This window comes from Podarcis melisellensis (assembly GCF_964234715.1).
Source record: "Podarcis melisellensis genome assembly, chromosome: 3".
NCBI lineage: Eukaryota > Metazoa > Chordata > Lepidosauria > Squamata > Lacertidae > Podarcis > Podarcis melisellensis.
Window position 1 is genome coordinate 119,533,608 of NC_138530.1, and position 243,793 is coordinate 119,777,400.

The 243,793-nt window shown below is 44.0% G+C and overlaps 8 protein-coding genes, 3 long non-coding RNA genes and 1 pseudogene across 15 annotated transcripts; 4 read left to right on the forward strand and 8 right to left on the reverse strand.

Annotated features, from left to right (window-relative positions):
• Positions 1-10,719: 10,719 nt before the first annotated feature.
• EVA1A (eva-1 homolog A, regulator of programmed cell death) lies at positions 10,720-31,876 on the reverse strand. Its single transcript, XM_081906664.1, has 3 exons — positions 31,834-31,876; positions 16,388-16,552; positions 10,720-12,037 (listed from the first exon to the last, which is right to left on the reverse strand). The coding sequence occupies exons 2-3, from the start codon at positions 16,452-16,454 to the stop codon at positions 11,673-11,675; spliced, it is 432 nt and encodes a 143-aa protein (XP_081762790.1). The 5' UTR covers positions 16,455-16,552; positions 31,834-31,876; the 3' UTR covers positions 10,720-11,672.
• A 10,402-nt stretch (positions 31,877-42,278) lies between these two features.
• Positions 42,279-45,082, reverse strand: LOC309366249. The gene is made up of 2 exons (XR_014166610.1): positions 45,005-45,082; positions 42,279-42,514 (listed from the first exon to the last, which is right to left on the reverse strand). It is a non-coding gene; the product is annotated as an uncharacterized lncRNA (long non-coding RNA).
• A 9,987-nt stretch (positions 45,083-55,069) lies between these two features.
• MRPL19 (mitochondrial ribosomal protein L19) lies at positions 55,070-60,779 on the reverse strand. Its single transcript, XM_081905020.1, has 6 exons — positions 60,323-60,779; positions 58,611-58,728; positions 58,400-58,518; positions 57,638-57,772; positions 56,646-56,827; positions 55,070-55,387 (listed from the first exon to the last, which is right to left on the reverse strand). The coding sequence occupies exons 1-6, from the start codon at positions 60,414-60,416 to the stop codon at positions 55,160-55,162; spliced, it is 876 nt and encodes a 291-aa protein (XP_081761146.1). The 5' UTR covers positions 60,417-60,779; the 3' UTR covers positions 55,070-55,159.
• On the forward strand, positions 58,722-59,234 carry LOC309366449 (ATP synthase membrane subunit K, mitochondrial pseudogene; annotated as a pseudogene). The gene has a single exon. The product of its transcript is annotated as an ATP synthase membrane subunit K, mitochondrial pseudogene (transcript).
• Positions 60,780-61,148: 369 nt separating the features above from the next.
• Positions 61,149-141,050, forward strand: ITSN2 (intersectin 2). 4 transcript variants are annotated; one of them, XM_081905922.1, is made up of 40 exons: positions 61,149-61,225; positions 70,658-70,721; positions 75,380-75,472; positions 77,340-77,403; positions 81,207-81,370; positions 82,392-82,586; positions 84,806-84,902; positions 85,141-85,283; positions 87,596-87,659; positions 88,931-89,068; positions 89,157-89,245; positions 90,100-90,362; positions 91,459-91,608; positions 92,123-92,263; positions 93,106-93,193; positions 93,860-93,999; positions 95,273-95,353; positions 96,393-96,529; positions 97,699-98,147; positions 98,446-98,567; positions 98,737-98,915; positions 99,603-99,744; positions 101,720-101,925; positions 102,888-102,952; positions 104,231-104,397; positions 104,837-104,882; positions 104,959-105,080; positions 106,259-106,355; positions 107,933-108,124; positions 125,740-125,861; positions 127,563-127,669; positions 130,919-131,102; positions 131,869-131,967; positions 132,318-132,485; positions 132,709-132,921; positions 136,019-136,140; positions 136,228-136,310; positions 136,874-136,957; positions 138,553-138,726; positions 139,570-141,050. In XM_081905922.1, the coding sequence occupies exons 2-40, from the start codon at positions 70,694-70,696 to the stop codon at positions 139,725-139,727; spliced, it is 5,376 nt and encodes a 1,791-aa protein (XP_081762048.1). In that variant the 5' UTR covers positions 61,149-61,225; positions 70,658-70,693; the 3' UTR covers positions 139,728-141,050. The 4 variants fall into 4 exon arrangements, with proteins under 4 accessions (XP_081762048.1, XP_081762050.1, XP_081762049.1 ...); XM_081905924.1 differs by having other exon boundaries at positions 132,318-132,401; XM_081905923.1 differs by lacking the exon at positions 95,273-95,353 and having other exon boundaries at positions 61,150-61,225.
• LOC309367331 lies at positions 108,124-113,595 on the reverse strand. The gene is made up of 2 exons (XR_014167049.1): positions 111,449-113,595; positions 108,124-108,639 (listed from the first exon to the last, which is right to left on the reverse strand). It is a non-coding gene; the product is annotated as an uncharacterized lncRNA (long non-coding RNA).
• LOC309367413 lies at positions 115,109-120,855 on the reverse strand. The gene is made up of 2 exons (XR_014167149.1): positions 120,265-120,855; positions 115,109-119,247 (listed from the first exon to the last, which is right to left on the reverse strand). It is a non-coding gene; the product is annotated as an uncharacterized lncRNA (long non-coding RNA).
• A 1,404-nt stretch (positions 141,051-142,454) lies between the features above and the next one.
• On the reverse strand, positions 142,455-177,447 carry LOC309366327 (uncharacterized protein; the record flags this gene model as incomplete). Its single annotated transcript, XM_081904776.1, has 11 exons — positions 142,455-143,115; positions 146,765-146,909; positions 147,586-147,673; positions 148,816-148,893; positions 157,819-158,016; positions 161,294-161,368; positions 162,525-162,641; positions 167,988-168,092; positions 170,644-170,742; positions 173,359-173,469; positions 177,058-177,447. 11 exons carry the CDS (start codon positions 177,445-177,447, stop codon positions 142,962-142,964), a joined length of 1,560 nt encoding a protein of 519 aa, XP_081760902.1. The 3' UTR covers positions 142,455-142,961.
• A 4,292-nt stretch (positions 177,448-181,739) lies between these two features.
• KCNRG (potassium channel regulator) lies at positions 181,740-185,187 on the reverse strand. Its single transcript, XM_081906567.1, has 2 exons — positions 183,171-185,187; positions 181,740-182,457 (listed from the first exon to the last, which is right to left on the reverse strand). The coding sequence occupies exons 1-2, from the start codon at positions 183,743-183,745 to the stop codon at positions 182,211-182,213; spliced, it is 822 nt and encodes a 273-aa protein (XP_081762693.1). The 5' UTR covers positions 183,746-185,187; the 3' UTR covers positions 181,740-182,210.
• A 1,305-nt stretch (positions 185,188-186,492) lies between these two features.
• TRIM13 (tripartite motif containing 13) lies at positions 186,493-188,777 on the reverse strand. Its single transcript, XM_081906435.1, has 2 exons — positions 188,637-188,777; positions 186,493-187,800 (listed from the first exon to the last, which is right to left on the reverse strand). The coding sequence occupies exon 2, from the start codon at positions 187,792-187,794 to the stop codon at positions 186,568-186,570; it is 1,227 nt and encodes a 408-aa protein (XP_081762561.1). The 5' UTR covers positions 187,795-187,800; positions 188,637-188,777; the 3' UTR covers positions 186,493-186,567.
• Positions 188,778-189,305: 528 nt separating this feature from the next.
• On the forward strand, positions 189,306-195,958 carry SPRYD7 (SPRY domain containing 7). The gene is made up of 5 exons (XM_081906607.1): positions 189,306-189,498; positions 192,365-192,481; positions 193,418-193,584; positions 194,137-194,239; positions 195,338-195,958. Exons 1-5 carry the CDS (start codon positions 189,363-189,365, stop codon positions 195,433-195,435), a joined length of 621 nt encoding a protein of 206 aa, XP_081762733.1. The 5' UTR covers positions 189,306-189,362; the 3' UTR covers positions 195,436-195,958.
• Positions 195,959-207,004: 11,046 nt separating this feature from the next.
• On the forward strand, positions 207,005-243,590 carry KPNA3 (karyopherin subunit alpha 3). The gene is made up of 17 exons (XM_081906315.1): positions 207,005-207,139; positions 216,966-217,010; positions 222,890-222,979; positions 224,367-224,396; positions 224,485-224,537; positions 224,632-224,727; positions 225,612-225,697; positions 227,012-227,098; positions 227,436-227,605; positions 229,404-229,448; positions 231,896-232,027; positions 234,924-235,052; positions 236,432-236,536; positions 236,640-236,711; positions 236,794-236,956; positions 240,144-240,238; positions 240,961-243,590. Exons 1-17 carry the CDS (start codon positions 207,053-207,055, stop codon positions 241,057-241,059), a joined length of 1,584 nt encoding a protein of 527 aa, XP_081762441.1. The 5' UTR covers positions 207,005-207,052; the 3' UTR covers positions 241,060-243,590.
• Positions 243,591-243,793: the final 203 nt, after the last annotated feature.

Consider the following 243,793-nt stretch of genomic DNA (forward strand, 5'->3'; position numbering starts at 1 on the left):
TTATAAAGCCAATTATACATTTTGTTACTTTCCACGTGCTAGATTTCTAGGTGAAATGATTTGATTTCATCCTGCTTCCAAGTTTTGATTAATCCCATTACGTTCAGTCTTGATCTTAGCCCTTTATCAACAGCTACAGAGTTTTTGACTTCCATTCGAAAAACACATTTATTAAAAAGAAATCCTGCAAGAAGAGTTCTGTATCCCAAATGTTTCCTGCGTGTGACGTTTATCTCATCCATGCTGTCTTCATTCTTCCTGTTCTCCATCTTTTTTGCACAGCATCGCTACTTCCACTTTTTCACTCTTTCTTTTCCTTTGTTCCCAGAAAATGAGGCTGTATTTTCGACTGCATCACATGCCATCTTTTTTTGTTTGTTTGTTATTGTTTGAGTCTAAATTAAGAGTGAACTGGCATCCCACCAACGCTTTAACAAGACTCCAGCATCTCCTCCTTGGTCAACTCTCTCAATAACGATCTGGTGTTCCGCCAAAGCCTTGGCAGATCTTCAAAGCCCAAAGTCCAGGTCCTCCCATAGCAGTACAGCGAAAGTTTGATGCTTTAAATCCATTTCAATTTTCTCACACAGTTCTAATTTTCATTGTAATCCACAAATATAATCCCATTCTCTTTTATCTCTTCTTGCCTTTTAGCAGTTTATTCGCATTCGGGGGGGGGGGGAGTGTTGCTGAATCATTTATGTAGCAAAGGGTATACGCTCCCCACACACACATATACCGTATTGAAGGAAGCCTTCTTTTCATTTTTTTAAAAAGATATTTATTAAAGTTTTCAATATTAATACAATAAAAATATAAAAAAGAAAAAATAACTAAAAATACAAAAATAAAAATAATTAAAAACACACAAAATTTTCATAATTTATTTTCCATTAACTTATTTCCCAGACCTCCTCATACCTCCCTTTTCGTATTCCAATTCAGATTGTTAGTTCAGCAAATCCTTATCAATAAATTTTAGCCTGCTTCTAAAACCTTTTTTTCCATCTCTTAAAATATTACAGCTGGAAACCGCTTAATTTCTATTCGACATCGTTCTAGCATTCATTAATTTTACAATATTTCTGTAAATAATCTTTAAATTTCTTCCAGTCTTCTTCCGCCGACTCTTCTCCCTGGTCTCGGATTCTGACGGTCATTTCTGCCAGTCCCATATAGTCCATCACCTTCATCTGCCATTCTTCCAGAGTGGGTAGATCCTGTGTCTTCCAGCACTTTGCAATGAGTATTCTTGCTGCTGTTGTAGCATACATAAAGAAAGTTCTATCCTTCTTTGACACCAATTGGCCGACCATGCCCAGGAGAAAGGCCTCTGGTTTCTTCGGGAAGGTATATTTAAATACCTTTTTCATTTCATTATATATCATTTCCCAGAAAGCCTTAATCCTTGGGCACGTCCACCAAAGGTGAAAGAATGTGCCTTCATTTTCTTTACATTTCCAGCATTTATTATCGGGCAAATGATAAATTTTTGCAAGTTTGACTGGGGTCATGTACCACCTGTAAATCATTTTCATAATATTCTCTCTTAAGGCATTACATGCCGTAAACTTCATACCTGTGGTCCATAACTGTTCCCAGTCAGCAAACATAATGTTATGTCCAACATCCTGTGCCCATTTAATCATAGCAGATTTCACCGTTTCATCCTGAGTGTTCCACTTCAACAGCAAGTTATACATCTTTGACAAAATCTTAGTTTTAGGTTCTAACAGCTCTGTTTCTAATTTTGATTTTTCCACCTGGAAGCCAATTTTATTATCCAAATTATATGCCTCCATTATCTGGTAATAATGAAGCCAATCTCGCACTTTGTTTTTTAATTTCTCAAAACTCTGCAATTTCAATCTTCTTGTTCCAAAATTTCCCAATATTTTGGCCATTTGACCTCCATATTGAGCTTTTTCTGTGCTTTTGCTTCCATTGGTGACAGCCACCTTGGGGTTTTATTTTCCAATAAATCCTTATATCTTATCCAAGCATTAAACAATGCTTTCCTGACAATATGGTTTTTAAATGCTTTATGTGCTTTAACCTTGTCATACCATAAATATGCATGCCATCCAAAGACATTATTAAAAACTTCCAAGTCCAAAATGTCTGTGTTTTCAAGAAGCAGCCAGTCTTTCAACCAGCAGAATGCTGCTGATTCATAGTAAAGTTTGAGGTCTGGCAGGGCAAATCCACCCCTTTCCTTTGCATCAGTTAATATCTTAAATTTTATTCTGGGCTTCTTGCCCTGCCAGACAAATCTAGAAATATCTTTCTGCCACTTCTTGAAACAATCCATATTGTTCACAATTTGCAATGTTTGAAACAAAAACAACATTCTAGGCAATACATTCATCTTTATAGCTGCAATTCGACCCAACAAGGAAAGCTTCAAGTTTAACCAAATTTCTAAATCTTTTTTCACTTCCGTCCAACATTTTTCATAATTATCTTTAAATAAATTCCCATTTTTAGCTGTCATATTGATCCCCAAATATTTCACTTTCTTAACCACAGTCAAACCTGTTTCATTCTGAAACCTCTCTCTTTCAATCAATGTTAAGTTTTTCTCTAAAACCTTAGTTTTTAACTTATTCAATTTAAATCCTGCCACTTGACCAAACTCTTGAATTAATTCCAAAACCCTTTTAGTACTAGATTCTGGCTCCTGTAACGTCAATACTAAGTCATCTGCAAATGCTCTCAATTTGTACTGTTTAGCTCCGACCTGTATACCTTTAACCAACCGGTCCCTTCTAATCATATTCAGCAGGACCTCCAGGACCGGAAGCCTTCTTTTCAATTTGAGTCATAACGGCTTTGTAGCTGTTTCAGTTTGGCAGTTTATGATCTTGTGCAATCTATTCCAGCAAGCGTCTATATATTAGTTCTAATTTCACTCTAATACACAGAAGTGCCTCTGCTTCATTGATGGCTGCATAGGGGGGTTACTGAGAGGAGAAATGCTTTTGTACTTGGCGTCTCCCTGCCTCCCAGATTCCATGCCGGAGCAAGAGCCAGGTACCGAGACAATCTGCAAGTGAAGCTCACTCCCCCTGGGCCCTAGGGGGAGCTTGCAAGGACAGTTACCCTAAAATCACCCTTGTTTATCTTCACCGACGGTCTCTGCTATCGTGGGAGCAGCATCCATAAGGCAGACAGGAACCGGAAGTCAGAAGAGGCAGAACTTCCACCACATCTGCCACCTGGACTCTCACGGCAGTGGCAGTGGAAGGAAGGAGAGCAGGCAGGATGAACCCAATTCCTGTGCCAACTTGAGAACCCTGGCAGAGGGATAGGCCTTGCATCTGGCTTTGCATTGGCCAGTGCCAGCTGGGAGAGCAGCTCAGCATCTAGTAGATCCCCAGCTAACTCAGACCTGTCCTCAGAGAGCTGCACTTCAGCACCTTCCACTGGGCTCCAATGGCAGGAATACCAACAGCTTTCTGCCTGTGCGCATGTTTGGGAGGCAGAAGGCAGAGAGGTCTGTGTTGGTGGAGGGATGCAAGTTTCGCTTTCTTAATCACTGCCCATTCTTGGAAGGGCTCTGCAACCTGGCCTCTCTCAAGGAAAATGTACTTCTGGAGCAATTACTTTATCTGTAAAAGTGTGCATGTGTATGCAGTAGATTTCTAGTTAGCATCTGCTCTTACCACTATTACTTTCCAAACTCATTTCCAAACTACTTTTCTGTGTTCAGGAGATAAACCCTTCAAGAACATGAGCAACTGGGAGAATTTAGCTCAGATGTCCATTTCGCTCTGCAGCTCTGCCTCTTTTCCAGAGAACAAGCTGCTGTCTGTTGGTTAGAGCTTAATCACAACCAGCATATTTTTTTTATCTAAAACAGAAGAATCAAGGGATTGTGTAGTCAACAAAGCTGAGATCAGAACTTTTCTGGAAACTTGAGTTTTTATTGAAAAAGTCTTACAAAATAGCGGCTGAGTGGCTAACAGCTGGAGGCTTCCCATGAAGGGAGGGAGAAAATGAGGGAAATTTTCACTAAAGGCAGAGATTCAGTGAAGGATATCATTGTAGCCAAGCCTTTATTCAGTTCTTCCAAGTCCAGGAGACAAAGAGGAACCCTTCACTGGGATCCCACGGCCTTTTCATCAACAAATTGGCAAGCCAAAACAATCTCTGGTGATCGTGGCCATTTCGAGCCACCCCCAACCTTGTTTCCTCTTGCTGATTCGTAAGTCCCATCACACTCAATGGGACATTCATGTACCGAATGTCTACTGCTGCTCCATAACATAAAGTCTCTGGGAAGCTCACAGAACAAATACAACAATTAAAGACAGCACAGTATGGGGGTGGGGGTGGAAACAGGTAGAGTCCAGGACTTCTGCCGCAATTGGTGCCAAAGATTATCGGGAGCGGTGAAACATGCAGGAACACAGGAAGCTACCTTCTGCCAAGTCAGGTCATTGGTCCACGCAGCTCAGCCTGGTTTTCCCTGACTGGCAGGGGATCTCCAGGGCTTCAGACACAGACCTTTCTAGCCTGATCTGCAGATGTGAGGACTGAGCCCGGGACCTTCTGCATGCACGGGAGATGCCTTCTGCATGCACAGAGCCCATTGACCAATCAGGGAGTCCATCCAAAGGGCAACAGAGGCCACTGGGCTAGCATGCTGGTGAATGGGCAAGCTGTGCCTTAGGCAAACTGGGCTGCTGCTTTTGCAGATGTCTTTGTTTCCTTGTATTGTTTGTGGCTCATGAGGATCCGGTCATTTGGACAGGAGTCTTTCAGCAAACAATCCTGTTTTGGTGCGGAAGGGCCCCCACCCACCCTGCCACCTCTGCCACCCATGGAAAAGCAGCCCTGGCAGGGCCCCCCTTGCTTCAAGGGGGCGGGGAGGAATGGCTCAAGGAGCTTGTGCTGCCTGGATACAGGACTGGGTCAAATTGGATAATACAGATGTATTAGAATTGGAGGGACATGACAACAGGTTCGGATGGCATGCGTATGAATGGTACAATAAAGGGAAAATACATAAAGGATTCTATAACCATATAATCAGAAGATCACTTTCAAAAATGTGGGAGAGGTATAAAGATTGGTGGCTGTCACCAATAGAAGCAACATCTATAGGAAAATAGATAAGAAGGAAAAATGGCTTACATATAGGGATCTCTTAACGGAAACGGAAGGGAAATGAAAGTTGAAAGATTTTAAGGATATTAGAGAGCATATAAATGATTGGTTACAATATTTTCAAGTAAATGAGGCATTTAAAGAAGACAAAAAGAAAAGATTTAGTTCTACTCTGTCTAGATTTCGAAGAGAAATTGTAGATGATAATACTAAAACGATGACGAAGATGTATAGTCTGCTGTTAGAGTGGGAAACTAAAGATGAAGAAGTTAAATCTGTAATGATTAAGTGGGCACAAGATATGGGACATAATATACAAATGAAAAAGTGGGTAAAATTAAGGGAAATTGATTTAAAATTTACAGATTGTGTAATTTTGAAAGAGAATTATATGAAAATGATGTATCAGTGGTACATGACTCCAGTTAAAGTAACCAAAATGTACAAAACAATTTCCAAAAGAGAAAGTGCAAAAGAGAAAGAAGGGATGTTTTACCACATGTGGTGGAATTGTAAAATAATTAAAAGTTATTGGGAAGAGATTTATAATGAAAAGAAAAAGATGTTTAAAATAACATTTAATTAAAAAAACAGAAGCTTTCTTATTAGGCATTACAGAACAAGAAATACCGAAAGAATTCAAGGACTTATTTATGTATGCCACAACAGCTGCCAGGATCCTTTTAGCCCAAAGATGGAAGGACAACAAGATGGCAACAAAAGAAGACTGGCAACTTAGATTGATGGAATACACAGAAATAGTGAAAATCACAGCTAAATTAAGAGATAAAGATAATAGAGAATTTTACAAAGACTGGAATGTGTTTACATTATACAGTGGTACCTCAGGTTAAGAACTTAATTCGTTCTGGAGGTCCGTTCTTAACCTAAAACTTCTTAACCTGAAGCACCACTTTAGCTAATGGGATCTCCTGCCACCGCTGCGCCGCCAGAGCACGATTTCTGTTCTCATCCTGAAGCAAGGTTCTTAACCCGAGCTACTATTTCTGGGTTAGCGGAGTCTGTAACCTGAAGTGTTTGTAACCTGAAGCGTATGTAATCCAAGGTACCACTGTATATGCAGAAATAGTGCAAAAAAAAAAGGCTCATTAGCAGGGTGAAAGATGTAGAAGAATGATTTGAAAACAAATAGGTAGAATATGGGATTTTAATGGTTTGGTATAAAATTTGGAAAAAATAGAGCATTTAGGCAAAGGAGAATGATATTAAGATATTTTAAAACATGCAGAATGAGAAAATATTTTTAAAAGATCCAAAAGGGGAGGTTGAGGGAAGTCCCTGGGTGGGGGGAAAGGGGAAAGGGGATGTATGTTTATTGCTTTGTGTGATTTATGTTGATAGATTATGTTGATTAAAATGTCACACTTAATTTTAAAAACTTTTTTTTTTTAAGGAGCAATTTCCCACTTTCTGAGAGCGGGAGAAGAAAAACATTTAAAACACTGGGGAGAGAAAGAGAAAACCACTTTTTTAATACATGAGAATAAAAACATTGTTTAGCACTTAAAGGGAGAAGAAAAAGACTTTGGGCTCGTCCACATTTCCACTTGACCCGAGCCTAGAAAGAACAGGTCCCAGTGGTTTCCCATTTGCCACACTGCTTTCCCCAGGAAAACCCGCTCTTTAGCCTGGAACTGGAGCAAACGACAATGCGCAGAAAATCTGATTGTTGTTTGCTCCAATTCAGCAGGAAATTTCAGGTTTTCCCAGGGGGAAGCGGTGCCACAAGTCAGTGGCGTAGCGTGGGGGGTGCCAGGGGTGCCGGCCGCACCGGGCGCAACACGGGTGGGGGGTGCACTCGCACTAGCAGCTCTCTGCCCCTACTAAAATCCACGCGTTAGGGAGCCCGCGCTCGCTCGGCTTGGCGAGGAGGTCGCGGAAGGGGGAGAGCGAAGCCTTCTGTTGCGGGCAAAAAAAGGAGAGGAAGCCGGGCGGGCGGGCGGGCTGGCTGGCTGGCGGGGGTCTGGCTTCGCCTGCTGCTGCCGTTGCCGCTGCTGCCGGGCTTTGACAGCTTGGCGAAGCGGAGGGAGAGGAGCTTTATGGTAATTTGAGCCGAGCCGAGCAGGGAGTCTGGCGAGGGGGCGGGAAGAGACTTTCCCCCCTTTTTCCCACCTCGCCTGGTCAAAAAGGAGAGCGGAGTCTCCTCAGGGCGCCCTCAGGCAGGGCAGGGCAAGGCAAGCAGAGCGAGGAGGAGAGAGAGGGGAAGGGGGGGGGGAGCAGCCAGGAAACGCCGAGGTGTGGAGGGGGAATCAATTAAGGAGAGAAAGCGAAAAGCCTTGGAGAAAGGGAAAAAAGGAAAGAAAAGAGGCAGCTCCGGCAGAGCGCGGGGGAAAGAGAAGCCTCGCTGCTGCTGCTGCTTGGGAGAGTAAATTACTGTACTTGCCTTGCCCCGGGTTAGGGGGCGCAAATTACTTGCCTTGCCCCGGGTGCTGATAACCCACGCTACGCCGCTGCCACAAGTGAAGTCTGGGTGAGCCCTTTGTGGGGAGGTAAATGTATAGCAAAGCAAGTTGTTGTTTTTTAAAGCTGTATTTCATGAGTCATGGGAATATGGGACAAGAATTTGCTGAAATATATTTAATTGAAGTAAGAAAACAGGAATACTAGCAGCCCTACTTGTCAGCAGGGAACTTAGAAAGAGAACCTAAGAGACCATTCTTAGCAAAAAAAACATTAGCAGGTTTCCAGGAGGGAAAAATCCATCACCCAGGCCTGGGCTCTCTACTCTGGAAGAGCGTCCGGACAGTGCTAACTAAGTTCAAAATATGGCTTGTGAAATGTGCTCTAATGCGGCTGCCATTTGATTCCAGGAAATTTCACAAAATCTGGATGCCCCATAGACACGAAGAAACAAATACCGTAATCCTAAATATCTTTTAGCGTTGAAGGAGTGGAGACCAGAGGTCCACTTTGGAGAGCCAGGCTGGAGCCATTTTATAAGCTGAAAGCCATCTTAGAGAGCAAACTAAAAGCTAAAAAAGACATCTCTCTCTCTCTCCTGCTTGCCCCTGCTTGCAAAAACAATATTTTTGCAACACAGCGAGTTTGCAAGAGGATGTGGTGAGGGGATGTTGGAGCTGTTCTGAGAAACTGTTCGTTTGCTCAGGATGTCTAGCCCACCACAAGGTTCTAAGCCGAGCAACCTGTTAAAACCACAAAAGAGGAGGGGGCCAGAGCAGTTACTGGAACCAGAAAAGAGGTCAGAAAGATTTTAAACTCGCAGCGCCACCTAGTGTATAATGCAACTTGGAATCAAAAGGCCATCATCAATTCTTTAATTGGTTGAGATGGGAATGATTAAGGGGTGGGTCAGGGGGGTTGAACCATTGTTTTGCCTGAGGGGATAAAAACTGTTTGCCCCTGGTGTTCGTGGGCATTCTCTCATTTCTTTCTGAATGCACCCCTTTTTGCTTTTTTTCCCCATTCTGGTCTGTATTCTGAAGTCTCTAACAGCGTCATCTTCTACAATTTAATTTTCATTTTTCCCTCATGGTCATCGATCCATGGCAACTCATCTCCTGGTTGGTCCCTGGGTTCTTCTCCCTGCCACACTGGAGCTGAGAGGCAGGTCAGTCACAGATTTTATCTCCAGTTTAGAAATCGGCAGAGGCAGCAAGCAAAGACAGCCGTTTACATGGACCAGTCTACTTTAAAATAATACTGTTCCAGTAGTTGTTAAGGTCTTGGACTGAGGTGCTTACGTTTTCTTTGTGTCCTTGGAAGGGAAGAAGAGGAGTACCAAAAGATGGCCAGCTCCACCTACCACTGGCTGTCCTGCTCTCTGCCCTCAGATCTTCCCATCCAGATGGACACCAGTCATCACTGCTGAGTGACATTTTAGTTGCATAGGCTTTTAACTACAAAAGTAAGATGGCCAGAGGCCTGTTTGACTCTGCAGTCACCAGATGCTGTGGAGGCTGCATACGAAAAAGCGTCAGCAGGAGCAGAGACAAAAATGCATGGGTAGTTTGTGATCTAAGGGCACGAAGACAGAGAGACATAGCTGTCTAGACCTACAGGAAGAGTACTAGCAGAACAGACTTATAGAAATAGTTAACAAAGTTTAGAAAGGGCTGAGCATCTATCTGAAGGACTGAGGGAAAATGTCAGCCCCTTGACCCACACTTCACATGCCAAGGACCCGGTGTTAAATGGCTTTGTTTTTGTTTTGTACAATTTTATTTGTGTGCAGCAGAAGAGTTAACTAGCAGCACTGTAGGTTCGGGAAGAAGGAAAGGAAACCTTATTAACTCCTTGGAATTCTTGTCAGGCTATCAATGCCTGGTAGACATAAGAAACGCAGAAAACATTTTATCACCTTTAAGATATCTAAGGCCACTAACCTTTAATATATCTAAGGCCACTAAGCAGTTTCACATCAGGGATCTGTGTGTGCAAACCAGCCAACAACTTCCAGCAGAAATGACTTGAACCGGTTATAAAAGCAAGGAGCCTAGTTCATGTTTACAGGATCAGACCCACTCCGATCCTGCTGAAAGCTTGGGCTGTTCCTTCTGGGAATGCTTGGGCCACCGAGGAAGATTTTGGTTGTGTTCAGGCCCTAAGGCCAGATGAACAGGATGAAACAGCTGTTTTCTCAGTTGCAGCAACTTCATACCCTCCAAGGGCCTCGATTTTCCAGGGACCATCCTGGAATTACAAAACCCGGCTCCTGATTTGATCCCAGAATGACCCTATTCCCCCCCTCCAGTGCTGCTGCTGCTGCTGCTGAGCTGGGGGAGGAGGAGGAGCCGCGCTTGTCCTGAGTGACGGGGGCTGCAAGGGAGCACCCCATGGCCTCTCCACCCTTGGGCAGCTAGTAGCGGCTGCTGGAGAGCAGGTGAGGAAGAGGAGGAGAGGATGCCGCCACCAGCAGAGGGGCCCAGCCCCACACAATGCCCTGGCTCTGAGGGGCAGGCAGAGGGCAGGGCCACCCTGGGTGGCAAAGCATCTTGGTTTTTTTTTTAAAAAAATGCTTAGTTCATCCATGTCTAGCCTTGCTCCCTTGTAAAATTTAGGTTTTGTGTGTGCTTTTCTTGTTGTAAATCTAGCAAAGAATAAAACAAAACAAAATCAAGATTAAAGGGTTTTCTCAGGGCGCTGGAGGTGCGCTGTGCCCTCTTGGCTTAGGGGTGACAGCACTCGCCTTACTTCGGACAGGAAAAGCTCTGGAGGGGAGCAAAAATGGGAGGGAGGGAGGGAGAAATGTCCCTATTTTCATCTAAGGAATGTTGGAAGGTCTGCAGTTTGGGGGAATCTGTACAAAAATCATTTATGTTCTACTGCATTTACCTGAAACAGAAGATTGATATGTTTTTTTTAAAAAATGAAGCAAGTAAATTCATCCTTGTGTGGTTTTTTTAAGCCACTCTTGCTCCCATTGTATTCCTGCAATGCAACTGTGAAAAAAACTATTTTTGGTGGGAAAGGGGGAATATAATACTGTATATGAAATATTTATGCATAACTGCTAATAAGAAAACTACAATTTAGTATCAGTAAGGCACTGCACAGCAGTGTGTGTGTGTGTGTGTGTGTGTGTGTGTACGCGCGCACTCTCACAAACACTCACAATTTCTTTCAACCTTTGAGGTTTTTAACAGTTTACTCACCCCTGACAACTTCTGCAATAACAAGCCCCCCATGGGAAAAATATTGGATGGGGGAAAGGATGGGAGAACTTGTATTGGGGGAAGGATTTTATCCCTGAGATAACAGTTTTTAAAAAAATTGCTGCCACTAAAGCAAGATTTGAAACAGCCTTAAATAACAAGACTGAATATTGAGCACCCAAGCACCAAGATAGTTTCATAGTGTGAGAATACTCAGTTCTGAAGGTTTGGGTTTTTTGTAGATGGATTAATTCCACAATTTCCCAATGTTGCAAACCTTATCATGACTTATTGCTTCGGTTCCCTCTTCACCAACACTGTATTTTAATCACCTCTAGGCAGAGTCATAGCCAGGTGATCTTGCGCCCCTGGCAGAACCATCCAAATTGCACCCCCAGCCATGGACAAATTAGCTCTTCTTCTCTCCTCTCTTCCAACCCAAGGTCCCCCCATTCAATTCACCCTCTATTAAAAACCATTTCTTATGAGGCAATAATTGATATTTATATTTATGGACATATTTTTCAGACGATTTTGTGCCGCCCAATTGCCTGTGCCTCTGGCGGAGGCCCACCTCACCACCCCCTAGCTCCAGCCCTGCCTCTAGTAGGATCCTTATTGTTAAAACAATATACAAGCAAATCTCATCCTTGCCAGGTATGTGGTAAAAAAAATCCATGATATAGATGCTTTCAAATCAATATAAAGTGAGTTTTTTGTCTGGTATGTCCCCTGTGCTCCAAAAAAACCAGCAACAGCAATAGATGTCTGTGAGCAAAACCCTGATGGCAATTTGCCTGGGGAAAATGGAGGCAAAGCTTAGGGTTAGCTTGCCTTGGGAACTCTTGAGTTTCCCCTCTTCCCTGAGTAGCAACAGGTTTAGAGGATTCTATGACTGCTGGACCAGGTGGTAGCAGTGGCCAGCTGTTAGTAGTAACGGTTTAGGCTCCTGGTCCCTGGGATATCTGGCTGCCCATTCATCCAAATCTCTCGTATGATACGCTCCCTTTCTTCCAGTCTTTGAGCTCGCTCTAGCTCCTCAGCCGAGGTGAAAACGTTCATATTCAGCGTTCTTTCAAACCTGCGGTGCCGTCGCGCAGACAGGTCGGACGCAGTGTCTGAGTCATCGTCACTGTCACTGCCATCGGTGTCACTGTCCCGCGATGGCTTTTTGGTTTGCAATGGTTTGCAATCAGTTTGACAGGAGATTCGGAGTACTAAAACCAGCAAGGTCACGAGAAGGCCTGCACAAATGCCAGACACAAAATACAAAGCAGCTCGCTCAGGATTTTCTGAAATGTAGAAGAGGAAATGTTTTTTAAAGGGTGCAGAGGGATAAAATGAAATGCCCAACAAAGAAAACGTGAATTCTAAACAGCTTTGTAATCCTTTGGCTTTCCACCAAACAAGGGGACAGAGATAAGTTTGAGCCTCAGAGTAGGGTGGGGAGGGGTGGGGGGAGGAAAGGGATGTGAGGCTCATATTAAGAAAATGTAGATGAGGAGATCTAGTTGAGAGACAATCTGTTGTGGGAGATGCCGTGGGGGACTGAACACACGCCTGGACCTTTGAGATGCAGGATAAAGAGAACAAGGAGAAAGTCAAAGGAGTAAGTCATTAGAGAAGGCAGTGATCTAGTTAGATGGTGACACACTGAAGTGAGAAATTAAAGCAAGACATGCAACTAAAATATCTAATGTGTTTGGGGAAAGTAATTCCTTAAGGAGTGCTTCCAGGCCAAAGTTGTACACGAATGCATCTCATTTGGGGGCCTCCAACCCTAGGAATACAATTTTGGATTTGCTACACTGCATTCACCTCCTTTTTATGGGACTCCATGTGATGCTGTTATTCAGTCATTGTTATATTGTGACTGGACTAGAGTGTCATAGCATTGCTCATATAATGAATTATAGCAGTACGGCGTGGTGTTATAATGCTATAATTCTTCCATTGAAAGAAAGAGCGGTGAGCATATCAGAAAAGCATTTTAGCAATAATTAAAATAACGATTTAAATATGAATGATAATGGAGGCGAGGTCATAAAATGGCACCATCCACAGAGGTTATACTGAATGTGTGCTGAGCTTCAAACAACCCTGGCCGCTATGGCAGACCTACTGCTGTGGGCAGGACACAGGACAGAGGTACCAAACTCATAATATCGGCTTCCCTCTGCACCAGATTACTTGAGGGACAAAGTGAGGCTGCGACCCGAGACACCCACACCCCCAATCATGCAGCCAAAAGCTGCCCCCTGCCCACCATGCAGGGCCAGCATCCAAGAGCGCAGATCCCCATCGCAGCTGCAGGAAGGTTGACTGAAGGGAGCGCCATGAGCTAAGCACTGCAGAAGCACCCACATGGGGGAGGGACCAAGCTAACCTAGGATCCACTAGATCCTGAGCTGCCTCAAAACTGTCACCTGTCAATCCAGGCACAGTCCTTCCACCAACCCCAGGCTGGGTCTTTTAATTTAGGGGGGAAGTGAGTATGAAGTGACTTGAAAGAAGTTTATAAAATCATGTCTATTGTGGAGAAGGTGGGTAGAGAAGTTTTCCTCCCGGAATTTGTGGGCATCCAATAAAGTGGAATGTTGGCAGATTCAGGAAAGCGCGTGGTGCCACGCTGGAACTGGCTCTGGGGCAGTGATGCCTGCAACTCGTTTGGCTTAAAAGAAGATTAGACAAGATTCATCAAGGGCAAGGCTATCAAAGGTTACTAGGCAAGGTCTCTCTATTCTACCTCAGGCATAGGCAAACTCAGCCCTCCTCATGTTTCGGGACTACATCTCCCATCATCCCTAGCTAACAGGACCAGTGGTCAGGGATGATGGCCATTAAGAGAACAATGGATCAAAAGGACTCTGTTTGAGATGGCAAAAGGGTGAGGCTCCTTTCTCCAAAGATAAAGCCAGAGTAGAAAGTGAGAAGAAATGTGATCTAGAAGCTTGGTGTAAGGAAGAGGAGTAATAATATGATGGGCAAACACAGCAGTCAGCAGGAGAGTCAGAGCAAGTTGGAGAGCAATGCTTGAGGTCCAAAGTTGGGGCTATGGGAGAAACAAGACCCTTTTGGGATGCTAATGCTGGAAACCCCTCCAAAAAAGGCTAATGTTGTGTACATGTGTCTATAAACCGTATATCCTAAAGATAGCCTCCAAAAAAGGCTAATGTTGTGTACATGTGTCTATAAACCGTATATCCTAAAGACACCACAGTTTCTGCTGTGCCTCATTCCCAAAGGAAACATGAACTCTGGAGAAGCGCCTGCAACCCCTGGAATCTTGTACCACTCATGGCGACGGGGGTGGCAGGCTGCTTTCTATTTTTACCCACACCTTGGGGGAAAAGTTATTGTTTTTGTTTAAAAAAGCGTGAAACGATAGGGCCAGCCTTAGTTTTAAAAGATAGAATCCTCACACACTGTGCAACCTATTTATATACTAAAAGAATAAGAATATGCTGTACTAACTTGAAGCCTAGAAGTTAAAAGGCTCCTTGCTGTGGCACTGGTGCAATTCAGCAGAGAGACTCTGTTTTTTTAAAGCCGAAGGAATAGGCATTTCCTCCTTTCATAGAAACAAGACTTTGTTTTCTCCTTGGCAGTGGGGTAGAACCCAAGAAAGAACAGAAAAGCAACAGAATAATGGAATAAAAGGGGGCAATCTACTCATCCCTAGCAAATTCCAGTCCTAGCAAATTTAAACATAGGTATGAAACCCATAATTCCCATGTTACAAAGGAATAATTATATGGGGAAAGGAACTGAAAGATATCATGCAAGGAGTACAACACGAGGGTAGATGAAAGATAAATGTTGTAACCCGAGGAAACATTTATTCAAAATGTTGACATTCCATCAATTACTTCATTTTCACACTTCAGTTGAAGAGAAGCCAAGTTTTCTTGAGCTGAGTAAATATACCTGTATCATTAATTCTCTAAATTACAGGACAGAGTTGGCTCCTCAGTGAGGAGGTCTTTAATCTTAAGAATAAAAAAGAAGTATTTGCCACTTTGAAGTTCATAAAGGGACGAACTTCAAATAAGAGCACATTAATAAATCGCTGCTACTACTGAAATAACACGGCAAAATAGAGTAGCGTGGTCACCCCCAGCCTCCAGGCACTTTCTCTGTCACTGCCACCCAGGGCCTGGGTAAATCGATGGGTTTGGCCTGGCATCGTAAGCCCAGTAAGGTAGCTCCCTGGTCGTAAGAAAGGGCCATCTTCCAGCAGGACAGCAAAGGGGGTCCCTGTGCCCCTCTCAGAGCCCAGTTGGCTAATACTGGAAGCGGCCCTCTATTGGAAACATGGGCCCCAAGCCATCTAAAGTTTCCTATACGTATTGCTATGGCACAGAGGTGTCGAGGTGTCGCCACACACACACACCCCGCCCTGGTACATCTGAGGTTGAAGCTCAGCTGCTGGCTTTCTGCTTAAATATTTTTGAAAAAAATCAGTAAAGGTATAACAGATTACCTACTGGCTCCTTTGTCTAATAGGGAGAATCTCCACCACCCTTTTTACTTCTCATTCCTTTCATGTGAGACGATGTTAATGATATGTGGCTGATGATGAATGGGGATAATTAATTGAAGGGGAATTTATTTTGGACTCTGGGTGATAAACTAATGGAAGAATTGTGAGGATGATATAAGGTGGGGTCCGATTTAATAGACAAGATTGGGGTGATGTGGTGGGAAACTGGCTGACTTGTTTTATGTGAAATTTAAATCACGATTACTTTAAAATTTGCATATATACATATCAATTAGCACCATGCAAGTTCTATGCAAGTGTGAGTCCTCTTCTGTCCTCTCTTTTGGTGAAGCAGAAGTGTGTACAAAACACAATGAGCTAGCAGGGCATCAGAAACCACAGAAAATACACACAACGCTCCCTTTTTTGGACTCCTTTGGTTCTCCGGTTGACAAAAACAAATCAAAAAGTTTTAATAATAATAATAATAATAATAAAATAATAATAATAATTCATGCAGCCTTGAAATGTGATCTTCAGATACCCTGGTACAGCCTCACGAAACATCCAGTAAACACAGGGGTCAGCAAACTAAAGTCTGGGGACCGGATGTGGCCCCCCAGGCTCCTAAATCCGGCCCGCGGACCCTGCTGCCTGCTCAGTCAGTCCCCATATGCTGAGGACGCCTTGCCACGCGGGGATTGACTTCCGCGATGCTGGCACGGCTTCTGGGCGGGCAGCAACGCTGGCGCAGCTCCTGCGGGTCTGGGTCGTGCCACGGGCATCGTGACGGGTGTGTAGTGGGGCTTCAGCCGGAGCTTGGTGTGCCTGCTGGCCCTGCGCCTGGCGCCCAGCTCAGCGCTGCTGCTTGGAGCTTGGTGCACGCCGCCTGGGAGCTCCGCGGGGATGGGCTGATGGAGCGGCTGCGGCTCATCAACAACACGGGCAGTGCCGAGACACACTCCTGAGCACGTGCAGAGTGCGTTCCTCCTCCAGGTCCGGAGGCAGCTGCGGGACCGGCTTGCAGGGTATTTACCGCATATTTTTCAAAATATAGACCGGCCCCCCACAAGGTCTGAGGGACAGTGGACCAGCCCCCTGATGAAAAAGATAGCTGACCCCCTGAGCAAACAGAAGTGGTGGCCAGAGGGGGGCCTACCTGTGACAAAGGAATAGGCGGCCAGGAGGTTGCTGAGCAAGGCCATCTTGGTCCCCGTAGGCTCCATTGTCCGGCTGAATACTTTCCTGGGTGCCTCATTGACAGGAAGGAGGACGGTCTGGGTGTTTAGTGGGCCAAAGGCAGCATGCCTCCCTTTCTTCTTTTCTGTTTTGGAATACAAAGCAAACGGGGGTGAATCACGCCTGCTCCTAGGCCCGCGGTTCAAGCAAAGTCTTCCTTCTGCCTTTAGACACCCGCATTTAGGAACTAAATCCGTGCTGTGAAATGCTTTGGGGTGAAGTCTGCTGTTTGCCTTTAATCCTCTGCTCAGTGGCTGTGCTTGTAGCTGCTTCGTTCAATTTCAGTCCCTCATGAAACACACCTGAATGATTTACAGCACGAAAATAAACAAGGGCCCTTTTTTCTTTCCTTCCTCTTTTCAGATCAAAAAATATGGTCATGAGAGCTGAGTTCCCTCAAACAGGTAATAATTCAGTGCTGCTTTAGAAATATCAGAGAGGGCAAATGGCACTCTTCTTGAAATTGCAATGGCAATTCTACAGTTTGAGATACACCTGGCAGTTCCCTTTCCCTCCAGCCCATATTAATCCGAGGGAGAATCTGTAACACCCAGCATAGCTTCCTGGGGGAGCCGACATTCGTAATGCCTCCCCTTGAGCACAGAAGAAGAGTGCAGTGGACATACATTTTGTTTTGTTTTGTTTGAAGGTTTAGCCACCTCTGATCCTGAAAGCCAACCTTTCTGATCTACTCAGATTACTGCTGATAACCTACTGCATCTTGATTGGTTTGCTGACAGCCCAGCCACCTGGGGAAACTGCAATCATCATAACACACGTTAGACAACCAGGCTGGTCACCTATCCCCCAAAAGAGGGGCGGACGGGGTCAAAATATGTAGGACAGAGAGCCTCATAAGGTGGTTTGTCAAAAGGCCCTCGTTTCAATAGCTACATACGTGCACTCATGGAACCAACCGTGTGTTGTCCTTTGGTCCAATTTCTCACAGAAAGATGACAAATAATTGATTGCAAACAACTGACGCTAGAGGTGTGCAGGGGATGCAGAAGATTGTGAATCCCAAACTGGTTGATTTAAAGCAGAGGTCGGCAACCTAAGGCCCATGGGCCAGAAGCGGCCCACGAGAGTCGCTTAACCGGCCCATGAGCCACCCCCAAACAGAGCTGCCCACTCGGTGAGTCGCCACGCGCTGTGCTAAACTGGCGCAGCACAGCACCAGGACTCTCTTCCGTGGCACATGCCCAGACGCTGGAAATTGCTTCTGCACAGACGTGGTTTTCGGCATCTGGGCATGCACAGAAGCAATTTCCGGCATCACACTGCGCCGGCCCAGCCCACGGAGGATCTCTGGCCTATGCCCAGTAAGCCTTGCCGACCCCTGACTTAAAGGGATTCTGGGCTAGTCTCAGCCAAAGCACTTCATGATGCCTCAGCGATTTGAACATTAAAAATAAAAACTTACAGGCAAATATCTGCTGAAAGCGACACCAATGTCTGTAACCTTACCATAGAAAGAAAACACCAGGGTGGGGAAAGATCCATTGTGACTGACAAATTTATTTTGTCATCACAGAGGAAAGCCAAGGCACAGCTCTGGGAGAGCCCTCTCCCAAACATGTTGTCAGAGAAAGCCTTGGCAAAGTCCTTCCCTGATTGGAAGCCAGGGCTGTCAGCCACAAGATCACATTGCCCTCCTGCCCCTTCTCCCTGTCTGGCATTTTCTTTCAGGAAGAGTTTGAAGGTCTCTGACTGAAGCTGCACCTCCATGGCAGAATATGTCCAAGGCCTGCTAACAGAACTGTAGACGGTGCTTGGAGCCAAAGCTGAACCTCGTGGAGGAGCTTCCAGTAATTCTGTGCCACATTTCTCAGAACTACATGCATTCTCCATTCTCCTCGTCCCTGGGCTTTAGCTCTTGGACACAGAGTAAAGGAAGCCTCTCTGTTTTGGGATTCTCTCCCCGCTCTCTGTTTCTGGAAGGAGACCTGCTTACAGCCCTGCAAGGCCAGTCTGGGTCAGACAGGCAAAGAATTCTCTCCCCCTTGCCTTGGTTTTCCCTCCTCTCCTCTGCTATGGTTATTTATTCCCCCTCCCAGCGCTGCAGTCTTGTGTTTTGACAACAGTCCTTCAAGGTTGGTCTCACCCACTTGCACACATTTGGAGGGAAAGACTCATTCCTCTCAACCCAAAGCCCTGTGTGGATACATTTTGGCCTGCATGCTGGTGAAGGGCACTGTGCGGTGATTGATATATCGTCATTTATCGTTATTTACCCTTAAGTAGTAGCAGTTGCCAGGATGTTACCCTGTTTGCCTCTGCATAATTCCATCCTTATTTCAGACATCATGATATATTGCAATGTTTTGCTGGTGATATATTGCAGTGTTGAAAACCAGATATCACCCAGTCCTCACACACGTGGTGATTCACAATATATTGCCAGGTCAGATATTATGAAACAGTTATCATGAAGTAAAATTCAAGCCGGTTTTTGACAATGTATCACCTAGCTCTAGTGTGAACAAATGCCACTTGCATTTCCAGAGAGTAAATCCAGTTCTGACCACGAGCGCATAATCTGAACTGCGGTGGTTTCCCTGCCTGCTTCCTTTCCCTTTCAGTGTCATTTGCCAAGGTGCGCTTCTGAGCCCTCCTTGCTTCACACTCTCCTGGTGCATCTCTTGGCCCAGATCTCCCAGTAGGGCGGCCAAGGTGGTTTCCGTGCCACAGTGAGGCTGAAGGCTAGACTGGAAGCAATATTGATCATCCATTCCACCCAAAACCTCTTCGAACTGTGCCACAGCCTCGCTAGCACACATCCTAGAAAGGATACTGGGTGCTCAAAACAGACTGGTCCAGAGATTTTTCTTTCAGTGTCAAAGTTGTGGAATCCTCTCTAAGGAAAGCCCTTACAGCTGCCAACCTAGGAGCCAGTCCTGGCAAGGGCTGGGCAACTTTCACAGTAAAATCCTCTGGACAACTAGCATTGATTGAGGTATTTTTAAATCATTAAGTAGCGGGCTATCCTAAGAAAAGGAAATGTTAGCAACTGAATTTTAAGACAACAACCACAACCACACAGAACCATGTGAGGAAAACAACTCTTCCTCTCCTCAAAGGAAAGGCACCTGGATATAAATCCTGCTGGGCAGAGAAGCAAATCTGTGCAGTTAGAGACAAGCGGATTGTTTCCGTGCGCTTGGTAGGATTCTTCTAGTGGCGCATTCATGCGTGCGTAACTGCTGCTGGCATTGGCAAACAATTCCTGAGCACGACGACAAGGACAGAAACACTTTGTGACAGATCTAACTAGAACACTGTAGTTTCTTGAACAGTTAAAATATATGTTCCAATACAGTAGAGCAGCAGTCCAATCCTATACATGTCTACTCAGAAGTAAGCCCCACAGATGGTTGCTTTGGGATTGTAGACTTTGCTGCAAGTGTACTTTGCATTCAGCAATAAATCATGATGTGTTTCCCCTTATTTAGCCTTTTTGTAGGTTGGGGTCATTCAACTGAAAATAATTAGGGATGGCTGAGCCAGAGGCTGCTGGAGCTGGAAAAGCATTAGGGCTGCCTTAGACATCAAAACGCCTGGAGAAGAATGAACACTTGTCTGGCCATGCAAGGGGTCCCAGTTCTGCTGGCCAGACAAGAGGCTCTCCTCCTTCTGAGCAGCCAGCATCAAGAGAGGAAAGGCAAGGCCAGCACCCTCTCTTTTTCCGCTGGCATGCTTTGGTGATGCTGCCCAGCTTGCAGGCATTTCTCATCTATGCCAGCTGTGGCTTCTGGTGAGATTTTGCCAGCGCTGGTGGAGGAAGTGGGGGGAGTGATGAGCAATCCATTTGGGGGTCAGATTGGCTGGCTGAAGTGGACTGCTGTGTACTTGTTTGCCCAACAGACTGGCGTCTCTATAAATTGAGGTACAGAAGGGAGGTGAGTTCAGAAGGAGTTCAGAAGTTTGAGAAACTATGCCTACTCGGCAGGAAGCCTGGCTGAGACCGAAGAGAATAGGTGAAACAATAGCCCCATAAACCTGTTAAGCCTAGTAATTTAAAAACAGACATATTCAACAGCTCCTACATCCTACCAGCAAGGTTGTTATTTGTCAAAACAGAACACTTAACTGAAAAGTTCTCAGAACAAACTGTAAGTTTAAGAAACTTGTTCACTGTTCTTTCCTTTCAGAACCCAGCAGGCCCTAAACCCTCCTCATTCACTGCAGTCTCTTAACATGTTGAATCCTGCCTTCCGTCTGCCAACAATGCCAGATTGTATCACACTTTGAGCTAAAACTCCTAGCTGGCACCTTTGCTTATTTTCCATTCCCACCCCACATGGGAGGCATGTACACAATGATCACATACTTTTCTATAATGCCTTTTCCCAAAAATGAACCATAGTGGATGTGCCTGTTGCCACACTGACCCATTTTTTTAGTCTTCCCTATAGGTGCCCTTTCAGTTTATTTCCCGTTTCTGGGTTTATGCTAATAAATGTCAATAAATATTTTTACTAGATAAGCGTGGCCTAGTGAGGACCTGATCCCTGGTGGGAAGGATGGTGGCTGGCAGCTACAGCCTCCACCTCTCCACCCATACAGGCTGATTTTCTCTTGGGCATGATGACAACTCTTCAGCTTGCCAGCTCCTTCTAACTCCTTTCCAAGCCTCCAGGTGCAGACAGCAGAAAAACAGCCTTGCTCAAAGCATTTGAGGATAACTTCCAGATCACCCTTTGGAGATAAAGTGATTAGCAGTCAGACGATTATCAGTCACCATGTAGTTATCTTCTGTCAACAGGAGCAGAGAGACAGTCAAACATGCATTTCTATACTAACTATTCAACAAAAGTCTAATATTCAGCTACATTTTTTGTATTTATTTATTAATTAAATGTCTATACCATACTTTATTCAAAAATCGCAAGGCAGTTTACAATGTAAAAACACAAATATATATATCATAGTAACGAACAAAAACAATACCACCACCAACCCCCCACCCTGTTTCAAAAGCCATAGTCAAAGGCCAGGGAGAAGAGGAATGATTTTGCCTGGCACCTAAATATTTGTAAGGAAGGCGCCAGGCGAGCCTCCCTGGGGAGAGCATCCAGCAGAGCAGCCCTATGTCTACTCTGAAGTAAGCCCTATTGAATTCGATGGCACTTACTCTTAGGTAAGCAGGGTGTGGGCTGTTACAGAATAAGCAGGGTATAGTCATATTAGACCATCAAAGCAGGTTTTCTTCACTGAGCCCTTCTCAGATTGCATTGGGCTGATGAAGCAATAAGAGGGACATCATTCTAACCAGATTTCGGCTGACTGAGGAGAAAGACACAACATTCATCAGGATCTGGTCCAAAAAATGAGGCTGTCTAAAGTCAAGAAGATTGTTACTCCTTGTGCTATAGAGGAGGAGGAGCTGGAATAAATTGTGCTGTCCTCTTTTAGGTGCCTTTCGAAAATTTACTATAGATATGGGGTTCCCAATTGGTCTTGCTCAAAGCGTGCAAGGAGGGGAGGTTTATTTCTTCTTGCCCATTGATGAAGTTGGGATGAAAACACACACACACACACACACCCTTGCCTGGATGCCTCTAATACCCAATGAGGATGGGAGAGGAGAAAGAGAGGGCTTTTTCTTAGAGGGGGGAAGAGAGAAATCTCCCCTCTCCACAAACTTAGATCAAAAGGGAGCCCCTCATCGGCAAGGAATTTTATAAGAATTGAAGGTGCAACTTTGTGCTGTGCATTTAACAATGTGCAGTTTGGTCTTGTTCCGGAGACCAATGTAAAACTTTCACCACCCTGGACCGCTCAGCAGAAAGACCCTTCACACTTCCTACCTCACACCAAATGTCACTGAATTTCTTCCCCACTTTTCAAGGCAATTTCTTTTTGCCATCCCCTTCCAGAATGAGAACAGTCAGATTCTATTGGCCTGTCCCTTACTTTAGACGAATTTTTGAGGGGGCTCGGGCCCCCTCAGGCCCCATGGAGTCGGCGCCTATGGTCTAAAGTCCACCTCCTTGGAACTTAGCCTTCAACCTTTCAGCCCCAACTGCTCCCTCTGCAGCTCAAGGGAACTCCAATGCTCACACAATCCCTGCTGGGCTAGAGAGAGAAAGCCAGGAGGGAGAAGGGGAAGCTTGCTGGAGGACGCAGAGAGGGACAGAAGGACATTGGGGTGACGCACATCTGCGAGAGAAAGTAGGCAGGGCTGATCTGAAAGTCCTCACAGTGGAATGTTTGTCATTTTTTGGTGGGAAGCAAACTTCATTCCAAAGATAGCAAAGGGAGCTAGGTTCCCCAGATGGGGGTGGGCTTTTGAGTGGGGGGGGTACAACTTTGCTTACAATAATGTGAGGTGATGCACAAGCCCCCCCCCTTACTACCCCCCTTTTAAAACTCCTGTAAAGGTCAGTTCGTCAGCTGCTAGAAAGCCCAGAGGTTCTGCAGCAATGGCAGCTGAGACACACGAGTCTCTTTTCAGAGGCAGCAGGTGACGCTTCCTGTGTTTCTTGGGGCAACCTGTCCACAGCCTGAACGAAGCAGCCAGGATCGCTATGCCTTCAGAACTGGCTGGACACACACCCCCATACACACAAATACACATGTACCCTCTGCCCCCACCTTTTCTAAAAAGAGAAGCCCCAATCCCTGAACACTCAAGGAGAGTAAGAGGAGGAGTTCAGAGGAAGGGACTCTCCCTTCCTCAGCTTATCTGAGTGGATCAGAGGAGGGGGGAACAAGCAGGGGGTTGTGTGTGAGAGCCATGTGTGCTCAGGGAGTGTGTGTCGGTGTTAAGGGTGTGTGGCTCAACCCTTTCCTGGAATGCATCCCCGACAGCTTTGCACAGAGGGAATGGCACCTGCAGCCAGAAGGCTCTGCTGCCCTGTAAGGGAGCCCAGGGAGGGAGGGGGAGCTGCCATTTTCTTCTTTTCTCTCCCTGAAACTCCCCCAAGAGGCCTGGAAAGCACTACAAGCCTCCCTTAGCCTGAGCTCTTAATGAGTGAAGATATAAGCTGCAACATGTATTAAAGTGTGATATACTACTGACTCTTGGGTCAGTGTTGTCCCCACCTTGTAAGGCAGGGGTGGGAAGCCACTGCACCACAGGACACATGCCAGGGCCTTGCACATTTGACCTGCAAGGCCATTTCCCCCAAGCCATGCCTACCTGCCCATCGGATGTGGGGGTAGAGACAAGAATTGAGAGCGTTCAAGCGTGCTCTCGGTTGTGCATTGGCAAGGTGCAGCAGGAGCTACACAGCTGGAGTCATCTGTGAAGAGCTAACTTGGGCAACTGATGCAGATGGAAAGCAGGCTTTGGCTTTACCACTTACCAGCTGATGGGAAGTACCTCAAATGCTTTAAAGGGCTGTTTGCAAGTCCTACATGATGCTGTGAAGTCCCAACTTTGGGACTTCAAAGCACCCAAACACCAGATGTCATGATGATGCCAAGTCCATAGAGACTGGTCCATTAGGGCAGGTAGGGCACTGCCCACCCTAAACCCCCCAATCCACCTAAGCTAGAGCCCATTTCTTTCTCTGTTCCTTCCATGCATATCCAATATCTTACATTAAGAGATGCTCTGGACTTGTTTCTGACTGTCTCCTGGGCTGGCCACTCGTCTCTGGACAGCACACGCAACCACAACCATGTCTATGTCCCATCCCTGTTTCCAGGGTTGAAAACAACATTCTAGCATATTTCATTAGGAGTGGCTTAGGAAGGGTAGGGGAGCCTCCTGAGCCTCTATTTTGATTAAATTTCTTGGAGAAAAATTGAAATATGAATGCAATAAACAAATAAGCAAGCAAATCTCAATTAGCTGCTAAGTATTAATAAGTGTCTTCTCTTTCTTTGCAAATGGCGAGGATAGAGAAAGAATCAGAAAAGATTCTCCAGTTTAGTTTTCAGTTTAAAAAGGTAAAGGTACCCCTGCCCGTACGGGCCAGTCTTGCCAGACTCTGGGGTTGTGCGCCCATCTCACTTAAGAGGCCAGGGGCCAGCGCTGTCCGGAGACACTTCCGGGTCACATGGCCAGTGTGACATCGCTGCTCTGGCGAGCCAGAGCTGCAGACGGAAACGCCGTTTACCTTCCCGCTGGTAAGCGGTCCCTATTTATCTACTTGCACCCGGGGGTGCTTTCGAACTGCTAGGTTGGCAGGCGCTGGGACCGAAAGACGGGAGCGCACCCCGCCGCAGGGATTCGAACCGCCGACCTTTCGATCAGCAAGCCCTAGGCGCTGAGGCTTTTACCCACAGCGCCACCCGCGTCCCCAGTTTTCAGTTTAGTTAGCTGCTATTTGTAAAACTAAAGTGCTTAAGTATCCACAACATGTTTGCAAGGGCGGAAGGCAGGGAGAGAACCACAACTTGGCCTCTTCTTTGGGGTCTCATGCTGAGGAGGCTTTAGGGTAGCTCAGCTGGTTCTGCCACACTAGATGGGTGTGTTTATGTGTCTTTTAAACTAAAAAGACTGCTGCTCCTGCTGTTGCTACTACTGTTAATTTCAGAAATCTCCTTTCTGCCACTTTACATATCATAGATACCTGATCAGTTTTATATCTTAGTGCTTTCCCCAAGCCTAGCACTCTAATCATGACCCAGAAAGCAAAGCATAGTTTACAGCTTAAGATCTATTCTCAAAATTGTGAGTTGTCTAGCCAATGTTTGCTTGTGCTTCTCTCCTCCAGGGAGAGCTGTGGAGAGAGAGTAAGCCAGGCAGAAAGACATAAAATTAATAGTAATTATGATTCATCTTTATGCAGCCATTTTAGAAACTGGATTAAGAGTCTGTAAGGATGGGGAAGCCCACATCTCTGATGGTGATGCTTGATGGTAAAGTAAAAGTAGCTGAAATCTTGGTGGGAAGTCTCCCTTGCCTGTGGGTCTGTCTTCAAGACATCCTTAATGTTTCTCAGCTAGATACGTTCTGTTCATGCTGACAGACTCTTAATCCAATTCCTAAAATGGCTGAATAAAGATCAATCACTCACTTAAAATTTTTAGTCTGCAGTTTTAGTTACCGTATTTTTCGCACCATAGGACGCACTTTTTTCCCTCCAAAAATGAAGGGGAAATGTGTGTACGTCCTATGGGGTGAATGCAGGCTTTCGCTGAAGCCTGGAGAGCGAGAGGGGTCGGTGCGCACCGACCCCTCTCGCTCTCCAGGCTTCGTGCAGATCTCCGCAAGCCATGGGAGCCCGCACCAGGCTCCCACGCCTTACGGAGAGTTGCCTGCATGCCGAAGGTTGGGCGCACTGAGCTCAGCGCGCCCAGGCTTCGTGCAGCTCTCCACAAGGCGCGGGAGCCCAGCGCCCGGCTCCCATGACTTGCGGAGAGTTGCCTGTTCTGGGGGCTAGGGTCGGGGGAAGCTCGGGCTTCCCCCTCCCCAGCCCCGCACCTGGGGGGGAAGTAATTCCCCCCCTTTATTTCCCCCCCCAAAAAACTAGGTGTGCCTTATGGGACGGTGCGTCCTATAGGGCGAAAAATATGGTAATTGCATCTATGTTCTTATCATTTCTGTTTTCTTATGCACATGACTTTGAAACCATGTGCATCACATTTGAGAGACATAAACGTTGTAGCAGGGGTAATAACAGCAGCAGCAACAACCAGGAAGCGGAGCCGTCCCTGCAGCAGGCCCACTTTCTAGAGCAGGGCTAGGCAACCTAAGGCCCATGGGCCACAAGCGGCCTATGGGGGTCATTTAACTGGCCCATGAGCCACCCCCGAACCAAGCCACCTGCTCGGTGAGTCCCCACGCGCTGCGCTAAAGTGGCACAGGGACTCGCTTCCGCAGCGCCAGAAATCGTGTCTGTGCAGACTCAGATGCTGGAAATCGCGCACACATGCGCAATCCAGCCGACAGAGGGATCTCCTCTGGAGTGAACTGGCCAGGCGAGGTAAACCTTGCCAACCCCTGTTCTAGAGCACCCACTTCAACTAGGCAGTTGCCATATAAGCACCATCATATGTCACAAATGTACTGACTGCTGCAAATCTCTGCAGGCAGCAAGCTTCTGCTCAGCACATGGCACTCCGTCCCCTGTCTAGAACCATTTGTTCTAGCTTGTCTGACAAAAATCCACAATCAAGAAAAGGAGGCACACGGATACTCTAGAAGGGGCTCCACTGAGGCTCCCAGCCTGTGTGTGTACACAAATGCACATAGGGGTTGCCAAACTGCGCCTTTGACTCAGGTGAAATGAAACCTAGATTCACCCCTGCCTGTGACAACACCATATAATAATAATAATAATAATAATAATAATAATAATAATAATAATAATAATAATTTATTATTTATACCCCGCCCATCTGGCTGGGCCTCCCCAGCCACTCTGGGCGGCTTCCATAAAAACCAAAAATACAGTAAAATATCACACGTTAAAAACTTCCCTGAACAGGGCTGCCTTAAGATGTCTTCTGAATGTCAGGTAGTTGTTTATCGCTTTGACATCTGCTGGAAGGGCGTTCCACAGGGTGGGCGCCACTACCGAGAAGGCCCTCTGCCTGGTTCCCTGTAGCTTTGCTTCTCGCAATGAGGGAACCGCCAGAAGGCCCTTGGAGCTGGACCTCAGCGTCCGGGCAGAATGATGGGGGTGGAGACGCTCCTTCAGGTATACAGGACCGAGGCCGTTTAGGGCTTTAAAGGTCAGCACCAACAGTTTGAATTGTGCTCGGAAACGTACTGGGAGCCAATGTAGGTCTTTCAAGACCGATGTTATATGGTCTCGGCGGCCACTCCCAGTCACCAGTCTAGCTGCCACATTTTGGATTAGTTGCAGTTTCCGGGTCACCTTCAAAGGTAGCCCCACGTAGAGCGCATTGCAGTAGTCCAAACGGGAGATAACCAGAGCATGCACCACTCTGGCGAGACAGTCCGCAGGCAGATAGGGTCTCAGCCTACGTACCAGATGGAGCTGGTAAACAGCTGCCCTGGACACAGATTTGACCTGTGCCTCCATGGACAGCTGTGAGTCCAAAATGACTCCCTATAATCAGTGACATACACCCCATTCAGTGTGACAACATTTATTTCACATAGGCAGAGCCTCCAACATTTCTCTGATGAAAATAGAAACATCCAATTCCATAATGATGATTTTACTATTTATACCCCACACATCTTACTGAGTTACCCCACCTACTCTGGGCAGCTTCCAACATACATAAAAACATAATAAAACATTAAACATTAAAAAAAAAAATCCCTTTACAGGATTGCCTTCAGAGGGACCGGGGGTTGTATAAATCCATACCCTCCAATGAAAATACGGACGACCTAAGGAAAAGCAGGAGGGCTTCTGTAAATCAGTGGTGTCCCTGGGGCGCTTGGAGGGTCTGCCTAGGCCCTCGGTCATATGCTTGCCCTGGCTTACAGAGAGACCTGAAATCAAAACTTGCTCTTTAGGTGCAACAACAGGCAACTGAAGCAGAGTCTCAAATACAGACCCTGTAAGTAAGATGCACCCAAACACTACGCAATTACAAGGCCAAATAGCAGAGCATGAACTTCAGGCTTGGTAGTAACGTAAATCCTAGGAACTGCTCTGCCTAGGGATGTTCAGCTGGCGCCTTCATTACACATCTTTAGGTGCCAGGCGAAAACGTTTCTCTGCAGCCAGGCTGATAAATATTCGACAGCCATTTAAATGTTTTTGTGGCACGAGGTGGGTGTTGTTTTTGTTTTAACTATTTATTTTGTGCTTTCATCCTGTACTTTTATCTTGTGAACCACCCTGAGATCTTCAGATGGAGGGTGATATAATGAACGAACGAACGAACGAACGAATTTATGTTCTAACAATCCGGAGAACAGTAACCATCTCTTAGCTGTAATAGATGAACTAGCAAAAAGTACTCAAGAGGCAGAACAGAACAAAAGCATTTTTTAACACATTTGTTTATTTATCAAAGTATTTCTATTACTGCCATATTATGAAGTTATCAGGGTAGTGCACAACATCAAAATATTAAACACCATTTAAGAATAAAAATACAGTTAATAATTACTGTGACTGGCTAATCAACAACAACAACAAAAACTTAAACAGCTGCAAAGGTCAGTCCACATTTGCAGGAGAAAGGTCCCTTTCTTGGGCAAATAACAGGCACCGGCAGACTGAGATCCAGGCAGCACATCAGCTGGTGCCTCAGGGAAGCCTCCATGCTCCTAAGTCAGGGCTCAGCAAAGCCTTCAGCCCAGTGCAGGAGACTCAGACGGGCGTGGCTGAATTGGCAGAAGGGGCTTAGGAGCCTCTGATCCCCTGAATAGGGAGCATGAATGCCTCCGGCTTCTTTCCCCTATGTTTGGGTATTTTCAAGTTGCTCTGGGAATGCCTCTTCCTTTCTTACGTTACCTCGATCTCAAAGGGTTCTTCAGTCTAAAGCTGAGCAATATTCCAATTCTTTGTCTGAAACCAGTATGAAGTTCAGATCGTGATACCAGTTTCAGACTCCTTGAGCTGGCAATATTGCTTTATTTGATTTAAGCTGTTTATTTTAAAGTTACTGTGACTTTTTGTGTTGGATCAGAATGTTATTATGTGTGTGATCTTTGCTCTCTATTTTCTTGTTTCTTCAGCTTGTAAACCACCTTGAGAATACTAATATAGAAAGGTGGTATACAAATTAAAAGTGAAAATGCAATTATTTGATCCCAGAATGTCCCTATATCCCCTGCCAGTGCTTTTTTTTAAAATCTACCAAAGAATAAAATGAAATCAGGATTCAGGGACTGTCTCAGGATAGTGGAAGCTGTGTGCTCTGTCCCATTGGGGTGGGGGTGGTGGAAATGCTCTGCAGCTGGGGGATGGACAAAAAAATGGTGGGTCAAGGAGGGTCAGCTGGCAGGGAGTGAGAAATGTCCCTATTTTCATCTGAGGAATGCTAGAGGGTATGCACAGAAGACCTGTCCAAAACGGTTACCATGCCAAAAGGCTGCACTGGCCTGAATACCTGGCCACAACATCTATTTAACCCAATGCCTAAAAAGACAACATGCCAACTGAGTAAGAGTCCACAGCTGGCAGCCCCTGACCCACATTTGCTTCCCTAATAGGGTGGGAGAGCTCTGGTCCATCAGTTGCCAGTCTCTGGGGGAAGTGGGAGCTGCAGAAGTGGGACTGTAGGGGTGTAGCACATGGGGACGGGGGGAGAGCAGGGGGGGAGCAGGGGAGGCAGCTGCCTCCCCAATTAAGTAAATAAATAGAAATACTTAATTAACTGACCATTTGCATTGCAGATAACTCAGTTCTACCTCCCCCTAACAAAAAGCCTGCCCCCCCCAAATAAATGCTGACTATGCCCATCCTGTAGCAAGTACTAGAGATTTTCATGAATGCCTCTGTTTGACTACTCATGAGTAGATGCAGGCTAAGAAGGACCCTACTCCTGGGTTACAAACAGGGCCTGCTCAACTTATAGCACTTCCTCCTTCCTATGGTTTGTGTTCATATAGCAAACCAGGATAGCAAGTCACAAACTTCTTTCTGGCATGCTTGAATTAATTACCACTTGCTTCTGAAACACAGCTGGCCCAAGAAATTTTGGCACCTGAGGTGAACCACCAAATGGTGCCCACCCCATCCCCCCAGCCAGGGAATAAGGGGTGAGTGAAGATCTACATCCGGAACAAGGGAGGAAGAAACATCCAGGGTAGGAATCAAATCAACCTGACTTGACGATTGAACTGAGAATCCAAAGGGGCCTCTCTGAATCATGCTGGGCAGGTGCAGAGCCCAGGAGACCCCAGAGGGCAGCCCCTGCCTTCTCCTGCCTGGTGGTGGAAGGAGCTCAGCGCCCCTGATTCACCAAGAGGCCATGGTATAGGTGGCATGGGGGGGCTGGTGAGGAGGAGGAGGGGCTGCAGCAGCAACAGGTGATGCTTCCCTTGGTGGCCAGATCTGCTGCTCCTGTGGATCCTGCGCCCTCAGGCAGTTGCCTCCCCTTGCCTCCTGGGTGGGTCGGCCCTGCTCAGAAGGCATCTCAACCTTGTGAGCCGCTTCTGTATGTTTCTACCATTGCTCTCTTTTAATGTTCTGTTTGTCTACAAAACAACAGGAATGAGAAAGAGAAATTCTGCATTTTCCTCTTTTTTTACAGTTTATATTTCTACGAGGCATTTTAACTTAATTAAAAACTCAAAAGTCTAACCCAAGTAATAGAAACTGCTGGCTGTCCGGCACCTCTAGAAATAACATTGATATTAGCAGATAAACTGGTTTAGCACTTAAAGCAACCCCCAAAGGAAAGGAAAGCGCAGCAGTCAAGATCAGGAAAATAGGGGAGGTAACTGTAGATACATTTTTGAGAAAGAGAGATGGAGTCAAGAGACTCTGTTTCCTTTAAATTAAGAGGAATGTCTTATGGTGAAACTGATGCTTGACAAAATGCTGGGAAGGAAGAGAAGGAATCAATACAGAAATTGACATACACTTGTGAAAAACAGCTCTAGTGCAGCGATGTTTCAGACGGAGGACGGGGACCAGAGGCCACAAGCTTTTCGTGCTGTCCCGGGACCTCCTGACCCCGGCCTTACTTTGTTTAGCAGGGGAGCAGGGCACACTGCCCGGAACACAGCTGACAGCAAAAAACACTGTTTGTTTGTTTTCCCCTATAAAAGCACCCCAAATCTGCATCTTTATATCTAAATTAGCATATGCCTATCTTATGCAAATTTCTGTCCTGGGCATGAGCCCTGAGTGTTTTAGGTGCCTAGCAATGTCCCTGTGTTAGTGCTGCGCTTTACGTTTACCCGTATGTTGTATGCAGCAGGATATGAGTGTATTTCTAGTTTTAGCAGTATGTAATGAAACAGTGTAATTATTAAAAAGGAGTTTCGGTTTTTAAGAGAGAGAACTTCACGTCTATGAACGTACAACTTCTTTGCTACTTCTGCGAAAACTAAAGTAGGTCCATATACAGTATTCTGCTGGAAACAAGCCTACACAGAAACTAAAGAGCACACATTTCGAGCGCCATGCTTGCTCCTATTCACAGCTCCTTTCCAGCTCTGAGTTGCTTTTCTCCTGAATTACTCTTTTCTCGAATTATTCCACGGCGAATGAGCCACTGCTTGCCAAACAAGCCTCCCCTTGGGGTCTTTTCCTCCTCCTAATACGAATGGAAAGATAGTCCGGAACCTGCTTCTGACCAGAAGGAAATTCCCTGGTTCTGGAAGCAAACTCCGGGTGCTCGGCAGCCCCTCTCCAAAGGGACCTCGGGCCCCCGGGTGCTCGGCTCTCGCGGAGGAACCGGCCCTTGCTCTCCTCCTCGACCAGGGCGCACCTGGAGCTGTCAAAGGTCCCGGTGGCTCCGTGGAAAAGCAGCCCCCCAACCCCCCCCCCAACCCCCGCGGCTTTGCTCTCCCTTTTTCTTGTTTACCTTTCACGATTCCTCTCGGCGGAGCTGCGCGCAGCCCAGGAAGCCGGGCGGCGAGCGCGCATCCCAGAGAGAGAGCGGCCGAGGAGAGGCTGCGAGGTGGGTGGGTGCTCGGCTCGGGAGGGCAGCAGCAACAGGAAATGACATGGAAAACTTCGCCAGCCTCGTCTAAGCTAAACTTGGCCCGACATGTCGGTGGGGGGGGGGAGTCCCCCTTCTGCATTAACCAGGTCAAAAAAAAGAGATCGGAAAGGAGCGCCGCGTTGAGAGAGAGGAATGAATGAGCCGAGGGAGAAAAGAGGAGACTCCGCGCGACCCAGCCCAACGCCAAGGGACACCCCCTTTCCCGCTCAGCCAAAGAAAGGTTTGCCATCGCCGCCCCCTCGCACCCCCAGCCCACCCCGTGTCATCCCCGCAGCAGGAGGAGCCCCCGAGCGCTGCCCCGCCGAGAGCGCGCCCTGGCATGCCAGACGTGGGTGCCCCAGACACCGGACTTTCACCTCCGACGCTTTTGTAATCTAAAACAGACAAAAATTAGCAAGCTGTAGTTTTAAAATTCTGCTCGTGACAAAGAATTGACTTGTGAAAGTTTGCAGGAAACTGAGAAACTCTCTCTGGCGCGCCACGAACGGATCAGAGATATCGGTGCACCATTTCAAAGCTGCTACAGAAAATTGAATGTGCTCACACTCCTTGCAACCCTAAATACGTGCTGCGTGCCCTATCTAAACACTGCTGCGTTTTGATGCAAATTTTAGTCCCTTGAGCCCCACACTGGGCAAAAGATCCCTGCATGGTCGGGGGTTGGACTAGATGACCCTTGTTATCCCTTAAAACTTTCCAGATCAAACGAATTTAGGGCAGAATTCTAAGTATGTGCGCGTGCATGCGTAATAATAATAATCATCATCATCATCATCATCATCATCATCTGCCACTGCCATGGAAAATATGCAAAAGCAACCTTTGGCTGTGCTGTCAGAGCACTCTGGCCCTGCATCTTCTACGCCAACAAAGCGCCCTCTGCAGAGCAGGCGAAATGGGGCAGAGTTGTGGGTGATATATGGAAAGCAGAGAGACTTACACCATAGCTCTATACGTCTCCCAAAGGTGAGGCCAGCAGAGCCACAGAGCAGCCTCGGGAGGCCACAGAAGAGGACTCGCCATCATCGCCCGCCCAGCATTTCCCTGCTGCTGCTGCTATGAGCTGCTGGTATGAGCTTCAGATACACTGTGTGTATCTGAAGAAGTGTGCATGCACACGAAAGCTCATACCAAGAACTAACTTAGTTGGTCTTTAAGGTGCTACTGGAAGGAATTTTTTTTGTTTTGACTATGGCAGACCAACACGGCTACCTATCTGTAACTGTGTATCTGAAGAAGTGTGCATGCACACGAAAGCTCATACCAAGAACTAACTTAGCTGGTCTTTAAGGTGCTACTGGAAGGAATTTTTGTTTTGTTTTGACTATGGCAGACCAAAACGGCTACCTATCTGTAACCAGCACCAGTGAAATATACTCAGAGTCGCAAAGTGATTTCATGCTCTTTATTCAGCTCATAGTGGTGAGGAGGAATGAATGAAAGTCCCCTCAAAGTATCTGCTTTATATACATTATTTACACAATGGGCTGCACATGATTGGCTAATTATGGAATTCTACTGTAAGCCAATCAGGTTGTGGATTCACTTATATCTGGAGCATGATTGGGTGGTTCCTGCCAACCAATCATACTGCTGCATTGTTCTAGGACCAATTAGACTGCTGCATTCTGAATTCTATTGTTCTAGGACCAATCAGACTGCTGCAATTTGGATCCTATTGTTCTAGGACCAATCAGACTGCTGCAGTTTGGATCCTATTCAACTCAGTACATAACAACCAAAAAACATCGTCTATTGCTTTTTGCTCTGTACTTACGTACTTAAGTCTAAATTATTTGTTTTGTATTGCTGAAATTATTCCATTTGCTGAATTGTTGATTTTGTCCTAGATACACAACTAATCATCTTCTTTTAGCAATTCAAGCAATTATACTCCTTGGTGCCATTTTCACACTTGTAAGAATAATCTGGTTTATTTTTAATCCAAATTGGGATTCAGTGGCTCTTGCTAGGACTTTGCTCTGGGCACAGATCTATGACTAGGAATGGAGGAATCTGTCAGTTTTGGATTCTTACAGTTTTTTGTTTTCCAACTGTAATCTCAGTTTGCCCCATTTCTGCATCCCTTTCTCCTTATAACTTCCACATTTCTCCTTATAAATGAATGTTTATGCACAATTTTGCATAATGCTGTCATTTTTGCAATTAGTTTCCTCCAATGCTGTGTAGTTTTGTACAGTGGTACCTTGGGTTACATATGCTGCCGCAGGTGGCGCTGTGGGTTAAAGCCTCAGCGCCTAGGACTTGCCGATCGAAAGGTCGGCGGTTCGAATCCCTGCGGCGGGGTGCGCTCCCGCTGCTTGGTCCCAGCGCCTGCCAACCTAGCAGTTCGAAAGCACCTCCGGGTGCAAGTAGATAAATAGGGACCGCTTACCAGCGGGAAGGTAAATGGCGTTTCCGTGTGCGGCTCTGGCTCGCCAGAGCAGCAATGTCACGCTGGCCACGTGACCCGGAAGTGTCTCCGGACAGCGCTGGCCCCTGGCCTCTTAAGTGAGATGGGCGCACAACCCCAGAGTCTGTCAAGACTGGCCCGTACGGGCAGGGGTACCTTTACCTTTACCTTTACCTTGGGTTACATATGCTTCAGGTTACGGACTCTGTTAACCCAGAAATAGTACCTCAGGTTAAGAACTTTGCTTCAGGATGAGAACAGAAATCGTGCTCCGGTGGCAGCGGGAGGCCCCATTAGCTGAAGTGGTGCTTCAAGTTAAGAACAGTTTCAGGTTAAGAACGGACCGCCGGAATGAATTCAGTACTTAACCCGAGGTACCGCTGTACTTTATGTTCACCACTTCTGTACACACTTGGGTGGGAGAGCTGCACCACAACATTCAGAAGAGTGCAAACCTCAAAGTTCTTTTGCTATTTTGTGAAGTGTGAATTAGGTAGATTTGCATTAAAATGCAAACTGAATGAATTTCGCCCCAACCCTGTCCTTGACACAAATTGTGAGGAATAACATCCGCACCATGGAAGATGGAGAAGCTTTCTACAGCCTGACATTATTGCCTACATATGTTTACAGCATAGCACTAAGGCACTGACACTTTTCCTTAGCCCTTCAGGCCTAAACCTGTTTCGTTGCAGGTTGAGCACCTATTGAAGCTTGGATCAGTGCTATAGGAATGTTTAATAAGACATATGCTTTTAAATCCTATTCTCTGAATTCTAATAATCCACCTCTTGCATAGTTTAGGTTAGGCACCGAAGCATAATCCTATTAATATTTTACAATTTGCTCTACTGTGGTTATGAATTCTAAACCTTCAGTTCTAACAATTAATTATTGCAAACTTTAAACTGCTAAATGCAATCCTGTACAGTTTTAACCAAAATGTGAAACCAATACAGGAAATATTCAAATTTATCAGAACTAGATCTGACCCAAGACTTAACACGAGATGCTACTAGTCTAGACTCCAATGTGCCACAGAACTCTGGCTCCATGTTCCATAACGTTCCAAGTGTTATTAAGCATTTGATTGTGTTAAGTGACACACCAAAGTACCCAGTATCCAGTGTACAGTGGTACCTTGGTTTACAAGCATAATCTGCTCCGGAGGTCCATTTGTAAACCAAAACAGGTTGTAACCCAAGGCGCTCTTTTGCCAATGGGGCCTCAAAAAAAAATATTGTTCGTAATCCAAAAAAAAGGGGGGTTGTAATCCAAAAAAAGGTTGCAAACACACACTTCCGAGTTTGATGTGTTTGTAATCCAAGACGTATGCAAACCAAGACGTATGCAAACCAAGGTACCACTGTACTTTAATGCAAGTGTTGCATGCCACCCCCATCTCTAAGCAGTGCGAGATTCCAGGGGTTTGAGGTAAAAACCAGGTATTTTTATGATATCTGGTTTATTTACACATATATGCAACTTGAGGCTATGATGGAGGGGCCCACAGCACTGACACCCCAGAAGGTTTTGCTTCTCCCAGAGTCACAGCCTTGGATTTCAGCAGAAATCAAGCATGGCTCTCCCTCTCTGGCTTCTTAGCCCAGCTCACACAACGTCATCCTGCTATTGTCTTTCTTACCACTTGCCAGGTGAGGGAGGGCACCCATCCATTTGCCCTCTGGTACAGAGCAACTTCTTTGCTTATACCATTATGGCTCTTGCCTGGCTACTTGAACCATGGGGTCCTCCCTTGGATTGTAACCCTTCCTGGGTCTACTTATGGCTTACTTCCAGTGGGCTTCTCTCTCTCTCTCTCTCTCTCTCTCTCTCTCTCTCTCTCTCGAGTGAATAGGAGGCTACATGAGTTGCTTAAACTAATGCATTACTCCTAACAAAATGTAATCTGCCTATAACCCTACCTGTCTCTACTGAAAGGAGACCTGATGGGCCATTGAAACCAGGTGCGCACCAAGTTTCTGTTCAAACCTTAATTAAGTGATTTGGAAAACAGCCTAATTTGGTTGTTTAGAGGCAGCTTGATTTGGCTTGGAGTCAAAATCCTAATTTAGAAAAACAGAAGCTTCATGCATCCCCATTCACTGTTACAAGAAAATCTGAGAGCAGCTTTTCCTCTTTATGTCAGAATTGGATGGAATTTGCAGGTGTGGTAAAATGCAGCCAAACTGAATACCAATAGGTCCAGGATGTTTGCACCAGGCACCTTTAAAAACCGAGCTGCTTTTTTAAAGAACCATCTATTATTTTCATTTGCTGGTAGTTGGTTGGTTAGGTTGGTATCTGTCTGTTTTGGGAGACAGTGGAGGTGTGTGCCTTTGGGGGTGAGGTCAAGCTGTTAGATGGTTGCAGCTCCTGCAACCGATAAGGGAGAGACATGTTTTGTTGCAGCTGGGGCAAAGAAAGGTGCCCGGTTGTGCTGAGACCTTGTATGGCATGACTGATGGGACCATAGGCTCCCTTCATAAGTTAACCTAACCAATCTTTTATGTAATTAATTAAAAAAAACCTGTCAGATTTAGTCTTCAAATATTAGCTACAATCAAGCCAAAGTGTTCTTGTCTATCTTTGTATGAAGTCAGTTACCCGGGGGGTGGGGGGGTGGGGGGGTGGGGAAGAGCCCCTCAAACAAGCACAAGCTTTCTGTTTATTTGCATTTGGCAAGACAGAGTTACATGCATTAACTCAGTCACTCCACTGATCCTAAGCCCTATTCTGCAAGCCTAAAAAAAGACTTGTAAGACACAAAGCACTTTTTAAAAGTCCACATTAATCAAACAGAAAATGAACAGCAAGCTTTCAAGCGATTCTGCCTGTTGTGCAAAGTATTGCCAGAAATACATTTTACCACACTAGCCAGCCAAGCCTGAGGAAGGGTCCTTCCCCTCAGCTCCCAGGGGCATTTTCTGCATGCAATCTACACACATTTGCAACATAACCTGGTTTTTTTAAAAAAGGATCTTCCTAAATCTCCTCTGTAAAATTGTATAATAAGATAAACCCCTGTATGTTTCAATACTCAGTCTTTTGTTCTTTTCTAAATGTTTCCCTGCACGTTTATCTTCCCTAATTGTCAGATTAGGAGTGAGATCCAACGCTCCCCTTTCATAGTGTGGCCATATAAAGTGAGTAGCATCCTGAAGTGCAGTGCTCAAGTGAACAAAACCGTTTTTGACTTCCAGTTCACTTCCTTCCATGTTTCCTAATGCCACAAGACAGTATGATGTCAAAAACTGAATAAAAGGAAATGGAAGGAGGTAAATGTGTCACTTTTGCTTAACAGTTGTGCTAATAGATGTTGCCAAGCTCAGTAAGAACCAGATAAACCCAAAGGCCCTCTTACAAGGTAAGTGGGTGCACTAAGTGCCTACAGGCTTCCTTTTCCAAAGCCACAGCCCCTTCTACAACCTGTGAGCTGTACTCACCTAGTCAATTGGCTTTTAGTAGCAAGTTTATAGACAACATCTGAATCATGAGTAGGTAGCTAAGCTCAGCTTTTCTGTTCTGAGGTTGCTCCTGCTTACACACACACACACAGAGAGAGAGAGAGAGGGGGGGGGGGCGGTTCAAGCAACATTTCATGCAGGTCCAGGTATATGTTCAGGTATATGTCCAGGTATATAAAGTCCAAAATTCAGGGGCATCCTTTCCCTGACCTGATGGCTTAAACTTAGCACAATAATTTTCAAGCATTTATTTTGGAAAGGTTAATAGGATTTTCTCCTTTAAAACACTCTAGCTGCTAGGGTTAAGTCCTCTTTTTAAACACCCAACAATTGAGCAAACTAGAGCTCTCCTTTAGAAGGGAGTTGAGGAGCCTGTTGCTCTTTTGTTTCTTCAATTTCCCCCCATTTTTCCTAGTTCCTCAAAATTCCTAAAAGTTACTCCCCAAAATCACGGCAAAGCACCATCCATTCCACATGCAAAGCCACAGCACTCCAACAATTTAAAAATGTTTCTAGGAAGCCCAAAAGGAAAGAGGGACAAGTCTGCCTTGAGTCCTGAAGTGGTCATTGGGGTGGCGCAAGCAAGGCAGCAGCATGACCCACCAGCATTTTGAACCCTGAGCATGGCTGCCTGATCCGGAGAGGGAAAGGGGCAGGTGCAAGGCATGGGGAGCATAGTGCAGTGGGCGGAGCCTAGGATGGGCTCCGCCTCATCTCTGCACTGCCCTGAGAGGAGCCATGTTGCCCTATCTGCCCCCCCACCTGGCATCAAACACTCTCAACTAACCTGTGTTGAGACACACAGGAATTCTCCTTGGCCAGGATAGGTGGCACACATCTCTTCACACAACTGCAGACCACTCCACGCTCAGCGAATAAAGCTTTCTGGAACACAGCTAATTGGGGGAATTCGTTTAAAATATGTATAGGGATCTGTTTCCCACTAAGATTCTGGCTCTGCTCTGCTGGAGGGCAACCGTGCCTTTATTCAATGGCCCAGAAACCAAAACACCCCAGAGGAGGAGAGCAGCCGTAACACTGGACAGCAAATTGTTCACATAGCAAATTGTCCTAGTAAAGCACATGGAGCAGCAATACAGGCAAGATTGGGATTTCCTGGGACATTTTAGTTTTATTGAGAAAATATAATAAAACGACAATCTATTAGTTAACCAAGAAAGTACTCCCAGAGGAGGGATGGAGGAGAGAGAAGGGAGGGCGCAGGAAAAGCTGTCCTCTGCTTCTCACTTTTCTCTCTGAATGCCATTTTAGATTAAAATGAGGTAGGGGGAATGCTACTCAAATTCCAAAGCTGAAACCAACTTTCATCAGTTCTGGAGCCTTTTCCATTAACCACAGAAAATATAGTAGTCAACATTTTGGGTTTGAGAATTGACATATTTGTTCTGAAGAAATGTGATGCTCATTAGTGGATGCTTTCAATTTGGGGCGAAAATACAACTACTACCTGAACTCAAAATAGCTGATGCTGAACAAAGCATCAGGAGGAAGAACCACACACACCTCCCCTCCCCCGACTGCCAGACCAGCAACCACAGCCAGAGGGTTTCTAGTGTTATTTTAGCTGGCATGAGTGACATGGCTGCAGAGCAGGAGAACAGAAGAAAATGTCACTGCAGCTGAGTGACATTTTGCCAGTATGGAAATGAAACACTTCCTCATTCTGCCACTTCTTCCATTCTAGTTTGGAGGGAGGCTGAGCTAACAGTATTTTGCACAGGTGGCCACAAGAGCCAGGAATGTTCTGGGTGTCAGCTGACTCTTGTCTGTACCTGCATCAGGCAGAGAGGCAGCTTTGATGTGCACCAATACACAGCTGCACCAAACATCAGCGCTCCTAAACCAGAGACCAACACAGGAAGCTAATGCAAAATAAATTGACATTTTACTCTAAAGTCTGTGCTAAAGGCAATGGACGTGTGTGTGCATGCTGCTCTTGTAAATAAGGTTTCCATGTTTGTTCTGAATTTCCAATGCAAAATGAAGACAGAGAGCCAAAAAGCATGGGCAGCTAATATAGTAGAATGTGTGGACGGTGTAGTCATAATCAACAGCACACTTACTACAAATCAGATAATTATTATTAATAATAGAAATAAATAAATATAGAGCACATAGACTGGCAGAGGAAGAAGGTGTTCTCACCTCTGCTTCTCCTCACTTTGCCTAAGGTGTGTGGAAAAGACAATGCTATCTCCTCGGATAATAATAATATAATAATAATTTATTATTTATACCCCGCCCATCTGGCTCCCAGTCAAGTGTTAAAAACAGTACAGAGTTAAATATTAAACACTTCCCTAAACAGGGCTGCCTTCAGATGTCTTTTAAAGATAGGATAGCTGCTTATTTCCTTCACATCTGAAGGGAGGGTGTCCCACAGGGTGGGTGCCACTACTGAGAAGGCCCTCTGTCTGGTTCCCTGTAACTTCACTTCTCGCAATGAGGGAACCGCCAGAAGGCCCTCGGCGCTGGATCTCAGTGTCCGGGCAGAACGATGGGGGTGGAGACGCTCCTTCAGGTATACAGGACCGAGGCAGTTTAGTGATTTAAAGGTCCGCACCAACAGTTTGAATTGAGCTCAGAAACATACTGGAAGCCAATGCAGATCTCTCTCAGGACCGATGTTATGTGGTCCCGGCGGCCACTCCCAGTCACCAGTCTAGCTGCCGCATTCTGGATTAGTTGTAGTTTCCGAGTCACCTTCAAAGGTAGCCCCACGTAGAGCGCATTGCAGTAGTCCAAGCGGGAGATAACTAGAGCATGCACCACTCTGGCGAGACAGTCTGCGGGCAGGTAGGGTCTCCTCCTGCGTACCAGGTGGAGCTGGTAGACAGCTGCCCTGGACACAGAATTAACCTGTGCCTCCATGGACAGCTGTGAGTCCAGAATGACTCCCAGGCTGCACACCTGGTCCTTCAGGGGCACAGTTACCCCATTCAGGACCAGGGAGTCTCCCACACCCGCCCGCCCCATCCCCCAAAAACAGTACTTGTCAGGATTCAACATCAATCTGTTAGCCATCCTCCAACCGCCTCCAGACACTCACACAGGACCTTCACCGCCTTCACTGGTTCTGATTTAAAGGAGAGGTAGAGCTGGGTGTCATCTGCATACTGATGAACACCCAGCCCAAACCCCCTGATGATCTCTCCCAGCGGTTTCATATAGATATTAAAAAGCATGGGGGAGAGGACGGAACCCTGAGGCACCCCACAAGTGAGAGCCCAGGGGTCTGAACACTCATCCCCCAACACCACTTTCTGGACACGGCCCAGGAGGAAGGAGCGGAACCACCGTATAACAGTGCCTCCATCACAGTGGCCTGATATTTGTTGTTGGAAAATGAGCAGCATGCTGCAATACTAAACATACATATTTAGAAATAAGCTCCAATGAAGTGATGCTCTGAGTAAGCATCCTTTTAAATTTAGGTTTCAGTCTCAAACACACCTAACACAGAATAAGCCCTATTGAGCTTGGTAAGTAAATAGTTTAGGATTTATAACTGAAAACATCTTTCCCTGCCATTTGGTATACTTAACTATGACCATAAATTTGTGTCCTTGTTTCTACACTAAAAATAAAACTTTCTCCTACATCCCTCTCCAAGAAAACATGTAGTTTCTATGTTGACCCAAAATATAATTTGCACTTTGGATAAGGGAAACATTTGGGAGACTTCAGACTGTATTTTGAGCTTGTGCTTGTTTCTCCCTCCGGTGTTGATGGGATCCACCACTCAGTCTGGGGTCACACTGTGGATCCACTCTCAGCCAGGAAATCCCTGCTGGCTCTGTCCCAGGAAGGGTTCCAGTTGCACGTGGCTCTTTTACTATACCTGATATACTATTGATTTTTATTGCATTATTTTTTATTGCCTCATTTTAGATTGTATGTCCTTTAGAGTAGAATTCTTATTTTGATTGTGCACAGTACCATGTACACAGACAGAATGGGATGCGGGTGGTGCTGTGGTCTAAACCACAGAGCCTCTTGGGCTTGCTGATCAGAAGGTCAGCAGTTCGAATCCTTGGGACAGAGTGAGCTCCCGTTGCTCTGTCCCAGCTCCTGCCAACCTAGCAGTTCGAAAGCACACCACTGCATGTAGAAAAATAGGTACAGTTGCTGCTGGAAGGTAAGTGGTGTTTCCGTGTGCTCTGGCTTCCATCATGGTGTCCCGTTGCGCCAGAAGCAGTTTAGTCCTGCTGGCCACATGACCTGGAAAGCTGTGTGCAGACAAACGCTGGCTCCCTTGCCCTGGAACGCGAGGAGCGCCACACCCCATAGTTGCCTTTGAGTGGACTTAACCGTCCAGGGGTCCTTTACCTTTACCTTTTTACCCAGACGGTGCTATATAGTTAATAATAGCTGTAATAATAAAACAACAGCAACAATAATAATTTGGGGGCTGCTTATGTTCAGGTGAATACAGTGTTACTTTTTAAAATTTCAAATACACAATATACATCAAAACACAGAGGAGGACATATTTGAAGGTAATACTTAACTTGTGACAATCTGTACTTTCCTAAAATGGATATATGGGGGTTTTGGGGGGAGAAGGGCCATAATTGCTTCTGTTCAAGTTTCTCTTCACAATCCGTGAAGTGTAAATACTCTCATCAAGTGAGACATTCTGTTGTTGTTTTTAAGAATAATTTTTTATTAACCGACCAATCACATCAAATCAAACCAAATTACATAAATTCCAAATTACACAGCCGATGTTTAAATTTTTGCTGGGGGTACCCATATTTCAAGTTCCGAAGGGATCCAATCAACTTCTTGCTTCTTACTGCTGTTTTAATGTCCACAAATCTAACCTTATGATGTTCACAGTACTATCCAGTCCTTTCTTCTTATTTTTCCACATCTCTTGTTATTTTCATATATTTTTCCTTTCTCTTTGTGACCTCTGATAGTCTCCGCAAGCTGGTTAGAACAGTTTGTAATCCTGCGTGGATATTATTTTTTTTATCCAGTAGCCATATCCAGACGTTTTCCATATAACATCACTTCCATACATCAAAACAGTCTTAGAGTCATTAATCTTCACCAATCTGCCTCCTTTCTCAAAACCTCTGAGGAGATTCACTAGGAATGCAGTCTGAAAACAAATCCGTTCTTCTTCCCGGCTATAAATCCTTTGGCAAGATGGCGACTCCGAATTAATTGCTGCGCCATTCCCAAAAGCTCTTATTGCTTCTCTGTCTCCATAAAGCATACTTTTGGTTAAAGTTTATCTCCACACAGACCTTAATCATCCTGCTTGGGTCAGTTCAACCTACGGTTCTAATGAGGAGGGGGTCTTGTAAATCACATAGAAGGAAAGTAAAAAAGGTTCCCCCCCCCATTCAGCCCCGTTGTCAACATACCCAGCCTTTGGTGTATCTTCATCGTAAAATATTCCTGTTTCTCCAACCCGTCGTCTTCTTTCGCAGAGGTCACTTAAATTAGCAGTCTTAACTCCCCTTCTTCACTTGAAATATGTGCATTTGCTTCTTTTGTAATTAATTATTCCAAATTGCTGCAACTAGTGCGCGATCAGAGACAGCGTCCAGGAGAGCCAAGGTCCACACGGAGGCATTCTGCCTAGGGCCCTCACCCCCTTCTTTCGAATTAGGGGGTGATTTATGGGTACAGCAGGCAAGGGCAGTGTTCCCCATTTCCTTGGGGCAACAAGGAAGGCTGCCTACTCCCATAACAGCCTCTTAATTACCCCGTGTGGGTCGGAGAGATGGTATTGTTGGCCATCTTCCAATGCGCCCCCTAGTGGCCCCCCTCAAGTGAGACATTCTGAATACAGTGGTGCCTCGCAAGACGAAATTAATTCGTTCCGCGAGTTTTTTCGTCTAGCGAATTTTTCGTCTTGCGAAGCACAAAATCCCATAGGAATGCATTGAAAATCAATTAATGCGTTCCTATGGTCAAAAAAAGTCCAAACAAAGCCAAATTTGGTACAACAAGAGTTTATTAACTGCTCTTTAAAGTCACACATACTGTAAAGATCAGTTCAAAAATTGAAGGAAAAATAAATTAAGTTTCTAAACATGACAGAAAAACATTTAAAAATCAACAAAGTATACCGTACATTTTCTAAGACTCTGGGGGACCACTCGAAGAAGGCTCCTCTTCCACTCTTTGCTTCCTGCTGAAGAACCTGTCCATGGTCTGCTGCTTCATCCGCCTTTTCAGCACCTCCCTGAAAGGCGACATGACCCTCATATCAAAAGTGTTCCCAAGGTCATGTGCCAGGTCCTTGTCAGGGTGGTGCCGCTGTGCAAAAGCCTGCACCTCCTTCAACTTCTGGCAAATGTCCCTCAGTTCTTTGGAGGACAGCCGTTCCTCAGTTGCTTCCTCCTCTTCCAGCGAGGCCCACTCCTGCGCAGCCTCTGCCTGCAGTTCGACCAGCTCCTGGGTGGTCAGCTCGTGGTCGTGCTCCTCCACCAGCTCGCTGATGTCCTCCTCTGTGACCTCCAGTCCCATGGTCCTCCCCAAGGCAACAATGTCCTGCACCACTGTTGACTCTGGTGCATCAGAGTCACTTGGTGCCACACAGTCTGGCCACAGACTGCGCCAAGCGCAATTCAAATTTCTCTGGCTGATCCCGTTCCAGGCCGTGGTGATCATCTTCAAGCAGGTGACGATGTCGAAGTGGTCCTTCCAAAATTCCCGCAGGGTCACAAAAAAATCAAAAAAATTCAAAAAAACCCACAAGTTCCCAGATTCTCTTAACCCCCCCCAACACTAAGTCCTTGAATCCCAAACACCCCAACCCAAAATCCAAAAACCCCCCAAAAAGTTTTAAAAGTTTAACTTACCAAATGGATGCAAAATAAGTTCTGGAAAAGTTTTGGAAAAGCTTCAAAAATGAGCAAAGTCTGAGAAAAGGCTACCAAACCGCGTGCTAACAGTTGCTCCTCGAAGTCAAGTCGCAACTGCAGCTGTTCAAGCAAAGCACCCTTGGTTTGAACGGTTTTAAGACAAAGGAAACAAAGTCGCAAGACGTTTTCGTCTTGCGAGGCACGCCCATAGAGAAATTCGTCTAGCGAAGCGACGCAAAAACCGAAAAACCCTTTCGTCTAGGGAGTTTTTCGTCTTGCGAGGCATTCGTCTTGCGGGGCACCACTGTAGTCTCAAAGTTTTTACAAGCCACGGTAAAAAGGGACAATTTGGGCCTTTGCTTCTTTTTGCCTTTTGGCTGCCACCAGAATGTGGCTTCCTGTGTGATGGCTGCAGAGGGCCAAGCCATGGCAAGTGAAGTGATGGCAGCCAAGACGATGGAGCTGCCCCAGGTTTCCAGAAAATGCCTTTCCGTGGCTATATTGTTATAATAATTTTAAGGTGCATAGCCTTTCACTCTTCAAAATTAGGAAATGTTCCCTGAAAAAACTGGCTGTCCAGGATACTGCAACCAGCAAGCATTATCTTTTTATATATACATTTTAAAATTAGATTTTTCAAATTCATTCACACAGATAATGTTCTTGCAAATATTAGAATTTTACTGACTCTGAGTCCCTTGGGGAGTTGGGCTGTAAAAGCCAACCCTAAATTTCCGTATAGCAATATAATACAAAAGAGCAGCAAGCCTGCTTTGGATTCTGCTCCTGCCCTTAGTATGCATCAGAGGGCGGGCAAGGACAAGTCAAGCAAACCAAGTCCTCTTGCCCAGGGGAAGAGTGGGAGGAGGCCTGGCAAACCCAAGAGAAAAACCAGCAGTAAGCGGGGAGGGGAAGCATGCACTTGTCTTCTGCATCCGCACAGGTAACATGATGCTTACGAAATGTTGGTGTGGAGCAACTTAACCCTGAAAATGCCACCAATTCTAATACGGCTGCAATGGCCCAGACCATTCTGTGATGCACCCCCCCCCCGGATTAGAGCCTTCTGCAGTAAAGTTACATTGGCTGAAGTAATTGCAAAAAGTATTCTAATAAAATTATATTTCAATGAGTTTCAGGAATAAGAGCCAAACCTTACATTCGCCCCTATTGAAATTCAATTTCATAGAATCAAAGAATCATAGAGTTGGAAGAGACCACAAGGGCCATCGAGTCCAACCCCCTGCCAAGCAGGAAACACCATCAGAGCACTCCTGACATATGGCTGTCAAGCCTCTGCTTAAAGACTTCCAAAGAAGGAGACTCCACCACACTCCTTGGCAGCAAATTCCACTGTCAAACAGCTCTTACTGTCAGGAAGTTCTTCCTAATGTTTAGGTGGAATCTTCTTTCTTGTAGTTTGGATCCATTGCTCCGTGTCCGCTTCTCTGGAGCAGCCGAAAACAACCTTTCTCCCTCCTCTATGTGACATCCTTTTATATATTTGAACATGGCTATCATATCACCCCTTAACCTCCTCTTCTCCAAGCTAAACATGCCCAGCTCCCATCTTGTATTTGTGCCTCTCATTTTTTTTGCCCAAGTGCAATACTTTACATTTCTCCCTGTTAAATTTCATCTTGTTTGTTTTGGCCCAGTTCTCTAATCTGTCAAGGTTGTTTTGAAGTGTGATCCTGTCCTCTGGGGTGTTAGCCACCCCTCCCAGTTTGGTGTCATCTGCACATTTGATCAGGATGCCCTTGAGTCCATCATCCAAGTCGTTGATGGACCCCACTAGTCACTCTTCTCCAGGATGAAGAGGAACCATTGATGAGCACCCTTTGGGTTCGGTCAGTCAGCCAGTTAAAAATCCACTGAGTGGTAGCATAGTCAAGACCGCATTTTACCAGCTTCTTTACAAGAATATCATGGGGCACCTTGTCAAATGCCTTGCTGAAATCAAGGTAGGCTACATCCACTGCGTTGACTTCATCTACCAGGCGTGTAATTCTGTCAAAAATCTGAGATCACATCTGCCAGTTCTTTTAATACTCTTGGATGCAGTTCATCTGGCCCTGGAGACTTGAATACATCTAGACTAGCCAAGTATTCTTGTACTATCTCCTTAGTTATTCTGGGCTGTGTTTCCTCTGCTGAATCATTTGCTCCAAATTCTTCAGGTCGGGCATTGTTTTATTTATCGGAGACGACTGAGGCAAAGAAGGCATTGAGGAGTTCAGCCCATTCTGTGTCCCCTGTTTGCATTTCACCATCTTCTCCTCTGAGTGACCCCACTGTTTCTTTGTTCTTCCTTTTGCTACGAGGTAAAGGTAAAGGTACCCCTGCCCGTACGGGCCAGTCTTGACAGACTCTGGGGTTGTGCGCCCATCTCACTTAAGAGGCCAGGGGCCAGCGCTGTCCGGAGACACTTCCGGGTCACATGGCCAGTGTGACATCGCTGCTCTGGCGAGCCAGAGCTGCACACGGAAACGCCGTTTACCTTCCCGCTGGTAAGGTAAACGGTCCCTATTTATCTACTTGCACCCAGATGTGCTTTCGAACTGCTAGGTTGGCAGGCGCTGGGACCGAGCAGCGGGAGCGCACCCCGCAGCAGGGATTCGAACCGCCGACCTTTCGATCAGCAAGTCCTAGGCTCTGAGGCTTTAACCCACAGCGCCACCTGTGTCCCTTGAATACATCTAGACTAGCCAAGTATTGAGGAATCTGTTTGACCTTATGCTCTTGGCTGAGTTTGACATCCAACAAATATCCGGGTAATTGAAGTCCTCCATTACTACTATCTCCCTTCCTTTTGCATGCTTGGCCATCTGTTCCAGGAAGGCATCATCTATGTCCTCTGTTTGGCTTGGGGATCTATAGTAAACTCCCACAATGAGGTCCCTGTTATTCTTCTCTCCCTTAATTTTGACCCAAATGCTCTCACTTTGGCTTTGAGGTTCTAAATCTTAGATCTCTTCACAGGTATATGCATCCCTGACATATAACGCCACTCCTCCTCTGTCAGGGGCTCTGACATCCTCCTTTCTTGCCTGGTCTGTTTCTCTGAAATAGATTGTATCCCTCCATTACTACATTCCAATCGTGGGACTTATCCCACCAGGTTTCAGTGATGCCTATTATGTCATATTTAGTTTGCTACGAACATACCCATAAAAGCCTTTTTTTTGTTGCTTTTAACCTCTTTGGCAAGCCTGAGTTCATTCTGTGCTTTAGCTTTTCTGACTTTGGGTCTACACGTGCTGGCTATTTGTTTGAATTCCTCTTTGGTGGTTTCCCCCCTTTTCCATTTTTTGTACACATCCTTTTTTAATCTTAACTCAGTTAAAAGTTCTTTAGATAGCCAGCCTGGCTTCTTTAAGCACCTTCCATGTTTCCGTCTCATTGGTATTGCCTGAAGTTGTGCTTTTACCACCTCCCTCTTAACAAACTCCCAGCCATCATGAACTCCCTTTCTTTTTAGTATTACTGCCCATGGGATCTCACCCAGCACTTCCCTAAGTTTTATGAAGTCAGCTTTCTTAAAGTCAAGAAATTGAGTCCTAGTATGCTTGGCTGCTCCTTTCCGCTGTATAGTAAACTTCAGAAGAGCATGATCACTCGCGCCTAATGATCCTTCCACTTCTACCCCACTAACCAAGTCATCAACATTGGTTAGGACCAGATCTAAAATGGCTGTTCCTCTTGTTGCTTCTCCCACTTTCTGGACAATGAAGTTTTCTGCAAGGCCAGTGAGGAATCTGTTTGACCTTATGCTCTTGGCTGAGTTTGACATCCAACAAATATCCGGGTAATTGAAGTCCTCCATTACTACTATCTCCCTTCCTTTTGCATGCTTGGCCATCTGTTCCAGGAAGGCATCATCTATGTCCTCTGTTTGGCTTGGGGATCTATAGTAAACTCCCACAATGAGGTCCCTGTTATTCTTCTCTCCCTTAATTTTGACCCAAATGCTCTCACTTTGGCTTTGAGGTTCTAAATCTTAGATCTCTTCACAGGTATATGCATCCCTGACATATAACGCCACTCCTCCTCTGTCAGGGGCTCTGACATCCTCCTTTCTTGCCTGGTCTGTTTCTCTGAAATAGATTGTATCCCTCCATTACTACATTCCAATCGTGGGACTTATCCCACCAGGTTTCAGTGATGCCTATTATGTCATATTTAGTTTGCTGTACCAAGAGCTCAAGCTCATCTTGTTTATTTCCCATGCTTTGCGCATTAGTGTACAGACATTGAAGTCTATTAATCATTCCCCCGTGTCTTTTATTTAAGGATTTTTTCCTCCCACCACTAGGTCTGCGTGCTGTTTGCTCCATTCGGTCTATGACATTTAGATGATCATCTTCATCAATTGATAGACTCCTAGCTTCAGGAGCACTGTCTCCCTCCCCCACATTAGTCAGTTTAAAGCCCTCCTGATGAGGTTTCTGCGTTTTTTTGCAAAAACATTCCTCCCAACCATTGTGAGGTGCAGCCCATCGCTTGCCAGAAGTCCATCTTCAAGAAACTGCAGTCCGTGATCTAAGAATCCAAACCGTTCCTGTTTACACCATTTGCGAAGCCAGTTGTTCACTTCCACTATTTTCCCCTCTCTCCCTGGGCCACGTCGTTCAACTGGGAGGACAGATGAGATGACAATTTGTGCATTTAATTGCTTCAATTTCCTGCCCAGAGCCTCGTAATCTCTTTTGATCTTCTGGAGGCTATTGCTTGCAGTGTCATTGGTTCCCACATGAACCAAGAGGAAGGGGTATTTGTCAGTGGGTTTTATGATTCCTTGCAGTCGTTCAGTTACATCTTGGATCTTAGCCCCGGGGAGACAGCACACTTCCCGAGACATCTTGTCAGGCCCACAGGTCACTGCTTCTGTTCCCTTCAGTAGGGAATCCCCTATCACCACTACACGCCTCCTCTTAGGTCTGGTCGGGGTTCTTCCGTGAGCTGTCCGTTCCAAAGTCGCCTGCACATTCCCTGAGGACTGACTTTGCTGCTCGTCTTCATATACCTGATCGACTGTAATGAGGGAGAGATCCTCAAATGGAGTCTGCTCTTCGTCTTCCATGCTAGGGGAGAGGACCTCAAAGCGATTGTGTATTTCTAAACAATCAGAGCGAACCCTGGGCCTCCTACTTCTTTGAGTCACGTTTCCCCATATATCTGGCTCCTGTGTTGGTGAACTAGCCTCCTTCTCAGGGGAGTCACCTGTCTCCTCTTTGGTGGAGACGGTGTGCTCTGTTGCTTCCAAGAAGAGCTCCAGCTCTCTAATTCTTTGGAGCGTAGCTACACGTTCCTCCAGTTGCTGGACTTTGTCTTTTAAGAGGGCAATCAACATGCAATTGCTGCAGGTAAAGCTGCCTGCAACCTTTGGCAAGATGGCAAACATTGCGCAGGAACCGCAGGCGACTGCAGCTGTTCCCTCACCCTCCATCTTGAGAACGTGTCGTTGGGGGTGGCTACAGCGGTCCTCCATCATAAAAAGCGTGAAGACAGGACAAATAAATCCCCCCCAAAAAACCTAGGTCTCTCCTAACAAACGTTTGAGACTAGCTCCCCTAAATCTAAAAGATGGATCAAACTGCCCTGCAAGCTCTGATAAGCTCCTCCCACAGCTAATCACCTGCCTCAACAGAAACCCTGCCCCCTCTGACCTTTGCACAGGGAGAGCAGCTAATCAGCCACAAGAAACACACACAAGAAACCCTTTTTCTTCAGCTGCTGCCCTGCAAGCTCTCATGATTTGTTAGCTTGAGCCCAGTTCTCCAATCTGTTAAGGTCATTTTGAATTCTGATTCTGTTTTCTGCTGCATTAGCTACCCCTCCCAGTTTGGTGTCATTAGCAAATCTAATGAACATCCCCTCAATTCCTTCATCCAAGTCATTCATAAAGATGTTGAACAACAACAGGCCCAGGGCAGAACCCTGTGGCACCCCACTGGTCACTTTTTTCCAGGATGACGAGGAACCATTAATGAGTCCTCTTTGAGTTCAGTCTGTCAACCAGCTACAGATCCAGATGGTGCTCTGGAAACATCTGAAGGCTGAACTAGTATTGTCAAAGTTGAGGTAAATGTAAGCAACTAATCCTTTCTATGCGTTGCAAATTTGTCATAGTGGGCTGCTGTCAAGGGTTCCTTGGAGCACAGAAGGGGAAACCTTAGTGAATGGAACTATGGAGAAAGACACAAGGCACGAAAGCAGAACACTCTGTGCAAAGCAGTCTGGTTTCAGACCACACACAGAAAGGGTGGCTGCTTGCCTGCTCACTTACTGGTACTCTTGTCTCAAAACTCAACATTGACACCCAACAGCAACCTCATGACATGCCTACAACTGGAGTGCAAAGACAAAACTCTCCACACAGATAAGCAAGGAAAGAGGCAATGTACAGCAGAGCAGCATTGTGGTTAGACTGGGGAGACCCCAGTCCAAATCCTCACTCCATGAAGCCCACAAGGTGACCTTAGGCCAGTCACTATACTTATGGCATAGACACTCAATGAGGGTTGGCTAAACTTTGACCCTCCAGATGTTGTGAGAACCTAAGAACTACTCTGCGGCTTGAGGCCAGTGGTCCATCTGGTCCAGCCTCCTGTTCTCAGTGGCCAAACAGATGCCCCAAAGGGAAACTCAAAAGCAGGACTGGAGCACAGCAGCAGTGGGCAAGTGGATGCTTGTACTGGAGCCCCAACATCAATGGAGAGCCCCAGGTTCCCCCATCCCTGCAGTCTCTTCTGGCCCTCCCTGGAGATACCAGGAACTGAGTCAGATCTTCAGCAGACAAAGAATGTGCTGTGACAGAGCTAGGGCCCTCCTTGATTTTGCTTCTTAGTATGTTGTCAGGGAGGTTCCTATGAACATGAGTGGCTGGCTGAATAGTTGTTCTCTTTGACTTGTATCCTGCAACACCAGAGTCAACCTACACAGTTTAAAACAGGCAACGCCCTGCTTTCTGCAGAAACCATGGAGAGTTGTGGGAGTTTCAAGGCAGTTTATTTGCTGCTAATGACCACTTGTGCTCCTGTGCACAGATCCCTGCAGTTATAGAAGGTGACTAATCGGAAAGATTTGACCCAAATATTGCCACAGCTCTAGGCAAGTGGCTTTTAGTCCTGTCCTTCCTTAACACATGACAACATAATAAATTTAAAAGGGTAAACTAGCTTTCTTGGCTTTATGGAATAGTTCACACTCCACTGCGGTCCAACAGGAAGATCAATTGACCTATGCTGCTCAACTGACCAAACACCATCATGAAAAATGCCTTCTTTGGTAGCCACTCACCTAAACTCTGAAAGCCCCCGCGCCCCAAAAAGGGCTTTGATGAACTGAGCTAAATGGTACATTCTTATGGAAGAAGACCATCCTTCAGATACTCTGGTCCAAAGGCCCTTTCTAGTTTTCATAGAAGGGACCAAGAGGGTCATTCGTCCAACCTCCTGCAATGCAGGAATCTTTTGTCCAACATGGGGATCGTGCTGTGACTCTCATGCTCTACTGACTGAGCCAACACATGAACTGTACTCAACAACACACTTTAAGCACTGGGCTAAGATGTTTAGCGTGACAGATCTCAGTTAACGATTTCACTACTATTTTCTAAATAAGTTGGATGTTTCAAAATACTCTTCAGAGGCAGTCCCCCATAAGGCAGATTGCAGTAACCCAACCTGGAAATAACCAAGGGATAGATAACCCTGGAAAGGTTATATTTTTCGAGGAGCACACAGATGGCCCGCACACTGGAGTGAAGGGAAGGCACTTCTGGCCACAGATCCCATTTGGGCACCCACAGGCAGAGCGGGATTTGATGACAAGCTACAACCCTGACCCTTAAGAGGAAGAAGAGGCCAAACACCAATTTCAAATCTGATGATCCATTTATTATCAGCAACTCCATCTTGTCTGAATTGACGACATGAGGTCTTATCCAGCTCATCACTTACACCAGGAAAGTGCCTGAGATGCATTAGATGAAGAGGCTTCATCCATGCATTGATGGAGCCTCATCTTAAATCCCCAAACCATTTGTCCTAGCCATCTCATGGATTTGATAAGCAGCACAGAAGACACGATATAACCCTGTGAAAATATCTTGGGTAAACACTAGGATGCAGTTGTTGTTGTTGTTTAGTCGTGTCCGCCTCTTCGTGACCCCCTGGACCAGAGCACGCCAGGCACTCCTGTCTTCCACTGCCTCCCACAGTTTGGTCAAACTCATGCTGGTAGCTTCGAGAACACTATCCAACCATCTCGTCCTCTGTCGTCCCCTTCTTCTTGTGCCCTCCATCTTTCCCAACATCAGGGTCTTTTCCAGGGAGTATTCTCTTCTCATGAGGTGGCCAAAGTATTGGAGTCTCAGCTTCAGGATCTGTCCTTCCAGTGAGCACTCATAACCCATGTCATCTGAACGCAAGTCTCCTGCTGCCCACACAAGTACATTGCAAATGACATCCACAAAAGAGGATTTTGCAATTCGGTGACAGGTAATTCTGGGTCCAAATGAGGGCTTTTGGTGTGTTTTTTTAAGTGGGTTGCAACTGGTTCCTTTGAGGTACCAGGGCTGTCCCCTTAGCAAGGAGTTCACTACCTCCTGGTTCCACCTGTCCAATTCCCCTCATATTGGGTGTTGTTAATCATGATGGGCAAGAGCAGCAAGAATGCAGAATTTGCATTTGGATGGTGAGGTTCTCCTGACTGCCCAATTCCAATTTTAGTGGCTTCAAACACCAAGCAGATTTTGTGTTACATGCCACCTATAACAACAATTTAATGGCAAGGATTATATGGGAGATAGAAGCTACTAATTGAACTATACAAAAAATGCTACTTTGGTAAAACATCCCTGTACAGTACTTTGAAAGAGATAAAATACAAAGTGTATGTAACACTGTAGTTAACTTCAGTAACTGCACTATAAACAATTTATGAAAATTGACATGACCTTTTTAGTTGCCTCTGTTAATACTCAAATTGATAAATACTTTATTCTATAAAATTATAGGGTAGGTTAAAACTTGGTTTTATTTTTGTATAGTTTTTTAGTGTATATTAAATTATACATATTAAAGTTAACCCAGTGTCCATTTATTTCTCCTCCTCCTGTGCTTTAATTTAAAGGTAAAGGTAAAGGTACCCCTGCCCGTACGGGCCAGTCTTGACAGACTCTGGGGTTGTGCGCCAATCTCACTCAAGAGGCCAGGGGCCAGCGCTGTCCGGAGACACTTCCGGGTCACGTGGCCAGCGTGACAAAGCTGCATCTGGCGAGCCAGAGCCGCACACGGAAACGCCGTTTACCTTCCCGCTGGTAAGCGGTCCCTATTTATCTACTTGCACCCGGAGGTGCTTTCGAACTGCTAGGTTGGCAGGCGCTGGGACCAAGCAGCGGGAGCGCACCCCGCCGCAGGGATTCGAACCGCCGACCTTTCGATCGGCAAGTTCTAGGCGCTGAGGCTTTAACCCACAGCGCCACCTGCGTCCCAGTGCTTTAATTTGCTTACTCACAAAAACAGCTGCTCATCCCTCCTTTACTACAGTATTTTGCAATTTCCTTTTGGTATACAATAGTGAAATAGTTAACCTTCCTTGCAGCTTCATGCACATGCAAATGACATGAGATTCCGCAGTGTGGTTTCTGACAATAGCTGTGCCCCCATGGGAAGTTGTGTTCTAATATATGCAATGTATTAAAAACATCTTCTCTTATATGAGCACAGAACCTCTGTTTTGTATGACAGTGGCTCTGAGGAGACTCTTGAGAGTCCCATGGACTGAAAGAAGATCAATCCTATCCATTCTTAAGGAAATCAGCCCTGAGTACTTACTGGGAGGACAGATCCTGAAGCTGAGGCTCCAATACTTTGGCCACCTCATGAGAAGAGAAGACTCCCTGGAAAAGACCCTGATGTTGGGAAAGATGGAGGGTACAAGGAGAAGGGGAAGACAGAGGACGAGATGGTTGGATAGTGTTCTCGAAGCTACCAACTTGAGTTTGACCAAACTGTAGGAGACAGTAGAAGACAGGAGTGCATGGCGTGTTCTGGTCCATGGGGTCACGAAGAGTCGGACACGACTAAACAACTATCAGTGTTGACATGCTATTGGCTTTTTCATAGTTCCATCTAAACCTCATAGAAGTTAGTAGACACATTCACTGTTCGTAAATTGGGAGTTCTACATCTAACTCAATTCCAGTTTCCTATGATCATAGATAAAAAAGTATTCTGCATGCACGACAAGTATTTTCTTGATCATCTTATTAAACACAAAATGAATTTATTGAAGAATATAAAGCAAATAGCAATAGTTCGTGCTTTGAATATACAGCTGACACTGCAAAAAACTAACAGTTTGAAAATGTTCATACAGGTGTTTATTATTCAACATAAAAAATGCTAAAATTAATGGTGGTAGTCTTTACATGTAGTTTTCCACAATTTCTATACCGTTTTTTTCAGCTCTTCATTCACTTCTTCCCAGATTTTCTTCTCAATTTCTAATGTATCATACTTTTTCAGCATATCAAATTCATTCCAAGGCATTTGCCATTTTTCTACTTTCGCTTTGTGTCTTTCATTAAGATACAAGTCAAAATTAATGCCCTGGATATTGAACTTTGGATGTTCCCAGCGTTTTGACCATGGTTTCGGTTTCATTCGGACTTTCATCTAGCATAATTGAAAGAAATGTATGTCAGATCATATATTTGATATTCAGTGAGTATTTTTCTTTCAGTTATATGTACTCAATGGACCAGGGATGAGGGTGGCGCTGTGGTTTAAACCACCAAGCCTCTTGGGCTTGCTGATGATCAGAAGGTTGGTGGTTCAAATCCCTGTGACGGGGTGAGCCCCCGTTGCTCTGCCCAGTTCCTGCCAACCTAGCAGTTTGAAAGCATGCCAGTGCAAATAGATAAATAGGTACCACTGCGGTGGGATGGTAAATGGCATTTCAATGCACTCTGGTTTCCATCACGGTGTTCCATTACACCAGAAGCGGTTTAGTCATGCTGGCCACATGACCGGGAAAGCTGTCTGCAGACAAATGTTGGCTCCATCAGCCTAAAGCGAGATGAGCGCTGCAACCCCATAGTTGCCTTTAACTGGAATTAACTGTCCAGGGGTCCTTTACCTTTTTTACTCTATGGACCTTTAATGACATCCCATTTATACCTGCTTGGCATAGCAATGCTGTATGCACGGATACTTCCAACAATCCCTTGGACTGCCCATTGGGTTTCTTTCTCAGTTTGGTGCCAGTTATGCTCAAATTCTTATGACATTTTAGCACTTAGCAATATTTTTGGGGAACTATGTTTTAGGTACAATTCCCATCTTTGCCCTAGCCATGCCAGTGTACGTAAAATAACATCTTCTTTATTTTGCTATGGCCTACTTGAATACCTGCAGGTGTTTTTCATGGTTGCCTTCAATAACGGCTATAACAGAATGGAGATGTAGAGGACAGAAACTAATTAAGGATAGTAGCAAAGACAGGAACTAAAAATATATATTATAGAACTGCCTACTGATAGCAATTAACCATAGAGCTCAACTGCAATATCCAAGCTTGATGACAAGGAGTTAAAAACCCTATACTTCAAGTATTCTGCTGTGTTAGAACTCCAATCAACACCTAAAGGTAACCATTTCAGACTGCTCAGGAGTTCATTGGAGCTCTAATGTGCCATTGCTTGCTAGCAAGAAGAAAACACTTCTTTTCTGCTAGGTTTGAGCTCTAAAGGAGCTAAGCCATCTCAAGTGTAATGTAATGACGAAAGGGCAAAAAGGCATTCCCATGGGAGCCTCTACCACTATCACAACACCAAAAGAAATGAATAGTACAATGTGACAACTTCATATTACAAAATGATGTTTCAGAATAACTAGTTGCCAGTCACAAACACCAGTTATTCCTTGCTGCTACCTTGTTGACAGGAACTTCTTCCACAGCTGAAAGTGGGACAGCCTTCATGTTAACATCAACAGTGCTGTACTCTGGAAGGGCATCTCGTAAATACATCAGGTTATCATCCAATCTTTTCTCCAGTTTCAGAACCTTGATCTCTTGGATTAGAGGATTGTATAGTTCATAGCAAATTTCAATACCTTAAATGTAAAATTGATACAGAAAATGACATTATAAAAATAGGTGACAGTACTCTCTTTGTTATGAACCAATTTTTATTGGTAGAAGAATAAACAATATTTGGAGTTATACAACATTTGGGGGCTGGTAGAATGGAGGGACGTGGGTGGCGCTGTGGGTTAAACCACAGAGCCTAGGACTTGCCAATCAGAAGGTCAGCGGTTCGAATCCCCGTGATGGGGTGAGCTCCCGTTGTTCAGTCCCTGCTCCTGCCAACCTAGCAGTTCAAAAGCACGTCAAGTGCAAGTAGATAAATAGGTGGGAAGGTAAACGGCGTTTCCGTGCGCTACTCTGGTTCACCAGAAGCGGCTTAGTCATGCTGGCCACATGACCCGGAAGCTGTACGTCGGCTCCCTCGGCCAATAAAGTGAGATGAGCACCGCAACCCCAGAGTCGGTCACGACTGGACCTAATGGTCAGGGGTCCCTTTACCTTTAGAATGGAGAGTTAACTAGATTGTCAAGAATAAAAAGTATTCCTAACACTTCAGGTAATAGAATGGATCTGCAATACAATGCAGATTTTTTAACTAAAAAATCTAGACATCCCAATCCAGTGTTTTCCTGCATGCAACCTCATGCCAACTTAAGTAGTTCTTGGTAACATTATTTTATTTGTTTGAACCTGGCTTAAGGACATCCAACAGTTACCCTATATGGAATATATTTTCATCATATCCACATAATGTTGCTGAAAAGCCCCAAAGCCATTGCTGGGTTTCCAGCACTTCCCTCAGCTGGAAAACAATGAACATTAAAGTATGCACCCACCTTGTCCTTCTATTATATTGCGAAGTATGAAGGTTGCACCAAGTCCTTTTCCTGATCGCTGAATACAAAGTCCTACAAAAGTGCTGCTTTTCCCACTAGCATGGGGATCTGCGGCAGAAACAGAAAGTATACTTCCTGCAAGAAAAGAAACCATTTAAAGCCTAGACACTCACCAACAGAGGCAGAAAGGATAATAAAAACCAAACTTAGTTTTTAGTCCATTAACGAGCATGGCATTTATTATTATTTACCTTGGTACATGATTTGATATTAGGCAATAAAGACTAGTTCCATATAACTTCTTTTGCATGTTGACTGTTTTTGGCATAATGGAGTGGTTGCTTTGTAATAGCATTCAAATTATTGTTTCAATAGTACACACAATCATACGGCTCTACAGTGATGTGGAATGATGAGTGAGGCAAAGTTTTCTAATTTCTAAAGCTCTCCTATAGCTTCCCTTTTCATCTTCCCCCCACTAAAATGTGCTCCGGAAAACAACAGGGACAAATACTATGCACCATGCCAGGGGAAATGTATGTAATGTAATTAAGGGACCATTAATTATCCCCTTCCGGAAAATTCAAACTGACTGATAGTCTCAATGGCCAAGTACAGAATTCCGCAAGACACAACCCTTTTGTTAAAATATTTGGGAATGTCTTTTAAATTGAAGATAAAATGGCATTGGTATTGAATTCATTATTTTTGGTAATATATCCAACATAATATTATGAAAGTTCCACTTTAGACATAACTGACCAACATAGAACTCCGGAATATTCATTACTTTTCTCCTCTGTATCATGTCGCTTCTTTCAAGGTAGAACTTGAAAGGATTTGTTCTCTGCCGAGGAGGGATGAATTCAGGACTCAAGAATCTGTCAGAAACATAAATAATGCAAATGGTAACTTGCTATTATAATAAATAACAAATGAGACACAGCTGAACATAAAATTAAAAATTTGTTACCGTGTCTCTGTTGCCTGGGTTTTTGATTCATCAACAATGACTGGCTTGGGAGGTGGCTTAAATTTTGCTGGTTCTCCATCTTTAGACTTGAGGTGTCCAACCGAGAAAGAAAGGTTCCCTTTAACAGACAAATTTGGTTACAACGTGGCTGGAAATAAATCATTCAGCTTCCATGATCCTTTTTGCATTACAGCAAAACAGTCGTGTGCTACATCTTTTGTGCTACAATTTTTTAAAAAGAAAAGATCAATTTGATTGAATGGTGGGAGGAGAAAGCAGATTTGCAGTGTAAAATCAATCCACCTGTTGAAGAGATATCTGTGTTTAATCGCATTTGAGAAACATTTGGACTAGTAGTGATGGAAGGGCACAATGCTGGGTCACAACACCAATTCACAAGGTTTCGGAAATACTTCAGTACCTACACCATAACAGGCAGAATAAATTATGTTATAGCTACATATGCAATGCTTGCAAGTATCATCCTGTATTTTAAACTGAGGCCTAAGAAGAAAACTCCAGCCCTGACACAGAAATAAGATGGGTTGACATGTTGACACTGGACCATGCACGTAATATAGCTAGTAGAAGTTGATGTACACCTCAATATATCATGAACAATGATGAAGTTTGTCATCTGTACACACTGCCACTCTGTTCTACATACAGTGGTACCTCTGGATGCGAACGGGATCCGTTCCAGAGCCCCGTTCGCATCCTGAGCAGAACGCAACCCGTGTCTGCGCGTGTCGCGATTCACCGCTTCTATGCATGTGCATGACGTCATTTTGAGTGTCTGTGCATGCGGTGAAACCCAGAAGTAACCCATTCCGTTACTTCCGGGTCGCCGCGGGGCACAACCTGAAAACACTCAACCTGAAGCGTCTTTAACCCGAGGTATGACTGTATAAACAACAGTTACAGATAGGTAGCCGTGTTGGTCTGCCATAGTCAAAACAAAAAAATTTCCTTCCAGTAGCACCTTAAAGACCAACGAAGTCAGTTCTTGGTATGAGCTTTCGTGTGCATGTGTATCTGAAGAAGTGTGCATGCACACGAAAGCTCATACCAAGAACTGACTTAGTTGGTCTTTAAGGTGCTACTGGAAGGAATTTTTTTTGTATAAACAACATGCAGAGTTCTAGTGTGCACCATTCAATTAGGGAGCCCTTTCAATCTGTGCTGAGAAATTATGGATACATCCTCAGGCATGCCTGTATCCCTCGGATAAATGTTATCCTGAATTCTCTTCCAAAAGCAAATTGTAGCTTTCATTACAAAAAAAGAAGAAGAAAAGATCAATTTGAGTTGTGATTAAGTTTGCCTGGGATTGCATATAGACGAGGGTCACATTCACACCCTATGCTTAAGCCACCATGATACGCCCCCCCTCCAGAATTCTGGCAGCTGTAGTTAAGGGGGGGGTGGGAGCTGTTAAGAGGCCCCCGTTTTCCTCGCAGAGTCACAACAATTCCCAGTTTCCAAGGCGGAAACTCTCAGCATCCTTAGCCCAGTTCCCAGAATGACCGGCGGGGGAGGCCGAGGTGCTTAAAGCGCCGCTGCCGCCCCCCCGAGCCCCCGGGCACGTGGCCGAGGCGTCGGCAGCGGCTCCTTCAGCAACTTCTTTGAAGCGACCCTCGAGAATTTCCTGGCCCCTTCGGGTTTTGTGAGCAGAACCCCCTTTTATCCTCCCCCCCCCCCCCGCCACTTACTGCATCGCAGGCCGAGCAGAGGCGGGAGCCTCCGGCGAGCGGCTGCCATGAGAGCTGCGGGCAAGCGCTTTCGCCAGCAGCAGGAGCCGCGCATGCGCTGCGCGCGGCAACGGCGGCCTCAGCGGGGACAATCTTGATCCAAACGCGAGCCCCGCGCGCTGCGCCTGGCCGGACTCGCTGGGCGCCGAGAGTGAACACAGAGCTATTCGTTCGCGGAGAGACGCGCCTCTGCCGCCTTCGTCTCGTTGCCGAGTTCGGCTGTCGCGCTTTCCTCTCGGGCGGGGCGGAGCACCGGGGCAGCAACCCGGGTCCCTTTCCTCTGCTGTTTTTATGGCGTTTCCTTGACTTGTTACACTTCTGTACCGCCCTCGCCCGAGGAGCGCAAGGCGGGTTGCGATAGGAAACACAAAAACGCGCCACCGCCGAAGAAACGAAACCGGGCGGCGGAGGGGGGGGCTTTTCGCCCCCGCCTCGCTCTCTCTCGCCCAAGGCGCCCCCGTCCGACCCAGAGGGCAGACCCGGCAGCCTCGCCTGTCGCCCCCTGATCAGAGAGCGACTAAGGACCCGACTATCCGGTTCCAGGAAATGGGCCCGTTCCCTCGCCCTGCGCGCACGCGCCCCCGGGTCTGAGGCGGCGAGGCGAGGCGGGGGAGGCTCTCGGCGCCGCCGTCTCGGGCCAAGGAGGCTTGCCAGGGCGCAAGCCGGGAGAGCTCGGCCTTGGCGGCCGGTGCTTGAGGGGAGCCTTCCGAAGCGGGCTCCGCTCCCTCCCTCCCTGGGCCGCCTGCCCGCCATCTTCGGAGTTTTGACGCAGCCAGAGGAGGAGCGACCGGGCCGGGAAGGGGAGGCCGGAGGCCGCGCTCTCGCTCGGAGCAGGCGAAGGAGGAAGAGGAGCGAGCGCAACAGGTAGGCGCCCGCCGCCCAGGCCTCTGCCTCTCGCTGGGCCCCTCCGAGGGCCGAGCGCCTCCCCGTCTTGCGCGGCCTCCCCTGGCCGCCGGTGCCTTCGCTTGGGCCGCCGGCCCCCGGGCGCTTGGGGCAGCTGGAAGCATCGGCCTGGCCCCCGAAGGCCTTTCTCGCGCTTCGCCCTTTTCTGTCGTGTTCGAGAGCGGCGCGGCACAAAAGGTACCTCAGCTTAAATGCGGTTCAAATGGGTCGGAGGTCCCTGTGAGATAAGGGACGGGGAACGACGATCGGAAGAGCATGTTCTGGCCGCCCGCTTCCCACATGCGTGGAACCGCGGCCCTGTTCATTCCGGCATCTTTCCTCGGGTGGCAATGAGACGAGGGAACATAGGCATTTATATTTTCAATGAAGCAGTAAGTTTCTTTTATTTATTGAGATTAAGCCTCATTTTAAAAATGTATAGACTGGAAAGTATCGTCGAACATAAAGGGAGGCATGCATAAGGATTCTGATAGTCAAGTATTGGAAGTCCTTGCCAAACCAGATCATCAGAATTATATTCTGTTTTTTAAAAAATGGAAACCACCACGGTGGTAGTAACAGAAAATGAGATTTGCCAGGAGTAGAATGACTGTATCGTATTGATCATGATGATCAGCAGTAGCTGAAGGTGTGGTGCATATTAGGGAATATCTTTAAGAGTTAAATTTGTATTTTTGCAATCATGGGGATGTTTTTTGATGTAGAGCTCACACCTTTTCTACAGGTGATTATGAACAATATGGGGAAGAAGTTGTGGTTCTGAGTTTACAATTGGATATAATGGTTTGTGGTGTACAGAGCCTGTCTTGTCAGTGTTCAGAATGCAATCCAGGGCTTTTTTTCATCCTGAACTTGCCAGAACTCAGTTCCAGCACCTCTCAGGTGGCCACCATTGTCATTATAAGAAAACTATGGATTTGTTGTGAGTTCCAGCACTTCTTTTTCTAGAAAAAGAACACTGGCAATAACATTTTAAAATTGTAAGGATGCAGAAATACAGTAAAGATGGGGCAAAAAGGTTCTCCCCCCTCCTCGGCTGTCATTTCAGTGTCAGTGATTGGTTATTTCAGTGTCACCTGCAACCAAAAGGTCTGGAAACTTTATTTTTGAAACATGAAAGACAACATTACAGTACTAATATTCAAAGTTCCTTATGACTTGCATGTCATAGCTTTCCCAACAAAGGGGGAATGTGTCTGTTTCCCTCAAAAATGAATAGTAAATCACTCAACCCCCCCTCCCCTCCATGAATAGAACAACCTTAACAGGCATAATGAGAATTAGCATTTTGCAAATCTTCCAGATTTTACAGCTGAAACAGGATTTGTACTAATCATACAATACTTTTTTGGCTTTTGCATTTTGTGTAATCGTACTTAACTGTATTCTTTGTATAAGATGCTATTCTTTGATGAGAACAGATATAAAGATCAATAAAAGGTCATATTTAAACATAATAAAATGAAGGAAATGGTCAGGGTGATCTTATGATCTCGCCACATCAGAGTTGTACCTGATAGTAAAGCCAACTGCATAGGCGCTGTAGAAACTATAATTAACCCATCAGCAAACGTCCACAGTATTCCTGGTTACTACAGCACCACCCACCAATCATGGCATGCACACCTGAGCATGCTGCAACAACAATAGCTATGTAACAGAAGCTGCAATCCACGCTCTTTTGTCTCCGGCATGATGGTTGCATGAGTTTTGCCTTGATTCCACATTTTCCCATGGTGGGATTTAAACAAAATCCTATTTCAGTGCTTTTCTATTGACCTACCAAGGAAGACATGGGCTTGTTTCCAATGAGTGTGCAGTTGTGGTGCCCCTTGTTGATTCGTTGTCATGGTGTCTTGCTACCCCTGCACGGTGGTGTTATGGGGCTCATAGACCTTGAGGTTGTATTTATCTAATTTTGAGACCTGCTAAGGAACAGATGATTGTTATTATGTCCTGATATGTAAAACCACAGAATTCAAAGAAGGTGTACTTTCTTTTCCCCATGACTGTCTACTCATAGTGGACTCATTGAAATAATCCTGTCCGTCAGTCCATTGGTTTACTCTGAGTATGACTAACATTGGATAACATGGAAACTAAAAACAGGATAGGAAGAGAGTTCTGCTGTCTAAACTTTCCTGATACAGTACTTTTGAGAGGCAGACCCACATAGAGTATGTTACACTTGGTCAGTTTGAATTGACCAGGGCAGGGGCCGGCAAGCTTTACCTTGCCTGGGCCAGTTCACTCCAGCGGAGATCCCTCCACGGGCTGGATTGCTCATGTTCCCGTGATTTCCGGCATCTGCGCATGTGCAGATGCGAGTTCCAGTGCCACAGAAGCGAGCCCCCGGACCGCGCTGTGCCGGTTTAGCGCAGCGTGTGGGGACTCACCGAGAGGGCAGCTCAGTTCGTGGGCCAGTTAAAACAACCCCCATGGGCTGTTTGTGGCTCATGGGCCTTAGGTTGCCTACCCCTGGACCAGGGCATCTGTGGTAGTGATCAAATCTGCTTTAACAAGCCAAAGTTCTGCTTGCTACAGTTGCCATGTGAGGATCTGGCACCAAGGACAGGCCCACAAGGATTCCTAAGCTGTGGACCTTATCTATCACTCCTCCCTATTCAGCTGTCCTACTGACCAGTCACCTGCCTGTCTTGCCAAAGTTAAGCTTCCATTTTATTAGCTCACATCCAGTCCATTATTGCACTCAAAACACCACTTCAAAACATCCAGAGTTTCCTCAATATGAAATTAAAAAGAGAGAAAGTTGGCTATCATCCACATATTGCTGAAAACTAATTCCCAAAGCTACTCCCCGTAGTTTTAAGATTTTAAGAAGCATAACAGAATCATAGAATTGTAGAGCTGAAAGGAATCCCGAAGGTCATCACTTCCAATCCCTTGCACTGCAGAAATTACAGCTAAACGTTCAGATGGCCATCCAACCTCTGCTTCAACACCTCCAACGAAGGAGAGGCCATCACATTCCAAAGTAGTCTGTTCAACTGTTAAACAGCTCTTACTGTCAGGAAGCTCTCCCTAATGTTGAGTCGGAATATCTTTTCTTGTAACCTGAATCCATTGGTTTGGGTCCTACGGAGAAAACAAGCTTGCTCCATCTTCCATGTAACTGACCTTTAGATCAGGCTTCCTCAAACTCTGCCCTCCAGATGTTTTTGGCCTACAACTCACATGATCCCTAGTTAGCAGGACCAGTGGTTAGGGATGATGGGAATTGTAGTCTCAAAACATCTGGAGGGCCGAGCTTGAGGAAGCCTGCATTAGATATTAGAAGATGGCTTTCATGTCACCTCTTAGCCTTCTCTTCTCTGGGCTAAATATGCCCAACTCCCCCAACTGAGTCCGATCCTCATAATGCTTGGTTTCCAGACCCTTGGCCATCATGGTCTAACTCCTCTGTGCACATTCCAGCTTGTCCACATTGTTCTTAAACAGTGGTGCCCTGAACTGGACACAGGACTCCAGGTGGAATTACAGTGGTACCTAAGGTTAAGTACTTAATTCGTTCCGGAGGTCCGTACTTAACCTGAAACTGTTCTTAACCTGAAGCACCATTTTAACTAATGGGGCCTCCTGCTGCCGCCGCACCGCCGGAGCCCGATTTCTGTTCTCATCCTGAAGCAAAGTTCTTAACCAGAAGCACTATTTCTGGGTTAGCTGTCTGTAACCTGAAGCGTATGTAACCTGAAGCGTATGTAATCTGAGGTACAACTGTATAGGGGTGGTACTATGACTTCCCTTGAGCTGGACACAGTGCTTACCGTATTTTTCGCTCTATAAGACGCACCAGATCATAAGACGCGCCTAGTTTTTGGAGGAGGAAAACGAGAAAAAAAATATTCTAAATCTCAGAAGCCAGAACAGCAAGAGGGATCGCTGTGCAGCGAAAGCAGCAATCCCTCTTGCTGTTCTGGCTTCTGGGATAGCTGCGCAGCCTGCATTCACTCCATAAGACGCACACACATTTCTCCTTACTTTTTAGGGGGGGGGGAAGTGAGTCTTATAGAGCAAAAAATACGGTATGTTGATGCAGCCCAGAAAAACATTGTTGATTTGTGCTATGTCTGCCGGGTGTCGGTAACCTGGGCCAGTTCTTTGGTTACCTCTCCACCAACTGCAACATTGTCCTGGTAGCCCACAAATGGCAATGATGAGATGATATATGAAGCCTGTGGTATCTTGTGACTCTCTTGGCCAGAGAAGCTGTAGTCATTCAGTCCATGAAATAGCTCAGGATGGGAAGCACCACTACTGAGGGTCTGAAAGATCATGGTGTCACCATTTAATGTTCCCGTGTGATTCAGTTATTGGTATATTTCTTATGTAAGTCAATTGGTGTTTTAAGTACTGTAGCTTCTATATGTCTCAAGAGATTTGACCCTCTTAATCTATTATTGTTCCAATTGAATTAATCCTTTCAATTTTTCCCTAATAATGTTCTCTTCTGAATCGAGGGGTGTGTGTGTGTAATTTCTTGCCTGTGTGTTCTCTCTTTTAGTAGATGCAAAGCATTATGTTGGATGAAATCAAGTTGCCTCATTTCTTGCAAGTTTCATAAATCACTTTGAAGAGTCAAAAATTTGTTTGCTTGAGAAGTAACCTTCGAACTGATTTCAAAAACTACTAGGCATCCACCTTCTCTCGGAATCTGCTCTATCACTTCCAAATAGCATTGCATTAACATAGATTCCTCCCCCTAAATGGCAGCTGCAGAGGCTACAGTGAGGGAGAATGGTGTCTGTGTTCCTTAGCCCTTCTGCCATGGTTCAGTATCTGAGGCTGATGAAAAGGGAAAGGCAGAAATTGCTATTCTGCTTACAGATCAAAGCAGAAAAGCAACAACTGGGTTCTGCTAAATCAGCCACATATGGGAACACCTTGGTTTAGGATTGTAGAATCGTAGAGGTCACGGACTGCAGTTTCTTAGATCATGGACTGCAGTTTCTTGAAGATGGACTTCTGGCAAGCGATGGGCTGCACCTCACAACAGTTGGGAGGAATATTTTTGCCAAAAATCTCAGAAACCTCATCAGGTGTGCTTTAAACTGACTAATGTGGGGGAGGGAGACAGTGCTCCTGAAGGTAGGAGTCTATCAATTGATGAAGATGATCATCCAAATGTCATAGACCAATTGGAGCAAACAGCACGCAGACCTAGTGGTGGGAGGAAAAAATCCTTAAATAAGAGACACGGGAGAATGATTAATGGACTTCAATGTCTGTACACTAATGCGCAAAGCATGGGAAATAAACAAGATGAGCTTGAGCTCTTGGTACAGCAAACTAAATATGACATAATAGGCATCACTGAAACCTGGTGGGATAAGTCCCACGATTGGAATGTAATAATGGAGGGATACAATCTATTTCAGAGAAACAGACCAGACAAGAAAGGAGGAGGAGTGGCGTTATATGTCAGGGATGTGTATACCTGTGAAGAGACCCAAGATTTAGAACCTCAAAGCCAAAGTGAGAGCATTTGGGTCAAAATTAAGGGAGAGAAGAATAACAGGGACCTCATTGTGGGAGTTTACTATAGATCCCCAAGCCAAATAGAGGACATAGATGATGCCTTCCTGGAACAGATGGCCAAGCATGCAAAAGGAAGGGAAATAGTAGTAATGGGGGACTTCAATTACCCGGATATTTGTTGGATGTCAAACTCAGCCAAGAGCATAAGGTCAAACAGATTCCTCACTGGCCTTGCAGACAACTTCATTGTCCAGAAAGTGGGGGAAGCAACAAGAGGAACAGCCATTTTAGATCTGGTCCTAACCATTGTTGATGATCTGGTTAGTGGGGTAGAAGTGGAAGGATCATTAGGCACGAGTGATCATGCTCTTCTGAAGTTTACTATACAGCGGAAAGGAGCAGCCAAGCATACTAGGACTCAATTTCTTGACTTTAAGAAAGCTGACTTCATAAAACTTAGGGAAGTGCTGGGTGAGATCCCATGGACAGTAATACTAAAAGGAAAGGGAGTTCAAGATGGCTGGGAGTTTGTTAAGAGGGAGATAGTAAAAGTACAACTTCAGGCAATACCAATGAGACGGAAACATGGAAGGTGCCTAAAGAAACCAGGGTGGCTATCTAAAGAACTTTTAACTGAGTTAAGATTAAAAAAGGATGTGTACAAAAAATGGAAAAGGGGGGAAACCACCAAAGAGGAATTCAAACAAATAGCCAGCAGGTGTAGACACAAAGTCAGAAAAGCTAAAGCACAGAATTAACTCAGGCTTGCTAGAGAGGTTAAAAGCAACAAAAAAGGCTTTTATGGATATGTTCGTAGCAAAAGGAAGAACAAAGAAACAGTGGGGTCACTCAGAGGAGAAAACAGGACACAGAAAGGGCTGAACTCCTCAGTGCTTTCTTTGCCTCAGTCTTCTCCGATAAATAAAACAATGCCCGACCTGAAGAATTTGGAGCAAATGATTCAGCAGAGGAAACACAGCCCAGAATAACTAAGGAGATAGTACAAGAATACTTGGCTAGTCTAGATGTATTCAAGTCTCCAGGGCCAGATGAACTGCATCCAAGAGTATTAAAAGAACTGGCAGATGTGATCTCAGAACCACTGGCAGTCATCTTTGAGAATTCCTGGAGAACAGGCGAAGTCCCGGCAGACTGGAGGAAGGCAAATGTTGTCCCTATTTTCAAAAAGGGGAAAAGAGAGGACCCAAATAATTACCGCCCAGTCAGTCTGATATCAATACCAGGGAAGATTCTGGAGCAGATCATTAAGCAAACAGTCTGTGAGCACCTAGAAAGGAATGCTGTGATCACCAATAGTCAGCATGGATTTCTGAAAAATAAGTCATGTCAGACGAACCTGAATTACAAGCCTGGTAGATGAAGGCAACGCAGTGGATGTAGCCTATCTTGATTTCAGCAAGGCATTTGACAAGGTGCCCCATGATATTCTTGTAAAGAAGCTGGTAAAATGCGGTCTTGACTATGCTACCACTCAGTGGATTTGTAACTGGCTGACTGACCGAACCCAAAGGGTGCTCATCAATGGTTCCTGTTCATCCTGCAGAAGAGTGACTAGTGGGGTGCCACAGGGTTCTGTCTTGGGCCCGGTCTTATTCAACATCTTTATCAACAACTTGGATGATGGACTCAAGGGCATCCTGATCAAATTTGCAGATGACACCAAACTGGGAGGGGTGGCTAACACCCCAGAGGACAGGATCACACTTTAAAACGAACTTGACAGATTAGAGAACTGGGCCAAAACAAACAAGATGAATTTTAACAGGGAGAAATGTAAAGTATTGCACTTGGGCAAAAAAAATGAGAGGCACAAATACAAGATGGGTGACACCTGGCTTGAGAGCAGTACATGTGAAAAGGATCTAGGAGTCTAGGCTGACCACAAACTTGACATGAGCCAACAGTGTGACGCGGCAGCTAAAAAAGCCAATGCAATTCTGGGCTGCATCAATAGGAGTATAGCATCTAGATCAAGGGAAGTAATAGTGCCGCTGTATTCTGCTCTGGTCAGACCTCACCTGGAGTACTGTGTCCGGTTCTGGGCACCACAGTTCAAGAAGGACACTGACAAACTGGAAGGTGTCCAGAGGAGGGCAACCAAAATGGTCAAAGGCCTGGAAACGATGCCTTATGAGGAACGGCTAAGGTAGCTGGGCATGTTTAGCCTGGAGAAGAGGAGGTTAAGGGGTGATATGATAGCCATGGTCAAATATATAAAAGGATGTCACATAGAGGAGGGAGAAATGTTGTTTTCTGCTGCTCCAGAGAAGCGGACACGGAGCAATGGATCCAAACTACAAGAAAAAAGATTCCACTTAAACATTAGGAAGAACTTCCTGACAGTAAGAGCTGTTTGACATTGGAATTTGCTGCCAAGGAGTGTGGTGGAGTCTCCTTCTTTGGAGGCCTTTAAGCAGAGGCTTGACAACCATATGTCAGGAGTGCTCTGATGGTGTTTCCTGCTTGGCAGGGGGTTGGACTCGATAGCCCTAGTGGTCTCTTCCAACTCTATGATTCTAGGTGGGAGGGATCCCAAGGATCATTGTTGGTGGTCTGTGGACCCCAAGGGGTTTGTGGCACCATTCACATAACAAAAACTACCATAGAGATGGCAAAGTTTTCTAAAGTACTTAGCTAATTGGGAACCACTGATTTAGTTCAACCCCCTGCAATGCAGGAATCTCGACTAAAGTTGGATGGCCATCCCTAACAGATGGCCATCAAACATCTGCTTAAAAAACCTCCAAGAATGGAGAGTCCACAATCTCCCAAGAGAGTCTGTTCCACTGTCTAACAGCTCTTACCATGCGAAAGTTCTTCATGATGTTTAGCTGAAATCTTCTTTCTTGGAGCTTGAAGCCATTGGTTCCAGTCATACCCTTTAGAGGAGGAGAAAACAAGTGTTCTGCATCTTCCATGTGAAAGCCCCTGAGATAAATCAAGATGGCTATCAGATCTCCTCCCAGTCTCTTATTCTGCAGGTTAACATACCCAACTCACTCAACCATTCCTCATGAGACTTGGTGTCCAGACCCTTGATCATCTTGGTTGCCCTCCTTAACCAAGGATAGTTGAAGTCTTGTTGTTGCTGGACCTTCTCCTTTTCCTGTATCCAATTCCTCCCTCACCTGGGACACGGGTGGTGCTGTGGCCTAAACCACCAAGCCTCTTGGGCTTGCTAATGACAAGGTGGGCAGTTTGAATCCGCGTGATGGAATGAGTTCCTCTTGCTCTGTCCCGGCTTCTGCCAACCTAGCAGTTCGAAAGTGCGCCAGTGCAAGTAGATAAATAGATATCGCTGCAGTGGGAAGGTAAACAGCGTTTCTATGCACTCTGGTTTCTGTCATAGTGTATTGTGCTAGAAGTGGTTTAGTTCTGCTGGCCACATGACCTGGAAAGCCGTCTGTGGACAAACGCCGGCTCCCTTAGACTGGACTTAACCGTCCAGGGGTCCTTTACGTTTACTTTACCTCACCTTCAAAATAAGGCGTTTATAGATTGTAGCTTAGAGACATTGATTCATTAAGTTATTTGTGCTAACCCTTGAAAAGAAATATAGTTGCAATATTTATTCTTGTTCCAAGTTGTTCTTTTGTGTTTTAATCTCCGCCTTTTACTGGTTTTCATCATTCCACAATTGGTCCCATTCTCCGTTTGAGGAAAGATTTCCAGTTTCCAGGCTGCATCATATACCCAGTAAAAATCCCATTCCCCACACCTTGTCAATTCAGCATCTTTATTGGTGGTATATAATTCTGTATAGTTTGTTGTCAGACATGTCAGCTGAAGGGGGTAGACTTTGGTTTTGCTTAGCAGGAGCTGAGTGACATCCTGCCCTTGCTGCATTATTCATGGTCCAATGTTGTTATGTTGCAGATGGCTGAGAGCTAGGAAGAACCATTCCAGAGCAGAATGACTCACATTCCCACAGCCATGAATGGTAAGGAGCTCTTGTGTAGGGTATCCTCTGAGGAGGAAGATCTTTTGTCTTTCTCGTATATTACAGGATTATTGAATAAGTCTAAGATTGATATGCCTCAGAATTTTGGTAAATTTTCTGAAGACTATCTACTTTTGCCTACAGAATTTTGTTCTGTGTGTTTTCCATGATCCTTCTGCCGGAGCTTATAGAGGGCACCAGGAGCTGCCTGAAGCAGCTGCTAATTTTACTCTATTTTAAGGCTTGAAACATCCCCTGTGAACAGTGTGACAGCCTTCGGAGCTCTTCAGCTGTGAGTGGCAAGCTGTGTCCTTGGTTATCAGGCCATGTCACATAAATGGTACCTCCCCACCCCCCAAAAAAGGTTATGAAAGGCTTGTAGACGTTCTGTAGCTTAAGGTAATAAGTGTAGTCTCAGAAAAACATATGCAAAGCAATCCTGTTCACGTTTACAAAAAACTAAGCCCAACTGTGTTCAGTGAGAAACCTCGTAAGTAGGGAAATTGTTAACGCTTAATATTTTATTGTGTTTTTATACATGCTGGAAGCCGCCCAGAGTGGCTGGGGCAGCCCAGTCTGATGGGTGGGGTACAAATATAATAAGAATAAGAATAAGAGTAATACGTTTAGGAATACAGTCTTAAAATCAATTTTTAAAGACATAATATTTCATGATAAATGCTTTTCACATCATTTAAATTGCTCATCTAAAAGCATTTATTTTGAATACAGATTTGATATTTACATATTAGTTTACCATCCTTTTGATTTTGTTTGTAGAAGGAAAGAAAATAGTTTTACAGCCGCTGAATTTGCTGTGGAAGTCCAGTAAGAACCAAAAATGGAATTTCAGGATAAGCTCATTAAACCCTTGAAGCTGGTAAAATTAAATTTATTTCACTGTTGCAGATATTTAGAACACAGAAGTTAAGATAGGCTTGAGGATAAGTAAAAAAATTGCTACCTCATGCAAATGTTTTCCCACATGTGAGCAGTGTAAAATATTCTGCTAGCTGCAAGGCTGCATTTACTGCATGAAGTATTAAAGCATGCAATTTGTTTCTCTAAATAACTCAGAAGTTTGTGAAACATTCTCATGTTTTTCCATGCATACTTAATCTCTTCACACTGAGCATTGCCACTTTTGAAGCTTGCATAATTGGCTGTCTTTATTTTATGATTGAATAAAACACTTTAAAATAATGATTTAGGAAGTTTTAATACCTTTTTTAATACTTAAAAGGGACTTGCAACTAGATATTAACTCAACCTGTGTAAAAGTGATGAGTCTACAGAGTGATCTTGTATGAGGTTAAATCCTTGATCTCCCAGCCTAAGGATAGCCAACAGGACATCCTCAGGATGTTGGACCAAAACTCCCATCAGCCTCCATTAACATGGTCAGTATGTCAGGCATGATGGTTGTTGAAGTCCAGCAATGCCCATGGGGCACCGTCTTGGCTACCTCTAGTCTTGCACAATGCTCTCTCTTCTGCCCAAGGGGTCATTTTCACTGGAGAGGCCAGGCGCTGAACCTTGGGTGGGTAGAGAGCCCCTGAGCCTTGGCTGCTGCTTCTGTACTGAACATGGGTTCACCGTAAACACCAGTTGAGACACACAAGAGGAAATGACTGAAATTTGTTATTAGATTATGTTGGGCCATTCTAACTCGCAGAGGCATTGTCACTTCCTGAACTAGGGTTGGTTCCTTTTTTCCTGCCAGTGTGTCTTTAACGGTTGCATAATCAGCAGAAATTCAACAGAAAGCTTTCTTGGGCTTAAAGTCACGATGGCAGGGAAGTCTGTCTTTCTGATGTATTCCTGATGTAAAGGCACAAGGACCATGACAGAAAAAGGGGGTGACCCTATCCTATCCCTTTGGTGAAGGAAAAAGAGAGCAACTGGTACAGAATGGCCAGAGTACTTTTCTCCTAGAATATGGTGATTGAGCAGCTGATATGAACAGTAGAAGCTTGCTCAAAATCTCAAAATCTTACGCTTCTTCCCCTACTCAGCCATTTCATAAAGTAGTCCTTCCTGAAGTGAAGCTTTGGTCTAGCAGATGTGGCCTTAAGGATGTGTCAGGCTGGTACTAAATTAGAGATAATTGCAGCATTAATTAGTTTGATCAGCCTTAGAATTGGAAGGGACTTTAGAGATGATCTAATTCAACCCAGTGCAGGATGCAACTACAGCATCCCTGACTGGTGGCTGTCCAGCCTCTTCTTAAATACTCACAGTAAAAGGGAGTTGACTACTTCCCAAGGCACTCTGTTCTACTGTCCAGCAGCTCTTTATCTTAGGAAGTTTCTCATAATTTGCAGCTGAAATTGGCTTTTCTGCAACTTCCACCCATTGGTTCTTGTCCTGGCTTCTGGAGCAGCAGAGAGCATGAACTGCAACACTTCAGAAATTTAAAAAGCTATGTGATAATGTCACTGTATTTTTTTCACTGCCTGCTAAAAACATTATTGATTAGACATGTCTACCCAGATGCTCAGAAAGCCAAGGCAATTTTAATCTGTTTTAGTATTTTAACGTCTGTACATCTTAAAATAGGTTTGTACATTTTTCTTTATTTTGCTGTTTTATCTTTGTGTAAACCATAAATAGATGTGGCTCTTAACCTTGTAGGGTATGCAGCATTCCAGCCACACAGAAGTCAGAGCTTTCTGCACCTCTCCCTCTAGGCAAGCTACAGGTGCAACCACAGTTCAGCATGAACATGGATTAGGGCCCACGAGAGAAGTGGCCTGTGGAGAGTCCTGGAGGCTGGGAGAAGGAGGGGCTGCGGGTGGGGAGCTCCATTTGGCCTCCAGGCTGGGAGCTCCCACCTTCAATCTGGGAACAAGGCTTCTGTTGATGCAGTCTAAGGTGGCAGTGGCTTTTAAAGAACAGCCACCCACTGCTAGTTTATGTTCAGATTATTTTTTTAAAAAAATAAAAGACTAAAAAATTGTGCACACAGAAAATCAGATCTTCAAAAAATAATGTTTATTGTTAATATTACCTTAAGCAATGAAGATGTCAGCACCATTTTAGAAGCATTCTTCCTTCTCACACAGATATGAAAGGAAGGTCTCTTCTAAGATGATGACTGCTCTGACACATATGTTTCATCACCAAAAGCTAAAGTCAGTATGCTTCTTGTGACAGAAATGCTGCCACAGCGTAAATGCAAGTTTAATCAATACAGTGGTACCTAGGTTTTTGAACGTAATCTGTTCTGGAAGAGCGTTGGACTTCCAAAACAATTGAAAACTGAGGCGCAAAGGACGGGCTACCAATTCAATAAAGACAATTGTAAAATAACAGATAGACGCAGTGGAAGCCATTCGACTTCCGAGGTGCATTCGAAAATGGAAGCATTTACTTCTGGGTTTTCGGCGTTCGAAAAACAAAACATTTGGCAATGGAGATGTCCAAAAACCAAGGTACCACTGTAAATTTTAATAGCCTAAGGCTTCAATCCTAATCCAATCTACCTGGGAGTAAATTGTATTCACTAGGATTTACTGCTGAGTACACATGGTTAGGATTGTGCTTTTAGAATCATAGAATCTTATGGGTTGGAAGGCATCCCAAGCGTCATCTGGTCCATGGGTAGGCAAACTGAGGCCTGGGGGCCGGATCTGGCCCAATCGCCTTCTCAATCCGGCCCGTGGACGGTCTGGGAATCAGTGTTTTTACATGAGTAGAATGTGTCCTTTTATTTAAAATGCATCTCTGGGTTATTTGTAGGGCATAGGAATTGGTTCATTTTTTTTCTTTCAAAATATAGTCCGGCCCCGCACAAGATCTGAGGGACAGTGGACCGGCCCCATGCTGAAAAAGTTTGCTGACCCTTGATCTAGCCCAACCCCCTGCAATGCAGGAATCTCGGCTAAAGCATCCATGATAGATGGCCATCCAACCTCTGCTTAAAATCCTCCAAGGAAGGAGAGTCCACCCCCTCTCGTGGGAGTCTCTTCCACTGTAGAACAGCTCTTACTGTCAGAAAGTTTTTCCAAATGTTTAGTTGGAATCTCCTTTCTTGTAACTTGAAGCCATTGCCTCAAGTCCTATCCTCCAGAGCAGGAGAAAGCAAGCATGCTTATACATTTCAATCACGTTACAGCCCGATTTATGTCATGAGCTGGTAGCTAGTGCCTATTTGGAATGGTAGGATTGGGCAAGAAATAAATAAAATACTGAAACACTTCTTGTTCTAAATTCATGATCTTGAGAAAGAGAGAGAGAGAGAGAGAGAGAGAGGAGAAAAAGGAGAAGAAAATGAGATAAGAGTAACTGTCTTCCAAAAATCATTTGAATGGTAGGGATTTTTAGGATGGTGTTTGAGTATACATAGATCATACATAAATAATGTTTAACTGAAAAGTCAACAATGGTGAAAGCATGCCCGCTAATGCTGTAAAGTCCATATAATTGTGTTAAAGCTGGAAAAAACCTTGAGAGAATAACAGTCAGCAAATAATTGCGCATCTAGGGAACAAGATACCATGAATCATAAAAGCATTCCTGCCAAACTGGTGAGGGTAAAGTGTGTTAAAAACTCATGAGCTTAATATTATCACTTAGGAAATAAAGGTTCGTTTTCCCCCAGTTGACTATACCCATTTAAATCTACTTTTTAAAAAAGCATTCCCTTTTGCTTTCAGGAGGCTCAAACATTTGGGCCATCACCTCGGAAGAGAGAATGAAGTATGACAAGCAGTTTGACAGCCTTAAACCAGTTGGGGGATATGTCACAGGTTGGTGTGTGCTTCTGCAGTGAATTGCCTTCCTCATTATAATCTGAAGATTTAAATCATGAATTTGCTCTCGGTTGAAAATTGGCATAAAATGCCTCTTGAAGGAAGCAAGGGGTTCCTCCAGATTGATAGCATTTACAAGTACAGGACGGCCACACCTTACGTGGGGACTCTGTTCCAAGAGTTCAGTGTATACAAAAAGGTGCATATTCAAGCCGCCTCCTTAAAACTTGGTCTTCTACCATCAGCTGGTGCCCGGAGTGAACCTCACTCCACAAATTCCCCACCTTGCTTGGGGTAGGCCTATTCAGTGCATGGGCTCTGAGATGCTCTCATGAGAACTCGCAGGACTGCCCAAGTTCCCGTGAACGAGCATCTCCAGGCATCTGGAGCCAATGTGCTGAGAGGGCCTTGCCTGTATACCTGAAGGAGCATCTCCACCCCCATTGTTCAGCCCGGACACTGAGATCCAGTGCTGAGGGCCTTCTGGCGGTTCCCTCACTATGAGAAGCAAAGTTATAGGGAACCAGGCAGAGGGCCTTCTCGGTAGTGGCACCTGCCCTGTGGAACGCCCTCCCTTCAGATGTGAAGGAAATAAGCAGCTATCCTATCTTTAAAAGACATCTGAAGGCAGCCCTGTTTAGGGAAGTTTTTTTTATTTAATGTTCCAGTCAACCCAATCCTCTCCACCATTCTTTCAAGGAAGGGTGGTATACAAATAATGAGCAGATAACTCAAGGAATGTGGAGAATTGGCCCCTGTATGCTACCTGGAGAGACCGTTCATATTGCTTCTCTGCCAGGGGAGTACAGTGGGGAAGGTTTGCCTCATTTGGCAGGCAATTAAACCTAAAATTGGAGAATCATGACAGCCTTTTATTGATTTTTGGAAAATTGTATGTAAGATTGCTTCTGTTATGTGATTTATGTGTTTGATTAGAAAGTACTAATTTTTATTAGCTTTATGCATTTTCACTTGTTTTAGTCTGGACTTTATATAAAATTGGATATGCTTAGATTGTATTCATATTTTTGTAAAATTGTGTATGTTTATTTTACTTGCTTGCATTGTGTGTGTGTGTGTGTGTGTGTGTGTGTGTGTGTGTGGTGTATAGGGGTATATGGGGCAAGGCGCTTCAGCCCCCTCCATAGTTTGAAGCAGGGGGCCCAAGCATCTCACCTATCAATCACAGCTCTGGCACTCATATATATATATGAGTGCCAGAGCTGTGATTGATAGGTGAGATGCTTGGGCCCCCTGCTTCAAACTATGGAGGGGGCTGAAGCGCCTTGCCCCATATACCCCTATATATATATATATATATATATATATATATATATATATATATAAATAAAATAAAAGCTCAGAGTCTGCTTTCCCTTCTCAGGGACATAGTGTCCATGGGCCAATGTTGGTGACCCTGATCAAGGATATTGTTGGTTCCTATGTTCACCACTTAGATATAGATACCAGTAGCCCTCATCGTTCCCTCTGGGTCTTCACGGGGCCCTAATGGCAGTAGCCGTCACTTTGGAAGCAGATGAGCAAAGGGAATCTGGTATTTCAGCAGGCTGAAGTGGAGCTGTGCTATGTGCCTGCTGGAATAGGTGTTTACAAATGCATATATCCAATTAATAATGGCTCTTTCTCATTGTTAAAATTTTCATTGATTGATTTGTGAATCAGAACATTAAATCCACTCAGTAATTTTGCATTTGCGATGTCAAATAGTTGAAGCACTTTGATAACTTTTAAAAACATGGTCCAGTATATTAATGAGTCCTTTAAGGAAAAAATCACCAATGGAAAGTTGAGAATTGTATTAATGATGATGACTCACCTTGTCCCATTTTTTCTTTCTATATAGGTGATCAGGCACGTACCTTTTTTTTACAGTCGGGTCTGCCGTCTCCAGTCTTGGCTGAAATATGGTAATACATACATACATGCATGCATGCAGATACGTTTAATATTGTTATATTGATAGCACAAACGTCTATATCTTTACTGAATGTGTTTAATGAGGATTATATAATGATAATAATGATAGTTTATTGCTTATACCCCACCCATCTGGCTCGTTGAGGTTGGAGATGCTCCTTCAGGTATACTGGGCCAAGGTGGTTTAAGGCTTTAAAGGTCAGCACTAACACTTTGAATTGTGCTTGGAAATGTACTGGGAGCCAATATAGGTCTTTCAGGACCAGTGTTATATGGTCTTGGTGGCCACTCCCAGTCACCAGTCTAGCTGCCGCATTCTGGATTAGTTGTAGTTTCCGGGTCACCTTCAAAGGTAGAGCGCATTGCAGTAGTCCAAGCGGGAGATAACCAGAGCATGAACATCTCTGGCGAGACAGTCTGCGGGCAGGTAGGGTCTCAGCCTGCATACTAGGTGGAGCTGGTAGACAGCTGCCTTGGACACAGAATTGACCTGCGTCTCCATAGACAGCTGTGAGTCCAAAATGACTCCCAGGCTGCGCACCTGGTCCTACAGGGGCACAGTTACCCCATTCAGGACCCCATTCCACACCAGCCCGCCCCCTGTCCCCCCAAAACAGTACTTCTGTCTTGTCAGGATTCAACCTCAATCTGTTAGCCACCATCCATCCTCCAACCGCCTCTAGGCTGGTTCTGATTTAAAAGAGAGGTAGAGCTAGGTATCATGCGCATACTGATGAACACCCAGCCCAAATCCCCTGATGATCTCTCCCAGCAGCTTCATATAGATGTTAAAAAGCATGGGGGAGAGGACGGAACCCGGAGGCACCCCACAAGTGAGAGCCCAGGGGTCCGAACACTCATCCCCCCATACCACTTTCTGGACACAGCCCAGGAGGGAGGAGCAGAACCACTGTATAACAGTGCCACCAGCTCCTCTAGATAGCCCAGAAGGATGTGGTGGTTGATGGTATCAAAGGCCACTGAGAGATCCAGCAGAACTAGGTTATAGCTTTCACCTTTGTTGCTAGCCCACCAGAGATCATCGACCAGCGCGACCAAGGTAGCTTCAGTCCCCTGATGAGGCCTGAATCCCGACTGGAAGGGATACAAATGGTCTGCATCCTCCAGGTGTGCTTGGAGTTGTTCAGCAACCACCCGCTCAATCACCTTGCCCAAGAATGGAAGATTTGAGACCGGGCAATAGTTGGCCATATTGGGCGGGTCTCCCGTTCCGGGAAGGGCCTGCGGTGGGGGTGGGGATAGTGTTCCACTATTGCTTCCCTGCTGCAAGTATCTAATGTGTTTTAAAATGTTCTTAAGCTGTCTGTGACATTTTAAGTTTTTGCTTTGGCTTTGTTTTTGCTCTGTGGGGGTGGGATAAATGTTTAGTTGGGGCTGGGGATTAGTTTAATTTTAGTATAATTGTAATTTATTTTTATTATTCAAACCAAATCAAATACCTTTATTGGCATCACAGTATAAAACGTTTCAAATCACGGGGATAATTAAAAGGACAAGGGTGAAGCTGTCAAGGGTTATAGGGTATTATTATTATTGGTTTGAGTGGTTACTTGTATTGTTTGCATTTAGTTCTGAAGGGGAAAGGGGGGTCAGTTGCTGCCTTGAAGTGGGCCCCAGCCAACAGAATGGCTGGGGCTGGTTTGATTGAGGGTGGGGGTGGGGGTGGGATGCACTGGGAAATCCGATCTCAGTGATCACAGGCAGGAGGAGGAGTTACACTAAGACCAGACCACATCATTCCCGAGGAGGCAGGTTTAATCGTTGTTTGAAGGCTATCTCTGCCTCTGGGTCTCGACTGGAAGGATCCGGGAATCAACACATGACCTTAAGGTGCTGCTGTACAATGCCAGGTTGAAGATTCATAAGATCACTGCCATCCATGACTTGATCGTGGATGGAGGACTTGACCTGACATGTGTAAGAGAGACTTGGTTGGATGAAGCAGACGGGCTGGTTCTTGCCGCTGCTTGTCCACCAAGTTTCTCTTACGCACAGCAGCCCAGGTCATATGTCCATGGGGGGGGGGTTGCAGTCATTTTTAGGATTTTAAAGGATATGATTTGTTCCTATTTTTTTAATTTTAATTTTTTAATTAATTTCTATACCACCCTATACCTGAAGGTCTTAGGGCGGTTCACATAACATATCAAATACAAGAAATCAAAACAATAACCCTCCCCCCCTCCCAAAAAAGTGCCAGCATTTTAAAAAGTGTTATAGGATGTAGATCAAGTCAGGCAAAGGCCTGGTTAAAAAGAAACATTTTTGCCTGGCATCTAAAGGTGTATAGTGAAGGTGCCAGGTGAACTGGGGAGAGCATTCCACAGACGGGGAGCTACTGCAGAGAAGGAGGGGACATACAAAGAAGCGCATCAGAAGATGATTTCAGTGTCCGAGTAGGTTCATGGGGAAAGAGGGGGTCCTTGAAGTATTGCGGTTCTGAGCCGTTTAAGGCCTTATAGGTCAAAACCAGCACTTTGAATTGGGCCTGGAAACTAATTTGTAGCCAGTTCAGTTGGACCAGGATTGGTGTAATATGCTCAAACTGTCTTGCTCCTGTCCCCGCCCCCCAAAAAATATTGTTATTCTTTACAACTGTCTTATTCTTGTCAGAGAAATGTTGAATGGCATGATCTGTATATCTAAATTTCTGTCCTAGGACAAAAATATTAGGATAGAATAGACTAATGTTTTGGAGCACAAACTGAATTTAATGCATCTGTGGTGCTAGCAGCCTCTGAATGTGCCATGTGCTCTTAACTGAGTTTGGAGTAAAAACACAAAAACTGTAAACAAGCAGCAAGGTTTTCATGCTTCCTGCCATGATGGTTGCATTTTCTGATCCTTGGGTGGTGCATAGTACCCTTATTGCCTTAGGTATATGGTCGGCCTTTTTTATTACAGTCATACCCTGGGTTACAGACGCTTCAGGTTGCGTTTTTTCTGGTTACGGACCCGCCGAAACCCGGAAGTACCGGAATGGGTTACTTCCGGGTTTCGGGGGTCATGCATGCGCAGAAGCGCCGAATCGCAACCCGCATGTGCGCATACACGCCGCTGCGGGTTGCGAACACTGTGGATTGCAAACGTGCATCCCACATGGATCACGTTCACAACCCAAGCTTCCACTGTACTCACTTGCTAGGATATGCAGCATCTATGCTCTTATCACTCTGTTTGCAAAATTCTTTCTGACAACTGGATGAAACAACAGATTATAATGTTTTTGCTTCTTGGGATTCTGAATAGAAGCAACTGTTGAAGACTTAAACTCTGTCAGCATATGTTAGTTGCATTACTGTTTATTGTGTAAGCATTTTAAAAAATATTTTGGAACTTTTAAACTGCTATAGGCCACTCTCGGCTCTGTTTCTACTATGAAAGGGTGGAATATAAATCCTAATGTTCTGAGCCAAGTGATTAGAGCTGCTATCCCACTTCTATATAAAGGATGCAGTGGAGGTTTTGAGCATAGAGCAATTCAGGTGATTAATGTCCCTATTCTACTCTTGCCCAATTTCTGTCATTCTCTGCTCTGTTGTAACCTCTCTCCAACCTAGGTGAAGGATAAAATTCGGTAATTCATAGGTTTGCCTCTAGTAACCTTGCTTTCTTTCCAGAAGATGCTGCTCCTGAAGAGTTAACCCAGGGGTGGGGGTAGAAATACTAAGAGCTCTCTGCCAAATAGGAGTAATTGGCAAGGAAAATAGTCTTCTGCTACTGAACTATAGAACGTATACAAATATATAGACATTGTTGTATTGTTTTTAAGGGCACTTTCAGACCTGAACAAGGATGGGAAAATGGATCAGCAAGAGTTTTCTATAGCAATGAAGCTCATCAAACTAAAGCTACAAGGCCAGTCTTTGCCCGTGGTTCTCCCTCCAATGATGAAGCAACCTCCAGCATTCTCTCCCTTGATTTCTGCTCGTTTTGGTAATCATGAATATGAATCAATGTACAGGTGTTTGGAGAAAGACTGCCCCTCTTAAATTATTATTGATAAATAAATAGCTATGTTCAAATCTGTTATCATTAGACAATAGATGTTAAAGATGTGTACAGAAAATATAGCTAAATATTATCATATATTTTTGTCATAAAAATGAATAATGAGTACTTTTGAGATGATTCTCCTGTGCTCTGATGGCATAATAAGGATGGGCCTCAGAAATAGTGCAGCTAATTCTATGTGCTGGAAAGGGGTTAGGACTTGCATGTTTCAAAGTGCAACCATGCTTGCCATATGGCACGATCCTTTAAAAAGTAGGGTGAGTTTTGAAAGCAGTTTGTGATATGTTGTTGGCACCTGTCTGTCTCGAGAGACAATGGAGTGTGCCTCGGGGGGTGAAGGCAAGCCACTGGAGAATTGCAGTGCCTGCTGTGGCTGCAGAAACTACAGAGCAACTCATCACTGCTGCCTGCTGCATTGGTCTGCTGTTCTAAGTGGGTTTACAAAAAACAACCCTACTTTTTTAAGGCAAACCTTTCAATGTGCCGAAAGTGGATGCCATTGAACAAATTATTCTCTTCCTCTAATCGTACTGTATATTAGACATCTATTGCTTTAAGCAAGTACTTGGAGCGTATTGCTTGTTCTTTTTTTCTGAAGCCTGTGGCAACTGGGATGTGTTATTAGGGAGTAAACCTTGGCTGTATAACTGCTCGAATGAAGCAAACTTATGTGTAAGCATAGACCTCTTATCTAAAACTAGTTTTTGTAACTCAGGATTTCCCAAACTTGGGTTTGCAGCTGTTTTTGGACTACAACTCTCGTCCTCCCTAGCTCGTAGGACCCATGGTCAGAGATGATGGGAGCTGCAGTCCAAAAACAGCTGGAGACACAAGTTTGGGAAACCCTGGTGTAGATCTCTCTAGTAAAAGTGAGTCATGTCTCCCCAATTCCTGGCTGTTCACAGCTATATGGCTATCACTAACAACTTGGTTTCTCTTCTAGGCATGGGCAGTATGCCAAACCTGTCTATTCCAGCATCTGTTCCTACAATGGCACCTTTAGCTCCAATGTCCTCTTTTGCTTCTGTAACGTCCATCCCCCCCCTGATTATTTCTGCTCCTCTGCTGCCTTCCACCAGCACACCTGCATTGCCAAATGGAACAGCCAGCCTCCTCCAGCCACTACCATACTCTTCAAGTAAGTATCATCATGTCCGACAAGAGGCATACTTCCAGTCTGGACAATCTGAGTTGGATGTTGGCCAATGTCTTGATTCTGAATGCAAAATCTCCTCCTAGCAAATACTAAACTGATGATTTTTCCACCTTAAATTCCTCCTTCTTGCTACGCTAACCACTTTCCACTGGAAATATTGTATGCATGATGCCCCGCTCCAAATATTTTGTTGTTTTAATGAAAGTTTGGATGGAGAGCAGGATGGAGGTGGTACTCAGCCTTTTCCCTTATACTGTTTTCCTACTCAAGGTCACTAATCCATGGAAGCTATTTCCTTGTTCGTGGGGAAAAGAGGAGGAGATTAGTTTTGAGGGGACAAACTTCAGGAAGGGAGATGGTTAAGCACCCCCTTACCTCATAAGTCCTCCTGCTCAGCCTCTGAGGCTCACTGTTATTAAAGAAGAGCCCTGCCAAATCATGGTAGGAAAGTTACACAACTTGGTGCTGCCTGTAGAGAATGTATTGAAGAAAATGAAAAAATAGAATTGGGCTATAAATTAGCATAAATTATTAGGGTGTTGTAGTCAGACTAGTTCTCAAAGCTCGTCAAGTTTGTGGTATGGAGTCAATTTTTTATACTTTTGCCTTTTTCTTTTTCATTAGTTTTTATTTTTCTTCTTTGTTTGCTCATTTACCCACTTAATTTTTGAGCTTTGTGTTTTGCACTTTGTTTTTTTAAAAAAGTTTTGTTCTATTTTTATTTATCCATTTTTTCCACTCACATAAGCACAGTTTAAAATAATTCTTATGATTTACTTAAGGCTTATTTTTAATTTGGGAAATAGAGTGTGCCTAGATCTAATAAGTTAATGTCAGGGGACTGCCATCAGAACGGGGGAGGGAGGGAGGGGGATACAGAGAGCCTCCGGCGCTTCTGAGAAGCAGTTCTGAGAAAGCCCCACCTCCACTGGACCAGAGGGGGTGGGGAGTAGCTGGGTGAAGGGAGGGCTCAAAGATGCTACGGAGAGCCCAAGTGCCTCACCTAGCCCGGCTGCCCAGGAGGCACACACGACGCTTCCGGCACCCTGCTTGCGCAGAGGGGTGAAACATACGGAGGGGAGGTGGAGATTTGGGGTGTGTAAGTTCTTATGCTGGGGGAGAAACCGGAAGGGGGCACTCCCGGAATCTGCAAGCAACTAAGACGGACATGAACTTTGGGGCTCTGCACTGTAAATAGTTTGCACCAATAAAACCTGTAAAAGACAGGTCGGAGTCCTGCCTGGTTACTCACGAGCAACCACCACCAGCACCTGACAGTTAAGCTTAGTGTTTGTGTAATTTCTGAATTAGTTAGAAATTCTAGGCATTATATTGTATATTTTAATACAGGGGAGAAATTGAATTTTGGTTTATACAGTCAATTAAACAGATGAATGGAAGAACGTTCATAAAGGGGTCAAAACTGATAATCCAAGAAGCAAAAGCTAATTTTGACATATTTGAGCTCAGTTGGTAGAGCATGAGACTCTTAATTTCAGGGTCATGAGTTCAAGCTCCACCTTGAGCAAAGATTCCTGTTTTGTACGGGGGTGGACTAGATGACCCTTTTTGGGGGGAAATAAAGGAAGGGAAATTCCCCCCCCCCAGGTGCGCTGCGCTAATCCCAAAGCTTGGGGCGTGCGGAGCTCAGCGCGCCCCAAGCTTCTGGGTGCCGGCAAGGTCTCCTCTAGCCCTGGGAGAGCTGTGTCTCCCATGGCTAGCGGATAGCTTCCTGAAGCCTGGAGAGCGAGAGGGGTTGGTGCGCACCAACCCCCCTTGCTCTCCAGGCTTCAGCGAAAGCCTGCATTCGCCCCATAGGACGCACACACATTTCCCCTTCTTTTTTGGAGGGGGAAAAGTGCGTCCTATAGGGCGAAAAATACGGTAATGGTATTTGGAATGCATTTGGAATGTGTTTATAAAAAGCATATTGACTTTTTAATAAGTTTATACTCGTTAGAATAATTGTAATACTTTTATACATTTATATATACTTTCAAGTAATTTTCTCTCATTTTGTTTTTTGGTTTTGGTTCATGTTCACTTTTCCTCACTTTTTTACTTTATTTCTCTACTGAAAATTTTCATCCAAATAGTAATAATTTTTAAAGTTTTTGGTATGGAGTCAGGTTGGTGCCTAAGTGATCCATGGAGATACTTTTGCCTTGCATTGTGGACCATGTGCTTTTCTCTTGTTTCAGCTTTGCCTCACTTTAGTTCATACAGTCCCATGATGGGCGGATTTGGTAGTGCCAACATCCAGAAGACGCAGTCCCTGATAGATCTTGGCTCTAGTAGGTAGGGATCTTCAGGCAGATTTATGTCTCAATTGCAAGTTTCTGTTTTTTTTAAGATCTCTTTGGGTGGTCTTTGCAATCTATCTGGTTCCCCACAAAAGTGAGTACTTGGAAAGACAGACGTCATTTATTCACATAAACTGTTGCTGCACAAAAACATAGGAACAATGTTCCAGTTTGAACATATATTTATATAATACCAGATTTCTTGCAAATGTGATCTTCTTTTCATATTGCAGTTCAAATTCTTCTTCTACTACCTCACTAACTGGGAATTCACCAAAGATTGGATTTTCAGACTGGGCAGTTCCTCAGGCTTCCAGATTAAAATACAGGCAGAAGTTTAATAGCCTTGATAAAGGGATGAGTGGATACCTGTCAGGTTAGTATTACAGTATTATATTTAAGCTTGCAAAGATTAATGAGTGATTCATGAGTTGATCGACAAAAAGATTTCTTCCTGTTCATAATGCAGTATGTTCTAAGGGGGATTTCTTTTTAAAGGAAAGGGATTGCAATTGAAGATTAAGTTTATAATTAATTGAATATTTTTCCTATATAAGAAAATGAAATCCCAGTATAAATGTAATATTTAACTGCAGTTGCATGTTTGAAGATTTTTATAAATAAGTGTATCTTTGCAGGTGGTGTAAACAAAATCTGCCCTTATTCCCTTATGGGGGACACAAGAGCCCTTATAGAGTCCTTTGTAGGTTCTCCATCAGTAGGAGAAAATAACAGAGGCCAACCAGAGAAAATTGAGAAGCAAAGCAGCTAGTAAACCTGATCTTTATTAAAACTGTTGCAACAGGGTGCTCCCCTCACACGCAGGAAAGGAGGAGGACCCAGAACCAAGGTGTGCCTGTCCTTATATAGACTTGTAAAATTGCTCACCCTCAAACTCCAGACCACCCCCAGAAACATCATCCATACATCATAGAAGGGGTGTAGCCCAGGACCACCACCCCAATACATCATACCTACATCACAGGGGGTGGTCTAAAACAGAATCCTGAGTGTGTTGTTTATCTCCTGGCTGGCAAGTTACCTGATTGCATTATCTGAGTTTTGGCTACTCTTATGTTATTATACTCCTGCCAACCTAGCAGTTCAAAAGCACGTCAAAGTGCAAGTAAATAAATAGGTACCGTCGGGAAGGTAAACTGCATTTCCGTGCGCTGCTCTGGTTCGCCAGAAGCAGCTTAGTCATGCTGGCCACATGACACGGAAGCTGTACGCCGGCTCCCTCAGCCAGTAAAGCGAGATGAGCGCTGCAACCCCAGAGTTGCCCACGACTGGACCTAATGGTCAGGGGTACCTTTACCTTTATGTTATTATAACTATTTACCGTATTTTTTGCTCTATAAGACTCACTTTTTCCCTCCTAAAAAGTAAGGAGAAATGTGTGTGCGTCTTAGGGAGCGAATACAGGCTGCGAAGCTATCAGAGAAGCCAGAACAGCAAGAGAGATTGCTGCTTTCACTGCACAGTGATCCCTCTTGCTGTTCTGGCTTCTGAGGTTCAGAATATTTGTTTTGTTTTGTTTTCCTCCTCCAAAAACTAGGTGCGTCTTGTCGTCTGGTGCGCCTTATAGAGCGAAAAATACGGTAATTCCTGAATCTAGGTCACAGGCTCACCCTATTCACACCTTAAATGTGCCCTAAAGGCAGGATTTTTGGCAAAATCTACTCCCTGCGTAGTTCTGCTTAGGGGCTAACCTGGGCAGGAAAACAGAGTTGCAGTGGTCCTGCCGTCCGTGTGAGATAGAGGGATAAATCAAGTCCAGAGACAGTTCGTTGCTATCTCTAAAAGCGTTTATTTACACAGCAATAAATCCATCAGAACTTTCCGGCATCTCTCCGTGCTAAAAGCACAGGCAGTCTCTCTGCTGCTTATTTCAGTCTAAAGTGAAAGCAACTCTCACAGACAAAGACGGACAAAGCCTGTGACAAAGCCTGTGACGTAGGGCCCTGCGTCAGGCCCCTCCCCAGATACAGGACACCAAGGAGTTTTAACCCTGTAAACTCCAAACTCCACAGGATTTGTGAGCACAGAGACCATGAGGAGGCTTTTTCATTTCCTTCCCCCTTGCAGAGAAACATTTGGTCAATTTGGGAGAGTCAAAATGGTTTCAGGACTGTCTTCCTGTACTGTTTCAGACATGTGGTTTATGTATTTATGTACATGTTTGCCTTGTACATGTAATTTATATATTTGAGACCTTAAATTATTATAATACAGACTAAGACTTTTCAAATTATATTTCGAGTAAAACCAAATGAGGGCCCATCCACATTTCCCTCTGTCCTGTGATTTATTCCATTTGGTCTGTGGCTTGTAGGCATGGGTCTGAGAGGTTTCTCTTTTGTTCCATCACTTCCCCTGGGAAACCCTGCTGTTCACGGCTGAATCAGAGCAAATGTCAATCAGGTTTCCTGCAGACTGACATTTGTTCCAATCCAGCAGTAATAAGCAAGTTTTCATCTGGGAAAGTGCGGAACAAAAGAAAAACCTCTCAGACCCATGTCTAGAAATCACAATCCAAACAGAATAAATCACAGGACAAAGAAAAGTGTGGATGAGCCCTGGCCTGTAGATGGTAAAAAATATCACTGGTTCTTGAGTGCAATTAGATTTATATATTAACATACTTGACTTATATATTAACATACTTTTCATCTTTGATTTACTCAGGGTTTCAGGCAAAAAATATTCTTCTGCAATCAAACCTTTCCCAGACACAGTTAGCTACTATTTGGTAAGTCCTCACATAAATTGATAAGACTTTGATGTTTTGTGCTGCTCAATGTTAATAAGCATAGAGTAATTTTTAAAGAACTGTAATAGTCTACATTGCATATTTAATACTGTACTCTTTTTATTTTATGCTTATTCTTGAATTGCAGAATTCTGGTGTTGAGATTATATCTGTTTAATTTCTTTTTTTTTAAATTATCTTTAATTAAAAGTGGTGGGAGCAGCTCTACCAATGAAAGGTTGCAATGGTGTGGGGGACTCTGAAAGGCTGCATGAGCTTCCTGCAGCCAATCAGAAGCCACAGAAGCGTCGCTGCCTGCTCAGTCAGTCCCCGCAAGGTGAGGCGTGCGTGGCTTCTTTCCAAGGAAATGCCTCACTGCGTCAGGTTTACCTCAGCGCGCGGTGACTGACTGAGTGGCTGGCAGGGTCCGCAGGCCAGATTTACGAGTCTAGTTGGCCAGATCTGGCCTGCATACCGTGGTTTGAAGACCCCTGTCCTACTACTTCACACCACGTGCCTCTGGGAGAATTAAAACGGGTGTTTAATTCTCCAGTTAAAATCAGCTGGACTCCAAATTAATATCCTTCAATGCATTAAACATCAAAACATTAACAATGTATGGGTTTAGAACAAGGATGGGGCTAGACTTGACCACAGGATGCTCTCACTCCTCACCTGACATCAAGAATTGGGGCATGTAGACCTTCTCACAGTTGTCAGTGCACCACACAGGACTTGCGAACAACCTTGCACAGTGCTTTGGAGTACCATAGAGTACCATCTTTGCAGAGTGCTGCATAGGGGCCTTTGCAAAGCCCTTCAAGGATCAGCTGCACCAAGGAGTCCCATGTGGGGAACTCAGTGGCACAGCCAATCTCACAGAACTTGGAACCAACGCCTGTCACCTGACTTTGAGCTCCACCTCAGCTGCACAGACAGTCCCAGTGGGCTTGCTCTCACTGTCAGTCAACTGCTTGGCAGTTCAGAGTTGGGAGCCCATTTCAAGACTCTTTGTTGGAGCCTCAACTTTCCCCTCACCCAATGTCACATGTGAATTCCAGTAAGAGGGAAGTGAGCATGATTTGGGGGGAAACTGCCATGCAGGCCCAATTATGTTTCAAATGTGCTTTTGTGGGTATTTGCTTTTTCAGAATTGTTCAAGTTAGTAAGAGGTATCTTGAAGATATTGTACTAGAATGTTGCATTGAAACAATGAGATTGCTGTTTCATATTTCCTCGGTTCTTCTAATGCAATTGTTCTGTCTTCCTAGGTCACTTGCTGACGTTGATGGCAATGGACAGCTGAAAGCAGAGGAATTCATACTAGCCATGCATCTGACTGATATGGCCAAAGCTGGGCAGCCTCTCCCACTAACTCTGCCTCCGGAGTTAGTGCCACCTTCTATGAGGTGCATAACACAAGATGGTATGTTATTAAAATTGTATAATAAATGGAAAAAATGTCCTTTAAAAAAAATCCCTGTTTCTTCTCTCTAGAAGTGGAAAATGTGCTGAAAATACTGATTGTGTTCTGCCAACATACCAGAAAATAATGCAGGAAGAAGAACCCCCCCAAAAACTTCCAGGTAACAGTGGGGTTCTTTTTTATGTTAAGAGTGCAAAGTTGACTTTAAAAAGGCATTAGAACGGAAAGAAACGTTGTTTTATCCCATATTTCAGATATTATGTGTGCCTGACTTCAATTTGCCTGATAGAAGCCACTTGAGCACTTAATAACAATTGTAGGACTCAAGTATACATTGTTTACAGTAGCAGTGGTACGTTGTCAGGACCGAAAAGCAGCAGGACGTTGGGCTGTGTGGAGTCAGAGTGGTTGGACTGTGGCAGTGTTTCTACGACTTGATCCCCCAGCTGTTGTTGGACTGCAACTCTCATCATCCCTGGCTGACAAGACCAGTTGTCAGGGATGATGGGGACTCAAGTTTGAGAAACATGGGACTATGAAAGCAGCAGGCAAGATGAAGAAACCCAAAACTACGGTTATTTACTTAATTTCCTTTTTGAATCACTTCAGTATCAAAGCCCTTTGCATATAACAAATGCTTTTCCATTTGTCAGTGATCTTACTTGAGTGTTATCTACCTCCATGTTTCATACTACAGTGGTACCTCGGGTTACATACGCTTCAGGTTACATATGCTTCAGGTTACAGACTCCGCTAACCCAGAAATAGTACCTCAGGTTAAGAACTTTGCTTCAGGATGAGAACAGAAATTGCACCGCGGCAGCGCAGCGGCAGCAGGAGGCCCCATTAGCTAAAGTGGTGCTTCAGGTTAAGAACAGTTTCAGGTTAAGAATGGACATCTGGAACGAATAAAGTACTTAACCCGAGGTACCACTGTCCTGTCCTTGATTTAGAAATGAACCTGCATTAGATCAATTTTTGCACTCTGATGCCATTTACTATTCTTTAATCTAGTTACATTTGAGGACAAGAGGAAAGCAAACTATGAGAGAGGCAACATGGAGCTAGAGAAACGCCGCCAGGTGTTGTTGGAGCAGCAGCAGAGAGAGGCGGAGCGTAAGGCTCAGAGGGAAAGAGAAGAAAAGGAGCGAAGAGAGAGGGAACGGCAGGAGCAGGAGCGAAAGAAACAACTTGAACTGGAAAGGCACTTGGAAAAACAGCGTGAGATGGAGAAACGGAAGGAGGAAGAAAGAAAGAAAGAAATTGAAAGGCGGGAGGTTGTTCTGCTAATTGCTATTTTTAATCTGCAAAGGAATATCTTTTCCGTTTATTGCTGTTTAGTGATCTTCACTTAAGCATTCTTTTGCCACCGTGCTGAAACCCACTTGTCCCTAAAGATGACACCAAACCCAAGAGCCCCAGCTGTGTCTGGGGGCAGCCAAAGCTCAGCCTCATGCAGCCAGTTCTCCAGTGAGGTGTTCCAGGCAGTCAGCACAAATAGCTGGGCTGCCTTCATTTTGAGGTGAAGGCCCTTTCAGGGCATTGCCTAAGCACCTCCAGAAAGTGCCTGCCAGGTGTCTGTCACACAGAATTGCAGTGTTGTGCATGCGCTAGCAACCCTGTCCAGGTAGGCAGTCCCAAGTCCAGCAGTGACCTCCACAAGAAGTCCAAGGCTGTAGTGTCACCAGCTAAGGGGCGAGGCTGAGTTCCTCATGCTGAGAAGGATGCTGGTAATCAGGGAACCCCTGAATGTGAGGCCCAGAGGAAGGAGTACAGTGGTGCCTCGCAAGACGAAAAGAATCCGTTCCGCGAGTCTCTTCGTCTTGCGGTTTTTTCGTCTTGCGAAGCAAGCCCATTAGCGGATTAGCACTATTAGCAGCTTAGCGGGCTTAGCGGATCAGCTGTTAAGCAGCTTAGCGGATCAGCTGATTAGCGGCTTAGCGGCTTGGGGGAAAGGGGGGGGAGGGGGAAAACCCCGCAGGAACTCGCAAGACATTTTCGTCTTGTGAAGCAAGCCCATAGGAAATTTGTTTTGCGAAGCACCTCCAAAACGGAAAACCCTTTTGTCTAGCGGGTTTTCCGTCTTGCGAGGCGTTTGTCTTGCGGGGCACCACTGTACATGCAACCTGCTGCAGCAGAACCAGGATCCTCATGGCATGGGCCCCTTCCCCTGGGCTTGGAGAAGCAAGGGCCTCCTGTATGGCATTGCCAGTGCAATAGCACCAAGTGGGCGGCTATGGAAAGGTAGGATAAATGTTTGTCTTCAGACCAGAGGCTCCCCCTTTGAAGAAGTTGAAATGCACATTCTCCATAATTCATTGCCCTTTAGCACTTTTGAAAGAACTGAACATTTAGTGGTTATTTTATCTGCAGGCAGCAAAGCAGGAGCTTGAGCGCCAACGGCGTCTGGAGTGGGAGAGGATTCGGCGTCAGGATCTTCTTAATCAGCGTAATCGAGAACAAGAGGAAATTGTCAAACTGGCCTCTAAGAAGAAGAGCCTCAGTCTTGAGCTAGATGCCTTGGTGAGTCACAGCACTGCAAAGGACATAGAGAACTCCACTGGCAGGAGTAGGGAACACAGCTCTTCAGATGCTCTTGGACTGGCAGCTCCAGCCAACCTGGGGGGGGGGGTCAGTTGGGATGGGCATTCCAAGCCAGCAGCACCAGGGGGACATCCCCCGGGCTCACCCAAACAACAACACATTCTCTTTTCAAACATCTTTCTGTATTCTGGTAGGTGGCCGTGTTGGTCTGGCGCAGTCAAAATAAAACATTTTAAAATTGTCCAGTAGCACCTTAGAGACCAACTAAGTTTGTTCTGGGTATAAGCTTTCATGTCCATGCATACTTCTTCAGTGGCTATTGACCCTGAGAGTATCTCCCAGCTTGTATAATATTTTATCTTAAAAATTCTTGTTAATTGGTTTTGACTAACTTTCTGTTTTAGGGGTAGTGATTAGCTGATACTCTGTATATTAGAGGCATGTTTTTATGTTCTCGAATCAGATGTTTGATTTTAGATTATTTTCATTACAGGATGGCAAACACCAGCAGATCTCTGGGAGATTGCAAGATGTTATAAAAAGAAAACAAGTTCAGAAAAATGATCTGGATGTTCTGGAAAAGAAATGTGATTTGGAAATTATTGAAGTCAAGCAGCTACAACAACAGCTTCAAGTATGAAATCTCACTTTAAGTTTCAACTTGTTGCCTTGTGTGTTCCAGAGAATGAAGGACATAAATGAATTGGAGGGGGATATTTTTAATACATCTGTGTTAAGATGTAGCTACAAAATAATAACAGTTTTTGCTTCTGTTCAAACAGTTCTCCTCCAATAGCTAGATTTCTCAAAATAATACAATTAAACTTTGTTTTTTAACGCTACAAATGGCCTAACAAGGATAAAGGCTATTGATGGTTAAATTATCAGGTTTTTCTAGTTTTTACAAGGTACAGCTTAGAGAATCTTAAATGCATGTAGCATGTAACAATATTTGTTATGCCAATATGCTTCAAGGTTAAGAAAAAACTGTCAAGTCCTAAATCCTTCTTTATTCTTCGACGTGTCTTTTATATAAGCTGGTTTGTCCATTTCTCTTGTGGGGTCATAAAATACTATCTATAAATAATTTTCAGCTGAGAATTCTTTACATTTAAGCATATCAAAATTTTATCTAAAGTATGGAGAATCTGTGTCATTCTTACTTGAACTGATAGGTCTCCATATTGACCGTAGTACAATATCAGGATGTACTGTGGATTCCCATGGAGAAATACCAGAATCACTTGTCCCAAGTGTCTCTAACTTCCTGTAGAATTACTGTTATTGGGTGAAATCCAGTTAAGTCATACTCAACATAAATCTAGTGAAATCAAAGGGCAATTGATTTCAGGAGATGTCCCATGAATATACCTTATATATTTCTAAGGAGGTGGGGATGTAATGCATTAAGTTATTAAATATGTAAAGAAAGTATACTGATGATAACTTTCTAAAATTTTATCCCTGACTCTGCAGGAATATCAGAATAAGCTGATCCTCCTCATTCCTGAAAAACAGCAGTTAAGTGAGAGAATGAATCATATGCAGATGGGCAATTCTCCTAGTATGTATATTCAGCATTATTTATCTTTATCCTTCTCAGTCATTCTTTATTTTTAATTACCAAAACAGTGATGGGAAGGAAGGAGAAAATGAAGGTGAGGGGTTGAAAAAGACAGTTTGAGCCTGAATCTAGAAGGGGACCCTTGGAACATGGGATGCTCAGAAATTCAAATACATAGAACTGATAGTTGGTGATGTACTTCTATTTCCTTTTTGTTAAAAAAAAAAAGTCCATCTGATATGCCCCTGAGGACCACTGCTGGATCAAAACATGTCTGGCTATGGAAGATATCTGCCTAGTGCAAGCAGCACCTCCTCCTCCTATGGAGGAATTATAGGTGTTGAATCATCTGCTGGTTGGTGATACTCAAGCATGGAATTCCCTGTGTCAAGCAGGGGGTGAACTAGATGGCAAACTAGGCATGCTCCAACTCTTTAACAATTCAGCTGAAATCTCTTTCCCACCATGGATTTATTGAGTATCTGGACAGGCTTTCAGACTCAGTTCTCTGACTTCAAAAGGTACCAAATTCTTAACGAGCTGATGAGATTGTGGCAGGGGTAAATGTAAAACAGGTTGTTAATTACAAGGGCCATATAAGTGAAGGGAAAAAAATAACCAAAATGTTCTTAAGATGAAACATTGGATTTTGGCTTTCATCGACAGAAACAGACCTTAATTCACTACAGAAGAAGTCCTCAGAAAAGGAAAAATTATGCCAAAGACTTAGAGAACAACTAGATGCACTAGAAAAAGAAACGGCTACCAAGCTTTCTGAAATGGATGCTTTTGATGATCAACTTAAGGTACAATCTTGCCACCTATTTGTGAATCAGAGTAATAATTTGTTGTATTCCCCCCCTCCCTCCTATGAAAAATTTTCTTGCTTCTGATTTTTCTTCTGTTTCTCAAGCTTAGTTCAGTATTTCAGCCGATAAGGGCCAATGAAAGGTTGCGTGCCTTTTCTGTCCTTTCCATTCATACCGTTTAGATGTTCACAGATTGGTCTCTTATTTGGCATTTATAATGCATGTGTCAGCATTTTGCAATACAGGGCCTCATGGTCATAAATTGGTATGGATGCCATTTTGAATGTTGTAAACTGAATTAATTTACTTGTCATTGAATACTGCCATCCCAAAGTGGGTAACAATTAAATAAGATTATAATAAAAATATACAGGGGAAACTATAACATTGTGCAAAAATTACAGAATTCATAACATTTTTGCATAGCCTATTCAGAACAAAACTGTGGGCTATGCAAATTAATAATTTAAGATATTTTTCTCTCTGGTTTTAATAAAAGCTAACCACAGGGCATAGTTAGGAAGGCCATCAATTATGCTCATCCTCTTCACCATCTAAGCAACGACCAAGCCAGTTCTCATGCAGCTTAACTCTTTCTGGCTGCTGCATTATGGCACTGGTGTAAACAGATAGATCTTTATTCTCTGAGCACCATTCCTTATATAGCCAAATCGCCTTCATCACATATAAGAGGGAGTTGGTAAAAGGCTTCGGGGAGACCCCAACTTTTGCTGAAAAATCTCAAAACCCAACAGCCCAGTGGAAATGAAAACCCGTAGGGACATGGACTATGTAGTGTAGTAAATGGGAAAAAGCCATGATGAAACAAGAGCACTCTACTTTTCCAACACTTTGTTTCGGGTTGCACTTAAAAACAATTAATAGTAGTGTGACAAGTTCTATCTAAAGGAGACATAACTGCTGAAAGGTTAGAGGCGGAATTTGATTTTTTCATTTATTTAAAAATTATATTCCATTTGCTTATACTAAAGCAGTTTAAATGGTGTATGGGAAACATTAAAATTCTCACTAAAACAGTTAAAACATTTTAAAATAATTAGAAAGTAAAAAAAAATTAAAACACATCAGTAACTGTGTCTGGGTATAATTGATATACTCTTCAAGAAAATAATTTTGAGATAGCATGATTAATACCTAACATGCTAATTGAGAGTAATTTAAATTGACTAGTTACAACACCGTAAGTTCCCTATATATATAAAAATTGCAGTGCAAAGTGTAACAGCTTTTTATCTGCCTTATCTTACAGTATGAGACTATGGATGCTTCTGTTCTTCAGTGCCTTTTGTGTCTGCTAAGCTGTCTCAACAACCTCTTCCTCTTACTTAAGGTTACTTTCTAATCTTTGGCTTTTTTTGCTTATAATAATTTCATAGTTTTTTTTTTAATTGCATTTAAATCCCTTAACTCAAAAATCCAGTCTATTCAGTATCAGTGCAGTACAGCACAGTTTGTTTTTTCCTTCACATTTCTGTTTGCTTTCAAATCTTGTCTGCTCAACGAATGCTTGAAGTAGGTACAAATCAAAGCATTAATATGAAGCTTGCTAGCTTACTAACTACTACCAGATACTTAATCTGATTGTCATTGTTTTTTATGTGAGATTTAGTTGCACACAGCTTTTCCTTCATTATTTAAATCTTACTAGCTCTTCTGAAATGGAATCAGTTCTAGTGCTTCAGATTGATGAATGAAAGGTCTGAAATTGTCACGTTATTATCACATCTGAACATTTTTCTCTCTTAGTAAAGTGAGTGTCTCATGTCTGAATACCAAAATGGGTCCTTAGAGAAGTTGAGAGCACACAGATTCACCTCCTGCTCTAAGGTCACCCACCCCCTTCACCTAAATGTCCCTGTCTGTTTTGTTCAGCTCTTGCCTCCACAGCCTCTTAAATCTCCCCCTGCTCAGTCTAATGGAGTGAAATATAAATTATAAGAGAAGATTTGGGAGACTTGTGTCTCCTTACACACCATTTGTTGCACAAGATTCCTCTGCTCAGTATCTAGTAGTTGTCCCCCCTGCCCCCCCAAGCCCATTTCAATGCAGCTCACACAGTTTAGGAGAGCCCCACCTCTGGAGAGGCTTTTCGATGCACACAAGCATCAGCTAGAACCCCTCTTTTAATTTCTTCCATAAAATCTTGCTTCCTCCAGTAGCTAAAAGAAAGTTGTGTTGGAAATGTCAACTTCAGAAGTATTCTATTTAATTTTGAACCTGTTCTCTTGATTGTATTAATACAGAGATTGAACACTTCTCAATGTAGGATTGCCTGCCTCTCCGTACCCTGACTTGGATTGCAGAACACTAAATCAAGTCCCCCCCCCCCCCGATTTGCTCATTTGATGTATGTTATATTTTCTTATTAGGAGCTAAGAGAAACCTACTCCACACAGCAGTTAGCTCTTGAGAAGCTCCACAGGATCAAACAAGATAAAATCCAAGAACTAGAAAGGAGAAGAGCTGAGCTTGCACAGAAGAAGAAAGTGGAAGATGAGGCTGCACGGTAACAGGATAAATTAAAACAATGCAGGCTTTTTTCTAAAGGGCCTCCTCTGCACTCTCTTAGATGACAGGCTTAGACTTCCTCTTACTACGTGGGCTGTCATTCTGGGTTTGAGTCCCCGCCCCAGTACATTTATTTACCATGGTTCTGTTTTTGTGTTGTATTGGATATTGCATTTTAAAATGTAACTCTTTTTATTTATGCAGTTGTGACCCACCTTGATTGATGCTATCAGTATAAAAATGGTCAAAACTTTTTTTCTTTTTTAGCATGGGTTCTTTTTAATTTCTTGGCAATCACAATTCTAGCTACATTGAAATCTCATTGGGCAATTGTACATTTTTAGAGAACTGCACTTCAAAAAGAAACGTTCAGATAATATTGAAACAGTGACTCCATAAGAAATTGCTAACTGAATTACAAAATTAACTGGGATGAAAGATTTCCATTTTATGTGACATAATATGCCTCACAGTAGTATTTTTTTTAATAATAATAAAAACCTTCTGAATTGATTCTGAAACCTACAGGTTAGCAAGCCTAACTTCAGCATATGGCAACAATCTTTGCAAAAAGTTGCTGTTTCTGAAGATGCTTATGGAGTCTGTATTTTCTACACCCTACCGCAGGGGTCAGCAACCTAAGGCCCATGGGCCGGAGTGCCCCACAGAGGTCGTTTGACCGACCCACGAGCCACCCCCCCCAAGCAAGCTGCCTGCTTGTGCACTGTGCTAAACCAGCGCGGCACGGGGACTCGCTTCTGCGGCGCCAAAAATCACATCTACGCGTGCACAGACGCTAAAAATCGCAGGCATGCGTGTGATCTGGCCCACGGAGGGATCTCTGCGGGGCCGATCCGGCTTAGGCAAAATAAACCTTGCTGCCCCCTGCCCTACTGGTTCTTTTTCTGTGACAAAAATAAATATGGTGGCAGTTCTTAAGCATCGTAAGATTGCATAACTGAAGAGTTTAGGACAGCATATATCCACTTCACCATTCCTATCGCTATTATGATGCTTAAGTTGTCCTAGGACTTTCAGAGCTTACAGGAAGATAATAATGTAAACTGAGAGCAGCTGATTTAAGGATCTGTGCCAAGTCTTTTCTTTTCAGTATCAGCATAAAAAATACCATTTTTTGACAGTGTTTTCGCTGCTTTTTTTCTTAAGAAAAGCAAAGCGGGAAAAAGAGAACTTGTGGCAGCAGAATATCCGGAGGGAGGAAGAAGAGAGGAGAAAGCGACTACAGGAAGAGCGAATGCAGGAAAAAATCCAGGAGGAAAGACAAAAAACGGAGGAGGCAGTTGCGCAAGAAAGGGAAGCCCAGTTGCAAAAATTGGCAGAGGAGAAACTTGAAGAGGAAAAATGGAACAAACAGGCCGAGATGCTGAGAGATAGTGAGCAGCAAAGGCAGAAGCAAAAAGAAGACAAAAGAAGGCAGGAGCTGCTCGCAAAAGAAGCTGAGGAGAGGCATAAGCACTTTGATGAAGAGAAGAGAAGAAAAGACACTGCCAATCTGCAAGAGTCTGAGAAACCCATTTCTCAGCTAAATGAAAAAAATGTAGACATTCTTAAACAGACAAAGGGACGAAGTCTTAAGTCAGCATTGAAAAATGAAGGTATCTTACCCAGGTTTCTGTAAGGATATTAGCTACCATAGTTTACAACACTGAAGTCTTTAGTACCACACTGTCTACTGGTTTTACCAATCCTTTAATATGTGTGGCCTTAATGGGAGAGATCAGTTCACAGGTCTAAATTGCGCCTTAGCTAATGTTAATATTCAGCTTTTCTCATGGCTTGAAAGGCCAATGTTGTTCAATTATGCAAATCCCAAAGCAGGCACTGACTGCTGCTTTGAAATGAACATAACTGACAAGATTAGTAGTCAGTAATAGTTCCTCCTTGACTTTCCAGGCCATGCTGTGGGTTCCTCTGAGTCTAGGAAATCTGTTGCCTTTGTGAATTATAGAGCTTTATATCCATTTGAAGCGAGGAATAATGATGAGATGAGTTTCAGTTCTGGAGACATAATTCAGGTAAGAAATGGCTGATAATCCCTGAATTCTTAATAGGATATTTATTTCAAATTAAAGCCTTTGTCTTCTCTGCAAAATACCCAGCGTGCCATGCAGTAAAATAAAGAATTAAAACCTATCTAATAAGCTAGTTGATAACATTTTGTCACACTTCCATCCTTTTTTCCAGGTTGCTGAGAAAACTGAGGGAGAGCCTGGTTGGTTATATGGGAGCTTCCAAGGCCATCAGGGCTGGTTTCCAGGCAATTATGTAGAAAAAATTCCTGAAAATGAAAACACCCTTTCACCTCCAAAGAGAGCCCTCCTTCCTCCTGTGGTATCCTTACCAACTGCCTCAGTTCCTGTAGAGTAAGTGCACCTTAATACTCTGCTACCACGCAAAATTGACGGTGGTGGTGATGATGATGATTCACCCTAAAGTCTTCGGGTTTAAAATAACTTAGAGTCTCAGAAATAAAGTGGGTTTTAAAAATATGCTTCTCAAGTGTCAAAAGCCAGAGAGGGTAAAGTGGTGCTTCTTGAGCATTCACCCAAAGCTGAATAAGGAAGATGCCTGATGCACCTCTGTGGTCATTTCCACAACTTAGTGGCTGCCATAGGTCATACCCTCTCGCAGGCCACAGCCAGACATGTTTTGAGGGGCAATGGAACAGTTGGACACAATTTGACAGAAGTCTACAGAACAGCTTTGGCCAACTCAGTTGGCATGCTGCATATAGTGGCTTCAGTCTAACAAAGATTTAGGCTCTAACTCTGTGATGCCTAACTGTGTTAGAATTTTGGCCATTGTATACCAGTTTATGCAAAAATGTGCTTTGTATATTAAGAAATAGTGGCAGTTATTGTAGTTGTGCTGCTTTTCAGTTCAGAAGTGATATTTCCCTTGTTTAGCTTAAGGCTGAATGGCAGTGATTGATTTGAAATTCTGCACACAGCTTCATAGCTTATGAATCTTACATGCATTTTGGAAGCTTTGCTGCTTCACAACTACATGCTTTAAAGTGCTACCTTTATTGCCATATATTGAATTTGCAGGCCGCTTTCGTCAAGTAAGCCAGCCGACGAATCCGATTACCAAAATATATCTTTCTCAAGTTTAAATGTCAACACATGTCAGAAAAAATCTGCTTTTACTCGTACGGTCTCCCCAGGATCTGTTTCTCCCATCCATGGCCAGGTATGTTCTACCTATAGAAGAGTGATTTATGTCCCTGTATCTTTGTATCCTTTACTGTTCCTCCAGCACTGAATACCCAGGGATATAAGGCTTAGGGTCTGCAGAGGTGGAACTGACTAACCATTTATTTGTTTGTTTATTAAAGGGATTGCTTTAGTTGAGATTCCAGCATTGCAGAGGGTTGGACTAGAGGTCCCTGGGCTCCCTTCCATTTCTACAATTCTATGATTCCTAATCTGCCATTCAAATTAATTGTCAGAGAACCTGTAGCATCAAATTTGTCACAACTGTATTTGCTGAAATATGTGTTGTGGCAGGTAAGGAAGCTGAGTTGTCCTTACAAAGACAACTGACCTAATTATTGGTAGTATCCCAAGTCTACCTCCTTCCTAGGTAGAGTATCTGGTTTGGTTTTAAATTGGTTCTCAAATCTGCCATTCTTGGGCAAGGTGATTGAGCGGGTGGTTGCTGAACAACTCCAAGCACGCCTGGAGGAAACGGACCATTTGGATCCCTTCCAATCGGGATTCAGGCGTCACCATGGGACCGAAACTGCCTTGGTCGCACTGGTTGATGATCTCCGGCGGGCTAGGGACAAAGGTGAGAGCTGTTTCCTAGTTCTGCTGGATCTCTCAGCGGCCTTTGACACCATCGACCATAACATCCTTCTGGACCGTCTAGAGGGGCTGGGAGCTGGGGGCACTGTCATACAGTGGTTCCGCTCCTTCCTCCTGGGCCGTGTCCAGAAAGTGGTGGTGGTGGGGGGGGGGTGAGTGTTCAGACCCCTGGGCTCTCACTTGTGGGGTGCCTCAGGGTTCTGTCCTCTCCCCCATGCTTTTTAATATCTATATGAAGCCGCTGGGAGAGATCATCAGGGGGTTTGGACTGGGTGTTCATCAGTATGCAGATGACACCCAGCTCTACCTCTCCTTTAAATCAGAACCAGTGAAGGCGGTGAAGGTCCTGTGTGAGTGCCTGGAGGCGGTTGGAGGTTGGATGGCGGCTAACAGATTGCGGTTGAATCCTGACAAGACAGAAGTACTGTTTTGGGGGGACAGGAGGCGGGCAGGTGTGGAGGATTCCCTGGTCCTGAATGAGGTAACTGTGCCCCTGAAGGACCAGGTGCGCAGCCTGGGAGTCATTTTGGACTCACAACTGTCCATGGAGGCGCAGGTTAACTCTGTGTCCAGGGCAGCTGTCTACCAGCTCCACCTGGTACGCAGGCTAAGACCCTACCTCCCCGCGGACTGTCTCGCCAGAGTGGTGCATGCTCTAGTTATCTCATGCTTGGACTACTGCAATGTGCTCTACGTGGGGCTACCTTTGAAGGTGACCAGGAAACTGCAATTAATCCAGAATGCGGCAGCTAGACTGGTGACTGGGAGTGGCCGCCGGGACCACATAACACCGGTTCTGAGAGATCTGCACTGGCTCCCAGTACTTTTCCGAGCACGATTCAAAGTGTTGGTGCTGACCTTTAAAGCCCTAAACGGCCTCGGTCCTGTATACCTGAAGGAGCGTCTCCACCCCCATCGTTCAGCCCGGACACTGAGATCCAGCGCCAAGGGCCTTCTGGTGGTTCCCTCATTGCGAGAAGTGAGGCTACAGGGAACCAGACAGAGGGCCTTCTCGGTAGTGGCGCCCGCCCTGTGGAACGCCCTCCCATTAGATGTCAAAGAGATAAAGAATTACCTGACATTCAGAAGACATCTTAAGGCAGCCCTGTTCAGGGAAGTTTTTAATATGTAATGCTGTACTGTTTTTAACACTGATTGGGAGCCGCCCAGAGTGGCTGGGGAAACTCAGCCAGAAGGGCGGGGTATAAATAATAAATTATTATTATTATTATTATTATTATTATTATATTATCATGTGCAAGTATTTGTTCTAGAAATTACTCTGTCTAATAAAGTTATTTAAAACATAGAAACTTGCATAAATGATTGGCATCTGAAACCTTTTTGTTTTTGAACAGGGGCAAGTTGTAGAAAACCTAAAAGCACAAGCACTCTGTTCCTGGACTGCAAAAAAAGATAACCACTTGAACTTTTCAAAAAATGACATTATTACTGTCTTGGAGCAGCAGGAAAATTGGTGGTTCGGAGAAGTAGGTCGAGGAAGAGGGTGGTTTCCCAAATCCTACGTGAAGATCTTGTCTGAACATGAAAGCCAGAAAGAGGAGTAAGGCTCTGGGAATTTGGGGGTTAAGGATGCATGAAAAATGTATTGGGTAGTGTTTTAAAGGATGAACGGAAACTCGGACTGAGGTTCAGAGCAGTGTTTACACAACACTTGCTCCCTGGAGAGTCTCTTTCAGAAAGTATCCCTTGTTTAAACTGCAGGCTACAAATAACAGATTTGGGAATTAGGCAGGCATAAGAACAGTTAAAAGTGCCCTTTGACTTTTTATTCTAGGCTTCTCTTTCATTTCTTATTGCATTAAATCATCAAGCTCTTTTGAACTTAAGCGATTTAGAGATAAATTTGGAGATGAAGGATATATTTTGAGAAAGGAAGCACCAGAAAGGTGCATGTCCCTTGCCCCCTTGCCCCCATCAGTCTCTAGGCAGGAGGCCTTTCAGACATGCCTTTTACCATTCCTTCTGTTCTTTTTAAATAAATGAAATCATGAATTCTTTCTTCCCATCTATGTGAATTCAACTGGCAAATCACATAGATTTCTGATTAACCTTTGTACCCGTCCCAGTTTGCTCTGAATGCCCATTGCCGGGTTTAGTACTATCTGGTTTATTATATGGGTGTTTGAAAAATGTAATTGGATGCAAAGGGATAAGGCTCTGTTAAGATGCATTTAGATGCCTAGTCTTTGGAGTAGCAGAGGATGATGGATTATAATAATAATAATAATAATTAATAATAATAATAATTTTATTATTTATACCCCACTCACCTGCCAGGGTTTCCCCAGCCACTCTGGCCAGCTTACAGCATATATAAAAAATAGTAAAATATCAAACATTAGAAACTTCCTGGTACACAGATGAGGAAAAGAAGCTATGAATTCCAAGACACACTTTATTTGAATTTTGTGTCTTTTGTAAAGTTTGAGTCACTGAATAATGAACATTGTATCTTGAAGTTGCCAAAATGACTTTATTTTTATTTATTTTTAAAATCTGCAGGCCAGAAGCTGTTTATGCAGCTGTAAATAGGAAACTCCCAGCATCGTCTTACACGTTAGACGAGGGTAAGAGTTTGAATTTAAATAAACCTTTAGATTTCTATGTGTTTAAGGAAAGGTTCCAAATTCTTTGAAACTTCTGCACCTTTAACTGTGTGCTATCGTAAAAGCCTAGAAGTTATGAGACTTGTAACAAACTAGCAATGAAAAACTCTGTATTATGGTCTGTATGTATTCTACTTGGATATTTTTTCTACACCTTTTTTTAGAAAATGAGAAAAAATGTAGGTCAGTGCAAGCTGATGGGCAAGGAAGGGAAAGAGCATAAAGGTATGTGAAGAGGTGGCCTTGGGCATAGGCAGAAGGCATGTAGGGGAAAGACTGGCAAGACACACATCTCCCAACTCTGAGCCTCCTCTAGAGATTGCCCTCATGTTCGACAGTTTCCCACTTCAGCTGAAGCAGGTCATAAACTTGCAATGCCAACAGTCATGCCTGCTGTTCTGACGATAACTATGCCCTCACAAATTGATTACTTTTTAAATTTTAATATTTTTAATTCGTTTTGTATAATAGCAAGTACAGTAGTACCTCGGGTTAAGTACTTAATTCCTTCCGGAGGTCTGTTCTTAACTTGAAACTGTTCTTAACCTGAAGCACCACTTTAGCTAATGGGGCCTCCTGCTGCCGCTGCGCGGCCAGAGCACGATTTCTGTTCTTATTCTGAAGCAAAGTTCTTAACCTGAAGCACCATTTCTGGGTTTAGCAGAGTCTGTAACCTGAAGCGTATGTAACCCGAGTTACCACTGTATAACATCCTTCCCCCCCACCCCAGCCCCCTACCCCATCACAGGTGTTACATTACAGGTATACATCACAGGTGTACATTAGCAGGAGTGTTTGGATAATCCATATGCGCCTGTTGATTTTAGTGCTTCGCTTGATTCCATGGTGAAATTCACTTCCACAACATGTAGTGATGTTCACCAATTGGGATGGCTTTAAAAGAGGGTTAGATTAGGGTCTTGACTTCTAGCTATGACACTGCAAGTCACAAGTGTGAAGAGCCTGCTGTTGCACCCATTTCTCAATTGCAGGTTTCCCATGGAAATCTGGCTGGTCAATAAGAGAGCAGAATGTTGGACTAGTTGGGTCTTTGGCCTGATCAAGTACCTCTCATCTTATATTCTTAACTTCCCACAGTGTTGTTGTTGTTGTTGTTGTTGTCTCATCAAACAGCTGTTGGTTCAGAGTTTGAAAAATGAAAGGAATTGTGTGAATAAGTATGTTCATGTCCTCAAGAATGTCTTCATTACAAAGCTAAAATTCTGTCGTCTTTTCCAGAATACATAGCGCTATATTCTTACACAAGTTCTGAACCTGGTGATTTAACTTTCACTGAAGGAGAAGAAATATTAGTTACTCAGAAAGATGGGGAATGGTGGACTGGAAGCATTGGTGATAAAACCGGAATATTTCCTTCAAACTATGTCAGACCAAAAGATTATGAGGTAAGGATTTAATACAGTCTTTTCTTTTTTTAGGGGGTGTGGGGAGGTATGGTATCCAAAGATGAACTCAGAGGCCCTAATCCTAAAATACCTTTTCCTTTTCCCTTTTCATATGTCTCAGATGATCAGGTGATCATGGGAGAGGCGGGGAAGAGGGCAATCACTGCTTGCAGCAGAGATGTTCAGTATGCTGGACTCTGAATGTCCCAGTGGGGCAGAGTTGCAAATAAGTCTAATAGTTACAGGAAAAGAAGAGCTGCTGAAGGACTTTCTTAAAACTCTTTGCAAAACAGCAAGAAACACATACACACTCACTTATTTGTTAACCCCCTCCCCCAAGCAAGAGCATGTAAGCTGAGTAGGTTGTCACTAAGAAAGTTGAGTGGGTTGTCCTACTGCTGCAAATTAAAGTGGATTGTTTTATTTTATTTTCTCATAGAATTCTGCTACTGCTAGCAAAACAGGGACATTAAATAAAAAACCTGGTGAGTATTACTAATTTTAGAGTGTGTTAGCTGATTGTAATAATTTAATTTTTCATTGATGCTTGTCTTCTTTCAGAAATTGCTCAGGTTACGACAGCCTATACGGCATCTGGAACAGAACAGCTGAGTCTTGCCCCAGGGCAGCTGATCCTTATTTTGAAGAAAAATTCTAGTGGATGGTGGCAGGGAGAGTTGCAGGTAAAAGGAAGGGGAATTCTTACACATTTGCCAAGCTAAGTAGGATTTCAGATTGGATGGGGGGGGTGGAGTATTGAGATTCCTGCATTGCTGGGGGTTGAACTAGACGGTCCTTAGGGTCCCTCCCCACTCTACAATTCCATGACTCTAAAATTGAAACTAAAATTGAAGCAGGGCAAAGGCTAATAGAGTTCTGTCAAGAGAACAAGCTGGTCATCACAAACACGCTTTTCCAACAACACAAGAGACCTAAGCAGCTGGATGAGTTAATAATGAGGAGGATGTGTAATAGTGTATGTCTACTGTGTAATTAATTATCCACAATGACTCATATATATGCCACGTTATAAATAAGTCAATATTTTCTGTGGTAACATTTGCATATCCCTCACCTTGCATATTTTTTAACTTCAGTATGCTCTCATAAGTTTGGCTTGCAAAGAGCTTGATGTGTTCTTATTAAATTCTAAGCAGCTTTTAATGTCATTCAGGCTAGAAAACCCAGAGTATCACGTAGCTTACCTGCAGTTAATTTCAGCTGATTTACTCACAGTACTCACAACTGATGCTACTTTCCTTTGAGCTTTAAGAAGCCAAGAAACTTCTATAATGACTACTTTAACTTATTTATTGCATATGTATTGCATCTCTCCTTGAAGGAGGTCAAGGTGGTCTACTCTAGGGAAGGGGAACTGGATCCAGCCACTTTGACGGGTGGGCAAGGCCATTGTGAGAACCCGTGACAACTTCAAATGGGCTCACTGTCAGCGCTGGTCGGCACTGATTGAAGCTTGAAGCAAGTAGGCATCTTCCACCTGCACACCAGGAAATCTGGTCTGCATTTTAAAAAAATGTCCTATTGCAGGCACAATTTGAGTCCAAACTGTACAGGCAAACAGACAACTTTTGCTTGCCACGGAGTAATTCTGAGTGCACTTTTATGTTCACAGTTGTTCCTTTACAGCTGTGTCTTTACCTTCCCTGTAACTGACATCTTTCCTGATACCCAGTGTGAGGCAGGCAAGTGTTGTTTGGGGAAAACAGCCTCATGGGCCAATTTAGGACCTGGCCAGACCCAATTAGGCCTCCAGGTTGGAGGTTCCCCATCGCTGGCCTCCTGGGTTCTTCCTTACGTGGTTTGCCTGTTAGCTGACAAAAGCTTAACATTCTTCTTGCAGGCAAGAGGGAAAAAAAGGCAGAAAGGGTGGTTTCCTGCTACCCATGTGAAGCTGTTGGGTCCAAGCAGTGAAAGGAATACACCAGCTACTTACCCAGGTGGGTGACTAAAGCTTACTTTCCCTTTTGTTTAGATGTAGGGGTGAACCACACAATACGCTACATGTGTTGGCCCAGTAGCGGTTTTTGTAAAAGGCAAACGGCTTCATGTTGCAGCAGTTCTGAGTGAGGAAGTAGCAGGGGAGGACTAAATTGTTTCTTTCTCTTGTTTCTGTGGAGTCGTTTCCTCAAGCTGGGTTTTGCCATGTACCCCAGTGCAGGGGATAGCTGAGGTGATTGAAGCTGCTTCCATGGGGAGAAATTCTGAGCACACTGTGCCAAGTGACAGTGAGCTCCTAAACCCAGGCTTCCGTTTTTGGTGCTCATTCAGCCCTGGTCCAGCACTTCAGCAGCCTTTCCTGAGTCATTTGGAATGGAGAGAGTTTGGCGTCATCCGCACCCTGTTGGCACTTTACCCCAAAACTCCAAATGACAGCTCCCAGTGACTTGATATAGATGTTTATTGAGGGACAGGATGGCATCCTTCAGACCCCTACAGCTTAAAAGCCATGGGGCCAAGGATCTATCACCTAAACTACATTCTAGAAGGATATGGCCCTGCAGGTAGGAGTGAAACTACTGCAAATTTAGTCTCCCAACTCCCATCCTGCCAAGCCATCCCAGAAAGATACTGTGGTCAACAGTATTGAAAACCACTGAAAAGAAACAGCTGGGAAGTACTCTGCAACCAAATGTGGAGACTTGAGTCTTTTTGGGTCCCCTGCAGTTCCTTTCTCATTGCTTGTTTCTGATGTATTCTTGCCTAATCACTTCTGGGACACTTGAAAGGAGTACAGTTTTTACTAGCTTCTGAAAGAGGAGAAGGGAGATTTCTAGACCAATATAACATGGGTACAAAGAGAAGAAATCTGCTGCAGTCCGTGAGGTTGTTCTTTCATTTCTAAAATGTAGCTGGGACGCAGAATTATTTTTCTTCAGTGATGTAGTGCTTAGCTCTCCTGGGCCTAAAAAATAGGTATGAAATGACAAGTGGGCAACCTTCCTCTGTTACCAAATCATCCCCCTGTTACCTCCCTTCACCCATTGATATGAAGCCAGCTGGTTATGGCACTGGGGTGGGTGCCCTGGTGCTCTAGCAGGAGAAATAAAAGTACTGTATTTTTCTTTCTATAACACACCCCTTTGTATAAGAATTTTTGGGGGACTCTGGGGAGGATTGCCCAGTGTTGTTGAGCTTTTATTAGGGGGAATTGCCAAAGATCACTCACCCGGTGAACCTACGCTCACACTTGCATGCGTCCCAAACGCAACCAATCAGCTGCCCAACTGCCACGGTAACAGCCAATAAACAAAAGTCCTTGCCGCAGCCACCAATAGCCGATTACAATCTCCAGCTTGAGGCAGCAACAAATCCGACGTCCCACATATGCACTATCCGTGTATAAGACGTCCAATTTTTAACATTCTTTTTTTTGGGGGGGGATCTAGTCTTATACACAGAAAAGTATGGTACTTTCGCTCTGCTTTGGAAAGGGCCTGGAATTCTGAAATAATGTTTGGTATCTCTGCTGATTCAGGATAACACAGCTGGTCTTGTGGGTTTCCATTTCTTCTAGTGTGTCAAGTGATAGCAATGTATGACTACAGGGCAAACAATGAAGACGAGCTCAGTTTCTCCAAGGGGCAGCTTATCAACGTACTGAATAAAGAAGATGCAGATTGGTGGCAAGGAGAGATCAATGGTTCTTCAGGCCTCTTTCCCTCAAATTATGTTAAAATGACCACAGACTGTGACCCAAGTCAGCAATGTAAGTGAAATTTGTTTAATGCATCAATTCATTTGTTTTCTCAGCTCACATGCTTGTAGTTCAGGATCATTATTATCATCGTTATTACCAGAGAGTTCTAGTTCACCAGGAACATCCTTCAGTCACTTCATTCAGATCCACAGGTAGATGCACATGTTTGCCTTTTTCTTGTGTGTTCAGCTGCCACGGCTGGACTTGTTCCTTTCTGGGCAATTTTGAGCTCTTTCACTCGCTCCATTCTAGCGTTGGTGTAGGACTAGATCCTCTCAGACGGTGAAGCGTCACCTCGTCCTCTTTCCTTCCAGGCAATGCTGTACTCTTCATTTGCACAGACTTTTCATTTGCACAGACTTTTTAAGGTTGTAGCTTGATGTGGATTACTGCCTCCTTCCTTTTTCTTCGATTTGAAATTAGTTATAAAACTTCACAGTTTGCCCTTTTACCAGTTACCAGTCGGGCGTTGGAAAGCAAGCTGCTTTGGAATAGTTGGAATATTAACCCCAGAGGATACTCAGCTGCAATTTTGAGACAGTAAATATGAAAGTAAGGAAGGTTCAGTTATACTTTGGGTTCTCAGTCTTTCAAATGCTCCTCATTACCTTCTGGCAGTTATGACTGCTGTTTCTGCCACTTCCTGTCAATCACTGTATTCATCCTGATTAGATGGCATTGGCTTATTTAATGAGCATTCATTCTTATTTGTTTACAGGAGAGTTAGATGACATTGCATCAAAGCAACAGTTGTCCCACACTTTCCAGTGCATTTCCATGTAGTAGTAGTAGTAGTAGTACAGTGGTACCTTGGTTCTCAAACTTAATCCGTTCCAGAAGTCTGTTCCAAAACCAAAGCATTCTAAAACCAAGGCACACTTTCCCATAGAAAGTAATGCAACATGGATTAATCTGTTCAAGACAATTAAAAACAACCCCTAAAACAGCAGTTCAACATGAATTTTACTAATGAGACCATTGATCCATAAAATGAAAGCAATAAACCAGGCTGCAATCTACTACCCAGTATCAAAAACTGGCAGTGATCTACCCATTGCCATTGGAGGGGGGAGTTTAATGGGGGGGAGAACACAAATTAGAGGGACAAGGACCGCGCTTGGGGTGCGTGTGGGAAAGGAGGTGTTTAACTGGATGCGGGAGAGGGGAGTTTAAGTAGGGGGGAGGAAAGGGAGGCAAAAATTCTCTCCCCCAGCCCAAGCCAGCCCTCTCCCCTCCTAAAGCATCTGCCCACGCTCCCCATTCGCCTGGGTGAGTCCCAGGGAGTCTGTCTCCACTTGGGGCATGACGAAGCGGCAGCCACGGGCCGGTCGGGGCGGTGCTGCCTGCACGTCCCTGGCATGGCGGCACCAGGATGCGGCAGCAGCACCGGAGCGTCGAGAGGAGGCGGCAGCTGCTCCTGGCTGCGCTCCTAGCCACTGGATGCTAAGCCGGGTGGGCTGGAGCCTGCGCGCAGTGCGAGCACCCTGATCCCCACCTGGACCTCGGTTGACGGAGGGAAGGTGAGGGGCTGGGAAGGTCAACCTGCCCAGCATACCTCCCCCAGCACATGCCCCCCCCCAAACACCACCTTTCTGCTCGCTGGGGAGAGTCGCCAACTTCCAAGTCTCCCTACTCCGGAGTCACTTACATTCCGAGGTGCCGCCCAACTCCACTTTGTATGGAGGAAAGAGGTCTTCTGGGGCCAAGCTGCTCGCTCAGAATGGAAGTGTGCACTCAAATCATTTCCGGGTTTGAAGTGTTCAGGTTCCAAGTGGTTCGAGAACTAAGCTGTTCAAAAACTGAGGTACCACTATACTAATAATATGTATAAATCTGGCTCGGTTTCCCTAGCCTCTGTGTCACTTTCCTTATGCAGAAATCTGGCCCTTTGGGGAAGTGAGTTTGTCGTGGAGGAGCTCCCAATCAACTATAATTACACAACTTAATTTTTCAGTGTGTGACTTAATCCCACCTCAAAATAGCAACACTCTGGAGGTGCCCTGTGCTGAGTGTGCATTTTGAGAGAAGTGGAAAAACCCCAAACGAGCATATGGTGAATGAAGGGCAAAGTGTGGCTATACCCGCACAACTAAGGTCTATAAATGTTTCTCCTGCACTAGAGGAATGTATCCTGAAGTGGTCTTTCCCTCCAACATTCTCCAGTAGGCAGATTAGAATTGCCAATATCATTTTATGAGAGTTTTTATTTGACTTTCTATCTAGCCTTGGGAGACCTGTGGAACTTGTTTCCTGAATCTGTTTTTTAGCTTCCTGAGTCCAGAGCCCTGGGCTGTGGTCTTTGCTCAGTATGCCCCCTACTTCTTTCTCGGGTCCCATAATCTTCTAACTAACAATGGTATTTCAACAACTTTCTGCATTGAGACATAGGAAACCATTCTCTTGAAGTCACCTCAACGTAGAAAAGAGAAAAAAGATGTATTAGAACTGTATGCATTGATCAGCCCCCCACTGCCTTGTGGGACATCTTTGGGAGAAGAAAAGACTTGAGAAGGAAACCCTACACAAAATTGGAATGGAATCTCTAAAGCAAGACCTACCAGATCTTACCATCAGAGGCCAAATTTTTTTTGTCTTAAATTATCTCTGCCTAGAAATTTTGCAGAAAAGGGAGGATCTTAAAGATTATGCTTCCAAGCTGCATGAAGGAGGCCTTTGATAGTGCTGGGGCTACCCGTTCAAATGAATAGTCATCCCTGAGAACAAGGCATTCACAACCGCCATACCATCTGACGCAGGGCAACTACTGAAGCAGCTAGAGTTTAAAGTTAGAATGAGTGAAGACAGTTCAGATGATTTGGAGGAGGAGGATGGAACAAACCGTAGCCATGATGATATGCATATCTGGCAACGCGCAACAAGGAAAAATAAAAAGGCAAAGAGTGAATTTTGCAGACTGGGGAATGTCTTCCAGGGCAGGCTAACCCAGAGAAGCAAGTCCAGATGGTCATTGGTACAGAACAATGTGCACCTGATGACACCTGTGCCATTACATGTGGGTACCATGCTTGTTTCTCTGGTAGTGCCATGAGGAAGGCAGTCTGGGTAACTGACAGTGTTTCCTTTGCCCCACCACTGGAGGGAGAAGCCCTGTCCTGGAGCAGCTCTGACTTGTCTCTCTCCTAGCAAACTCAGGAGTTTGTGGGTGGAATCCAACATGGCGCTGAATGAACATTCTGTCAGTGCAAGGATTTCTGCTTGCGCAATGGAAAGTTCTCCACCCCCCTGCCCATGTGCCCCCTAAATCAGTTCTCTGGAGCAGATATGAGGGGGGCACTGGGCATACACAGTGAGGGAAGCGGGAGAAGTTCTTACCCTTGGTTGAATACTGGCCATGTGCTTCTCAACCTTTGGTTGCTTTCATTTTGCCAGGCAGGTTATATTTCACATGGTGAATCCTATTCAGTGTTTTTGTCTTCTGTTTCAATTTTTGTAATGCTTGTTTTTTATATTATTGTTCGATTGTAGATTGTGGGATTTTAACTCCTGTGAATACTAAGTGATGTAAACACATTAGAAGGGCAGGATATCTATCTGAATCCTTGTAGGTTCATTTTGTCCCTTTAATACCCAATCACTGCTGTGCAGGTGAGGGCTATTTTATCAGGACCACTGTTCTGCACAATATAGGAAGTATTAGTAGTAGTAGCAGTAGAAGTAGCATATCAGTAATAGCATATCATACAAGCATTATATCACAACCAGATACACAACCAGACTGTATTTCCAGACTGTGATCATCTGCCAGGGATACACATATTTTTGCCAACCTTCATGCCATGTTTGCAGACATTTTTGTAACACAGAGTTGGTCTGTCAGCGGGTCTGGTGTCTGAAGCCATCTCCCCTCCAAGGTCCTTGGGGATCTTGCCATCTTCCGTTCTGTGGACATGACCAAGCCAGTGTAGATGTCATTGAGACAGAAATGTGAACATGTTGGGAATGTGGGCTTTGGGAGAGCCCATTTTTGCTTGAGGCCTGTCCTGCCATGTGATGACCAAATTCTTCCTGAGGCAATGGATGTGGAAGGTATTGAGGCGTTGCTCCTAGCAGTTGTAAGTTGTCCATGACTCTTTATTACCGTTCTTTATAAGGAAGGCATCCAAGGATGAGCTGTTTTGCTGGACAGTCATGTACATGTTCTCACGGAAGGGTGCAATCTTTTTGGGAAGCTTTTGGGAAGCTTAGGCAGACATCCTACCTTGGGGGGCCGTGTCAAGAGTCCTTTTTGGCTGATGAGGTCAGGTCTATGAAGGCAGTGTGCAAGGGGCACCCCTGTTCTCAGCATTTCTCCTGCAGCTGGCACAGCGAGAGAATCACGACAGCCGTTGACCTCAGCTCTAAAGCTGCATTGTGACCCAGGATAGACTCTGTCAGGGAGTGACTGTAATCTCTTGAGAAATACATTAGGGAAGGCTTTCCTCATAGCGTTCAGCAGGGAGATCCCATGTTAGTTGTTACAGTCTTGACGATCACTTTTGTTAACAATGCTGGAGTTGTGTATCTCTTAGGGCCTGGATCCTTGTTCCCAACACTGCAAGTGGTTTTGTGGAGGTGCGTCATGAGGGAAGTATTTGAGTCAGCTTTCAGCTCTTCTGCTGGGATTCTGTCCTGTCTTCCTGGACTGGCTGGACAAAGAGAAGTGGTGGGAGGCACCAGCCGGGGAAGCCTCCTATGAGGAAGGCTCAGAGCCCGGGGTGTGGTGGTGGGACAAATCAGAGGATGGAGGAGGGCAGAAGGGTTGGAAGTTGAAGAAGCAACAGGCTTAAGTGAGAAAGGAGAGCCAGATGCAGAAAGCAGTGCAGACTCAGCACATGAAGCAGATAAGGAGGGGCCAGCGGCTGCAGATGCATCCATAGTGTTTACCTTTCCTACTGTAGTTGGCTCCCCTCCCCACTTGTCTCCAAGGTCAGGGAGAGCTTTGCACGTAGCAGAAGAACGAGCATAGGTGGCCCCTCCCCAGCATAATTTAAGGCTTCTTGGGAGACATCTGGCAGGGAGGAGACTTGGGGGGAAGTAGTAGTCAGCTCCCACCATGGATGAAGAGCCGGATGAAAATCTGTGATTGTCTCACTTTGTACCATGAATCAGTGCAGGTGTCTCAAGACTCTCTAGAAACTAGGGAGTATTGTTCTGTTGGAGGAACACCATAAACATTTTTCAACTATCAAAAGCCCATTGAGCTTTTAGAAAATCTTAGAAATTTCCCTGCTTCCCTTATTCTCCAGTTAAGCAGTTGACAGCCTTGTATAGCTGAGCCATTTAGCATTTGACAGATAGTAAAAATCAGCCGTGCATTATTTACCCATATAGTTTTCATTGAAAACATCACAAAGCGATGAGGCATGGTAATTCCTTATTAATAAGAAATGGTCTTTCTCTGCCATCTGATTGGCCCCTTGCAGGTTTCACTCAGAAAATCTAGTTGTGGTCATTTATCTCTAATTTTCTTTTCTTTTTTATTTTTTTAAGGATCCCATGTTGTCTTCCAGTGTGAAAGCACCTCAGAGACCCACTATCCAACTTTGACTATAGCATGGAGGCAGGTGGACAGCCTGCTCAGATCTCTCTGAAACAATTGATTTGCTTCGCTTCAATATTAAATCCACTCAAGACTTCAAATTTTGTTCTGTATTGTACAGTTACAGTTTCTGCAAACTGACTAGATAGTGGGTCTTTGTGTGGCTTTCTGCACTGTTCTATCTTGTGTTCTCTATTCCCTTTATTTAGGAACAATTAGTGCACTTGTCAAGGTATCTCTTGATGTGGTGCAGCATTAGGCACACAAAGACCTACTACTGATTGCACTGTTTCACCTGCTTAGTTCTGCTCTTGGGATGTTGCACCTTGTATTTCCTTGGTTGATTTGTGGTTTGCTGATCTCTCACCATGCACTTCATGTATGATTCTGGACACAGTGACTGGGCTATTGAACCGAAAAGGAACAGAGGTGGAATAAAACTTGGTGTGCTTCTTATGCACTTTACACTTCCACTGTATCTGCTGGCTTTCAGGTCTTAAAACTCTTTTGTCTGACTCAAACACCAACTTGTCTGTCACATGCTTCTTTATATGGATTTTGAGAAAAGTTTCTCTCTCTCTCTCTCTCTCTCTCTCAGCCCATTTTATTACGTGTTAAAGTAGAGAGCAAACCCGAGCCACACCTATTTTGGTGGGCATTGTTTTTTATGTGGTCTAATTTTAGATTCTGGGTGAAAAGAGATGTGGGGAAAGGTCTCTCTTCTGTTGCTCCCCCTGCTCCTGATAACACCATTAGCAGCCTGATGGGCTGAGAGCTCCTAGGCGTGGCTCATCCCTTGCCAGGTGCATCAGTGCTGATCCTTTGGGTGATGCTGGGTGGGGGGAGCAGCAGGGGAGGGAGGGAGGGGGCAATATTCTAGACCCCATTGTGTTCCCAGGGATGTCAGAAGGAGCACGACAGGACCCCCAGGGCCTTTCTGTCGGCTGTTCCTCTTCCATTGCCAACCCAACTTCACGTTACTTAGTAGAGAGTCCCATGCAGCATGGCTGGCTGCGGAGAGACCCCCGAACACCCCTGCACCAACCCTATTTGCCCAGGTTTTCCATCTGAAAGCTGGTTGAGGGCAGCGAGTGGCTTGAAGCATGGAGATTATTAGGAGCCTGGAGCAGTTGGGAGAATAAGCGGAGCACCTCTCTGTGCCACGGCTCCCCTCCAACATGCCCACTTGCAACAGTTCTTCCTGGAGAAAAACAAAATGCCTCTGTGATTCAGTGACACATACTTACATGTGATGTGTAGTGGAACCCTGAGAAATAGCAAGCTATTTCCTTTTAACATTCTATAGCTACCCTTAATGCCAAAGTTAACTATCTGTAACAATAAAACATGGTATTATAGTTGTCCCATACTGAATATTTTATAGATCTGCAATTGGCCTCTGGCAATTTCCTAGTCAATGACACTGTCAAAATGAGATTCCTATTGAGAGCTTATATTATTATTATTATTATTATTATTATTATTCCTGCATCAGTTTAATATCAGTTGAAGTTCACTGTTTCTGCCTCTCCCTTTGAAGGGGAGGATAGGATGACAAGATAGATCTAGAAGAGAGGCAGTCTGACAGAATGGCCCTATTCTCCAAATTTACTACATATCCGCAAGTGATTGGATCCCCAGTTTTAGGGGAATTTCCATTTAGATTGGTCATTTTAAGGCATCATTAAGCTAACATGTGGCAGAGTAGTATTTTGGTTGTAATTCTTTAGTGATTTAAATATGTTATTTTCTGTCATGCATACCACTTCAGTAATTTAACTTCTTTAAGATTATGTCTTGGGGAAAGCTAGTATTTTTTTAAAGGATGACAATTTTGTAAGGCAATTAATTGAGGTAAGACAATTTCTTAGAATTTGAGAGTGCAAGCAACAATTGTGATGTGTGCAATCTGAAATGTTTACAGTTTGGATATGCAAAACTTAGGTGGTACTATCAAAAAGTGTTAATTTCATTAACTCAGAAGTATTTTGTTCATCATTCTAACAGTGTAATCCTGTTACTTGGAAAAGAGTTCCTTTTAAGTTTGTTTAGGGTTCTCACCTAAATAAAATGAATGTTATGTACTCTTAATAGATGTTTATCAAAGAAAGAAAGAAAGAGAAAGAAAGAAAGAAGGGGGGAAAAGATTCCTGTATATACTTTTATCAAGTAACAGATTGTAAGGTGGGTTTTATGTGCAATACAGGAAAGTTATGTGCCTCAATAAATTATGAATGGGTTTTCTCTTGTGTTTTCCTGTGATCGTATCTCAAAGAATCAACTTATCAATATTGATTGCTGCAAGTGGCTCAGTGTTCAGCTGGTTCCCCATCCCGTCTTTCTGCTTGATAGTGGACATTTAGCAAATGTTTTGATGCTACATCAATAAAAATGCTAATTGTGCAGTATTGCGTCCTCTTCTCACAAATTGTGATTGCGGCTTAGCAACTTTCAGCCAAAAGATCCCTGATGGGCTCTTCTGGAAATGTTTCTAGTCCAGCTCTCCAGCCCCACATGGCGACTTGGCAGGGGCTGGAGCTCTCTGTTTATACCATCTCAATCACAAAGTTCATCAAGCCCTTGGCAGACCTCAAACACGGCTGTTGCCATTTTTGCTAACCTGAACATAGCCTCATACAAGGGTTCAGACAAAATCTGAGTTTCCAGTAACTTGTGAAAGGGTTTTGTTTTTTGTTTTTTATTTGTTGGCTAATCATTCAGAAACTGATGATCAAACCAATTTAGTTGCTGGATGAATTATCTTTGAAAAGTCCTGAATTGCAGGGCGAGATTAAAGAACCTCTTCATGCCAACTGTTAGAAGAAAAGCGAAAATCATAAAGCTTTTAAATGCATATACTGTATTGAGTAGAGTTTTTAAACTCCTGCACCCCAGAGAGCAGCAACTTAACAATTGCTTATTTACAAATGCAGATCAGGCAAATTGCCTATTTACAAATGCATCTCAGTTCCAAAAGTTTCTAGGCATTGGATGCCTCTGCTCTTCAAACCAAAAGCCAAACATTCTGGCAGACAGACTAAGCTTTTAGGTGTGCATCCATTGGGCTCTCTGAACTGTAGGTCTTTCGCTTTAAAGACGAATGGCTTTGTTCTTGCAGATTTCTTATGGGTACCTGTTACTGTTATGTCTACCTGCTTGTGCAACAGAATAAGCTTTCCCTCCTCGCCTTGCCTCCTTGCACTCCCAAAATCTCCCTCTGAGGCAGGTTTTGGTAGCATGCTTTTTAGGTGCGGCGGGGTGAGAACGAGAGAATTAGCCAAAGAATAGGATGCCCATAAAGATCTCACAAATGGGGGGCGGGGATTAGGAATTGAGGGTTCTTGACTAAACCTAGAAATTACAATCCAGCCTAATTAAGAGTTCTGGAGAACTCAAAAGATTGTTAATGATTTTGTGGATATTTTGGATGGGCATCTAAGCAGCTAGAAAACTACCATTTATTTATTTTTAATAGGTCAACATAAAATGAATGAACCACACCATCAAGTTGTGATTTGTTCTTAACAGTATATACCAGGACATGAGGCTTTGTGCTCCTTCTATGCAATCCAACCATAAACTGATGTCAATCAGCCTGTTACAAGAATGCTGACAGACGTATGATTTGTAGTGGTATTTTGGGCTGCCACAACATGCTGCTGCTTTACAGTGCAATCTTGCGCATGTCTCCTCTTGGATGAGCCCCGTCAAGATCAGTTGGGTTTGCTTCCAGTTAAAGGTGCATTTTGACTGCAATTCTTTACACACCTGAGAGCAAGATCCTCTAAACTTGACGAGTCTTAAGTCTAAGGACACATAAATAGGGTTGTGTTCCTTTTATTAGCTATCTTAAATGCTTACATATTATAGTGTTGTATGCTGCCTTAATAAATTTTCTTCTTGGGTTCTATAATATTTGAAATAATGTTTAGTGTCTCACCATGCAAACACAGCATATGCTGTGTATGAGATAATGGTTATTTGTTTTTTTGAAAACTGGAAATAACTATGCAAAAATACTTTATTAAAGAGACACACAAAGTTATATGTTTGTGTATGATTTCTTTTCCATTACGGTTAGTCTAATTAAATTTATCTCTGGGCATGGAGAGCTATTGTGCTAGAGTGGTTCAGTGGTCCAACTAGGAGGGTCAGACCGAGTTGTGTCTCTAGAGAGGGTGAGCCGTCTCTGCCAGGAGAGTCCAGGGGGTTTCTTCCAGCTCCCATCCGGCCTAGCCAGCATGACCTGTTGTCGGGACAGCAGTGTGCACTCAGCGACTGATGGCTCAATTCTAACCATGCAAGCCTTCTTGAATTTAGTGGTGCCTACTCCCAGGGGAGTGGAGCTAGGATTGCACCCAAAGATACCAACTCTTTCAACAAAACAACTCTGAAGGCCCCATTTCTTCATGCACCAGTGGGTTTAATTTAATTGGTTGATTGTTTTGCGTCAATATGTTAGACCTTTCTAAGATTTAGAAAACTTGGGTTATGGAAGAGATACCTTAAAGGGTCATGGAAAGCCTGATGATTCCCCTACAATTTGGTTCCACTATCCTTTGAAACAGAAATGGAAAATGTTTCTAATTGCAATTATACTGGGAAAAGTTGAAAGGTATTCAACTTGTTTTAGAGGGGGTTTGCATCCCCCCCCCAGCTCAGGTTTGCAGCGTGGAGGTTCTTACGGAGCCAATATGGTCATTAGAGGCCAAGTGACCACCGGCTATCACCTTGGGCTGTGGCCAAACCTGGATGGAGACAGCTTGCCCTCCATTGCCCAGGCTGAGGTAACCTCGCATGTTTATTGCAATGGGCCTCTGAAAATGGTTCCAAAAAGTTTGGCTGGATTAGGGCAGCAAGAGGGCTTTGTGGGATTCCCTGGTTTCCAGTCCAGCCCAAGCCCAAGCCTGGCTGTGAAGTCTCAAATGGCTTGAGACCAGATCGCCTTCTCCCCCAGGATCCCTACCTTAAGATCTTCTTTGAGCCACTGACAAGCGCGGCTGCCATGAAGGGGGCCTTCTCTGTGAGGACATCTGTGGTGATAAATAGTTTGAACTACCGTTTAATGTGCTGTGCAATCTTGTTGTTTTGTGATATTGTTATTTTCATTGTAATCTATGGTTTTATGTTTGTGTGCCACCCAGACGACATTGGGCAACCTTACGCCAATGGTAAATAAATGTTCTTTGTAACAGGGCTGGGCAATATCTGGTTTTCAATGTCACGATATATCACCAGCTAAACATCATGATATTTGGATATATCACAATGTCTGAAATAAGGCTGGAACTATGTAGAGGTGACTGTGGTAATAATGCCACGGAAAACTGCCACTACTTATGGGTCTTACTCTAAAACGGATAAATTTTTACTTACCTTTAACATATTGTTAAAATGGTTATGTTATAGTGCTACTGTACTGATAATGTTTAAATTAGCACATTTTCTCTAAAATTAAAGGTATAGAAGTAATTCTGTAGCCTAGATATCAAAGGTAAGGAGGGAGATTGTTTCCTAAAAAAAAATAATTACACTACTAAACAAGAAAAAAGCCAGTTCACAATCACTGTCACACTTTTAGATACAGTTGTACCTCAGGTTACAGTGGTGCCTCGCAAGACGAAATTAATTCGTTCCGCAAGTCTCTTCGTCTTGCGGTTTTTTCGTCTTGCGATGCACGGTTTCCCATAGGAATGCATTGAAAATCAATTAATGCGTTCCTAGGGAAACCGCCTTCAGACCAGGTCCGGGGACAGTCTGTCCCCGGACCTCTTCTGAAGGCTGGGGGGCGCGGGCTTCGCAGCAGCGCTACGAAGCCCGGCGGCTGGGGCAGGTGTTCCCGCCCCCCCGCCCGGCTTCGCAGCAGCGCTACGAAGCCCGGCGGCTGGGGCAGGTGTTCCCGCCCCCCCGCCCGGCTTCGCAGCAGCGCTACGAAGCCCGGCGGCTGGGGCAGGTGTTCCCGCCCCCCGCCCGGCTTCGCAGCAGCGCTACGAAGCCCAGCGGCTGGGGCAGGTGTCCGGGATCTCTTTTGAAGCAAGCGGCTGCGGAGAGACGCGATCTCCCCGCAGCCGCTTGCTTCAAAAGAGGTCCGGGATCTCTTTTGAAGCAAGCGGCTGCGGAGAGACGCGATCTCCCCGCAGCCGCTTGCTTCAAAAGAGGTCCGGGATCTCTTTTGAAGCAAGCGGCTGCGGAGAGACGCGATCTCCCCGCAGCCGCTTGCTTCAAAAGAGGTCCGGGATCTCTTTTGAAGCAAGCGGCTGCGGAGAGACGCGATCTCCCCGCAGCCGCTTGCTTCAAAAGAGGTCCGGGATCTCTTTTGAAGCAAGCGGCTGCGAAGAGACGCGATCTCCCCGCAGCCGCTTGCTTCAAAAGAGGTCCGGGGGCAGCGGGAAGAGCTGCCCCCGGACCTCTTTTGAAGCAAGGGGCGGTGGGGAGAAGCGATCTCCCCGCCGCCCCTTGCTTCAAAAGACAAGACCCGCTGTCCCCGGGGCAAGCTTCGTTTTGCGAAGCAAGCCCATAGGGAAATTCGTCTTGCGAGACAACTCGAAAACGAAAAAACCTTTCGTTTTGCGAGTTTTTCGTCTCGCGAGGCGTTCGTCTTGCGGGGTACCACTGTACATACACTTCAGTTTACAGATGCTTCAGGTTACAGACTCCTCTAACCCAGAAATAGTGCTTCAGGTTAAGCACTTTGCTTCAGGATGAGAACAGAAATCGTGGTCTGGCGGCACGGTGGCAGTGGGAGGCCCCATTAGCTAAAGTGGTGCTTCAGGTTAAGAACAGTTTCAGGTTAAGAACGGACCTCCGGAACGAATTAAGTACTTAACCCAAGGTACCACTGTATTCAAATATATATCACTATTGAGTCTTAGTTGGACGTGTGCATCCCACAACACCAGTTATTAGATTGTTTGTTAATTTTCTTTTCTAAACCAGGCCAAAATAGAAAGAATAGAATGGATGAATTTTAACAGAACAAAAAATTGCTAAACACAATTTATATTTTTAGTGCCAGGGGAATTTGCATTTCTTATATAAGCCAAGCCAAAACAGAAAGAATGGATTGAATTTTACAAAATTAAAAAATACTAAACAAAAAAATATATTTTTGCAAGGAAAATTTGATGCATTTAATTATATGAAGATTTACTCAACGATAGTGTTCTTCATCTGTAACATTACAGATTTCCAGAGACTATATTAATGTGGTTTTTTTTATAATTTTTTTATTAATTTTTTTCATAAACTCTCAATCGTACAAATTTCACATCACATATTTTAACTTTTTGGACCTCCCTCAACTCCTCTAACAATCATCCGTAGTTGAAGTCCTAACTTCACATTCCTTAATTATAATATCGCCTTTAAATAAAAGTTTTTTCCCCTCATTTACATTCTTACAATATTTCTTATTTTTTTCACAAAGCTTCTTTAAAACACTAGCATTGTATGCTCTTCACATATAGTTTTCAAATATTCTCTGAACTTTCCCCGGTCCTCTAAAAACCTATGGTCCCTTTGGAATCTAATTTTTCCAGTTAATTTATCCAGTTCCGCATAGTCTGTTAGTTTTGTTCTCCATTCTTCCAATGTCGGTACTTCTTCTTGTTTCCATTTTTGAGCCATCAATATTCTCGCTGCTGTTATTGCGTATTGAAAGAGTTTACAGTCCCTCTTATTTATTTCTTTTCTAGTTATTCCCAGTAAGAAGGTTTCTGGTTTCTTTACAAAGCTATATTTCAGCATTTTCTTTAACTCATTGTAAATCATTTCCCAGAACCCCTTCACTTTCTTACACTCCCATCACATATGAATAAATGTACCCTCTTTCTCTTTACATTTCCAACATTTGTTACAAGTTTTGTACATTTTTGCCAATTTAACTGGTGCCATATACCATCTGTATACCATTTTCATAACATTTTCTTTTAACGTAATACACGCTGTAAACTTCAGATTTTCATTCCATATTTTTTGCCAATCTTCCATATCTATATTATATCCTAATTCTCTGGCCCATTGAATCATAACTACTTTTACTTCCTCATCTTTCGTGTGCCATTCCAATAAAATTTTATACATTTTCGAGATTATCTTACAGTCATTATTAACAATTTCTGTTTGAAATTTCGAATCTTTTTCTTTATACCCTTTTTCTTTCACATCCTTTTTAAACATATCGTTTATCTGATGGTAGTGCAGCCAGTCAAATATATGTTCTTTTACTTGCTCATATGGTTTCAATCTCCATTTCTCTCCTTCTTTCACCACCAGATCTCCGTAAGTAATCCATTCACTCCTCATGTTAGTTTTCTTGACTCCTATAACCTCAAGTGGGGATAACCAATGTGGGACCCCCATTTCTAATAAGTTTTTATATCTGTCCCATACTTCAATTAGTGATTTCCGGAAGATATGGTTTTCAAAGGATTTATAACCCTTTTTCTTCTCTTGCCATAGGTAGGCATGCCACCCAAATCTGTTATCAAATCCTTCTAAGTCCAGGAGTTTTGTATTTTTAAGTTTTATCCATTCTTTTATCCAGCAAAGACATGATGCCTCATAGTATAACTTCAAGTCTGGCAGGGCAAAGCCTCCTCTTTCTTTTGCATCTGTTAGTAATTTATATTTAATTCTCGGCTTTTTGCCCTGCCAGATATATCTTGAAATCACTCTTTGCCATTCCTTAAAAATCATTACTCCTTTTAGTATTGAAATCATCTGAAATAAAAATAACATCTTTGGTAGCACCGACATCTTGATCATTGAAATTCTACCCCAAAAGGATAGTTTTAACCTTCCCCATACCTCCAGATCTTTCTTAATTCCATTAAGTAATTAAGAGACTATATTAATGTTAATAGATTAGTTATTAATAATAACAAGTGTGTGAGAAAGCAAGTGAGCAAGGGGAGAATTGAGAGTTCTAGGGAAGGGACGAGGGTCTGGAGGAGAAAAGGAGGAACCTAATGAGGGAGACACACAGACAATTGCACAAAGACACAAACACAAAAGAGGGAAGTAGGCAAAGCAGCATTTTTTTCCCTTTTAATTTGAAGCAGCTACAGAGCATGTTTCTCTGCAGTTTCCTAGGCACAGGGGAGGCAGCGGAGGAGGGGGGGAGCTACTTTAAAATGTTTTTTTGTAATATTATTTTTTATTAGTTTTCAGATTTTAACAAATCCATCCAAATTATTTAAATTTAATATATTTTTCAAAAAATAATTAGGTTTCCGGCTCCTGTTGCAAGCATATGTCCAATACATTCCTGATGTTACCGCCTTCATTCTTCTTCTTTAATCACCTTCTCAACCTTCTAGTAGTTTTAATCCATTTTCATAGCCAGCGGATTTTGTTACCTTGCAATCAGCGCCATTGTTTTTTCCAAAACATGCGTAGTCCTTCCAGCATTCTGATCTTGAACCTGGTGTGTAAAGATGATTCATTGCTATCACCCTTTGTCCATTCACATTCCTCTGCTCTGGTCTTACTGGGCTCTAAATAACTCCCCAACAGATGGCTGCTCTTTAGCCCCCAGTTAGAGAACAAAGTCACATAAACTGCTAGATATAATTAGCAGTCCTTCATTTTATCAAATTAGTCTCTTGTCCACTCCAGTCCAAAGATAATTTCAATATTGTCTATTTCAACCTCGGTTGGAAGGAGAAGGTCCCCAAGTATAAGCCAACTCGAATATAAGCCGAGGCAGCTAATGTCACCACAGAAAACTGGGAAAATTTATTGACTCAAGCATAAGCCGGTTCAGCACACCACATACCTCCTGGTGGGCTGGAGTGCGTGTGTGCGTGCATGCAGGCGCACACGGCAGAGGGGGCTTCTCTCCCCCCCAGCCCCTCCCGTCCCCCTGCCTACCTAGGGTGCTGCCGAGAGGCAGAGGCTGGTGGCGGCAGCAGCAGAGGAAGAACAAGGCTGCTCATTCCTCCGCCACCACCAACAGCGGCAAAGGCGGTGGAGGAGGAAGGAGCAGCCCGAAAGGACCCTCACTTAAGTATAAACCGAGGGGGGCTTTTTCAGCAAAAAAAATGTGCTGGAAGAGTCGGCTTATACTCGAGTATATACGGTATATAAAATCATTGTGAAACTCTTTGTAGAGCATAAATCAGTGTTTCCCCTTTCTTCCTTCAGTATCAGACAGAACAACATAGTGACTGCACACGATTCTTTCCTTTTTGCAGGGGAGGTCAAGAAAGAAAAAGACCATTTAGGAATCATCATAACAGACATTACCTTGCCTTCCACTCCTGTTCTGGCGGCTGCAAGGATTTTCGTGCTTGCAAAAAGTTATTCAACCGCCTTCACAGCTCAAGTCCAGTCCTTTTGGCAGCTGATTAATTGCAGCCCATTATCATATGCCGTTTCAGGAGCGCCCCTTAATTAAAGCCCATGTTCCAACTTCTTGAGGAACTGAGCATAGCTCATGCCGGAGGCGGAGGTTCGGCCATGGCAGGGACACCCTTCCCAGGTGGCACCCCTCTGCCTTTCAAGCTGGCAGCTACAGGCTTAAGCGGCACCGCCAGGAATTTTACCTCATTTTTACCTCCATTTCACTTGCTTCCCCCTGCCCAGACAGCTACACTGTCCCGGAGGGCAGCAGAGCTTGACTGCAATGGCCATGATGTCAGGCCAGAAACCTACTTTAAAGTTAATAGGAACTGCCGCCTGCCAGCAGAGAGAGGCTGGGTTAATTTTTTTATTAAAAAACCCAATGTATTCTGCTCCTTCACAAAAACGTGTGCGCACAAACACAGGGGTGGGCAGGGAGGGAGGGAGACACAGGCAGACAATTGCTCACCCACAATCAACAAGCCCAGCAGGGGAAAGGGGGAAGAAGCTCTTATGTTAGAGCAGCCTCTTTTTCCTTTTCGCCTCTCGGCCTTTTGGCTAAGATCATGTGTAGGATCTGTTCTTACCAGTTTAATATGTGATATGTTGAGGACTATATATTAAATGGAATTTTGGAGCTAGGGAAGTTTTTTTAATGACTGATGTTTTAATGTATTTTTAATCTCCTGTTGGCTGGGGAAACCCAGACAGATGGGTGGGGTGTAAGTAATATATTATTATTATTATTATTATTATTATTATTATTATTATTATTATTATTACCCCAGTTGATATTTTTATGTGAGAACAGGAGGAGAAGAGGGGCTCCATGTACCAGAAGCCATGCTTCTCCCAAAGCCACCTTCCATCCGGGTGGCTGCCTTTCAGCAAGAGCCTGGCGTCTCTGAGAGAGGGAGGTTCCCGCTTGCAGGCTGCTCAGCTCCGCCTATCAGGAGACAGAGCCCTCGGGAAGAGTTAGGCTGCGCACGCACACACAACACAGTGGTACCTCGGTTTAAGAACAGTCCAGTTTACAAACTATTCGGTATAAGAACTCCGCAAAACCAAAAGTAGTGTCCCAGTTTGCGAACTTTACCTCAGTCTACGAACGGTGGAAGGGCACCGGTAGCGGGAGGCCTCATTAGGGAAAGCGCGCTTCCGCTTAAGAACGGATTCGGTTTAAGAACGGACCTCCGGAACGTATTAAGTTTGTAATCTGAGGTGCCACTGTATCTCCAAGGACAATTTGTGTCTGAGGAGGCAGGCAAGGGAGACAAAGAACTAAGCCAGAGAATTACCCTGCAGCGCACACCCGATTTCTCAAAGAGCCCAGCCCTACTGTGTAGGAAGGAGAGGGGCAAGTCATCCTCTTCTGCCATGTCTCACCAAACAGATTCTAACGTTCGCATCACCACATGAAGGCTCCTGGAAGCACTTCTTCAGGCCTTTGCTGTGGCAAGAGCAGTGCTGCATTCCATGCTTCTTCTGCCCAGGACGGAGATGCTTTGCCCGCTCTCCTGTCCTGGGGCTGGTGAGAGGCCCGCAGGCTGCTCATGGAGGAACTCTGCCACAAGCCACGGACTGCGCAGTGTTGGGGTTCCTACCCACCTATTTCAGAGCCAGTTTTCTTCTTCACGTTTATCAAAAGATTTATTCCCCTGAGACCGTTCCCTGTCTATTTTTTGCTTGGTATTAAGTTGGCACTTGGGCTCAAAGTGACTCAGACGGTTTCCTCCCCCAGGGTGTGCAGATCTCCAGAGTCTTGACACAATGCAGCCCATGGAAAGGAAGAGGCAGGGCTACATACACGAGCTGATCCAGACCGAAGAAAAATACATGGAAGACCTTCAGCTTGTCTTAGAGGTGAGATTTGCCTGAACACAAAAGGTAGTGATAAAAGTATTGCCTTGAGTCCCTTACTAAAGGTAAAGGACCCCTGACAGTTAAGTCCAGTTGCAGACAACTCTGGGGTTGCAGCGCTCATCTCGCTTTACAGGCTGAGGGAGCTGGTGTTTGTCCGCAGTCAGTTTTTCCGGGTCATGTGGCCAGCATGACTAAGCCACTTCTGGTGAACCAGAGCAGTGCACGGAAACGCCATTTACCTTCCTGCCGGAGTGGTACCTGTTCATCTATTTGCACTTTTTGGCATGCTTTCGAACTTCTAGGTTGGCAGGAGCAGGGACCGAGCAATGGGAGCTCACCCCGTTGCGGGGATTCGAACCACCGACCTTCTGATTGGCAAGCCCAAGAGGCTCAGTGGTTTAGACCTTGAATCCCTTATTAGAAGACCATTAAGACCTTTTTTCTCAAATGAAAGCTGTGCAATGCCCCTTCCGATCGTCAGGAGGAGGGGGGGTTGTGGGATCACGACCCCGCCCACACTCGCTCTCGCGAGGCTGGCGTCAGCCTCGCGGGAGACAGGGATTCCCCCAATTAGCATACCCTGTGGCACCAGCCAATCGGCTGGCGGCAGGGGCGGGCCTTCGTAGGGCCACTTAAGGTCAGGGCAGCCCCTGGCTCTCCCCCTTTCTTCCCTGGAGACGATGCGGTTTCCCACCCACCCGCCCTTTAGGTTTTGCCACTGACCTTGCTATGGGCTTCGGCTGGCCGCCGCAAGGGGCCTGGTAGGAGTTTTTCCATTTGGCTAATTGGCTGGTTTTGTGAGCCACTTGGTTTTTTCGCCTACCTCGTAGCAAATCGTCACAACTCCCTCGGTTTTGGCGGTAGGCATTGGCCGGGGTATTGTCATGCAGATGAGGTTGGGGGGGAGGAACGCCATCACTTCCCCCAATGCTTGAAGGGTAGTTTGTTAAAGGACTCCGAGGGGCGACGCCTCGTCCGAAACCTATGGAGGCTAGGGCCTAAAGCGCGCCCCCGAGCGGTAACCCCTCGGGGAGCGCCTAGGGATATGCATCTCGGGTGGCTCCCCCTGTTGGTGTTTAACCCTTCCCGGTCAGACCGGATAGTCGGTTAGGGCCAATGCCTAAAGCCAATACCCTTCTTTCCTGTAATCAATAAAGTTGTGGCCATTTTTGCCCATTAACCTAAAACTCTGTGTCCGTTGTCTTCATTTATTCCACCTGTGGGGGGGAGGGAATAGCCACACAAAAGCTTTACACAAGTTCACAGACTGCACCTTCCTACAACAGGCCTTCAGCTGCAGTTTTTGTTTCTATTTCCCCTGATGCTCAAAGAATGTCAGGCAGTCCCTGAGACAGGATCTCAATTCAGGGATCCATCACAAGAAAAGTACCATTGGGATTCATTGCCACTGCTTAATATATGTTGGCAACATGAGTTACTAGGATCTTTAGATATGGGTGGTCTCCCATAGCAGACTTGATCTGTGGAAACCTTTTGATCCTGTTCTTATTTTCTGATCGCCTCAATTAGCCTAAGTGTTTTGGAAGAAATATCTGGCAGCAAAGAAGCAATAATGTTAAGAACAAAGGAAAACTGAAGTTTTTTGACTAATGTCAGTTATCAAACAGTTCTTAATTTGAGAGGGGAACATTATGCTGTATTTAAAATTCATTTCCCCTCCTTGTATCTTTCTGAATGTAGGTTTTCCAGAAACAAATGACTGAAGCAGGCTGTCTTTCAGAAGCAGAAATGGGATTAATTTTTGTTAATTGGAAGGAGCTCATCATGTCTAATACAAAGTTACTGAAGTAAGTGCTACTACTCCTTTATTAATTTTTGTGGTTTTAGCTGTTTCAGTCCAAATAAACAAGAAATAACCATCAAGGCTACAGTCTACACCCACTTACACAGGAATAAGCATTACTGAACTCAGTGGGACTTACCTCTGTGTAGACATGTATAGCACTGTGGTCTTGATATTTTTTTCTTAGAACCATTCAGAAGGACTAGGGAGATTGACAAATATGTTGCCTGCACCGTCCTCTATGGGGTCTCGGAAGCATTTTCCAGCCCTGCGACTTGAGAAATCAAAGGTGCTGGGGATTGAACCTGGGACCCTGGCACGTAAAACATGTCTTCTACAATTGAGCCTGTTACCGGAAAAATCCGAGGGCTCCCTTGGACAAAACAAAGACACCAACCAGGATAACTTGGAGCAAATCAGCAGCCTGTAGGCTTGGCCTTTATTGAACTGTTGCAACAGGGTGTTCCTCTCACTTGCAGGAGAGAGGAAAGACACAGAAAAATGGTGTGCAAGACCTTATAAAATTTTTTGAAATTTCCATCCTCTAGGTCAAGCCCAGCCCCAGAAACATCATACATACATTACAGAAAGGAGGGGTTGAGGGAGGAGTTGTGGTGGTAACCTGAGTGTCCTGTCACCTGGCTGGTTCCCTTCTCCTCCTCCCCATGAGTCATTTTCTGAAGACAAAAGGTAGTTGCAGTTTCCTGCTCCCTGAGGGAAGATCTGATCATTGTCCTTTGTTCCAGTCCATGCTGAATCCACTCCCATATGCAAGTTCTTTGTGATCTTGATTGTCTTCTGTCTAGGACCATCAGGGTTGGCATAGCAACTGGGCAGGGCTCCTGTGGATGTGCTGGGCTGGCCTGTATCAAACCTTCCCCATTTTGTAGTCCTTCCTTCATGGAGTAAAATAAAAGTGGAACAGTGCAAATCCGATGTATGGTTGATTTTCTATGAATTTATAACAGAAGTGTAGCGTATGTAGTGTGTGGGTGTGAGTGTGTGTGAAGTTTGTACAAACTGAATGATTGGGGGGGGGGGGTTCCTGCTACAAGCCGAAAGAAAAGTGCTCTCTGGAGACATCAAAAGTATTTCGGACCTCTCAGAAGCATCTTAGCTGTAATTTTTAATGTTTTCTCTGAAAAAAATGAAAGTGTCTCTGCTCAGTTTTATCCAAGTGTTTCTGTTTGGGAAGCTTTTTGTTCAGTTTGTAGTCTTAAAGTGATGTGATTTCAAATTCACTAAATGCAACCTTGATTGAGAAGAGTAAAAAGCATTCCTGAAGATATCATAGAATCATAGAGTTGGAAGAGACCACAAGGGCCATCGAGTCCAACCGCCTGCCAAGCAGGAAACACCATCAGAGCACTCCTGACATATGGTTGTCAAGCCTCTGCTTAAAGACCTCCAAAGAAGGAGACTCCACCACACTCCTTGGCAGCAAATTCCACTGTCGAACAGCTCTTACTGTCAGGAAGTTCTTCCTAATGTTTAGGTGGAATCTTCTTTCTTGTAGTTTGGATCCATTGCTCCGTGTCTGCTTCTCTGGAGCAGCAGAAAACAACCTTTCTCCCTCCTCTATGTGACATCCTTTTATATATTTGAACATGGCTATCATATCACCCCTTAACCTCCTCTTCTCCAGGCTAAACATGCCCAGCTCCCTTAGCCATTCCTCATAAGGCATCGTTTCCAGGCCTTTGACCATTTTGGTTGCCCTCCTCTGGACACGTTCCAGTTTGTCAGTGTCCTTCTTGAACTGTGGTGCCCAGAACTGGACACAGTACTCCAGGTGAGGTCTGACCAGAGCAGAATACAGTGGCACTATTACTTCCCTTGATCTAGATGCTATACTCCTACTGATGCAGCCCAGAATTGCATTGGCTTTTTTAGCTGCCGCGTCACACTGTTGGCTCATGTCAAGTTTGTGGTCAACCAAGACTCCTAGATCCTTTTCACATGTACTGCTCTCAAGCCAGGTGTCACCCATCTTGTATTTGTGCCTCTCATTTTTTTTGAATGTAGCACCAGAAGCAAATAAATTAAGCACATGTGCATTGCATTGAATCCCCGTGACGGGGTGAGCTCCCATTGCTCAGTCCCTGCTCCTGCCAACCTAGCAGTTCGAAAGCACGCCAAAAAGTGCAAGTAGATAAATAGGTACTGCTCCTGTGGGAAGGTAAACGGCATTTCCGTGCGCTGCTCTGGTTCACCAGAAGTGGCTTAGTCGTGCTGGCCTGTTGTGGTTCTGGACTGTCAGGAGTTAACACTCCAGGAGCATTCTGATTAACTGGGTGCGCTGCCCACAGGATCCCTGGTTGTTTTCCTTTGATCTGTGCTCTGTGGGGGCTGAGCTCTCTCTGGAGAGCAGTCTGTCTGAGAGCGTTAGCAAGGTCGTTTCGTTTTTTTGTTAAGAGGCAGAAAGCTACGAACAAGCAGCTAGATTCTGTAGGTTTTTCTTTTCTGTTTTGAATGCTTCTAAATAAAGAGTTTTATATTAGAAGCGTTGGTGTTGAGCTGAGTTATTCAAGACACCACGTCGACACAGACAAGCCATTTTATGCTGCGTGTGAACTCTGCTATTATCCGGCAACTGAAGAGAGTGGCAGCGTGTGGAGTGGAAGCGTGTGGGCGCCAATGGAAGTTTGTCGGAGTGGCAATAAATCAAATTTATTGCAGGGCCATTGCAGCAGACTCAGTGGGTCAAAAGATATACGACCCAACAAACTTTAACATGGCCACATGACCCGGAAGCTGTACGCCGGCTCCCTCGGCCAGTAAAGCAAGATGAGTGCCGCAACCCTAGAGTCATCCACGACTGGACCTAACGGTCAGGGGTCCCTTTACCTTTACCTTTATACCTTGCAGGGAAAGCAGAAATCTGGGCTTTTGAAAAGGCCTTTTTAAAATGCTTGTTTACACTGTGACAGTGGATTGTCTTGCTAGGTGTCTAAGTCTATAAATGCCACAACCAAATAGGAATTGGGTTAGCAGCTCCTGTGTTCTTGGATATGTCCAGCCTTCCTTTGATGGTTCATTGTCAGACAGTAATTTAGGTCGTGGCCATGTGATCTCCAGGTTCTGAATGAGCTCCTGGGTGAGATAGCAAGATCCACTTGCTTCATATTCTCAACAGAGTTGACACTGCCACATGGGATCTCTGTGTGACAGTAACTGGTGAGCCCCTCCTTAGCTTCTTCCTGTTGAAAGCTCCGGATTCAAACTGCTTCCCTGTCATTTTATTTTCTTCCAGAGCCCTGCGTGTGCGTAAGAAGATGGGGGGTGAAAAAATGCCTGTGCAGATGATTGGTGACATTCTGGCTGCTGAACTGTCTCAAATGCAAGCCTATATCCGGTTTTGCAGCTGCCAGCTTAACGGGGCTGCCCTGCTGCAGCAGAAAACGGATGAAGAACCAGAGTTCAAAGAATTTATGAAAGTACAGTATACTACGCAGTAGCTTCCTAATTGAGCTCTCCAGTCGCCACATCTACCAAATCAGGGGTTAACCTTGGGAACGGGCTCTTCCTCCCCACAAACATTTCCTTTGTACAGTATATCACCCCAGTATCTGCCCAGGCGTTTAGGTAAAAGTGCCCCTTGGCTGCTTGCTCACTTGACTCTCAGCCAGTTTCTCTGCCATGCTGTCAAACCTCAACTCTCCTTGTTCTTTGAATAGGTCTGACTGTGGCTGCAAGGAGTCTCCACAAATGGAAAGGCTCCTTGGGAGGAGTGGGGATCCTGCAGAATCTCCCACTGGAGTACAAAGGAGAGCAGATCTCCCCTTCCCCCACAGCCCCCTGTCCCTAATGCTGTACCAGAGAGGTCACCAACCCTGCAGAGCAGATTTTTGAGGGAGGAAGGGGGATCAGGAGAAAATGCTGCCCCCTCCATGGGTGGAAAGACCTCTTTACTAGAACCTCACTCATGTAAGTGTTTTGCTTCCCTTGGGAAATGCTGCCATGAATGGAGCCTTGTTCTGGCTCTGCAGCAGAGGGTTTCTTTTTTCTAACGGAGCAGCCTGAGATAGGTCACACCCTCCCCCTTAATATTCTCCATCCAGACAACAGACACCCAAGGGGCTGCTCTTTTGTAAAAGATAACAAACTGAAGCTTGTACAACTGTTTGCACATTTTAAAGCCCTCTGTCAATGTTGATCAGTAGCAATAATGCAGTCTCTCAAAAATACTGGTTTACCTTGTAGAAATTGGCTTCGGATCCTCGCTGTAAAGGAATGCCACTCTCCAGCTTCCTGCTGAAACCTATGCAAAGAATCACTCGCTACCCTCTTCTCATAAAGAGTGTGAGTATCAGCATAATTGTTCTCTGAAGGACTGAGGGAGGGGTCCTTTGGGAGGAAGGGTGGGATAGAAATTAAATGAACTAACTTGATTGACAGTATTGTGTGAGAACAAGCAGAGGACTGCACGTGTATTTATTTAAAAAAATCAGGAAACTTCTCATATTTGTGTGGATAACACCTCAGTTGGATCCCCATAAGGGACAGCTGCATATTCCTGCCTTTCAGGGGGTTGAACTGGTTGACCCTCAGGGTCCCTTCCAACTCTATGATTCTATAGCTCTCTTCGCCCGCCCCCCCTGCCCCCCATTTAACTGATACTGCAATTTTCTTTGTCTGTTTTTTCCAACCAGATTCTGGAAAATTCCCCTGAAACTCACCCAGATCACAGTCATCTGAAGCTGGCTCTTGAGCGGGCTGAGGAGCTGTGTTCCCAGGTGAATGAGGGAGTGCGAGAAAAAGAGAATTCAGACAGGCTTGAATGGATCCAGTCCCACGTTCAGTGTGAGGGCCTTGCTGAGGTAACTGTCTGGGGTGGGAAGGACTGGATAAAAAGGAGGAAATAGGTGCTGGGAATGCATTATTATGGGTTCTTGATAGAAGTGGCCCTGTTGATGGCAGTTCAACAGGTATAGACCAACAGCGTACATTAAGGGTAGCAAAATGGCTTTGGTTTTGAGTAGAATTTTCTCTCTGATGTTGAAAAGTCATTGTATTGCTGCTTTGGTTTTCTCTTCCTTTTAGCAACTGATTTTTAACTCCCTGACCAATTGCTTGGGACCAAGGAAGCTTTTGCACAGTGGCAAACTCTATAAGACAAAAAGCAACAAAGAACTATATGGATTCCTCTTCAGTGACTTCCTGCTTCTCACCTACATGGTCAAGCAGTTTGTATCTACAGGGTCAGATAAATTGTTCAACCCAAAATCAAATACTCAGTTCAAAATTTATAAAACGGTGAGTAAATTAAAGCATCTTAATTGTGCATTTGGAAAGGGAAGGAGCGGGATCTTTTCTTTTAATAGAAATAATAACCTCTTTACTATTTAATAGACTTCCTTGATCTACTAGGATGCTGAAGTTAACTGTATAATTTCAGTCTCCTATCAGTACTAGTTTTGAATGTTTACACTACTGTCAGTAGGGACAGATCTTCTATAATTAGTGAGTGAAGGACTTCCTTTGGATTTTTAGCATTGGTTAGACAAAATCTTGGCTTTTCTCCTGAAAAATGGAAATTGACACTGCCTCGTACATAGCTCATGTAGGAAATATCTTTTAGATAGTGCATCTCAATTTGTATTAATTTAATCAACAGCCCTTGTATGGGCTGGTTCATTTCTGCAAGTCCATCATGCCAATGAGTGGTAAATGCGACTAAAAGTATGGCAAGGACTTACAGTGGAAAATAGAGTGCTTTTCTGCTAAATAGCACTTAATCAACTAATTGGTTGGGGAAATCAGATGAACTTTTAATCAACTAAAAAGGTGCCCTGGGTTTGTTCTTAAAAAAACAAGTAACCAGAATTTGTAAAAAACTGCAGATGGTGAGTGAGCACCATAATCTGTGTATTATAAAGAGGCATCCCAATTCTCTCTCTCATATGAGGGTTTCCTATGATGCCTATGATGAAACATGCATACATTCTCTGGAAGCAAAATATGATTCTTGTGTCAAAATATTTTACCAGTATGTGAATGCATACAAATTTAATCCACATAGAATCAATTAATCTTATTAACTGTAGTTCACTAATTGATCAGGTTGTATCCCTATGGGAGTTTCTCAGGGAAATTCCATAGACATGAGTCTTCTCTTCCCTGCAGGAGAAAGTTTATTTTCTGTTGCAGAAATGTGTTACATCAGAATTTACACCAAATAGTTGTTTTAGTAGTTCAGTATCCAGTGCTGGTCTCAAAGTAAGGAGATGAAGATTGGACAAAATTACAGTGGTGCCCCGCAAGACGAATGCCTCGCAAGACGAAAAACCTGCTAGACGAAAGGGTTTTCCGTTTTGGAGGCGCTTCGCAAAACGAATTTCCCTATGGGCTTGCTTCACAAGAAGAAAGCCCATAGGGAAATCTCCGGGGACCTCTTTTAAATGCTAGCGGTGGGGAGCAAAGCCTTCCCCCCCCTCCAGCCTTCAGAAGAGGTCCAGGAAGGCCGGCGGGGGCCGAAAGGCTTTGCTCCCCACCGCCAGCATTTTAAAAGCAGTCCGGGATAGCAGGAAAGCGCTTCCTGCTATCCCGGATGGCTTTTGAAGGCAGGTGGGGGGGGAGCAAAGACTTTTGCCCCCCGCCCACCTTCAGAAGAGGTCCTGGACTTTGTCCCCCCTGCCTGCCTTCCCGGGAGAGCGGAGAAAGGCAGCGCTGTGTTTCTCCGCTCTCCCGGGAAGGCAGGCAGGGGGGAGCAAAGACTTTTGCCCCCCGCCGGCCTTCAGAAGAGGTCCAGGACCTCTTCCGAAGGCGGGCGGGGGGGGAAGTCTTTGTCCCCCCTGCCTGCCTAACCGGGGGCTTTTAAATCGCCCCGGGACTGTCCCGGGGCGATTTAAAAGCCTCCGGACGGCTTTTGAAGGCAGGCAGGGGGGAGCAAAGACTTTTGCCGCCCGCCCGCCTTCAGAAGAGGTCCAGGACCTCTTCTGAAGGCTGGCGGGGGGCAAAAGTCTTTGCTCCCCCCTGCCTGCCTTCCGGGAGAGCGGAGAAACGCAGCGCTGCATTTCTCTGATCTCCCGGGAAGGCAGGCGGGGGGAAGCAAAGACTGTCCCCTGACCTGGTCTGAAGGCGGTTTCCATAGGAACGCATTAATTGATTTTTAATGCATTCCTATGGGAAACCGTGCTTCGCAAGACGAAAAACTCGCAAGACGAAAAGACTTGCGGAACGAATTAATTTCGTCTTGCGAGGCACCACTGTATAATGGAGAAAGGTTTTGCTGTCACCCAGGACTACACCTTTCTGTGTTGTGTCCATCCGCTCATTTTCCTTGTTAGCCAAGGGATTTCCTTTTCCCTGCACAATTCTGAGGGCGAAGGCAGACTTACTGATAGATGATCAATTTTTGCATCTTATCATTTGATAAACTGTCTGTATTACCCTGTCCACCGAGGGATATACAGTATCTTCTCCTCTTGATTGTTCTGATTGGGTGTGGTAAAAAAATCCATACCAATAGGCTGGACAACCAGATTGCCAACTGAAGATGATATTCACCCTCTGTGTATGCCCAGCCCCATAGGAAATAAGTTCCCTTAAAGATTTGGGGCCTCTTCCCCAGTGTAGCAGGGGGCTCTCTCTCATAGTGGTCTTAGCTGCAGTAGTCGCTTCGGACACAATTTAATTATACCGTATTTTTCGCACCATAGGACGCACTTTTTCCCCTCCAAAAATGAAGGGGAAATGTGTGTGCGTCCTATGGTGCGAATGCAGGCTTTCGCTGAAGCCTGGAGAGTGAGAGGGGTCGGTGCGCACCGACCCCTCACGCTCTCCAGGCTTCGCGGACCTCTCCGCAAGGAGCCGGAGCGCTCCGGCTCCTTGCGGGGAGTTGCCAGCATGCCGAAGCCTGCGCGCGCTGAGCTCAGCGCGCCCAGGCTTCGCGGACCTCTCCGCAAGGAGCCGGAGCGCTCCGGCTCCTTGCGGGGAGTTGCCAGCATGCCGAAGCCTGCGCGCGCTGAGCTCAGCGCGCCCAGGCTTCGCGGACCTCTCCGCAAGGAGCCGGAGCGCTCCGGCTCCTTGCGGGGAGTTGCCAGCATGCCGAAGCCTGCGCGTGCTGAGCTCAGCGCGCCCAGGCTTCGCGGACCTCTCCACAAGCAGCGGGAGTGCTCCCACGGCTTGCAGAGAGCTGCCTGTTTGCGGGCTGGGGTCGGGGGAAGCTTGAGCTTCCCCCGCCCCAGCCCCGCGCCTGGGGGGGAAAAATAATTTTTTCCCCTTTATTTCCCCCCCCCAAAAAATGGGTGCGCCCTATGGTCCGGTGCGCCCTATGGTGCGAAAAATACGGTAATTTCGTTTCAGCCTGTCCAAGTGGTTTTTTTTTAAACTACCTTTGTGTTTCTTTCAGCCTGTTTTTCTTAATGAAGTCCTGGTGAAACTGCCGACTGACCCTTCCAGTGAAGAGCCAGTTTTCCACATCTCCCACATTGATAGAGTATACACACTAAAAACAGACAACATCAATGAAAGGTGAGCTCAGAGAATGTTCATCTCGCTTTGTTTTTGTGGTTCTTATTTTTGTAAAAAATTAAAATAAAATAATACTCACTTTTGCAGAACTGCCTGGGTCCAGAAAATTAAAGGAGCATCAGAACATTATATTGAAACGGAAAAGAAGAAACATGAAAAGGCTTACCAAGGTGCTGAACGTTGGTTGATGGGAACTTGAAGGAACAGGCTGTACCACAGACACCGCTGGACTCTGGTGTGAATGCAAGCCCGCTTCCTGGGCTTCTTGGGGACATCTCCCGGCCTGAATCTAAATGCCACATATTCCTATTCCCACATCACATTTTCAGGCTTCTTGACACGTGGGCACATTCCTAAAATAAGCCTCTGGCTTTACAAGTGGCATGAAGGGGTTTTGAGTTGCAAGACAGTTGTGCTGTGGAAAGGATTCTGTTTACACAATGAAGGAATGTTGGTGAAACTGAACAGGGAAAGTTTGTATTTCATGTGTCTACACTTCTACCTTGCCCAGGCAAATTTATACAAATTACAGGTGGATCCTGCTTCCTCCAGGATAGTTTCTAAACTTAATGAGATTTCAAAGCAGACAGATACCACAAGTTGGCTGCAGTAATCCAGCTTCTGCGCAAACATGCCAATTTAGGTGCCTTGTGTTTTGTTCCATATGTTGCTCAGCCAGCTTTCTTTTTCTGTCCAAGCAATTTACTGGTGCTAAATTTGTTTTGTTTTTCAGCTCGGTCACAGAAGAGTTCAGGAATAGGACGTTTGATGGTGCATGTGATTGAAGCAACTGAATTAAAAGCATGCAAACCTAATGGTAATAATTCAGGGGCGGATGTTTGTCTTTGGTGATATAATTTCAAGTTCAGCAAACTAATATGTAGAGAGTCTAGTGTTACAAATAAGTAGTTGCCAAGCAATTTTCTGGAACTGAAAAACCTGTGTATTTATATAGTAAGAGAAATATGAAAAAAATAAAATTGCAAACAACCTGAGCCTAGAATGAGAGCAGGGACTGGTTTTAATGGTGCAATTGGAGCAACGGCCTCAGGGCTCACGCCAACAGGGCGCCAACACTTGGAACTTTGAGTTTTGTTTTGCTTTTTAAGTCTCTAGCCCTTCTCAAAGGTAAGTTATGAAGCTTAATTTGCAGGCAACATTCCAAGCAATTTATGTGCAAGGAATCAGACTGACATTTCAGACTTCTTCTTTTTTTAAAAAAATCAAGTAAGCCAAAACTATGCAATAAAAATAAGAGAGGTACAAATACAAAAAACAGAAGCAGCCAAGTTTCTCTGGAAGAAACTTAAATCAAGTACCGTATTTTTCGCTCTATAACACGCACCCGACCATAACACGCACATAGTTTTTAGAGGAGGAAAATCCGTAGGCATGCCACCCGTAGGCATTCCCTCTATAACACGCACAGACATTTCCCCTTACTTTTTAGGAGGAAAAAAGTGAGTGTTATGGTGCAAAAAATACGGTAAGTAGAGTACTTGAGACCATTCTTTTCAAAGTCTGGATTTCACAAGTATGAGGCATGGTGCTTATGGACAAATAAACCATTTCACAAAAGGAATATTGATTATTTTTTTTGGAGGGTGGTGGGTAGATTCACACCTTCTATATGATATGGTATCCATTTATTGACTTTGTTACGGCAACTGAACATGGTTTTCACCCACCCAATTCATGGAACCTTATGGAGGGACACTTTGATTGAATTGCCTTTGGGGGGCTGTCTAAAACTGCAACCATCAGCCACCATTTTTCTTTCTTTTCTGTACAACTACAAAGCTCTGCTTTCCTGTTGTGGATAAGTTTTGTTACTTGAAATTAAAAACCTTTTTAAAAAAAGATTTTATGCCTATGATATGAGCACTAAATCCCTTTTTCCAGCCATTTAACGCCTCCTCCTGTATCTTCATGACAGCTGCATGAAGTAGGTTAGGCTGAGAGTTGATGCCTGGCCCAAGGCAGGAAGTGAACAAAAACTATATGAGTTTTAAATGTGAATATGAGCATGTTCAGAGTATTTTCTTTTTGCTATCAAGTTTGGTAAAATGTTGTTGTGTTTTGCCTTGAGTTGTAAAATTGCATATGCTCCAACTATTTTATTTTTATTTTTTGTAGTCAGACAAAGTTTATGCCATCATAAATTTGATATCCTTTTAAAACCCTACAGGATTTAGTCTGTGGCACCTTATTTCAGGAATGCTTTTTAGGGACCTGGCTTGAGAACTGCACCAGGGCTTCCAACCGCTTTAATCCAACCTTGAATCCAATCAGAGCAATTTAAACACAACTTTTTTTTTACCCTCTTATGAAAATAGTGCCCTTAACTCTGCTCCGATTTGCCTACATTATTCTTTTTAAAGGTTAATGTGTACACTTCTGTTTTATGTTAAGGGAAGAGCAACCCATACTGTGAAATCAGCCTGGGGTCTCAAAGCTACACAACAAGAGCACTGCCAGACACTTTGAACCCAAAATGGAACTTTAACTGCCAATTCTTCATCAAGGATCTATATCAAGATGTTCTGTGTCTCACCATGTTTGACAGGGATCAGTTCTCACCCGATGGTAGGTGCTGCATTTTGTCTGTGAGAGAGATCATTCTTTGTCCCTTGTTAATGACTAGGAGCTGGTATGGCATGGGCTGAAGCTTAAGCACAAACGTATCAGTTCTGACTACCCAGTGGCCCCATTTAGGCTGTTTGTTGTGTACTCTACAACTAAATAGAGCTATTTGGGAAAGAAGAGAGGTGCTCACTGCCAAGTCCATCTGTACCATTTGTTTGTTGCTCCGGTGCATTATAAATACACCCCATTTTCAACAAACGGATCTTTATTCCCTGACTCTGACCATGTTTGTTTACTGTGTCCCAAGCAAGAAGGATCCCATCATCAACTGTGGTGAGGTTCTTTTCCCACTTATGACAAATTACCTGCCCCACTTCTGTTTGCTCCTCCTTCCAGTTCATTTTTGGTGGTTCCCATTTTTGTTGCATTTTGTCTGTTAGGGAACTAAAGATGAACAAATGCATTGCCAAGAGATGTTTGATACTGTATTTGAAGCAGCAGCCTGCTTTAAACACGTTTCATATGTCAGTTTCTAGACTGAATCCTCAACTGTATTCTATTTCATATCAGGGGGAAAGCGCTTTTCACCCTGAACCTGCTCTGAGAATGCATTCTAGGGCAGCCATCTGAACATGCTATTATGCTTCTCCATTCCTTATCGCATGTGATTCAGACTTCATTTCCTCCTCATTTAGCCACTTCACACTTACTTCTGAGTAAATGCATAATATAAACTTAAGCTGTAGCTCTCTTTGAGTTTACTCTCAAATTAGTGTGCATTGGATTGCAGCCTTCATTATTTAACACAGATTTGAGTATGTTTTATGTGTTGTTGTTAAACAGATTTTTTGGGCCGCACTGAAGTTCCAGTAGCCAAAATCAGAACAGAGCAAGAAAACAAGGGACCTACAACTAAACATTTACTGCTGCATGAGGTACCAACAGGGGAAGTTTGGGTACGCTTTGATTTGCAGTTATTTGACCAGAAAACACTCCTCTGAAAAGGTGTTTTTTGTAATATTAGGAACTACAGACTGCTGAACTGCTGCCATTTGAAAGTTTTGCAAATAATCCTTCCTTACAGGCAGGTACCTGAGAGCAATGTGTGCTGCAAAATCACTTTACTTGGTCACTTGTACATCATTTCTCTGTGGGGGTTGCTTATGTTTGTGACAATCTATGCAATGTAAAATGTACTGTATATAGAGATCCTGTAGCAGTGCCTTTCTTTAGAATACGGAAATTTTTGAATGCTGATGCCAATGTATCTTTTCAATTTAATTTTCACAGCTCTTTAAAGTATTAATTAGGAATGTGGCATTAAAATGTTTAAAGTGCAGCCACTTGGATTAATGTGTGTGTGTGTGTGTGCGCGCGCGCACATGTCACTCACATACATGCTGAGGGAATGATTTCATTCAGGGCTAGAATAATTGAATCTCACACCTGAAAAATGTAATCTGCTTGAACCTCATCTCAGGATATTAATTGCAGGAAATAGATGCTGAAGTCTTAGCACTTCACGATCCTTTAAATACTGTATATCATTAATAGGAAGTTTATTTATTGATTAGGAAATTTCAAGAATTTCTTCAGTTCTGTTTAGCATTTTATAACCAGATTTTGGTTATAAGGAAAAACTAGAAAAAAATCCTTTTAAAATACTGGTTGATAATCATGAATACGTTCATGTGATTTGTTTAATATATTTATGTAAATAAATACTTGGGTTTCCTGGAAGATGCCCGTAAAATGTGCACCTTTAAGCTTCGCCAATGGGCCCAAGGCAGTGAAGGTTACATCACCCTTGGATCAGCATAGAGAATAAAATGAGCTTATTAAAATGATTCGTCTAGATTCAAATGGAGGCATGCTGATTTTAAAAAGCATATTTTATTGTACCTCTGAATGTGAAAAACACAGGAACTACAATCAAGAAAATATAAACAAAATGTAAATCATACTTGTTACGGGTACTGCTCATAGGATACAATGGAATTTTGTATCCTTGTATTCAGCAAGACAAATCGTCCTCTTGGACGCGAAGAGGCAAAAGTGCCCACTGGATCATTCTCCTGTGCAAAAGACCTGTAGCACAGCTGCACCTTGTAGAAGAAGTACAAAAAGGCTGGCAGCAGAAGTTGCCAGTTTCAGGCATTGGACAAATAGGCAGAACCTCTGCATTTTTCACTCCTCTCTCTGCTATTTAAGTCCTGCTTTCAATGCAAAGTTAGTGGAGTTGTATCCTTTAGGTGCTATATTGCTTAACAAGTTTTAACAGAATTGCAAACTTGACCTGAATAAAAGTTTTCTGTGTTTAATTATTTCTATTTTTATCTTATCTTGTTTTATTTTAATGTGATTTTCCTAGAGCATATATTCAATTCAAAGTCAGATCCCACATTCCAAAAACTGGCTTGTGACAACTTTTCCTGGGCAGGAATAAAAACAAACAGCTATTTCACATTTACTTGAGCAAGTATCTACATCTAACTCAATACATACTTGAAATATAACAAAATCACCACACTTCTGCAATGAATAAACAGATGAATTGGTACAAATTTTAAAGCATCAAAGGCCTTCAATATTACTATTTTAATAATACCACTATTAATCATTTCAACTAGTTTGCCTAAATTGTGTGTGTGTTGCAAGGCATCTGCAAAAATTTCTCAACAATTGACACACTTCAGGATAATATCTTGGAGAGAGCAAAGTTCCTTAGTAGACACTCTACAGTGTTCATCCAAACTGCCATCTTCATTCATTGGTTTCATACACCAGGGGCGTGAAGGGTCTTTCCAACTATCAGATGTTTGCTCCTGGCAGATGATACAAGTTCTGGCTGGACTGTCTCAATCTGTTTATCAGCTGTTGCTACTGCTCCTTTATATATCTATTTTGTACAGCTGCGATGGTCATGCCAACTGGATCTCGGACTGAGTAAATGGTATCTTTCACATTATTGCAAGGGACTAACAACTGTCTAAGAGTACTGCATCCTTAATAACTTGACTGTTTCTTACAAAATCAGTAACCTTTTAGGACCTGGTTTTGGGTCACACAAGGTCAACATTACCAGCTGCTAGATACCAGTGCATAATACTTGGTATAATGCCCCCCTCTGCTTTTCAACTGAACCAACTGCAGCAAGGTAAGTGGATGATCTACACCAAAAGCATCTTCTTCTACGCAAGCCCCACTCTTTTTGGAAGGTAGATTTTATGAAAGATGAAACCACAGTATTGTCTTCAACTAAATAGTGCATTTAGTTGTCTACATATAAGAGTGTAATATATCCCTCGCTATGTTTCAAACCCACTTCTGTGCAGGAGGATTCCCTACTGTTAATAGGTTTGTGCTTTATGTTATTGTGCTGTGGCCAGAATCAGTAACGGCTATAGTGCTCAGGTTTGTGCACATCTGTAAAGGACTTAATCCATGTGTTCCTGGAACATTATGCCAGACAGAAACAGTTTTATTTGTTCTAGGATGTTTCATATGTACGGCACTCCTATACTCAAAAGTAAAAAAGTGCTGTACACAGGGTAGAACTCCTAACTTGGGGGAATAAATATATCACTGCTGTTGCTTGCCATGCATCTTCCTGAGCTATCTCTGTCTAATCTAATGCAATAGCTGGGGCTCTATCCTGCTAACTGTGGCTCAGAATCCACACTGCTTTTGGTTTGCATCTTAGATAAGGAATCCATTTCAAAGGCATATCATTGGGAAGCAGATTTTATTGCTGGTTTCCAAACTGATGAGCCAGTTAGTATTTGATTTGTCAAAAGACAGGGCATGCGGGTGAAATCTGGTTTCCTGGCAGAGCCATCTCTCGTTCAGCAGAAGCCAGGACGGGTCCCCCTACCTCTTGAAATCCACAGAAGTCAGGTTTCTAGATGTGCGCATTTTTCTCCTTTTAACAGAATGAAATTAGACCATTATCAGGCACTAATGCTTACTGCTGCTGCAACAGATGTACACTGCTGTGTTGAGACTGTGTGACACTCAGAATAAAATGTAAAATGGCAAACGGACCAGTACTCTTAACATTCCCTTTCCACTTCATTGACATTGAGAACGTAACCTTGTTAACGTGTAGATATACTGGTGAACACCACATAGCTATTCTATTAGGGGTGGAGTGGTAGGAAAATCATCTTCAGTGGGCCATCTCCTTCCCTTGTCTTAGAAGGCAGATGGCTATAATGCTGGCAGGAGAAGTGGGGTTAGGCCAAGACCAGTCCATGCTTCAGACTGGGGAGCAGGTTCCTCTCAGGGCTCCTGGCTTTCCCGGTTGGTGAGCCCCTACTGGCTAGGATATTTTTCTTCTTTCGTGTTCTCGCTTGTTCTTTACCTTTCCTAGCTCTCTTATGTGCCTTCCTACAAAAAAGAAGAAGGAGAATAGGAACCACTCACCTTGCCGAGGGTCTACTCTTGTCACATCCCTCCCCTGTTTCCAAAGGATGAGATTGCAAGTGTGTCTACCTGCTATGGAAATATGCCTAGGCCAGTTGGGAGTCCAACTCCCAATAGCTCCAGCCAGCATGGCCAATGCTCAGGATGGAGAGAGTTGTGACCCAGCAACAGCTGGGGAACCACAGATTCCCCACCCCTGCCCTGCATACTTCTGTTGTCCCTACAAAAAAAAACTGGGAAACCTGGGACTATGTACTTTATAGTCAAAGGTGCTCTGCTGTAGTTGGGGTGACTGAATCTGTGTGGAAGAAAGCACTTTTCCAGAAAGAGAGTGGCCAGGTTGGTAATAAAAAGAACCTTTCACAATGGAAAAACATCACTTTGACAAGGACATTTACCTACTAGATGGGTGTAATGGGGATTAAACTAGTAGGGTGAGAGAGGAAATTACCCTTGCCACTTTTAAAAGTCTCTCACTCTAAATTATGAAAAAGGGAGAGAAGAAGGATCACACTAGGCCCCCAATTCCATTCATTGCTCTCTTGAGATGACCTCTAGGATGACCTTCCAGAGTCAGTGCACCAAACAAGACTAAACTCCCCCAAGCAAAGCATAGAGTTTTAAGTTATCTACCTTGCTTACTGGTTTCTGAAAGTCTCATGAGATTTCACAAGGCTGAAGAGATCTCATGAGAGTCTCCCACCGCCTAGGAAGGAAGGAAGGCAGAGAACTTAAAAAGTTTGTTTCCACTTCCGATGCTTTCTGCCATGGTGAAAAATGTCTCCCACGCTAGCGGAGATCACTCATGCAGCTAATTAAGGATAATTTGAGAGTAATTATCCTTACAAGCCCCACCCCCACCCCGAGCCGGTGTGTGTGTGTGAGCTTTCACTCGCAGATCGTCTGATACCTGCCTCTTGTTCCAGTGGAATGTGGGAGGCAGGGGATGCTGAGTGCATAGTACCGCATGTATCAGAAACTCCAACGCAGTCACTATGAGTGGAGGTTCTGTTTCTTAGGATGGATTTGGATCTAAGTAACAGGTGTGTTTTGGACTAAGGGGACAAGATAAACTGCTAAATGAATCAGCCACTGAGTGCCAAGGATTTTCATCGTAACTGGTAACTATCATAACATGGTATGTAGGGGGAGGGAAGCCTTTACCCTTTCTTTATATACATTATATTTGCTGTTTTATGATTCAGCAAGCCTCCCCTGAAGTATTAATTGTTAATGGATTGGAAAAATGCAAGAGGGAATTAACGAGAACTTTATAATTTTTACGGATTAATTGCAAGAATTGAACTGTGTGAAAACATTGTAATGATTTGTGGCATTGTCCTACGGAATGGTAAAGAGGGCTTTGGTTCTGACTTATCATGGCTTCAGCAAGATACCAGCTTATTAACAGATAGGAGAGGGATCAAAGAAGTTAATTCTGGGCTATGGCGAGATGCCAGACTTCTCTTTGTCTTGAAGGATAAGTAAAATGGTGTGTAACACAGTGAGAATTGCAGTCCTTGACAGAAAGTGAAAGTGAAGGGAAATGCTGAGGATGGATTACAACATGAAGAGTAAAGACGAACGTAAAACAAACATTTCACACAGAAATTTACAGGATAAAAACTCCCATTGCAAAATTAATGGATATGGAACAGTTAAATATGAATGAAAGTCATCAGATCAGTGGCTATTAAAATAAAGGATCAAGATCGAAACTGTTATATTTGAACTAACTATTGGAGCAGGACGAAATAAGAACATCATTCCCCGAAATCCAGAACACAGGAAGTCATTCAAAATTATTTCATTTGGTATTGGATAATTGGCTTTTTAAACTGCATTATAATTTGGTATTGTATTAATGTGGTTTTTATTGGATTATTATAAATGAAAATTAATTTTTAAAAATATTTTTTTAAAATAATCCATGCCAGGAACACCCTATGCAAAAGGAGCTTTTAAGCTTGCCACCTTCTGTGAAATTGTGTAAGTTAAACACGTGTGTGTTTAACTTACACAATTTGAACATGGGTTCAAATGCAAGCTGTAACCAAGTCTCAGGGACCAGCACTGCAATCCACCTCCAAGGGTAGGGAGAGAGGGACTTTCCAAGCCATAGAGTGTCACGTGGGGCACTTCCAGATCCTTAGAATCATAGATTTGTGGAGTTGGAAGGCAACCCCCATGGGTCATCCAGTCCAACTCCCTGGAAAGCAGAAATCACAGCTAAAGAATCCCTGACAGATGATCATTCAACCTCTGTTTAAAAAAACCCAGTGAAAGAGAGGCCACCATCTTCCAAGGTAGCCTGTATGTTCAGAAAGTTCTTCATAATTTTTAGTTGGAATCTCCTTTCTTATTTGAATCCATTGGTTTGAGTCCTACCCTCTGGAGCAGCAGAAAACAAGCTGGCTCCATCTACCATGGGTATTTGAAGACAGCCATCATATCTCTCAGGTTCCTCTTTTCCAGGCTAAACATACCGAGCTCCTTCAACCATTCCTCATACGGCTTGGTTTCCAGACCCTGGATCACCTTGGGCACATGTTCCAGCTTGTCAATAGCCCAGAACCAGACACGGCACTCCAAGTGTACTCTGACCAAGGCAGAGTAGAGCAGTACTACAACTTCCCTTGATCTGTACACTAGATTTCCGTTGATGCAGAGTTCTCCAAGAGATTTTATTATGACTGAGCCACTGGTTCATAAGAACATTTGCCAACATTTGCCCAAAACCTGAAGACTCTGCAGTCCTGGCTTTGGAAATAGATTATTTCCAGAAAACCACTACAGTGGTACCTCGGTTCTTGAACGTAATCTGTTCCGAAAGACTGTTCAAGTTCCGAAACATTTGAAAACTGAGGCGCAAAGGGCTGTCTGCAAATTCAATTGAGAAAACTGAAAAACACGCAGTGGGAGGCAATCGCTACTAAAAATGGTGATACTCCCTACCCTCACAAACAGGTAGTCAACTTCCTCAAAGAGCCACATCTATAAACAAACGGATAATGAGTGAGTACTGGTCAAACAAGGAAATGCCAGCCAATTCCTGGTTAATGATGGTTTCAGGGGGGAAACAGTACAGATGAATGCATTTATGCTTTGTGATTATGACAGCATTTAGAAGATGGAGAGTTCAGATGATGAAACACCTTAGGTCAGGCATGTCCAACTCCCAAGAGACTGTGATCTACTCCCAGTATAAAAAAAACTGGCAGCGATCTACCCATTCTCATTGGAGGGAGGAGGAACATGCGTGGGGTGGGTGGACTGCCCAGAGTTGTTGAGCTTTTTGGGGGAGGATTGCACAGTTTTTTAGCTTCTCTCCCATAAATTTTTGTACATGATAAGGATCCCGCGATCTACCAGGATCAGCCAGGGATCTACCGGTAGATCACAAAGTACAGGTTGGACATCCCTGCCTTAGGTGTAACCAACAGCCCCTTCTTCAACGGAAAAGAAAGCATGCACACATTTAAGTTTTTAAATTAAAACTACTGGCTATGTTATTCACATGTTCCATGGTCAGTGCATAAAACAGCTCTACTTCCCCTCTTGTGTGAAATATGGAATAAAGAGAATTTCTTTAAAAAGCAGCGACAAACTTTACCGGCTCTTTTGACGAATCTCACTTTCTATGTATCCAGCTGGAATTTTTAACCACTCTATTGGATTCATAAGTTGCCGACTCAACGGAAGGAGAGGCAGTTCCGCCTTATGGAGCTCATTCATCTCTTTGGAGGAAAATACTTTTCCTGTAGGAAGTCAAAAGCATGAAGGTTATTTCCATAAACTGGACTGGCTGCTTTCAGAGAGAAAGGAAAGGCAAAACTAAGGTCAAATTCACTCCTCTCAGATATATAGCACCACCAACTTTACCACTTCATAAACTTTGGGAAAAGTCCGAATGAACCTACGTGATTATATCTGCATCCTTCAGTTCCTCCATCCTGTATCTCGAGTCAAAATGGCCATAGCCAGAGGATGGAAAACAGATCCCGACTTTTATATCCACCCTTGGTATAGTTGCCTAGCCCCTGTGGAAAGGCCAGCCCATGATGTGTGGTGGGCTGAAGGCCAAGCCAAGCCAGATATGTTTGATGCAGCGAAGTTCCCACTTTTTTCCTTTATAAATACTTCCTCCAAGAGTCTGAAGCCATCCAGTGCTCATGCTGGGTTCTGGAGAGGATACATCAGATAATTCTCTTTTTAAGTGCTTCTCTGTCCTTATTACTTATGGGATTTAACAATGTAAAATTATTTGTGAGAGACCAGGATGTGTGGGTTTATTCATGTTGCCTTTATTCTATTGTTTTATACAAAATCAATAGAACATATCTGAGGTTGGGGGGAACTAGTCTATTGGGCATTAAGTCTCGAAACAGAATGCGTCACAGAAGCCCATAGCCAAGCACTGCAGCATAGAAATACCTGTGTCACACTGCTGAATAATGCCAGCCTCAAGGTATCTTCCTCGTATCTCCTTTAACAAGGGATCGTATAAAGGTGGAACTGAAACCTATTAAAAATACAGGCAAGTTCTTACTTCCTTTCCCTTTTTAAAATTATTTATGAAGTCTTAACATTCACAGCACATGAACAACCAAACATAAATGTTACACAGCGCACAGTATTTTTCCAGCTTGTTTTAGTAGTAGTAGTAGTAGTAGTAGTAGTAGTAGTAGTAGCATTAGTAGTAATAGTACTTCGCCCATCTTACTGGGCTGCCCCAGCCACTCTAGGTATATATAAAAACATTGTGCATTAAAAAGCTTCCCTATACAGGACTGTCTACTCATCTCCTTGATATCTGCTGGATGTCCCACAGGGAGGGCACCACCACTGAGGCCTTCTGCCTGATTCCCTGTAGCTTCACTTCTCACAGAAGCCCCTTGGAGCTGGACCTCAATGTCCGGGCAGAATGATGGGGGTGGAGATGCTCCATTAACTATACTGGGCCGAGGCCATTTAAGGCTTTAAAGCTCAACACCAACACTTTGAATTATGCTCAGAAACGTACTGGAAGCCAATGTGGGTCTTTCAGGACCATATAGAATAGACAGTATATTGGTACATAGCTCCAATCCATGTGTATACAACAGCAGACTCAAATCCAAACACATCTAAGTATTTGTAACTGATGGCATACATGGGAGTGGGCATTCTGAGGATCCACTTATAAATCCCATCAAAACATCCATTTCAGAAGAGAGGTTTTGGTTTATGGCATATATAGTTTGGTGCTTAAGAGAACAAGTTCAGATTTAGGAGTTTCTTGTGAAAGTGTTCAGTTTACTCCCATTTCCCACTCTTCTTCCCCCCCACCCCCAAGTCCAAATTCAAGCCACTGGGAACTGAGAAAAGAAAGTCCACAGCCACAGTACTGTGGGGAATTCATGAAATGTGAATTGTGTATGTCCAAGGGTGGGGAAGAAAATGTGAGGATCCTGATGGGAAAGGTCAAGTGTGTGAAGGTTTGTTTGCCAGTGGGCAATTCCCTAAACTGCCAAATAATTCACAATGTGTTATTTATTTAATTTGTAAAAATTGTTAATGCATACACATCCCTTCACAGGCTCTGCCCATGATGCCAAGAAACCAATACAATTCTCATCAGTGCTTAGTCAACGTGCAATAAATTCAGCATGTTGGCTCTCCTACCTTGCAAGTGTTTGGGGAACACTTCAGAAAGAAAGGATCATAAGAGGAAGTATTATAGCTTTCTAAAAATGCACTGCCCTTTAAAAGAAGAAAAAGTGAAAGTCAAGCTATGGCTGCAACAATAATAGCAGGTAGCTAATATTTTCTATGTAATCCCTAAAGTATACCGTTCAGATGAAGTATCGTAGATGAATATTCACAGTACCTCAACATTTAGCTAGCATTTACTCCATCAACTTAATGCATCAATGGCACCATTGATTTCATAAATCAAGTCACAACAGTAACTTTTTAATATTTCAGCATTACCAAGGTTGTCATTTTTTGTACAATAGTCCCCAAATTACGAATTATGTGCATTAAGCTCTCTGTTACCAAAAACAGGTTTTGTGGTCACTAAATGTCAAATTACATATAGCATTAAGCTCATATTTTTTAAGGTGTACTTATCACCAGCAATTCTCCCCCCCCCAAAAAAAGAATCTGTGTGGGGCCCCATGTGGATTTGACAACCCCTCCGCCAGCCCTCCGAAAGTCAGGTAAGCGAGGCACAAAGGCAGAAAGCGTTTTAGGGTTGGTGGGGTGTCAAATGTTACCAAGGATCACCAAAAAAAGGCCTCATGCGGCCTTCAGGCTGTGGGTTGGACCACCCTGAGATAAACCTTTCTCCTCACACTGCTTCCTTCTCTAAGTTTTTATCAAAAGGTGCTATTTGCTTCACTATATGAAGTAGAAACCTCAGAGTAAAAATAAGTTGTGAGGTATTTTCAGGAGGAAAACAGCATGTGTCCATGTCATGGTATTGCCAGAGAATGCAGGGGAGGAGCAGACAGGCAGAGGGAGGGGGGCAGGAGTGGCGATTGAGGAAAGAGGGGAAAGCCAGGAGGCCGGACGGCTCACAGATGTGGAACCAGAGCCTCAACACCGCGCAGGAAGTTCTGGCACAGACAGTGAAACAATGCCTATTGCATCTGCCAGGGAAAGGAGAGTGTTAAAGAGAGGCATCAAGGGAAACTTCCCCGCCTTTTCTGTTGGAGAAGGAGCTGGCAAAAGCCACTCCCAGAATCTGAGCCGGAGGACTCGGAAACATTATTGTAATGTTACATATTTTACATATGTAAAATAAAGACTGTGTGTGTGTGTGTGTGTGTGTGTGTGTGTATATCTCTCTCTGAGTGAACAGAGGTATTTCTTGCGAAGAGCATTCATAAGCCATCACAGTCCATGAGGCAAGAGAGGCTTTTTAAAAAATATATTCCCATCTGACATAGTCCTCCCCCCACAGAAATACTTTGTCTGAAAAAATGAAGTTGTCAGTACTAAGTATGCTAAAAAAAATTGTGCTGAACATAACATTTAATTTGAAGAACTTCTTAATCAAAGAGTGGGACACATGACAAAACTACACCATACTGTGATCTTTAAGCCTGTATATCTGCTCCAAAACAAGAAACCTTGCAATCTGCAGCTCCATGGAGGAGCTAACGCTTTCCAACAAAAACAAGTTGGCATCCCCACTTAAGTGCAGCACAGGAGTCTTTTGCCAATGGCATTCACAGGAGAAACCACATCACAAACCAGGTAGCTCAGGCGTTATCACATACAGGTGAGGCCTTCAATACGCAGCTTGGAAACACAAGTTAAGCTTTCATTTCATTGCAAGGATTGTAGCCCTGCAAACAAATGTAGGCTACATCCCTGCTCCATTGAGCTTACAATCTTGTATGGTATACACCTTTGTGCAGTACACACCTTTTGGAGTCAAAGTGTTGCATCAGACATTTGATAAATGATGTCCTTAACTGTCCTGCTTGGTTCTCTCTTTCACTTCATGATATCCATAGTGCAGGTAACACTGAATACAGAGTATCTCACCACACAATTCATCAGCAGCATTGACAGAACACATGAGAAACATTAGAAAGTGTGAGTCCCTGAACCTTGTCTACCGTGGCTGGCGCTTTTTGCAGGCCATGGCACTGAAGGGACCCCAAGCGTCTTCCGTCTTCAAGGATATTTTGTGGTGTCACTATTCTTGTGCCGAGCCTGATATCTCCTGTAGGACTGGATCGGTGGAGGTATAGGGAGAAAGAAAGGGTTATGGGAATGGTAAGCGCTGAAGTCACGAAGAGGCTCGTGTTCTGAAGGTGGAGGCTGCTGTGTAGGTAGAGATAGTTCAGAAGCTGAAGCGCCAGAAGTCGGCTCAGAAGCAGCAGCTGGAGGAGCAGCAGGAAGACGAGGCGGGGAGACATTCTGCAAAGCAGCTGAAGGACTGGGCAGTTCTGAGGAGGTCAGCTGTAAGAAGGGAGACTGAAAGAAAAGAGAAGGCGAGTGGAGGAAAGGGGGAACTGGAGGAAGCAAATGAAAGAAATGAGGTGGGACTGAGGGAGGAAGCATGACGGAGGGGAGAACGACGATTGGTGGGGATGTGGAAGGGGAGACGGAAAGGAGAGAAAATGGGAATGGGGGCAGAAAAGAGGGAAAGTATGAGCCAGAGGAAGAAGACTCAAAAAGTGGGTGGAAAGGGGGAAGAAGCACACAAAGGGAGGCTGGGGAACCAGGATCAGATGAAGCCTAACGGAACGGAAGACACAAGCAAAGGACAAAACAAATACATGAACAGAAAAGCACAGAAGGCAACAGCTAATATAAGGAAATTACAATTCCAGTATGGTAAGCGCCGCTCTGCCTTTGTATAAAAGGTGCATACTGATTTATTTTAGATTCAGGTAGGTAGACGTGTTGGTCTGACATAGTCGAAATAAATAAAAAAAACTGTCTGAAGAGGTGTGCATGCACACAGAAGCTTATACCCACAACAAACTTAGTTGGTCTCTAAGGTGCTACTAGACAATTTTTTATTTTATTATTATTTTTTATTTGTATACCACCCTTCATCCAAAGATCACAGGACAGTTCACAACATAAAAATAGAAAATATGGACCCAATCCTAGGAATCATTTGTAAATATACCTCCACCTGTCCCTATTTACAAGGGGTAGCCCCTTTTCTCTAAATAATAATAATAATAATAATAATAATAATAATAATAATAATAATAATAATTTATTATTTATACCCCACCCATCTGGCTGGGCCTCCCCAGCCACTCTGGGCGGCTTCCATAGAAACCAAAAATACATTACATCCCCCAATAAATCGAATCACTGACCCAAGTTTTGCAGATGTTTTGTTGAAATGTCATTAGTGTGAATGGCTGGTCTCTGTTTTCAGGCTTCAGCAACCTGCACCAGGTCTTCAGAAATATCTGAGTGCAAGGTTGAAGTTTGCCTCGGGCGCACAAGTATGTGCACTCTAAGGGCATTTCACACAGCAGTAGCTGAAGTTCATTATGAACAGACTGAAGGCCATTCAGAGTTTTGTTAATTCTATCTTTTATAGCCAAGCAAGTTGTTGGGAACAAGCTGTTGTAGCATAAATTATACAGTATGCAGCAGACAGGATAGCATCTTCAGCAACATGTAATAATAACTGCGTTTCTAGTTTCATCTGTGAAACATGGCTGGGTAGGTAATTGCTTGCTTTGTGTTCCAAAAGAAAAGGACTCTTGTGCTTCAAAACTGTGTCTGCCCACAAACATGCAAACAGATAAGCAACCACAAGTAATTTTATATGGTAGTACACAGCCCTAAAGAGAGTACGAAATCTGAAAACTGGTTTTTAAAAACTGAAAGCTGTGTACATTGGAAAATGTGTCGTCATACATGTTTTCAATATTGGATTATGTCTTTTTGTTTAATCCTGTGCTCTTGAGTCTCTCTCTCTCTCTACAAAAACCCAACCACTGATCAGCCACTCACTGGCCTTCATGGTGAGTTGCTAATTTTGTGGTATTTTCATTAGCAAGAAGCAAAGCCAGGAGGAGAACGGCATTATACTGTATTTCAAAAAACAGTGACTTAAGCTTTGCCCATATTAGGGTGTAAACATGCCTGTGGATTGAACAAATCTGATTTTTCTGCATGTGCTTTCACCCACATATGAGAACTCTGAATTTTATGTCTGTGTCTATCTCATTGTTTCTCACTGACAATTGTGGGCAGCGCTTGAGGAGATCTAGCTGTGCTATATTCTTGTCTGCTCTCAGCTTCCCCTAGATTACTGCTTCCGCACCATCCATTTTTTCCCATTTAACTTATTTCATGTTTTTGGTGCATTTATCTGGAAGTTCCAGACATCAGTTCCTTCATGACACATGTGCAAGTTTCGTTTCCCTGTGCGCACACACATTTTTTAAAAAAACTTTTTTGTCCACAGCATTATGCACCCAAGAACTTCCAGTAAAGCAAACATTTCAAACATGTTTCACAGTGGGCAAAATGAGGGTTTGGTCTTCCTAAAAATAAAGTAATGAAAATAGATGCATGGGGTTTTTATTTTTTAGTTAGTTATTTAGTTATTAACCTTGTTAATCATGTGTTATACAAAAAGATCTAAAACAACTTACAACACATTTAAAACAGAAGCATGAATGGCTCTTCTTGATTCCTCCCCACATCTGCAGCTACGTCCCGCCGTGGAGAGAACCAGCAGTACCAGCAAAGAGCAACTAGGTGGGAGGAGCTGTGGGTACCTCCAGTCTCCCGGCCCTCCCCCACTTCAGAAAGACACCATGCCGTGTGGAAAACATTGCCTCCAGCAACCATTGGAAGTAGCATCAGGTTTGTGTGTTACAAATACAAACATGCATTACAAGTAAAAAGAAAGAAAAAGTAAATTCCATGGAGTCACAAGCGTGTTCAAGGCAGGACAGGGAGAGAAGACCTATAGGAGGAGGAATTTGGAGAGCATTTGTTCTTTGTTCTTCTCATTCCCCACCTCCTATACCTGCTTACATCCTAAGGGGACATGTGCAAGCCGGGTAAGTTAATAGGAAGCACAAGGTTCTGAAGAAGACAGGAAGTACTGGTAGTGTATTTTGCCACTTGAGTTAATGAACTACAAGCTCCATGATTCCAAGAAAATGACAATGCCAGTGTCACTTGCCTGAAAGAGGAAAGACATCAGACCTCTTTGCCATGACTCACAAGCCAAAGACCTGCACTGTGTCATAGGCTGAAAAGGACAATGTTCTGATCCCATCTTTGGGGAAGAACTGCCAGGACCATCTTCTGGACTCAAGGACCTGAGGATGCCACCCTAACACCCATCTCTGATTCAGAGAAGCACCCTCTCATGGTTACCCTTGTCACCTCAGCCAATGGCTGCAAGGGCACTTAAGCCAACCAGCTCCTCTGGGCAGACAGAGCCAACCTACTGTAGGCTTTAGTCAAGAGACTCAGCTCACTCATACAGCTACCAGAGTAGGACCTTGGGAACTCTCCAAGGTCCTGCAGGGGACTTCAACTCCTGACCTGACCTCTTGGCTGGGCATCAGCAGATCAGCAGGCTTCTCCTGTGTGCCTTGAGCTCACATAGAACATGGCACCTTGCTGACTACTATCCCTTCCCCAACATTTTTTTTTTTCCCTGTGGGGAGGGAAGAATAGACAGCGTAGCAGCTAGGAGAGGTCCTGGGGAGTGAGCAGAACCATGATGAGGAGCTGTTTGACATGGGTTATGCTCACTTCAATTCTCCTTGGAAGAATTGAAACAGGGGTGCTCTCAAAGTTAAGCATCCCTGCTTTAAATATCTGCCTCATTCCTTAAAACAAACACCATGGATTACTGCAACACGCTCTATGTGGGACTATCCTTGAGGATAGTCCAAAGGCTGCAGTTGGTGCAAAATGCAGCGGCTCAACTGCTCACAGGACAGGATATCACCAACAAGTTACCCTATTGTTGAAATAATTCCACTGCCTGCAAATTAGTTATGAGCTGAGTTCAGGCTACTAGTCTTGGTGTATAAAAGTCCTATACACCTTGGGACCAGGGTACCTAAAAGATTGTCATACTCTTTATATATCCAATTGATAACTCTACTCTGCAGGTGAGGGCCTCCGGCAGTTACTTATCAGGAAGATCTTATCGGGAAGTCCATTTCACATGGTGTAGGACTCGGGCCTTTAATGTTGTGGTACCTACCATTTGGAATTCCTTGCCCTTGAATATTCGACAGGCACTGTCTCTGTAATCTTTCTGGTGCCCATTTAAGACCTTCCATTTTCAGCAAGCCTTTTAAGCTGAGTTTTCCCCTAAATTCAATTGCTTGAGCCTTCGGAAGAGGACTGATAACTTTCAAATTATTCCTCTGCAGCTGAGATTCCAGTAGGGATCTGAATGTTTATCTGAAATGCTTTGATACATTTCAGTAATCCTCTCGTGTGTGTTCAAACACTGATCAAAATCATCCATTTTTTATGCATCTCTGAAACTTCTATTTTAAGAGTGGTCATATCAGACTCAATCTCAGCTGGATCTTTCTGAATTGGCTTGAGAGCTGCCAAGATCTCTTGTACAACACCAGAGCTCAGGTCTGCTCCAGTCTCCCCGGCCATCAGTTGTGCAGCTGAACTGGCAGCAGCTCCTGTTTCCTTCCTTTGGTATTCCTGTTACTCATTATCAAAGATAGCGTAGAGAAACAAAGATAATATCTGCCCAATTTATGAAGTTCTTTTGCTCAGACAGTCTGGTAATCAAGTTGTCCCGAAGGCAGTTAGAAGACAGGAGAAGGGAATTGCTGCTCATGGCGCCATGTGCAGACGAGAAGATTTTTTCAAACAGGACATTGCCAGCACTATAGACATCAGCTTTGATTACCATACGCATGAGGTGTAGGCAGTTTTGTCTACCTGGGATCCACCATAACCAGCAACCTTTCCACTGATGCTGAGCTGGACAAGCATATTGGCAAAGTAGCTATGGCAATGGCTTGCCTCTCCAAAAGGGTTTAGGACCATGTGATGTTAACTTCCAATACCAAGATGGAGGTCTACCGGACGTGTGTTCAGCTTGCTGCTTATGAAGTGAATAATGGGCACCTTACACCCGCCAGGAGGGATGTCTCAATGCCTTCCACATGGGCTGTGTCAAGAAGATTTTGGACATCAGATGGCAGGGCAGTGTCTCAAACAAAAATGTTCTCTCCCAAGCCCACATTCCCAGCATGTTCACACTTCTATCTCCACAATGTTTATGCTGGCTTGGTCATGTATGCAGAATAGAAGATGGCAGGATCTCCAAGGACGTGCTCTATGGAGAGCTGGCTTCAGGCACCAGGCCCATTGTCAGACCCTCTCTGCGTTACAAAGATGTCTGCAAATGTGACATGAAGGCTGGCAACATGAACTCTGCCGTGAGGGAATCCCTTGCAGACGAATGCAGTGCCAAGAGACAGACAGGTTGTGTATCCACAGCAGTGACCAGAGAAGGACTGACTGCTGGGAGGAGCGCAGAGAAGAAATGCCACGCTGTACCTTTAGCAGCAAAACCAGACTCCTTCATCTGCCCCACCTGCAATAAAACATGTCTCTCCCGTATCAGTGTCTATAGCTACAGCCGGTGCTGTAACTCTCCAACAGTTTGACTTATCTCCCAATGGTTCACTCTTCCACTGTCTCCCAAGATAGATGGGTGACAACAACAATAATTCTATACCTGCCTATATAGCACTTTTTCACCCTCACAACAACCTGTGAGATAGGTTACTATTATTCCCATTTTACAAATGGGGAGTGAGGATGGAGAATAACAATGCTCAAAGCTATGCAATGAGTCCATAATATCAACCTGAACCTGATTATCTGTGTTTCAAATCCAAATATTTATCTGACAGTTCATGGCCCCATAGCTAGGCTTTTTGTTTCATCCTTTAAGGTATACTTGTCCAGTTCCATCTACTTCATTGAATTTGCAAATTGGAATTTTCAATCCAATTCCCTTTGCTCTGCATTAATGTTCCCACACTATTTCCCTCAAAAATATGGGCTTGTCTTCCCTCCAGTTATTTTTTACAGTTTGCTGCCTTTGTCATGCAACCATATTTCCATAGTTCTGTATACAAAGTCCTTTGTGAAGAAGTCATTTAATTATTTGAAGAAACAAAATTTATCCAATTGGATGAACCAACAATACACTTGGCAATTCTGTTAGCAAATGATGAAATATATACAACTAGCAAAGAACATGCCACACATCCACTTCCATGTTCCCCTCTCTGCTAGTCACACACATCTATCTACTGAAAGGAAAACCACAGTATGTGGGTCCCACTCATTCTGGAATGTGGCAAGGAAAGCAAACACTGAGAGCCACTAAGGAGCCTGACTGCCATACTCTGTACTGCTCCTGCACCCATAACTTGCGCTTTCCTATATGACCAAATCTCCCCCAGGGTGAGAGGCTGGGATGAAAAAGGAGGGATCCCAGGGAAGAGCTGGGGGGGTGAGAATTGCCTGTAGGAGAGGACTCCATATGCTACTTGTTCTGTTTTTTGTTTTTGGAGCTGTTATTTTAGTGTATTGTGAAAATCTTTAATAAAATTATTGATTTACAAAATAAAACCAAATCAGTCTTCGGTCCAGAAGGAAAGGTGTCTATATTTGTTAAACAAATTGAAATAAGAGTCCTCAATTTGTCTGTTCAAACCCAGATAATGCTGAAGTACTTTGTGTAAAAGATGGCACCACAGTCCAGATTTATGTTTCAGATAAACACTGTATCCTCCCATGCTCGTAAGCTGTTCTGAATAAAAAGTACACAATCTAAGTCTACTGAGCCATTCAATTGTCCAGACTACATGTAAACATTCTGAGGGTTACATTAACCACTGGGGTTGCTCATTAGAGCACCTGAAATTTTGATTCTTTTTACTCTTAATTGGTACAACAAACAATATCTTTTCCTCACACAAATACACTTCTCTACAATGAACTTGTAAGAGCTCAAGGCATGTTCTGTGAGTCTTTGCTATTAAAATAACTATTCATTCTATGCAGACAATTTTGATCCCAACCTTAGTCAAAGGAAACAAACTTTACAATTTTGCTAACATCCCTCCAAATGCCTTTCAGTATCAAAACATTTTTCTTTATCAATACCTTCTTATTACAGTAGTTTAGATAAAGGGAGAGCTGCTTTCGCTTCCTTTCCTCTATTTCTTCACTTGACTGGTTGTCAACTTTGTCCTGAATTTTCTGTAGTAGTGGGCTTGAAACATTCTCAAACCACTTCTTGTACAGCATTTCCCTCCTCCTTAGAGCTAAGAAATCATTGTGCTTCAAATACCTGTCTACTTCCTAATTGACAGAGAGACTATTGTTAACAAAGCTGGGTCTCTTATGAACCAGTAAAACAAATTACTTTAAACCAGACACTATTCAAAAGTAAAGGACATTGGAAAGAGACAAGTCATTAATCAACTGAAACCCAAGGGGTGCTTGACACACTGAAATATCTGTACGCAAAAGACATGCATTTTAATCAAATGTGTAGCCCACTTGTATACCATTACGCTGAAAATTGCATACTTTGTTTTTTTGCTGTACCAATATCTGCTTTGAAACCATGGCCAATCATATGACAACTGAATGTGGAGATTACTACTGTGTATGGTTTGCTACATAGAAACAGCTTATCTGTAGGACTTTTGTAACATGCAAAGCAGCTGTACTACAACACAATGTTCTTAACTAGAAAAAGTGCATATTCAGAAAAAGCTGCTTTGCAGATAGGAATAAACTAATTAACAGCAAGGCTATAATTTCATAGTTGAGAGATGCAAAATATACAGACCACATGCCACAATTCTGTTTGGCCTTAAGGACTCCTGAATACTTTATGAGAATCTTGATGATTTTTGAAAATTTTTATTTCTTGCTATTATAGTTTTGAAGAAAATCTTGACGGCGTGGCTTTCACAGGTGGGCTGACCAGAATGAGGGTGGGTTTAGGAGCTAACCCAGCCTCTCTCAACCTTGAATCCCCAGATGTTGTTGAACTACAACTCTTGTCATTCCGGACCATTGGTCCTGATAGCTAGGGATGGTGGGAGTTGTAGTCCAACAACATCTGGGGACTCAAGGATGAGAGAGGATGGGCTAGACTATGCCTGAAATTCTGGAATGGAGCGGATTGTCATACTAACTGGCTGGAACTCCACAGGTGCCAAGGACCTGAATAAGAAGCCAGACCAGCTAAAGATATGATGACACTATGATATCCTGATGTACTCTCTGGCCAAGAACCTCCTTAAAGAACAAGGTGAGGCATGTTTGATGGGCAAATACATCACACATACTGGCATTTTCCAAAAGTAGTATACAAGACTATAAAGGCTTCCATAAAGACTATAGAATCATACAATTGTAGTTGGAAGGGACCATAAGGGCCATCTAGTCCAACCCCCTGCAAGGCAGGAACATGCAACTGTCCCATACGGGGATCAAACCTGCAACCTTGGCATTATCAGCACCACGCTCTTACCAACTGAGCTAAACAACTCCATTATTCTTATGTGAGTAGTGGAGCCAGGACAAGCCACACCAAGGTACACATGGTGCAAGAAGAGGTACACAGCCCAGCAGATGATGCATTTACAACAGCTCACTTCTAGGAGCTGGAAACCTACAATACCCCATTCTTCACCTAACTGAACTATGACCAACAACACCTGGTGCAGAGTGGCCAAGACACAGGCGTCAGACGCAGTCCCAGGGCCCAAGTAAGTAACACAGAGTGGAGGTAACATAGCAGAGTTTGTAAAAGGAGCTTAAGGTGATGAAATTGTAGAATGGTACAGAAGAATAAAAGAGCAGGGAAGGAAATACATGGGATAGATATATCCAAGGGTAATGGTAAAAGTAAAAGGTAAAGGGTCCAGTCATGGATGACTCTGGGGTTGCAGCGCTCATCTTGCTTTACTGGCCGAGGAAGCCGGCATACAGCTTCCGGGTCATGTGGCCAGCATGACTAAACCGCTTCTGGAGAACCAGAGCAGCGCACGGAAACGCCGTTTACCTTCCTGCTATAAAGCGGTACCTATTTATCTACTTGCACTTTGACGTGCTTTGGAACTGCTGGGTGGGCAGGAGCAGGGACCGAGCAACAGCCCGGTCACGGGGATTCGAACCGCCGACTTTCGAAGCCCTACACTCTGTGGTTTAGACCAAAGCACCACCCGTGTCCTTTTATCCAAGGGTAAGTTAACACAAATGGAATAAGGCAACTTCCAATTCTTTCTAGCTAGTGGAAGGAGAGATTGCATGCATGATATTGCATGAGATCGTCATGTTCAAACTAATGAAAACTGATGTTTAAAGTTTTTAAAAACTTTAAATCTTTTTTAAAACCCACATAATTTGGGTCTTAAAAAAGCAAATTATTTGTAAACTCCATTTCTCACAGGGTAAAAGACACATGGGATTTCTATAACCAACACATTTAACATTCCTAATTTTGTTCTTTAAATAGCATGCATGAGAGAGGCAATCATGGCACGTGGGGAGGGAGCCTTTATCTCTTTTCCCCACACCATGTGGTCCTGATGAAAACTACCCTCTTTAGCCCCAGGACAGTTTTCTCCACTCATGGCTGTTGCTTATGGCACAAAATGCAAGCATGCTAACCATTACATACATTTAACATCATGGCTAGTTTGTCCCACAGTAGTTTCCATATACCACATCTATAATGCCACTACATTTCAAGACCCAAGTAAAAAATGTGAAAGGTACCAGATTCAAAAGATATTTCAGCAACCATTGTTGTAGGAAAAAGCATGAGGGCTGGGCGATACTCCAATTTACTGTCTGAAACCGGTATGGCGTTCACTCCCCAGCCACCACGATGTATCGGCATTTCAAATTGCCTTTGCCCAAGCAGGCAAGCTGCATCTTTCCTCTTGGGTCAGTTGGTCGCTCCAGGAGGAAAGACGCAGTCCACCCACTCCTGCCTTTGCCTGGGAGGGCAGGCTGCATCTTTCCTCCCAGAGCAACCAACTGCCCCAAGAGGAAAGACAAAGCCTGCCCACTTGGGCAAAGTCAGGTAAGCGCCTTTGAGGAAGCTCCAATGCCCTTCCAGCTTGCGCATGAGCCGGAGCAGAATCAGAACCACCCTCAAACTGCTCAGCTGGGCAGGGGGAAGCCTCAGCCCCCCCCCCAGCTGAGCAAGCGCTGACACCTTTCCGGCTCGTGACAGAGCTTCCTTGAACCGCTCAGCTGGGAGGGAAGCATAGACGCTCGCTCAGCTGTGGGGCAGAAGGCTCTCCCCTCAGCTGAGCGGTTCAAGGAAGTCCTGGGCTCATGAAAACTGGAGAGGCTTTGGGGCTCTCTCACCATGTAGGGCTGGGCAATGTATCTCAGCTGCTTCTTCCATCCCTAAGATGGGGAGGAAGAAACAGGCTAGACACATTCAAGACATCATGATATATCGGCATATCACAGTATTTAGCTGCTGATATATCACAATGTGGAAAGCCAGGTACTGCCCAGCCCTACTAGGCTTCTTCCTATCTGTAGGTCTTCCTCAAACGTTAGAAAGACATATTGTAAACCGACACTGTATTTTGTTTCTTACCCTCACAAAGCAGTTCTCTCTTTCCAGCAGGGCCTGGGTGGAACCAACAACATCCTGTCTTTCATTAACTACAGCCTAATAAAATACCAGCAAAATCTGTGAAGTAAAACTGCTGAATGAAAAGCAGTAATTAAGAATTAATTCTAAGAGCAGCACAGCACTGTAGGATAAGTAGATCCATGATTAAAAAAGACACAGGAAATAAAGCTACAGAAACATCTTTTTAAAATGAATGGGATTTGGGTAAGTGCAACTTTGAGGCTATATTGAATTAGAGATAATCTTGGAGTAGAATAAAAAGTGCAAAGAGAAACAAAAAGTGGTAAAAGAAGTTGCCATTATTACTTCTTGTACAGATCAGAAGGTTAGAAGAAAAGCAGACTTTTCTGGCTGGAGCTATTAATCCAACATGCTTTAAGACATTTTAAATTAATTTAGAATATAAAGAATACATATTTAGAATATTTAATACTATTAGTATTTACATTAAGAATACATCCTAAAATTGTATAATAAACATATCAATAAACATTAATATTTTCAGTTTTAGCACAAGTAAAAAAAAAACATTCCCCAGAGTGTACAATACATAGTGTGCTCCGCTTCAATCCTATTTCAGCTGTAACTAGATAGCTACTGAATCAAAAGGTCAATAATTTAGTGATAAGCATCTATTCTTAATCAAATATTCTTAATCAAACTTACAATCTTTCTTTTGCTAAGCAGACCCAAAATAATTCTAGTCATTAAATCGCCCTTTGGGAAGGATCCTGATGTCTTTTTATTTTTTGTTGCTGTTTTAAAATGTGTTTTAAAGCTTCTTGTAAACCATATTGAAAATATTGCAGAACATGAACAACTGTAATAAATGAATAAATAACTTGCAGTCCTACATACATATATTCTTTACCCAAACAGATGTCACATATTAAAAGTTGTTTCATTTAAAAAATAATTAAAATATAACTGCAGTATAAAAATCCCCATGCAGAGCAGACAGGAACTGAGCTTCATCTGAACCCCAAACTATATGGAACTCAAAGTACAGATGACTTTACAACAACAAAGTGGCTGTCAGTCCTTGTATACCTTGTAGTAATATATTTTGTCAGCCTCATTCTCTAAAAAACCTGTTAACAAGAGTTTCCGCCTTCTCTCCAAAGCTGAGAAAGCATAATTAAGAGTAGTGCCAGTACTGATTTCTTACTACTGCTGCCAAACTCGGGTGTACCTGCGCAATGGAAAAATGTTTCAGCCAGTTTTCAGAATCTTTGGTCCCTCCAGGTTGAATACTTCTGCCAGCCTTGCTGGGTGATCTACTCAAGGGTGTAGAGACTGCTGGAAGAGACTTACAAGAAAGCATAGTGGAGTGAGGAATCACAGTGAATATACCATATTCTATCAACCCCAAATTCAAAGTTGCCTACACAAAGGATACAGTATTATCCTCAGCATTCATCCCAAAGAAAGTTGAGAAGGATGGAAAACGACATCCTGAAATCTTTTGCTTTCAGTTCGGTGCAGACAGTACTTAAATGAAATGTAATTCCTTTCCCAGGTCTCTAGAAAACGGAGTGCCCCTCTCCAAATGGAAACAGGGCCATATGTGGGCCACCATAGTCTTCTTGCTCACACCAGAATATGGCCACCATTTCAGGGCTATAATGGTCTGGCATCCACATTCTGCAACCACTGACTCACCTGCACTTAATCAACTGACCGACTTGATTTTTCTTAAAGCTAATCTTAAGACTACTGTCTTAAGATCCCCTTCATGGATCACTGCCTTGCCGTGGCAAAGGGGCTTGAATAACTCAGAGAAGCTATGAGCTATGCTGTGCAGGGCCACCCAAGATGGACAGGTCATAGTGGAGTTTTGACCAAACGTGATCCACCTGGAGCAGGAACCGGCAAGCCACTCCATAATCCCTGCCAAGAAAACTCCATGGACAAAGACAACAGGCATATACAGTGGTGCCTCGCAAGACGAAATTAATTCGTTCCGCAGGTCTTTTCGTCTTGCGAGTTTTTCGTCTTGCGAAGCACGGTTTCCCATAGGAATGCATTAAAAATCAATTAATGCGTTCCTATGGAAACCGCCTTCAGACCAGGTCCGGGGACAGTCTGTCCCCCGACCTCTTCTGAAGGCTGGCGGGGGGCGAAAGTCTTTGCTTCCCCCCCCCCCGCCTGCCTTCCCGGGACAGCGGAGACTTTTCCGCTGTCCCGGGGCGATCTTAAAATGCTGGCAGGCGGCAGCGAAGGCTTCGCTGCCGCCCGCCAGCATTTTAAAAGCCACCGGGACAGCGGAGACTTTTCCGCTGTCCCGGGGCGATCTTAAAATGCTGGCGAAGGCTTCGCTGCCGCCCGCCAGCATTTTAAAAGCCCCCGGGACAGCGGAGACTTTTCCGCTGTCCCGGGGCGATCTTAAAATGCTGGCGGGCGGCAGCGAAGGGTTCGCTGCCGCCTGCCAGCATTTTAAAATCGCCCCGGGACAGCGGAGGAATTCTCCGCTGTCCCGGGGCGATTTAAAAGCCCCCGGGAAGGCAAGCAGGGGGACAAAGACTTTTGCCCCCCGCCCGCCTTCGGAAGAGGTCCTGCTCCCCCCCGCCTGCCTTCAAAAGCCGTCCGGGATAGCGGGAAGCGCTTCCCTGCTATCCCGGACTGCTTTTAAAATGCTGGCGGTGGGGAGCAAAGCCTTTCGCCCCCGCCGGCCTTCCTGGACCTCTTCTGAAGTCCGGAGGGGGGTAAAAGGCTTTGCTCCCCACCGCCTGCATTTAAAAGAGGTCCCCGAGATTTCCCTATGGGCTTTCGTCTTGCGATGCAAGCCCATAGGGAAAATCGTCTAGCGAAGCGTCGCAAAAACCGAAAAACCCTTTCGTCTTGCGGGTTTTTCGTCTTGCGAGGCATTCGTCTTGCGGGGCACCACTGTAAAAGTTTTGATGCTGGAAGATGAGCCCCTCAGGTCGGAAGGCGTCCAACATGCTACTGAGGAAGAGCGGACAAGTACAAGTAGATTCAGAGCTGATGAAGCAGCTGGGCTAAAGCTGAAAGGACGCTCAGTTGCGGATATGCCTGGAAGCGAAAGGAAAGTCCAATGCTGTACAGAAAAATATTGCATAGGAACCTGGAATGTAAGAACCATGAACCTTGGTAAGTTGGATGTGGTCAAAAATGAGATGGCAAGAATAAATATTGACATTCTGGGCATCAGTGAACTAAAATGGACGGGAAGGGGCGAATTCAGTTCAGATTACTATCATATCTACTACTGTGGGCAAGAATCCCGTAAAAGAAATGGAGTGGCCCTCATAGTCAACAAAAGAGTGGCGAAAGCTGTACTGGGATGCAATCTCAAAAATGATATCATGATCTCAATACGAATCCAAGGCAGACCTTTTAACATCACAGTAATCCACGTTTATGCACCAACCACTGGTGCTGAAGAAACTGAAATTGACCAATTCTATGAAGACTTACAACACCTTATAGAAATGACACCAGAGAAGGATGTTCTTCTCATTATAGGGGATTGGAATGCTAAAGTAGGGAGTCAAGAGATAAAAGGAACAACTGGCAAGTTTGGCCTTGGAGTTCAAAACGAAGCAGGGCAAAGGCTAATAGAGTTCTGTCAAGAGAACAAGCTGGTCATCACAAACACTCTTTTCCAACAACACAAGAGACGACTCTACACATGGACATCACCAAATGGGCAGCATCGAAATCAAATTGATTATATTCTCTGCAGCCAAAGATGGAGAAGCTCTATACAGTCAGCAAAAACAAGACCTGGAGCTGACTGTGGCTCAGATCATCAGCTTATTACAGCAAAATTCAAGCTTAAACTGAAGAAAGTAGGGAAAACCACTGGGTCGGTAAGATACAATCTAAATCAAATCCCTTATGAATACACAGTGGAAGTGAGAAACAGGTTAAGGGATTTAGATTTGGTGGACAGAGTGCCTGAAGAACTATGGATGGAGGCTCGCAACATTATACAGGAGGCAGCAACAAAAACCATCCCAATGAAAAGGATATGCAAGAAAGCAAAGTGGCTGTCCAACAAGGCCTTACAAATAGCGGGGGAGAGAAGGCAAGCAAAATGTGAGGGAAATAGTGAAACATACAGGAAATTGAATGCAGATTCCCAAAAAATAGCATGGAGAGACAAGAAGGCCTTCTTGAACGAGTAATGCAAAGAAATAGAGGAAAACAACAGAATGGGGAAGAACCAGAGATCTGTTCAAGACAATTGGAGATATGAAAGGAACATTTCGTACAAAGATTACCATAATAAAGGAAAAAAGTGATAAGGACCTAACAGAAGCAGAAAACATGAAGAAGAGGTGGCAACAATACACAGAGGAATTATACCAGAAAGATAAGGATGGCTCGTACGCGCCAGTTAGTGTGGTTACTGAGCTTGAGCCAGACATCCTGGAGAGTGAAGTCAAATGGGCCTTAGAAAGCACTGCTAATAAGAAGGCCAGTGGAAGTGATGATATTCAAGCTGAACTATTTAAAATTTTAAAAGATGATGCTGTTAAGGTGCTACACTCAATATGCCCGCAAATTTGGAAAACTCAGCAGTGCCAAAGGATTAGAGAAGATCAGTCTACATCCCAATCCCAAAGAAGGGCAGTGCCAAGGAATGTTCCAACTACCGCACAATTGCACTCATTTCACACGCAAGCAAGGTAATGCTTAAAATTCTACAAGGCAGGCTTAAGCAGTATGTGGACCAAGAACTCCCAGAAGTGCAAGGTGGATTTCGAAGGGGCAGAGGAACCAGAGACCAAATTGCAAACATGCACTGGATTATGGAGAAAGCTAGAGAATTCCAGAAAGACATCTACTTCTGCTTCATTGACTACGCAAAAGCATTTGACTGTGTCAACCACAGCAAACTATGGCAAGTTCTCAAAGAAATGGGAGTGCCTGATCACCTCATCTGTCTCCTGAGAAATCTCTATGTGGGACAAGAAGCTACAGTTAGAACTGGATATGGAACAACTGATTGGTTCAAAATTGGTTCAAAATTGACTCCCTGCTTATTTAACTTATATGCAGAATTCATCATGCGAAAGGCTGGGCTAGATGAATCCCAAGCCAGAATTAAGATTACCGGAAGAAATATCAACAACCTCAGATATGCCGATGACACAACCTTGATGGCAGAAAGTGAGGAGGAATTAAAGAACCTTTTAATGAGGGTGAAAGAGGAGAGCGCAAAATATGGTCTGAAGCTCAACATCAAAAAAAACGAAGATCATGGCCACTGGTCCAATCACCTCCTGGCAAACAAGAAAGGGAAGAAATGGAGGCAGTGAGAGATTTTCCTTTCTTGAGCTCCATGATCACTGCAGATGGTGACAGCAGCCACAAAATTAAAAGACGCCTGCTTCTTGGGAGAAAAGCAATGACAAACCTAGACAGCATCTTAAAAAATAGAGACATCATCTTGCCAACCAAGTCCCATGGACTGCAAGAAGATCAAACCTATCCATTCTGAAGGAAATCAGCCCTGAGTGCTCACTGAAAGGACAGATTGAGGGCACAAGGAGAAGGGGACGACAGAGGACCAGATGGTTGGACAGTGTTCTCGAAGCTACGAACATGAGTTTGACCAAACTGTGGGAGGAAGTGGAAGACAGGAGTGCCTGGCCTGCTCTGGTCCCATGGGGTCACGAAGAGTCGGACCCAACTAAACAACTAAACAACAAAAACAACAAGAAGACTACTGTATGACCTCCAAAGTAACCACATAAACATTGTGAATAAATATAATATTGTGCAGTGCTCTGCTACTACAAACATTTGGAAACTAAACAGAACTCTTTTCGACATGATGAGTAATTATATAAATTGCCTTCAATATATAACAGCCTTAGCTTTTCCGCCAATGGAGCTGACAGTCCATTAACAGGAAAAGCATGCACCTCAAGAACAATGCTCAACATTTGTACAGTACTTTGAATATGTTATAATTTCTTGCAATCCCTGTTGTCCCCCTGTGGCCGAAAAGCTTCTCCAAAGCCATGTAATGCAGCCATGGCAGAAGTAACATTCAAAGCCAGGACACAAGTGCTTAGCTCAGTACATTATTTTTCTTATTTATTTCAAGTTCTTATATACAACTTTCCATCTGGAAATTTCCCAAAGAAGTTCATTAGCCATTGTGTTATGCCTGCTTGTAAATATGAAAATCACCCTTCTGAGCAGGGTAAGGAAAATTTCCCCAGATTATTTATATCCCACCTTTTCTCAAAGGACCTCAAAGTGCGCACACTTTCCCCTCCCCTCTCCATTTTATCCTCACAGTGACCCTGTGAGGTAGGCTAGACTCAAAGACTGTGAGTGGCCCACGGTCACCCAGTGATCTTTGGGGCGGAGTGGGGATTCAAATCCTGCTTTCCCTGGTCCTAGTCCATCACTCTAGTCCCCATTGGCTCTTTGGAAATGTAAAGAATCAAGGTCTAGCTAAGGAATTTGGCTACTTTAGATCAGGAATTTGGCTGATGTTTAGATCAGTTGACCTCACAATGGGAGTTTTAGATTTATCAATTTTTTAAGAAACTTAATTAAATCAAAATGAAATGCTGCTTTAACTGTTTTGCACTGCTAGCACTACATATTTTGTGATAGTACACTGCCAAAGTAGTGGATATAGTCCCACGTTAAGCACCTAGTCACTCACTTGCTTTCGCTCCGCCCTCATCTGCTCCATTTGGGCCCTTGGACAGCGAAGTCTTATGAGCCACTCCAAGTCTGTACTTTCCTGCCTTGGCACTCCAGGATAGACCTAGTATGAGATTGTTGAATTAGCAAAAAAAGGGGGGAAAGAGCCCACTAGTCTTAACAAACAAAAATATTCAGAGGCCTTTAAAGAATATACTGGCTCCTCTCAACAGCTCCAGATCACAGCTTGTCAAGCCAGACGTCAACTTTCTAATAACTCACTCTAAAAGTATATGTATCTTGTAGGCTACTGAGTGGAATGGGGAACCAGTACTTAGTACAACAGAACCTCTCTACAATAGACAATAAGTGTTCCAAAGTTAGGTCATAGGACTGTGACATCAGTCCTCAATTCCAACTTATTCAATTCTTTGAGATGTTTTTCTTTATTCCCTAGAAGTTCTTTCTACCTGAAAGAACATGGCATAACAGCAATGGATATGCAGAAATTAGACAAGGTGACTAAGCAGAATGTACTTGGCATAGTGTTATGGAAATATTAAGTGCTGTATCTTAGAAATAAAATGCACACATACAGTGCTTCCCAAAATTCTCGTCTTCTGCTATAGTTCTGAGAAACTATGAAACAGGCCAATTACAGCACAAACATGCAATAGATCTTTAATGATACATAAGAAACTAGTTTAACAGTGTTTCTATGTAGCTATCACACTAAGATTTAAATAGCTGTACAGTGGTACCTCGGGTTACGAACAGTCCTGCTTACGAACACTTCGGGTTACGAATTCCACAAACCCGGAAGTAGATGTCCCAGGTTGCGAACTTTGCCCCGGGATACGAATGCAATCTGCTTCTGGGGCCGCGGGAGGCCTACATATGTAGGGGATGCGTGCCTCAGGTTAAGAATGCTTCGGGTTAAGAACGGACTTCCAGAACAAATTAAGTTTGTAACCCGAGGTACCACTGTAAATGATTGCATTACCGCATCTCAATTTTTATGCTTTTTTTTTTAGATTCTCTGGGAGCTACAACCAAAGAATGGCTAATACAATGGTACCTCGGGTTAAGAACTGAATTCGTTCCGGAGGTCCATTCTTAACCTGAAACTGTTCTTAAACTGAAGCACCACTTTAGCTAATGGGGCCTCCTGCTGCCGCCGCGCAATTTCTGTTCTCATCCTGAAGTAAAGTTCTTAACCCGAGGTACTATTTCTGGGTTAATGGAGTCTGTAACCTGAAGCGTCTGTAACCCGAGGTACCACTGTATATGTTTTAAACATATAAATAAATAGTCCTTAAGGGAGCTGAAAGTGGGTGGAAAGAATTACAGCTTCCCATGTTTAATTTGCCTCACTTATAACACTTTCACACAGATGTTCCAAGTTTTGTAATCAACACAAAACCTGTAAAACCTATTTGTTGAGTTGAAAGTTAAATGTATAAACAACGGACAAACCATAATTCATTTCCAAATCACCAACTCTAAAAACACTAGCATCCATCTGTGACCAGCCTTAGCCACAACAGATTTCTGAAAACTCATTTGTTTAACTTGTATCTGTTTCCCTTCACACAACAGGAGATATTTAACAAATTAGTAGATAGATTATTTTTAACAGTATCCAGCTCCTTCTTGTCATCTATCTTCAATTGCCAGTTTAGTTTACAGTGGTACCTCTGGCTACATACTTAATTCGTTCAGGAGGTCCATTCTTAACATGAAACTGTTCTTAACCTGAGTTACCACTTTAGCTAATGGCACCTGCCGCTGCGCTACTGCCGTGCAATTTCTGTTCTCATCATGAAGCAAAGTTCTTAACCCAAGGTACTATTTCTGGGTTAGCGGAGTCTGTAACCTGAAGCATCTGTAACCTGAAGTGTATGTAACCCAAGGTACCACTGTACTTATACAGTCATACCTCGGGTTGAAGTAGCTTCGGAATAAGTATTTACGGGTTGCGCGCTGCGGCAACCCAAAAGTAACGGAGTGTGTTACTTCAAGGTTTCGCTGCTTGCACATATGCAGACAATCAAAATGATGTCACGCACATGCATGGAAGCGGCGAATCGCGACCTGCGGGTTGCGTTTGCTTCTGGATGCGAACGGGGCTCCGGAACGGATCCCATTCACATCCAGAAGTACCACTGTAAAATGTGTTGGCTGATTTTCCACCCAAAGGTGCACAGACAATACATATCCATATGCTATTTCCTGGGCAGATGAAGTTTTGTGGCACATCCTGTTCTACATTCTGTCTCTTTAATGTTATTGTTGTTTATTAAATTTGTATACCTCCCATCACCCATAGATCTCAGGGTGGTACACAACATAAAACAAGATACAGAGGAATTGCTTCATGGTATCAGTAGGAAACTAAGTAACAGTGCTCTCTGAAATCCCCCTCCCAAGTCAGACACAGCTTGTCTTCAAGAAGGGATAGCACTTTTGAAAATTTTAGAAGCATTGTGGCAACATATATAACACAAATCTTAAATACTGTGAAAGAAAGGAAAAGCAAACAGAAGAAGGCTCTTATGAACTGATGCACTGTTACCTCCATCATATCCATCAAAAATTAAGAATCAGTTGTGTCTGGAATTCAGAATGCATCAGCTTTACTGCATTTCTTCAAGAAAACATTTGACCTTCTGTACCTGGTAAGGTGTAATAGGCATCCATTCTGTAAGCGCTATAATATCCTCTTCTTTATCCAAATGCGAGAATCCAGTCTTTGTAGGCTGTAATGATATTTGCTGGATAAATTTAAAGTAAAAAAACCATCTAAGGCAGTGCTTACTTGAGAGTATGTCTCATTGTCACATCCTTCTGACTTAAGAGTGAGCAGGAAAGGTCTCATAGCAATAGGCTGATGAGCTTTAAGTTCCAAGGGATTTCCCAGTTTCCTCAAAACTAGTGTGTTTCTTAAAAAAGGGTGAGAGCCAATGTAATGCAAGTGTCTGCTTGCACAAGGGGGTTTCTCTTTCCTCTCATCACTCCTGCACCCTCCCAACCCCCTCAAACGTTCCTCTAGCATGCAAGGGGGCTAGATGCAGAAGACAAACTGAAAATCATGTTGCACAAGCCAATTTCCATTGAACAAATGGACATACTGTATATCACCGCATGTTGCCCCAAGAGTATAAACTTAGTTTATTTCAGAAATTAAAAAGATGATTTAATTGGCTCGGAAAAAATACCAATATTTTTCACCTTCACAGGACAACCAAGCACTGAGGAAAATAAAGTGAGGGTTGGGAGTAGGAATTTTTAAAAAATCAGACTAGAAAAATTGTCTTTCCACTAGGGAGGGAAATGTCGTCACACCATTCCTTGGTGGTGGAGTGCCGCAGGACGCAATTCTCTCCCCAATGCTTTTTAACATCTTTATGCGCCCCCTTGCCCAGATTATCCGGAGCTTTGGGCTGGGCTGTCATCAATATGCTGATGACACTCAGCTCTATCTGCTGATGGATGGCCACACCGACTCAGCCCCGAACACTCTGACCAGATGCTTTGAAGCTGTGGCTGGATGGTTTCGTGGGAGCCGATTGAAACTAAATCCTTCGAAGACAGAGGTCCTATGGCTGGGTCAGGATGGCATGGGGATGAGGGACCAACTCCCTTCTCTTGCGGGGGCCCAATTAGTGCCATTGCCTTCCGTTAAGAGTTTGGGTGTAATCCTTGACGTCTCCCTTTTCATGGAGGCGCAAGTTACAGCAACAGCCAAGGCGACATTTTTCCACCTTTGCCGCATCAAGCAGTTGGTCCCTTACCTTTCCCGCCCTGACCTGGCCACAGTGATCCATGTGACGGTCATCTCCAGGCTTGACTACTGTAATTCGCTCTAAGCGGGGCTGCCCTTGAAGCTGACCCAGAAACTCCAGCGGGTGCAGAATGCTGCAGCGAGGCTCCTCACGGGGTCTCTGCCATGGGAGCATTTCAATCCCAGTGCTTTTCAAACTGCACTGGCTCCCGGTAGAGTTCAGGGTCAGATTTAAGGTGCTGCTTTTGACCTTTAAAGCCCTTCACGGCCTAGGGCCCTCGTGCCTACGGGACCGCCTCTCCTGGTATGCCCCACGGAGAGCCTCAAGGTCCATAAATAGCAACACCCTAGTGGTCCCAGGCCCTAAGGAAGTTAGATTGGCTTCAACCAGAGCCAGGGCCTTTTCAACTCTGGCTCCGGCCTGGTGGAACGCTCTGCCTCATAAGACCAGGGCCCTGCAGGATCTGATTTCTTTCCGCAGGGCCTGTAAGACAGAGTTGTTCCGCCTGGCCTTTGGCTTGGAGCCAATTTGATTCCCTCCCTCTCTTTCTTTTTTCCTTTCCTTCTCCTCCTGCGATGAGGCTACATTTTAATATTTTAATGTTTCAATATTTTAATGTTGTATTTTAATTTTAAGTTGTAATCATTCAACTTGTGTTTATTATTGCTTGTAAGCCGCTCTGAGCCCTGCCTTGGCTGGGGAGGGTGGGGTATAAATAAAAAATTATTATTATTATTATTATTATTATTAAATCAGATGCTTAAAAAAAATCAGACTATCTGTTTTTTAAAAATCATACTATATGCTTGGAGATATTGTGTGTGTGCATCTGACGTGGCACAGCCCTTACTACTTTATGCTCATAAGATACAGGAAGCCCCAGCTGACACAGCGTCCAGGCGAATTAAACAGATGTGCAAGAAGAGGGTAAGTAGAGCCCCTTAAGTTAATAAGTTTATTAAAATAAACAGTGAGACAGAATAGTAAGGGCGCAGTAAGGGCCTTGTGTGCTAAGACCCAAATCTAGAAAAAACTTTTAACTCAGGAGCTAAATTCTACGAGTAGGAAGTCTTTAGAAAAGCTCTCAGGAGAGGGAAGTGCTCACATGCCCATGTGCTGCTTGCAGGTTTCCCACAGACATCTGCCTGGCCAGATCCAGCAATCTTATGTTTGTATGACATGGGAATTTCATGGTGTCTCCTACATTTTCATGTATCACATTAAATTTGTTTTGAAATATTCAGTGTTGTTGTTTAAAAGTACTTAATATGCTATGCTTTGAACTGCATATGCATAAGCACTACTACTTGTTATGTCCAAGTTGCACCGGTCAACTGGATCGAGGAGGAGTTTAGAGCAAGAGGGAATGAGTTTATCCCCACTGCATTTTGAGTATATGTGACACATGAATTTGACTAATTTTTAAAAGCAAAATCTAAATATAGAGGCAGAATTCGAGCAATTATGTAGTTCTTTACTAAATCAACCCAATACCCAATTATCCAGGTTGCACACTGAGAACTGTTGTGTCACAAAGGTTCATACACATTGCTGTCCTCTTCTCAAGTCTTAGATACATTAAAGTCAGGTTACTAAAATATCGACCTTTTTTGCTTGGGCGTATCTACGATATCGATGCCGGGCTTTTGGACAGCAAACTTTTATAAGCCAGTCTTCTCCAGAGCTGTCACTATCTAAAGATGTTGCTGAATCAGTCTAGAAAAAACAACAAGCAAACACATTAAAGTCAGCATAAACAATGAAAACTTTCTGCATAGATGGCTTTCCCCACCCTACCGTGACCAACCAACTAGAACTGCCATTTGTAGAAATGCCAGTGTGTTTAGAAGCCTATAAAGAATGTTCTTTATAAAGTTCAGGTTCTTCTCAGATGTCAACTGCTAAAAGTAATGGGGGAATCCTCATAACTAAATAATCAGGTGTGATCCCTACCTCTTGCTGAACTGCCCATTCTAGAACAGGGATGGGGAACCTGTGGCCCTCCAAAGAGTTGCTGGGACTACATGTCTCACCACTGGCTATGCTGATGAGGCCTGCTGGGAACTGAAGGCCATGAAGAAAAGAAACTGAAGGCCTTCTCTGCTGCTCCAGAGAAGCGGACACGGAGCAATGGTTCCAAACTACAAGAAAGAAGATTCCACCTAAACATTAGGAAGAACTTCCTGGCAGTAAGAGCTGTTCGACAGTGGAATTTGCTGCCAAGGAGTGTGGTGGAGTCTCCTTCTTTGGAGGTCTTTAAGCAGAGGCTTGACAACCATATGCCAGGAGCGCTCCGATGGTGTTTCCTGCTTGGCAGGGGGTTGGACTCGATGGCCCTTGTGGTCTCTTCCAACTCTATGATTCTATGATCTGGAGGGCCAAGGGTTCTCCATCCATGTTTAGAACAGTATCATTTATAGAGGGAAATGAAGGTTGGAGTTGGATGGGGAACAGACGACTACCTCAGTGCTTAAGGTGGCCCAAACATAACTAACATACTTAAGCTGCAGGATACATGCACCACTTGGAGAAAATCTGCTGTCTACTTCATGGGGGTGTGGGGGGGACTCTTTGCATATTCATGTTATCACTAAGAGGGTATTTATAACAAGAATTATGATTTTGCAGCTTCTGATGTTTTATTCTTTATTACATTACATTTTTGTGCTTGTAATTATGTGTTTTTTCATACGGTTTTAACTACTGAAAGGCGGCTAAGGAATAAAACGATGAATGGATGGGTGTAAATGCAGTCAGTTTAGATTATCTGTGCAATTATGAGATTCCCCCCCCCCCCAGGTTTAAGATTGTAGCTCGTTGTTTGCCCTCTGTGGTTTTAAGCACACATGTAAATATTTTGCCCAAGCTATGTAGTTTTATGGTTCTGGGACTCTTAGCCCCGAGTTTAAACTTTTATGGCAGTGGTTTCCTCAACTTGCCTTGCCTTGTAGAGACAAAGGAAGGTCTTATCCCAAAGATGCTTCATGTGGTTAAAATCTGCAAGCGACAGAAGGCAAGTACACCCCCCCATGAAACATCAGGTGATGCTGTACCTTTTAGGAACTTCAGATACTTGCTTAGACATGCTTTTAGTAGCACTGTTTACTCGTTTTTGGAGGCCAGCAACTTGCCCAGGAAACCAACTACAGAACTTCAGATGAAATGTGCAATGTGTAGTGCCTTATATATTGCCATTTATTTTAAATCAGGATTGGTTTAAACATAAATGGGGCTTATGTTATCTTGCCAGTGGTGTTTTATGGATTCTATTATAGATTTTGTGTGGAAGCATAACTGTAATTCTACTTCCAGCTGGTTATGGATGAGCAATGCCTCAGCAGTGCTAAAGAATCCTAGTGCTCAAATGACCTACGGTAAATCTAGTTTGCATTTTGAAAACTGAAGGGATGGTTCTGGCTGTGGCTGCAGCTGTTGCGTGTGACAGACAGCAGCGCCAGGCTCAGAAATTCCAGCAGAGGGCTGAAGCCTCTCTCGGATTGGCTGCCAGAGGGGAGGGGCGGAGCAGCACTTTCAGAGGGAAAATAACAGGCGCTGTTTCTGAGGAAGAAGTTGGACAGGGCTTGGTTGGGATGGGAGAAAGGGATGAGGAGAGGATTTGACTGAGCGGCACATCCGCTCGGAGGAGACTCTCTCTAGCCAGAGGAAGGAGCCTCGCAGTCTGGCTAGGAAGAGCGGGTGGAGGGTCTGGGGAAAGTCTTCTGACAGGAACTAACTGGAGGGCTGAGTCTGAGCCAGGAGAGGGAGAAGAAGATGGGGGAAGACAGACGAAAGCGGGGTCTCCTTCCAGGCGGGAGGGGAGAGATCTTCTAGGCCAGAGCTTTCCAGACTTGTCATCTTGATGACCCACTTGTCAGAGATGCCTCGTTCCGATTTACTAGCAAACGGGAGGCTAAACAAAGCCCTTTCTAGCCCCGGAAGGAGCGCAGGGAGCATTGCTCTCTTCTTGGCAAAGAAGACCCCTAAGCCAGGAACAAGGGGGAGGGGACCCCCTGGGTCTGTTGTACTATTTGAAAATAGCTCAGTAGTGGGACGGCTAAGAGAGGGGAACTGAGGGAAAGCGCCCCTCGCTTATGAACCAGGGTATTCAATTGGGAAACACTGGCCAGTTAGCACTCCAGTTGGAGAACAGCCTTGACCAAAGGTGTCCTAGACTTTGAAGACACTCGAACTCAGGACGCAAGGGAGAAACGTGCTAAGAGGAAGGCACGCTTGGCACATCCTCACCGTGACCAACTCCCGTCCGGAAACCAATGTCCCCACTGTGGAAGGACGTGTGGATCCAGAATTGGCCTCCACAGTCACTTACGGACTCACTGTTAAAACCGTGTTCATGGAAGACAAGATTGCCAAAGAAGCAGCGGCAGCAGCTGTGTCAAAAGTATTTAACTGTAATACCTATAACAGCTAAGTAAAGAAACGAGAGGGAAGTAGCAGAAACTGAGTTAAGCATTTTACCACCTATTCAAGAACCTTGAACATCTACCTGAAGTGTAACAACTGATTTTTAGCATCCAAAGTTTAAGAAAAACTGTGTGTTTAAGCCTGCAATATCCTTATATTTAGTTTAAGTGATGTTGACTTCTACCTGAAAGAACACATCTCACGACCCAACTTTGTTTCACAAACTACTTCTTTTTGTAACTAAAACTTTTATTGCTTGATCAACTCCTACCTAAGACTCTAAATCACACAAGACTTGTGGTAAATTGTAGACTTTCATTTAATTGGCATACTGTGAGGTGCATCCACTATATTTAATTGGGGGCAGTAAAAGGAGTAAATCTACATATTAATTGGGAAATATATATATATATAAAATGTACAGTAGCACTTGAGAGACTAAGTTTGTTCTTGGTATAAGCTTTCGTGTGCATGCACACTTCTTCAGCTATTAATTGGGAGTTAACGGTGAGATCTGCTACATGTAAGCCAGAAAGTCAGCCGGCAGCTTTTTTGCTCCGCTTGACATCTTGATCTGCTGCCGCCCAGAAGAGCCCTCAAAGAATTGCACCCGTTACCAAGGCGGCAGAATCCCAGACGGGGTTGGACTACAGCGCCCATCATGCACGGCTTAGAGCGCCGGCGCTGCTAACGGGGCGGCCGCCTCTTCCTGCCTTGCAGGGGATCGGCCCAGACGCCTCCCAGGGTCCCTTTCCAACTCCACCGCTCTGAGGCCCGGCGCCCTGTGGGGAAGCGCGTCCCGAGGCGGAGAAGGGCTGGTCCGCAGGGGCGGCGGCCTTCGGGAGGCGAGGCCGCGGGGTCCCTCTGGCCGTGGCCACTCACTCGGTCGGGGAGGCCCGGAGGAGGATGGTGCTCTTTGGGCGTGGATGTCATTGGCCCCCGCTGCCCTCCGGCGGCCCCGCTGCCCTCCGGGGCCTCCATGCCCGCCGGGGTCGGGCGCGGCCTCGCCCAGCGCAGCCCGCCGGGGTCTGAAGCGTCCTCGCCGCTGGCCGGCGGAGGGGCGAGGAGGGACGCAGCGCGCCGGCGGAGGGGCGCCCCTCCGCCGGGGGAAAAGAGTCCCTCGGCTCCTCCTGCCCGGAACGCCCTACGGAGTTCCGCTGCTCCCGAGGAGTGGTTGCCTCTTACCGGGCTGCGAACGGGGCTTCGGTTGGAAACACACGCGAGTCCCACCAGCCCCAGGAAGAAGACGGCAAGTCGCCTTGCTGTATTCATCCGCGCCAGGCGGCCAAGGCGCCCGAAGCCCCGCTCGTAGCCATGGCGATTCGGGGCGAGAAAGGAGCTCCAATCAAAAGGGAGCGCGCTTCCCGAGGAGCCAATCGCTGGCCTCCGCCATTCACCCGCTGAAGAGTTGCAGCGATTGGCTTCGGGGAGACGAGGGGGCGGGCTGGTCCTTCAATCCACTTGCATGTAATTATCATCTCAGCCGGGGATGGTGCGCCTGAGCATGTGCAGAGAGCCAGCCCCTCCCTGGCAGCAAGGATGTGGGGACTAGCCACTTGATAACTAGTTATAAATTATCTGGGGAACCCAGAATTTCCATAAGTGTGGAGACGCACAGAGGACATGTGCGGTCTAGCTGCACACACATTCCATGCTATAACCAATTCACCTGAGAGAGCGAGAGCGCAGATAAAGTGACCGAGGGGAGCATTTGCTGATTAGTGTGGCACTTTCCAGCTTAACATGCCTCTCCTGTCTGTTGGAGCTATTACATGTGCTGCTGAAGCAAGGTTGCATTTTCCATACTCTGCAAGTGATCCGATTTTCCAGGGACAGTCCCAGAATTACGAGAGCGACGCCAGCTTCTGATCTGATCTCGGGAATGTCCCTATCCCCCACCCGCACCCCGCTCCGTGCTGCTGCTGCTGCGGATTGCAGGGAGGAAAATGAGCCGGTGCTTGTTGTGAGTGGTGACTGCGACTGGCGGCTGCGAGGGAGCATCCCATTGCTTCTCCATGGCCCTCCCTGCCAGCCTCCTCCCTTGGGCAGCTGCTGCAGAGCGGGTGAGGAAGACGAGAGGCGGCTGCTTCGCATGCCCAGCCTTTCAGGAGGCACCGGCCCGGCACTGGTGCAGGCAGAGGGCAGGGCCGCCCAGAGTGGGAAGAATGGGGGAACAGAGCACAAGGAGTCTTGCTTTTTCATACAGAAATGTGTCTAACCTTGCCCCTTTCTATAATTTATCAGTGTATGTTTTTCTTTTTGTAAATCTAAGATAAAGGTAAAGGTACCCCTGCCCGTAGGGGCCAGTCTTGCCAGACTCTGGGGTTGTGCGCCCATCTCACTTAAGAGGCCAGGGGCCAGCGCTGTCCGGAGACACTTCCGGGTCACGTGGCCAGCGTGACATCGCTGCTCTGGCGAGCCAGAGCCGCACACGGAAACGCCGTTTACCTTCCCGCTGGTAAGCGGTCCCTATTTATCTACTTGCACCCGGAGGTGCTTTCGAACTGCTAGGTTGGCAGGCGCTGGGACCGAGCAGCGGGAGCGCACCCCGCCGCGGGGATTCGAACCGCCGACCTTTCGATCGGCAAGTCCTAGGCGCTGAGGCTTTAACCCACAGCGCCAAATCTACCAAATACTAAATTAAAATCGGGATTAAGGGGTTTTCTCAGGCAGTGGAGGATGTATGTGCTGTGTCCTGCTGGTGTTGGGTTGGTGGCACTTGCTGTGGGGGGGGGGGAAGGCAACAAATGGGTGTGAAGGAGGATCAGTTGGGAGGAGTGAGAAATGTCCCTATTTTTATCTGAGGAATGTTGGAGGGTACACGTTTTCAATGGTAAATCTTTGTACATGAATGTTTTTACTTTGCGGCCCAACTAATTAACAGCGGTTTATACCACATATGCAAATGACAGTTTTGTCTTTTCAATGTATTATATATGCAAGTAATTGTAATACTTGGTATGTTGTAGGACATTTTTGCAAGTTCAGAACACTTCACATGCATTACCTCAGTAATTCTTCCACCAACCTGGCATAGGTCAGTATTACTTCCGTACTGCAGGAAAAGGATGGGGTAACACTTTGGGGTTACATCTGGTATTTAGCTGCTGATGCTAAAGTACAAAGTAAGTGCAAACAATATAGGTGGCATTTAGACCTAACAGCAAACATTTACCATTATGAGTAGAGCAGCCTTGAGCTTGCAGATTTCCTCTTCCTCATGAGTAAGTAGACACTTCAGCTGGTTTGCTATTCTCTTCCAAACCATGCTTATAATGGCAAGCAATGGTGATGTGAGTGGGCTAACTCTTCCTGTACCCCCTTTTCTTCAGATATACCCTCAAATCACACACACACAACCCCAGTTTTACCCTTCACCAGCACATCCATTCACTGAACATAAATGGAGAGAAAGTTTGGTGTACTAGTACATTGTTAAACACATATCATTTAAATTCTCCCGATAGCTTAAAATGAAAGAATGATGCCTTCGCAACACTAAGAAATTCTGTGGAATCAGCCAAAGTAGGGATTTCTGCATTCTTGGGGGACTCCCCAAATATACAGAAAGATACTTGTTTATTAATCAAACCAAACATCATGAGGATTGAACACGCTCACTAAACTCCAGGAGGTATGCAGTGTTGAAGTATTGACTTCCAAAGCTAAGAGTCTTTAAAACACCATCCACAGCAGGGAGGGAGAGGAAAATGTGCTCTGGACCCCATACTCTTACAATTGGTACTTTGGTTCTTGAACACCTTGGTACTTGTACGTTTTGGCTCCTGAACGCCAAAAACCCGGAAGTAAGTGTTCCAGTTTTCAAATGTTCTTTGGAAGCCAAACGTCTGACGCTGCTTCCGCTTGAGTGCAAGAAGCTCCTGCAGCCAATTGAAAATTGTGCCTTGGTTTTCAAACGTTTTCAGAAGTCGAATGGACTTCTGGAATGGATTATGTTCAAGAACCAAGGTACGACTACTTGGGGCTAGATGGGAAAACATTATTTCACCTAGCCCCAACCCTCAGCAGATAATGCCATTGGAACTTACAATACAGTATATTCCTAAACTGATTAGGTTCAGGGCAAGTAGCTTCCATTCATCTTGCGCCAAATCTCAGCTTCAAGGGCAGATTAGAAAACAACTCCAATTCCAGAGCTCAGCAGTTTTGTGCTACAGTCAGTTTCACGATGGTCACCCTTGTAGGGCAGTGCTTTTTTCAGGGGGCACTCAAGGGTACGCAGTACCGGCACATTGTTTGTTGCTGTTAAAAAGTGTGGCACTCGCTGTAACGACTTCATGGTGAGTACGGGCACCTATTTTTTCTAAGGAAAAAGCACTGCTGTAGGGCCCCAGTGTAAGCTAAGTACTTCAGAGAGAGTATGGCCTTAAACTTGTACCTGGTAACTAACAAGAGGTGTTAAGGAATAGTTTGTGCATTCATGTGACAATCACAGAGTGGTTCGCTTGCAGTGATCATCCATAGTTAATAGGTCAATGCTTCTAACGGACTCTGACTCCTCTATCAGTGTAGCTAGCTTATAGCCAGAAAAATGCTGGAGAAATCCTGCATTTACAGTAAGTGAGCATTGTGTCAAAATATAAAGACGAATGGCCTAATACATTTTAAAGTATTTGCTTTATGTCATATATCAAATCTCTTGTTACCTGGTACAGATCAGCAAAGAGTTCCTTTTCCTTTAAGCAGTAATGGGAAGAAAATTTTCAGCAGCTGAAGCTTTGCCTGTTATTGATGCTTTGTCAGAGAAGTTACATTTCACAACATCCTGCTTTGGGGGCAAAGGGCATTTTATAGTCTGTGCTTTAGCTGCAAACACCCATTAATTGGCTGTCAGATAGAGTTACTCAGGAAAACTCTTGATAAAAACCAGCAGTTACACTGGAATGTTTATTGCCCTCATCGAAAGCTGGGTGTGTTCTCTTCTCTCCTCCATTCTCAAGTCAAGGCTTTCTCCTCCCATGTTCCGTGCATGGCCGGCCCAAGACATGTTTCTGCCTGAGGCAAAGAAGATGGCACCTCTGCATTCCACATGCGGAAGCTGACAGAACAGCAAATTGACACTGGAGGGACCCTCAGGGTACCAAACCGTATGGGAAACAGCCTTACTAGAAAAGCTAACCAACAAATTGAAATTAGCATGAGGACAAACAAGAGAGGATGCCTTCCACCCTGGAGTGGCTCCCTTTTATTACATATACAGCCCAAGGAGACAACAACATCGCCTCCCCCCTCCTGCCCCAACAGCATACAAATCAATATGGCTAACTTGACCCAACAACCCCCAGCCACCCAAGCCATGAACAAAACTCACTGCAAACAACCATGCCCTGGCCTCCCCAAGAGGGCTTGATACTCCCATTGTTCCAGTCACGTTTTGCCACTGGCAACCCCACATCTTTCTCCCCCCAATCTGACAATGTCCATGACAGCAACATCTCACACCAAATGTAATTGACGTGTGGACAGGACTCTATGAACTGAAAACAGAGGCGTTATATGTATGTTTGTTATCAATGACAATCTTTCACAAAAAACAAATTTCCATCCAGAGATCAAAGATTACAGATTTCAGTTCCTTTCCTAACCAGAAAATCTACGTGGAGTATAATCCTGATTACTGCAATGCTGTGATACAAGATGATTGCTAAATATGGAAATTGCAAATGAAATGTCTTGGTGCACTTATTTCGGATGAACCATTCAGACCATGATGCCCTTGTTCTCTGTGAGGATAAGTATACTTCTCTGGATTTACCTTGCAATAGGTCCAGTAGCATGTGGTAAAAGCAAATAAATATAGTAGATAGAAAAGTTTTTTCATTGGATGTGATAAAATTGGGTATCTGGTTTTAAGTTAATGAAGTAATTTAGACAAAGTTCCATATTTACCATTCAAATATCCAGTATTAGAAATCCAACAAATAGGGTATATTGACAGCAAAAATATGTGTGCTGCTATTGTAATAATTCTTAGCCTTGTTAATTTCACACTCGGCTTAAAAGATCTTCATTATTCATTTCCGTTTGTGCACTTGGGTTGGCTGTGATATAGTGGTGCCTTGTTGTGTTTGGCACATACTAATGGAAAAGGTGTCTGGCTGCCTTTTTCTTTCAAAACTATAACATTCAATTTTTTCTTCAGCCGAGACAGTCCTAGTGCTTATTAAACGAAATCCTTCTTTGAGTAATAAGTCAACCAGCAGGCCCAGCACATTAGTTCCATTAATCAATTTCCTCTGATCAGGTTTTATAGAAACATATCTGGAAAAAACCATGAAAAAAATGTTAGTGCCAGCATGTACCAGATAGTATACACCTACACTTGGTATTTTGCCTGCTACCAGTGCACTAAAAATCATCAGTAGCAGTCTTGCCTTAGTTATTGCACACGCCTAAATATAAACTAGGGACGCAGGTGGCGCTGTGGGTTAAAGCCTCAGCGCCTAGGACTTGCCGATCGAAAGGTCGGCGGTTCGAATCCCTGCGGCGGGGTGCGCTCCCGCTGCTCGGTCCCAGCGCCTGCCAACCTAGCAGTTCGAAAGCACCTCCGGGTGCAAGTAGATAAATAGGGACCGCTTACCAGCGGGAAGGTAAACGGTGTTTCCGTGTGCGGCTCTGGCTCGCCAGAGCAGCGATGTCACGCTGGCCACGTGACCCGGAAGTGTCTTCGGACAGCGCTGGCCCCTGGCCTCTTAAGTGAGATGGGCGCACAACCCCAGAGTCTGTCAAGACTGGCCCGTACGGGCAGGGGTACCTTTACCTTTTAAATATAAACTAGAAATTGATTAAAGCAGACAGCTGAGGTATAAGGTATATGATGAATGTAGTAGAATTAGAGTTGGAGCAGGAAGAACCTATTTGTATGAAGCAGGGTTTAAAAGAGAACATCTGAAAAAGGTACAAAAAGTTGTCAGAGTTGCATGAGAGTACATATGCTATTTGTATTGTGTTAGCTTTGAAATTAAGAAAAATACCTTGCTATAAACTGATCACTGTAGTCAGTGCCACACTGGAAAATGACATCATGATGGGAAGGCCTCTCCAAAGAAAGGGGAATCAACGACTTCTGTGAAGGGTCATTATGGCTTTTCCAAGTTGTTCCAACAAGCTTTTCTGAAAATACAGTGATTCTTCCAGCCAGTTCACCAATGGTGATGCTACAAGAGCCAAATACCCGGAAAAAAGCTTGCATTTCTTGGAGCAAGAATCGTATTTCCAAGATCTCTAGTTTTGGTTTCAACAAACTTTCTGGACTCAGAAGGTCAGCCAGAGAGTAAATTTCATAGAAATCAGCCTCTCTCTGCAGCCTCTGGTAGTCTGAGAAGTCACTGGGCAGAGAAAGCTGTCGTGTTCTTAGGAAGTCCAGGATATAGCTGAACAGAACTCCATCACGGTCTATAAAGAACTGGCCATTCACCAACCTACACTCTAAGTCATTGCCACCCAACATCCTTGCCAATCTAGATTCAGGGAATTGCTGTAGCGTAGAACGCCATGTTGTGAATTTTACTCCTCCCACATTCAAAATGCTCACATCTTGATTGTTCATTTTTCTCTTCTCCACAGGAAAACAGTGTCTTCTGGCAGTCTCTCCAAACTACATACGTAGAGGCAAAGAGCAAATCCTGTCCTGTGTTATGGGAGAAAAAGGCTGAGCAAACAGGATTCCCCAGCAACAACGCTGAAGTGTATAGTTTTGTTTACAAGGCTGGGTTGGTTGCTTGGGAACCAAAATACTGCAACTGAAATAAAACATCATTTAAAAAAAAACATGTTGAAAGTCAACCAGTGAGATCCTGACTGGCCAGAATAGCATCCAGTTTAGGACAGATCATGACCTACTTCCTTCACCCACAACAACAATCTACCCAAATGAGCTGCCTATCTGTGAGGCAGATATTCACAAATGCTACTATAGCTCAGTTTTGTGATCAAGGAGCTACATAGGCCTGTCCTGAAAGCAAACAGATTTGTAAATTCCTATATTGGGCTACAATCCTAACCCTTTACCTGGGAGTAAAGACTTACTTCTAAGTAGACATGGTGGATATTTCACTTTGGGGACAGAGGCTGATCTTAGGATGAAGTTCAAATTTTTTGTTAAGATAAGCAGCAATTTGGTATTTGAGTTCTCAAAGAACTCTCGGGTCACCCTAAAGGAAACTAATATGCCAAACCCTGGGTACGTGTGGGGTTAGGGGAGGAGTAGTACCTCTGGTGGGGGACATATCGTGTTCATTTGAGGGCAGTTTGTCCACCTCTGGGCCCCACCCTGCACTCAGCTTACTCGCAGCTCGTAACTGTCAGCATGGGACAGTGGCCACAACTCAGGAAACTCCTTCAACTTGCCAGCTAATCCAGGTGGGGGTAGCCAATTGGTCTCAACATCCTTTGTGGATTAGGGACTTCCCTTGCATGTGAAGATGGGCTCCAGTGCATTAAGCAGACAGGAATAATAGTGGGTCCAACAGTCAAGGTGGTTTCTGCACGTGCTGTAGAGGCAAGTGAGGGGCAGGTGGGGCTCATCAGTCTGGGAAGGGAGCCCATGTACTCATCTAGCAGGACAACTCTCTGATCCTAACCATCTGCTGCCTTGTAGGATATCTTTGGGAGAATAAGCTAAGCAGTAAACCTTATGAAATGTGGAGAAGACTCCCAAGATGGCTTCTTGTATGCCTCCACAACTCCTGCAGTCAGGCTGATGCCAAACAGTGCTCTACTTTCCTTTGGACCCCATCAGTGAGGCAGAGGGTGGGTGGGTCTGGACAGCCCAGGACCTCCAGACCCCTGCTATGCTGGCAATCGGCCCAACACCCAATTGACAGTAATGAGTCCGACTCAGAAACAACTGGATCCCAAGCTGGCTCAGTGTCTCCCAGAATGCCCCATTTTGGAGCTTCCCATCAGTGGTATTTTTACTGTACTTTTCAACTAAGGATTTCTGTACCTTATAGGACAGAGCTGTTTTGAAATTTATATAGTACTTTATATGACAGAAAGGGGACGCAGGTGGCGCTGTGGGTTAAAGCCTCAGCGCCTAGGACTTGCCGATCGAAAGGTCGGCGGTTCGAATCCCTGCGGCGGGGTGCGCTCCCGCTGCTCGGTCCCAGCGCCTGCCAACCTAGCAGTTCGAAAGCACCCCCGGGTGCAAGTAGATAAATAGGGACCGCTTACCAGCGGGAAGGTAAACGGCGTTTCCGTGTGCGGCTCTGGCTCGCCAGAGCAGCGATGTCATGCTGGCCACGTGACCCGGAAGTGTCTCCGGACAGCGCTGGCCCCTGGCCTCTTAAGTGAGATGGGCGCACAACCCCAGAGTCTGTCAAGACTGGCCCGTACGGGCAGGGGTACCTTTACCTTTACCTTATATGACAGAGCTGTTTTGAACAGGGCAGAGGAAGACGTTCCCTCCATCGAAACCTCTGAAACAGTGTTTGGACAGCAGGCTAAGATGGCCTGATCAGCACCAGCAGCCTTTTTTCTTCCTCCTTTTAACATCCATCCTGAAGTTTTCTCAGGAATTCAAAAGATTGCACACCACTTTGTAACAATTTGGTTGGCCTAATTTATTTCCCTAATATGAATTTAGATTATATAGTTTGGGTGGGATTCACCTAAACAGACCCTAAGCAGAATCCCTGGATAAGGACTTCCACAACAGGGCTTACCCCCTCTTCTGCCCCTGGTACTCCCTGAAATTGGCTTGGCAGCATGAGAGAACCCCCAGAACAGCACATGCAGGGGAAGGGGTTACTGCTCTGCCTGGCAAGCTGGAGTATTTGCACGGAATGAACTGGAAAAGTGTGAAGTTGAATTCCACCCTTTTGGATCAACACAGCTACCTTTAAAGCCAGTGAGACTTACATTCAAGACAGGGTATATTTAGGATCAGCATCTAACTAGAAACAGTTTTTTAGAAGTTAATAGTATGTATTTGTTCTTTCACATGTACATCCACATCAGGAATTGTTTTGCAATGTGCTGTACTTCTGAAGTTTGGTACATCAGTGGTTATTACTTATATACTTGACCTCACAACCTATTACTTACACATTTTCTCCCCATGTGTCCTTCTTAACGTTGAAACTCAACAGCAATGCACATACCGTATTTCATGATTTTTTTTACATAATCTGCAATGCCTATTGATTCATACTGTACACACAACTGATGCCTTTCACCTTGGAAAAAACAAGATAAATTGGCACTTTTTACCTAAGTAGGTATCTCCTTTCAAATTCAATGTGCAAAGTATTTCCAAGTATCAGTAGTTGGACCTGAGAAAAATGACATCAATGATTGCTTAATCACTTTTTAAGAAGCTTCCAAAGTAATTAGTTTGAACATACTTTTCTTATTATACAAGGGTAGAAGTTACAAAATTTTGTATTTGCACATAAATTGGGCAATATTATCCAACATCACAAGGGTGTAATTTACACATTTTTCACTCAGAATGGCAGCACCACCAGTCATCTTCTCCCAGTAGATGATAGCATGATCTGCCATCTCTGCTGTGTCTGCCAGATAACCTGTGCCAAATGCAGATATAAGTATTTTCCAGTGCTGGAGACTGTTAGATAGAAAGTCCATAAAAAACATCTGTGTGGCAGCAAGTATAAGGAAGGAAAGCAAAACAATCACAATTAACTTATGTAAGGACAATGAAGAAAATGCCCAGTTAAAAGTACTTTTTTCCTGAGGTAACGAAAGTTTGTCCACATCTGCAAGCTTAAATTGTTCCCACTGGCTTGTATCAAAACCTTTCATTGTGGAATTGATGTTGACAGTAAGACAAGGCAATTTGGTTTCCTTGATCACCTTGATTTTCTCTCGGAATTCCTGCATCTGTTGCAAAAACACAATGGGTTCAGACACCTCTTTAAAGGCTTCGGCAATATTAAAAGCGGTTCGTTGTTCTCGTATAATAGTGTTCAGTTTATTAATTTCTGGATCATATGCCTGCATGACTGCAAGCTTCATTGTCTCAAAATCTGAAAGTATCTCATTCTTTTTTTGTTCCAGTGTATACTGCAATTTCTCAAAAAAATCTTTTACTCTGTCATAGTCCTTTGTCAGCATCTGGAGGGCTTTGCGCTTGCTGGCTTCCAGGGTGTCTAGCCGAGAAAGTGCATCCCCACAACGCCATGTTTCAAAACCCTGGAACAATGTCTCAAAAGCAAGTTTTTCCTGAAAATAAGCATCTTCAATAGAACAAAACACATGCTTTATATGATCTCCTCGAGTTGCACAGATACCACATATCAACTGTGTGTCTGTTTGGCAGAAAATGTTGAGAGGCTGACCGCTGTGTACTTTACACACAGGCATCTTTGAGGTTACCTTAATCTTGTTATATTTCTCTACAATACCTTTGAGGGAATAGTTGACTTGCAGGTTGTTAACCCCTGTCACAGTGGTTTCCTTCCGACATGTTGGGCATTTGAAGAGAGACTGTCTCCAAATTACATTCCGAGCATTTCCCTCCAAAATCCCTTCCAAACATTTCTTACAGAAGTTATGTGAGCAGGGTAGGGCTCGGGGATCCTCAAACAAGCTACAACAAATGGGGCATGTAAGATCTTCTTCAAGGAGCTCCATTGCGGTCTGTAATGAAATGAGAATTCAGATAATTATACTGCATAATGATCACAATCTAAGAAACTCAGGCATCTTGTCTGCCATCCTACGGGTGTATTAAGTCCTTTAGCCAAAGCAGTGAATATTTAAATACTTTATTTCACAAGAGATGTGGATCACAAATTCTACACCTGCTAAAAATACCCAACTATCAAAATTCTACATTTGCTTTTCACCTTCCTTTCTCAGAGCTAGGCAGGGCACAACAGGGGTGGGGAGGTGCCTGCTTCATGCCCCCAGGCTGCGCGCCCGGGGCAACGGGCACCACGGCAGTCCACCCCCCCCCCCATTATATGCTGTTGATTCGAGCCCCCCATTGGGCAAAAGATTCCCGCACTGCAGTGGGTTGGACTGTTTCCCAACCTTGTGCCTCCAGCTGTTTTTGGACTACAATTCCCATCATCCCTTGCCACTGGTCTTGCTAGTCAGGGGTGATGGGAGTTGTAGTTCAAAAACAGCTGGAGGCACAAGGTTGGGAAACACTGGATGACCGCGAGGATCCTCCCTTCCAGCTTTACACTTCGGCGATTCACTTTCGGCGCTAGGCGAAAACCTTCCCATATAACCTGTAGCCTTTCCGAAGCGGGCGGGGGTGTTTTTAAGGCATTTCTCTGGGGGATTTCTTCTCTTCGTCCTCTGGGCCACATAAAGACACCCGCACATTCAAGGAATAAAAGTAACCTCGCCCCCCCCCCCGAAGGACCAGACGGGCCCTGGCGCAAAGGGCGAGGGAGCCGAAGGCCGCGCCGCCTCTTCACGCCCCGTCTCCCTCCGCCGCCCCGCCGCTTCTCCGTCCCGCTCACCAGCCCGTCGCTCGGGAGGCCGCAGAGCCGCCTCGGCCGCCCCGGAGGCGAGCAGGCCCGTCTCTAGGCTCCTCGCCCGCCCGCCCGGGCCTGCGCTGCTGCGCCTGCGCACAAGGGCTCCGTCCCTCTGCCGCCTCAGAGACGCAGCCGAGTCCCCGCCCCGCCCCCGGGGCTTGTGGCACAAAACCCCCACGGCGACCCCTTAGGATTAGTTATGCCATGATCAGTATGAAATTCACATGCCTGGAAGGGAATGCGGCCTGGAAGGAAACTCTGCCGCTTAGCCACGCGACAGGCGACGCTCGGCCCCCCGGGGGGGGGCGCCTGAGGGACACCGGGCTGCTGTGGGGATTTGGCGCAATACGGGGCTGTTCGGGGGCAGAGGCGGGGAGCGGGAGGCGAAGGGCGAGTCGCTTCGTGGGGCCCCCGGGAGTCAGTCGAGAGACGCAGCCCAGCCTTGTGGAGGGGAAGGGCTGCCCCATGTCGCCGGGACTACAGCTCCCATCATCCTCGGCGGCTGGCCTTTGTCGCTGGGGATGATGGGAGTTGCAGTCCCGGCGACGTCGGAGGGCGGGCGGGCGGCTGTGTGGGACTCGGGCTCGCGCAGACACGGGGCGGGCGGCGGCGACGATGCGGAGCCTCTCCCGGCGGGGCCAGCAGCACCGGGCGGGCGCCTAGGCTGGGGCTGCGCTCTGAGCGGAGAAGCCGAGGGCGGGAGAGGCGGCCATGGCGGCCTCGTCGGGCTCTTCGGCGCCCGGCCCCGTGTGGTGCTGCCTGCGCTGGGCCTGCTGCGGAGACGCCGGCGGCGGACATATCGCCCTCAAGGAGATGCCGCTGGTGCAGCTGGACACGCACCGGATGGGTAAGCGGAGGCGGGCTACGAACAAGAGCGATTGCAGCGAGCCTCGGGGCTGAGGCAAGATGCCTCCGCCCCCCGTCAGCCGAAAGCCCGACGCTCCCCACTGGGCCTCACTGCCTCCCACTCTTCATATCTATTGGCTCTCAGCACAGCTAAGGGATGGTGGGAGCTGTAGAACAACAAGATAGTTGAGAAAGGCCGGTAGATTTTAGCAATACTCTTTAATGCTAGACTAGAGTGAGTAACCCTTTGAACACGCACCACCCCCCCAGAGGGGAGGACACACAGCCCACCTGGGGAAATGCTTCTGCTATATATTTTCTCTCAACTGCAAAAGGGTTCCTCCCATAAATTGTTAGCCACCCTGCCATTTCAGTTGGGAAATAAATTCTTCCTTTTATTTTCCGCCTTCTTCCAAAGCTTAGCAGAAGAGCAGTGGCTACCTTGTTATCTTATTTTTTTAATTTTTTTATTTCTTTAACTTCTGCACTGCCCTTCATCTGTAGATCTCAGGGCAGTTCAAAACCTTTCACTCACACTCGTAACATCTGGTCAGAATCCTATTAAAAATAGGTTTGATTAGCAAGAAAATTAAGTGGGTGCCAATAGTTGGTTCAGCCTTGACTCCTCTTGCATACCAGGCTGTGTACAGTGGTACCTCGTGTTACGTAACCTCAAGGGTACAGAATCTTTGGGTTACGGCCACGGCCAACCCAGAAGTGTATACTGAATCAAATTCTTTGCTGAACTTCAAATAAACTGAATCTACTGCATTTTTCTGGTCTGGAGCACTAAGCATCATCTCATTTCTATTTTCAGCCACATATTTACTTTGTTCTTTGATCTAAGGTAGCAGTAGGGAATCTGTGATTACCCAGGTGTTCATAGAATCATAGAACTGGAAGAAACCACAAGGGTCATCTCTAGCTCAACCCCCGGCAATGCAGAAATCTGTTGACCAACGCGAGGCTTGAACCCACAACCCTGAGATTAATACTACAAGTCTGAGAATCTCATAATCCCTGACCACTGACCATGCTGTCTGGGGCTGATGGGAGATCTGATCTGGAGGGCCAGAAATTCCCTATCTCTGACCGTGGCAGGTTTGAGATAATGGGGATAAAACAAAAGCATTTGAGCATTCTCAACTGTGGGGTAGGCAAATCAAAAATGTACCAGTACCACACAGATCCAAGACACACTTTCTAGATCCTTCTGAAAGAGAAATTAGGAAGGTTGCATAAGGAAGAAAAGATGTCAACTGAACTGTAGTGATAATCAAAACAAAAACAAACGGGCACATAACTTCTTTCACTGCCCTGGCAGGTAAGTTTTTGATACTTTCACTCTTGATTTGAAAGATAAAGTAGGAACTCCTGCTTTCCATTACTTCCCCATCCGTGTTTTTTCTAGGGAAACATGTTTCACAACCTGGGGACTGCTTCACACTTATTGAATTTCATACTCTGAAGTGATGTCTGTGTGTGCTCCCTTGTGTGACAACTCAAAACACCTCTTTCCCAGCATGAACATTAAAACATGATTGCAAATATATGCTTTTTCTACTTTTTATATGTGGTAGGAGCAATCAGGATTTATTCACTGCTGGAGTGTATATATGTTAAGTGCTATAAAAAATATAAAAAATGTCCTTCCAGTAGTATCTTAGAGACCAACTAAGTTTGTTATTGGTATGAGCTTTCGTGTGCACATACCAATAACAAACTTAGTTGGTCTCTAAGGTGCTACTGGAAGGGGGGGGGGAAATTATTTTGTTTCGACTAGAGCAGACCAACAGGGCTACCTACCTGTAACTAGAGCTATAAAAAATAATTGTGTAAATGTCATGTGAGTAACCACAGGTCTTCTTCATATCCAGGAGTGTCTGTCCCGCATATCAGGTTTCCATGATCTTGGATTAGGACATAAATGCAGATTATAATAGGACAACTAATTTTTGCCCCCTTCTGTTATAAAACAATGTGAATTATTGCTGAACAGAGTGTGAGGAAAATCTAAGGACAAAACTGGAGTTATCCTGGGAACTGTTTTTTCTCTATCAAGAGGCGTTCCAGTCTCTTTGGATTTTGAATACTTAACTGGAATTAGTTTAGAGTAAGCATCAACCTTGTCTTGTTTTGGGAGAGTGCATGGATTTAATTCATAGACTAATGAAACTCCTTAGAATTTTACAGTTTAAAATTAAAGTAATTCAAGGGCACCTCTAATCCTTAACCCACTATCACACAGTATAAAGACTGGCAGAAACTGTAACTCCCTTGGCTTCCCAGGGCTTGTCCATGGTGGAATTTAATGTGGATTTGAAGCTTCTTGGATTTTCTAATAATTTTTGTCATCAGCAGCCTCACAATAACCTCTATCCAAGTGGCAGCCTGCGCTCCTCCCACCCACACAAATAAGGATTTCCCCACAGTTTAAGGCTACATTCTTAAACATATTTATAAGGTAGAAAGACACAATGAACATAGTATGACTTGGTTCCGACTAGATAGGCATAGGGTTGAGCTACATAGCTGCAATCCTAACCTTACTTAAAAAAAAAAAATTGTGACAAAAACAGAATAACAATAAAGAGGGGACATGTCTCTTGAAACTTGTTTTGTCTTTTTAAAATTGTTTCTGTCTTTTGGGTTAGTTTTCCCATCAATGCAATTATCCAAGTTTGCTTGGATATATAGCAAATTCATATAGCAAATTATCTTTCTGTAAATCTTTCTGCCTTCCAGCTATGGGAGTAAGTTTCTCTGAAATCAGTTGGACTTATTTCCAAACATACTTGTTCAGAATTGTGCTGCATGTCTTAAATGGAAGTTCAGAATGTTTCAGTTTGATGCTTTTAATTCTACAGGAACAGATGTTGTCATTGTCAAAAATGGACGGCGAGTATGTGGTACGGGAGGCTGCCTAGCCAATGCTCCTTTGCATCAGAACAAGAGCTATTTTGAGTTTAAAATCCAGTCTACAGGTCAGTCAAAAAGTTAACGCTCGCAAAAATTCATCATGTTTTGCTCAGATTGGATTCAAATCGCCGAGTAAAATCCACTGTTGCATGAGCAGGCTCCTGCTCACACCCTGGGATTTCATCCTCCTCTCGCCTTCCATCTTGTGGCCCCTTACTGCTCAAATCTGAGAATCATAGAATTATATGAAGGAGAGCCAACAAACTGAAGCTCAATCCAGATAAGACTGAGACACCGTTAGTGGGCAGTTTCCTAGACCAGTTGAGGACTTTTACTGTTTTCATTAAATTATTCACACCAGGATAGCCGTTCACAAGATAATTTCTAATGTAGCTATTGCAATAAAGTTATTTTTTTCCAGGGAGGTGTCACGAAGTCAGCTCCTTGCTAAGGGTGCAAGGTATCCTAGAGAGGCTTCCACCGGTTCAGTCCTAGCACCTCCACTTAAAGTGTCAGATTGCCTGAGACTTTGGAGAGCCATTGCCAGTCAGAGTAGAACCAGTTGGAGCCCTTGTTAGCCATGTTGATTTGCAAAATGCTTTGCTGGCAACCAAGGGTTCCTTCAGCTTCCTTATGGAGCCAGGTTGCAGCACCTCATTGCCCATAATTCAGTGTAGTTGGGACCAGTTCAAGATGAGGGTTCATTAAAAAAATTGTCAAGGGCTTTAAAAAGGGTTCTGTTGCAGTTGAGCAGGGGCGGGAAGATAAAGGTTTGGTTTGACTTCCTGATCAATATATGCTCATTATTTCACCTACTGTCATGACATAGCACAGTCAGTTGTGTGTGGAAATAAGCTACTTGGGCAAGGCTGGGGGAATGTCTTGCAAGTTCCCCCAGCTTTGCCCATTTCCACTGTACTACACTAAAGTACATTCTCTCTCTCTCTTCTCACTTCTCCCATGGCTGTGCCATTCCATTTCACCCCTCGCCATGTATTCAGGAATCTGGGGTATTGGTGTTGCGACTCAGAAAGTCAATTTGAATCAAATTCCTCTTGGGTGTGATGTGAATAGTCTAGTACTGAGAAATGACGGAGCTCTGTACTACAATAATGATGAGAAGAACAGGTTGCCAGCAAACAACCTTCCACAAGAGGGTGATATTGTGGTGAGTTTCTTTCAGTATTGCTTATATGAATCTGACCAGAATTGATGGTGTTTCCTCCAAGCCAAAGCTAACTTCAAAGCAGATGTGATAATCTCTGCTATATTTGCAACAACAGAGTCCAGTTAAGCTGGTCTTTATGTAAAGTTGGACTTTAATACAGAACCCCAAGGTCCTTAAAAGGAACCTGTTGTTGCCATAATTCAGGCCAAAGGAAGACCACACATTCAATCAAATTTAATTCATAATAATAAATCTATGGCCTTTACAATGTGGTGGAGTGCGTGGGTTTTTATGTATTTTGTGTCATTTGTATTTTTATGTTGTGAACCACCCTGTGATATTCGAATGAAGAGTGGTATACAAAACAAACAAACAGGGCTGTGGGTACTTGACACGTAGTGGGGTATTGGATGTAAGTAGCTCCCTGAAAATGTTCATATTTTTAAAGTAAGTTTGTAGCTCTTATAGCTGTGAAGTTAATGTTGAAATGTCCACAACATTCAGAAGTAAAATAAATAAAAGTGGAGTCTAAATGTCACATTTGTGTTACAGGGAATTACATATGACCATGTAGAACTAAATGTTTATTTGAATGGGAAAAATATGCACTGTCCAGCCTCAGGAATTAGAGGAACTGTCTTCCCTGTGGTATATGGTAAGTTTGGGTTCTCAGGACTTATTAACACTTTGACCTCCCTACTACACAGCTTCCTATTTTCCACATAGACCAATATTCTGAGAATCGGCTTATATTTTAATAGAACATTCCTACCCCCAGTGTGGGACGCGGGTGGCGCTGTGGGTGCCTAGGACTTGCCGATCGTATGGTCGGCGGTTCGAATCCCCGCGATGAGGTGAGCTCCCGTCTTTCGGTCCCAGCTTCTGCCCACCTAGCAGTTCGAAAGCACCCCTAAGTGCAAGTAGATAAATAGGTACCGCTTTATAGCGGGAAGGTAAATGGCGTTTCCGTGTGCTGCGCTGGTGCTGGCTCACCAGAGCAGCTTCGTCACACTGGCCACGTGACCCGGAAGTGTCTTCGGACAGCGCTGGCTCCCGGCCTCTTAAGTGAGATGAGTGCACAACCCTAGAGTCAGACACGACTGGCCCGTACGGGCAGGGGTACCTTTACCTTTACCTTACCCCCAGTGTAAGGTTCCTTGTAGTCTCTAGGGTGGTCTGGTGGAGAGTTGGACAACAGCTTTTCAGAACATCCACTTGAGACTTGTTGATCAAGAACTTGGACCAATGGCCATAGCTGCTAATCTTTTCTAACCATGGAAGATTCTTATCATTGCTCTGCATAATCATAAGGACCAAAGGTGGTGGTTCCTTTGGGATTTAGGCCACATCATCTTTTTCCCCTGCCTTAACAACAACAAAAAGTAGTTCTTTGTGCTCAAATGGGTAGTGCTGGGTGAATTTTCTTATTATGCAAAGGTAATTTGTTATTAAGTGCTATTCGCCTGCTCACTTGTAATGTGTAAGAATTGCTTTCCGGTGTACAGGTAGAGAGGCTTTTGCAAACTGGATGAGAACAGGTCAGCTGTTGATGTGCCACAAAGATTTGTGAGCTTTTAACTTTTGTTGTTTGAGTTGCAAGGCTTTGTTAGACTCCATCATAATTTCCAGGAGTATTGTCAACATAAGTAATATTTTAATCAAGAAAACAAAGGTTAAGTCTCTGCCAAGGCTGGTTGAATGTGAAGTATGCATATATGCAAGTTTTTCACTATTTTCTTCTTCCTTCTTATAGTGGATGACAGTGCCATTTTGGATTGTCAGTTCAGTGAATTTTATCACACTCCTCCAGCAGGGTTTGAAAAGATACTCTTTGAGCAACAGATTTTCTGAATGTCCCTACTGAGGATTTACTCCCTAGCACTTTCTACAAAACCTATTCTTTTAAAGCTTCTCATTATTCCTAGGACACAAACTTGTATTTAATAATGTTTAGGTGCTTGGGGTGGACAACCATATTACCAGAGAAGTATGTTGCAAGTGTTAGATTTGACTATGGTTTTGTAACATGGACAATATTTCCATTTGATGTACAGGTATGCAGTCCACTACACTGTGATCCCTGTATGTCCATGATGACACTGTTCAATACATTAGTGTTATATGCTGTTACATTCTTAACAAGTCTGAGAAACCACACAACAATTTATGGATTAAACGTATTGTCCACAGCAAGTGTTTCATCTTTTCTTCTAGCAAGAGATTTTAATAAAAGTGTTCTTGTGTTAAATTAGGGCAAAATGCCGGCTATAATAAGCGAAGCCAACCTCTCATTTAAAGTTTGCTTACTGGAACAAGCAACTGTGGTGAATAAATTTTTTGATGTTGTAATAAAGTGTTTCTTTTGAACTCTTAATTAGTTCTTTGGGGGATATTTCATTTACCTCCCTCAGAAAATAATAAAAAATTATAGGTTGTTTTTTTCTCCTGTTTTTGTGAATATTTTAGGTTGATTTTCTGTGTACTCAGAATATCAAGAATTTTGTAACGCTAATACTATAAATCCAGAAATCTGAAGCATGTTGTACATGGACTGCTACATTAAAATAAATACTTTTTACCTCTGAGAAAGATTTATTGGGAATAGTACAGCAGGTTTTTTTTTTAAAAAAAAGTTTGTGCTTCAACATAGTTGCCACCCTTTCTTTGCTATTTTCTTTATTTGCCAATTGTTGAAAATTATGTCTTTGCATTTCAGATCCTTGAATATATTATCTTAATTCTGTTTGCAAGTACAGTAGATTGAAAAAGCTAATTGCTTTATTGTTACAGTTAACACACATGCATACCCTGGCAGGTTTTTCAGCCTTATGAAGGAAATTATTTTGGATTCTTTATAATCCACTGATACTAGAAATACTTATTTTTCTGTTATTGTGGTTTTCTTCAGAGATGGAACTTTTCACAGTTTTCATGGACTAGTGCTAGAAGCTATGTTTATGCCGGAGGCTTATTAATCCAATTCCTATCAGTGGAGAATGTATTCAGAATTCCTACATTCTGCTTTTAGAAAGATGTTTGTGCAACTACTTTTGCCCACTGCTTTTAAGATTCGGCATGTATTAAAACAAAACAAACATTACATCAGCCAGACTTTTAAGAGCTTTAGTTATAATGGTGCAGGAGCTTGAATTAAAATCAGTGTGAATACATTGCCAAGGGGGGAAAGCACTAATGCTCCTGAATATGTGTTAACTGCTTGCCCCAATGAAGCATGTGTGGGTGGCAAATGCTATTGGCTGGTTTCCTAAGCCAGGAAGGTGTTTTCCCAGGGGACAAACATATATTTACATTTTGTATATCAGCATCAACATCATGAACAGCCATGTTATGACCTTGCTACAGCAGCATTTTCTTGCTACTAGCTCCCAACACCTTAAAGACTGGGACAAGCTACAAACCAGGAGGTGTGTCCAGGTTACTGATTTAAAATTACTATGCACATTTGAGATGTATATTTATTCATAGGTAGCTGAGACACATGGATGCCAACTCCCTGGGTGCCCAAGCACCCACAAAATTCCCCCTGAAGGGCCAGGCACCAACAAATTTTGGTGCCAGGGCCATGCATGCTGCATGGCACCCACGGTTGCAGGGCCAAGCTGGCACTCACTCCTGCTAAGAGCACTTCAAGCATTAACTCTGAATTTGGGCTGGACACAGAATAGCTTTTCATTTATTTATTTTTTTGAAAATAATATTTATTAAAGTTTAAAAAGTTACAAAAGGAAGAAGTAAAAACACCATATTAAACAAAAACAAAACAGCACATCACAATAAGGAAAAAGAAGAAAAAGAAAAAAATGAACAGAAAAAATAAAATCCATTTAAAAAACCACAACGAACATTCCCATAATTTATCTTTCATTTGCTTGTTTCCTTGACCTCCTCACACCTCCCTTTTTTGTATTCTAGTTCGGTTAACTATTTCAGCAAATCCTTTCCATCTTTTCCAATTTTTGTCCTGTAATTTATCTTAATATAAAGTAACTTTACTTTCCCTCCTTTCACCAATTAACAGTCTGTTTTTCCCTAAACCTTTATAACATTTCTGCTAAAACCACATAACTTCATTCCAACATCCTTCTAACATTCATTAATTTTACAATGTTTCTGTAGATAGTCTAAATTTCTTCCAATCTTCCTCCACCGACTCTTCTCCCTGGTCTCGTGGGCACAGAATAGCTTTTCAGAATGCGTGCACCCACCCCTAATACATCTCTAGTTTTAAAATTTTTTATTTCAAAATCTTAAAAAACTTATTTGAGGGAAAAGAGGGATAAAAGAGTACACATCGAGCAAAGCAATGCCTCTATCAGAAAAGTTGTCTCTGGTCTAAAAAGGAAACTAGCAGTACACCAAAATGAACAAGCAGGAATGTTGCCTGTCAAAACTCCATTTAAAAACCCAGCAATTAGGGACTGAGTACCACTGAGATACATATCCCTGGATTTTTGTCAAGTGAACAAAGTTCAATGTGCACAAGTTGTGGGCTTGCTGTTTAGTGCATATTTACAGGACACATTTTGGGGAATGGTGGCTTAGTTCTGGTATTTAACAACTTGACAACCATCTTCTTAGTTGTTAATCGGCTACAAAAACAGCCACCCAGTTTCCCTTGGTGCTAAAATCAGGTCCCTGAAGAATTAAGGTACTTTCAGATGTGGGCATCACATCATTGCCATTATGCTTTATGATGGATGTGAAATGCCAACATTGCTCCAAGACTTTGGTGAACCCAGGTTGGCAGCTGTGAAATGCTGGTGGGGGGGGTGTTATTTTCATCAGCAACTGTGTATTTTGTGCTCTCTCCTTCATGGTTATCCCACCACCTGTAATTTGAGGGGGAAGGAGACAGAAAATTGATACAGAGTTGGTATTTGTAAAGCGAAGGGTTAAAGTGACAGTTAAAGTACAGGTGGGATTCTTAGATACCCTGCTCCATGTGGACCACATATTAATCATCTGGAGCTACAACGACATCAGATGTGTGCTTTGAATTCTCAATAATCAGTTCATGGGCATGGCAGGGAGGGGCAGCTGCCCTCCCCAAATCAATAAAAATACATAGCTGAGGTTCTGCTCCCCTTAACAAAAGGGCTCCCCCACAACAAAAAATCCTGGCTATGCCCATGGATCAGATGGTTGTCAGGGCTTTAAAGTTCCAAGTAGTTCTCTCTGTAAGCAGAGCACTTGGCTCTATTCAAGCCTCCCTCCCCCTGTAAGCTCATCCCCAATGCTAAAGAGAGCCATGGGGGTGGGGGCTTCAAAGCATCACACAAAGGCTTTCTGTAAGTACCAACAACCAGCTAATAGGGCTTGCAAGGAGCTTCCACTCCGGCTAGGTAAGAGTAAAGGGACCCCTGACCATTAGGTCCAGTCGTGGCTGACTGAGGTTGTGGCGCTCATCTCGCTTTATTGGCCGACAGCTTCCGGGTCATGTGGCCAGCATGACTAAGCCGCTTCTGGCGAACCAGAGCAGCGCACGGAAACGCCGTTTACCTTCCCGCCGGAACGGTACCTATTTATCCACTTGCACTTTGACATGCTTTCGAACTGCTGGGTTGGCAGGAGCAGGGACCGAGCAACGGGAGCTCACCCCGTCGTCGGGATTTGAACTGCCGACCTTCTGATCAGCAAGTCCTAGGCTCTGTGGTTTAACACACAGCGCCACCCGCGTCCACTCCGGCTAGATTAGAGCAATTTAATACAGATGAAATAGCAGTGCGATGTGGGATCTACACCTGGGGAAATTCTGCAGCCGTTCCATTGTGTCTGGTTCCAAGTCTGATTTTCTGAGCTTGAAGAAGGGGGAAACAGATGTTTTATTCACAGTGGTAATGTGCAGATGCTCTTCAAAAAATGAATGGACAAAGTTCCACAATAAATACCCAGTGTGAAGGTAGCACTAAGGGAGGGGAAATAAATATAAAAATTGTCCAGTAGCACCGTAGAGAAGAACTACCGGTAAGTTTGTTCTGGGTTTGCTTTCGTGTACACGCACACTTCTTCAGATACACTAAAAAATAATAATAATAATAATAATAATAATAATAATAATAATAATAATTTATACCCCGCCCATCTGGCTGGGTTTCCCCAGCCACTCTGGGCGGCTTCCAACTAAACACTAAAATCCAATAACCTATTAAACATTAAAAGCTTCCCTAAACAGGGCTGCCTTCAGATGTCTTATAAAAGTTTGGAAGTTATTTTTCTCTTTGACATCTGATGGGAGGGCGTTCCACAGGGTGGGTGCCACTACCGAGAAGGCCCTCTGCCTGGTTCCCTGTAACTTGGCTTCTCACAGGGAGGGAACTGCCAGAAGGCCCTCGGAGCTGGACCTCAGTGTCTGGGCTGAACAAGGAGGGTGGAGACGCTCCTTCAGGTATACTGGACCGAGGCCATTTAGGGCTTTAAAGGTCAGTGCCAACACATTGTGCTCGGAAACATACTGGGAGCCAGTGTAGGTCTTTCAAGACCGGTATTATATGGTCTTGGCGGCCGCTCCCAGTCACCAGTATAGCTGCCGCATTCTGGATTAGTTGTAGTTTCTGGGTCACCTTCAAAGGTAGCACCACATAGAGTGCATTGCAGTAGTCCAAGCGAGAGAAAACCAGAGCATGCACCACTCTGGCCAGACACTGAAACAGAAGTCACCAGATCCTTACATATAGTGGGAGAGTGGGGTTGGTTTTTTCCAGAAGGGTAGTAGAGATGGGTGATTGACTCAATGGGTAAGGTAAACCTGTTGACGACTGTTAACAACTGCAATTAGTCCTACAGGAAAAAGCATGGGATAGCATGCAGTATGCAGACCAAAAATAGCTTTAGCATGTGTAATGAGACAATAATCCAATACCTCTATTCAGACCAGGTCTCTCCAAAGTTTTCAGTTTAGTAAAGGTAAAGGTAAAGGGACCCCTGACCATTAGGTCCAGACGTGACCGACTCTGGGGTTGTGCCGCTCATCTCGCTTTATTGGCCGAGGGAGCCGGCGTACAGCTTCCGGGTCATGTGGCCGGCATGACTAAGCCGCTTCTAGCGAACCAGAGCAGTGCACGGAAATGCCGTTTCCCTTCCCGCCGGAGCGGTACCTATTTATCTACTTGCACTTTGACGTACTTTCGAACTGCTAGGTTGGCAGGAACAGGGACCGAACAACGGGAGCTCACCCCGTTGCCAGGATTCAAACCGCCAACCTTCTGATCGGCAAGTCCTAGACTCTGTGGTTTAACCCACAGCGCCACCCACGTCCCTTTCAGTTTAGTAATAAGTTGTAATTCAGCAACTTCTTCTGATCTTCTCCAATCCTCCAATCCACTTTCTAAGGCCCATTTGACTTCACTCTCCAGGATGTCTGGCTCAAGGTCAGCAACCACACTACCTCGGGTGTACAAGACATCCATATCTTTCTGGGCCTTAGAAAGCACTGCTAATAACAAGGCCAGTGGATGTGATGATATTCCAGCTGAACTATTTAAAATTTTAAAAGATGATGCTGTTAAGGTGCTACACTCAATATGTCCACAAATTTGGAAAACTCAGAAGTGGCCAGAGGATTGGAGAAGATCAGTCTACATCCCAATCCCAAAGAGGGGCAGTGCCAAAGAATGCTCCAACTACTGCACAATTGCACTCATTTCACATGCTAGCAAGGTTATGCTTAAAATTCTACAAGACAGGCTTAAGCAGTATGGGGACCGAGAACTCCCAGAAGTACAAGCTGGATTTCGAAGTGGCAGAGGAACCAGAGACCAAATTGCAAACATGCGCTGGATTATGGAGTAAGCTAGAGAGTTCCAGAAAGACATCTACTTCTGCTTCATTGACTATGCAAAAGCCTTTGACTGTGTCAACCACAACAAACTATGGCAAGTTCTTAAAGAAATGGGAGTGCCTGATCACCTCATCTGTCTCCTGAGAAATCTCTATGTGGGGGGTAGGCCGCTAGGGGCGCCTTGGAAGATGGCTGACAATTGAAATGTCAGAAGAAAGAAGGAACATTCTATCACATGTGGTGGGAATGTAAAAAAATGAAAGGTTTATGGGAAATGATTTATAATTAATTGAAATAAATGTTGAAATATACCTTTGTTAAAAAAACAGAAACTTTTCTGTTAGGAATACTAAGAAATGACATAAAAAAGAAGGATGAGAAGCTGTTTTTATATGCAGTAACAGCTGCAAGAATTTTGGTGGCACAAAAATGGAAACAGGAAGAAATCCTGACAAAAGAAGAATGGAGAAAGAAGTTGATGGAATACGCAGAATTAGACAAGCTTACGGGGGAAATTCGGAACCGGTGAGACCAGAGATTTACCGAGGACTGGAATAAATTTACAGAGTATATTAAGAATATATGTGAAGGTGAATTAACGTTTGTAGGTTTTCAAGAAGCTCTGTGATAATAATGGAAAGAAATATTGTTTTATAATAATGGTTAAGATTAATTTGGTTAAAAAACAACAACAATACAGATGTAAGAAATGTGAATAATTTTGAAAGATTAGAATTGGATGTATAATTCAAATGGAATGTTTTTCTTTTGCAGTGGTGCCCCGCAAGACGAACGCCTCGCAAGACGAAAAACCCGCTAGACGAAAGGGTTTTCCGTTTTGGAGGCGCTTCGCAAAACGAATTTCCCTATGGGCTTGCTTCGCAAGAAGAAAGCCCATAGGGAAATCTCCGGGGACCTCTTTTACATGCTAGCGGTGGGGAGCAAAGCCTTTCCCCCCCCCTCCGGCCTTCAGAAGAGGTCCAGGAAGGCCGGTGGGGCTGAAAGGCTTTGCTCCCCACCACCAGCATTTTAAAAGCAGTCCGGGATAGCAGGGAAGCGCTTCCCGCTATCCCGGATGGCTTTTGAAGGCAGGCGGGGGGGAGCAAAGACTTTTGCCCCCCGTCCGCCTTCAGAAGAGGTCGGGGGACAGACTGTCCCCGGACCTGGTCTGAAGGCGGTTTCCATAGGAACGCATTAATTGATTTTTAATGCATTCCTATGGGAAACCGTGCTTTGCAAGACGAAAACTCGCAACACGAAAAGACTTGCGGAACGAATTAATTTCGTCTTGCGAGGCACCACTGTATTGTTAAATTTGAAAATTTTATAATTTTTTTTTTTTAAGGAAGATGGCCGACAATACCATCTCTCCAGCTTACACGAGGTAATTAAGGGGCTGATGATGGGAGTAAATCAGCCTCCCAAATTCTTCCCGGTGCAAGGGAAGATGCAGCCTCGTCCGTGGTTGCCCATAAATCACCCCCGAGCTCAAAAGAAGGAGGGGGTGAGGGCACTGGACGGAAAGCCCTCAAGTGAGTTCGGATCTCCCGGACACTGTCTCTGAGAGCGACTCGTTGCCACTGCCACTGAGTGATGAAATGGACTGGACAGAAGATAACATCAAATAATAACATCTATGCTGGTATGTTGAAACGGAACGGAAAGGGGGGAGGGAACTTTTTCTTTTTTTTATTACAATATTACCTAACAACCGCCACCCCAGAAGAACCGTCATACGACTTATAACAAGTGAGATTGGAAAATAAACTGTGTGGAAATAAAAATATCACCTAAAGCCTTTGTTTTTTGAAAGATATGGAAAGAAAATGAAAGGCTCTCTTGTGACGCAGTTTTTAATCGGGATCCGCCATTATGAAACAGACTATGTTGCGAGATTAATAGGCACAGGGGGAGGCGAGCCACTACTCTGTTATCATGTTTGTATTATAAGTTCGACTTGGCAAAATCTTCCCTGGAAAGCCTAATTTATGATGCAACCTGTCTGGGAAAATTAATGAGCAAATGCCTAGATTTTATTTCATCGGAACTGAGAATGATGGCGTTTGCCGCTCAAGGAGGACTTTTGGATCAGTGTGTGATTTATTGCAGACAAAAGACTTACCAGCTTTAAAAAAAAGGGAGAGCCTTACAAAGTTCACACAGAAGCGTAATATTGCTTACTTTAACTCGCCTGTGAAAACAACTCAGAGGCTATTAAGAAGAAAAAGGATAACAACAAGAAGATTGAAAGATGGGACTGGTGAACACTAAAAGCAGCAGAAATATGAGATGACTGGACCCTTACTGAACTCGAAGCATGAGAATCCCCAACAAAAATATATAATTTGGCAAAATATTTGGACTTTAAGATATGTATTGGTATAATTTGGAATAATAAATGTGATATGATTGGATTGTTAAATGGAAAACTTAATAAAAGTTATTTTTTAAAAAATAGAGAAATCTCTATGTGGGACAAGAAGCTACAGTTAGAACTGCATATGGAACAACAGTTCCATACAGTTAGAGCTGCATATGGTTCAAAATTGGGAAAGGAGTATGACAAGGCTGTATATTGTCTTCCTGCTTATTTAACTTATGCAGAATTCATCATGCGAAAGGCTGGGCTGGATGAATCCCAAACCGGAATTAAGATTGCCGGAAGAAATATCAACAACCTCAGATATGCAGATGACACAACCTTGATGGCAGAAAGTGAGGAGGAATTAAAGAACCTTTCAATGAGGGTGAAAGAGGAGAGCGCAAAATATGGTCTGAAGCTCAACATCAAAAAACCGAAGATCATGGTCACTGGTCCCATCACCTCCTGGCAAATAGAAGGGGAAGAAATGGAGGCAGTGAGAGATTTTACTTTCTTGGGCTCCATATCACTGCAGATGGTGACAGCAGTCACAAAATTAAGACGCCTGCTTCTTGGGAGAAAAGCAATGACAAACCTAGACAGCATCTTAAAAAGTAGAGACATCACCTTGCCAACAAAGGTCCATATAGTAAAAGCTATGGTTTTCCCAGTAGTGATGTATGGAAGTGAGAGCTGGACCATAAAGAAGGCTGATCGCCAAATAATTGATGCTTTTTGTTATTGTGCTGGAGGAGACTCTTGAGAGTCCCATGGACTGCAAGAAGATCAAACCTCTCCATTCTGAAGGAAATCAGCCCTGAGTGGTCACTGGAAGGACAGATCCTGAAGCTGAGACTCCAAGACTTTGGCCACCGCATGAGAAGAGAAGACTCCCTGGAAAAGACCCTGATGTTGGGAAAGATTGAGGGCACAAAGAGAAGGGGACGACAGAGGATGAGATGATTGGACAGTGTTCTTGAAGCTACCACCATGAGTTTGACCAAACTGCGGGAGGTAGTGGAAGACAGGAGTGCCTGGCGTGCTCTGGTCCATGGGGTCACAAAGAGTCGGACACGACTAAACGACTAAACAACAATCCTTTGGCATAGGGTTTGCCTGTTTGTCCAATACAGAGAGCTGAAGGGCACTGTTGGCATTTGATGGCATACACAATGTTTTAAGATGAGCATTTAAATATCCCTGAGATGGTATGTTTGATGTTGTTGGGGCCAGTAATGGAGTTGTCTGGGTGTATGTGGCAGCAAAGTTGGCATCTGGGCTTATTGCAGGCTCTGGTACCAGTGTCCATGTTAAGTCTGGTTGTTGTATTATCGTGGGTGAGTTGTTTAAGATTGGGTGGCTGTCTGTAGGCAATGAAAGGTCTTCCTCCCAGAGCTTGAGAAAGAACTGTCATTGTTTAGGAGAGGTTGTAAATCTCTGATGATGCAATGAGCTGTTTTAACTTTGGAGCTGTATGTGGTTACCAGTGGTGTTCTGTTTTAATTTGAATCTGTCTTGCAGCAAGTTTGTTGTTTAACTTCATCAGGAGGATAGTTTAGTTCCAAAAAGGTTTGTTGTAGATCCCTTAGGTGAGAATCCCTGTCTGCAGAGTTGGAACAGATGCGGCTGTAACGTAGAGCCTGGCTATATACAATTGTTTGTTTGGTATGGTAGCTGGAAGCATGCAGATATGTTTGTCGGTCAGTTGGTTTTCGGTATAAGGTGGTGTCTATACACCCATTCTGTATTTTTATAGTAGTGTCCAGAAAATGTATTTCTTGCATAGATTGGTTCATTGTTAGGTTGATGGTGGGGTGAAAGTCATCGAATGTCTGATGGAAGGTGTCCAGGGTCTGCTGACCATGTGTCCAGATAATAAAAATATTGTCAATGTATTGCAGGTACAAGAGAGGTTTGAGTGGGTAGGAGTTTAGGAAGCGTTGTTCCAAATCTGCCATGAAGATGTTGGCATACTGTGGGGCCATGCGGGTGCCCATTGCTGTGCTGCTGATCTGGAGGAACAGGTAATCTCCAAATTTGAAGTGGTTGTGGGTGAGAACAAAATGGCAGAGTTTGGTAGCAAAGTCCACTGTGATTTGATCAGAGATGGTGTTCCTTATAGCTTGTAATCCATCGTTCTGTGGGATGTTGGTGTACAGGGATTCCACATACATAGTGGCTAGTATAGTATTGTTAGGTAGCTTGTTCAAAGATTGTATTTTCCTCAGAAAGTCTGTGGTGTCACATGTTTAGCTAGGAGCACTGATGGCATATGGTTTCAGAACAGAGTCCATATATCCAGAAATGCCCACTGTGATAGTGCAGATACCTGAGATGATGGGGCGTCCTAAGGCAGTGGCTTTCAACCAGTGTGCCATGGCACCCTGGGGTGCCTTGAATGATGGCCAGGGGTGCTGCAGGCAACACTAGACTCTGTCCCTCTTTCCTTCGTTCCTTCCCTCCCTCCTCTGATGCCCTCTTGCTTCTCTGCCTCCCAACAGCCTGCACAGCTGTTTATTGCAGCAGCTCTGCCTACGATGATGCCTCTCTTTGGGGCAGGGGGGCACCTCAGAGAGCAGGGGTGGCTGCCCAGAGGACCCCCAACAGATCCACAGCTAATACAACATGGGGAGAAAATCCAGTGTTGAAGTGCATGTTTCCCTGGGGGAGGTCTATTACCACACCGTCTACTACAGCATATTTTTATTTACAACACTATGTTATTTCCTTTAGTCTGACGGGAAGGATGCCAGCTCGCCTGGCTTGGAGTGATACACGGATAGCGACGCGCACGCTTTTCAGAAAAACCTTTTATTTCAAGGTTGTTGGTTTAAAAAGAACATTCCAAAGCATGCATGCCTAGGTCAACCATTCCCTGGGTTCAGATGTCAGGCTTCCGGACCATCTTGTGGGTAAGGAAGGGCCAGCAGCGCGCCTCGAGGGCGAGGGGCTGGAGCCCCGAGGAAGGCCGCCGGCTGCCTTTCGTGGTGGCGGGGGGCCCGGCAGGGAAGGCGGCGCTGGTCCCGCGGGAAGGACTTGGGCCGCCGCCTCGCTTCCCCGCCGGGACTTCCCTGGCAGCAGCGCGCCCCGGGCCAAGCAGCCGCCTCCCGGCCCTCAACCTCCTTCCCCCGGAAGCGAGGCCTCGACGCAATGCCGCGGCCGCTCGCTGCGCAGGCGCCCCGGAAGCCCCGCCCCTCGCTCGTCACTGGGCGTCGCCCCGTCGCCCCGCCCTTTGCCCGCCTTCGCTCGCTCGCTCGCGCGTGCGCGCGCCGTCTCCGCCTCAGCCCGGAGCCTCTGCCGCCGCCGTCATGGCTGACAACGCCGCCGCCGCCGCCGCCGCCGGCCTGGAGAACCACCGCTTCAAGAGCTTCAAGAACAAGGGCCGAGACGTGGAGGTGGGTGCCGGGAGAAGCCGCTCTGCGTAGGCCGCAGCCTGCCTCGTGCGGGGACGGCGCCCCGCCGGGATCCCGCTTCTCCGGCCGCCTCCCTGCCTGGCGGGACCCCGCGGCGCCCAGGCTCCCCGAGGCGGAGGCCGGGCAGCGGGGCGGCCGGGAGCCCTTTGTGCTACTGCGCCCCCTCCCTCCCTCCCCCCCCGTGGCCCCGGGCAGCCTGTCGGAGACGGAGCGAGGGCTCGGCCGGGTCCCTCTGGCCTCTTTGTCCTTCGCTGTCGCCTGGGACGCCGCCTCCGGGCGCGGGGATCCTGACAGCCAGTTTGCACCTCCGCGGATCTCCCCTCGAGCTCGGCCCCGTCCTCCCTGGAACTTTGGACAGATGCATCCATGTCCTTTCCCATGTGTTGGTTTTGACAGGCGCCTCCCCCCCCCCCGAATAGCCGTGTTAACTGACCCCTAGGGGTCAGTTAGTGCCCAAATAACCCAGACACAGTAACTGTATTTTGAAGACGGGTGCTATTGCTGCCTCCAAATAGCACCTCCCCCCCCCCCGCGCCAGTGGTTGTCCATCATCACCTACAAATGTGAAAGTGAAGAACAACCCATTCTGTCTCCCTGTTAAACGCTCTATTGATAGGAGCCTTGCATGTTATCATCACTGACATTTAATGGGAACTCCTTTGTTTAGCCCTGTAGGCCTCCACCCAGCTGCAGGTTGGAGTATCCAAATGTACCTGGATTTGTTTATAGGGACACAATATATAATGAAAAAGATAATGGCTTTCTTGCTTAGGCTGCCATTGTATGCATACATATCAGATAATTTAATAGGGGTCTTCTACTTTTAGTAACCATGCAGAGCATTGTATTGTTAGTTTTGTGATTCTAAGTAGCAGCTAGTTTACAAGATGGTCACTTTGAGGAAGAGATGGAATAGTAACAACAACAATAGGACCTATTGCCCTAAATGTCAGTGCTTCCCCTCCAACCTGCCTTTGGGTTGTTAACTGTAGATCTAGTTGGCATGGAGCTCAATTTGGTTGCTGGTTCTCCAATTGCTGCTCCCTATAAAAGAGAAGCAATTGCAAGGGTACAGACACACTGTACTTTTTTAAAAAAAATTAAAGCAGATCAGTGGTAGTGTTTTTTCTTTGATAACATAGGTGTAGTGTGGCCCAAAGGGAATCTTTTCTTCTAAGCCAAGTGATATTGTGGGGAAGGGGCCCCTATTCCACCTTACAAGGGCTCTGGAGAGCCTAAATACGGTGAATGTGGATTGGAGCTATGTTCTAATATACTGTCTATTCTATATGGTCCTGAAAGACCTACATTGGCTCCCAGTACATTTCCGAGCACAATTCAAAGTGTTGGCGCTAACCCTTAAAGCCCTAAATGGCCTCGGCCCAGTATATCTGAAGGAGCGTGTTCACCCCCATCATTCCGCTCGGACACTGAGGTCCAGCTCCAAGGGCCTTCTGGCGGTTCCCTCACTGCAAGAAGCCAAGTTACAGGAAACCAGGCAGAGGGCCTTCTCAGTAGTGGCACCCGCCCTGTGGAGTGCCCTCCCATCAGATGTCAAAGAAACAAACAACAATAATCTGATTTTAGAAGACACCTGAAGGCAGTCCTGTTTAGGGAAGCTTTTTATATTTGATGAATCATTTTATTTTAATATTCTGCTGGAAGCCGCCCAGAGTGGCCAGGGAAACCTAGCCAGATGGGTGGGGTATAAATAAATTATTATTATTATTATTATTATTATTATTATTATTATTATTTATTAGAAAGAGGGTGCAACGCACCTTCTCAAACATTTCATCTGTCCTGGGTTTGTGCACTTGTCAGTATGTTGGGTATTGAATACACAAAGATTAGGAGACAATATACAGTGTGCAATACCATTTCCCCCATAGTCCTTGAGAACGAATGAGAACGCTTCTATCCATTTCCTACCATTGGCGTTAGCATGGTTACCAAGGCACTCTTTGCTCAATGAAATCAGACTGAACAGCATCTAGGCTATTTTGCTTTGATTAGTGGTCCCTGCTCCTGCCAACCTAGCAGTTCGAAAGCACATCAAAGTGCAAGTAGATAAATAGGTACCGCTCCGGCGGGAAGGTAAATGGCGTTTCTGTGTGCTGCTCTGGTTCGCCAGAAGCAGCTTAGTCATGCTGACCACATGCTTACTATATGCTGTACGCCGGCTCCCTCGGCCAATAGAGCGAGATGAGCGCTGCAACCCCAGAGTCGGCCACAACTGGACCTAATGGTCAGGGGTCCCTTTACCTTTTACCTAGTGGTGAGCACCTTATTTTGTGAGTATCATAACACCATACGTGTTGAAGGCAAGAACTTGTAATAGTTCTCATGTGGTACTAGCAGAGTGCATTTCGAGTAGGCTTAAGTTCTTGGCTATTTTAAATCTCAAAAACCTAGTTCTTACAATCAGTAGATGAGATGGTGAGCTTATTCCTGGAAGGTCAGGCTATTGAAATGAATTGGACAGCAGCTGGAGTGTAGGTGGCACCAGGCACACAGTGAGGACAAGCAGACACACTAGGGCACATAATTGTGATTTTTGCATGGTTATTTGGGTGGCAAAGAAAGCTTCCTTTGCTACCTCAATTGCATGCTAAAATTCTATGCAAGTTTTTCCAACTGGTGGGAGGATTGTTCTATATCTCAACAAATGGGATGATCGAATCCTTGAATGCCCATTATGATGCATTTGCTGGGCACTTTGATAACATTGGTTGCCTTCATAGGAACTTGAACACCACGGTTGTGACAGGTCCAAATAATGTGATAAACATGTCAGCTTGTCCAATTCCAGCTTGGTGATGTGTACAAGGTACTTGAAAATAACTTGTCCAAATGACAACATGCCCCCTTGACCCTTGCCCATCTTGCCAATTTCAAACTAGCTGAAGGGAGCTGACAAGGTGTGTTCACGATATGGCCAATGCTCTTTTAAGGTATGGAGAAAGAAGTGGGAGTGCATCCACTCCTAAAGAAATGTGACTTGGACCCTGTGGGTTTTCGACAACTACTAACTTCTTAGGATGGGTACTTAAGAGGTGACAGCTCTTACATGACATAAGATCAAAGGCATCTTATGTAAACTCCTTAGAGGTTCTGATGATTACACGGCATATAAATCCTGTTCATAAATACACTTGTACCTTGGTTCTTGAATGAAATCCGTTCCAGAAGTCCGTTTGCCTTCCAAAAACATTTGGAAAACAAGGCACAGCTTCCGATTGGCTACAGGACGTTCAGCTTCCAAAAAATGTTAGCAAACCGTAACACTCACTTTTGTGTTTGTGGTGTTCGGGAGCCAAAACGTTTGAGTCACAAGGCATTCGAGAATCAAGATACGACTGTAAATCCTTCCCAGTCTGGGTGTGGGACTTGGTTGCTCTTGATGAATGGTATCACACCGTTGTTTCTGCTTGATATCTCAGCAGCTTTTAACACAGTGGTTTTCAAAGTTTTGTTCTTTGGGCCATGCTCTGAGAATAAAAATGTGCTCACGTCACACCAAATTTTTAATTGATATGAAATACATTGGGAAACAAAGTGAAAGAATTCCAGCTCTAGGGAATAGCATTGTGTGACTACAGAATCATAGAACTGTAGAGTTGGAAGGGACCACCAGGGTCATCTTGCTCAACCCCCTGCACTTGTACTATGGGGTGCTGCAGGGAACCATCTTGTTCCCTATGCTTTTAAGCATCTTTACGAAGCTGTTAGAGTGGATAGCAGGAGATCTGAAACATGGTGTCATCAGTATACAGTTCTCTGTGACATCTGAATCAGGTGGGGCTGAGCAAATCCTGAACTAGGAGCTGAATGGTAGAATGGATGAGGGACAATAAACTGATACTGAATTTTGAGGCCCTCTTGGTTCTCAGATTTGGGAATTGATCCCTTTGACCTGAGTGGGAAGCTTCAGCTAGTACCAAATGCTGTGGCTAGGCTGCTAATTGGTGACCCATACGGCAAGCATATAATACCTGCCTTGAAGAAGAGACATTGGTTTCCAATCTGCTACGTAACCAAGTTCAAGGTTTTGTTACTGCCCATGTAGCTCATCCGTGTAGCGCTAAGCAACCTGGAACCTGGTTATTTGAGATTGCACCTTTACAATTCTGAGTTGGAAGGGCGCCAAAGGATCATCTAGTCCAGCCTCCTGCAATGCAGGAATCTCAGCCTCCCCATATGAACCAGCCCTTCCACTAATATCCTTTGATGCGCTCATGCTGGTGGTTCTATAGCCTTTCCTGACCCATCTGCTGTCAGTCATAAGAAGGATGTATAGCTCCTGCTTGACTGAATAGCTTCCCCTCCAAGATCCAACAAGCATCTTTACTGGTGTGTTTCCACTGGCATTTAGTGCCTTTTTTTTATTCACACAAGCATAGCTTGCATACATACAACATTCTGTTGTACATATTTATGAGTGTTTTTAATGGCATTTAATTATGTTGTACACTGCTTTGATACTTCTTTGGCGATCACTTGTAGCTGAGTAAGATTGTGTTTCATAAGCACGGTTTTAACAATGAGTCCATAAGTGACTGTGGAGGCCAATTCTGAATCGTGTGAAAAACAACATAAATATCTTGTACAGGCCACAACTGTTTGACGTGGGGGTTCAGTTCCCAGCCCCTGTGCGCATTAACAGAGTGTGTGTAAGAGCCTCCACTCCCATTCCACCCTGCCTCCATTATGCCCTCTTCTGGATTCAAAAGGACCCACTTGTTGGCGATCGCACAATTGGACATGTCTAAAATGGTCACTGTCTGTCGTTGACCTAAGGTACTCCTTGCGAAATGCAGCAATTGTAGATGTACAGAATGTGTCCTCAAGACAAATGTATATAATGCCATTATATTTGTGGTAGTATTCTCAGTTTCTTCATAATTCCTAAAACTGAATTTGTTCCCCATCCAACCATTGGGTTGATATTTTCTTTATGCCATCCACCACAACTCCCAAATTTTTTTTTCTAGGTAGTCACTGTCCTGGGTAGCCATTTTGTTTCCCATCCACCTTCACACTTTGGAATTTCACCTATTCAGGGATGGCAGTTTCCTGTGAAAAACTAGCTTTAGTTTCTTATTAAAAGTAAAGGGACCCCTGACCATTAAGTCCAGTCGCGGACGACTCTGGGGTTGCGGCGCTCATCTTGCTTTACTGGCCGAGGGAGCTGGTGTGCAGTCATGTGGCCAGCATGACTAAGCCGCTTCTGGCGAACCAGAGCAGCGCACGGAAACGTCATTTACCTTCCCGCCGGAAGATTTACCTATCTATCTACTTGCACTTTGATGTACTTTCGAAGTGCTAGGTTGGCAGGAGCAGGGACCGAGCAACGGGAGCTCACCCCGTCGTGGGGATTCGAACCGCCGACCTTCTGATCGGCAAGCCCTAGGCTCTGTGGTTTAACCCAGGCTCTTATTAGTTACACAGGAAACCAATATAAATATAAAATACACTATTGTAATTAGACAATGCAATTTCGGCCATGGTGGTTTTAAAGTTTTTTTGTTTTGTTTTGATTTTTTTTAAGCCTCAGCTCAGCCTATGTGCTCAGGTTGAACAGTTGTTAGTCCTTGGACCAGATCTGGCTCACCAGGAAGTGCCACATGGTTCTATTGCATACCAGCTCAAGAGGATAAATAAAATTGTAGATGGATGAACAGTATTTGTAGCACTGCGATTGGGAAGCAAGACATGAGGAATGAGGGAAGGAGAGAATGGGGATTTGGCACTACAGTGGTACCTTCGTTCTCAAACTTAATCCGTTCCGGAAGTCTGTTCCAAAACCAAAGTGTTCTAAAACCAAGGCGCGCCTTCCCATAGAAAGCAAAATGGATTAATCCGTTCCAGACATTTAAAAACAACCCCTAAAACAGCAATTTAGCATGAATTTTACTATCCAACAAGATCATATGCAGATGATACCCAGCTCCACCTCTCTTTCAAATCAGAACCAGTGAAGTCGGTGAAGGTCCTCTGTGAGTGCCTGGAGGCGGTTGGAGGATGGATGGTGGCTAATGGATTGAGGTTGAATCTTGACAAGACAGAAGTACTGTTTTTTGGGGACAGGGGGCGGGCTGGTGTGGAGGACTCCCTGGTCCTGAATGGGGTAACTGTGCCCCTGAAGGACCAGGTGCGCAGCCTGGGAGTCATTTTGGACTCACAGCTGTCCATGGAGGCGCAGGTCAATTCTGTGTCCAGGGCAGCTGTCTACCAGCTCCACCTGGTACGCAGGCTACACGCCTACCCTACATGCCTGTGGACTATCTCGCCAGAGTAGTGCATGCTCTAGTTATCTCCCACTTGGACAACTGCAATGCGCTCTACATGGGGCTACCTTTGAAGGTGACCCGGAAACTACAACTAATCCAGAATGCAGCAGCTAGACTGGTGACTGGGGGCGGCCGCCAAGACCACATAACACCGGTCTTGAAAGACCTACATTGACTCCCAGTACGTTTCTTAGCACAATTCAAAGTGTTGGTGTTGATCTTTAAAGCCCTAAACGGGCCTTGGCCCAGTATACCTGAAGGAGCGTCTCCACCCCCATCCTTCTGCCCGGACGCTGAGGTCCAGCGCCGAGGGCCTTCTGGCGGTTCCCTCATTGCGAGAAGCAAAGCTACAGGGAATCAGGCAGAGGGCCTTCTCGGTAGTGGCACCCGCCCTGTGGAACGCCCTCCCATCAGATGTCAAAGAGATAAACAACTACCTGACAACTACCTGACAATAATAAAATGAAAGCAATAAATAATGTACTGTAGTCACACAATCAATCAGTAGCTGAACTGGGTTCCACACAGTCACTTTACCTAGCACTTCTCACCCCTTCACCTGTCCAGATGTGGCAGAGGCGGCAAATCCCCAAGTCTTACAGATAGTTCCCCTTTCTGGGCTCACAGATAAGGATAGCCTGAAAGCAAGCCCATGAGCTTATATCAAAGCAAGTGATTATAAACCTATACAAGGGGAAATGATATATAATGAGTTAAAAAAGGTGTTTAAGTATACCTTCACTAAGAAACCAGAGGCCTTCCTTCTGGGCATTGTCGGCCAGAATGTGTTAAAGAAGGACAGAACATTTTTTATGTATGCTACAACGGCGGCAAGGATACTCATTGCTAAGAACTGGAAAACTCAAGATCTACCCACACTGGAAGAATGGCAGATGCAGCTGATGGACTATATGCAACTAGCCGAGATGACTGGCAGAATCCGTGACCTGGGAGAGGAAAGGGTTGAAGAAGACTGGAAGAAATTCAAGATTTATTTACAAAAGTACTGTAATTTGGCTGAATGCTAACAAGGATGTCAGAGTAGAAACAACTGTCTACCATCAAATTATATTTTATATTTGAGTTTAACCTAAATTATTGGATTTAAGATTATAAACAAAATGATAATTTGCTTGGAAAAATTTTCTTTTTAATGATGCAAGTGGAAGCAGGAGGTGTGAGGGAGTCCATAGTAGAACGAAAAGATGTTATAAAATTTATTTTGTTTGTTAAATATGTATTTGTATGAAAAAACCTTAATAAAAAATTATATATATATAATATATATATATAAAAATATAAACCTATACAAGCTCATTGCTACAACACTTGCCAATTCATTGTGGGGTTATCTTGATTACCAAGATGGCATTAGTAAGGCTCCTAGACAGTTCACCTTTGGTTGAACACAATGTGCTTTTAAAAAATTAGCCTGACTTATTTTTCATTTTTGCACAAGCTAACACCAATCCAATTACAGATCTATGATGGGATATACAGTCATACCTCGGGATAAATACGCTTCGGGATAAGTATTTTTGGGTTGCGCTCCACGGCGACCCGGAAGTAACGGAGCGTGTTACTTCCGGGTTTCGTCGCATGCGCATGTGCAGACGGTCAAAATGACGTCACGCTCATGTGCGGAAGTGGCAAAACGCGAGACGCACAGTCGGGTCTTACATTTTGTTCAGGATGCGAACGGGGCTCCGGAACAGATCCCGTTCACATCCCAAGGTACCACTGTACACTTCTTTATTTTGAGAATGGTTTAATCCTGGCATTTGCCTTTTAGTTAACTAGCTCTTAACCACTTATTCTCGGTTTGTTTATTTATACAAAACTTTATGTATGCATTGTGGCCCTCTGGTAAACCTCTTAGAAAGGTCCCTTAAATAATGGGTTATAAAGCTGCTAAATTAACTAGAGTTTGCTTTAAACCTGGCCCAAACAGAATGCTATTTGAGAATAGCTAAGGAGAAGAAAAATGAGCAGAATTTTAAAAAACACATGAAACTTTGTGGGAAGGCCAGGGAAGAGGGAGCATGAGAGTTTGTGCTTTCCTTGGGCTTATTCAGGACAGTGCTAAAACCATGGTTTAGCATTATGCACAAACGTGGTCAATATAAAGTTATTCTATACCTAAATATATATATATATATATAATTATCAATATAAATTGTAGTCAGACAAATAATAAAACATGGAACATATGTTAATCAAATTAGGCTTTCATCTACCATAGAGTAAACAATAAAAACTATTATTTTTAACTACAAAACTCAGTAAGCATGAAGTTCACAAATCGGCTCAAGACAAAACTACTAGTATAAATAGTACAGGCCCTTTACATATCATAAACTAAAAGGAAAGGTTCTATTGTGAACATGTGTGGGGAACGTTTTTCAGGTCAAGGGCCACATCACCCTAGTGGAAAGATATCAGATGAATTTCAGGACCAGAAACACCAAGACAAAGCCATTTCCCATGTGAGCAGGCATAGATGTAATTCTTAGTAACTCCACTCAAGTTTTATCTTCCATTTTCTCCACAGACATTTCTAATAAAGTTTGCTTTTTTTAAAAAAAAAAGCTCCCCATACCCTTTATGTCCTTACTCTACAAAAGGCAAAAGAAGTTAATAATCTCAGAAAAAAATTAGAAATAATAGCACTGCACAGTTGAACTCTAAGCACTGCCTTAAAGCTATTTAAAGCCTCAAATTTTGAAATGCAATTGCAGCCTAATAATTGCATGCATGTGATTGCAAAATGTGTGGACACTTTTTGCATAAGAAGAGCCTTTTCTCATAATAAGAGCCTGCTGGATTAGGCCAATAATCCATCCAGCCTAGCATCCTGTTCTCACAGTGGCCAACCAAAAGCTTGCAAAAGCTTTCCCAAAACAATGGTTCAGATGTGTGTAATCTCTCCAGCAAATTTCCTACAATTATTCTACAATTTTTCTGTTGTCCTGCAGTGCTACATTTTGCATGTCTTTTTTCACTGTTCAGCATTCATTTGCAAGAAAGACCAAACAAGAAGCTCCATTGCTGCGATTGGTGTGTCATGATGTCAGCTGTGCCACTTTCCCTTGAGGTGGTGTGCGGAAGGCAAACGCAGGCACAGCATCGCTGGGATGTGTGTACTGAGCCCTTCCCACATGCAAAAATTCTCCTTGAAATTTCCTCAGCTATTTTTTCTCTTGGTGAATGTTGCTTTTGGAATCACTGCAGAAAAACAACTTAAGCAAAATAGTTTTTGGGAGGAGAAAATGATGGCATTAGGGATGGTTGTGGTATTCCTTCCCACCCATGTTTTACTTTAAAAGGTCTCCTCACTCTGCCTTGTAGAAAATTAGTATGACACATCTCATAATCAGTGGAATAAAGTTCTGTAACATCTAGCCTGGGGTATAGTTGTAGGTTCCCTAAAATTGGTTAAAGAGACTTAAACTGAATCATCATAGGCTTTGGTACTTCATTTGTGTGTTGTATGTTTCTGCTTTTCTCTTCTACAGACTATGCGAAGACATAGAAATGAGGTGACAATTGAACTTAGAAAGGTGAGTATATCACTTTTATTTGTTTATGCTTTGTTTAAAGCGGCCATGAGAGGTTTCAGCTATGGAGGTTCATGTGTGACTTGGGAGAGCACTGAAAAGATTGTGTCCTCACCAGATACTACTATGTCATGTGTCCACAAGGAAAGCATCAAGTACATTATTGTGTCCAGATTTCTGAATCTGGCAGAGCAACATTTTGTTTTTTGTAAGACATTCTGCCAGAGTTCCATTATGTTCTCCCCATTTTTAATTTGCTTTTGAGACTTTACTTCCTTTGTCTGTGGTTGTCTGTGCTTGAAGGTGTCCTTGATGGTGCCTTTCCTCTTTCTCAGAAGAACACCACCCACAACTAAGGCCCAAAACCTCTTAAGCCTATGAACAATGTTTCACTGGGTCAGGCTTCTGAAAGAAAGAGCTGGAACTGTTTGGTTATACAGTGGTACCTCGGGTTACAGACGCTTCAGGTTACATAGAATCATAGAGTTGGAAGAGACCACAAGGGCCATTGAGTCCAACCCCCTGCCAAGCAGGAAACACCATCAGAGCACTCCTGACATATGGTTGTCAAGCCTCTGCTTAAAGACCTCCAAAGAAGGAGACTCCACCACACTCCTTGGCAGCAAATTCCACTGTCAAACAGCTCTTACTGTCAGGAAGTTCTTCCTAATGTTTAGGTGGAACCTTCTTTCTTGTAGTTTGGATCCATTGCTCCGTGTCCGCTTCTCTGGAGCAGCAGAAAACAACCTTTCTCCCTCCTTTTATATATTTGAACATGGCTATCATATCACCCCTTAACCTCCTCTTCTCCAGGCTAAACATGCCCAGCTCCCTTAGCCGTTCCCCATAAGGCATCGTTTCCAGGCTTTTGACCATTTTGGTTGCCCTCCTCTGGACACTTTCCAGTTTGTCAGTGTCCTTCTTGAACTGTGGTGCCCAGAACTGGACACAGTACTCCAGGTGAGGTCTGACCAAAGCAGAATACAGTGGCACTATTACTTCCCTTGATCTAGATGCTATACTCCTATTGATGCAGCCCAGAATTGCATTGGCTTTTTTAGCTGCCACGTCACACTGTTGGCTCATGTCAAGTTTGTGGTCAACCAAGACTCCTAGATCCTTTTCACATGTACTGCTCTCAAGCCAGGTGTCACCCATCTTGTATTTGTGCCTCTCATTTTTTTATTTTTTTGCCCAAGTGCGATACTTTACATTTCTCCCTGTTAAAATTCATCTTGTTTGTTTTGGCCCAGTTCTCTAATCTGTCAAGGTTGTTTTGAAGTGTAATCCTGTCCTCTGGGGTGTTAGCCACCCCTCCCAGTTTGGTGTCATCTGCAAATTTGATCAGGATGCCCTTGAGTCCATCATCCAAGTCGTTGATAAAGATGTTGAATAAGACCGGGCCCAAGACAGAACCCTGTGGCACCCCACTAGTCACTCTTCTCCAGGATGAAGAGGAACCATTGATGAGCACCCTTTGGGTTCGGTCAGTCAGCCAGTTACAAATCCACTGAGTGGTAGCATAGTCAAGACTGCATTTTACCAGCTTCTTTACAAGAATATCATGGATTCCACTAACCCAGAAATAGTACCTCAGGTTAAGAACTTTGCTTCAGGATGAGAACAGAAATTGCGTGGCGGCAGCGGAAGGCCCCATTAGCTAAAGTGGTGCTTCAGGTTAACAACAGTTTCAGGTTAAGAACAGACCTCCGAAACGAATTAAGTTCTTAACCCGAGGTACCACTGTAATCCTTTACACACTTTCCTGAGAGTAAACCCTGTTGAATGCAGTGGGGTGTACTTCTGAGTAGATATGTTTAGTAGATATGTACTGTGAGTAGTTCCTAAATAAACATGAATTAGTGAAGCAGTTTGCTAAGTACAAAGAATAGTGAATGCTGTAGTGATCAGTTTCAGTATGTTTGCTTACACAGGATTAAGATACATAGTATTGGTATCTGAGTTTGAAATACTCCTGCTCATAACTAAATTTAAATGTCTTTTTCAGTATTAATAGTTTTAAATATGAATATCTAGTAAAGAATTTGTTTTCAAGAGACTATGTACTAGAGGTCAGCAGTCGGAGGCATCTGGGCCAAATCTCTTGTCCTGAGAGGGTACCTTGCGGTCTCTGAAATTGTCAGTCAGAGGCAAAAGAAAGCTGTTGAATGAGTGCCAATTGTAGCAACATAATTTGCGATCAGACATTGGGGTTTGGGCTTTGGCCCTCTATCGCTGAGTCCATTCTCAAAATGTCCCAACAGAAAATCTAATGGCTTATCAAACAAAGATCAGTTAGTTGATTAGGTAGCCCATCTAGGAGAACGAAAACTCTGATCCTAACCTTCTGCTGCCTTGCGCGAGATCTTCAGGAGAAGAAAAGGCTAAGGAGTACTAAACCCTACACAAATCTGGAGCAGAGTCCCTAAGATGGTTGGATGGCGCCTTGTTTGCCTCCTTCCAGCAACTCTTGCAGCCAAGCTGGTTCCAGTCGTATAGCTCAGTGTTTCCCAACCGGTGTTCCGCGGCACACTAGTGTGCCGCCGGACGTTGCCTAGTGTGCCGTGGGAGGGAGGCGGGCGAGTCGGGCTAATCCTCCGACGAGCTCCACCTCCAGACCCATTGCTCAAATCCTTTAACCCAGGAGGGCGGGGAGGGGGGGGAGAAAGAGAAAAAAGAAAGGGTGGGAAAAAAGAAGGGGAAGAGAAAATATTTTTTTAAAAAAAGGAAAGAGAGGGGAAAAAGCGAGGGATGGAGGAAGGGGAATAAACAGAAGGGGAGGACAATGAAGAGGGGCGGGGCTTGGCAGGCAGCAGATAACTGGGGAGGGGGGCGCGGCTGGCGGCGGCTCAAGGCAGGAAGGGAGGAGCTGCCTCGCGGAGAGTCTTGGGCTGCAGAGATTTCCCGTTCAGGAGCGCGGGAGGCCACGCCGTGGATGGGAATCTCCTCCTCTTCCTCCTCCTCCTCCAGGAGAGAGGGTGGTCCGCCCCACCGAGTCGGGCGTGCTCAAGCGTGGGAGCCTATAGTTAGAGCTCAGCTCCTTTTCTTGCCTTCCCCGTCCCCCCACGGAGCACATTTTCCTCGCCCCCCCAACCCCCGCATGTAGAATAGAAGCCCTCCAGCCTCCACGGTGCACAAACTCTCCCCTCTGCAACGAAGCGCTTTGTTGCATATCTTTGGTGAGGTTTTTAGGCAGTCTTGGTGCACCTTAAATCAGCGCTAATTGCGCCTGGACGCAGTATTTACTTCCGAGTAGGCCCCCTCCCCCCCCCCCCGGTAGCACCTGACGTTGCTATTCGTATCATCAGGTTTGTTTGTTGATAATTTAATTGTTTTAAAAGCATCATGCTAAAGAGCTCTCTCCCACCCCCAGACCCTTGGGCAAAACAGAAACACACACATACACAAACACAGAGATTGAGCCCTGCAGGTTTTATGAAATGAATGGATTCTGAATGCCTGTTTCAGTGGCTTGTCCGCCTTAGGCTGCTGGGCCAGACACCTGTTACACGGTGCAGTCCGTAAGCTGTGAGCGCTGCTACCTGCCGCCGAGACCACGTAACGACAGTCTTGAAAGACCTACATTGGCTCCCAGTACCTTTCCGAGCACAATTCAAAGTGTTGGTGCTGACCTTTAAAGCCCTAAGCGGTTTTGGTCCAGTATACCTGAAGTAGCGTCTCCGCCACCATCGTTCAGCCCAGACACTGAGATCCAGTGCCAAGGGCCTTCTGGCAATTCCCTCACTGTGAAAAGTGAGGTTACAGGGAACCAGGCAGAGGGCCTTCTCAGTAGTGGCGCCCGCCCTGTGGAATGCCCTCCCATCAGACATCAAAGAGATAACCATTACCTTCTATGCTGTTACTATTTTTTTTTTTTTTTTTTACATAAGTAAAAAGTGACCTTTCCCCATCTGGCATGGTGGTGTGCCTCGAGATTTTTTTCATGAAACAAGTGTGCCTTTGCCCAAAAAAGGTTGGGAAACACTGGTATAGCTCTGCTGTCCTTTGAACCACATCAGTGGTACTTCCTCCGCGGAGGAGGGAAGCCCCGCCTCCAGTGGGGAAGGGGTGCAGGGCTTGGAGGATGCAAGGGAGAGCCACAGCACCCAGCATGAACAAAGCGGAGGGGGGGGAGGCAGGCCCCCCTCTGCCCACACCCTCTTTGCGCAGTAGGTTTACACGCAGAGAGGGGAGGCGTAGCATGGGGGTCAAAAGACTACTCTGCTGGGGAAAGTTTAAGGGCCGCTCACTCCCAGATTCTGCTAGCGACTGAGCAGACAAGGAATTGAGTCGATCTGCATTGTGAATGTTTTGGACAGATAATAAAGCCTTGAAGAGACCAACGGGGAGTCTTGCCTGTTTGCTCTTGAGCAACCACGCCGGCACACATAACAACCTCCATACACATCTCCTAGTCGTGCACCCCGAGGAGGTCACTTCAGTGTTGCTAACACAGCAGTTTGACTTCACCCCCAAAGGTGCACTCCATTGTCTCTTGAGACAAACGGATGCCAACAAGTTGACCAGTTAGTTGGATTATATTGATTTAGGACTCATTTGAGACCGAAGTTTTCTTTCCCACTATACTTCATAAATTAACATAGTAGTACTGAAAATCTCTCTCACCAATCTTTATTGCTCTGTATAGCTATTTCAGTTTAGTGTAAAAATACTATTGACTGCACTACCTATTTTGGTCTCATACAAATTGTTTACATTTTTTCTTTATATCCATGTATATGTTTGTATTTGACAGTACAGTCCTATACATTTTGCTCAGAAGTAAGTCCCATTGAGTTTAGTGCTGCCTTCTCCCAGGTAAGTGTGTATGGGCAGCCTGAGTGTACGCATCTGACAATGTGGGTAGACTCGTAATCTGGTGAACCGGGTTCGCTTCCCTGCTCCTCCGCATGCAGCTGCTGGGTGACCTTGGGCCAGTCACACTTCCTTGAAGTCTCTCAGCCCCACTCACCTCACAGAGTGTTTGTTGTGGGGGAGGAGGGGAAAGGAGAATGTGAGCCTCTTTGAGACTCCTTTGGGTAGTGATAAAGCGGGATATCAAATCCAAACTCCTCCTCCTCAATAACTCTGCTCATCCAGAAGGGGCCGCAGGATTCATTTGTGTATTTAAATGGATTTAATATATGGAGAAACAATTTACATTGTTACAATTAACAAATTATCAGTTGCAAGTGTCTCTCTGTTTATAGCCTGTTAGTAGCGATCAACCTATTCTGAAAGAGGTTGCACTGCCCTTAAAGAACTGGGTTCAAAATCAGGGGCACGTATTGCGCCAGACTTGTCAGCTGAGGTCCAATAGGCCTCTCTGCCTTGGAGCAGCTTTTATCCGCCTTGGTTCATATGCCAGTTTCAGTGATGGGTGGAGATGGTCTCGCCACTAACCTTACATTTAGATTATTGCAATGCACCATACAGCCCTGAAGCTGCAGTTGGACCAAACCAGGGAGAAGCTCTTCTTGGTTGAGGCACCTCAGTTGTAGAATGCCCTTCTCAGAGAGGCCCACCCAGAATTTACCTTATACTCATTCTGGTGCCAGGTGAATACTGTTTTTAAGCGCTGGGGAAATTAAAAACAAAGCAAAAACCCTGTGATTTTACTCTTTTAAGATAATAATACTGCTTAAGTGTTGTGATTTTTAAAAAAAGTAATTTGATTTTATTGTGCTGGAAATGTTTTAGAGAGTGTGTTTTATGATACTACTATTTTATCATACTGTATTTCATTATATTCTACCATTTTATGTTTGTGAGTTACTGTTACTGGTCAGTCATATAATATTAACATTAGCATTTAAATAAATTAACAGACAAACAAACATTAAAGGCATTCAAATGCACTATCTTGGGTCTTTGTTCTTCAGAATAAAAGAGATGAACATCTTCTGAAAAAAAGAAATGTGCCCCAAGAAGAAAGTTTAGAAGATTCAGATGCTGATGCTGATTTCAAAGCAGTAAGACTGTATCTACATTGATGTGGCATTGATGTGTATGTGGGTCTGTGTGGAATATGTATTGTATATGGTATTTATGCATACATATATACATACATGCCTTTTTCCTGATGGGATTCAAGTCAGTTTACAGATAAAAATCATAGTCACTCAAAATAGAGGATACTGGCATTAAAAACAATTAAACACTGAGAGAATTAAAACTATGTACATATATAAAATTATTAAAACCATACAAATAATTAGAATTAAAACAGCACAGCACCAGCCCTTTCAGAAAAAACCAGACAGTTTCCAAAATCCTCTTGGTGCAATAAAAGCTTCCCTTGCACCTGTTGGATACATGGGGCTTGCATGACGATCTCCTTGTTGGGCAAATGTTGTGGGCGTGTCTAAAGTTGCAGCGAGCTCCTGGTGAGCCTGGAAAAGGCAAGAGAGGCAGAGAGAGGGGTGGGCGAGGTCTTCAGGGACACTGTAGCTCTGTTCCGCTCCCATGATGACAGCTGCCATGCTGTTGAGAATGAGGGTCTTGGGGAAGGAGAGTGTTACCTTGAGGAAGAGAAAGGCATTCCCTTCAAAGGGTAACTCATTCCTTGGGGAAGAACATCTATTCTCTCATGCTGAGCATAGGTGCAGGGATTGTGCTAATGGGCAGTATGGTCCTTAGGAACATGAATAGCAGACTGCTTTCCCTCCACCTAGATAGCCTGGTGCATAGCACTGGGAAGGAGTCAGTGGTCGTAGTGCATGTTGCACTAAACAACGGGGAAATATAGTTGCGTGGTCCTGGAAGCCAAATTTAGGTTGGTAGGTAGGATACCTCCAAGGTTCTTTCTCTGAAACGCTACCAGTTCCATGCACAGGGCCAGCTGAGACAGGCGCATCTTTGTGGTTTCAGTGCATGGAGGAGACAATGGTGCCAGGAGGAGCGGTTTGGATTTGTTAGGCTCTGGGGAACATTCTGGGGCAAGCCAGGCCTGTACAAAAGGGATGGTTTCCACCCAAACTGGAATAGAACCAGACTGTTGGCAGTTAAAACCAAAACGGTCACAGAGCAGCTTTTAAACTGATTGAGGGGGGAAAGCAGACTCTCTGAGGCGACTCTGGTTTGAAACTATCCTCCCTCCGATGACATAACTGATGTACAGGGGCCCAGGGTAGTAATTGCGAGAGACCAAAACACTGCAAGTTAAAAGGCAAGTGCCGAAGACACTTGAAGAGAGACAGACTGTATCCGAGGGTTTAGACACTATAGCTGGAAGCCGCTGAGCCAAGATAGTGAACTGGAGTGCTTGGTCTTAAAGGATGACACTGATATATTTTGCAGAGAACAGTTGATCTATAATAAGAATTGTAACTAAAACGAAAATTTGTCTTTTGTTTAAAGCAAAATGTAACACTAGAAGCTATATTACAGGTAAGTTGCTAAACAATATATTATTTCCTTCAGTTGGATTTGTTAATGCTTGACTCCTGAACTTACTGAAATCTATGTGGTGTTGCAGAATGCTACAAGTGACAACCCTATTATCCAACTAAGTGCTGTCCAAGCTGCAAGGTAGGCATCTATTTGTTTTTTGAGGACTAAAGTACAATGAATGCTGTCTTTCCCATCTTTTTTTTTATTCACCACCTTCACTTTAATTTTACAGAAAGCTATTATCAAGTGACAGAAATCCTCCTATTGATGACCTAATAAAATCTGGAATTTTACCGATATTGGTTAAATGTCTAGAAAGGGATGATAAGTAAGTAATGATTCCTTTTTCTCAGTACTTCCTCAGACATAATTTGAATGGTTATCAGCTGAGGGTTGCAGCTGGCTTGCAGTTTTGAACATTGTAACTGGGTATTTACTTTTGATATGCTTCAAACTCTACTGAAGCTTATGTCAACAGTCTGGTTAGGAGCAAGTTCTACAAAATGTCTTGCAGGTCTGACATAGTCATTCTAGAAGACTGTGTACAAGTTGTGATCCTCCAGGCCAGACACAGCCCACAATCCATATATTTTGACCTGCCTAGTACTTAAGAACCCTCCTCTGTGTGCATTCTTCCCCTTCCCCACTGTCCAGGAGGCACATGAGGACTGTTTTCAGATTCTAACCTGGGGAAGGGTTCCTCATATTAGCCCAGTCTTTGGGGCAGAAAAATCAAGCCCCCCCCCTTTAAAGTCTCTTGAGCTTTGGCTTTTTCCTTCACACTTTTCCTTCTTGTTTTTGTACAGCACCACTCTTTTATCCTTATTCAGGGATTGTTCTTTTGTATTATTGTGACTGAATACTTAGCTTTGGAAGTCTGATGTGAATGTATTGTGCCAGTTTATTCTGTACTAGGGTATTCCGGTGAGGTAACTATAAAAGAAAATTAGTGTCACAAGTTCTGTATGTGTTGATGTTATGCAAAAAAATCTTGATAAAAGGACTAAGAAACAATAGTTCAATGTTGGATTGCATTTTCTACCTTTATTTCAAGGAAGCTGTAGCAGGCATAAGAGGTAGAACTACATAATGGCATCTGATGACAGTATATTGAATTACTATTTCAATAGAAATTTGGCATGTACTTTTCTGCTGGTATTTTTTGTGAGTTGCAAATATTACTGCTATTCTGGTGTTTTTGTTTTTTAACAGTCCTTCCTTACAGTTTGAGGCTGCATGGGCCCTGACTAACATAGCTTCAGGCACTTCTGCACAGACTCAAGCTGTTGTACAGTCTAGTAAGTGCTCTAAGTGTTTAACTTTGGGAGTGGGCGCATTTTGCAATTGAAGATACACATATAACTTCATCTTCATAGAATCATAGAATTGTATGAGTTGGAAGGGACCCCAAGGCTTAGCAAGCCTAACCTCCACATAGGGTCGTTTTGCAGTCTGGGGTTGCTGACAGATACAGCTTTCTCAAAAGAGCCCCGGGTGGCATCTGTAGCACAAAGGACCCTTTACTGCTGAGGCTGATACATCCCCTCCAGGCAGAGGTCATTCTGCCACAGTCACCCATGTTCTAAATTGGACTACTGGCATGTGTTGCACATGGGGTTGTCTTTGAAGAGTTCTTCCTTGTAAAACTTTTGTTAGTCCAGAATAGAGCTGTTAGGCTCTACAAATGGGTATGTATCACAACAATTCTTCAACAACTGCCCTGGCTGTCAGTTTGTTTCTGAACAAAAATTCAAATATTACCCTGGAGATCTTAAAGAAAGCCACCTGGCTGTGCATTGAGATCATCTAGTAGACATTTCTCCAGCCTTTTGAGATTAGGTGGTATCAACCTAATGCGACCTGATGCCAACTTTATTGTTCATTTCCAGAAGAAGACCTTTTGATTTTCCAAGACTTATACAGTCCTGGTTGTTTTTTTTATCTTGCTTCTTTTGTGCTTCTGTTGTGCTGCTTTAAGTTGTGTTATTTTCATCCTGTGATTGCTCTCCACTCTAGCTTTTCCATTCTGGAATACATGAAGCATTGCTGAGAGTAGCAGGCCTCGTTTTGCCCATGGCTAGTTAAATCTCTTTCTTGAGGCCTGCTGTAAGGTCAAGCAAGCGAGTAGGTGAAACCAGCTTTTACAGACCATGCTGTGCCTCAGACATCCCTTGCAATGTGGAAGATGGAGAAGGGAGGCACTGAGTCTGAAAGACGTTTATACTAGCTGAAGCCCACATGTTTCCAATACTTAAAATTGTTCTTCCACAGTTGGCTTTTGAAGGGGGACATAATAATTTGAAGGGGGTGGATAGGCCCTTTGACAAGATATACACAGATCTTTGTAATGTGAGAAGACAATTTTAACTTTCTTGATGCTAAATAAAGCCTCCACGTTACTTCAAATTTTTATTTAGAATGTGAATGTCAATATCAATATCTTCTTTCTGTCTGAAAAAATTAATTATGCAAAGGTGCACTTTCAATTTAATTTTGAACAAACATAGAATAATTTCCTGAAATATTAACAGTATAACTCAGTTATGTGAAATTTATCTATTAAAAGAGCTGCATTTTATCATTTCAATGAATCCAGTTTTCTGCTGTTATAGATGCAGTACCTCTCTTCTTAAGACTGCTGCATTCACCACATCAAAATGTTTGTGAACAAGCTGTTTGGGCCCTTGGAAATATTATTGGTAAGTGTTAACTATATTTCTAGAAAAGAAATCACAGGCATTGAAGGCTTTAAAATCATACATTGACATTACCCCATAAAACTATGTTTCCTCTTAAGTTCTCTGAATAGTCCAGTTGATTTAAATAAGAAAACATCCTCAGTTTGGAAAACTTAGATGAAGTTATTCTACAACAAATTGTGCTCTTCAAATTTCCATTGAACCGTAACTTTTGTAGTGTTCGTATGTTACCAGTGGGGGAAACATAGCGCATCAAGACCCCAACATAAGTCACAGCATACATTTCAAGGTTTCTCCATCATGAATGTAATTTTTTGTGAAATTTTCACTTTTGTAGGTGATGGTCCTCAGTGTAGAGATTATGTCATATCACTGGGAGTTGTCAAACCGCTTCTATCCTTCATCAACCCCTCCATTCCCATCACTTTCCTCCGGAACGTCACATGGGTCATTGTAAATCTCTGCAGGAATAAGGATCCCCCACCACCTATGGAGACAGTGCAGGAGGTAAATAAAAAATTGCAACTAAGTATTGTTCCACCTCAGCTTCACTGCAAATCAGTTTTCCCATGATGGCATATGTACTGTGTGCACTTTCTTAATGCATATTTATTTGTATCTCATTCCACTTACTAGTTATTAATTATGACGGTATCTGAGGCATTTACCTTCCTTCTTGATTTGAAGTCAGAATCTAACTTCAGCAGCTAAACAGTACAGACTAACAAGGCATGTAGTCTTCAGAGAGACAAGAGACCTTGCAGGGAACCACTTATTTAAATAAAAGATGGTTACAGCCTAAAGCACAAGCAGCGATAACTTACACGAGAATCCTTTAGTCAGTGGGATGTGTATCTTATGTAAGAATATATAGGATTATGGGCAAAGTCAACAATCTTTAAAATGAAGCTCTTTCATGGAGCGGTGAGTGTGAGAGAAGTCGCCTTCATTCCTCCCAGAAATGCTGGGGTGCAGGTGTAGTGCCTTCCCTGTGGGTTATTCTTGTGATAAAATTCACTATTTCCCAAGCTGCTCTCCTCCACACAGGAAAAAGATACAGGGAATCTATGTCTCTTCATGTGCGAGTGGGAAAATAAGGTGGCAGTTCTTATTTTAGTTAGATAGATCAGCCTACCTGCCTGCCTGCCTGCCTACAGGAAAGGATCAAATATTGTCACAACTGTTCCAAATAAATTCACAGTCCTGTGCAGCTGCTTTTTAATTAAAAAAACCCCAAACAAACTGTTGAAAGACTGATGGCATCTATAATATGATAGAGGGAGTGATTTAACACTACCTCTGCTTTCCCATGTAGTGGATTCTGTGGCTTAGTGGTAACATCTACATTCAGAAATCATGTGAGATGCCAGAATGTTAGCTTTGTACCTCTGGGCTCAAATAGGGAACAAAACAGATTTATGGTGCAGTCTTAACCATGTTTACTCAGAAGCAAGTCCTATTTAATTCAGTGAGGCATACTCCCAGGTAAGTGGGTTTAGGATTGTAGTTTTAGTCCTGCATCGCAGGGGTTGCATTAGATGACCCTTGGTGTACCTTCCAACTCAACAATTCTGTGACTCGACTAAGAGTGGAATTCACATTGCATGCCGCAGTAAAGCAAGTGTCTCATAGCGCAAGCATTTCTGCTTGCTAAGAGTAAACCACCTCCTTCCTGCATGCTTTCTGAGGGTTCTCCCGCCTCCCCAGATCCAATTAGGGGGGTGAAGGGGGAAGAAACGGGGGAAAGCCGCATTATCCCAAGGGGGCTTATTATCTCCACTGGGGCAACCATATTTTTATCCCCAGCCCTAAATTTCACTACTGCTCTCAGACAAGTTCACAATATGTAGTTAACTGAAAAACAACATATATAAAAACCATAAAAGTTTATGCGGAAAGGAGAAGCACTGACTGTGGGCCAGAAATGTGTTAGCCATTGGCAAACTGGTTGATAAATGTAAATTTTCAATATTATATATGTGAGTTTGCACTCTTTCTTTCTCATAACTTCCTTGTAAAATGAAATTGCTATAGACTTATTTTTACATGATTGAAGCCAGGTATTAAAACTGTGTAAAATGTAGGGCATCAGCTGATTAAGAAACACTTGTTACTGCAGTAAGTAATTGACAGTGTAATCCTGTGCATGTTTATTCAGATGTAAGTCCCACAGTGCTCAGTGGGGCTTACTCCCAGAAAAATGTGCATAGGATTGTAACCACAGATTTGCTTGAGGTTTTATCCACAGTGTGTTTTGGCTTTCCTTAGTATTAATGACCCATTATAATAAACTTATCTTTACCAGATCTTGCCAGCCTTGTGTGTTCTCATATACCATACAGACATAAATGTAAGTAAATGCTGAAATACCTTCTTCTCCAATCTAAGGTTTCCTTTTAGTATTTGAGAGTTTTCTTACTTAAATTTTGTTTGCATTGTGCCATACAGTAGCTTCTTTGCCTAGAGAGTCTTTCCCCAACTTGGTGTGCTCTAGATGTCTTAGACTACCATGACCAGGGATGATGGGAGGGTAATTTCATGAAAATGTCAACTTAAAGCCCCAGCCTTCATTTCTATACATTTCCAACATGCTCCATATCACTTGAAATATAATTTTACAAAGTTTCATTATCTGGCTACAGTTTTTCAAAACGGCATTTTACACATGAGTAAACCAACCAGAAGCATTACATGCAAGGTGACTCAGGGGTGGGGAATCTTTTTGGTCACTTCCATTTAGTCACTTGCATATGCACGGAGCTCTCTGAAGCCTCGTGAGAGCCTTCCAGAGTCTGATAAGCAAGGCAGAGTGGTTGAAAGCTTTTTGCACTGGGTAAACTCTGCACAAAAAGAGCTTTAAAAGTCTTCCATGTGTTTAAATTGTGTGGTTTCAACTAGCTGGCTATGAACCACGTAAAGTTGAAATGGTGCAAGTTATGTGCATGTAAGCTGTGAGTTAACCTTAAACTTTTTTTTACTATTTAATTTGGCTGCCATTTTATAAACACTTAGAGGAGAGAATTTGCTCTCTAGCACCCTGGGCCTGTCATTCAAATAGACAGATAAAGAATTGTGCTGTTAAATGTTTGTTGTTAACAGAACAAGTACAGTTTACGCTTTGTTTAATCACAATGCATATTTTGCTAGTTCTTTTTTTTATTTAAAAAAAATCAGTACTAAAAAGATTTTTGTCTTACGTATATCACAAACTGACATTACAAACCACAAGGTTGGTGTTGTTCCCAGTTTATCTGGAAACTTAGTTCTTGTAAGACAGATGACTTGCCTGAGAATCTTAAAATAAAAAAAATATATTGTGTGTTCAACCTGGTTTCATCTCTTTTGATTGATCTGTAGTTCATAAACACAGTCTGAACTTAGAGAGACATTGTTCACATTTGGAGAAAGCTCCAAGATTGCCATATAGTTTAAATTTCAGGCTTCTTAAAACTGATGTGAGTGGGAATGTACCTGCATATATTCAATGTTCCTTGTAATTAGAGGGGTCAAACCTCCTTCCTGAGACTCTTATTTCTCCTCAATCATGATATGGCATCCAAAACTGCTGTTACCAGTGTGTTCTAACATACCAAATTTAATTCTTAATACTTTTTATTAAATTGTTCAGATGTTATTTTCCACATTTATGCCCCACATTACTGACAAATGCTCGGGGTGGCTTACAGTCTTGTTTACAATAATATATATAACGTGTGTGTGTGTAAATATATAAACAGAAGATGGCACTTAGATAAATACAGTGGTACCTCTGGATGTGAACAGGATCGGTTCCAGAGCCCCGTTCGCATCCTGAAGCGAACGCAACCCGCATCTGCCCGTGCGTGGGTCGCGACTCGCTGCTTCCGCGCATGCGAGTGATGTAGTTTTGAGCGTCTGCGCATGCACGAGCAGCAAAACCAGGAAGTAACACGTTCCGTTACTTCCAGGTCGCTGTGGAGCATAACCTGAAAATGCTCAACCCAAAGGTACTTCAACCCGAGGTATGACTGTATAAGGAGATAGGAGTGTGGGTACAGTCAATAAGAGGCTAGCCCCCCCCCCATGAGATGCTTTTGTTGATATACCATGAGTTCAAAAGTGGTTAGTGCACAATCTCATGCTATTTCTACAGTGCTGGTTAGATTCCTGCATCCTATTGCAACATTGTTCTGCACTGGTTTTATCTGAATGTCTGTTTAATCCAGAGCTTTTACGTTAGAAATACATCTTCTGGTCACTTTGGGGGGCAGCTAACCTGCCCTTAGGGCTGTTGGCACTGTTTCATTTTGGTGCTAAAAGAAGACCTAAGAAAAAATCAATTCCTAAGATCATGCTGATATCATTGCTAATCTTTGTGCCGACAGCACCATCTACAGTCGTACCTCGGTATTCAAACATAATCTGTTCTAGAAGACTGTTCGAGTTCCAAAATGTTTGAAAACCGAGACGCAAAGGGCGGTCTGCAAATTTAATAGAGAAAATTGAGGGAAAATAACTTATACACTCAGCAGAAGCCATTCGACTTCTGAGGTGCATTCAAAAACGGATGCATTTACTTCCGGGTTTACGGCGTTTGAAAACCAAAACATTTGTCAACAGAGATGTTAAAAAACCGAGGTACCACGGTACCTTGTTTTCAGAATAAATTATAAACAGTGTGGAGAAAACACAAGAAAACAATTTGAATTCTCTTTCACAGCATGTCATTCATTTCAGACATGTTGTGTAGGGGGATCAATCCCATTTGGGTGTCTGTTGCAATCTTACATTGACAAAGGAAACTTCCCTTCTCTGCAGATCCTTGTGGACACTGTTTGGGCTTTGTCCTACCTGACAGATGGTGGTAATGAGCAAATTCAGATGGTGATAGATTCTGGTGTGGTACCTTTCCTAGTTCCCCTTCTGAGCCACCAGGAGGTAAAAGTTCAGGTAATCATTTTTTGGATGAATTTTATTATAACTGAAATTATCTCCTCTGCATTGTCCAAACCTGATCAGCTTTGTTGTTGTACATGAAAACTAAAGTCAATAATTCAAATGTTAAATCCATTTATTTAAAGACACTTAGACAATGCTTTTTAATTATTCATATGGTCTCTTAAAGTTTCATTAAAGATAGGACAATTTATATTTCCTTTTAAATGTAACCCATGTTTCACTCCACTAGGCTTTATTAAAGCTTAGCTATTGTAAAGAATTTATTCTGTTGCTTCAAAGCTGAATGTTTATAGTGTATGTCTCAGACAGAGGAAGGAGATGATCAATCCAGACAAGGTATCCTCATGGCATAGCTGTTTTGAGGTGTGAAATGAAGGATTTACATAGAAAAGGATGAGGGACAGTAAACTGAAACTGAATCTTGGCAGGACAGAGTCCCATGAGTTCGGTGGTTCCTGGGTACTGGAGTTGGGTAATATGCCTGTTCTGGGTGAGGTTGTCATCCATCCTGCAGCCCTAGTTAGGCCTGCCATGCTTCCCCATTTGACCCAAGCCACAACCACCTGCCATACACCTGGCACCATAGATAATGCCCAGTGGGGGGCAGGTGAAGCCCTGACTTTTCTGAAAGTGGGTTTGCAGGTTGCAGAGTATGTTTCAATGGACTGTGCTTGCAAAACACTCTGCAGGACCAGTGCAAGCAAAAAGGGGTCATTTGAGCCTGGGAACGTGGGATTCGGCTGACACCTACTCGCAGGGAAACCCCTTTTTCGGGGATCCGAAGCAACGTGGGGTGAGCAGCGCGGTGTCTTGAATCGACTGCTATTTTTACGGAGTGAAGCCGCACAGCCGTTGCCGGAGAGCGCTGACTTTTTCCTGTGGACAATTGGACTCTAAACGGAAAATTGGATTAAGAAACACTTTAATTTGGCATTGAAGCGTGAAGGTCTAAACAGGAAGTCCGCCTTCCGCTTTTTGTATATAGACTGAAGCAAAAATTGTGCAAGCCAAAGTTTATAAAGACCTAAATTTCCTTCATTTTTAACCATCAAAACCCCTCTTGGAAGCAGGGGAAAAGCCTGCGGAAAGAGAGTAAAGAAAGATAAATTTCCACCGTCTCAAACCTGGGAACGGGGTGTCAGAGACAGAAACTGTTCTTTGGCAGATAGTTAAAGAAGAGAAACAAATTGACTCCAAAGTTACCTTTTGCATTTAAAAGAAACAAAAATTTGAAAAATGAAAGTAACTTTATTTTGCTTTATTTTGCCTCAAAAGATGGATACAAATGGAAATTGTTCCCTCTAGAGGGAGCTTGTTAAATTGTTGCTGGGGATTTCACAGCTGTGGAGATTAGGATCGTGAGACCAGACTCTGACCTTGAACAAAAATGGATATAGAAGAAGTTTTGGTGCTTGCTTTTTGCAAGACAAACGCTTTGCTGGAGCAGATGCATGAGAAGATGAATTTGATGACTGTTGCAGTTCAAAATTTTGGACAAACAGTGAATACTTATATAGAAACCACTCAGGACCCAACCCAGGAACCTGTTTTGACAGGGCAAGTGCAAATGCAGAAAACAATGGAGGAGGTTGCTGCTGAACCTCAAGCAACACAAATGGATAGAACCGAGGCCCTGCAGGAGCATAAGCCGCTGTTTTTGAAGATTGAACCTGGAGTGGGCCAGGGGGGGCCTGGAGTTGTGGGGGTCCTTAATTTTGGAGGGACTTTGAAACATGCATTTAAATATTTTCTGGACTACCCGGTTGACTGTGGGGAATGGGACTGTGGGGAATGGGCTGATCTGTTGAGGGGAGGTGGAGATATTTTTGGGTTGGAGTTTCCCCGAGACCTGCTCCTCAATGAGAAAGGAAAGAAATTAAGAAAGAGACCAACAAAAGACAAGGCAAAGTGCTGGTATAAACAAGAAGAAGAATCGCAGAAGGGACATGGAAAAGACTTAAGAGCCTCGGACATAAGACTACCAGGTTGATGGACTAGATGGAATGGACAGTAAGGTCTGACATAACCCGAGACCAGGAAGAAGAGACGTTGGATGAAGATTGGAAGAAAGCTTTAAAAAATTATTTTGGGAATTAGGGTAAAATTTATTTTGGGAATTAGGAAAAATGGTGGAATGAAATCATTTGGCTTTAGTAGAAATGATATTAGGAGTTATGTATAAATAAGTATTAAGTTTTAGGATTTAAGGTATTTTATCGTAAGATAAGGTTAAAATAAATTAAGGTAAATTGAATGACAGAATATTGTGAAAGATGAAAAGGATTTGCTGAGTTAATTGATAGGTTAGACTGTTAAGATAAATTATCCAATAAAAATTGAGAAAGATGGAAAGAATTTGCTGAAACAAATAATTAAACTAGAATACAAAAAGGGAGGTGTGAGGAGGTCGATGAAACAAGTAAATGAAAGACAAAGAGATGGAATATTGGATGTGTTTTATTTTTTTTTATTGTTATTGCTGTATTTTTCTTTCTATTTTTATATTTTTTTCCTTTTTCTATTTTTTATATATTGTAATGTATACGTTGTTAATTTTTTTGCTTTTTTTATAGCTTTTCTGTAATCTCTAAACTTTTAATAAATATCATTTAAAAAAAAGAAAAAAAGGGGGGTCATTTGATGTCAGGTGATTGACGGGGGAACGGTTCTGTCTGCCTGTTGGAAGTCCTCTTGGCTGTGCCACACTATCATTAGTGGCAATCAGAATGCATTCCCTATTTGTTTTTAATTTAAAACAAATACACTTTTAAAAATCTTACACTTTGGGTGAATTCAAATTTTAACCCATATGAACTAACCTAGGGAATGAAGCCTGGACCTCGTAAGGCCATCAAAGATTTTACTAATATTTTTTATTCAAATGTAGACGGCAGCACTAAGAGCAGTTGGCAACATAGTAACTGGTACTGATGAACAGACACAAGTTGTTCTCAACTGTGATGTCCTCTCCCATTTCCCAAATCTTCTGACACATCCAAAAGAGAAAATAAACAAGGTGAGTACTCATTGAATTTTTTCTATGATCTGTTCTTTAGCTTAACAGAACAAGCAGTCTCAGCTTTTGCACTGAACAGGAAAAATTACCCCTTTTCCGAAGAAGAATTTAAATGTTTACTCTGCCCCAGTGCTCCTTGAAAATACATTGTGAAGGGCGGTATAGAAATGCCATCAATAAAGAAATAAGGGATCTAAAAAATGCCAAAGAAAATGTTTCCCTCATTCTACTTTATATTCCATTAATGCACTTTTAATTAGTACGTAGTTGAGTGCTCCCATGAAGTATCATTGTTTGTTTCTGCCATAGCAACTAACTTCTGGAAGGAAATGACTGTGCAGATCCCATTTTGTACACCAGCACTGGAGCAGTGCAAACTTTGAAATCCTTCTTAAGTACTGGGATTAAGCTTCTCAGTGGTAAAGAATTCCAGATATCCCTTTAAGGAAAGCTCATGGTACTCTGATAACTTTTCTTTCTATGTTACAAATGGGTGTAGCTGCTTCAGAGGCCAGAGGATATGGCTCTGTTTTAGTTGATTTCACAGAGTCCTCTGTTCCTTTTTTCTCTTTTTTACTTCTCATTACTTTCATTTCTCTCAATGCAGACTCATTAACTTTTATTTGTTACTGGAGGCAGTCTGGGAAAACAAATGTCATTTGGGTTTTTATGTGTGGTTAATATACACTCAAGTATTTCAATCCATTTCACACCCTGAAGCTTGCTTTCCAAGAAGCTGTTACAGGTTCACTCATTCCCTGCTTTGGGAACATGTCTTCACGTACTTCTTCCACGCTCCTCTCATGAAGAAGTGTAGAAGTGAACACTCAGACTGGTTGGTCAGTGCTTCTTCAATGCTTTGAAACAGGACCCATCTGTAAGCTTCCTCCACCTTTGGAGGACCACTTCTACAGTCACTCCACCTTCCCTCTTGCCAAAGCACATCCTGACTCACAGTCTACCACAGTTACCTCACTAACTACACCCTCACTAACTACACCCCCCACCCCACCCAAATTCTGTCTTAAATTTACAACAGATTATACAATATGCACAACTTATCCCATCCTATTCTATTCTATTCCCACAACTCATGAACATGCATAAATGCACCATCCACCCAGCTTTTATTAACAAATTTCCAGAAGAAAAGTATCAGTTGCTTGAAATCTCATTTTGTCACCATGCAATGTTTCTATCTGGAAACAGGCTGAAATTAAAAGTTTAAAGGCATGTTGATAAATCATGGTTTTTTTATGTTGAAGATTCTGTGTTCGATCCCTTCTATCTCCAGTTAAAAATGTCAAGTTAGCAGGCATTGGTAAATGTCTCTGTCTAAGACAACTTCACATGCAGGGTTTTGTTTTGTTTTATTTCAGGAAGCAGTTTGGTTCCTTTCCAATATCACTGCAGGAAATCAGCAACAAGTTCAAGCTGTAATAGATGCTGGACTTATCCCTATGATCATTCACCAGCTGGCTAAGGTCAGTCAAATGCTGAATCTGGCTGTCTCTCATATTTTTGTTGCAAGATTGTATGTCTACATATATTACTTTGCTAATTTAAATCACCTTTTATATCCTTTAGGGAGACTTTGGAACACAAAAGGAAGCTGCTTGGGCAATCAGCAACTTAACAATAAGTGGTAGAAAAGATCAGGTATGTGTCTTAAGTAGTCAAATTAGTAAACTTGGAACCATTTATAAGGAAGAAATTAATCATAAGTATCTCTTCTGTTTAGGTTGAGTACCTTGTGCAACAGAATGTGATTCCACCATTCTGTAATTTGTTGTCAGTCAAAGATTCTCAAGTGGTTCAGGTGGTTCTGGATGGGCTGAAAAACATTCTAATAATGGCTGGTGATGAAGCAAGCACAATAGCAGAAATTATAGAAGAATGTGGAGGTAAGATGTGATTTGGTAAAATGCGATATGCACCTCCAAACAGAGTGTGTTTGGGGTGTGTTTGGTCTTAAGAGAGCAGCATTGATAAAGTTGGTGCAACAGAAACCTGGTGGAATAGAGAGAACCAGTGGGGCATTGTTATTTCTGGATACTAGCTCTATAGGAAGTACATTTGAGAAGTTTACAGACACAATACCCAGGAGTCCTGAACTAAAGTATTACCATTCAGGTTAGCTATTAGTATAATAATAATAATAATAATAATAATAATAATAATAATACCTCACCCATCTGGCTGGGTTTCAGTGTAATGCACCTGAGACAGGGCTAGGAGCCGCCCTGCTACAGAAACTGCAGCCAGTTGCACTGGCCAGTAGAGCAATGTCACAAACTGAAATGGGATATGCACAGATTGAAAAAGAACTGTTGGCTGTAGTGTTCAGAATGGAATGCTTCCATCAACTTACGTTTGGCCAGACAGTGCACGTCCAATTGGACCATAAGCCACTGGAAACCACTGTACAGAAGCCATTGTTTTGTTTTGTTTTAAATGAATATGTATTGGCATTTTCAAGAGACATATAAGAACAAAACCAAGAATAAACAAAAAAATAACAAAAAATACAAAAATCCAAAACTTAAAAAAAAACAATTAAAAGCACATAAAGTTTCAATTACTTATTTTCTTTTAACTTGTTTCTCAGACCTCCTCACACCTCCCCTTCTTGTATTCCAATTTAAGTTATCAGCTCAGCAAGTCCTTAACTTATTTCTCCACTTTAACTTAGTGATTTATTCTAACATGCTGTTATTTTACTTTTCTTCTTTCTTCCATTTCCTCAATTTATTTTTGCAAACCTTATTTTTATTTAATTTAAAAACCAGTTTTAACTTATCCAATTTTACACATCAATACTTATACTTCATTACTTATTCTTAAACCTTTTTCCTAAAGTCGACCAAAATTTCCCTTCCACGGTTTTCCCAATTTCCATACAAATAGTAAAACAAAATAAATACAAAGCAAATTATATTTATATACCCTTTGGATTCCCAAACTCCACCCACCCTTTTCCCGGTTTCAGTCCCCAATGAATGTCCATCAATCTCTATATACTATTTAGCCTGGAGATCTCACGTCCAAGGCTCTTAAGTCTCTCTCAGTTCCTCTCTGCCGGTCTTTTTGATAGTCCTTAATGTTAAACCCCAAAGCTCGAAGAGGCTCCGGCCCAACAGGATCCATGTTTCTTCCAGCCAGACCTCCATATTTAAAAACAAAGCCTATGGGGTACTCCATCTCTTGTTTCATACTCCTTTCAAGTCCAAATGCCCCCAAAGTTCCAACTTTCACCTTAAGCAAATTTGTAATCCTCAGGTCTTCAGATCTCCACATAAGGCGATCTCTCCATTTTTCAGTCTTCAGTTCAGGCCAGGCTTTCCACATCAGATTTTTATTTTCCTTTTTTGTCATCATGTCAGGCCTCAAATTGTAGCTCTTCTTTAGCGTCTGCAAAATTTCAATTCCTCCTTCCTTTTCTTCAGGAACAACATATGTCCCCTGCTCCATATTGTCAAAACTTTCAGTTTCCTCTATTTGTTCAATTGAATGGGCTTCCTGTTTCAAATCTTTATCAGATTCAACAATGTTATTTACTGTCAAGACTAGAGCTGTAGCATTTATAGCCAAAACATTGAATTGGCCTTGTAACTTTCCCAAGAAAACAAATGCTCTATCCATTCCTGTAATGTCACTAAACCCCTCTAGGGGGATTTTAGTTCCTTAATAATCCTTTCAGCTCAAGTCCAAAAGTCAAATTATTTTGTATCAGACCTTCCTTATTTTCAACAGATTATAACAAATATAACCAGCAGAAGCAACAGAAACAAAGTTCTCTTTTTCCGTCTTGACAGTTAACTTGACAGCTGTCAAGCTCTTCAGTATTTCATCAACAGGCTTTCTCACGGGACGCTCCCGGGTCCGGGGGGGGGGGGGGTGGGGTGTGAAACTTCAGCTCCCAAAATTAATCTTTTATCCTCTAATAAATCTTCTTATAATGACAGAACCGTGAAGTTAAAATCTTTTACTAAAAAAAAGAAAAAATTCTCTCGACCTTAGCTAACAGGTCCTTTGCTTTAAATTGTTTACTAAGAGGGGGGGGGTGGACTTCCTTTTTAACCCTTCCCCGCTCGTTCCTGATCCAAGAAATTTTTCTTTAAAGTTCCAATTTCCGTATTACTCACGGATTGATGTTTTAAGGTCCGATCTTTCCAAGGAAAAAGTCAGCGCTCTCCGATCATGGCTTGTGGCTTCACTCCGTAGAAAAAGGAAGTACTCTCAGCACCGCGCCGCACCCCGTCCCCGTTCCGAAATCTCTAAAGAGGCTCCTTTACGGATTGGGCGGGCACAAATGGTGCCCGTGTACAGAAGCCATTGTTGAGCACCCCGAAAAGGCTTTGGCACATGTTAAATGCAGGGACAAAATTAGGATGTCCACTATCACCCAGGCAAAGATCTTGTACTTGCAGACATTCCTGCACAATTGCACTTAGACATAATGAAAAGGGTACACTTCTCACACATAGGAATTGAAAGCTCTCTCTGAAGCGCAAGGGAATGCGCATATTGGCCTGGCATGAATGCCTAGCTGTCCAGCTCAAGGGAAGTCATAGTACCACCCTACAATTCCACCTGGAGTCCTGTGTCCAGTTCAGGGCACCACTGTTTAAGAACAATGTGGACAAGCTGGAATGTGCACAGAGGAGTTAGACCAAGATGACCAAGGGTCTGGAAACCAAGCCTTATGAGGATTGGACTCAGTTGGGGGAGTTGGGCATATTTAGCTCAGAGAAGAGAAGGCTAAGAGGTGACTTCCTGCAGCCAATGGGAAGCTGTGCATGCCTCCTCCGCACCAGAAGGAGCGTCATAAATAGCGTTTGCGCGCGCACACACACACACACACACACTCCGGCCCACCATGGCATCTGTGGGACCGTGAACCGGCCCAAGCCACAAAAACCTTGCTGACCCCTGAACTAGATGACCCTCATGGTCTCTTTCAACTCTACATTTCTGTGATTCCATGCCACCAGCTGTCTTCATTCCACTGGCAGACAGACTTAATTGGGTTACAGCTTGCAATTTCTTAATTTATTAAACTTGTCATTTTTCTTGCTTCTCTTTGACCAGGCTTGGAGAAAATTGAAGCACTGCAACAACATGAGAATGAAGACATTTATAAGCTAGCATTTGAAATAATAGATCAGTATTTCTCTGGTGATGAAGTAAGTACCTCTGACTTCTAAAATGTAACAGCAGTAAGTGGCTGCTTTGAGTACTCTGCAGAAATATTGGTGTGGGCCAATGTAAAATGCTCTGAAAAACCACTTTTTCCCTGTACACCGGAGGCACAGTTTCCATTCAGTGTTCTATTCCAGCCAGTGTTACATCTGTGCAGTACTTCATATTACCAGCAAAACAGAAACGTGCTGGCTTGTTAAAACAGGATGCAGCAGCTTCTGCTGAGGCTCCTAAGATATGCATTACTTGCAAACAAAAATGATACTCTAGCTTTCTCAAAGCCTCAAGTTGGTTTCAAGTTGGTTTTAGGACATCACTTGAGGTATTTATTTGAGGAATTAGTAGCTATCTTCATGCATTATTGATAACAGTTAAGTTACTATTTGAGGGGAGCTGCAGGGTCTAGTAGTGTGTTAGGTCCATCACCAAGTCATTGTCAGGAGCAAGCCAGCCCAGTGTAATTATTGGCATTCAAATAGAGTTCCGAGGGATTGCCACCAGCTCAATGCCCCAGGAGATTGCTCATAAGAGCAGCAGATTTCAAAATGTCTCAACTTTTGTAACATGTCGAAGCCTTCTGTATGCATGGTGTGCATTTTTGATACCTGCTCTTGTACTGTTGGGCGGAATATGTTGTCTGTGGGTGGGGGCTATTTATAAGGTGAACAATGAAATCCCATGGTATGCACTTTCTTTGCTTTTGTAGATTGATGAAGATCCCAGCCTCATTCCTGAGGCAACACAAGGAGGTACTTACAATTTTGATCCAACGGCCAATCTTCAAACAAAAGAATTTAATTTTTAAGTTCCATACAATGCAGCTTTTCTATTCCACACCTGTAAAATGTACCACCTGATGGTTGCCGTTGAAAAAAGGACTCCAAGCATATGCCTCTTTGTCTGATGCTTCTAAAGCAAGTTGTATCTCCGTCACTTCGCCGTTGCCAAAAGTAACTCTCACACGGACCATAAATGCATATGCATGATCTCATAAACTGTTCAGAGTTGTTGTTTTTTAACAACCCGTGCTACCTTTCCTCTCTTGTTTTTGCCTTTTTTTTGCCCCTGGTGCCACAAGCTGACAACTGCAGTCTGCAGTTTTAAGAATATCCTTTGTGGTGGTGGCGGCTCATTGGCTTTCCACAGAAGAGTAGCTTTCTTTCTAAAATAGTGCACTGTGGATCAAGACTCTTTAGTATGATGCTTACATTTTGGAAGACTTCCAAGAGGCCCTGTTTATTTTTTAAGCCTCTATTGTTGTCCTCTACAAACATATTTTCATATATTTAATGTGGAAGAATAAACAAAGAAAACGCAAGTCAAATTATTTTCATTGGTGAAACTGAAATTTTAAAAGAACTTGGTAATTGATTAGTGTAAAAACAGACTACATATATCAGTAATTGTGTTCATTACTGCCTTAGAAGCTTGGGTTTGAAGAATGAAGTTTGCATTTGGACTAGTAAAACATGACCAGTATACCTAATTTTTGAGAACAGCAAGCTGTACTTGACCACTCTTCAGCCTGTGTGTTCCTGCTGTTTTGGAAATAACGAAAATGCTGTGCATGGTATTTTACCTGAGCTACAATCTGTTACGGACTTGAACTTCGTTTTAAGTTGAAAGCAAGAATTCCATATTAAAGAAACAAAGCTACCCCAAATGAGCATTGGTTAGCAAGAATCTTGCTTTCATCTTTTAGTAGTCAATTTATAACTGAATAATGTTGATTTATATTGGTTTAAACTGTGGAGCTTTCATGTTTACTGTAATTTAGTCTTAAACTATTTTTTTACTTACCAGTGCTTATGATGATGTGGTTGGCAACAAACTAGCAACTATTTTAGGAGCATCATAAAAGCTTCATTCTTGGAGTATTGGAAAAATAATAGAAAAATTAGTCTCTAAACCTATTCATATAGTTAAGATATGTATTAGTTGTGTGAGGCTTTGTGGAAGCTGCTACTATTCAGAAGAAGCGTAACATGCAGCTCACCATGAATAAATTTGCATAAGCTGGTAACATGGGAGATCATTAATATTGGGGTAATGTCCAGCCTGGCTTTTCAGAGGATCTGGGATTGCTGTGGGTAAAGATGAAATTTAAACTTTGTAACCTGTCACACAAACTGGTATTGTTGCTGTTGTTCACTGGATGTACTTTCCCCAATGCCTTGATGTGAAGGGATACTGAAAACGTAAAACTAATGTAGTTATTGGATGTGGGTTGTATTTACTGTGACGAAGATAAGGACAGATGCCATCACAAGCTTTGTTGATCAGCTGTTTTTCCACTGATGAGCAAAACATTGCAGGTGTTCATTCATTAAATCTATCTGCCAAGGTGGAGCCACTTTAAAGAGTGAGTTGTATTGTATCTTAAAATGATACAAGTATGTGTTTTAAACTGCAAGATTTTTACTTGCTCGATACTGTGTTTTAATACAGTGGTTTGGCCTCTATTTATAGGTTTTATAAATTTTAAAATCAATTTCTCTTTAAGGTGGCTCAGACTTTTCAACTCTTGTGCACATAAAATTGAGTTGAAGTTCATTGTGCCTTTTTCCTTTACCCAGACATTAAGTTCATTTGGTAACTGTGTCCTATATTAACACATTTTACTGGAATTGTGTTGTGCTTGCTAAAAACTAGACATTTCAAAATCAGAATTAGATTTGGTCATAGGTTTTGGAATTTCAAAGCAGGTATGCAGTTGATGATGTGAAAAAATGCCCCTCATTTTATAGTATGCCTGTGTCCGCTGTCTTAGATGCTACACACAAAATGAGATAAATGATTTTTCACTACTGTGAAGACTGAGATGAACATAGGAAAACTTGTTTAAAGCAGTAACTTAGATTTTTCTCATTATTCTGTCACCTTATCGGCCCTTGTTTGGGATCCAACCATTTTAAAGTTAAAGGAAACAAACGCTTGAATCCAAAGATCCTGCTGTGCAAGAGGGGGAGATTTTTGCAGTTGTGCTGAGAGTTTCCTCCCATCTACTGATATAAGTGATATCAGAGTGTCAAGAGGCCTCCAGAACAGGAGGCACAGAAGGCTGCAGATGGAGGAAATGGTATCCCTTCTCTCTTACCCCACTTGCAGAGTTTCTTCCAGTCATACCATGTATTAGGATCTTTGTATGCAAGCCAAAAGTATATTGCTGCACTTTTAAGTTTTCAGAAGTGGTTTAAAATTGCATTGTGTTATTTTTTTAACTCTCAGTTAATAGATTAAATTGTTACTTCAAAAGAGGCATCTAAATGTGTTCCTAATTTTGTATATGGGCTTAGGTTTTATAACCAATAAAAAGCTGCTATCAAATACTACAAACCTGTAAGACCTTATTTTGAAAACAGTGATGTGCTTTAAGTGGATTTGTAGGCTTACTTTTCTCTGACCATTTTCAAATGACAATATGTCCTCTAGTAACCTGAACTGACTTCTTAAAGCATTACCAAAAATAAAACAGTATTTACAGTGGTCAACATAATATATAATAATTCTTTATTTTGAATATGCATCTCATTAAGAAG

Coding starts and splice junctions, on each gene's coding strand:
- TRIM13 (XM_081906435.1), bottom strand. CDS start 187,794: ATGGAGCTCCTTGAAGAAGATCTTACATGCCCCATTTGTTGTAGCTTG.
- EVA1A (XM_081906664.1), bottom strand. CDS start 16,454: ATGGAGCCTACGGGGACCAAGATGGCCTTGCTCAGCAACCTCCTGGCC. Junction 12,038..16,387: donor CGCCTATTCCTTTGTCACAG/GTAGGCCCCCCT, acceptor TCTACATTTCAG/AAAATCCTGAGCGAGCTGCT.
- ITSN2 (XM_081905922.1), top strand. CDS start 70,694: ATGACTCACATTCCCACAGCCATGAATG. Junction 105,081..106,258: donor GGTGGCAGGGAGAGTTGCAG/GTAAAAGGAAGG, acceptor TTCTTCTTGCAG/GCAAGAGGGAAAAAAAGGCA. Junction 136,958..138,552: donor AAAAGCATGCAAACCTAATG/GTAATAATTCAG, acceptor TTTTATGTTAAG/GGAAGAGCAACCCATACTGT.
- KCNRG (XM_081906567.1), bottom strand. CDS start 183,745: ATGAACAATCAAGATGTGAGCATTTTGAATGTGGGAGGAGTAAAATTC. Junction 182,458..183,170: donor AGTGATCAGTTTATAGCAAG/GTATTTTTCTTA, acceptor GGTTTTTTCCAG/ATATGTTTCTATAAAACCTG.
- KPNA3 (XM_081906315.1), top strand. CDS start 207,053: ATGGCTGACAACGCCGCCGCCGCCGCCGCCGCCGGCCTGGAGAACCAC. Junction 227,606..229,403: donor CTATGGAGACAGTGCAGGAG/GTAAATAAAAAA, acceptor TATCTTTACCAG/ATCTTGCCAGCCTTGTGTGT. Junction 240,239..240,960: donor AGTATTTCTCTGGTGATGAA/GTAAGTACCTCT, acceptor TTGCTTTTGTAG/ATTGATGAAGATCCCAGCCT.
- SPRYD7 (XM_081906607.1), top strand. CDS start 189,363: ATGGCGGCCTCGTCGGGCTCTTCGGCGCCCGGCCCCGTGTGGTGCTGC. Junction 189,499..192,364: donor GCTGGACACGCACCGGATGG/GTAAGCGGAGGC, acceptor TTAATTCTACAG/GAACAGATGTTGTCATTGTC. Junction 193,585..194,136: donor CACAAGAGGGTGATATTGTG/GTGAGTTTCTTT, acceptor TTTGTGTTACAG/GGAATTACATATGACCATGT.
- MRPL19 (XM_081905020.1), bottom strand. CDS start 60,416: ATGCGCGGCTCCTGCTGCTGGCGAAAGCGCTTGCCCGCAGCTCTCATG. Junction 58,519..58,610: donor ACCCAGGCAACAGAGACACG/GTAACAAATTTT, acceptor TGTTTCTGACAG/ATTCTTGAGTCCTGAATTCA. Junction 57,773..58,399: donor TATTCCGGAGTTCTATGTTG/GTCAGTTATGTC, acceptor CTTTTCTTGCAG/GAAGTATACTTTCTGTTTCT.